Source organism: Armigeres subalbatus, chromosome 1, assembly GCF_024139115.2.
Source record: "Armigeres subalbatus isolate Guangzhou_Male chromosome 1, GZ_Asu_2, whole genome shotgun sequence".
Classification (NCBI taxonomy): Eukaryota; Metazoa; Arthropoda; class Insecta; order Diptera; family Culicidae; genus Armigeres; species Armigeres subalbatus.
Genome location: NC_085139.1, coordinates 225,105,211 through 225,365,704, shown reverse-complemented (window position 1 = coordinate 225,365,704; position 260,494 = coordinate 225,105,211). Strand labels below are relative to the sequence as shown.

General features: G+C 42.0%; 2 protein-coding genes and 1 pseudogene across 3 annotated transcripts; 2 read left to right on the top strand and 1 right to left on the bottom strand.

Annotated features, from left to right (window-relative positions):
* Positions 1 to 17,495: 17,495 nt before the first annotated feature.
* On the top strand, positions 17,496 to 197,911 carry LOC134205831 (uncharacterized). Of its 2 annotated transcripts, none has more exons than XM_062681449.1 (5): positions 17,496 to 18,573; positions 130,607 to 130,702; positions 195,023 to 195,176; positions 195,239 to 195,514; positions 195,576 to 197,911. In XM_062681449.1, the coding sequence occupies exons 2-5, from the start codon at positions 130,628 to 130,630 to the stop codon at positions 196,994 to 196,996; spliced, it is 1,926 nt and encodes a 641-aa protein (XP_062537433.1). In that variant the 5' UTR covers positions 17,496 to 18,573; positions 130,607 to 130,627; the 3' UTR covers positions 196,997 to 197,911. The 2 variants fall into 2 exon arrangements, with proteins under 2 accessions (XP_062537433.1, XP_062537432.1); XM_062681448.1 differs by lacking the exon at positions 17,496 to 18,573 and adding an exon at positions 83,398 to 83,419.
* Positions 96,136 to 119,823, bottom strand: LOC134218682 (uncharacterized). The gene is made up of 4 exons (XM_062697725.1): positions 119,655 to 119,823; positions 119,460 to 119,590; positions 118,716 to 119,374; positions 96,136 to 96,230 (listed from the first exon to the last, which is right to left on the bottom strand). The coding sequence occupies exons 3-4, from the start codon at positions 119,365 to 119,367 to the stop codon at positions 96,136 to 96,138; spliced, it is 747 nt and encodes a 248-aa protein (XP_062553709.1). The 5' UTR covers positions 119,368 to 119,374; positions 119,460 to 119,590; positions 119,655 to 119,823.
* Positions 197,912 to 207,332: 9,421 nt separating the features above from the next.
* LOC134211492 (E3 ubiquitin-protein ligase Nedd-4-like) overlaps positions 207,333 to 260,494 on the top strand; it is a 66,870-nt pseudogene continuing 13,708 nt past the window's right edge.

The window sequence follows — 260,494 nt, the reverse complement described above, 5'->3', positions numbered from 1 at the left end:
TGAATACTGGGCAAACGATGTCACCCAGGCTACTGACAAAGTGCACCAATTTTGATCAGCGTCAGGGATATACGGTGTGGCTCGTGTCGTTTGCATGAGTGGATTGCCTTGGTGATGTCGAACAGTGCGTTTTCCATCCTTTGGAGTCGCTGTTCGTTGCTGTCCGTTGAAGTCTTACTGCATCAGATGCAGCGGAGGGATCGATGACCTGACTAACGGTATCTTGAATGTTGTCGAGATCTTGGCCTTGAACTGCAGACACGACTGGATGAACGAAATCGGAGCAAAAGTCAATGTCATTCGGTTATCAACGGACTGTTATCCGAATCGTGAATGTTGTTCATCGTCGGAGAGGTTCCTGCTCGCACTCGTCATCGCTGGATTGTGGTAGAGGTACTCGGGCGCTCGGACATATCTCCGTTACTTGACATGTTGTTTTGGAACAATTTGATGTCTGGAATAGACACAATTAACGAGCCTCGAACTTTAGTCAAGCATAATGTTTCCTATTACAGGGCGAATGTCTGTTTAAAGGATAATTTCAATGGGTGCAAGGGTTTTTCGTCTAACTAGTACATTTTTTTTTAAAGATGACATAGAGGATATCAAGTGGGCAGTGACATCAAAGAACCTTGCTTGGGTTTTATTACACATTGGAGCAGGTTTTGCGGACATCCGTCACGCCAAAGATTGTGTTACTCAAGATCATTTGAAATTATGCGGACATCCCGTCACGCCTGGGACTTGTCACAAAGACACTTTGTTACGCCGTGGACTTTTATACGGACGCTCAACACTTTGTTGTCGCGGACATCCTCACGCCTGTTTGAATGGACATTTCGTTACACCCAGGACATTTGTGGGCGTACTAAGGACATTTGTTTAAAGATTTCTAACATGCCAGATCAATTGTAAAACCACATGCCTCGCCATACTAAGCGCGAGTTTTGCGGACATCCGTCACGCCAAGACTGATCTTTTGTTTCCCGAGGTTATTTGGTAATGCGGACATCCCGTCGCTAAGGACTGATTTCTTTTAACACTGAGGTTGGTTGATGCGGACATCCCGTCACGCTAAGAACTTTTTGTTTTCATCATCAGATTTGAAAAAAGAAAATGGAGTTCGTTTGTTGGGCTGATTTGCTAGCGTCTGGGTTATTCCTTCTAACTTTGGGAATCAAGTCAATATTTAATTACTCTGGCAGGATCGCCAAAATGTGCACTTCCGCATACGAGAATAACCCAGCGCGGATTTATACTTATTATTTAAAATGGCGACTTACCTGTTGTTATGCTACCGGAAAATGATGCAGCTTGCAGAGCGCTTGCCGAATGTGACTTCGCGCGTAAGCGTGTGATGCTGTGTCGGTCTGTCGCAATCGACGGCGTGCAATACATTCAAAGGTGCGTGACCGTTCAGCACACTGTACACTGTTCAGTGTATGCATTGATTATCATTAACCATGCCGCACAGAACCAAGTAGGAATTACAATATTTCAACAAACTAACTTAACCTAATTTATACTAAGGGTGCAAAGGAGCTAATCGTTGAAATCTAGATGTTAACGATCATTCAGTAATTGCGTTCGATCATTTAATGTTTGTCAATAACACATTCAGAGCTGAATTTTAAATCATGTTTATGGTGGACATCTAGTGCGAAGGTTTTTTACAATTTGTCTAATGTGTTCGTTACTAGATTCAACTAAAAGGAGTTAGAGCGCTAGTCAATGGCAGCAAATGTTGGAATTTTTATCATTTGTCTAAGTTACGAAACTACTATAACTCCGTTACTAGTGGAATTCAAACTACGAACCTAAGACAGAATGTAGAAAACCTTCGCTCATCACCATACAACAATTCAGCTTTTGGAACATTCTAAATCGAACATAATGATCGTTACATAGTTAATAGATTTTCAAGATTGGAGATTTTGTCAAAATTGGAAATTATTTTGTTGGACGTTTATTGCAAAGTCTCAATATTAGAAATTCATGAAGTTCATTGGACTACACCACGGGCAACTTAGAATCATTTCAAAATTTTATCTTTTTGGTGTGCCTTTTTCTCGTATTGCAGCAACTAGTCCATATTGGCACACATACAACATGGCTGGTCTAAAATTTGTTTGTAAATCAAAGTTTGCTTAAGACAATGTTTTGATTTTCTGTTTATAAGTGGTATAGACACTAATATATTTTGTCATTTGGCATTCAGCCTTCAATGTACTTTTGAAAGTTAATTTTGATCTAGCAGAAGTCCTATATTTATTTAACTATATTTATTTAACTATATAATATTTAACTTCGTATTTTCATTTTTGAATCCATTCATAGTGACAATATGTCTAGAAGGTTTCAAAGCAGCTCTCGGCTTATGGGAAATTATAAGCTGAGTTTTGAAGCATTCCGGAAAATTTTCCATTTGGTGGAAAGTGGAGAAAATATCCAAATTTTTGCAATCTATTACAAATGACACGAAGGCTTCGCCCTTTGACTGAGAGCCATCATCATATCATCATCATCATCGTATCATCTGCAACAAAGATTTTCGACACCCTGGTGATAAATCAGGTAAGTCAGAAGTAAAATGTTTACAATATGGGCCCCAGTATGCTGCCTTGGGGACACCAGCCCTTACAAATGTCTATCAATTAAAATTCTGATAATTTACCTGAAGTGAGAATCTGATAAATAATTTGGATCAGTTTAATGATGTACAGAGAATAAAATTCATCAATTTAACAATCAAACCTTCATCAAACACTGTCAAATGCTTTCTCTATATCAAGAAGAGAACTCAGTCGAATATCCTTCAGATTTGTTGAGCCGAATTAAGTTCGTAATTCTTAATAACTGATGAGTGGTTGAATCTGCGAAAACCAAATTGCTTATCAGCAAATATAGAATTGTCATTAATATGAACCATCATTCTATTTAAAATAATCTTTTCAAACAGTTTGCTTATTGAAGAAAGCAAACTGATTCGTGATAATAGAAGCCAGCTGAAAATTGTTCGCTTCAAAATTAGAACAACTTTAGCGTTTTTCCATTTATCTGGAAGTATCCATTGAAATCTTTTTTATTTAAATTCACCAAAAGGATAAAGAGCTCTCAGGAAGTTTTTGATAAGTATGTAGAAAACACCATCATCATCCCGCTTTCATATTTTAAATTTTCTATAATAAATCTCACTTCATCCAAATTAGTTCCCAACGAAGGGTAAACATTATTCTCTTTTGATTGAGAATGTCTTCAAACTCCGTGTAACCTGATCCTCAATTGGGCTGCTGAGACCTGACTAATTTATGGACACTCTCGAAGACTGAGCAAATTTTTGATCTTTCTGCCATTTGTTAATAAAATTTTATTTCCCTCTTTAACAATTGGCTTTTGAGGTTTTTTAAGAAATTTCGTTAATTTCAAAAGGGTTTCGACTGGGATCCAATTCTCAAAGTTGGTATTTCTCAGAATAGCGAAACGCTTTTAATTTCATCCGCCAAATAACTTTCAATGCGGATCGCGAGTTCTGATATTGCCTTTGCCCCACGTTTTCAAGATGGATCGGTAGCTGAAGATCATCGCCAATAATAATGGAGTTGAATTTAATTTCACATTTAGGAATTGCAATGCCTCTGGCTTCGAAAATTAAATTTGTCAAAGATAGAGAGCATTATCAATATCAGAGCTTAAAATATTCATCTTCATGAAGCCTGGTCCATGTACGAAACCATCGCTAATTTCAAAACATAGAATGACATGATCGAACGACTACTCCACGAACTCATTCATTCGACTGTCTGGAATGTGTTTTTGTGCAGAAAAATACATAATTAGCATTGTTTATGTTGATGTTTACCACTGAAAGTCCTCGCATGAAAATCGGATTCAGTCCTGTGTATAAATCACTTTACTTATTTGAAACGTGGTCAGATTTCGATATTTTATCAATTTGTAAAAAGTGCATAAATATTCAATGACTAATATTCAACTGAAATTGACTGTCCAAGGACCTATGAATGTTGAAGTGAACTGACATGAAGAAAAATGGTCTTCTCAAAAATTTCGATTATTTTACTCTGACCAAAAGTGATATTGAATCAATATCACTTTTGGTATCAGAAGAAATCATCATCAAAATTCCTATTGATATACAGTAAATCCCATCAGCCTAGTAATTAGAAATGAGGTTGGATTATAAATGCTTCTTGTAGATTTCAAATGTCACAGGAAGGTGGTCAGATAAAGTCAGCATAGTACCAATTGGCCATACGGTGACGTGAATCCGTTAAACCAAATCAATTGTCAAAGGATTTCAGTGGATGAAAACAAGTTGGGCCATTGGGATATTGAATAGTATAATATCCCAGAAACATCTTCAAATAAAGTTTACCGTGGAATTGCGTTGGAGCATTATTCCATGAACGGATGTTTGTTGAAGTCGCCAATTACGAAGAATTTTGATTTGTTGCGAGTCAGAATTTAAGATCAGCTTTCAACAAATTCTTTGCTGCCCATTGCATTGAAAAGGCAAGTGGACTAGCTATAATTGATCCAAAATTTGTTTCAACAGAAACTCCCAAGGTTTCAAAACTTTGGTTTCGAACGAAGAGAAAATTTATGTTTGACTGTCTTAATGACAATGGCGACCCCACAGGCGCTGTCAAGACGATCATTTCTTTAGATAAAATAATTTGGATCTCTTTTAATGGAGAGTCCTGGTTTTAGGTTTCAGTTATAATGGCAATGTAGTTATGAACTGATAGGAGATTGAATAATTCATCTTCCTTACCCTTCAAAGACGGGCATTCCAATTTAAAATTTTCACACAATTATTTGAATCCATTAAAACGGAGTCCGATAACAATATTTGTGTGTACTTTATACCAACCTGAACAGCTTGGTAGTGGTATTTGCTTTGAACATTGCATCAATCATGTGATGCAATTGTTCAGTAAAAATCAAAATCGGAAGCAACATGCTACCTGAATCGAAACATGACCATTATTTTCCGTTGGGACATGGTATAAACCTCGATTGGAATTTCCCGTCATCAATTTTGCACGGGAGATCAAAACTTTTTGCGTGAAGGGCATTCCCAGAAATTGGATTTATGGACTGGTGAAAATCCAAGAATTGAGAGATTTCAATTTGAATCTCATCCAGTGATTTATCATCACTGGGAGACCTTTCAAGACGACTTTGAACAATCGCTCAGTTTTTCGTCATATGTGAAGAATTTATGGCGCTTCTCAGTTAAATACTGAAGGAGCGTTTGCGATCGTCGAAGGATCCCGGCAAAACGCGGCAGTCTCCTTTCTGGCAATCTGAAATGAAACCTTGATCCCTGAAGGTTACTCAAAATATCATTCCTAAAGCCAGAAAACTCGGCAACAGATACCACAATTGGCGGAATCCTTTGTTTATTCAAGAATCGAATCACCTGGGCTGAACTAGATTCGATTTTCTCAAATTCATCATTAATCAAATCGAACTGATTGCTCAGTTCGATAGGAGAAGAAATAATGTCAAGTTAAGTTAGAAGGAATATCTAAAGTCTCCAGCTTCCTTCTATTTTTCCGCGCTTTGTCAGGATGTCTTGAAACCTTGTTTCTTAGAGGAAGTGGAGAATTCAGGACTCCCCTTCCTCTTGTTTTATTAATGCTCATTGTGAGCGTGGAGACGTGACCTTCTAAGAGATTTTTCCAGAACGGTGTCCCTGCGGATTACCACTTGTCGGAAATTTACTTCCGCAAACGGGTCCAACGTAAAACGAAGGCACAGTCCTTGCAAAGATCGTAACGGGATCGGTGGTACAAATAACGCTAAGAAGCACCGTTAAAATTAAAATAGCTTCAGGAAGTATTAAAACTTCCTTCCGCAAAGAGAAAAAGAACAGCACAGCACAAGCGATGCGGTCTGTGATATAATTTATGTTTGATACGTCTGTCAGGCGCTGTCAAGACGATCATTTCGTAAATAAAATAATTTGGATCTTATTTGATGAAAAGACCAGGTTTTAAATATGTTTCGAGTTATAATGGCAATGTGCACATTATGAACTGATAGGAAGTTTAATAATTCATCTTCCTTGCCCTTTAAAGAGCAGACATTCCAATTTAAAATTTTCAAATAAAATTAGGATTCATTAAAGTCCAATAACAATCTGGGATTCTATTGGAATATTCCGTCATCAATTTTGTGCAGAATGCAAAACTTGTTTTGCGTGAAGAATTCCAGAAATTGGATTTATGATTGCCGCCACAATTGGCACATTTAAATTTTTGAATCTTCTCTCAGGACGGCGTCCTTTTGTGAGAGGTTCATCCAAATCATTTAGCATCCATGTGGCAATGCTTGGTTCATTACCTTTTAACTACGGCACTGAGTGGGTTTAGGAAATTCCCCCAGGCCTGCGGAAATGTTCCGTAACACGAACATGGGACATAATACAGGCCTTTTCAAAACTTTCATATTATTTAGTTCACTTTTTTTGAAGTAGACTAAATAAAATTAGAAATACCCTCTGGAAAGTACCAGAGCGAGATTTCTTTTCATCTTAATTGATTGGTGAAAATCCAAGTAATTGAAAATTTCAATTTTATGTCATCCAGCGATTTATCATCACTGGGGACCTTTCAAGACGACTTTGAACAATCGCTCAGTTTGTCGTCGTATGTGAAGAATTTATGGCGCTTTTCAGTTAGATACTGAAGAAGACGTTTGCGATTGTGAAAGGATCCCGGCAAAACGCGGCAGTCACCTTCCTGGCAATCTGCAATGAAACCGTGATCCCTGAAGGTTACTCAAAATCTCATTTCAAAAGCCAGAAAACTCGACAACAGATACCACAATTGGCGGAATCCTTCATTTTCGCATGAATCGAATCACCTGGGCTGAGGTAGATTCGATTTGCTAATTCATCATGGATCAAATCGAACTGATTGCTCAGTTCGATAGGAAAATATTTCCGATATTAGAGTTAGAAGGAATATCTGAAGTCTCCAGCTTCATTCTATATTTCCGCGCTTTGGCAGGACGGTCTTGAAACCTTGTTTCTTAGAAGAAACGGTCCACAAAACGAAGGCACGGATTCTTGCAAAGCTCGTAACAGGATCAGTGGGTACAAATAGCGCTGAAGCACTGTTGAAATTGAAATAGCCGGTAGTTAAAACTTCCAAAGAGAACAGCACAGCACGGAAGCACGATGCGGTCTGAGCAATGTGTGTTAATGGCCTGCAGTTAATGATAAATGCAATCTCATTGAACGTGACTCTAAGCGTGGAACGTGGCTCTCACGATATGTACCCTGAAGAATTTCATCAAACTTTTCGTTTCTCTAACCATTTCTTCAAGCTTCGTCAAAATGTGGTGACATAGGAGGATTAAAATTCAATCAATTCCTTTAGTCGCCAACCTTTTGTTATTTTCCTAAACTCGTTATTATCACCAATAAAATTTGTACCGTTGTCACTTTATAATTCAGCAACTCTTCCGCGTAAGTGTTGTAATACATTGAACAAAGAAAGAAAGAATCAGTATTTGCGTCGAAGGCTACTTCTAAATGGATAACTCGCGTTACCAAACACGAAAAGGGCTCCCATCGTTTCTCCGTCCTTCATCCTATTGAAATTGTTATCGGACCGAGTGGCTGCAATTACCGCTTCGAATTTCTGATGATGAAAACGTTCATGATATTGTTGTAGAATTAGCTTCGTCACATGATGCATTTGAGGCAAAATATGTCTTTTGCTAGGCAAACAACACTTAACGTTTGCTAGTCTTCCATTTGATCGCATAATACCTTCGTCATCTGAGATCTGGGTTTAAATTCCTGATATGACTATGCTCATCAATTTTCCCAGAAAGCGCTAAGCATAAAATTTCTCTGAGAATACTTCACTTTGATATAGAATTTTGATGTAATTGTTTGATATGAATTGTTTCTGCCCAATCAAAATCACCTTTAGATAAATATAAATCAAAGGGTTATTTTGCCTTATTGTGCGTAACCTGTCGATGAATTTCTTGGCCATACAAACTGACCTTTTAAACGTAACCAGTTTGAACCAATTAATTTGAATGCCTTCAAAATCAAATATTTCTCACTCATTATGAGATTAACATGTCTTAATTCTTCGTTTGTTCTCAATGAACCATTCATTTGGGCCAAGTTTATTCGGGCTGTTTTAGAAAATTGATCCATCTAATCAAATGGATTTCCTTTTAATCACCTTAGTAGCTTCATCTGCGGATTGCTTTTGATATCAATCCACCTCCATTGGTTTAAGGTATTATCATGAATTTTACTAACTCAAAAGCAACGAATTGTCTATAATTCCGTGGATCGATTTAATCCATGATAAGACAGTACTATTATCCGACCAATACACGGTTTCATGTATTTCTAATATAATTTCTTTTGCGATAGTATTAGCCAGACGTGTATCTGATAATGCTGCCTGTAGTTTTATTTCGAATGGTCATCGCCCTCATAGAGCCCATCTTAGCAACAACGACTAGCTTACATCAATATCCTCCTGAAAAGGTCCCAAATATACTGACAGCAAATGCCTTATCTGATGCATCTACAACGTCACCTCTCTTTTGTAACCTCTAAAGCTTTGATGTAACACCTTTGAATCTTAAGTGAATCCAAACCTTTAACTCTAATAGACCATTCAACTAAACGATTCTTAATGTTTGGTACTTCATCATCCCATAGATCTTGCAATTAATTCTACTCTCTATGGTGACATTTGAACTTAAACCAATGTGGCATACATCTCGCAACAATTGACAACAGCTCGTTTCGTCAATGTGTCTGAAGATGTAGGACAATCAACTTTATACACCAATTGATCGTTTTCAGTATTCCACAAATTAAACCTTTTGATATGATGGGTCGCCCATATCCAATAGTACAAAAAAAAAAAGCGTTCATGAATTCCTAGTGATTGTCTAGCTAGCAAATTTACTATCTGATTCGAAGAGGCTGTTGTATGATTAACGGCACATTTGAGGAAGTAGAAGCATAAGTAGAAGGGTATAGAATTGAATATGATTCACTTTTTCCATTTTCAAATTCATTATTTTAAAAATCGTGAAACATTTTATTTTGAGCTTCTTGTGTTTCCTTGTGAATTTTCAAGAATGTATGTAGTCTAGGGACTCGTTCTCTTCAAACATTTTTAGTTTAGAGTAAACCTCTAAACATCGCGGACATTCCAGGTTTCGTTTCGTAGTAAAGATTCTAAACTGACACAAGATTGATGAAACCATAAAAGGCAATAATTGCATTGAATCATTGACTCTCTTTCATCAGGACAGTGCAGAGCTTACAATTTCCCTTCTTATTTTTCTTTATACAATTTGCAACATTTTGCTTTTAACTGAAACAGGATCACTCCAAAACTAACATTATTTTTCTGAAACTATCAGAAGAACTTTTGTCCTAAATCACTAATGATCTAACTTATCACTTATTACTAACCCTTCGATCTAACTTCACTACCACTCGTCTCTAGATGGATTGACTTGGTCGACTGTCCGTCGCGTCCAAGAGCCTTTTTCACTACAGTCACGAATTTCTCCTTTGTAATTCTCGTTTACTTCCGAGAATTGATTGATCCTGCACTTTCACCGTTATCGTTCTTTTACCTTACCGATCACCCGCCGTGTCTTAGGTTCACTATCAAAAGCAAGAACTATAACGGCACCGTGAGGAAAACCAATTATTCTCTCTGGAGCCACCAAATCTTTCTTTAACCAAGAAACCTACTCTTCTCGATGACACCGATTTAGCAAAATCAGTGAGACGGTCTCTGCACAATGAAGAATGAACTCCATCTAACGAAGCTGAGATGTAATAATTTGATTTCCTATTTCTCCTTACAATTATGGATTTTCTTATGTCTAAGTTTTATCTGATCCTAACGTTTTTACCTGACCTGACGCCGATTTCCCACCGCCGTGGTCACGAGTAGTTACCATCTATTTCGTCGTCTCTTGGCTTTGTTTATTTAGTCTTTTTCGGTGACGCACCAAAGCATGTTCGCATTCCGTACATTTTATTATCTTTATGCTAAACGTTATTGCTCAGACATCAATAGAAGGTATTACCTTTCATTCTGCCTTAAATCACAATCTAAGAATTTAGGGATGGCAGTAATTAAGCAGAAATCGTAAATATTTCAATGACAATTATTCCAACTGAATTTTGAATGGCATTCCGCGAAATGATTTTCGGTGAAAGTACACTCCGCGAAAAGTCTTTCGGAGAAAGGTCCATTCCGCGAAATGTCTTTCGGAGAAAAGATCCATTCCGCGAAAGTTTTCGTAGAGTTGATATATTCCGCAAAATGTAGTAGTGAAAAAAAACGCGAAATGCTTTTCGGCGAAATAGTATTCAACCGTCTGAAATGTATTGTAACATTTCGGAGTACCTCAAGGAACCAACGAAAAGGCTAAATGTGTCTTCAGAAACACATCTGCAATAGAAGGCTCAGAGGGGTGACTGTTATATCTTCTTCTTGTTATTGGCATTGCGGATCATCAGGACACTGGGACAGAGCCACCTCACAGCTTAGTGTTCATTGAGCATTTCCACAGTTATTAACTGCAGGTTTCTAAGCCAGATTACCATTTTGCATTCGTATCCTGAGGCTAGCACGATGATCTTCTATGCCCAGGAAGTCGAGACAATTTTCAATCGGGTGCCGGTCTCACCGAATCGAACAACCACCCTCAGCATGGTCTTGCTTTGTAGCCGTGCTTCTTACCGCATGCTGAGGAGGTCCTTACTGTCATATACCGGTTAGAATAAAATTACCTAATATTTTTTAATAGAAACTAACCAAAAGATAAATTTGATTTTACTTTTGTAAACATGATATTACTTAACGTTGAGTTCCGTTATTGCCCTTTTAAGTGGTTTGGCTCTTTGTATGACAACAAAAGAAGAGGAGGGAGGAAGAGTAAAAAAGTACCTACAATTAGTGCTTTTTTCACCATATACAAATCGACTCAGCTCTGAATTGAGTTGATGTATGTTGTAGCATTCGCCTGTGTTATTTGTGCGAGAAAAACTCTTACTTATATAATGCGTATGGTGTGTATGGTGGGTTGACCAGAAATCTGGTCACTTTACAGTAAAAGTGAAATAATAAATAATCTTGACTAATCTAGTGGTAATGAAAGCGTATCAAATCGTCAATGAGTACCTCCAATCAACCTGCAGCTCTGAAACAAATTCCCCAAAATCTTTGTTTTATTTTCAAACATATTTGAAATAGAAATGGTTTGCAATATAGACCTTGTGGCTGTACGGCGCCTGTTGTTTGAGCATATTTTGTAGTTGTGTGATGTATACGAACATACGTGTCCAGCTCACCGTAGTCTGCCGTGTTGTATAATCTTTATACTCCTGGTAAAACTCGTGATTCATGGCACGCCGCCAAATACCGTTCTCCTGTTTACCGCCGAGAAGAACGTCAAGCGAAGATAATATTTAGATTCCGCAGGTTTCGTGGAAGGTCGCGTACACGATGGCTTTTGAGTTGAAGGGACCTAAGGACGCTCAATGTTCGACTGGAAGCGATTGGCTTAGCCATCAAATATCACGTAAGATGTGTATTATGAGTTGGGACTTCTATTTCCGCTTTAGCCTGGAAAGTCTTCGTCAAACGAAACATTCTTCATTGGTCTACGATGTTGCTCTTGTCCGGCAATCGTTGGTTGACGGTGAAATTTCGCATGTTTCATGCGTTTTCTGATTATTGCAGATCTTTGCAGATTTGAGAATACAGATTTTACTCATTTTCTGATATTCCATTTTTTTCTAGATGCTGGGCTGGCCTGAACTACCACCACTACCTGTACCAAATCAACAAATCTAATATTCCCATTCCTCCTTTTGTTTATTCCGGAGATTCGGAGATTTCTGCGTTATCCAAAGGCTGGAAAATCAACTCAACTTTATTTAAAAAGGCTGATCTTTAATGATAAAACACCTGGTTATCTGGTCGGATTTTGTCCTATTATTTTTTTAGTGGCGGAAGTGAAGAGATTTCGACATGAGTTATCCCACTGGCCCATTTAAAATTATAGAAATTATTTAAATCCTCAAAACATTCTAAACTTTATTCTCCAGTTCAGTAATCCTCTAGATTACTTAAATTTTTCCTTTTTCTTCTGAATAGTTCGGTCTTTTACAGATTCTCTAAACATCGTATTAGATTTCCCAAACTTTTGGATTTATCAATATGTGGGATGTTTTCCGGGACACCTGGCAATGCAGGACAGTGGGCTGAATTCGGACTGTTCCGCACATCCGGGACGTCTGGTCACTTTATTTTACTGACTATTTCTCATAAAGAAATATTTGCATAAATTATCTTGATTCTTCAGTTATGAGCATCCAAATTTAAGGTTTACATAACTAATCTGCCGCTACAAATATCTGTCCCATTTGTTTAATTCCCTTCCTGTATGGGACAGTAAAGCTTTTATGGGCAGTGATGATGTTGAATAATTTTCATCACAACAAGCACATCCGGAGAGTCCATGGAAAAGTAAAACAATCTCAAAACATGTTTATAATAGTAATAAATCAGTTACTTATCCCTGAATAGAAAAAAGGTAATTGAATTTTTATAAAGCTGTGATAAATGCAAGCCAAAAGTAAATTACAATGCATTAAAATAGTGCATAAATCAAAACAGAGTCATGTTTTCACGAGGAAACACGACTCCAAATTCAACGAGCACCTCGCGCCGCACCGCAAGTGGACCGGTCAGGCAAAGCCATCCCGCGACCGTTAGGTTTCCCCACTCGCATCAGCAGCAGCACAGCCGATATCTCCGATTGGGGCAGTCTGGATGCGCGTCGGTTATGTGGAACACGTCATCCAACGATGGCTGACTGCTACCGAGATATTATTTTAACGTTTCGGTCGGTGCCCGCAGTAGCGGCAGCCAGCAGAAGCTGCCCGGTTGCTGGCGAGGAAACTTCTATTTCGGTGGCTACGTGGAATACGCCGAACCTGATATCGCCGCTCTGCGCTCGCTGCCAGGGTAACAACATGCGCTGCCTGGCACGAAAAGATCCCGTCCCGATCTTGGAACGGGGAGTGCTCGATGGAATGCTTGGCCTGATCGGTCTTACTGCTGAGGAAGGCCGATCGGGTGTGAGAGAGAGCTAATAAGACAAATATTCTGTGTGTTTTATTGCAGCCGACTTGATCATTGTTTTATGGTCATCGTCATCGTTTGATGGTTTAAAGAGAAGTGAAAATCATCTAAACCTGCGAATGAACCGGCTACATTGTTGGGGCGCAATACAGACAAGAGAGAGAATACAAGAAATGCGATCAAAACTCGTTCGGATCACCATCCCACTGATGATGGTGCAAGAAGGTGGAGAAAGTTACGAGCGAGTCGGTTGGCCGGTCACTAAGCCATTTTATACAAAGCTCAAATGACAGGAGACCAAATACTAATATTTACATTTTACAAGGAACATTTGCGAAAATGAAATGAAATGATGATGATGATGACGAAATGATGATGGTTTACATGCAAATTTACCAAAACAAAGACCGAGCCGTCCACTCAAAATTTCGATCAGCTGTTCGAATCTGTCTCATAAAATGGCTTCTTGTGGCGGTGAGATCGTGAGAGAGCAGAAGAAACTGGATCAAGTGATCTCAAGAATGAGAGAAGAATGGATAAAAAAGAATCAAAAGGAACAACCATTGAGCAATAACGTTGGGTGTGGGATCTTCACAGCATATAGCGAGTCAGCCACTCAATAAAATGATTAATAGTTGTTGGCTTTCTGAGATGAATAATTTAGAAGGGTTGTGTGGAAAATACTATCAGAAGCGCTGTTATGTCATAATTGGTTAGGGTCTGGGGAATTAATGTTCTTATTTGTTTGTATGAACCTAAGTTTAAAAGTTCTGAATGTGAGCCAACAAAAATATAAACCAGCTAAAGCATCGCAAGGATTCCGTGAAATTCTGGCTGATAGTACGAAGAATCCCGAATGGGATTTCGTAGACACCCGACTTAGCGAACCGTAAAATTCTGTTAAGGTTTCAGAAGAATCTCGGATGCAGTTGAAGAGAATATTGACCAAGAATCCAGGGAATACCGACCAGAATGCTGAAGTTCCGTTGCATCGCGAAAGGGATTCTGAAGAATCCCGACTGGGATTCCGAAGAATCCCGACTGGTATTCCGAAGAATCCCGACTGGGATTCCGAAGAATCCCGACTGGGATTCCGAAGAATCCCGACTGGGATTCCGAAGAATCCCGACTGGGATTCCGAAGAATCCCGACTGGGATTCCGAAGAATCCCGACTGGGATTCCGAAGAATCCCGACTGGGATTCCGAAGAATCCCGACTGGGATTCCGAAGAATCCCGACTGGGATTCCGAAGAATCCCGACAGGGATTCCGAAGAATCCCGACTGGGATTCCGAAGAATCCCGACTGGGATTCCGAAGAATCCCGACTGGGATTCCGAAGAATCCCGACTGGGATTCCGAAGAATCCGGACTGGGATTCCGAAGAATCCGGACTGGGATTCCGAAGAATCCGGACTGGGATTCCGAAGAATCCGGACTGGGATTCCGAAGAATGCCGACTGGGATTCCGAAGAATCTCGACTGGGATTCCGAAGAATCCCGACTGGGATTCCGCAGAATTCCGACTGGGATTCCGAAGAATCCCGACTGGGATTCCGAGGAATCCCGACTGGGATTCCGAAGAATCCGGACTGGGATTCCGAAGAATCCGGACTGGGATTCCGAAGAATCCCGACTGGGATTCCGAAGAATCCCGACTGGGATTCCGAAGAATCCCGACTGGGATTCCGAAGAATCCCGACTGGGATTCCGAAGAATCCCGACTGGGATTCGAAGAATCCCGACTGGGATTCCGAAGAATCCCGACTGGGATTCCGAAGAATCCTGACTGGGATTCCGAAGAATCCTGACTGGGATTCCGAAGAATCGACTGGGATTCCGAAGAATCCTGACTCAGATTCCGAAGAATTGACTGGGATTCGAAGAATCCCGACTGGGATTCGAAGAATCCGACTGGGATTCCGAAGAATCCCGACTGGGATTCCGAAGAATCCTGACTGGGATTCGAAGAATCCTGACTGGGATTCGAAGAATCCTGACTGGGATTCCGAAGAATCCCGATCAGATTCCGGAAGAATCCCGACTGGGATTCCGAAGAATCCCGACTGGGATTCCGAAGAATCCTGACTGGGATTCCGAAGAATCCTGACTGGGATTCGAAGAATCCGACTGGGATTCGAAGAATCCTGACTGGGATTCCGAAGAATCCGACTGGGATTCGAAGAGTGCCGACTGGGATTCCGAAGAATCCCGACTGGGATTCCGAAGAATCCCGACTGGGATTCCGAAGAATCCCGACTGGGATTCCGAAGAATCCTGACTGGGATTCGAAGAATCGACTGGGATTCGAAGAATCCCGACTGGGATTCGAAGAATCCTGACTGGGATTCCGAAGAATCCTGACTGATTCCGAAGAATCCCGACTGGGATTCCGAAGAATCCTGACTGGGATTCGAAGAATCCCGACTGGGATTCCGAAGAATCCCGACTGGGATTCGAAGAATCCCGACTGGGATTCCGAAGAATCCTGACTGGGATTCCGAAGAATCCTGACTGGGATTCCGAAGAATCCTGACTGGGATTCCGAAGAATCCGACTGGGATTCGAAGAATCCTGACTGGGATTCCGAAGAATCCTGACTGGGATTCGAAGAATCCCGACTGGGATTCGAAGAATCCTGACTGGGATTCCGAAGAATCCCGACTGGGATTCGAAGAATCCTGACTGGGATTCGAAGAATCCTGACTGGGATTCCGAAGAATCCTGACTGGGATTCCGAAGAATCCGACTGGGATTCCGAAGAATCCTGACTGATTCCGAAGAATCCTGACTGGGATTCCGAAGAATCCGACTGGGATTCTGAAGAATCCCGACTGGGATTCGAAGAATCCCGACTGGGATTCCGAAGAATCCCGACTGGGATTCCGAAGAATCCTGACTGGGATTCCGAAGAATCCTGACTGGGATTCCGAAGAATCCTGACTGGGATTGAAGAATCCCGACTGGGATTCGAAGAATCCTGACTGGGATTCCGAAGAATCCTGACTGGGATTCCGAAGAATCCTGACTGGGATTCCGAAGAATCCTGACTGGGATTCGAAGAATCCCGACTGGGATTCGAAGAATCCTGACTGGGATTCCGAAGAATCCTGACTGGGATTCGAAGAATTGACTGGGATTCGAAGAATCCTGACTGGGATTCCGAAGAATCCCGACTGGGATTCGAAGAATCCCGACTGGGATTCCGAAGAATCCTGACTGGGATTCCGAAGAATCCCGACTGGGATTCGAAGAATCCCGACCTGGATTCCGAAGAATCCCGACCTGGATTCCGAAGAATCCCGACTGGGATTCCGAAGAATCCCGACTGGGATTCCGAAGAATCGACTGGGATTCCGAAGAATCCTGATCAGATTCGAAGAATCCTGACTGGATTCGAAGAATCCCGACTGGGATTCCGAAGAATCCCGACTGGGATTCCGAAGAATCCCGACTGGGATTCCGAAGAATCCCGACTGGGATTCCGAAGAATCCCGACTGGGATTCCGAAGAATCCCGACTGGGATTCCGAAGAATCCCGACTGGGATTCCGAAGAATCCCGACTGGGATTCCGAAGAATCCCGACTGGGATTCCGAAGAATCCCGACTGGGATTCCGAAGAATCCCGACTGGGATTCCGAAGAATCCCGACTGGGATTCCGAAGAATCCCGACTGGGATTCCGAAGAATCCCGACTGGGATTCCGAAGAATCCCGACTGGGATTCCGAAGAATCCCGACTGGGATTTGATTTCGACGATTTTTAGTAAGGATTTTTCAGAATTCCAGCTGCGGGATTGTAGATTATGAATTAGAATTCAGTAATTACTGTTGGATTGTTAAAATCAAAAAATAATCATGAGTGGTGTAGACTCACGAACAACACACCTTATAATAATGGTGTAAATGTCTGCATAATAAACATCATACATATTTAAAAGATTGGCTCACCCTAGAATCCATCCATGATAGAGCATTTCTTTCAAGGTCTTGCCGTTCTCTTTTCTCTCGACAGCCACCCATCGGCAAGCGTAAACTTTCTCGAGCATATGACGATGATTAGGTACCATCGATGATGATCACCACCATCATCACCTTGCTTTTCCATCCGATCTCTTCCAAGGTTCAATTACACTCCGATTTGAGCGACGAGAGAGCGAGAGTCACAATCGGGCGCATCCATCCATGTTTCCAAGTGCAGGTTCAAGGAGAGATGTAACCATTCTTGGAGCGCTTTTGCGGTTGTTGTGCGCATGGGAAAGAAAGTTGGTTTCGTTTCGGGGAGTTGGGAACGCAAGAGCGAGAGATTTCAACGGGACCGCAAGAAACGACCGCGTAGGTCCGTGGCGGACGACTCGACAACGACGGGTGCCGATGGGTCCAGTGCTATCAGCACGGATTATTCCGCAGTAACGTCTTTCCGGAGAAGCACGTGTATGACGTGTAGCGTGTATGAGCACTGCCCACTTGGAGAGGACCGGAGGTGACCGAAAACAAGTGCTCTAATTTGTGCCGCGCGTTCGTGTGCGTGTATCGAAGTGGCCGCTGAGGCGTGTTGCGTCCCCGGCCGGATCAGTTTGTGACTACCAACGGTAGGAGGTTGAAAGTAGCTTTTTTTCGCTAGTTTGGGAGACAGTGGCACAAGTTCAAGTTCATGTCGTAAAACGGTTTCAATTACGGGTTACGTTATGGCAGTGTTCTAGTTCTGGAAACGAGGGGAGTTCACAGAATTGTTGCGAATCAATTGTTGCAGAAAATGATAAACCGTAATCTCACATAGTTTTTTTTTGTTTGATTATATGTAAAACGTGAGTCAAAACCAACTTCGAGAAACGGCTTCAGAGTGAAATAAATGGGGAGAAGGAACACCATCGCAGCAGGGCTCGATCAAAATAAAGGATAATTGGATTTAATAAATCATCGTACAGCGAGTTTCCAGTTTTTTCCCCAAATACCGCAGGAGGAGTGTCTTCAGCGGCGGTAGTTTTATTTTGCTGTTTCAAAGTGGATATTTTGATGTTTTGTTGATTCTGTTGGTTAGCAGATGTTCGCTACACCGCTCCTCGGTTTCCTGCAGCGAGAGTGAATTTTTAGCTGACTCAGACCGGGGGTTCGTCGCTTGATCGTATTCGCCGAAAAGGGTGATCAGGAATTTCTCCAGCTGCAAACTGCATGGTGAAGCAGTTACTGCCTATAACTGATACGCCCAGTGTGGGGAAGTGATAATCGCAAGTGGCAAGTGGAAGGATTTTTTTTGCGAAAGAGAAGAAATTATTGCTCGGTGCAGGTGCTTGACTTGACCAGAAGAAGAAACGACTGATACGAGGATAGTGGTGCGTTGACCTAAAAGGTGGCAAGTGGAATTTCGGATCTTCTTTTTGGAGGTAAGTTTAATTGGAATCGGGAAGGGGTAGCGAATAACATACTATTGATTGTTTCTCGACCGAATAATGGTAATTATTGTTAAAAAAAAATATATGTATGATGTATGATGGACAGCTTTATCTGCTTCAAATATTATAATATATTGTTTTTTTTTTCTAATTCTGAATCTTAAACCTTGACATTAATATCATTCACAATTTGCCAAAACAAGCATCTTAGTGAGAACATATAAAAATATAAGTTTCACAAACCGCAACTTTTAGCCTCATTGTTGAGATGCTTTCAAAATGAAGAAGTTTCTTACAGAAGGTGATATTCGTGCCTGCCGATACAGTCAAATATTTCAATGGTAGAATTTGGCTTGAACGGTCCATCGGAGATGATAAGCATACAATTTATCTGACAAACCTTTATAGCGAGTATGCCTTGGCCCATGCGGGATATTAGGGAAAATGAAAGCATTCAAAGTAAATCTCGCTCAATGGTATTGCTAACGAACGAATTGTCATGAGTTGATTTTTTTTTGCTATCCACAAAGTCGACGGCATAATTGAAGTTGCAATCTTGAAAGATAATTCAAATAAAAGCGACTACTCCTCGATCCACATTGACTGTTTTGTAGTTAAGCACGCGGAGTTTGATCCTTAATTATTGAACTGTGTGAAATAAAACCGTTCTGATCAATTCGGAATTGTCTTGAAAACTTTCACCTCAGGCAATTAGAATGTCATAAAGGAATTAGATTCTGTGGATCATATTCGCCAGTCGACTTAAGCCTCTCCTAAGTTTATGATGCGCATCTACGTAATATCTCATTGGAACGAAGTGCCGTTTAAGGGACACACTGATTGATTAAGCCATTACTTTAAATTGTACAAATTGCAATCAAAGAGTAATGAACGGATTCACTGGTCGACAGTAAATTTGTATTCGCGATGCTCATGTGTTGCATTTGTAGTTCTCGACCTCTGAAATTGACTGGTTACTAGCGTTTGTTGTTTGATTGGGAAAATTCCGAGATTATTTGATCACAAAACAGGAAGGGGATCATCGCTTTAACGGCGTTGAAATCACTTGCATGTTTGCATGATTGCTTGTTCAGATGAGTTAAAATACTAAGTTATTAAGATAATTTAAGTTATTACGATTTCCGGATTTTCCCTTTGAGTAGGGAATTTGAAAAATGTTCAACAGCATTCATACATGGTCAACTTCGCCTGAACCGAAATCAAATCCTGGTATCAAACCAAAATCAGCGCTGGAAAAAGAAAGCTCATGCAAATGATGTGTATGGGAATGCTGAGTTGATTCCAATTGGATACCAGGCGTAGTTGACCTGCTCTATCAAATCCAGAACAATTTGGGGAACCTGGAACATCTGCATCAAATTAATTGCAACTTTACATAATATATAAGGGCTCTAGGGACTTGTATGGACATTAGGCTAGTTCACATTTCAAAAATGTTCGAAAATTCTAACTCCCATATGTCTATTAGCATCATTTTGATAATATAGGAGTCCTGGCAAAATTTCAGGCGATTCGGTGGCCATTTAGGGGTGGCGCGAAGTCAATTTATGTTTATATGGAAATTTGTATGGGAAGAACTTAAAATTTATTCAAATCTCCCTACAACTCTTAAATCGTGATGTATTCAAATAAACATCCCCAACTTCCATTTTTGGAATCTATTTGAGCTCAACCAGTGGGTAATTCATTAATTTTGATTTTTATTTCCACTGCTACGTTGAGGCTAATTACACCATTTTAGCCATTTATCTTATATTCATACTGTCAATAGAACCCTTCAATCCACTCATAACTAATGTATTATCCAGACGTCTCATTTATAAAGATTCCAAAAAGGGAGTTTGGGGATGTTTATTTGAATTCATCACGATTTGACAGTTGTAGGGAGACTTGAATGAATTTTAAGTTTTTCCCATACAAATTTCCATATAAACATAAATTTACTTCGCGCCACCCCTAAATGGCCACCGAATTGCCTGAAATTTTGCCAGGACTCCTATATTATCAAAATGATGCAAATAGACATATGGGAGTTGGAATTTTCGAACATTTTTGAAATTTGAACTGCCCTAATGGACATGCTGGGTTGATTTCGGTTTGAAACCAGGCGTAGTTGACCTGGTAGACCAAATGATCAGAACTCCAGAAAAATTTAGAGAACCTAGAACATCTGCATCAAACTAATTTGAACTTCACTAAAAACGCAAATCAACCCAGCTTGCCTCTGCAAGACCCCAGGCAGAGGCAAGCTGGTTTGATTTCCGCTTTGAAGTTTTTCTAAATGGGTAAATATTACTTATATTGAATTTGGTAAATCAAAATTTTCTACATTTTATATAACAGCATCCGTACTCCAGCTGATCTTGCGAAAAAAGTAGAGTGCCTAGAAACAAATCAAACAAGAAAACCATATGAATCCAGACGAGGTGGATAAGATAACCGTGAAAGAATTGTGATAATCGCTTGGAAGACGCCCGGGAACCTGCCGTTTAAATCATGATTCCAATGATATCGTGATCGCAGTATATTAATGACATGTTAGCCGAGAAAATGTAGGTCCCAATATTTTTTTTTATTTAATACCAAACTAAGGCCAGAGTAGCCAGTACAGTACATAAAAGTCTTCTCCATTCAGCTCGGTCTATGGCTGCACGTCCCCACCCACGCAGTCTGCGGAGGGTCCGCAAATCGTCCTCTACCTGATCGATCCACCTGGCCCGCTGTGCACCTCGCCTTCTTGTTCCCGTCGGATCGTTGTCGAGAACCATTTTCACCGGATTACTGTCCACTGGCTTCCAGTGGAGATATATCAGCTTCCACACTGATATTCTTCCCTCCCCCTTCATACGGGAGCTTGGCAGAAGGAAGGTCGTGTGATATGTGCCATCACAAATATTACCCTCCGCTCGCTTTCAAATCGACTTCTTCATGCCTGTCGTATCCTAACGGAACTATAAATTTTATACTTTCGCTTCTAATTCTATCATAAACATGTACGTCTAAGTTTGGAAGATGATATTAGCATTTCCATATCATTGTAAATCGTTTAACTTCACGTAGAAGTAACACACACAAAATCATTAATTTAAATGAATTTGGGTGATTAATCGGTTTGATGAAATTCATAGTGGAGCTAATCAGAACATCAAATGAAATAGGATACTTAATCGATTTATTAAATGGGTGGGCTGCGTGATCGTTTTAGGATTGTCCATACTTTCATTGATAGATTTCATAGAACTAAACTCATATAAATAATTCATACGGTTCGAAATTCACTTCGAACTTATAAACTACGAATAAATGAAATCTGGATTCGCTTACAGATCCTCTTCGATCGCCGGGGATACACGTTCGGCAAGTTCGCCGGAGTCGCGTTTCGCTTCCTGGCCTTTGCCGGAACCATAGGGAATCCCTTTTAATGGTTCATCATCAGAGCCGCTTCCAGCGTTGACTTCTTCGGTGCCCTCTTCGTGTCGTTCTTCAATTCCAGTTCGTTCTTCGACCGTAGCATCTCTACCACCCGTACCGACTCCCAGCCACACGTTTTGCCTCGGCTGCTTGTAGCACCTTAGCTGACTTCGGTGGGCCATGGTGAGAGCGCTTCCAATTGCTTTCTGGAAAGTGTTAGAATAGAATAGAAAAACGTTTGAGAAACGTTGCCTTAATCCATTTATTCGGTAAATGATGATGAAAATTTCGATACCATACAGTATCTCCTTCTGTCAGTGTGTCTTAACCATCATTCGACTTTTTTGGCATAATAGACACATTTTTGTCACCATTTACATCATTTGGAGTCTGCGTTTTTTACATCATGCCTTATATCACGCGTGCAATCACGCCTCCAAAGCCATAGCCTGAAGCGTCTGTTACTACTACAGTGTCTTTTGATGGATCATAAAATTCTAAAAATTTGGTACAACCAGTGCGTTTTTGCTTTCCTGGAAAGCTTTTTCACAATTACCATCCCAAACAAATTTAGTATTTTTTCCAATAGTTTATACAAATGGAATAACTTGATAGACATATGGGGCACGAAACGATTGTAGTAGTTGATCAAGCCTAAATATGACTATAGCTCAGTCACATTTCAGGAAACCTTTGCTCTTTGTATGGTTGCAATTTTGTCTGGACTAGGTAGTAACCCGTTTTTGCTGAGAATATGGCCCAAATATGGCAATTCTGACACAAAAATTTACATTTTTCAACATTTACTTTAATATTTGAATTTGCGAGTCTTTCTAAAACAAGAATCAATTGCTCGCGACAAACTTCCAAGTTTTCACCTGCTATGAGTACATCATCAAGATAAACATAAACATTTTCAAACCCCATCTAAAATTTGATCCATAACTTGTTGGAAGATCGATGCACTTGAGGAAGCGCCCTAGGGTAAAGGATTATATGTGAACAACCCCTTGATTGTGTTCAACATCATAAATTTCTTGAAACGTTCAGTCAATGCTAGCTGTGTATAAGCTCCCTCCAGGTCTAGCCTATAAAACACTTTGCAGCTTGCCAATTTAGCAAACAAGTCGGCTGCCAAAGGTAAAGGGTAAATATTTGGTATTAAAACTTTATTTGTTGAAACTTTACAATTACAATTAATTACGAGTCTCATTTCATTATTTTTTTCATAACTACAACCACTGATGATGCCCATTTACTGGTCTTCACCGGTGTAATCACATTTTCTTTTTCTAGTTTTGTTAAATAATCCAGGACATCATAGGATCTTTTGAAAATAGGAACATCACTTTTTAATACCGGAGGCGAGCCAGCCTGGGGCTGCAAGTCTCCTTAATAAAGCTAATAATAAAAAAAAAAAAAACTTTTTAATACCAATTCAGCCTCAAAATCTTTAATGGGCGTTGAAATTTTTTCCTTAACACTCCCGCAAACTTGCTTTTGATTTCCCCAATAATACACGCTTTGTTTGCTGAATCTAACCTATATATGATCACTAAGAAAATTGTTTCTCCATTGAGAAAAGAAAACATCAAGCCAATTTCGGTCAAACAAGGGAATAAATTTAAAGTCAGTATTTAAAATTAAAAGATTAAACTTCATTTTTAATTCATTTAGATTCACTGAAGCATTTGTTTCCCCTTTAATTTTTAGTTTTGATCCATTGACAACTGGTAGTTGCTTATCACTCATAGTTAAAGGCTTTTTGAATAACGAAAAATATTGGGATTTTCCCATAACAGTTACACTAAAACCACAACCAGCCTCCATTTGTACCAAACGATCATCAATTGAGACATTTATAAGACATGATTCACTTATTCTATTAAAAGACGCAACATACATACACTGCATATAACCTGAATTCCATTCATCATCATCGCTGTCATCGTCAGTTCCCTGAATCGTCGACATTCTGTCCATTGAGGCGCACAGGTCTTTCTCTACGCTCGTACCCGGTTTCGCAACATCCACGAACTTTACCGCATCCCTCTTCATATTCTTTGATTTTAAACATTTTCGTTTTATGTGTCCTTTGACTCTACAAAAGTGGCATGTCATTTTAGAATAGTCGGTTCTACGTCTGTCGTTGTTTAATATAACTATCTTCTGAGCACGATTGCTGTAATCTTGAGTTCGTCTCGTGTTATTGTATGATTGTGTGTCTCGGTTGTTTTGTCTGTAGGGCTGAGAACCTAATCTTTCTCTAACGGGTATCCGAGCTTGATTCGGTCGCTCCGGTGTTTCCATTTGGCTATCCCTTGCTGTGTTATATACTTGAAGCAACTGATTAATTCTTGACCCCTGAGGAAATGCCGTATTAATTGTCCTCGCATTGTCTTTAGCAATATCCCAGTAGTAATAAACTTGTCCATGGGCTCAAGGGACAAATTTTCTTCATTTAAAAGTTTCTGTTTTAGAGCCTCATCCCTCAGCCCATGCAAAATCCTGTTTTGAATGGCAGTGTCCCGCCAAAACCGCCGAATTTTGCTTGGAGTTTTACCGCCAAGACGAAACTCTCGGCTGACTCATCTGGTTGTTGGACGCGATGACTACACCGGAATCGCTGAACCGAATCAGGTTCAGTTTTATCGAACCTTTGTTTTAACTTATTAACAATTTCAGCGTAACCAACTGTCGCTAATGTTCCTTGCTGAAACATTAGTTTCAGCTGGGAATAGACGTAAGGTCCACACAATTTCATGAAATGCGACTTTTTTGTACTTCTGATAATTGATTTGCCTCAAAATAAAATTGCAGACGGTCAACCCAGTCTGAAAAGGCAGTTTCCTTGCTGTATGGCTCAATACTAGAAGCCATGCCACCTGGGATCTGATTACCAAGCATGTTCAATTCCTTACAAAAGAAATAAAAGGAATAAAATAAATAAAAAATCTTCAATTGAAGGCTCACACTAAAAAAAAGGATCAAAAACGACATACCCGTACAGAAACGATTAGCTCTCACCCAAGGCCTTCGCCTGTGCCGACAATTGTCGCAGTTACGCTATGTGGTTTTACGGATAACGACTTGAAGCCGTATTACTCGAACCACGACCGATATCTCCTGGGTAGCACGACCACTTACTGAGATCTAAAGGATTAGAAGAAAACAATTTTAGAGTTCTGGTCAATCCTGTGATAAAGGAGAACAAATGATATTATTCACTAAGGATTTTTTATCCTTTTGTTTTGCAAACAATGGGCACCATAAAAAAACCCACAAAAACCCATTTCGAGATTAGTTTTACAAGGAATTATTCAAAGAAATCAGTAAAAGAGTGTCCATAAAAATGATTAGCAATTTTCTAAATTATTTCTGGAGGAATTTCCAAGATAAAAACCGAAAAGAATTCCGGGAGGAATTTCAAAACGAGTTTCCGGACGATTTTTCGTATGGGTTCTATTTGAAGGGTATGGGTAGTTTGAAGAATTTTTGCTAAAGGAGTTCTTGAAAGAATAGCCGAAGGATTCCCGAATGGATTTTTCAAAGGAGTTTTTTTTATGTATTCTCGAAGTATTTCAAAAGAATTCTTAAAAGCTAAAAAGAAAAACTCCTCCAGGTGTTTTCTAAAGTTTTCCTCAAGATACTTCTGAAAGAGTTCCTAGAAAATCCCAAGGAATTTCAAAAAAATATCCAAAGCATTTTCCGAAGGTTGTTACAGTAAAGCAGTAATAGAACGCTAGTGGCGCTGTAACTATTGAAATAATTCTGCCAAAATATGCTTCAATAAGCTTAATAGCCTATTCAGATTACGATTAGATTATTTATCGTAATAAATATCGTGTTAAGGCGGAAAAAGAAAATTGAATGTATGGGGATAGCATCACCCAACCAGAGACTGCAACATTTTATTATAATCATGCGTTAATTCCGCATACAGCTTGCCATAATTTGCGACATATGCACTGATTGTATTAATCAACGGCAGACCCTCGTATGAGGCCCTCGGTCACGAGAAAATAAGAACTGTTTATGTGTTGTGTGTATACTCAATAATTTTTTACACTCCCAGCGTGGAGTGAAATGCTGTATAATTCGATAACTTTAGCTATCTAACAAAAAAAATGGACCCTAGACGTGTGTTGAACCTACACCCTCCACGCTTTGCGCTTCTCGACTGACGCGCTAACCATCTGGACTATATACCAGATGAGGGAAGATGCGACCAAAGGCTATCATAATCCACGTTTCATGCTAAGTGGATGTGAGAATCATCATATAATATCAAATAGAAGGGTAACAGGGATAGCAATGGGTGATACAAGTGGAATTGGCACCAAACAAACATGTGTTATTTTCCGTCGTCAAGTTAACTGGTATCAGGAAGATTGTGTTGGTCAAAGTTATATTGCTGTACACGATGCATATACTTGTTCTACTTGATGTGTTGATCGAAACCAAATAAACCAATTTAATGCAATGAGTTGAATTGACAAGTATGACTCCTAGTAGTCCAATTCATATCAATTTTGTTGCAGCAACTTCAATGTGACTGGATTTAGTCACATATGAGTCACTGTGACTGATATGTGATAAGTGTGATACTCGGGACATTCTCTGAACGGTTTGCATGCGAGATTTGATACAAAACGCTCAATACGACGAATGTCATCAATAATTATTTTGGGTGATCAGGTTGTTGTTTATCATGATATTTATGATTATAAATTGCGTTATCTGAATGGCCGTTTGACACTTATAGTACCGGTACCTTGGCTGCTAGGGCCAAGCAAACTAGATAATGGTCACGCGAACAGGTATAAGCACGTTAGGCATATATGATGTTAGCAATCTCATATTTTTTGCATCAACACATTTCCTGAAGGAGTTTTCGAAGTAGTTCTGAAGGATTTCCTGAAGAAATTACCAAACATATTTCCGGAGCATTTCCTTAAGAAGTCTTCTTAAGTTTCTTAAAAAAAATCTGAAATAAAATTTAAAGAGAATTCGAAGTTTCCAAAGAAATTCCTAAAAAAAATTCCAGAGGAATATCTGAAGAAATCAAAAATGCACCCATATAGTATAAAAAAAACCAATCTATGTATGTGGTTGTTCGTTAATCATTTTGAACCACTATCTGAATCCACCTTAAATTTGGTACACATCGTCTCTATCCTCAGGGAAGTTAATAAAGGGGGTGGGAGGTCATTGGTGAAAGTGAGGGATTTTAATAACAGAAAACGAACAATGGGGGAGATGTAACTTTCATCAGCACCAGGACCGATTTCAACCCAAATTTGTGAATATCTGATTCACTATAAGGAAACAATTCTAGGAGAGATTTTGGGAAAGGGGAGGGTCTGGAGGAGGGGTATTGTTCGAAAACGGGTAATTTGAGTAAATTTCAACCCCTGCACTGATTTCAACTAAATTTGATACACATTCTCCACCCTAAAAGAAAAGAGAAAAAAGGGGTGGGCACACAAAAAAGGGAGGGTGCCGAGGAGGTTCTTTATTTTAAATTTCGAGCTTCAGTGGGTCTACTAACCTCCAGTACTCAGTCAACCAGGTCTGTGCACGTATGTCTGCTAGCCTCGATGGAATGTGCATCCTCAAGAGGTCTGGGGTTGTTCCAGAAAAAATCAGAATTAGGCAGCTTCTGTTGGATTACATTATACACATTTTCTGTCTTGCGATATCAGTGGGATGATTGAAAGGGTAAGGTTGTCTCAGAAAGAGCACCAGCAATTGGTTCTTTCAGCTTCATCCCCCTGTATTTTTCCAGTACTTTATGATATCAGCTTTATGTGCACCATTCTGGCCTGCTCGAAATTGCCGGTTGGATCCGCGGTTTTTTTTTCACAATCGGAAAATGAATAACCAATTAGTCAACAGGATAATTGTGTTTTCTTATTGATACTTCATCATTTAATTGAAAGAAGGCTGATTTCATTTGAAAACATTGACTGATTTTGAAGTAAGGTTCAAACCCATAATCGTCTATATATTTCTAAAGAAGGAAAAGATTAACCGATGCCTTATTCTGGGCAAACGTCTATTTTTAAAGAAGAGATCACATTCACCATCCAGGAGGAAACACATTAACCATTGCTTTTAACTGCGAAAACCATGATTTCGATGAAGGGTTGAGTTGATCGATAACTTAACAATACAATAATGGGTTCAGAAGTTAGGGCTGGAGCATACACACAAACATACAAACATTGAGTTTTATATATCTCGGCAACTTATTTGTAACGATGTATGTGATTTTGTAAACAAAGATGCATACGTCGATTTGTCAATATGATGACACCCCACGCAAACCAACACAACGAACATTTAGCCGAAACCTTCCCCTACCTGTATGTGCCGATAGTTTGCGGGAGTGCTATCAGATTGCAGAAATCAACGTTTAAATTTTTGTTTACAAAATCACATACGTCACATACGTTGAATAAGTATCCGAGATATATAGATAGCTAATAGCTATATGTATCCGGCTTTGCTAGGGACTGAAAAGTAAATTATAGAATTAAAATGTCCAATGCTGTAGCACGAAACCCACAGAGGTAGATCTACCGGTCATAGAATTGAACCTTTGTATCAATATATTTTTATATCTTTGTTTGGCCCTTCCACCTTTTCAATAAACATCTTCCAAAAATAGAGAATAAGTGTACCAAATCTGGTTGAAATTTATCCTGGGAGTTACACTGAATTGCTCATTTTTAAAGACAACCCTTCCCCATAACTTCCCTTTTTTCCAAAATGACCTCCCACCTTCTTTGTTATCTTCTCTCCTTAGGATAGAAAATGTGCACCAAATTTGGCTGAAATCGGTCCTGGGAGTTGGGTGTTACACTGAATTGCTCTTTTCTAAGGACAACCCTTCCCCCTTTACCCTCCCTTTTCCCAATGATCATCCCACCCCTTTGTTATTTTCTCCTTAGGATAGAGAATGTGTACCAAATTTGGATGAAAGCGGTCCAGGGGTTCAAAAGAAACACTGAATTGCCTGTTTTCTGAACAATACCTCCCCCAGACCCTCCTTTTTCCCCAAATTACACTTCCATGTGATCGACTTCTCTTAGTGAATATGTGTACAATATTTGGTTGATATGGGTACTGGAAGTTGGGAGTAACACTGAATTGCTCTTTTTATAAAGACAACCCCCCCCCCATACCTCCCTTTTTTACAATGACCGCCCCACCCCTTTGTTATCTTTTTCTTTAGGGTAGAGAATGTGTGTATCAAATTTGGTTGAAATCGGTGCAGGTTCAGAATTTACTCTAAATTACCTGTTTTCTGAACAATACTCCCTCCAGACCCCTCCTTTCCCAAAATCTCTCATATGATTGTTTCCTTATAGTGAATATGTGTACAAAATTTGGTTGAAATCGGTCCTGGGAGATGAAAGTTACACATAATTGTTCGTTTTCTAAACAAAATCCCTCCCCCTTTCCTAAATGACCCTCCCACCCCCTTTGTTAACTTCCCCTGAGGATAGAGAACGTGTGTACCAAATTTGGGTGGATTCGGCCAAGTGGTTCAGAAGTAGTTAGCGAACATACATACATAGATTGGTTTTTATATATATAGATATATTTTCGAGGGATTTTCACAAGACATTTTCGAACAAACATCTAAAGGAGTTTAAGAAACCCAACTTAATTCACCGAGTAGCGATACTGCCTTTCTCGCATTTAGCCAAGACACCAACCTTATATGGAGAATATGGTTCGAAGTACCATTTTCTTTATAACTTTTAAACGCAACGGTCGATCGTTTTGAAATTCAACTAGTGATCATCTAGCCTTTTCCCCCTGTCGAATGAAACTTTTTGCGAGGAAATCGGATTACTATATGAAAAGTTGTCTAATGTTTTTCTTAGCTTTTGGTGTGTGCCCAATACACACACACATACACACACATATACACACATACATGTTACACAGATGTTATCGGGCAGGGGCAGCAGGGACTTTGTCCAAAGGCTTGACGACCCCTCCCCATGGCCACTGCGAGTAAGACCGGGACCATCGTCCCTAACCCCTAATCCCAAGGCGTCCAGCGACGCGTGCCGAGGGGATGCATGGCCAGGGGGTGAATAAATAAACTAGGCCTTTAACGGAGAGTGTAGGGTACTTGGGCACCCTCTACAGTAATTGTCCCTTACCGCGTCATGCTGGGCTCTGGCGTGGTGAACCTTTTTTCCCGAGCAACTCGTGGGACCAAAATGGAAAACCAAGTCAATTCTTCAATTAGTGGTAGTAGTGAAGGCGACAACCCCTTCGCAAGAGGTGGGTTGTTCAGGTCTCCGCCTAGGAGGCCAGAGGCAATAGTCGGCAGCTCAGTGCGCAGCGCCAGCGTGGGTCACTTAACCTTCATCTCGGCTAAACAAATGCCGGTAGAGGTTATTGACGGCCCATGGCTTGTGGAGGCGATGAACCGCAAACGCGATGGGCTTTCGGCCTTCGAGGTGGTGACGGAACAGCTGGACGCCATCATCGACTTTGCGTCATCGAAGCATAATATCAGTAAGGACCTCAAGAGGAGCTTGCAGAAACTTCGAAAGTCGATGCTGGACGCCAAGCTGGTGAGGGCGGTCGGGACGGCCAAGTGTAAACCCGTGAAATCCGTGGAGTCGAGGTCTACCCAGACTGAGGCCCAAGGATTCGCGGACTCGGGCAAGGTCGAACCGACCGAGGGCGTGCCAGCGAAGACGGTGGTGCCAAAATCTACCCAGACTGAGGCTCAAGTATTTGCGGGTACGTCGGGGGTGACTGCTCCAACGGAGCAGACACAAAACGGGGGAGACAGTCTCCAGGGGATGAGCTCCCTGGGGGCCGCTCCAAAAGGCGGAGGGTTACTACCCCGAACAAGGGTAGTGGGGCTGGGAAGCTGAACCCCGGCCAGGTACCTCCAAAACCGGGGGAGGAATGACCTGGAAAGGCCCGTCCACCCAGGAAAGACGGTGGTAAGGGGTTACGCACCAGACCAGGGAAATATAGGGGGATGACGCCTCCTGGAGCCTAGTCAAGAACAAAAGGAAACCGAAGACGTCAAGGGCCGAAAAGAAGGCCCAGGCGAAGAAGGTAGCAAGAAGTCTAGGGTAGGCGCCAATCGCTTCAGGGGTGATGCCCTAGTCATCACGGCGGACGAAGCTAAGTACTTGGACGTCTTGAACCCGGATGGGCGAGATGATACTCGAGCTGAAGCGGGGCGTCTCGCAAAAGGGCGCCGCCTACAAGAAGTTGGCGGAGGAAGTCCTAGGCGAGACGGTCAAGGTGAGGGCACTCAGGACGGAGGTGAATCTAAGGGTTAAAGACCTGGACGAGATCACCGAAGTCGAAGAGCTCGTCACGGCACTGCGGCGACAGTGTGAAGTGAGGACGCCCACCGCAGCCGTTCGGCTACGGAAAGGTCCGGCAGGGACGCATGTAGCATTGGTTCGGCTATCTGCAGCGGACGCCTCCAAGGTAGTCAAGCTAGGGAGCGTCAAGGTGGAATGGTCGGTATGCCCTGTGGGCATATACGAGCAACCCGAAGTTTGCTTCAAGTGCCTGGAACCGGGGCAAAAGCAATGGGACTGCAAAGGCCCTGACAGAAGCAATCTCTGCCGACGCTGCGGATTGGAGGGACATAAGGCACAATGCTGCACGAACCCTCCCAATTGTTTGATTTGTTCCAGAAAAGCTGTGAACAGCAAGCACCCCATGGGGGGTTCGATGTGCCCGGCGTTTAAGCGTGCTGCAAAATCACAGTGGAGGTAACGCAGCTGGCTTGCTCGGCCTCGCCCGAGTGTTTGGTGTGCGCAGGTTTAGAGGAAACGGCGGAACACGTGTTGTTCGTGTGCTCACGTTTTCGCGCAATGCGTGACCACATGCTTGCCACATGTGGTCTGGACACTACTCCGGACAACCTAGTTCGGAGGATGTGTAAAGATGAAGTTGGCTGGAACGCCGTTTTATCGACCCAAATCGTCTCGGAGCTACACAGAAGGTGGCGCGTAGACTCAAGGATGGCTAGTTCAGGCGCAAATAAGAGGTGGTCCAAGGGATCGGAGTCGGCTTCATGGGTCATACCAGTGGTCATGCTCTGTGGTCGAACTCGATCCTTTTATCGAACAAGTGGCCGCGCGAAGAACAACATGGTATCGTCGCTTTCGCGGCGTCGGTCAACCGGGCGGGTTCCGAGCCCGAGGACGGAAAGGGGTCCTCGTCAAGGCTGGGGCAACCGGGCGGGTTCCGAGCCCGAGGACGGAAAGGGGTCCTCGTCAAGGCTGGGGCAGGCGTAGGCACATCGTCGGCAAGTCCCTCTGTGTGCTGGTGAATAGGCCCTTTCGCAGAAAGGTCAATTTGGGGTGCACGCGGCATCATCATTCTTGATACCAGACGTTCAGAGGGAAGCAGGCGCGAAGTCGACCCTTCCCACCTTCCGAGGACATAGGGCGTGGTAAGGCCACCTGGAAAGCCGGCAACGCGCTTGCGTTGTGAACTGGCCCCTCTTTGAAGCATTACTTTCTGGTTGTACCGAAGGGACTATGGGCTTGGCGGCAATGGAAACGGTTTAGCGGGTCGGGGATGTAGTCCTGCCTCCCTCGTTTGCTGTTGGAGGTGATCCCTAACCCTGCACTTCCTGGACAACCCAGGATGTCTGTTGAGCAGATTCACCCTCCATTGCTTAGGAAAATAAAAAAACACAGATGTTATCGATGTACGTTGTTTTGTTGTATGTATATAGTTTATAAGAAGCTTCTATAAAAAGTTCGTTCTCGGAGTGAAATGATAGCCTTTCGGTACAACTTTGTTGTACGAGAAAGGCAAAAAATCGTAAATGAATCGCCAAATGCATCTCTAAAGGAATTTCCGAAACAATTCCTTGAGATGTTTTCTGAAGTTTTAGCAAAGAAATTTTCAAATTAAATCCTGTAGGAAGTTCTGAAGCAATTCTTAAAATCCGAAGGATTTTCCGATGGAATCTAGTGAGAAATTTTCAAAGGAATACCTGGAGGAATTTCCTATGTGATTCATGAAGGAATCTTGATCGAATGGCTGAAGCAATTTCTGGGTGAACTTGCGAAGGAATTTCTTAAGTAATTTACAACATTGTTTTGTGAAGCCACCAAAATATTCTTTAAAATAATATTTTTCACAATATTTACTTTTTGCCTTTCTCGTACAACAAAGTTGTACCAAAAGGCTATCATTTCACTACGAAAACGAACTTTTTATGGAAGTGTCGAAGACCCATAGTGTTATATACCAATCGACTCAGCTCAACGAGCTGAGCAAATTTCTGTCTGTTTGTGTGTATCTACGTGTGTGTGTATGTGTGTGCACAAAAGCTAAGAAAAACCATTGGCGTAACTACAGGGGGGCTAGGGGGGGCTTTAACCCCACCCAGGATTTAACTAGCCCCCCTAGAATTTTTTGCTACTTTGCATAAGTATACTGCATTGAATTTTATATAGTTTTTTCGAACAATTGTTATTATTTTGCAAGAATAATGCTAAACACGCAGAATTTTGCGTTCCTTTGATTCTCAACTCCAGGAAGTTGGAGTAGGAACAATGAATGCATGCTGATTCAACGCTGGTTGAATAAATAATAGTAATAATCTATCAGAACAAACACAACTTCTGAGATTTTGAGAGGAAGAAGAAAATTAAAGTAAAATACTTAATGCCTTATATGGTCTTAATATTCACACAATCTAAATTTCTAAAAAATGTTTGACATTTACAGAGACACAGAATGTTTAGGTTACTGAAAAAAATCTAACAAATCTCAAGTTTTTAATAGACTTTATCAGCAAATGAGCAAGTGAATCCTTTAAGATTTTCAAATTTTTCCAGAGTGTCGTTAGTAATTAGTCTATCATTGGAACACTTTCAGAAATATGATAGCCGAATTCGCGAAGTCGAGGCATATTCTGCTCTTCGCTCATGTGGGAAAACGCATTGTTATCTGTCATAGTTTGAGTGAAACATGGCCGCTCTCCCCTTCTCTCTGTTGCTCTACTGTAAGAACCAATAAAGAAACTGTCATTAGTTGTGTGAAGAATATTGCTTCGAATTCGCAAATACAACCTATTGTATGACTCTATATAACAGAGAACGGCAACATTCTAAGTTATTTCAAAATGAAAAGTAAATAGTTTATCACAACATAGCGAGAACAGCTTCAACGTCTGTTCTCTGTGTCTAACGTTCTGTCTGCAGATTTGTCTAAGAAAGTGTTCTAGGAATTTTGCCAATATTTTCTGAATATTTTTAATTGCTAGTAAACACGCAGGGCTCAATCATCTAACCATTAAATGAGAGAAAACTTATAGTTCTTTCAGGAGGATTTCCAAAACATAACAGATTTTTTTGGTTTGTTATTTTCGAGAATCCTAGATTTTGTATGTCATGAGGACTGACCGTCGATGAACATCATTTGTAATATCCAAGTCGTATAGAGATATGTTGAAAGAGCTGCTTGATAAGTCAACAAAACGAAAATAGTAGCTTTTCTGTTATTTGACTGTAAAATAGAAAAAAAAAAGTTAGCCCCCCCTAGAGTTTTACCTTAGTTACGCCAATGAGAAAAACATTAGACAACTTTTCATATAGTAATCCTCAACCGATTTCCTCACAACAAGTTTTATTCGACAGGGGGCAATGCCTAGTTGATCACTATTGAATTTGATAACGATCGACCATTGCGTTTGAAAGTTACAAAAAAAAATAGTACATCGAAACATATTAGCACCACATAAGGTTGGTGTCTTGGTTAAATGCGAGAAAGGCAGTATCAGTATTCGGTGAATTAAGTTGGGTTTTGAATTGATTATTTTGCTGCTAAAATCTATATATCTGGAAATTAATGTAAAACACTTGGAAAAAACCTGAAAAAATCAGGGAATTTTGTTTTTACAGATGAGTAGACACCCTATTCGTCTGTTTGACGTTTGTAACAAAGTATTATTATTTGACAGGGGTATACATTTTATACATTCATGGTGTGGGTGACACAACAGACTTAACTTTTTTTATAGCCTAGTAGACTTGGGGATGGGAATATCTTCCACTGATTTATTTGACGTTTTTCAATTATTTTGACAAACTTGGCCCAGCCCTGGGGTTGATTGGCAGATTTCTTCCGCTGCATTTGTTTGTTTATAACTTTTCCTCGATTTATTTTCATCGATGAAAATATTTCACCACGGTGCCCAAGACTTGTATATTTATGACAGTGAAAACTGCTTTTCGGAAAGGCTAACAAGACATTCCGAAAGCAAAACTCGACCAACCAGCACCGGTCTCCCCTACGGCGCAAGTATTGTTATGGCAAATCAAAACGCAAGAACCAAAATGCAATTGATTTGTTTTAGAATAAATTTAAAACACTTTAATACATTCCCCAGTGAAGTGGCACAAGAAAATTCTTTGTTTGCACTTTGTGGGTAACTGGGTTATCGAATTTAAAAGCTTTAGAAGTGAACACTTCCGTGAAGTCATTTGAAGGGTTGAACAAAAGTGAAAGTTGCCAACATGATAATATGAGCATCATTCAGAATCAGTGTAAGCAGATCCTCTTTGCGCGACTTTACTATCAGAAACTTTGGAGAGAACTACATTTACGTTACCGCATTTTCCATTGTTTGAAACATTTGATCATTCAAATCATTTCTTTCATTTGATAAACTGAACAAAATCATGAGTTCAACAACTAAAACCGTTTATATTCTGGGTTTCAAATGCCAAATGCCAATGTTTGTGCCAACATTTTCCTATCCGATCAGTAGAAAATAATTTGGCATGATCCCTCGTCGATTGCTACTTGTTGCAGTAAAGGATAAGTATCAGAAAAGTTGGCGAAAATCAAGTATTCAATAGCATAATTGAATTTTAGTTTGATCTTGAGCGGCTTTGTGCATCACACACAAGTGAGTCATAGAAATATTATTGGATGCTTTATTACAGGATAAAAACAGACGATTAACAGGAAAATTTGCGAAACCGGTTCTTGAATCGTTAAACTATGAGATCTTCCAACTGAACATGAGGCAGTTCATGTCATGAATTTCTCTCATTCGTCAACCCAAGCATGACCTCAGAATAAAACTAAACGGTCCGTGCGTGCTGTCGAAGACATTTCCCAAAACGCGAAAGCTATCGTTGCCTTCAATCTGTGTCAGCCAGATCGTCAAAACGTGGAATAATTATCCGGCCGTTACGGTTTCAAACGTACACACCATGCGGGACCGGGCGGGGGAGGTAATCTTGTTGATTACACCTCACTGCCGATCCAGTTCTGCCCCGCTTCCACCCGTACTTGTGAAAAGCTGGAAGCCCACTGCACACTGTCGAACATGCGAATCCATGGAGGGTGTGGGACGAGGAACACACTCCACTTGCTTACTGACACAGATCGAAGCGTCTTGTCTTCGGGTTGGTTTTCGCTGCCGCCGCCGCCGCACTCCACCGCCGTGTACGTGCGGTGCGTGTGAGTTGTACCAACGATGTACTTGATCGTGAACGGTGCTACGCCACACGCAACGCCACCACGCTCGGGAGGAATTTCTCGATCCCCAGGGCAACCTGATCTGCTGCTTCGTATACCGATTGAGCGTACCAAAGCAACTGACTGACTGACTGGCTGGAGGTAGAAAGTTTCTGCCGAGAATCCCGTCCATCCATCGATCGGTTTTTACTGCGCCCGGTTCGGTGGCGGTGGGTTGTGTGACAAGTGGATTTAATTAGCAACGACATCTGACGGTACGGGTTCACCCTCTTGCCATGTCTCTCGGTCTCGGTCAGGCAATCTACGGAATGATGGGAAAAGATTTGTAGGAAGATGCAATTTTCGACAGTTAACCATTCTTAACGATATTAGACCACTGTTAATTGATATAAGATTGCTTGAGCTCACGAATGTACAAAGCTCTCATAAAAACGTGGTTTAACCGAGAATTTCATCAGTGATAGTCAATCATTCGGACTGGATTATCATTGCGTTCATCACCACTGGTGAGTGTCGCACGTTCGTTCGGCGCGTTGCAAAAAGAAAAGTGCGACAAGTATGCGCAACTTTTACGACGACGACAATCACGGCCACTACCGACCCCGAGAAGCAGATACCTATGCCAGAGTTTCTTCTTTAACGGCTTTCACGGATCGACGACGACGACGACGACGATGACGATCGCGCCCGCGTACATAAATCTGTCAAAACAGGTTCCTCTCCACTCGCTCTCCTCGCGAAGCTGCTGGTTTGACCTGATCCCGCGCCGCACACATTCATCTGGGCTTGAACCGGCGACGATGTTGATCGCGTATGGATGGATGCGTTGATGTCGTCGTACGGCCGGCCATCGGATGTTTGCGCAGGGTACGGCTGTGGTGGACATAAACTCGAGTGAGTGATTGGAAAAGCGAATATGTAGGCAGACACACCGAGCCGTTCGTTGCGGCGCGCTGTTGCTGTCGAACGATAATGTGGCAGTGATGACGGAGGCACACCGGACCGAAGCGCAGGGGAGTGGAGATATGGAAGAAATTCCTCGGATTCTTTCGTGAGACTTGTCAGACTTTTATTTTTTGCACGCATTTCACTCGGATCCGATCCTTTGTTTGCTGGCATGGTTGGCTGAAAAAGATAAGACAGATGAATGTTAATCATTGGACATAGTTTGATGTTGGTAGATAACACTTTCCTATAAATTAAATTGTTTTGGGAGAATTAGTCGAGTGACCAAATGGTAGGAGATTAGTCCCATCGAGTTAATTAGAAAACGCACCTCAAAACTATTTCAACAGATTGTGTTATTACGATGCAGTGATCAGATCGCTCAGATCTCGATTATCGGATAAACTCGCAATTGTTTTTGCTAAACACATGTTTTGGCTTGATGCACAGAATTACTCGAGTTTGTCATGCTTTCAATGTTTTTTCTACACAGCAAATAGTTTTGAAAATTCAATGTCGTGTAAAATTGCAGCTGATCGAAATAAACGATTAGCATTCGAGATTCAATTATTTTTTATTGAATTTTAACAGCCAATGCAGTTTAAATTAATTTCGATTTAGAAGAACAGTAGTAATGGTAGTAGTAGTAGTAGTTTATTTGCATGCTCCAAATACGCGCATGACAAAAATCAAAATCACAACATATTATTATCTGTGTAGTGAAATTTTTTTTCGACGTTTCAATACAGACGGTATCTTATCTAACGGAAGCAGGGTAGTTTCCTCGAACGTTTAGGGTCCCAGGTACGATTCTGGCGCGTGCAGTCAGCATTTTCCTGGTTCTCTGTCGAATATTGTTTTCGATGTTTTTTAATGCGACAGGATGATCTACGATGAATTACAACCCCGCAACTTCGACGTCGTGGCGCTGCAGGAGATTTGCTGTAAAGGACAGAAAGTGTGGAAAAGCGGGCATCGAGCGGCTACCTTCTACCAAAGCTGTGACACCATCAACGAGCTAGGAACCGGCTTCATAGTGCTGGGTAAGATGCGCCAACATGTGATTGGGTGGCAGCCAATCAACGCAAGGATGTGCAAACTGAGGATAAAAGGCCGTTTCTTCAACTATAGCGTCATCAACGTGCACTGCCCACACGAAGGGAAACCCGACGACGAGAAAGAAGCGTTCTACGCACAGCTAGAGCAGACATACGATGGATGCCCACTGCGGGACGTCAAAATCGTCATCGGCGACATGAACGCACAGCTAGAAAGGGAGGAAATGTATAGACCGGTCATCGGACCGGATAGTCTGCACATCGTATCGAAAGACAACGGCCAACGATGCATAAACTTCGCAGCCTCCCGCGGAATGGTAGTCCGAAGCACCTTCTTTCCCCGCAAAAATATCCACAAGGCCACATGGAGATCACCTAACCAAGAAACGGAATACCAAATCGATCACGTTCTAATCGACGGCAAATTCTTCTCCGACATCACGAATGTCCGCACTTACCGCAGTGCGAATATTGAATCCGACCACTACCTCGTTGCAGTATGCCTGCGCTCAAAACTCTCGACGGTGTACAACACGCATCGAAGTTGGACGCCGCGGCTTAACATTGGGCGGCTACAAGACGGTATACTAGCAAAAGGATACGCGCATCAGCTGGAAGTGGCACTCCTAACGGAAGAGCAGCTAGGCGATGCGTCTCTTGGAGATGGCTGGGGAGATGTTCGATCCGCCATTGGTAGCACCGCAACCGCTGCACTTGGCACGATGCCCCCGGATCAGAGGAACGACTGGTATGGCGGCTAATGTTAGCAGTTAGTAGAAGAGAAGAATGTAGCATGGGCGAGATTACTGCAACACCGCACGAGGGCGAGCGAGGCACGATATAAACGGGCGCAGAACAGACAAAACTCGATTTTCCGGAGGAAAAACCGCCAGCAGGAAGATCGAGACCGTGAAGAGACGGAGCAACTGTACCGCGCTAATAACACACGAAAGTTCTATGAGAAGTTAAACCGTTCACGTAAGGGCCACGTGCTACAGCCTGATATGTGTAGAGATGTAAACGGGATCCTTCTTACGAACGAGCGTGAGGTGATCCAAAGGTGGCGGCAGCATTACGAAGAACACCTGAATGGCGATGTGGCAAACGAAGATGGCGGTATGGTGATAGACCTGGGAGAACGCGCGCAAGACGTAATTTTACCGGCCCCGGATTTCCAGGAAATCCAAGAAGAAATTGGCCGGCTGAAGAACAACAAAGCCCCTGGGGTTGACCAACTACCAGGAGAGCTATTTAAACACGGTGGTAAGGCACTGGCGGATTGGAAATTGTCTCGTCTTCCCTGGGCATAAAAGTATCATCATGTTAGCCTCACGATATACGAATGCACAAATGGTAACCTGGCATAGAAACCTCGCAGTTAATAACTGTGGAAGAGATCAATGAACACTAAGCTGCGATGCGGCTCTGTCCCAGTGTGGGGGTGTAATGCCAATAAGAAGAAGAAGAAGAAGGTAAGGCACTGGCTAGAGCGCTGCACTGGGTCATTACCAAGATTTGGGAGGAGGAAGTTTTGCCGCAGGAGTGGATGGAAGGTGTCGTGTGTCCCATCTACAAAAAGGGCGATAAGCTAGATTGTAGCAACTACCGCGAAATCACATTGCTGAACGCCGCCTACAAGGTACTCTCCCAAATTTTATGCCGTCGACTAGCACCAACTGCAAGGGAGTTCGTGGGGCAGTACCAGGCGGGATTTATGGGCGAACGCTCCACCACAGACCAGGTGTTCGCCATTCGCCAAGTACTGCAGAAATGCCGCGAATACAACGTGCCCACACATCATCTATTCATCGACTTCAAAGCCGCATATGATACAATCGATCGGGATCAGCTATGGCAGCTAATGCACGAACACGGTTTTCCGGATAAACTGACACGGTTGATCAAAGCGACGATGGATCGGGTGATGTGCGTAGTTCGAGTTACAGGGGCATTCTCTAGTCCCTTCGAAACCCGCAGAGGGTTACGGCAAGGTGATGGTCTTTCGTGTCTGCTATTCAACATCGCTTTGGAAGGGGTAATACGGAGAGCAAGGATTAACATGAGTGGTACAATTTTCAATAAGTTCGTCCAGCTATTTGGCTTCGCCGACGACATAGATATTATGGCACGTAACTTTGAGAAGATAGAGGAAGCCTACATCAGACGGACCCGTGGTTGCGTGGTTGACGACGTGTAGCTAGCCATGGACCGAGTCGGATGGAGAAGACTCTTATATACCGCACAAGCCACTTCGGCCTTAGTCTGAATAAATAAATAATCAGTCCAAGGCTGGCTCGTCTCGTAATGATGGGTTAATAAAAAAATAAATAATAGGAAAAGGGTAAACATTCCCAACAGGGCTTTGGTGAACTCATCTTACCAACTACGATGAATCAATTCCACATGTTAGGGTTTGAATCCGAAGGAGAATAAAAAAAATCTCTTACTTATTAAGTCTGTATACACTCTCGATAGGTTACATACCGTGAGAGAGTTTTCTCGGAAGCTGTTACGATAATGAACTGATTCCAGGGGCTATATTCCATGATAAATTCCATTTAAAAAGCCCCAATTGTGAGGGGCACCGGTTCTGATGATGCATAAAAAAGGAAAAAGTAGAAGGTTGTATCCGAGACACGACCGCCAATTGGACGTAGGATTACGTAAGTGTAGAAGATTTTATTTTGAAACTCTGAATATGTTTCTTGGTGCTTATTTTTTGAAGATGGGGCTGTATATTCAATCTGGGTTGGAATAACCTCGGCATGTCGCATATCCTGGAAATAAATGGGCGAAAACCCGATTGTTACTATAAACTCATTTCGGTTTATAACTATAAGCAGCGTATTAAAGAAACAGAAGATCGGTAAACAACAGCCTTAACAACATCTTCCTCCATGAATATTTGGTGGCCCTGAAAAGGGCCGTTTGTTTATGTTGGCTTGAAGCCTTTTGAAGTGATGTACGCCGTGGTCCCGATGAATGTTAAGGGATGTATCAATCCACTGTTGGGCTGAATCTGTAGAAAACAAAGAAAAGAACAAAACGGAAAGAATGTTTCATATTACATAAATTATGATCTAAATATAAATTTAGTTACCAAATACTCAAGTTTCATTTTCAGGATCAATTATCTATTTTTGCTACGGACTGTCCGGCTGATGTCAATGATTGGTCATTCAGGTTGAAATCGAACGTTTCGGCAGATGAACTAGCGGAACAACGACGATCAGTGACGTTAATTGACTTCACTGGGATGGCATCGGTTCTAGAATAAAATAACATAACTGATGAAGAGAACTATGTTTAATTCTAAATCATTAGTTTTACCTCGGAACACCGCAAGAATCGACAAAATAGGCCGGTGGTAGGAGAAGTACGTGCAGTATCTCCTGCATTTCACACTTACGTTCCGGGTGAACGTTAGATCGAGACATGTGCCACCCAGAGTAGTCGCTATAGTTGGATCCGAAGCACAATCCAGATAGAGAAACTGCTTCATGAACCAGATGAAATCTCTGTTGTTTTCTTTCGTCACATCAATATTAAAGTCTCCCGACACTACCACGGGCATGGAAACATGGGTGTACTTTATGAGGTTGCGCACTAAGAAATATTTCTATTGCTTCAGGGTGGTACCTAGTAAATATACAAAATTTAATGCAACATACTTAAATACAAACACAACTACTATTTGATTATACCTGGTGAAATATATACCGCAAACAGTAACGTGCGGGTTTCCATGATCGAAACCTCTGCAGCACAGCAGTCCCCATATTCGTCTGTTACACCCAATGCTGGGTCATAGCTTTCATTGAGCTTCGTAATGGCGTGAGAAACGGCCATAGTCGACGAACCAGCGCGTTCAAATATTGCCACTCCTCCCTCTCTTGTTCCGTCACGCTTCTCTTGACAAACACAAAGATATCCATTGATGTTTGTGGTTGTGCCGTTGTCAAGCCAAGTTTCGCTCATTGCAAGCAAATCAACGGCGGTAAGCACCCGATCTGTTGCAATGTTCGACGAGTGTGCATTCAAACTTTGTACATTGATGCTCATCAACGTACAAGCCAACCTGTTTGCGGTTATCGCTTCCATGATATCGTCTGTAATGGTGCGCATACGATGGTTACTCAAACGTTCAAGTTCCGTCCGAAGGTCGTTCATTCTAGGGGTCATAGAACCCTTTCCGTGGTGGAACCGGAATAAGTTATGGCATTCGTCAGATACAATCCGTCGATTGATGTAACCCTGGAAAGACCAACGTAAACTAGCTGCTGTTCCTGACCCTTATCGTAATTATATACGACTTCCGAGAATGTGCCTCCCTGGGACTTATGGACTGAGAGGGCACACGCACTTACAACGGGAAACTGAACTCTTTTGCACTTAACACCACCGTTAAGGGTTACGTTCACCGATCGTTTGACGATTGGAGTCCAGCCTGTTTGTAGCACCCCAGGTCTCGAATACACCAGCGGTCTGGCCTTCACTCTCAACATCTTCCCAATGGACTCATTTTCGAATGCCATCCAAAGCCTCGTGATTGCCTGTTGCTGCGAGTTTCCTTCATTGTACTCAACATGCATGAGCTCTCCGATCGCTCCGTTCACGATGCCATCTTCGACATCCACGTTGGTGGTCAGCATATAAGGTGTACCAAGAACAAGACGCAACAGATACGGTAAGCCACCAGTCTCTACTACACTCATCTTATGCACCTTTGTGCGAGCACTGGCCAGCTGGGAATTGTCCTTATAACCAGAGTATAGGTCATCTGCAGTACATTCGACAGCCTCTCGATCCATCAATGCCACAGAGTTATACCGTTCGACATCAGCGTTCCGATGGAATAACCGGATCCCTCGAGGGACATGCTGCCGACACCACTCCTCCGTACGGAACCTGCTTTCAATAAGCTCGATTTCCTCAGACGACATCCGCTCACCGTTGCCAATGGGTAGAAGTCGAGAGATTGCCATAAAACGGCGCCATGCATGGAGTTTATGCTCGGTTTAAACACCGCCCGTGCATTGACCGGTGGCAATTGACGAAGATCGCCGCAAAATACGATCGGCATTCCACCGAACGGATCGTCGTAGTTCCCCGTGATTTCTTGAAGCCGGACATGTACTGTGTTGAGGACATCAGCAGCCAGCATGCTTGTTTCGTCGATAATGATGAGCTTCACGTTGGCGAAGGCGTTCCGGTACAGTTGTAATGCCTCGAAACTCAGCTTTGAGCTTTGCCTACGCGACATGCAAATCCGGAATGCGGAATGCACTGTTGTTCCACCTATTGCGACCGCTGCTTTTCCAGTGGATGCGCATGCTACATAAGCGTTGTGCTGCTTATTATGAGCTTGGCTGTACCGGTTCACTGTCTCCATTAGAATGCGCAAAGTGAACGTTTTGCCACAGCCCGCCGGGCCAGTGAAGAATATTTGCACTGGTTTGCAGTTTTCTTTAGAGGAATGCAAGCTGTGGATTACTTGCACGATCAAATCCCGCTGCTCTGCATTCGTGGCACGCACCATTTCACAATATTCTTGCTTTGACAAGACATTTGATCGCTGTTTGACGACAGCTGCCAAGGGTCCTGTTGGCAAGTTGTGAATATCGTCATCATTCGGCTCCATGACGATCGTGCGGACGAACTCATCGCGCTTCTGGTCGGCAATCACCTGCTGCTCATCGTCTTCGCTGCATATGCGGATGTATTCCTCCACAACCTGATCCAAGTTCATTTCGCAGTCATACTCCTTGTGCTTTGCCAAAATGGCGGCTTCGTTGTCTTCATACAACTTCAGGAACTTGTTCCGATCAAGTACATCGCAGACTTCATTCCTGAACGGTAGGACGAGGAGAACCAACTCACGTTTATAGTCGACCATTTCCGCCATACTGTACGAGCACCTACGCAATACACGTGGAACTAAACGGAGTCTATATGAATGCTTCATGGATCTTTCTTCCGAATAATATGCTGCGAAATCCGCCAAGCAGATATCATCCATTCCTCGGCGCAGTTCATACCGTTGGATGATGTTGGGATATGTAAAGCCATTCGATTGCGACAATGTGGGAATTGATCCGCTGTTCAGGCTTGTTCGACAAGTAGCACACGCCAAAAACCCTTCCACCGTTTCGAAATAATTTGTCGCCAGTAACACGGCAGCATTTGAGTCGGAGATTGGTTTCAAATCATTCCTGAACCAGATTCTAGCACACACATCACAAGCGCAACCGAAATCGTTTTCCACGAAACGTTTCTGGAACTCCCGATCAGCCCGATCGAAATTGGGTTTGTCTTGTGTTAAAAGCGAAGAAATATGTTCGCCATCATCAGCGACAGCAGACACGTTTTCTTCAACGTCACCACGCTCATCATCGACATCTGCTCTTGCGGACTGCATCACAACATTTTCACCGGCGTCGGAATCTTCATGATCAGAGTTTACGACCGTATCAGCACGGATTAAGTTGAATTCTACTCGAAGAAATTGTAACACGGGAAGATTAATCCTTATTGACAGACAGATATACATAATTGACAGATGCATTCGCATTTAAAATTACTGTACCAAGTACAATAAGACATTTAAAAACATAAAAAACATAAAAGATGAAAAATTATTGCCAAGCGTACTATAAACAACAATAGCATAGTAGTATAAAATTCAAGTAGCATGTGTTTAGGATATATTTGTACAAAACACACTATCCAAAAGTTTAAGTAAATCTTAACTTTATGTCATAAAAATCTATTTGTTAAAATTTTGCGATTCGCTGGAATCTAATATGTTATTGTTCCAAATATAAAATTCAAAATTCAATTGAATCAAATAATAAACAAGTAAAAGACACCGATGATTTAATACGACCCAATAATTCATTAAATAAAAATAATATTTGAGAAGCTCCAACTATTTAATTCAAATTCAATCCGAATCATACTCAAATTCAGAACAAAATAATATGTCCGAAAAATATATCGAAATTCAAACTTAAGACAAAATAGAAATTCGGTTCAAATCTTATCCATTAATACATGGATGCATAATTCAAACACAATCGATTTGCAAATTTAATTCAACACCAAATCAAAGGACCAAATCTTACAGATTGTGTGATTTCAACTCTACTGGCAGGCTAATGTATCCTACCAAGTGAATGAATTCGGATATATATTAACAAATTGAATATCTAAGAACTTTTGGGCTTTTGAGATTGGAATTATATTGTTCCATTTATTGTTTAGCAATTTATAAAAACCCAACAAACAATTCAGGCTAAATAAGCTAATAAGTAAACATTTGCAGAATATATTTCAAAGTATTTGAAGAACTTCAGCCGTAAAAAGTACTTACCATGTTGTCAATGCTACATTTATTGAAAATAATGTATAAATTATGTGTAATAACAATGTAATACATTCGACGACAAGCAAAGAGAAATAGAGGTAAAATAGAAAATATTCGTTGACAAATTTCACATTTATAGATAAATCTGCTATATAAAATGATAAAATGCAAAATTTCTATACTGTCATCATAGAATTTGAAGATTAGTTCACATTATTGATATGTATTGACACATTTGCTGCTAATAATAACTTCCTACCTCGAGTTGAGGGCCCTTCGCCAGCGTCCCAACCGGTAGCCGACGACGTACTACCCTTGGCCGCTTTCAACTTGGCCCGATAACTCCGTGCCCGATCAGCGTCCGTCCTTGGAAGCTTTGAGGGTGCGTCCGATTGTTGATCACTTCCACGATTTCTGGAATCGCATTTATACTTCGCTGCCAAGTATTGTGACATCGCACTGTATTCACTAGTATCGAATAAACTTCTTCTAAGCACAACTAATGTTTCTCAGTTCACCGATGTGATACGAGACAATAACTGTATATCGAAAAAAATCTGAAAATTGCATAACGTTAGCCATTGAAAGTGCATTCTGTGCTAGAGAATGCATGCATATTGAATGCCAAGTTGAACCTGGTGAGAAAATATTTATTTCAAGGTGCTGGGATTAGGGATGATATTCGATTGAAAATTTACTCAAATGTTAGCAATTTTTCATATTTATTTAAATGCGGCGTTGTTCTGTTGCTCTCAAGCAATTATGAATTGCACTTTGCAGAAAATTCGTCTCAGCTCAAAATACTCCCATGTAATATGATAGTTCAAGCTCTATCTGGTAAAAAGGCGAATGTCGCAAGAGAAAATTCTCTTCGTCGACTTCCTCTCTTTTAAATAAAAGTGACAAGCAGAGGATTTCTTTGCAGTTTATCACCTCAGAATGCAAGTTCGCATTGTTTTCTATCGTGCTGAGGTGATAAACCACAAAGAAATCCACTGCTTGTCACTTTTATTAAAAAGATGGGAAGTCGGCGAAGAGAATCCTCTCTTGCGACATTCGCCCTTATTCCAGATAGAGCTTGAGTTATTATAAGAACCAATTTGTTTTCCACAATACGCCTATCCAATCACAAGCAGCAACAAAGCTTATGATTTGTACTTTGAAAAACATTTGTCTCGGCTCAATCTTCTCTCGTGTGAAATTATGATTCTGAAAAGAACCCATTTGTTTTCAGTAATGCACCTTCCCAATCACAAGCAGCAACAAAACCGAATCAGAATCTAGAAAAAATTCCATTTCATTGCTACCGACCCCAATGTCAGCCACTCGATAAGTTACCGCTAAAACGCGATATACACCATCATGCGAATCAATTTTCGCAGCATCCCCCTCCGAAGAGCGCTTGCGCTGCTGCCGACGCCAAGCGATTATAATTTGCACTTTGAAGAAGTAAAAGTAGAAGAAGAAGAAGAGTCACTGGTTATGTTCGAAAGCACTGGCATCGAACGAACGAAAGGCGGAGCAAACAAGCCTATACCAAGCGGTTATAATTTGCACTTTGAAGAAGTAAAAGAAGAAGAAGAAGAAGGAGAAGAAGAGGCCCTTGTTATGTACGAATGCATTGGCATCGAACGAAAGAAAGGCGGAGCAAGCAAGCCGATGCCAATGATACGGCTCTCAAAGGGGCGGGGCCTCGAAATCCATGCAAACGTATTCTGACCAGCCGAAGTCTGATTTTCTCGGAAAATCGGCAGGACAATTACATCGCAGCGCCGACCAGAAATCACCGGCGGTGAAAAGGCTGAGAAGAAACATCATCAAGGGCGTCTCGTCGAAGGCGTCGAGTATGTCGAGCTGGCCAAGCCCGCCGTTTCAAAGGGTTCCAAAGTCGTCACCAAGTAAGTCAGCTCCTAATGAATGAACAAGGAAGTAGCTTCACTTTCGAACATAACCAGTGACTCTTCTTCTTCTTCTACTTTTACTTCTTCAAAGAGCAAATTATAATCGCTTGGCGTCGGCAGCAGCGCAAGCGCTCTTCGGAGGGGGATGCTGCGAAAATTGATTCGCATGATGGTGTATATCGCGTTTTAGCGGTAACTTATCGAGTGGCTGACATTGGGGTCGGTAGCAATGAAATGGAATTTTTTCTAGATTCTGATTCGGTTTTGTTGCTGCTTGTGATTGGGAAGGTGCATTACTGAAAACAAATGGGTTCTTTTCAGAATCATAATTTCACACGAGAGAAGATTGAGCCGAGACAAATATTTTCAATGTACAAATCATAAGCTTTGTTGCTGCTTGTGATTGGATAGGCGTATTGTGGAAAACAAATTGGTTCTTATAATAAATCAAGCTCTATCTGGAATAAGGGCGAATGTCGCAAGAGAGGAGACAAGCAGAAGATTTCTTTGTGGTTTATCACCTCAGCATGATAGAAAACAATGCGAACTTGCATTCTGAGGTGCTAAACTGCAAAGAAATCTTCTGCTTGTCACTTTTATTTAAAAGAGGGGAAGTCGACGAAGAGAATTCTCTCTTGCGACATTCGCCTTTTTACCAGATAGAGCTTGAACTATCATATTACATGGGAGTATTTTGAGCTGAGACGAATTTTCTGCAAAGTGCAATTCATAATTGCTTGAGAGCAACAGAACAACGCCGCATTTAAATAAATATGAAAATTGCTAACATTTGAGTAAATTTTCAATCGAATATCATCCCTAATCCCAGCACCTTGAAATAAACATTTTCTCACCAGGTTCAACTTGGCATTCAATATGCATGCATTCTCTAGCACAGACATCACTTTTCAATAGCTAACGTGATGCAATTTTCATATTTTTTTCGATATACAGTTAGTGTCTCGTATCACATCGGTGAAGTGAGAAACATTAGTTGTGCTTAGAAGAAGTTTATTCGATACTAGTGAATACAGTGCGATGTCACAATACTTGGCAGCGAAGTATAAACGCGATTCCAGGAAGCGTGAAAGGGATCAACAATCGGACGCACCCTCAAAGCTTCCAAGGACGGACGCTGATCGGGCACGGAGTTATCGGGCCAAGTTGAAAGCGGCCAAGGGTAGTACGTCGTCGGCTACCGGTTGGGACGCTGGCGAAGGGCCCTCAACTCGAGGTAGGAAGTTATTATTAGCAGCAAATGTGTCAATACATATCAATAATGTGAACTAATCTTCAAATTCTATGATGACAGTATAGAAATTTTGCATTTTATCATTTTATATAGCAGATTTATCTATAAATGTGAAATTTGTCAACGAATATTTTCTATTTTACCTCTATTTCTCTTCGCTTGTCGTCGAATGTATTACATTGTTATTACACATAATTTATACATTATTTTCAATAAATGTAGCATTGACAACATGGTAAGTACTTTTACGGCTGAAGTTCTTCAAATACTTTGAAATATATTCTGCAAATGTTTACTTATTAGCTTATTTAGCCTGAATTGTTTGTTGGGTTTTATAAATTGCTAAACAATAAATGGAACAATATAATTCCAATCTCAAAAGCCCAAAAGTTCTTAGATATTCAATTTGTTAATATATATCCGAATTCATTCACTTGGTAGGATACATTAGCCTGCCAGTAGAGTTGAAATCACACAATCTGTAAGATTTGGTCCTTTGATTTGGTGTTGAATTAAATTTGCAAATCGATTGTGTTTGAATTATGCATCCATGTATTAATGGATAAGATTTGAACCGAATTTCTATTTTGTCTTAAGTTTGAATTTCGATATATTTTTCGGACATATTATTTTGTTCTGAATTTGAGTATGATTCGGATTGAATTTGAATTAAATAGTTGGAGCTTCTCAAATATTATTTTTATTTAATGAATTATTGGGTCGTATTAAATCATCGGTGTCTTTTACTTGTTTATTATTTGATTCAATTGAATTTTGAATTTTATATTTGGAACAATAACATATTAGATTCCAGCGAATCGCAAAATTTTAACAAATAGATTTTTATGACATAAAGTTAAGATTTACTTAAACTTTTGGATAGTGTGTTTTGTACAAATATATCCTAAACACATGCTACTTGAATTTTATACTACTATGCTATTGTTGTTTATAGTACGCTTGGCAATAATTTTTCATCTTTTATGTTTTTTATGTTTTTAAATGTCTTATTGTACTTGGTACAGTAATTTTAAATGCGAATGCATCTGTCAATTATGTATATCTGTCTGTCAATAAGGATTAATCTTCCCGTGTTACAATTTCTTCGAGTAGAATTCAACTTAATCCGTGCTGATACGGTCGTAAACTCTGATCATGAAGATTCCGACGCCGGTGAAAATGTTGTGATGCAGTCCGCAAGAGCAGATGTCGATGATGAGCGTGGTGACGTTGAAGAAAACGTGTCTGCTGTCGCTGATGATGGCGAACATATTTCTTCGCTTTTAACACAAGACAAACCCAATTTCGATCGGGCTGATCGGGAGTTCCAGAAACGTTTCGTGGAAAACGATTTCGGTTGCGCTTGTGATGTGTGTGCTAGAATCTGGTTCAGGAATGATTTGAAACCAATCTCCGACTCAAATGCTGCCGTGTTACTGGCAACAAATTATTTCGAAACGGTGGAAGGGTTTTTGGCGTGTGCTACTTGTCGAACAAGCCTGAACCGCGGATCAATTCCCACATTGTCGCAATCGAATGGCTTTACATATCCCAACATCATCCAACGGTATGAACTGCGCCGAGGAATGGATGATATCTGCTTGGCGGATTTCGCAGCATATTATTCGGAAGAAAGATCCACGAAGCATTCATATAGACTCCGTTTAGTTCCACGTGTATTGCGTTGGTGCTCGTACAGTATGGCGGAAATGGTCGACTATAAACGTGAGTTGGTTCTCCTCGTCCTACCGTTCAGGAATGAAGTCTGCGATGTACTTGATCGGAACAAGTTCCTGAAGTTGTATGAAGACAACGAAGCCGCCATTTTGGCAAAGCACAAGGAGTATGACTGCGAAATGAACTTGGATCAGGTTGTGGAGGAATACATCCGCATATGCAGCGAAGACGATGAGCAGCAGGTGATTGCCGACCAGAAGCGCGATGAGTTCGTCCGCACGATCGTCATGGAGCCGAATGATGACGATATTCACAACTTGCCAACAGGACCCTTTGGCAGCTGTCGTCAAACAGCGATCAAATGTCTTGTCAAAGCAAGAATATTGTGAAATGGTGCGTGCCACGAATGCAGAGCAGCGGGATTTGATCGTGCAAGTAATCCACAGCTTGCATTCCTCTAAAGAAAACTGCAAACCAGTGCAAATATTCTTCACTGGCCCGGCGGGCTGTGGCAAAACGTTCACTTTGCGCATTCTAATGGAGACAGTGAACCGGTACAGCCAAGCTCATAATAAGCAGCACAACGCTTATGTAGCATGCGCATCCACTGGAAAAGCAGCGGTCGCAATAGGTGGAACAACAGTGCATTCCGCATTCCGGATTTGCATGTCGCGTAGGCAAAGCTCAAAGCTGAGTTTCGAGGCATTACAACTGTACCGGAACGCCTTCGCCAACGTGAAGCTCATCATTATCGACGAAACAAGCATGCTGGCTGCTGATGTCCTCAACACAGTACATGTCCGGCTTCAAGAAATCACGGGAACTACGACGATCCGTTCGGTGGAATGCCGATCGTATTTTTGCGGCGATCTTCGTCAATTGCCACCGGTCAATGCACGGGCGGTGTTTAAACCGAGCATAAACTCCATGCATGGCGCCGTTTTATGGCAATCTCTCGACTTCTACCCATTGGCAACGGTGAGCGGATGTCGTCTGAGGAAATCGAGCTTATTGAAAGCAGGTTCCGTACGGAGGAGTGGTGTCGGCAGCATGTCCCTCGAGGGATCCGGTTATTCCATCGGAACGCTGATGTCGAACGGTATAACTCTGTGGCATTGATGGATCGAGAGGCTGTCGAATGTACTGCAGATGACCTATACTCTGGTTATAAGGACAATTCCCAGCTGGCCAGTGCTCGCACAAAGGTGCATAAGATGAGTGTAGTAGAGACTGGTGGCTTACCGTCTGATTTTCTCGGAAAATCGGCAGGACAATTACATCGCAGCGCCGACCAGAAATCACCGGCGGTGAAAAGGCTGAGAAGAAACATCATCAAGGGCGTCTCGTCGAAGGCGTCGAGTATGTCGAGCTGGCCAAGCCCGCCGTTTCAAAGGGTTCCAAAGTCGTCACCAAGTAAGTCAGCTCCTAATGAATGAACAAGGAAGTAGCTTCACTTAAAACGGCCCTTTTCAGGGCCACAGTCTCGCTCAAAGAGGAGAGGAATTTTCGTACCGTGCACGCCGTGCCTAGTAAAATTCAATTTTTCAATAGTTCAGCACTTTGAATGGATTTTTTCGATAGTTGAGCGAAATCTTAAAGAGTTCGTCGATCGATTAACACCAAAATCTTTAAAATCGGTTGGAAGACGGCTGAGTTATTAGCCCATACTTCCTGACCACTTTTCGTGACGTTCTCAAATTTGAAACTGCAGAATGACCCCCCAATGTTCCGGAAAGACGTAATTCTACGTCAAAAAATGATACCCAACATTAAATGAGCGAGAATAAAGCGTTGTATCAAACCCCCTCGGTGGAGGGCGCCTTACCAAATCAGTTTTTCTTCAACTTGTATACAAATGCGATAGAATTGTTTTCATGGCTTGCTATGATTCGAAGAGGATTTTTCCTCTCTTTTATTGTTTTTCGTTTTATTGAGATCGATTTCTGCAAACCCTGCCACATGTTTAAAAGACATTTAGTCGTATGCTGTTTCATCGAATGGACCTTGTGTCGTTTTTGTTTTTGATGTGTAGCTACACCATTTAATGCAGAATTTTTCACAGCAAGAACGAACGTATTTAGTGTATTTGGGTTTGTTTGTTATGGATACCTGATGGATACCATAAAAAGAAAGCAATAACAACGGAAGAAACTTGACAACAAACTACACTACATGGCACACTCTGATTTGTTCTGGTGCTACACTGTCTGGTGATGTAGTGTAGCACGAAAATCAAAAACGAACATTTCTGGTGAAAAAGTGTAGCACCAGTGTAGCTACACCGCAAAAACGAAAACGACTTTAGCTGAATAGACATTGGGTCGAATGTCGTAAATTAAGTTTTCGACTAATCATTAACGAATTATGATTGGAAGGGAATTTTGTTCTGAATTTATTATTGTATGAATACTAAGTGAAAGAATGAATTCCCATGAAAAGAATAAGAAAGTCAATGCTGTACTTTACTTTCGATTAAACGTTAATTCGACCAAATTTTCCTTCGACTAAACGTTCTTTCGACGAATTGTCATTTGACAAAACGAAATGTCAATCAACGAAATTGAATTTCCTCACGTCTACTGAATTCCTCCAATCAGTTCATCCATGTATTTGCAAGCTCACTTTCAACATTCGACTAAATTTCTATTCGACTAAATGTCCTTTCGACTTAATGTCCTTTCGACTAAATGTCATTTCTATTAAATGGTCATTCTACTAAATGTCCATTACACCAAATGCCTCTTCGACCAAATGACGTTCAACTAAACGTCATTCGAGAAAATGTTTGGGACGATCTGTCCCACACTCAGAAATAAATTTATACTTAATAGGTTAAAAGTCATACTAATTGCCTATTCGCCTGGTTGACCCCAAGCTCGTATTTGATTCGACTATACCGGCATAGTATAACTTTTAAAAAATCGAGGATTAGTATAAATGGACTTTATTACTCTTTAGGTTTAATTGTGCCGTCTAAATAATGATCCATATTTTTTAGGTTATGTTACTTTTTTTTCTTTTTGTTTGTAAAATGATTTATGTACAAATCTAAACAAATATATTATTATTTTTATTTATTCTTCGTGATGTAAGCACAACCAATATTTTCTATCATTCATATGGAACACTATCGTAGCGATGAGGAAAACATGCAGCAGTCCATCTTCCGTGGTACGCATTGACCTGCTATCACATCGTCAAGCACTATATGCAAGGTTCTTAATTTCTATTCTTGTATGGACACTAATTCGCTGCTTCTTGCGAGGCTTCTTGATGGAGCAAAGCTTCCCATGGTCAGAATCAGCAGCTTCGTAAACGAAACGGAGGAGTTTGTCAGCATCAGGCTGGAGGGACGAATTTCCGCCACGGTAGAAATTTTCCCATCTTGAGGGGTCGGCGTTTTCGTAAAAAGAAACACTGCAACGTAGACCAGGGTTGACTTCATGGAGACTCTGGCGCTGAGCTAAAAATAATTTTGATTTACCATTAGGCGTCTGTTTTTGTTTATAGACAATAGTTCGATACTTACGTTCATCATGCACCACATTTGTCTTCATCGCGTCCAATTCGTAACGACCACATCCTCGGCATCATCTGACTCCTAACTCCATCTAACTGTTAGTTCACTTCGTTGCCAATCTTTAGTTCGCAAACTGGAAAAGTAGCGGCATGGCATACCCGTTGAACTTACAGTCAACCCCCATCCTAACCGCAGTTATTTGGCAGTTCACCATTGATATAACGTTACCGATTCTGTGATCGCCGTAAAAGCATCGTCGTCCTGCGTCCGCTTGTGACTGCTATCTAGGTTTTTATCGGTGTTACGCCGGAGTTGGACGGACATTTCACAATCTGCATTCCGATTGGTATTTTGCGACGAGTTTGTACTTCCAGCCGTCCTCTTCGATGTCTAAACGGCCGCTACGGCACACGTGGAAGCGGATGAACGATACGATGAAGATGGCTATTTTGTTCCGTGTCAATCGTCGTGGAATTTCCTCCGGAAAGGCGTGCTCGAATGCTTTACCATCTTCCACATACAATTTCCGAATTTCACACGGTGCAGTATGATTTTCTCTTCTGCATGCTATTGAATCAAGAAGAAAAAAAAAACAATTAAAATGAATATATTCACATCTTTTACAATATGCTAAATTTCTCACATTTTTGTCGCTGTTGGTTTCAATGGTTAATGACACGTAATGACACGAAACAAATAAAATTCACTACGCGTGCGAAGATCATAACAATATCCAAAAAAGAATGCGAAGAAACATATATTCTTACATTAATCACACTTAGTTTAAATTAAAATAATATATAGTATATATTTTAAACCAAAGCTTGTATATCTCTCAGAAATGACAAATAAGTTTAACTTCAAACCTTTCTTAGATTACTTTCATTTCTGAGTGCAAAGCCGTCCAAGCTTGCCTCCTGCATAAACCTCTTCTTTGGATCATATTGCATCGCTCATCGAATTAAGTTTTCGGCGTTCGAGGAACCGCACGCGTTTGTAGACTGCTCATAGCAAATAATAAAAATATGTAAGTCTATTGGGTTTTCATCGATCTTTGGAAGTTGACTACCTACCTGACTACTACTGTGCTAGAATTCAAGTTCAATTAGCACTTGTTGTCATTGTTGACATCTTTGTGTGGTTGAAGCCACGCGTGTCCTTGACTTTCTCGAGCCGATGATGGATGATGGGGAAGATACACCATTTGCTGATGCGATTGTGGATACAATTGCGGCATCTCCTGTAAATCCGCTGATGACCCTTTGTGATTTTTTCTAGCTCGAGCTTCTGTAATTCTTCTTGCTCTTCCAACTCCGGCCCTTTCATTTGCTTCTCTTCTTGAATAAGTTTCATCTGCGCTTCCCAAGCCGCCGCTCGTGCTCTCGAGTACAGCAACGAAGGGGGCTTTAGAACTCTTCTTAGAGACCGATCTTCCACCGGAATTGGCGAACCTATAGTCGGCCGTAACTATAACCTGAATTATTTATTTATGCTTTTAGTGCAAGTTGTTGAGCTTAAGTTGATGTGCTTAAGTATGTTTTTAAAACCACTGTAATGAAGTTATAAAAAATATTACCGATTACATTATACTCTAGGACTGTACTCTAGATTGTACTTACTGTAATTGACACACACTAGTTAATGCCCTTTCTTATAGATCGGGCATATGATATCATAAAACTACACCGTAAATAATTTTGAAAATTCAACGATGTGTAAAATTGCAACTGATTCCAACAAACGAATAAACATTCGATATTCAATTGTATTTGATTGAATTTTACAAGCAAGCACAATTTAAATTCTTTTGAAAGTACATTTAAAATCACAACATATTTTTGTCTGTGTAGACCTGTCACCGCTGCTGACGATTTTGGGTCCATTTTGAGTTCCATGAATTCCTTGAATAAATTCTTTCAGATATTGCATAAGGAATGTCTTTGAAATTTCCTTAAGGTAATGTGACCAGCAAGCGTCCTGCGAAACGCGGGACGACTATCTGGATTGCGTCACTGGCTTGAAAGTGGATCCTCCAAAACTGCATTTCGCATAGATTTTATTCCAAAAAATTTGGAAAAATATTTGTAAAGCTGTATGAATTGTAATAAATTTGTAAAACAAAGTTGAAAAATGCAGCGTCTTGGGAAACGCTTAGGGGGAATTTCTTGTTCTAAGTTGCTCGTGCTTGGAGCGCTAGTCGCCAGTCTCCCTGCACGCCGGATGCACTCGCATCTTCCTCGATTGCAAATAGCCAGCGAATGCGCGGTCTACCCCGAAGCTCACGTCCTCTACCAGGTTCTCTGATAAACATGACTTTTGCAGGTTTTAAAAATTAAATTAGTAACTCCATCGGAAACTATTCCGTTGTCTAATTTATTTTCAAATCATTTCCTGGAAGAAAATCCAAAAGAATCTACCAAGGAATCTCGAAGGCTTTTCGAAGAAACTTTTAAAGAAATCCATGGGAAAACATCCGAAGGAATTTAAGGAAAAAAAATCTTCAGGAGTTCTCAAATTACTTTTTGGAGGAGTTTTTGAAGAAATTCCTGGAGGGTTTCGTGCAGCAATTTCCAAATGAATTTTTGAAGGCATTTTTGAAAGAGAGCCTGAATGGACTTTCGAAAATAATTCCCGTTGGAACTGCTAAAAGAGTTTTTGAAGCTATTTCTGAAAGACTTCCCAAAAGAATTCCGGAGGAATCTATAAAAGATGTTTTTTAAGGAATTTTTAAAGGAATTTCCGGACGAATTCTCAAAGGAATTAATGAAGAAATTTCTAATAGAAGAAAATCCTTACAGAGGAAACACCTATGGGTATTTCTTAAGTAATTCCTAGATTTCGCCAGGAATTCCTTCAGATTTAGTAATTGATTCGCAATTTCTTCCAGAAATTTATTTGGAGATTCGTCCAGGAACTCCCTCGGAAACGGCCTCAAGGAGTTCCAAAAAATTCCTTCGGAAACGAATTACGGAAAAGCTTTGAGATTCTTTCGGGTTTTCCTTGGAATTTCCTTCAGGAATTAGTTCGAAATTTCCTCCACGCGTTCCTTCAGAAATTCTTCTAAGAACTCTTTTTGATACTTCTTGCAAAGTTCTAGGTCAAAATTTCCTTAAGAAATCCTGAACAAGTTCCTGAAGGTATATCCGATGAAACTGAATTCTGAAGGATTTTTCAAAGTAACTCCTGAAGGAACCTTCGACAGGCTTGGATTTCTCCGAAAATTCCTTTGGACATTCCGTCAAAACTTCTTAACTTCGGATTACTTCGGGAATTTCTTAGAGCTTTGCCTAGGAATTTCTTCGTAAATTAATTTACGAATTCCTTCGGAAGATTCTTTAAGAAATTCCCTCGGATTTTTTTTTAGAATTTCCTCTATGGGTTTTTTAGCAAGTTCCTTGGCATTTTTCCTGAAATTTCCATAAGACTTCTTTCAAAACTACCTTAAGCAATTTCTAGAGAATTTCTTCAGGTAATCCTTTGAAAATTCCTCCAGTAAATTTACCAGGAAGCTACCCACAGGGGATGTCCAAGATAATTGGTATATGCAAATTTTGGGCATAATTAAATGTGTTGTAACTATGTCAATTGGGGGTCCCGTAGCGTAGTTGGCTACACGTTCGCCTTACAAGCGAATGGTCATGGGTTCAATTCCCAGCCCCTCCACCAAACCCTCGTCAGTTGCCAGATCCGCAGCCCATACAGTGGCGTTTGGGATACGCGCCCTACCGTCACGGCTGCCTGATGACGACTGACAACTTGTTCTTCTCGGAGGCATTCCTCCAACGTTACCCGGATAAATAACAACCGAACAATGCAACGATAATTGAATACACAACATGGACAAACGGACTCATTGGACTCACTATGAGATGGACTGGCAACGACAACAATAATGAGTAATAGAAATCTAAATACAGATCCTGTGTGTATTCTGTACAGTAGAGTATCACAGTAGATCTCAGCACAGCAGCGGTTAAGTAACACAGAGTGTCTAACAAATAAATAAAAGGAATAAACAAAAAAAAAATTGTCAATTATTATCCGATTTTGACAATTCAGGGATACCTGAACTAGAAATTGAATGTTGTTTCACGATATGTCCATGGAACCGACCACTGGTCATTCGACGGTTCGTTTTTCATGGTTTTCTATCAGGAAGCGAGGAGTGAATATTTAATGGATTATTACCGATTCTCATTACTTCTGGAACCTATAAAGTGCTCCAAGGAAATCTGTGGAACGAGACATTTAAGTTCTATTGTCAAAGCATGTCACTGGACGGCTCTTTTTTCGTGGTTTTCTATCAGGAAGTGCAGTATGAATATAAAATGGACCATTGACGACTCCTCTGGCCATTGGAACGCATCGTTCTGTAATTTCGTGAATTCGTGACGCTGGATAGTCACGCCCGAATTTTTTGCGAAATCAAGTTAGTGATCCGACCCGAGCAGAAGAAATTAACTCAATAATACATCATTATGTTATTGATACCATACTCTGTTATGAACTAGCCTTGCATAAGAGGTAAAACACACAAAAAATACCAAGAATTAATATGTACAATACGTTATGCATAACATACTCTGTTATTATAATACCAAACTCATCACAAATCATTATTCGTTTGGTATTGAAATACCTAAGCATGTTATGCCTCAAGTATTCTGCCGGTACTCGCATATCAGTCCCATTCCGAAAATGAAGGCATTAGGAAAACTAAGTTTGTATTTAATCATATAATATGTTTGATTATCGCTTCAAACATCAGTAAAAATCGACGATATCCTTCAGAAACTTTCCTTTACAATAGGGTAAATCACTACTTGGGCCTATGGACCCGGTTCCCGGCTCACTGCACAAAAAACTAATGATTTATACTGTTTGGAAGCCGTAGGTTTATGATTGATAATTTTTAAAAAGTCTCCCATTTATTTTTCACAGTACTCAATATTTTTACTCCTAATTGATCCAATTGTAGAAAATAAAAATGTAGATTTCAATATTTCGTTCTCCGATGCACACCACTGAGCCGGAGTGATTCTTTCCACTTTTACAAAACGGTATCATCATATAAACACCTACCTGAAAATCGTCACAGTTCTCGACACAATCATTGCTTGAAGCTGTTAAACACCACACAATAATTCTAAACTAACGCACTTCAATCCTTCCTATTTGTTTGTTTCACCAGGACTTTTATAAACATATTAGAATACATTTAAAAATGTATCCTCAAACCGAACAAAAATTCACCTCGGCCCAAGAACTTCTAGCCGCACCGTGCTGCCAAAAGGCCAGGATTATGAAAATGATCCTTTATCGTTAATAGGAAAACTGTCTAATACGCTGACGCTATCATGATTTTAAAAGGTGAAATAAACATTGTTTTTAAGTAATTGGAAGAAATTTGGATGAGTTGATATATCTTCTCAACCAAATAAAACTGATTATGAATAATACCATCTGGCATCTTGTTGTCGTGGAACGTGCATATTTTTGTTTACGTCGCATTTTCTATCGTCCCGAGAGAGAATGAGAGTAAAATGTTGAGAGATTGAGTGAAATTTTGCTTAGGCCGGGAACTGGTTTTTTGATATGCCGGAATGGCAATCGCTATGACTGATATGAGTCCTGCACCTCGTTAAATTAAATCAAATAAAAGCTTTTTTGAACCATATTTAGCACGAATAGCTATTTTTAAGCAGAAGTGAACCCCAATACAGTCTAAATATCATAAATATCGATTGAATAATGCAGTCGTACGCATGTTAGGCCGGGAATGGGTAAGAAACCCTATATATTTATCGTCTAAAATTAAAATATCAATAGATAACTTGTTTTTCAATTACCAAAATGAGATAAAACTAAATGGGACTGCTTATTCGGGTCTTCTTCTTCTTATTGGCATTACATCCCCACACTGGGACGGGTACTTTATTTAAATGTACCAAAAGTACTCGCATACTAGCCCTATTATTCGCTTACTTTGATTTTCCTCCATGATGACACATTGTATTTTGAAAGCACAAGGTTGACATTCATTACATATCGTGAAAAATGTCTGCTCTCGATGCAATTAAACTCTACGGTAGTGAACTGAGTAGTGATAGTGATAGTTCGGAAGGTGATTTTTATGGGTTCGATTCAAATAATCAGAACGGAAAGTACCTGGAAGTGTCTCGCACGTGGGCGTTATATCTCGATTCTTCATACACGGAGATAGAATCTTTTAGTCGGATTGATGACTTGAATATGACTGATAACCAGTCGGTGGAGGATGTAAGCAGCAGTGAAACTCTAGATTCCGAAGGAAGCTATTTCGCAGAGCAGCGCAGGAGAAAACGAAAGCGAACAAAGAAAGAACAACGTAGAGCTGTTGTAGCAAAAAAGCGCCGAGTTTCTCATCCACCGAAACTCGCTCTATGCGGTTGCAGAAAAGGTTGCCCGAATAATGTATCGATGGAAGATCGCATCGTTATACATCGAGCTTTCTGGAAGTTAAACATCGCAGGACAAGCAGCGTTTTTTCGCGAGAGAGTAAACCGAGTATCCGTTAGAACCAGAAGCACCCACCGTCATGATATCAAGGGACCTCGTAAGCAACACTCATATCGGTTTTCACTTGAGATGGCTGACAAACGGGTCATGCGAGTTTGTCGAAAGCTTTTTCTTAACACCGTTGGTTACGGAGAAAATTGCGGGTAAGAGATCTCTGGTATTACAAATGTTTACATGAGATCAAATATAGATTCTTTTACAGAAATATGATTTATCGTTGCCTTGTCTCTGATGAGGACAACATTTCAGTCAAACCGAAAACGCGTGGCAAATATAAACGGAGCACTGATCGCAGAAATGCTGTAGAAGCACACATCCTCATGTACAATCCTACAATATCCCACTATCGGCGGGAACATGCACCAAACAGACGTTACTTACAAAAGATATTTTAGTTACTAGATAAAGATTGTCGCTTCGGTTCCCTTTGTTCTGCTGTCCGAAACATGTGTGGTACATACCTGTCAAATCGTATGGATTTTCCTTCTTTGACATTTAGCTCCCCTATCCTCGCCAGCAAAAGATGTTCCGGACAGCGACGACAGCGACAATCTTTATCTAGTAACTAAAATATCTTTTTTACTTACCATCAGATATTACGCAGAGGAAAATGTATGAGCAGTATCAGGAGACGCAGACCGCATCGTGCTTTCGTGCTGTGCGGTTCTTTCTCTCTTTGCGGAAGGAAGTTTTTAATACTACCCGAAGCTATTTTAATTTCAACGGTGCTTCTTAGCGCTATTTGTACCCACTGGTCCCGTTACGATCTTTGCAAGGACCCGTGCCTTCGTTTTACGTTGGACCCGTTTGCGGAAGTAAAATTCCGACAAGCGGTGGTAATCCTGCAGGGACACCGTTCTGGGAAAAAAAAACTCTTAGAAGGTTACGTCTCCACGCTCAGCCATGAGCATTAATAAAAACAAGAGGAAGGGAGTCTCTGAATTCTCCACTTCCTTCAAAGAAACAAGGTTTCAAGACCGTCCTGCCTAAGCGCGGAAAAATACAAGGAAGCTGGAGAATTCAGATATTCCTTCTAACTCTAATATCGGAAATAATTCTTCTCCAATCGAACTGAGCAATCAGTTCGATTTGATTAATGATGAAATTGAGCAAATTGAATATACCTCTAGCCCAGGTGATTCGATTCATGCGAAAAGCAAAGGATTCCGCCAATTGTGGTATCTGTTGTCGAGTTTTCTGGCTTCAGGAATGAGATTTTGAGTAACCTTCAGGGGATCAAGGTTTCGTTTCAGATTGCCAGGACGGTTGACTGTCGCGTTTTGCCGGGATGCTTTGACGATCGCAAATGTCTACTTCAGTATTTAACTGAGAAGCGGCATAAATTCTACACATACGACGACAAAACTGAGCGATTGTTCAAAGTCGACTTGAAGGTCTCTCCAGTGATGATGAATCACTGGAAGAGATTAAAAATGAAATTTCTCAATTACTTGGATTTTCAAGTAATTAAGATGAAAAAGAAATCTCGCTCTGGTACTTCCCAGAGGGGCATTTCTCAAGAATTTTATTTAGTTCATTTTAACAAAAGTGAACTAAATAATATGAAAAGTTTGGAAAAGGCCTGTATTATGTCCCATCTCCGTGTTACATGGGAACATTTCCGCAGGCCTGGGGGAAATTTCCAAAACCCAGTGCCGTAAGTGCCAAAAGTGGGGTCATGGAACCAAACATTGTCACATGGATGCTAAATGCATGATTTGTGGTGGAACCTCTCACGCCAAGGACGCATGTCCTGTGAAAGAAGATTCCAATAAATTTAAATGTGCAAATTGTGGGGGCAATCATAAATCCAATTTCTGGGAATGCCCTTCACGCAAAAAAGTTTTGAATTCCCGTGCAAAATTGATGACGGGAAATTCCAATCGGATCCCAGATTCGACGGGTAGAATTTTTTCAAACGCTCAAATTTCGAAACCAGTTACCGGTCGAGCAATTCATACCCACCACAATTCACAAACAAATTTTGCCGCTCGTCAACGGGTAGCAAGCACTTCAGTAAATTCCAATTTTTCGAATGTACCTACGTATGCAAACATCGCTGCTGGTAGACAAAATTTCTCTTCTCAAAATGAGGTTTATACCCATGTCCCAACGGAAAATAACGGTCATGTTGCCGATTCAGGTAGCATGACTGCTCCCGATTTTGATTTTTTAACTGAACAATTGCATCACATGATTGATGCAATGTTCAAAGCAAATACCATTCCTGAAGCTGTTCAGGTTGGTATAAAGTACACACAAAAAATTGTTATCGGACTCCGTTTTAATGGATCTAAATAATTGTGTGAAAGTTCTAAATTGGAATGCCCGCTCTCTAAAGGGTAAGGAAGATGAATTATTCAACTTCATAACAGTTCATAATGTGCATATTGCCATTATAACAGAAACTTATTTAAAGCCCGGACTCTCCATTAAAAGAGATCCAAATTATTTTATTTACAGAAATGATCGTCTTGACAGCGCCTGTGGTGGGGTCGCCATTGTCATTAATAGACGTATCAAACATAAATTATTTTCTTCGTTTGAAACCAAAGTTTTTAAAACCTTGGGAGTTTCTGTTGAAACAAATTTTGGACAATTTTCCTTCATTGCAGCCTACTTGCCTTTTCAATGCAATGGGCAGCAAAAGAATTTGTTGAAAGCTGATCTTCAAATTCTGACTCGCAACAAATCAAAATTCTTCGTAATTGGTGACTTCAATGCCAAACACCGTTCATGGAATAATGCTCAAAACAATTCCAACGGCAAAATTTTATTTGAAGATTGTTCTGCGGGATATTATACTATTCAATATCCCAATGGCCCAACTTGTTTTTCATCCACTCGAAATCCTTCGACAATTGATTTGGTTTTAACGGATTCAAGTCAGCTGTGTGGCCAATTGGTAACTCATGCTGACCATGGCCATTGGTAACTCATGCTGACATTATCAACCAAGATAATGTTTTTGATCCTTCGTTGGGAACTAATTTGGATGAAGTGAGATCTATTACTAGAAAATTTAAAAATATGAAAGCCCCGGGTGATGATGGTATTTTCTACATACTTATCAAAAAACTTCCTGAGCGTTCTTTATCCTTTTTGGTTAATTTATTTAACAAATGTTTTCAATTGGCATACTTCCCAGATAAATGGAAAAACGCCAAAGTTGTTCCAATTTTGAAGCCGGAAAAAAATCCAGCTGAGGCTTCTAGTTATCGCCCAATCAGTTTGCTTTCTTCAATAAGCAAACTGTTTGAAAAGATTATTTTAAATAGAATGATGGTTCATATTAATGACAATTCTATTTTTGCTGATGAGCAATTTGGTTTTCGCCATGGGCATTCAACCACTCATCAGTTATTAAGAGTTACGAACTTAATTCGGCTCAACAAATCTGAAGGATATTCGACTGGAGTTGCTCTTCTTGATATAGAGAAAGCATTTGACAGTGTTTGGCATGAAGGTTTGATTGTAAAATTGATGAATTTTAATTTTCCTCTGTACATTATTAAACTGATCCAAAATTATTTATCAGATCGCTCACTGCAGGTAAACTATCAGAATTCTAAATCTGATAGATTACCTGTAAGGGCTGGTGCCCCCAAGGCAGCATACTGGGGCCCATTTTGTATAACATTTTTACTTCTGACTTACCTGATTTACCACCAGGGTGTCAAAAATCTTTGTTTGCAGATGACACAGGTCTCTCAGCCAAAGGGCGTAGCCTTCGTGTCATTTGCAGTGGTGGAAATTTGCGAATCTTACCCACAAAACAAGAAGTAGGCAATGCAAAAGACTCGCGAACATTTGTTTTGCCTTTTTCTTGCCTACCTACTACTCGCAGAGAAAACAAAAAAACGAACCCCGAAAAATGTTCGTGAAGCTTCGCGAGTCATTCGGGTTAATTTGCTAAAAGTCATAAAACAGCCTCGGAACTTATTTCTCACTGATGTTCGAGCAAGAACACAATTGTTTATTGTTATTGTGTTTATGTCAAGTCACATCTATCCATTGTATTCGAAGTAATCACAAAAACTCGCGACCGTATTTTTACTCCCGAACAAAATACAGCCCAGCTTTTTGTTTTTGCTCTGCCCGTACTCGCGAACAAAGCAAGCGCTAGAAAAATGCAGGCAGTTGGTTCGCGCGAGTATGGCATTTTTGGTACGCCCAATTACACTCTTTTCTTACTCGTGAAGCGAGTATTTCCACCACTGGTCATTTGTAGTAGATTGCAAAAAAGTTTGGATATTTTCTCCACTTACTTGCAAAAATGGAAAATTTCCCAGAATGCTTCCAAAACTCAGCTTATAATTTTCCCACATAATAAGCCGAGAGCTTCTTATTTGAAACCTTCTAGCAGACATATTGTCACTATGAATGGGGTTCCATTTAATTGGTCTAGCGAAGCTAAATATTTAGGACTTCTGCTAGATCAAAAATTAACTTTTAAAAATCACATTGAAGGCCTTCAAGCCAAATGTAACAAATATATTAAGTGTCTATATTCACTTATAAACAGAAAATCAAAACTTTGTCTTAAAAACAAACTTTCGATTTACAAACAAATTTTTAGACCTGCCATGTTGTATGCTGTGCCAATATGGACTTGTTGCTGCAATACCAGAAAGAAGGCACTTCAGAGGATTCAAAATAAAATTCTGAAAATGATTCTGAAGTTGCCTCCGTGGTATAGTACCAATGAACTTCATAGAATTTCTAATATTGAGACATTGCAACAAATGTCCAACAAAATAATTTCCAATTTTAGACAAAAATCGTTGCAATCTTCTATTGCAACGATTTACTCCTTGTACCCTTAGTATAAAATAGGATAAGATTAGTTTAAGTTGAAAACATTGTAATTCCTACATGGTTCAATTCAACCAGAGGAAAAAAAATCTAACTGCCAGAGGCAATTGAAATGTATTATTAATAACTAAAAATATGACATAGCAAATATGATAGTGTTAAGAAAACACGGAACACCTAGTCTAAGAGATGAATGCATGTATTAGATAATTAGCAAATAAAATTAGTTAAAAAAAAAGTATCAGGAGACGCATCCTGATTTGAAAGTCAGCTATACCTTTTTCTGTTGTAAAAAAGCTCAATATATCTATCGTCAAGCTCGGTCATGAGCAATGCGAAACGTGTGTTGCTGCTGAAGAACATCAAAATTCTATGGGACATGAAGATGAAGAATCTCAGTATGGATGCTCTATTTGTGATAGGTACAATGACCACAAGCGTCTACAAAATGAATCTCGCGAAGAGTATAGGAAAGATGGTGATCTTGCTAAGACAAACGAAATAGTTCTAGCTGTTGATTTACAAAAGGTAAACATTTCTTCCAATTACCTAAAAGCTAGAACAAAAAAACTCTTTCTTCCTTTAGGTGATTCAGCTACCTCGTTTGGATGGTTTCAAGACGATCATGTTTCTGCAACGTCTTCTGGCTTTTAATGAGACTTTTGCGCCAGTTGGGGACTACGCCAAATCCAACTCAGTAATAGCTTGCCTATGGAATGAAGCTGTCGCAGGCAGGTCAGCAAGCGACATTATTAGCTGCTTCCATCGGGTTATCGAACACCTTGGAAACTATCGCAAACTAACGTTCTGGCTAGATAATTGTGCCGCCCAAAATAAAAATTGGGGGCTTTTCCTTCACTTGATATTGTTGGTTAATTCTCCAACAATGCAGGTGAAGGAAATCACCCTCAAATTTTTTGAATCAGGGCACACCTTTATGGCTGCGGATTCATTTCACGCTGCCGTGGAAAAATCCATACGTCAAAAGCCACCAGTTACATTCCCGGAGTTCACTGATGCTGTATTGCGAGCAAAAAAGAATGTTGTTGTGTTGAACATGGAACCTTCTAAATTTATTCAAACTGCCTTCAGCGTTAGCCAGTACACTCTCAATAAGTTACAGAAACGGCCGTACATCGATAAAATTAAAAGAATTGTTGTGGAGAAAGGAAGTTTCGAACTGAAGTACAGTAGCTCTGTACTTTGTGACCAACCAATCCATCGTTGCACATTGTTTTCTAAAAAACAACTCAAGCAAATTACTGCTCCTGGATTCGATTTGGCAAGCACTTTGAAAATACAAGAACACCCTGTTGGATTGGAGATTAATCGCAAAAACACGCTACTAAAAGCTATTTCTCCGCTCATCGGAAAGGATCAAAAGTTATTTTGGCAAAGCTTACCCGTCAACCAAGAGTGTTCTTCTTCTTCTTCTTATTGGCATTACATCCCCACACTGGGACAGAGCCGCCTCGCAGCTTAGTGTTCATTAAGCACTTCCACAGTTATTAGCTGCGAGGTTTCTAAGCCAGGTTACCATTTTTGCATTCGTATATCATGAGGCTAACACAATGATACTTTTATGCCCAGGGAAGTCGAGACAATTTCCAATCCGAAAATTGCCTAGACCGGCACCGGGAATCGAACCCAGCCACCCTCAGCATGGTCTTGCTTTGTAGCCGCGCGTCTTACCGTCTTACCGCACGGCTAAGGAGGGCCCCAAGAGTGTTCTTAATTCTATTGAATTTTAGGTTAGTCTTATATATAAAAATGAAAGGGTCTGTGTTCGTATCCGCATAACTCGAAAACGGCTGGATGGATTTTTTTCATTTCTTCAGCAGAAACATTCGTTATAGTTTCCAACGGGTTTATATGATATTTCCTAATGCGAAAATTACGAGTAAAGTTGAGCAAACCGTGAAAAACTAAAATTGTAATTCCTATGCGAATTTTGCATGGGCAGTTCGGAACGCACATTCTCGCCTACTATGCAGGACAACGTCTGCCGGGTCAACTAGTTTTTGTATATAATGAAATATACGTTATTTAACAATTCTCGGCTTACTGTAATTTATTTTTCAATATTGTACTGCCATGATTACATTTTAATACCAGTGGAAAATCTTAAAATACGGATTTATAGACAATGGGACTGATATGCGAGTACTTTTAATATGGGACACGCACTGTTTGATATTTTTTTTGCACTTCGTCAGAACAAAGTATCAATTTTAACAACTTTTTTCGTAAGTACATGTTAAATATGCACTAATCCTGAGGTTAACACAAAAGTGATAAAAAATGAAATGGGACTGATATGCGAGTACCGGCAGTATTTTGCATATTAATTATTGGTATTATTTATTTTTAGGCAAGGCTAGTTCATACCAATTTCTGTTATCGAGGTCTTCGCTCCTGCTCGAGTCAATGTTCGGGATTCTGATGGACCTTACATCTATCACGTCCGAAAAATGCAGTCCGTTGATCAGTACGTGGTCTATCTGTGTCTAGCGAGTGTCGTCACTCGGGTGTTGTCAGGTGTGTTTGCGGATGTTCTTACGTGCGAAATAGCTAACCTCAATGTGCACAGTCCGAGAGCTCTAGTATTTTGGAAGGTCGACAACGGCGTTGGCCACGTCCTCACGGTCTTCGGGGATGGGAAGGAATTGATGATGCAATCACTCGCCCACTGCAAGCCGAGAACACCTCTGCACTCGCCACGAGTTCCTGCGGAATTTTATTGGAATCTGGGGGTTAGGTTTTATGGCAGAGGTTCGTCTTGGTTAACGGGTTGCCAATGTGATAGTAATGAAAGGGTGGTGTAGTATTTTAATTCGATGCCGAAACGAACTTTTTCGCTTATTTCGAATTCTAACAACTACCTGCTAGAACTTATGAAGTTGTAGATATAGGGGGATAGAAGATAGAAATGGTATGAAAGCCCATTTCCAGTTCTAGCGATTGCTAGAACATGAGAAATATACGAAAAGATACAAAGTAGGAGAATGGAACGGGCTTGGGATTGAACCCACCACCTCCTGCGTATGAGGCAGAAGCGGTAGCCGTTTCCGTTTCCGGGATTGGTAACCCGATCTTCCTCAAAACTTAGTTATTGCCTGACGCAGGTATTTATCTAATTTGATGTGTAGTATCGAAAGCTCTTATCTTCTTCTATATAATAAAAATGAAATGGTCTGTGTTCGTATCCGCCTAACTCGAAAACGGCTGGATGGATTTTATTCATTCCTTACACAGTTACATTCGTTATAGTTTCCGACGGGTTTATATGATATTTCCTCTGTGGAAAATCATTAGTGAAGTTGAAAATCATGAAATACTAAAATGAAGATTTGTATGGAAATTTCGCATAGGCACTTCTCAACGCGCATTTTCGCCTACTATGCAGGACAACGTCTGCCGGGTCGACTAGTTTCTTATAAATTTCAATTCATTAGAGGTTATTAGTTGTAGAGCTAGTCTACGGTGTATGTGTTATTTGGTGAAAGAAAACAGGCGGTTTCGAGGACAGTCTGATTTGTTCACTGTGGATAGGTGAATTAGCGTTGCACCAAATCCGCTACTCATTCATGAGTTATGCCGCAGAACTGTAGAGCGAAAGAGATAGGTAGCACATGAAAGTGCTTATTAATGAGTAAACGAAAATCTCCGTGAATACGCTGTTAAAAACACAAAACAACCGACCGCACACAGGGCTTACTTTGATCTTGCATACATATTACGTCGCTAAAACCGAATGTTTCCAGGATAGAATATTGCCAACATCATATGAAATCTGTATTATACTTCGGGCTTCGCTATCACAATTGTCACAAACGAATCATTTTGTTTGTGATGAAATTCTGACAACGAAAGCTTTACTCTTTGCTAACTTCCAATCAAAATTTCTTGAATTTTTCCCACACAATGACCCATTGATCAATTGGTCTCACTTTTGTTGAGTGTAGTTTCTTTGTAATATGTTTGGATTTGTTTTTTTTCATTCGCATTATGGTATTGTACTGCGGATAAAAAAATGTACTCCCTCTCTTATTTTTAATCGCAACGAAAAAAAAAACGCCAGATAGTCGCCTTAGAAAAACATACCTTTAGAAAAAAGGTGCTTCGAAATTTTTGAAAACTTGAGTGCAACGTGGTTGATTCTGGCGGTAAATGCTTTGATAGCACGTGCTATTTGGCTTGCGGATAAATTTTACACATCTATGAGAGTCTTGGAAAATGATCACGAAAGTTGTCATTCTGTTGCTCAGCAAGATTCAACATCAGTGTTCAACATATGATGTCAACTACTCCGGTGATAACCCAATCTGTTTTTAACCGCTTCGGATACATGCTTTAACACTCATATCCGTGCAAATCTCCATGCATACGACCTCTGCGACTGCCCGGGAAGCTAAACTTTACGTTCGATATACAAAACGGTAAAAATAGCCTTCGTTTCCCCTCTTTAAACCTAATGATGAATCGCTAATATCGAGGTTAATACGTGCCCGGCGCGCGTAGCTTTCAACTAAAGGCCAGTTAGTAGGCAGTTGCGTTTTTTGTTTTCGTATATACGTTCCTGGCCATTTCTTTGGAATCGCCGGCCGAATGGCCGGTGTAGGAAGTATGCTTTGACGTTTAATGCCCCCGTCCGACCGAACAACCATGTTTAATTCATCAGATTTTCACTCCGATTCATGTGCGAACGAACATTATGAGCGCATGGATGGATTCTGCGAGGGAAAAGGCCAGCTTTTCGTTTCTCTCGGAAACCATTCGAGGGCGTGAAGTGGCGATTAAAGTCTTTGGCGGTTGCGGATTGAGGCAATCTTTGGTTTTGTTGAACTTCAGCAGCTGTGCTGAGTGAAATTGAAAGGCTATCTTTGAAAGATGAACTGTTTCCGATATTTTCCAATAGTGATTAGTAATGTTTTAGTGCTGAGAAACGCATGCCTAAACACATGTTAATATATGCCGGTCGTGCAGTCTGCATTAGAAGGAAATGATCTTTATGGATCGTTTTAAGTGTGATGCGGTTGTGTTATCGTGCGTCGTTATGAGTTCGGAAAAAATATGTCAGTTGGGAATAGATGCTAAATCATGTTCGGGTAAAACAATGTTTTGGGTATTTGATAAAACCGCATCCATATCTATATTATAACTAGCTGACCCGGCGAACTTTGTCTCGCCAAAAATTGATCGATTATTTTCTGATACAATTTTATGCGTCCACAATTTATCTAGAAAACAAATCGATTCTTCAGAATGATCTTTCATTTTTGTTTTTACATCTATAGATCATCACATTTTTTAAATTCCATACAAAGTGTACGAAAAATCATTTCATCGAAAAGATTGGGATTTGATTTTCAAAGCATTCCAATTTCATCATAACATTTTTCCTTTTAAAAAGAGAAGAAAACGAATGAAAATTGATAAAAATTGGACTGACTATTCTGGAGCGATGCGCGATCGTGCAAATGCCAACTTTGTTTTATATATAGGGTTACTGCTCCTGGACTTCATCTCATAGCTCCTATATTGGTCTCACGAAAAACAAAGCAATGGAAAGGTATTTGGTTTGTTTATTATTTTTGTGATTTTTTTCAGCAGTGAGCACGCATGTTAGCAAAAAGAAGCGACGAAATTGTTGCCGTCTTTCTTTGTTTCGCGATGAGATGAATATATGTTCAGTGAGATGGAAAATGGAACAGTTCCCCTAGAAGATTTTTTTCGGGATTGAAAGATCATCACCAATCGACATAGATTTTGACGTAAACTACGTCTAAGGGGAAGACTCGGATACAGGGTGACAAATGAAAATTTCCAAATCATGTAAGATTTTGAACGTTAATAGCGCATTCATCTTTCGATGGATTTTTGAGATTTATATATCAATCGACTCGGAAACTCTCCACCAATTTTCCAATTATATTGAAACATTTGATTATCAACGTTAAAGTAGGGTATTGGACCATTTTGGCAGCACCTATTTTTCCCGTTCGCAACGTGAGTCTCATTCGGCCGTCGTTCAGTGTAGTTGATTTTTGGGCTCTTCTTTTTGTGCGGTGCTTCGCACCAGTTTGCCACGAACAGTAGGGCCACAGCAGTGACTGCAGTCGGCGATATACATACAAGCGCATGTTTGTGCAAGGATAGGATGATCGATTGTTAGCAACGGCAATGCAATGTCATAATGCGATAATCGCAATGCAGATGAACAAACATGTTCGATTCAAAGATAACTTAGGAAAATGGTAAGCCATTTTATGATAAACTGCAAATTGTTAATTATATTTTTATTATTAAATATGCGCCAAAATCAAAAGAATTCAATTTTAATTCAGGAAGTTTGAATGCACTTCAGATACTCTGTGGGTACATCATGTACAATCATCATTGTAAACGGCTATAGCTTCGGAACGCATACTTTATTGAAACGGGCTATAGGTTACAATAGAACTATTACTTTCTAGCTCCCGGATCTAAGATTCTTGCAATTATATTAATAATATGGTTGCACGAGTATGTTATCCATAATGCCACTGCCAGATAGTGGGAGTTAGATTGTAATAAAATAGCACAAATACCCTATTCCCGTCCGCAGCGTTTACTACTCTGGCGCATCTCAACCGAATGACTTGGTTGTTGGTACCGTTCTGACTCAAATCCCGAACACTGGCGTTTTAGCGCCCTAAAACTAAAACTGTCATTGGTTTTCCGCACTGAGGATCAAGATAACAAACGAATTCTAACTCCTGTGGAGAAAATTACACGAATAAAGTTAAAATGGGCATTTAAAAGCTAAAGTTCGGAATATGAGTCATGTTCGGAATTTGAGTCAAAACAGTACATGGCTAGTATTTGTTGATTTCTAGTTGGCGCAACCGGGTTTTATCGACTCGCGCTTCTTTGTCGGACTCAACAATACGACTATCCCTTCTCTGCCACTCCTCGTCACTCCAAATAACAGAAGGCGGAGATTCTGCCAAAGGTCCAAGGCTCGTATTCTCCCACCAGTGATGGCTCGATGCTCTGACTACCATTGGACAGAGGCACCTGTTTATCCGTAGCCAGAGCAGAGATTCTTTGCAAGGTCCAGGGCCGATGCGTATTGTCTCGCATCTGTGCTGCTTGGGATAGCATAACCATGTAACGCTATTTATTTCAGAATAGTATTATTTAATAATCATACTCCGCTATTTCCACCTATATATTACTACAAATAAACTAGAATAGTGGTCGAAAATATGGAATGAAACTAAATCCCTACTAATTTTACTCTAAGTCGAATGCAACAGTTGGAATTGCGAAAAGCATTATTACCACATGGGGTTTTAAAGTTAAAATTTTAAGTTATCGTACCGTCGTCGAGGAGACAACGGATCAAATGGGGGTGAGAATGGGCCACTGTTTCAACTACATATAATGCTTTTAAATTAGATTTAAAGTATCTGAGAACAATAAAACTGAATTATAAGTGACCTTTTTGAACGGATTTCTTATCCGACCTCCAGACTGTCGGTGAGGGCTCGGACGTCACCCCTGACTACGGTATCCAACACTTTTTTATATTTTAAGTTATTGTAATTTTGTTTTAAACCAGTGACATAAGTAATCAAATGAATTACCTTAAAATATGACTACATTCTGCAATGCACCAAACTGCTCTACGTAGTTTACGTTGGGCGGTCGTGTCTTGTACATAACCCTTCAGATTTTTTATACACAAAACAATTGAGTTTAAAAAAAAATCGAACAAAACTGATGATCAATCTAATCAAAATCCAATCCAAATGCAATCCAATCCAATCAATATCTAATCCAAATCCAATCCAAATCCAATCCAAATCCAATCCAAATCCAATCCAAATCCAATCCAAATCCAGTCTAAATCCAATCCAATCAAATCCAAATCCAATCCAAATCCAATCCAAATCCAATCCAAATCCAATCCAAACCCAATCCAAATCCAATCCAAACCAATCCAAACCAATCCAAATCCAACCAAATCCAATCCAAACCAATCCAAACCAATCCAAACCAACCAAATCCAATCCAAACCAACCAAACCAATCCAAACCAACCAAACCAATCCAAACCAATCCAAACCAATCCAAACCAACCAAACCAATCCAAACCAATCCAAACCAATCCAAACCAATCCAAACCAACCAAACCAATCCAAACCAATCCAAACCAATCCAAACCAATCCAAACCAATCCAAATCCAATCCCAAACCAATCCAAACCAATCCAAACCAATCCAAACCAATCCAAACCAATCCAAACCAATCCAAACCAATCCAAACCAATCCAAACCAATCCAAACCAATCCAAACCAATCCAAATCCAATCCAAACCAACCAAACCAATCCAAACCAACCAAACCAATCCAACCAATCCAAACCAATCCAAACCAACCCAATCCAATCCAAACCAATCCCAAACCAACCAAACCAACCAAACCAATCCAAACCAATCCAAACCAATCCAAACCAATCCAAACCAATCCAAACCAATCCAAACCAATCCAACCAATCCAAACCAATCCAAACCAATCCAACCAATCCAAACCAATCCAAACCAATCCAACCAACCAATCCAAACCAATCCAAACCAACCAAACCAATCCAAACCAACCAAACCAATCCAAATCCAATCCAAACCAATCCAAACCAATCCAAACCAACCAAACCAATCCAAACCAATCCAAACCAATCCAACCAATCCAAACCAATCCAAACCAATCCAAACCAATCCAAACCAATCCAAACCAATCCAAACCAATCCAAACCAATCCAAACCAATCCAACCAATCCAAACCAATCCAAACCAACCAAACCAATCCAAACCAATCCAAACCAATCCAAACCAACCAAACCAATCCAAACCAATCCAAACCAATCCAAACCAATCCAAACCAATCCAAACCAACCAAACCAATCCAAACCAATCCAAACCAATCCAAACCAATCCAAACCAATCCAAACCAATCCAAACCAATCCAAACCAATCCAAACCAATCCAAACCAACCAAACCAATCCAAACCAATCCAAACCAATCCAAACCAATCCAAACCAACCAAACCAATCCAAACCAACCAAACCAATCCAAACCAATCCAAACCAATCCAAACCAATCCAAACCAATCCAAACCAACCAAACCAATCCAAACCAATCCAAACCAATCCAAACCAATCCAAACCAATCCAAACCAATCCAAACCAATCCAAACCAATCCAAACCAATCCAAACCAATCCAACCAAACCAATCCAAACCAATCCAAATCCAATCCAAACCAATCCAAACCAATCCAAACCAATCCAAACCAACCAAACCAATCCAAACCAATCCAAATCCAACCAAACCAATCCAAACCAATCCCAAACCAATCCAAACCAATCCAAACCAATCCAAACCAATCCAAACCAATCCAAACCAATCCAAACCAATCCAAACCAATCCAAACCAATCCAAACCAATCCCAAACCAATCCAAACCAATCCAAACCAATCCAAACCAATCCAAACCAACCAAACCAATCCAAACCAATCCAAACCAATCCAAACCAAACCAACCAAATCCAATCCAAACCAATCCAAACCAATCCAAACCAATCCAAACCAATCCAAACCAATCCAAACCAATCCAAACCAACCAAACCAATCCAAACCAATCCAAACCAATCCAAACCAATCCAAACCAATCCAAACCAATCCCAAACCAATCCAAACCAATCCAAACCAACCAAACCAACCAAACCAATCCAAATCCAATCCAAACCAATCCAAACCAATCCAACCAATCCAAACCAATCCAAATCCAATCCAAATCCAATCCAAACCAATCCAAACCAATCCAAACCAATCCAAACCAATCCAAACCAATCCAAACCAATCCAAACCAATCCAAACCAACCAAATCCAATCCAAACCAATCCAAACCAATCCAAACCAACCAAACCAATCCAAACCAATCCAAACCAACCAAACCAATCCAAACCAATCCAAACCAATCCAAACCAATCCAAACCAATCCCAAACCAATCCAAACCAACCAAACCAATCCAAACCAATCCAAACCAAACCAACCAAACCAATCCAAACCAATCCAAATCCAATCCAAACCAACCAAACCAATCCAAACCAATCCAAACCAATCCAAACCAATCCAAACCAATCCAAACCAACCAAACCAATCCAAACCAATCCAAACCAATCCAAACCAATCCAAACCAATCCAAACCAATCCCAAACCAATCCAAACCAATCCAAACCAACCCAAACCAATCCAAACCAATCCAAACCAATCCAAACCAATCCAAACCAATCCAAACCAACCAAACCAATCCAAACCAATCCAAACCAATCCAAACCAATCCAAACCAATCCAAACCAATCCAAACCAACCAAACCAATCCAAACCAATCCAAACCAATCCAAACCAATCCAAACCAATCCAAACCAACCAAATCCAATCCAAACCAATCCAAACCAATCCAAACCAATCCAAACCAACCAAACCAACCAAACCAATCCAAACCAATCCAAACCAATCCAAACCAATCCAAACCAATCCAAACCAACCAAACCAATCCAAACCAATCCAAACCAATCCAAACCAATCCAAACCAATCCAAACCAATCCAAACCAATCCAAACCAATCCCAAACCAATCCAAACCAATCCCAAACCAATCCAAACCAATCCAAATCCAATCCCAAACCAATCCAAACCAACCAAACCAATCCAAACCAATCCAAACCAATCCAAACCAATCCAAACCAATCCAACCAATCCAAACCAACCAAACCAATCCAAACCAATCCAAACCAATCCAAACCAATCCAAACCAAACCAACCAAACCAATCCAAACCAATCCAAACCAATCCAAACCAATCCAAACCAACCAAACCAATCCAAACCAACCAAACCAATCCAAACCAATCCAAACCAATCCAAACCAACCAAACCAATCCAAACCAACCAAACCAATCCAAACCAATCCAACCAATCCAAACCAACCAAACCAATCCAAACCAATCCAAACCAATCCAAACCAATCCAAACCAACCAAACCAATCCAAACCAATCCAAACCAACCAAACCAATCCAAACCAACCAAACCAATCCAAACCAATCCCAAACCAATCCAAACCAATCCAAATCCAATCCAAACCAATCCAAACCAATCCAAACCAATCCAAACCAATCCAAACCAACCAAACCAAATCCAAACCAATCCAAACCAATCCAAACCAATCCAAACCAATCCAAACCAATCCAAACCAACCAAACCAATCCAAACCAATCCAAACCAATCCAAACCAACCAAACCAATCCAAACCAATCCAAACCAATCCAAACCAATCCAAACCAACCAAACCAATCCAAACCAATCCAACCAATCCAAACCAACCAAACCAACCAAACCAATCCAAACCAATCCAAACCAATCCAAACCAACCAAACCAATCCAAACCAATCCAAACCAATCCAAACCAACCAAACCAATCCAAACCAATCCAAACCAATCCAAACCAACCAAACCAATCCAAACCAATCCAAACCAACCAAACCAACCAAACCAATCCAAACCAATCCAAACCAATCCAAACCAATCCAAACCAATCCAAACCAATCCAAACCAACCAAACCAACCAAACCAATCCAAACCAATCCAACCAATCCAAACCAACCAAACCAATCCAAACCAAATCCAAACCAATCCAAACCAATCCAAACCAATCCAAACCAATCCAATCCAAACCAACCAACCAAACCAATCCAAATCCAATCCCCAAACCAATCCAAACCAATCCCAAACCAATCCAAACCAATCCAAACCAACCAAACCAATCCAAACCAATCCAAACCAATCCAAACCAATCCAAACCAATCCAAACCAACCAAACCAATCCAAACCAATCCAAACCAATCCAAACCAACCAAACCAATCCAAACCAATCCAAACCAATCCAAACCAATCCAAACCAATCCAAACCAATCCAAACCAATCCAAACCAATCCAAACCAATCCAAACCAATCCAAACCAATCCAAACCAATCCAAACCAACCAAACCAACCAAACCAATCCAAACCAACCAACCACCAACCAATCCAAACCAATCCAAACCAACCAAACCAATCCAAACCAACCAAACCAACCAAACCAATCCAAACCAACCAAACCAATCCAAACCAACCAAACCAATCCAAACCAATCCAAACCAATCCAAACCAATCCAAACCAATCCAAACCAATCCAAACCAATCCAAACCAATCCAAACCAATCCAAACCAATCCAAATCCAATCCAAACCAATCCAAACCAACCAAACCAATCCAAACCAATCCAAACCAATCCAAACCAATCCCAAACCAATCCAAACCAATCCAAACCAATCCAAACCAACCAACCAAACCAATCCAAACCAATCCAAACCAATCCAAACCAACCAAACCAATCCAAACCAACCAAACCAATCCAAACCAATCCAAACCAACCAAACCAATCCAAACCAATCCAAACCAACCAAACCAATCCAAACCAACCAAACCAATCCAAACCAATCCAAACCAACCAAACCAATCCAAACCAATCCAAACCAACCAACCAACCAAACCAACCAAACCAATCCAAACCAACCAATCCAAACCAATCCAAACCAATCCAAACCAATCCAAACCAATCCAAACCAATCCAAACCAACCAAACCAATCCAAACCAATCCAAACCAATCCAAACCAATCCAAACCAATCCAAACCAATCCAAACCAATCCAAACCAATCCAAACCAACCAAACCAATCCAAACCAATCCAACCAACCAAACCAATCCAAACCAATCCAAACCAATCCAAACCAATCCAAACCAATCCAAACCAATCCAAACCAACCAAACCAATCCAAACCAATCCAAACCAACCAAACCAATCCCAAACCAATCCAAACCAATCCAAACCAATCCAAACCAATCCAAACCAATCCAAACCAATCCAAACCAACCAAACCAATCCAAACCAATCCAACCAATCCAAACCAATCCAAATCCAATCCAAACCAACCAAACCAATCCAAACCAATCCAAACCAATCCAAACCAACCAATCCAAACCAATCCAAACCAATCCAAACCAATCCAACCAATCCAAACCAATCCAAACCAATCCAACCAACCAACCAATCCAAACCAATCCAAACCAACCAAACCAATCCAAACCAATCCAAACCAATCCCAAATCCAATCCAAACCAATCCAAACCAATCCAAACCAACCAAACCAATCCAAACCAATCCAAACCAATCCAAACCAACCAAACCAATCCAAACCAATCCAAACCAATCCAAACCAATCCAAACCAATCCAAACCAATCCAAACCAACCAAACCAATCCAAACCAATCCAAACCAATCCAACCAAACCAATCCAAACCAATCCAAACCAATCCAAATCCAATCCAAACCAATCCAAACCAATCCAAACCAATCCAAACCAATCCAAACCAATCCAAACCAATCCAAACCAATCCAAACCAACCAAACCAATCCAAACCAACCAAACCAATCCAAACCAATCCAAACCAATCCAAACCAATCCAAACCAATCCAAACCAATCCAAACCAATCCAAACCAATCCAAACCAACCAAACCAATCCAAACCAATCCAAACCAACCAATCCAATCCAAACCAACCAACCAATCCAACCAATCCAACCAAACCAATCCAAACCAACCAAACCAATCCAAACCAACCAAACCAATCCAAACCAATCCAAACCAATCCAAACCAATCCAAACCAATCCAAACCAATCCCAAACCAATCCAAATCCAATCCAACCAATCCAACCAACCAATCCAAACCAATCCAAACCAATCCAAACCAACCAAACCAATCCAAACCAACCAACCAATCCAAACCAATCCAAACCAATCCAAACCAATCCCAAACCAATCCAAACCAATCCAAACCAATCCAAACCAATCCAAATCCAATCCAAACCAATCCCAAACCAATCCAAACCAATCCAAACCAATCCAAACCAATCCAAACCAATCCAAACCAATCCAAACCAATCCAATCCCAAACCAATCCAAACCAATCCAAACCAACCAACCAATCCAAACCAACCAAACCAATCCAAACCAATCCAAACCAACCAAACCAATCCAAACCAATCCAAACCAATCCAAACCAACCAAACCAATCCAAACCAATCCAAACCAATCCAAACCAATCCAAACCAATCCAAACCAATCCAAACCAACCAAACCAATCCAAACCAATCCAAACCAATCCAAACCAATCCAAACCAACCAAACCAATCCAAACCAATCCAAACCAATCCAACCAATCAATCCAAATCCAATCCAACCAATCCAAACCAATCCAAACCAATCCAAACCAATCCAAACCAATCCAAACCAATCCAAACCAATCCAAACCAATCCAAACCAACCAACCAAACCAATCCAAACCAACCAAACCAATCCAAACCAACCAAACCAATCCAAACCAATCCAAACCAATCCAAACCAATCCAAACCCAACCAAACCAAACCAATCCAAACCAATCCAAACCAATCCAAATCCAATCCAACCAACCAAACCAAACCAAACCCAACCAAACCAATCCAAACCAACCAAACCAATCCAAACCAATCCAAACCAATCCAAACCAATCCAAACCAACCAAACCAATCCAAACCAATCCAAACCAATCCAAACCAATCCAAACCAATCCAATCCAACCAAACCAATCCAAACCAATCCAAACCAATCCAAACCAATCCAAACCAATCCAAACCAATCCAAACCAATCCAAACCAACCAAACCAACCAAACCAATCCAACCAATCCAAACCAACCAAACCAATCCAAACCAATCCAAACCAATCCAAACCAATCCAAATCCAATCCAAACCAATCCAAACCAATCCAAATCCAATCCAAACCAATCCAAACCAATCCAAACCAATCCAAACCAATCCAAATCCAATCCAAATCCAATCCAAACCAATCCAAATCCAACCAAACCAATCCAACCAACCAATCCAATCCAAACCAATCCAATCCAATCCAAATCCAATCCAAATCCAATCCAAATCCAATCCAAATCCAATCCAAATCCAATCCAAATCCAATCCAAATCCAATCCAAATCCAATCCAAATCCAATCCAAATCCAAATCCAATCCAAATCAAATCCAAATACAATCCAAATATAATCCAAATACAATTTCAATTGACGCTTTGATCAGAAGTATTTTGTCCAAAAGAAATTCTTCACTTCGCCTTCAATAATCGCTTCGCTTGCGCTATTTTGATTGACATAATGGACCCACTACTGTGGCATAGCATCACCAAGTTTCCTGCGTTTTCTCTACGGCTCCAGCTTCGAGCTTGCCTGGCAAGTGCCACTCCAGATGGCAACAGGAGATTAATTGCCCTCAGACAAATACGCCCAGCTGGCACTTCCGAGAAACCATGCCGACAGAAACCACAAGAACCGCATTTGCCACTGATTATTCAATTGCGTGTAGGACAGGTCAGCAGCTGCGGCGCCGTCTGTCACCGATTCGAATATTTTTCATATGGTAAGAATTGGATTCCGAGGTTAGGTTTAGCACACAGGTTGCCGTGAGCTGATTTGAGGGAAACATTGACGAAGAATTGTCAAAACGTTCAGGTGAAGTTATGAAAAAATGCTGACATATGAGCCATACTGTGCTTGTTTAACTACAAACAAACTGATCTCGACGCGGAGCTCTGTTAGATTTTACCACCAAGCTTCAGTTTTTGTTTTACCAAGAGTTCAGTTGCAGGCTCTATGATTTCTAATAGTAGATGGCCTTACATCCCGTGATGTGCATTTGCTAACTACTGAAGCATACCGTCGTCAAATTGCTTTGGCACTTTCGATCTCTGGAAACCTAAAAGCACCCAGGCTACCGTTTGGTTGGTCCCTGCACGGTGGCGGTGCACTCATCCGAACAACTTCATTTCTCCCGCGGCACCAATGCGATTGAAAAACTCTACTCCAGTCTGACGGAAAGAGAAAAAGACGTGGGCCGATGACGATAATTACCAACTATCATTACCCGTTGTTTCCACTGTGCCGCCGCCGTCGATCGCGGTGGCGGTCCACGGGCACACGACCGCAGATGACGACACCGACGACGACGTACGGCTTTTAGAGCTAGGTTCCGTTTTCCAGCTTTTCTCGTTTTCTCCACAGCACCTCCGGTTGATTTTCCAATTTGCACCGTAATTTATATTTGCTTTTTCACGGTGCGGTTTTCATACAACCTTGACGCAGTCGCTCGACGCGATCGGTTGGCTCCGTCGTCGTACGCAACGTGGCAGCAACTCCCAGCAGCAACGAGTGACTCAGTCGATGAGCAGGCAGGGATATTATTCAGTTTGATTGATTTGATTTCGAACGCATTTTGCCACTTTCTTCCACTCTGCTGTGCATCGCGTCGCATTCAGAGTTCCCCTGAAGTCAATGATCGGGAAAATTAACTTCGGATAATGAGGCTGTAGCGTGGTGGTGTCTAGCAGGAGCTTATTATATCGTAGACAGACGAACACACTATTGGGGGAGTTTAGAAAAGGGAGATGCAGAGACGCGGCCACGTTACGTGAGTTGGACAAAGTCAAGGGTTCTCAAATAGAGGAAATGACGAATTTTGCAGGGACTACTCATCACCATATATTAACACAAACTTGAAATACTTGTATTAACTCGTCTTATGGCAAGTACTTTTAGCTGTTTTGTAATGGCTGGTTTACAGTTCGAAAAACGTCTTGGGATTGTATTTTTAAAAGAGTGGGATTTATTAAAGGATTTGAGTACGGGAAATTCCCGTCTCTTTAAAAATGCGTGGGGGGGAGGCGAATCCCGTGACACGTTTTGCGAACTGTAAACCAACCTTAACGTTTGTCTTTGCTCTTTGAGTGACTGCCTGAAGGCCTAAAGTGACTGGCTCTATGTACTAACTGGTCAACGGGCACAGTTTTACATGTGAAAAGCTTTATAATTGTATTCACTCGCACCGTCTACCTACAACCAATTGTAGTTGTTGCGGGAAAGGGTCGTTTCGCCGAAACCCATTCGACTGAATGCAACTAGGCCGAACAAACAATTAGGCCGAAACTCATCCGGTCGAAAAAGTCGAAAGTCATTTGGTCGAAAAGGACATTTGGCCGAACATGTCATTTGGCCGAAAAGGTCATTTGAAAGATGAGAAATGAGCAGTGAAAAGTGAGACGTCTCACGTTTCAATACTTATTTCTCATTTCTCACTGTGAAAAGTGAGTAGTGCAGAGGAGCGATTCCAAGCAACAGCATCAAAATTTAAGAAAATTTTTAATTCATGATTTTCTGTTGAGTTTAAACTTTGCTCAGTTTTTCAATTTCATCTAAATCGTCATTTTTCGATATCAAATCTTCATATTGAGTCACGACTAACTTTTCAAAAGGGTGTATGTGAAAATGGTTCAAAAATATTCAAAAAGCTGCACAGCAAAAACGAAATGTTTTATTATTTTAATTTTTTAGTAAATGTACACCGTAAAAAAAATGTTTGGCGTTGAAAACATCATTTTTGTCACAAAAACTTACATATCTCAAAACCCTATATTTTTACGAACGTAATTTAAAATAAATTTTGTGATGGTAAACTGATAAACAAAAAAGTTATGACATTTCAAATATTTCACAACTTTCACATTTAGTAAAATCTTTTTTTTTTGCAGGTAAACTAGACGTCTAAAGCATTGTCATGGTATGTACCTATCTTGTATTTGTTGTTGTTGAAGTTACCCGCTTCCTCCCGATCATAAAGTCTATTCTCTAAAAAAATATTTTTTTTGCAAGTAAACTATAGACGTATACGTGTATATTAGAGTGGCTCAAAAAACACTTTTTCAAATTTTTTGATGGGCCGCCCTCTTATTTCAGCCAAATCGGTCAACGTTTGGGCGATGCTAAACTCGTTGGAAGTTTATATGAAAAAATGTATGCAGAAACATCCTAAAGAAGTGATTTGCGGTTGGACGGCACAATTTACGATCAAGAACCATGATACTCATTCAGACAGAATGTTATGATGAAAACCGCGAGATGATCAGATTTTATTAGGCAAAGATATTAGCATTTTACTGGAGTGCTGTAGGGGTGAATTTTTTTTCTTTTCAAAGGTAAAAGAAACGAAATTTGCTCAAACCCCACTTCAGAGAAATGCTAATAACTTAGCCGGGCAAACTCTAATCTTCTCGAGGGTTTCTGCATAACATTCTGTATTAAATTCATCAAGATCTGAATAAGTATCAATTCACTGTTTTTGGATGTTTCTGCATACATTTTCGCATATAAAATTCCAACGAGTTTGACACCGCCCAAACGTTGAATGATTTTGCTGAAATTTTGTCCAGAGCATCAGGGCATCAAATAGAACCGAATAAGAAGGCGGCCCATCAAAAAATTGATAAAAGTTTTTCCCATACTATTTTGAGCCACCCTAGTGTATTTAAATCTCTTATTTTGCAGCTTTTGTCTTAAAAATTAAATTTTTTATATGTTTCTTATTATCAACAGGTTTTCAATAGTAGTGTTATTAGTTATAAGTTATTCAGAGATTTTTTCCCATGTCACGTACAATAAAAATTATGACACTATCAATACTTTTGATCACAACACTGGATCGCGTCTAAGTTTCTAATAGATGCTATGAATAATTAAATCAAAATATCATGAAAACAACTTGTTTAAATCACGCAAAGCCCTTAACAATAAAATCAGCATCAAACTGTGATTCTGAAAATAATTTACACGGTAAATTTTTTTTCACTAGATGTGAAAATTGTGATATGTTGGAAAAAAACGTTTCCCAAAAAACGTTACGTTGAAATGATAGTTTTTAACACAATTTTGTTTTACGGTCTACATTTTCTTGATAATCACCATTTAGTTGTATAACTTTGCTGAGAAAATCATAACAATCGAACATTCCTGAGGAATTCCTGGAGGAACTTCTGGAGGAATCTTTGGAGGAACTTCTGGAGGAATCCCTGAAGGAACTTCCGGAGAAATTCCTGGAGGAACTTCCAAAAAAATTCCTGAACTTCTGGAGAAATTCCTGGAGGAACTTCCGAAGGAATTCCTGGAGGAACTTCCGGAGGAATTCCTGGAGGAACTTCCGAAGGAATTCCTGGAGGAACTTCCGGAGGAATTCCTGGAGGAACTTCCGGAGGCATTCCTGGAGGAACTTCCGGAGGAATTCCTGGAGGAACTTCCGGAGGAATTCCTGGAGGAACTTCCGGAGGAATTCCTGGAGGAACTTCCGGAGGAATTCCTGGAGGAACTTCCGGAGGAATTCCTGGAGGAACTTCCGGAGGAATTCCTGGAGGAACTTCCGGAGGAATTCCTGGAGGAACCTCCGAGGAATTCCTGGAGGAACTTCCGGAGGAATTCCTGGAGGAACTTCCGGAGGAATTCCTGGAGGAACTTCCGGAGGAATTCCTGGAGGAACTTCCGGAGGAATTCCTGGAGGAACTTCCGGAGGAATTCCTGGAGGAACTTCCAACGGAATTCCTGGAGGAACTTCCGATGGAATTCCTGGAGGAACTTCCGATGGAATTCCTGGAGGAACTTCCGGAGGAATTCCTGGAGGAACTTCCGATGGAATTCCTGGAGGAACTTCCGACGGAATTCCTGGAGGAACTTCCGACGGAATCCCTGGAGGAAGTTCCGACGGAGTTCCTGGAGGAACTTTCAACGGAATTCCTGGAGGAACTTCCGACGGAATTGCTGGAGGAACTTCCGGAGGAATTCCTGGAGGAACTTCCGGAGGAATTCCTGGAGGAACTTCCGGAGGAATTCCTGGAGGAACTTCCGGAGGAATTCCTGGAGGAACTTCCGGAGGAATTCCTGGAGGAACTTCCGGAGGAATTCCTGGAGGAACTTCCGACGGAATTCCCGGAGTAACTTCTTGTGGAACTTCTGGAGGAATTCCTGGAGGAACTTTCGTAGGAATTCCTGGAGGAACTTCCGGAGGAATTCCTGGAGGAACTTCCGGAGGAATTCCTGGAGGAACTTTCGTAGGAATTACTGGAGGAGTTTCCGGAGGAATTCCTGGAGGAATTTCCGGAGGAATTCCTGGAGGAACTTCCGGAGGAATTCCTGGAGGAACTTCCGGAGGAATTCCTGGAGGAACTTCCGGAGGAATTCCTGGAGGAACTTCCGGAGGAATTCCTGGAGGAACTTCCGGAGGAATTTCTGGAGGAACTTCCGGAGGAATTCCTGGAGGAACTTCCGGAGGAATTCCTGGAGGAACTTCCGGAGGAATTCCTGGAGGAACTTCCGGAGGAATTCCTGGAGGAACTTCCGGAGGAATTCCTGGAGGAACTTCCGGATGAATTTCTGGAGGAACTTCGAGAGGAATTCCTGGGGAAACTTCTGGAGGAATTCCTGGAGGAACTTCCGGAGGCATTCCTGGAGGTACTTCCGGAGGAATTTCTGGTGGAACTTCCTGAGGATTTTCTGGAGGAAATTCCGGAGGAATTCCCAGAGGAACATCTGAAGGAATTCTTGGATAAACCTCCGGAAGAATTTCTCGAAGAACTTCCGAAGGAATTCCTGGAGTAACTTTCGGAGGAATTCCCGGAGGTACTTCCGGAGGAATTCCCGGAGGTACTTCCGGAGGAATTCCTGGAGGAGCTTCCGGAGGAACTTCCTGGAAAAACTTCCGGAGGAATTCCTGGAGAAACTTCTGGAGGAATTCCTGGAGGAACTTCCGGAGGCATTCCTGGAGGAACTTCCGGAGGAATTCCTGGAGGAACTTCCGGAGGAATTCCTGGAGGAACTTCCGGAGGAATTCCTGGAGGAACTTCCGGAGGAATTCCTGGAGGAACTTCCGGAGGAATTCCTGGAGGAACTTCCGGAGGAATTCCTGGAGGAACTTCCGGAGGAATTCCTGGAGGAACTTCCGGAGGAACTTCCGGAGGAATTCCTAGAGGAACTTCCGGAGGAATTCCTGGAGGAACTTCCGGAGGAATTCCTGGAGGAACTTCCGGAGGAATTCCTGGAGGAACTTCCGGAGGAATTCCTGGAGGAACTTCCGGAGGAATTCCTGGAGGAACTTCCGGAGGAATTCCTGGAGGAACTTCCGGAGGAATTCCTGGAGGAACTCTCGGAGGAATTCCTGGAGAAACTTCTGAGGAATTCCTGGAGGAACTTCCGGAAGAATTCCTGGAGGAACTTCGGAGGAATTCCTGGAGGAACTTCCGGAGGAATTCCTGGAGGAACTTCCGGAGGAATTCCTGGAGGAACTTCCGGAGGAATTCCTGGAGGAACTTCCGGAGGAATTCCTGGAGGAACTTCCGGAGGAATTCCTGGAGGAACTTCCGGAGGAATTCCTGGAGGAACTTCCAACGGAATTCCTGGAGGAACTTCCAACGGAATTCCTGGAGGAACTTCCAACGGAATTCCTGGAGGAACTTCCAACGGAATTCCTGGAGGAACTTCCAACGGAATTCCTGGAGGAACTTCCAACGGAATTCCTGGAGGAACTTCCGATGGAATTCCTGGAGGAACTTCCGATGGAATTCCTGGAGGAACTTCCGGAGGAATTCCTGGAGGAACTTCCGATGGAATTCCTGGAGGAACTTCCGACGGAATTCCTGGAGGAACTTCCGACGGAATCCCTGGAGGAAGTTCCGACGGAGTTCCTGGAGGAACTTTCAACGGAATTCCTGGAGGAACTTCCGACGGAATTGCTGGAGGAACTTCCGGAGGAATTCCTGGAGGAACTTCCGGAGGAATTCCTGGAGAAACTTCCGGAGGAATTCCTGGAGGAACTTCCGGAGGAATTCCTGGAGGAACTTCCGGAGGAATTCCTGGTGGAACTTCCGGAGGAATTCCTGGAGGAACTTCCGGAGGAATTCCTGGAGGAACTTCCGGAGGAATTCCTGGAGGAACTTCCGGAGGAATTCCTGGAGGAACTTCCGGAGGAATTCCTGGAGGAACGGAATTCCAACGGAATTCCTGGAGGAACTTCCAACGGAATTCCTGGAGGAACTTCCAACGGAATTCCTGGAGGAACTTCCAACGGAATTCCTGGAGGAACTTCCAACGGAATTCCTGGAGGAACTTCCAACGGAATTCCTGGAGGAACTTCCAACGGAATTCCTGGAGGAACTTCCAACGGAATTCCTGGAGGAACTTCCAACGGAATTCCTGGAGGAACTTCCAACGGAATTCCTGGAGGAACTTCCAACGGAATTCCTGGAGGAACTTCCGATGGAATTCCTGGAGGAACTTCCGATGGAATTCCTGGAGGAACTTCCGGAGGAATTCCTGGAGGAACTTCCGATGGAATTCCTGGAGGAACTTCCGACGGAATCCCTGGAGGAAGTTCCGACGGAGTTCCTGGAGAAACTTTCAACGGAATTCCTGGAGGAACTTCCGACGGAATTCCTGGAGGAACTTCCGGAGGAATTCCTGCAGGAACTACCGGAGGAATTCCTGGAGGAACTTCCAGAGAAATTCCTGGAGGATCTTCCGGAGGAATTCTAGAAGGATCTTCCAGAGGAATTCCTGGAGAAACTTCCGAAGGAATTCTGGAGTAACTTCTGGAGGAACTTCTGGAGGAATAGAGAGCACCCGGAGGTATTCTTCCGGAGGAATTCCTGGAGGAACTTCCGGAGGAATTCCTGGAGGAACTTCCGGAGGAATTCCTGGAAGAACTTTCGTAGGAATTACTGGAGGAGTTTCCGGAGGAATTCCTGGAGGAATTTCCGGAGGAATTCCTGGAGGAACTTCCGGAGGAATTCCTGAAGAAACTTTCGGAGGAATTCCTGGAGGAACTTCCGGAGGAATTCCTGGAGGAACCTCCGGAGGAATTCCTGGTGGAACTTCCGGAGGAATTCCTGGAGCAACTTCCGGAGGAATTCCTGGTGGAACTTCCGGAGGAATTCCTGGAGGAACTTCCGGAGGAATTCCTGGAGGAACTTCCGGAGGAATTCCTGGAGGAACTTCCGGAGGAATTCCTGGAGGAACTTCCGGAGGAATTCCTGGAGGAACTTCCGGAGGAATTCCTGGAGGAACTTCCGGAGGAATTCCTGGAGGAACTTCCGGAGGAATTCCTGGAGGAACTTCCGGAGGAATTCCTGGAGGACGTTCCGGCGGCGTTCCGGGAGGGAGTGTAGGTGGCGTTGGTGGCCGTACCACCGGAGGAATTCCTGGAGGAACTTCCGGAGGAATTCCTGGAGGAACTTCCGGAGGAATTCCTGGAGGAAATTCCGGAGGAATTCCTGGAGGAACGTTCGGAGGAATTCCTGGAGGAACTTCCGGAGGAATTCCTGGAGGAACTTCCGGAGGAATTCCTGGAGGAACTTCCGGAGGAATTCCTGGAGGAACTTCCGGAGGAATTCCTGGAGGAACTTCCGGAGGAATTCCTGGAGGAACTTCCGGAGGAATTCCTGGAGGAACTTCCGGAGGAATTCCTGGAGGAACTTCGGAGGAATTCCTGGAGGAACTTCCGGAGGAATTCCTGGAGGAACTTCCGGAGGAATTCCTGGAGGAACTTCCGGAGGAATTCCTGGAGGAACTTCGGAGGAATTCCTGGAGGAACTTCGGAGGAATTCCTGGAGGAACTTCCGGAGGAATTCCTGGAGGAACTTCGGAGGAATTCCTGGAGGAACTTCGGAGGAATTCCTGGAGGAACTTCCGGAGGAATTCCTGGAGGAACTTCGGAGGAATTCCTGGAAGGAACTTCCGGAGGAATTCCTGGAGGAACTTCGGAGGAATTCCTGGAGGAACTTCGGAGGAATTCCTGGAGGAACTTCCGGAGGAATTCCTGGAGGAACTTCGGAGGAATTCCTGGAGGAACTTCCGGAGGAATTCCTGGAGGAACTTCCGGAGGAATTCCTGGAGGAACTTCCGGAGGAATTCCTGGAGGAACTTCCGGAGGAATTCCTGGAGGAACTTCGGAGGAATTCCTGGAGGAACTTCCGGAGGAATTCCTGGAGGAACTTCCGGAGGAATTCCTGGAGGAACTTCGGAGGAATTCCTGGAGGAACTTCCGGAGGAATTCCTGGAGGAACTTCCGGAGGAATTCCTGGAGGAACTTCCGGAGGAATTCCTGGAGGAATTTCCGAAGGAATTCCTGGAGGAACTTCCGGAGGAATTCCTGGAGGAACTTCCGGAGGAATTCCTGGAGGAGCTTCCGGAGGAATTCCGGGAGGAACTTCCGGAGGAATTCATGGAGGAGCTTCCGGAGGAATTCCTGGAGGAACTTTCGGAGGAATTCCTGGAGGAACTTCCGGAGGAATTCCTGGAGGAACTTCTGGAGGAATTCATGGAGGAGCTTCCGGAGGAATTCCTGGAGGAACTTCTGGAGGAATTCCTGGAGGAACTTCCGGAGGAATTCCTGGAGGAACTTCCGGAGGAGTTCCTGGAGGAACTTCCGGAGGAATTCCTGGAGGAACTTCCGGAGGAATTCCTGGAGGAACTTCCGGAGGAATTCGTGGAGGAGCTTCCGAAGGAATTACTGGAAGAACTTCTGAAGGAACTGCTGAAGGAACTTCCGGAAGAATTCCTGGAGGAACTTCCGAAGGAACTCCTCGAGGAACTTCCGAAAGAATTCCTTAAGGAACTTCCTGAGGAATACCCGGAGGAACTTCCGGAGGTATCCCCGAAGGAACTTCCGGAGGAATTCCTGGAGGAACTTCCGGAGGAACGCCTTGATGAACTGTCGGAGGAATTCCTGGAGAAACTTCCGGAGGAAATCCTGGATGAACTTCCGGAGGAATTCCTGGAGGAACTTCCGGAGGAATTCCTGGAGGAGCTTTCGGAGGAATTCCTGGAGGAACTTCCGGAGGAATTCCTGGAGGAACTTTCGGAGGAATTCCTGGAGGAACTTCCGGAGGAATTCCTGGAGGAACTTCCGGAGGAATTCCTGGAGGAACTTCCGGAGGAATTCCTGGAGGAACTTCCGGAGGAATTCCTGGAGGAACTTCCGGAGGAATTCCTGGAGGAACTTCGGAGGAATTCCTGGAGGAACTTCCGGAGGAATTCCTGGAGGAACTTCCGGAGGAATTCCTGGAGGAACTTCCGGAGGAATTCCTGGAGGAACTTCGGAGGAATTCCTGGAGGAACTTCCGGAGGAATTCCTGGAGGAACTTCGGAGGAATTCCTGGAGGAACTTCGGAGGAATTCCTGGAGGAACTTCGGAGGAATTCCTGGAGGAACTTCCGGAGGAATTCCTGGAGGAACTTCGGAGGAATTCCTGGAGGAACTTCGGAGGAATTCCTGGAGGAACTTCCGGAGGAATTCCTGGAGGAACTTCGGAGGAATTCCTGGAGGAACTTCCGGAGGAATTCCTGGAGGAACTTCCGGAGGAATTCCTGGAGGAACTTCCGGAGGAATTCCTGGAGGAACTTCCGGAGGAATTCCTGGAGGAACTTCGGAGGAATTCTTGGAGGAACTTCCGGAGGAATTCCTGGAGGAACTTCGGAGGAATTCCTGGAGGAACTTCGGAGGAATTCCTGGAGGAACTTCCGGAGGAATTCCTGGAGGAACTTCCGGAGGAATTCCTGGAGGACCTTCTAGAGGAATTCATGGAGGAGCTTCCGGAGGAATTCCTGGAGGAACTTCTGGAGGAATTCCTGGAGGAACTTCCGGAGGAATTCCTGGAGGAACTTCAGAAGAAATTCCTGGAGGAACTTCCGAAAGAATTTTTGGAGGAACTTCCGAAGGAATTACTGGAGAAACTTCCGAAGAAATTCGTGGAGGAGCTTCCGAAGGAATTACTGGAAGAACTTCCGAAGGAACTGCTGAAGGAACTTCCGAAAGAATTCCTGGAGGAACTTCCGAAGGAATTCCTGGAGGAACTTCCGAAGGTATTCCTGGAGTAACTTCCGGAGGAATTCCTGGAGGAACTTCCGAAGGAATTCCTGGAGGAACTTCCGAAGGAATTCCTGGAGGAACTTCCGAAGGAAGTCTTGGAGGAACTTCCGAAGGAAATACTGGAGATGCTTCAGAAGGAATGCCTGGAGGAACTTCCGAAGAAATTCATGGAGGAACTTTCGAAGGAATTCATGAAGGACATTCCGAAGAAATTCCTGGAGGAACTTCCGAAGGAATTCCTGGAGGAACTTTCGATGAAATCTCCTTATTGCGTGATTGGTCGGCGCTGCTGCTGTTCTCTCGCCGAATCACTGCATGAGTGATAAATTTCTTCCCCATTGATGCCAATTTCTTTTGTTCTTCGTTTACGGCAAATTCACAAGCAATTGCAAACTGCATAATGATGAGATAATTGACAGTGTCATTATGGCGGGCTGAATTGGGCAATTTTTTCTCTCAGAGAGTGCTACCACGTGCTTTTTTAACGGAAAACCCTTCCCTCAGACGTACAGTGTTAGAAAATGTATACGAAGAGTAAGATAAAGTAAGCAAAGAGTAGCGTAGAATCTTGTTAATGATTTTTTTTTCTGATTTTGAAAAGAGATCGAGGTTCCAGAGCCTGGTAGGCTCTATCCATGACTACATTCCGAGATCAGTGTTTTACTTGAGTACAGTGTTAGAAAATGTAAACAAAGAGTACGATAAAGTAAGCAAAAAGTTGCGTAAAATCATGTTATTTTTTTAAATTTTGATGAGAGATTGATGTTCTAGAGCCTGGTAAGCTCCATCCACGAGTGTATTCCGTGATCAGTGTTTGGCCTGAGTTAGAGAATGTAAAGAAAGAATACGAAAAAGTAAGCAAAGAGTTGCGTAGAATCTTGTTAATGATTCTTTTTCTCTGATTTTGATGAGAAATTGATGTTCTAGAGCCATGACTACATTCCGAGATCAGTGTTTTACTTAAGTACAGTGTTAGAAAATGTAAACAAAGAGTACGAAAAGGAAGCAGAGAGTTGCGTAGATTGTTAATGATTTGGTTGGGGATTCGAATTACGTGTTTGGATGTGGATTTTGTTGAAATTTAAAAATGGCAGATTAGTTTTGGGAAGCATGATGTGAACACTTTCTATGCAGATCGGTTTGAAACCATGTAAAAAAAAAACCATGTGGAATTAGAAAATATTCAAAGGTAAGCAGAAAAAAAACTTGATGAGCAACGTGCATTGAACAGTAGAACGAAATAATAATAAAATTGTAAGAGAGTAGAAGAGGAATAAACTGAATAAGAGGGCATATACATTGGTCATGAGTGCCAAATCTTAGGGTGACAGATGAGTGGAGTTAAGAGCCCCACACATTCCTGTGAAACTGCATTGAACTTGGTATTATCTAAATGGAAAGAAAATAAGGAGCGTAAAGATACTATTCTAGCTGTGTTTTTGGATCTCAAACGCGCTTTTGAGACAATTTCTCGGCCCTTATTGTTGAAAACTGTTGAGCGCTTTGGAATTTCGGGTTCTGCATACAAATGGTTTGAAAGCTATTTGTCTGACAGATCCCAAAGGACTGCTTTCAATGATTATGTGTCGTGTCCCGTGGAGAATGACCTTGGTGTACCACAGGGAAGTGTATTAGGGCCCCTTTTGTTCATTATGTAAATCAATGACATGCGACGGGTCTTACGTTATTGTGATATTAATTTGTTTGCTGATGATACTGTAATATTCATTGCAGCTCAAAACCTGGAGGAAGCGATTGAGCACTTGAATGAAGATTTGCATTCTTTAAGTAGATGGTTGAAGTACAAACAGTTAAAATTGAATATTAGTAAAACAAAGTATATGGTTATTTCGCGAAATCGTTCAATTGATAATGTCTCTGTGAAAATTGATGACGAGACACTTGATCGCGTACGGGAAATTACATATCTTGGCGTGATTATTGATGATAAATTGAAATTTGACCAACATATGTATTGACAATGTCATCAAGAAAATAGCCAAGAAGTATGGAATTCTATGTCGACTGAAAAACGAATTAAATCCAGTTTTCCACGAGCGGTAATGGCCGCCTGCTTGCCTGCGGGTTAGTCTCTGATTTGACGTTTCTGGAGGTCAACTGCACCCAGCGCTCCGAGCATTCAGACCAATGTGGAATATAAGAAGGTGCTGATTAAGTGAATTCAAGCCTTCTTATGTACCACATTGATAAAAATTCTCGAACGGTGGGTGCAGTTGACCTCCAGAAACGTCAAATCAGAGACTAACCCGCAGGCAAGCTGGCGGCCATTACCGCTCGCGGAAAACTGGATACAGCTAGTAAAATACAGTTGTACAAATCAATCATCTCTCCTCACTTGGACTTTTGCCCTTCCATTTTGTTTTTAGCAAATCAAACACAAATATCGAGATTGCAGCGCTTGCAGAATAAGATTATGCGTTTGATTTTGAGATGTAACAGATTCACTTCCTCGACTTTTTTGTTGGATGCATTGCAGTGGCTCTCGGTGAAGCAAAGAATTGTGTATTTAACAATGGTGTTCATTTTTAAAGTAGTAAATGGTTTGCTGCATCGATATTTGTGTGATCGAATTGAAAGAGGAAGTGACATTCATAGATATAACACTAGAAACGCGGAGGATGTAAGAACACCCAACTTTTTGCATGGAGCTTCACAAAATCCTTTGTTTTTTAAAGGTATCAATGATTTCAATTCGATGCCTACACATATCAAACGTGCAACGACATTATCACAATTCGGGAGACTTTGTGTTTCACACGTAAAAGCTGTATTTTAAGCAGCTACTTACAGGGGATGGACAAAATAATTAGGATAGGCAAATTTTGGGTAAAATTAGATTTGTTGCAACTACCTTACTGCCGTTCTACGCATAATTGTCCCATGTTACCTTTGTTGAAAAATTCAAACTCAAGTCAATTTGTCCCACTAATTTCAGAATCGATTGGATCTTAAAATTTAACAAATGTTTTTGGAATGTTATGAGCGTAGGCAACACTTTTCCAGGACATAAAATGAATCACTATTTATTAAAACGGTTTTCAGTCTCTATTATCATCAAACAACAACTTCATTTTTTCAGTGGGACAAATTGACTCGAGTTTGAGATTTTTCACCAAAGGTAACATGGGACAATTATGCGTAGAACAGTAGCTTAGTTATCATCCGATTTTGACAAATCAGGCATGCCTGAACTAGAAAATTAATGCAGTTTGACGGTATGTCCATGAAATTGATTATGGACACCAGATTCCGGAGATATTCCGGTTTTTTCGGAGGTAAATTTAAAACCGTAAATTTGTGGTGGATATTAGGAGAAGTTGTGGTTAAAAATTGAATAATATTAGTAACCACAAATGAAGTAGGGCTCTTGCTGATTGGAACCATATATTGAGATTTGGAATCGGACCAAAATCAAGTGAGATATGGCCATTTCTTTATAATCGGTTCCGATCGATACTTATCAAAGGGGTCCGGCCACAACTTCATTTGAATCTCGCTTTATGATAGATCGTCCACTATGATCTGATCCTGGAGTCGCTGGGATGTCCCCAGGGAACCTGTGAATGGGGACATTTTAGTTTTAGCACCAAAACCAGTCGTTCGACGGTTATTTTTTCATGGTTTTCGATCAGGACGCAAAGTATGAATATAAAATGGTCCATTGACGACTTTGACCGCTTTCAGCACCTACGGATTGGCCCCGGGAAACCTGTGGAAGGGGACATTTTAGTTTTAGCACCAAAACCAGTCATTCGACGGCTCTTTTTTCATAGTTCTCGATCAAGAAGCGAAGTATGAATATAAAATGGTCAATTGAAGGTTCTGACCGCTTCCAGGACCTACGGATTGGCCCCGAGGAACCTGTGGAAGGGGACATTTTAGTTTTACCACTAAAATCAGTCATTCGAAGGCTCGTAACGAATAGAATATGTCAAACGCAACGCAAACGTATGCTATGTGCGGGGCTCTTTAGTAGAATACGCGAAAGGCAAAAACAAAAATCTCCCTCGCAATAAAACAATCGGACAAGTGGGTGGATGGGGACGTAACGTAATTTGTGCCCAACCCGCACATAATCTACCGGTACGTGAATGTGAGCGTGAACGATGTCGAGTGGTGACGAAATTCATTCACCACCGGCGCCGTGCTTAAATTCGCGACTGCGAAGGTAAATGCTTCACGCGCAGTCTGACAGTTCCTTATGGGATTTTACTGTGGAGGAACAAGAAGGGGTGATTGGCGGCCATGTTTAAGCACAGTCTGACAGATAGCAATGAGATTTTGCCATAAGAGTGAGTAGAGGCATTACCTTCGTATTCGCGAATAATAACGCATTTTATGAGACTGATGTAATCAGCTGTTTTTCCCGTGTTCATCTACTTTGACAATTAGTGGGAGGGTGTTGTTTGGTTATTCCACGCTGAAAATTTCAATGGGTCGCATCATTAAAGCTACAATCGATGCAGTTCGGTATGCTTTTTAAAAAAATCCTGAACTACTCCAATTGGAGTTCGCAACTAAACTGATTTATTCAACCTTAATTTACAGTCGAATATCGTTTATCAAAAATGCCTAATCAACCGGACAAAATGTGTCGGTGTGCACCGACACGGTCGCGGCTTGCATCAGGTAGGTGCACCGTGCCTTGGTGGTTCTACGTCTGCGTCCTGGATGATTGTGTATGGCGTGATGAACTTCTATGGGGTTGTCTAATATTGCCGGATTGATGTATAACTTAGATGACTGTCGTTTAAGCATTAAAAGAGTATAAATGACGCATATTATTATTATACAAGTGGTGGAAGAAAATCTCCCGACTATTATCCATTGATGAGCGGTTGTGGTAGTTTGGCGAGAGAACAGCAGCGCCGACCAATCACCCAATGGGAAGATCAAAATAAACAAACTCCTGCTGGTTTTGGAAAATGAAAACATGAGCCGTTTCTAGAAGAACATTAGAAAATATCGTAAGAGGATTTCTGTACAAGGTTTCCACACAAGCTTTGAAAAGGATTTGGGTGATAACAGTGGTGCTGATGTAAATAAGACAAATAACACAAATAAGATCAATAAGACAAAGAAGACAAACAAAGTAAGTTCCTCCAGGTATTCCTCTGGAAGTTTCTCCAAGAATTCCTCCGGGAGTTCCTCCAGGAATTCCTCTGGAAGTTCTTCCAGGAATTCCTCCGGAAGTTCCTCCAGGAACTTCTACGATATTTTTAGAATTCCTGGAAGAACTTCAGAAGAAAATCCTGGGGGAACTTCTGAGGCAATTCCTGAAGGAGCTTCCGTAGCTATTCCTGGAGTAACTTCCGGAGGAATTCCTGGAGGATCTTCCGAAGCAATTCCTTGAGAAACTTTCGAAGCAATTCCTGGAGGAACATCCGAAGCAATTCCTGGAGGAACTTCCGGAGGAACTTCGGGAGGAATTCCTGGAGCAATGTAAGTTCCTCCAGGTATTCCTCTGGAAGTTTCTCCACGAATTCGTCCGGAAGTTTCTCCAGGAATTCCTCCGGAAGTTTCTCCAGGAATTCCTCCGGAAGTTTCTCCAGGAATTCCTCCGGAAGTTCCTCCAGGAATTCCTCCGGAAGTTCCTCCAGGAATTCCTCCGGAAGTTCCTCCAGGAATTCCTCCGGAAGTTCCTCCAGGAATTCCTCCAGAAGTTCCTCCAGGAATTCCTCCGGAAGTTCCTCCGGAAGTTCTTCCAGGAATTCCTCCGGAAGTTCTTCCAGGAATTTCTCCGGAAGTTCCTCCAGGAATTCCTCCGGAAGTTCCTCCAGGAATTCCTCCGGAAGTTCCTCTAGGAATTCCTCCGGAAGTTCCTCTAGGAATTCCTCCGGAAGTTCCTCTAGGAATTCCTCCGGAAGTTCCTCCAGGAATTCCTCCGGAAGTTCCTCCAGGAATTCCTCCGGAAGTTCCTCCAGGAATTCCTCCGGAAGTTCCTCCAGGAATTCCTCCGGAAGTTCCTCCAGGAATTCCTCCGGAAGTTCCTCCAGGAATTCCTCCGGAAGTTCCTCCAGGAATTCCTCCGGAAGTTCCTCCAGGAATTCCTCCGGAAGTTCCTCCAGGAATTCCTCCGGAAGTTCCTCCAGGAATTCCTCCGGAAGTTCCTCCAGGAATTCCTCCGGAAGTTCCTCCAGGAATTCCTCCGGAAGATCCTCCAGGAATTCCTCCGGAAGTTCCTCCAGGAATTCCTCCGGAAGTTCCTCCAGGAATTCCTCCGGAAGTTCCTCCAGGAATTCCTCCGGAAGTTCCTCCAGGAATTCCTCCGAAGTTCCTCCAGGAATTCCTCCGGAAGTTCCTCCAGGAATTCCCCCGAAGTTCCTCCAGGAATTCCTCCGGAAGTTCCTCCAGGAATTCCTCCGAAAATTCCTCCAGGAATTCCCCCGAAAATTCCTCCAGGAATTCCTCCGAAAGTTCCTCCAGGAATTCCTCCGGAAGTTCCTCCAGGAATTCCTCCGGAAATTCCTCCAGGAATTCCTCCGGAAGTTCCTCCAGTAATTCCTCCGGAAGTTCCTCCAGAATTTCTCCGGAAATTCCTCCAGAAGTTCCTCTAGAAGTTCCTCCAGGAGTTCATTCGGAAGTTCCTCCAGGAATTCCTCCGGAAGCTCCTCCAGGAATTCCTCCGGAAGTTCCTCCAGGAATTCCTCCGGAAGTTCCTCCGGAAGTTCCTCCAGGAATTCCTCCGGAAGTTCCTCCAGGAATTCCTCCGGAAGTTCCTCCAGGAATTCCTCCGGAAGTTCCTCCAGGAATTCCTCCGGAAGTTCCTCCAGGAATTCCTCCGGAAGTTCCTCCAGGAATTCCTCCGGAAGTTCCTCCAGGAATTCCTCCGGAAGTTCCTCCAGGAATTCCTCCGGAAGTTCCTCCAGGAATTCCTCCGGAAGTTCCTCCAGGAATTCCTCCGGAAGTTCCTCCAGGAATTCCTCCGGAAGTTCCTCCAGGAATTCCTCCGGAAGTTCCTCCAGGAATTCCTCCGGAAGTTCCTCCAGGAATTCCTCCGAAAATTCCTCCAGGAATTCCGCCGAAAATTCCTCCAGGAATTCCCCCGAAAATTCCTCCAGGAATTCCCCCGGAAGTTCCTCCAGGAATTCCTCCGGAAGTTCCTCCAGGAATTCCTCCGGAAGTTCCTCCAGGAGTTCCTGCGGAAGTTCCTCCAGGAATTCCTCCGGAAGCTCCTCCAGGAATTCCTCCGGAAGCTCCTCCAGGAATTCCTCCGGAAGTTCCTCCAGGAATTCCTCCGGAAGTTCCTCCAGGAATTCCTCCGGAAGTTCCTCCAGGAATTCCTCCGGAAGTTCCTCCAGGAATTCCTCCGGAAGTTCCTCCAGGAATTCCTCCGGAAGTTCCTCCAGGAATTCCTCCGGAAGTTCCTCCAGGAATTCCTCCGGAAGTTCCTCCAGGAATTCCTCCGGAAGTTCCTCCAGGAATTCCTCCGGAAGTTCCTCCAGGAATTCCTCCGGAAGTTCCTCCAGGAATTCCTCCGGAAGTTCCTCCAGGAATTCCTCCGGAAGTTCCTCCAGGAATTCCTCCGGAAGTTCCTCCAGGAATTCCTCCGGAAGTTCCTCCAGGAATTCCTCCGGAAGTTCCTCCAGGAATTCCTCCGGAAGTTCCTCCAGGAATTCCTCCGGAAGTTCCTCCAGGAATTCCTCCGAAAGTTCCTCCAGGAATTCCTCCGGAAGTTCCTCCAGGAATTCCTCCGGAAGTTCCTCCAGGAATTCCTCCGGAAGTTCCTCCAGGAATTCCTCCGGAAGTTCCTCCAGGAATTCCTCCGGAAGTTCCTCCAGGAATTCCTCCGGAAGTTCCTCCAGGAATTCCTCCGGAAGTTCCTCCAGGAATTCCTCCGGAAGTTCCTCCAGGAATTCCTCCGGAAGTTCCTCCAGGAATTCCTCCGGAAGTTCCTCCAGGAATTCCTCCGGAAATTCCTCCAGGAATTCCTCCGGAAGTTCCTCTAGGAATTTCTCCGGAAGTTCCTCTAGGAATTCCTCCGGAAGTTCCTCTAGGAATTCCTCCGGAAGTTCCTCTAGGAATTCCTCCGGAAGTTCCTCTAGGAATTCCTCCGGAAGTTCCTCTAGGAATTCCTCCGGAAGTTCCTGTAGGAATTCCTCCGGAAGTTCCTGTAGGAATTCCTCCGGAAGTTCCTCCAGGAATTCCTCCGGAAGTTCCTCCAGGAATTCCTCCGGAAGTTGATGAGGTGCATTGTGCAGATTTTCCGCGTGCGTGGGTGAGTGAGTAAGTGAGTAATTGATTGAGTAAGTAAGTGATTGAGCAAGTGAGTGAGTGAGTAAATTAGTGAGTGAGCAAGTAAGTAAGTAAGCGAACAAGTGAATGGAAGATTATCGTTCATTAGAGTATGAATAAATGCGATGCGATAAACCAATAAATGATGATATAATCGTGTGAAATAATGAGTGATTGCTAAAGTTAGTGCGTGAGTAAGCGAGTGAGCAAATAAGTGAGTAAGTGAGCGAGTGAGTAAATTAGAGTGTGAGTAAGTGAGTGAATGGTCAAATAATTAAGAATAAGTGAGTGAGCAAATGAATGAGTCAGTAAGTCTTTTTTTTTCTTCCTGAGCAATGGAGGGTTAATCTGCTCAACAGACATCCTGGGTTGTCCAGGAAGTGCGGGGTTAGGGACCACCTCCAACAGCAAACGAGGGAGGCAGGACTACATCCCCGACCCGCTAAGCCGTTTCCATTCCCGCCAAGCCCATAGTCCCTTCGGTACAACCAGAAAGTAATGCTTCAAAGGGGGGCCAGTGCACGACGCACCCTCGAGGTTAGCTGCGTGTCCTTGCAGCATCGAACATCGTGACTCGCTTTTTTTAGAAGAACGCCATGGTATCGTGCCAGCGCATTACCGGCTTTCCAGGTGGCCTTACCACGCCCTATGTCCTCGGAAGGTGGGAAGGGTAGACTTCGTACCTGCTTCCCTCTGCATGACTGGTATCAAGAATGATGATGCCGCGTGCACCCCAAATTGACCTCTCTGCGATAGGGTCTATTCGCCAGCACACAGAGGGACTTGCCGACGCGGTGCCTACGCCTGCCCCAGCCTTGACGAGGACCCTTTTCCGTCCTCGGGCTCGAAACCCGCCCGGTTGACCGACGCCGCGAAAGCTACGATACCATGCTGTACTTCGCGCGGCCACTTGTTCGATAAAAGGATCGAGTTCGATCACAGGGCACCGGTATGACCCATGAAGCCGACTCCGATCCCTTGAACCACCTCTTATTTGCGCCTGAACTAGCCATTCCTCGAGTCCACGCGCCACCTTCTGTGTAGGTCCGAGACGATTTGGCGATAGCCGATAAAACGGCGTTCCAGCCAACTTCATCTTTACACATCCTCCGGACTAGGTTGTCCGGTTTAGTGTCCAGACCACATGTGGCTAGCATGTGGTCACGCATTGTGTGAAAAGACGGGCACACGAACAACACATGTTCCGCCGTTTCCTCTAAACCTGCGCACACCGGACACTCGGGCGAGGCCGACGCAGGAGCGCATCTGCTGCCCAACTGGCACTATTGAAAGCATTCCTCACGTCGAGAGTCACTACTGCACAATAGCGAACTCCTCTCCTCTTACGCTGGATAGCTATCTCTGCGGATTTGGTAACCGACAAGATAGCGTCTACGGTCGACTTCCCATTCGGAAGCCAAACTGGTTACTCGATAGACCATCCGCACCCTCCGTGCGTATCAACAACCTGTTGAGGATAATCTTCTCGAGCACCTTCCCCGCCGTATCAAGCAGGCATATTGGTCTATATGCCGACGGATCCCCCGGTGGTTTTCCCGTCTTTGGCAATAGGACCAAGCTCTGCCTTTTCCATGCTTCAGGGAAGACTCCCTCGTCCAGGCATCTCTGCATGACAGATCTGAACATCTCGGGAGCCTCAGCAATGGCCGCTTACCTACACTAAGGGACTGTGCAATCCCCGCAAGTTCCACCACAGTTACTCTTCCCTCGTCGGCCACCCTGGCCCCTGGCAGCTCCACAAAGGGAGGCCATATATGTGTTTATATGTGAATGTGTGTGTGCGTGCGTGTTTGAATAAATAATTTACAGTTTATCAAAGCCTTACCTCTCCTCAATTATTCTGACGCTGAACATGTTTGAGCAAGCCTCAAGCCTATGTACTTGATCGCAATATTAGCAAGGGTATTGCCCTTCACTCTTTTTTTACTGGGGTCTCAGCAATTTGTTCAACTTTTACCGAGATTCGCACGACCGAGCCCCAGCAAACATGTTTTCTGCTGAGATATCTGTCAAAATTGTTGAACCTTAGCAACCTTGATCAGACCTTGCAGATATGAAGAAATATGATGCGTTTTTGCGGAGGGTACGTTGAAAACAGTTGTTTGGATAGGGTTACTGTACCAGTTTTGGCCATGTTCCTAATTTGGCCAGTTTCTCGCATAACTCTGAAAATAAAATGATTGAATATTGAGTGAAGTTCTTTTGAAAGTTATTTTCGCAGTCTGCCTGTTTCAAATATGACACCTGATGGAGGGATTTTCTCAACATTGATAACATTCAAAGCTTTTTTTTGCGCTTTCATTCATTTTTATTTTCATTATACAAGTATTAAAATAAAAAGTGAATATCAATATATTGGTATGACTAGTAAATGCTTTACTATATTTTATACATTCTACTGAACACTTCATATACTTTTCTATCTGTAAATTCGTAATCGTTATTTTGCGAAACATCCAGGAATAGACAGACTGGTTTCTACGTACACTTAAGCACCTTAGTATATGAAAAAGTCAATAGAAAAAAGGAATCGAATGTGAATAAAACGTTGGTCACTGACACAGGAGCATGAAGGCTTCTAGTTTTGAAGTGTTTCACATTTACTCATTAAAAACTACGAAAAACATGATAATGGATAAAATCTGCTACTCCTGACTCGAAATCCGTCCACCGTGGACGGATTTCGAATCATAGGATCAAAATCCGTACAGCTATTACTTAACTAAATATTTAAATTGAAGCAGTCTACCACTGTAAATAGTTCGATACGCACCTTGAGAAGCGATCCCTTCGATTTGTATTCCGCTTATCTTATCTAATGATTCGCAATTAGCAATTAAAACACAGTTACTTTTGGTGCAATTATGCTCTACCCGAAAACAAAATGGCGGCAAAAACTCCGCGTTTGGTGGGTGGCAATTTGTTTTTGATTTTTGCTGTTTTAATTTCAAAGCCTTCTTTCCATTTCTTTGCCCTAGAAGCTTACTGCCAAGTATCTGAACAGGATAAGATAAATTATTTCTACATTAAATACCTTCAACACCCTTTAATTCATTGATATCTCATGATGTGGACGGATTTCGGTGCTGTACGGATTTCGGTCCCGCACGGTATATGCAGTTTCTCAAACAAATGATTCAATTGCATCATTGAGTTATAAATACAGAAACTTGATAACAAAGAAACGATTACTGGAACAAGATCAAATTTATTACGATTAAGTATCTTAAAGTTCATATAAAGCGTTAGCAATTCTAAAATACTGTTACGAATGCGCCCTTTCGATTCTAAGTTTATGGAATGAAGGGAGGAATGCAAAAATGTCAAAATGACAGTCAGTCAGGATTAAGAAAGAAATAGAGGAAGACGTGAAATCAAGTTTGTCCGGTGATACCGTTTCATTTAATTGTCCGAATATCCGTGAAAACTCTCAACCAATACGCGCGGCGGTTTGTTAGTCCGAATAATTTCCTCGGTTTCGCTTGGTTACGCGGGTGTTTTGTTGGAAATTCGTTACAATACTTTCCGGCATGTGCATCTGTTCGAGAAGGTTTATGCTTAATAAACCTGATTAAATATGATATAGGGCTGCGGAATGTATTCAGGCAGTTGATTTTTCAAACAAATGCCATAGCTTTAACGCTTATTTGTTTGCGATAGAGCCACGGAACAGCAAAAAGAAGACAAACTTCTTTATCCAAAATTTAGAATGGATCTCCTAATCTTAATTTCTTGGCGAAATGCTTCATTTTCACTTCAGCACGCTAGACAAAGCTATTGTCTCTTTTGCACATACAGTGGGTCCACAAAGTATTCGTCTAGCTGCATATTCTTTAGTAAAATGTAAAACTTAGGCGTGATAGAAGTGAGGTCAAAAAACTTTCTTCTAAATTTGGTAGAAAACTTATCAACACATGATTATTATTCAAAAACAAATAGAAATTTCAATTACTTTTTCTGTTATGTAGAGAATATCTAAATATCGTCAATTCCGCTCGCTCAAAAAGTATTCGTCTATTCAGAAACTAATCGAGTGAAACACGAATATAATAGTTTTATTCGCATGTATTGCGAGAAGATTGAAAAATTCGAACCGGGGTCCGACGGTCGACTGTCGGAAAGCTGTTCCGCAAACGTCAAATCACTTGTTGCACGGTAAAAATTTTTGGTTTCTTTCTCCGGTGTGAATGTTGATTATTAAAATCAACGGGAATATGTAACTTTAAACGAGTGTTACATGTCGCTATATTTTTTAAACAATTTTCATGATACTTTGAAGGCATTTTGTCATTATTTATGTGATTTAGAAACATTTTAGATCTCTCGAATATTCTTAATATAAAGAAATATCATCACTTTTTGTACAGTGCATGCCATTTTGAAGTTTCCGACACTCAGTCTGCTTCTTCTTCTTTGCTCCGCAAAATTAGAATTTTTCTCTTTTCTCGCAATAGTTACACTACCACACTTTAGTGATGTCTAGCAACATTTTTGTCAATATTCAATGACAGATCAAATAATGTTTTTGTTTTGTTTGAACTTGGCGCGGAAAATAGAAGCACCATGGGTGGGAAAAGTAAAAAGATGGGTCCAAACGAAAAAAAAACTTATTCTATGCCTGCATAATTAGTGCAAGTTGACTCATGACTTTGCAAGAAATGTGGGTAGACCAAGGGTAGCAAGAATTCAACCATTTAACTGGTAATTGATCGCATCAGCGCCACAAAAATCTATCAAAACAAATAACAGAGTGATCGTCAGCGATGGTTAACTGATAACGATGAGCGATTTATTGTGCGGAAAATAAAAAAAAATCCTTAAAAACAAGTTTACCCATATAGGCAAGTGAGTTGGAAGTGCTCAGATATGAACAAATACGAACAGAAATGCCTATGAAAAGTATGGGTACAATGGGCGAGTATCACGGAAGAAAATTCAAGTGAGCCATAAAATTATCAAAAACAGCTCGATTTCAGCTAAAAGTATCGCTGGAAGAAGGATGACTTTCGGAATCAAGTCATGTTATCTGACGAAAGCAAGTACAGCATATTTGGATCAAATGACCGATGAATGGTATGGCGGAAAATGAATATTGAGATACCGCCGCAGAATCTCTTTTGAGTAGTAAAGCATGGTGGGGGCTCCGTCATGGTCTCTGAGGTGCTTGAGCGCAACCGGTGCGGGAAAATTTCACATTATTGAAGGAATTATGTATCACAAAATGTTCATCCGTATTTTGAATGAAAATTTGAACGCCGGTGCTGAGAAATTGGGCTTACAGGGAACAAACATCTTGCATGGTGATAATTACCTCAAGCACACAGCCCAAAGTACTAAGCTGTAGCTACTCTATAATACCCCAATCAACTCAAAACGCCTCCTCAGATCCCAGATATGAATCCAACTTAACTCCATTGGAAGGTTCTGGACGACAAACTTTTTGTGAAATTCGTGAAAGTCATATTTCCAACAACAACGAATTGAAATTAGTGTTGAAAGAAAAATGGAAGAATATTCCGTCCCCCATTACGGCTAATTTGGTCAGTTCCATGCCACAAGAACTACAGCCCGTCATAGATACACAGGGAATCCAACGAAATATTGAATTCCGTTCTATAACTCCTGTTTTCGTTTTAAAAGCGCGCTAAACCTCACTAGACGAATACTTTTCTTTTTGAGCCCGTATTTAATGAATTGTTATGTTTTGTTACCTTTGTTTTTGTTGTTGTTTTATTTTTCTGTTTGATTTTTAACAATAAAGATGAATTGATTAATCTACTACACAATGTAATCGATAGTTTTATTTTTTTGAGCTTACTAGATTCTATCTTTGACATTTTCTAGAAAACACACAGACGAATACTTTTTGGACTCACTGTACAACCTATTTCCAAAGCAATCTAGAATTTATGTTTACTTGGAAGTCAATTTTAATTTATTTTAGTATGTTTTTTGACGTAGAATTACGTATTTCGGTAATATAGGGGGGTCATTCCAAAATTTCAAATTTGGGACCGTCACGAAAAGAGGTCAGGAAGTAAGAGCCAATAGAGTTTTTTTTAACGGATTCTGGAGATTTTGTTATAAATTGATCAGTTAACACTGCAAGTACCGACCCCTGCAAAAAGCGTGGAACGGCAACTTTGCCCCGACATATCTCAGGTGTTTTCAGTCCAATTGTCATGATTCTTCACAGTTACAATCTGTAGGATTTCGTTAGTGACTAAAGATTGTAAATCCGTACATTGGCCGCTGAGAACCATCCGGAATATTCCGTTTCACGTTTTTTTGCAACAATTACAAGTCGCAATATGTTGCTTGCAAGTCGTTCCGCACTGCTTGTATGAAAGCTGTTCAAATTGAAACCATCAAATATTTTACGCCAAATGGAAATTAACTTTATGTTTCATTAATAGTTAATTTTATCTGTGTTCCTAAAAATTCAGTTTGTGAAAAATGAGCAAGAAAAATAAATAATTTTCTTATACCGAGAAAACGGGATTAGAAATTGGATGATTTGTGCTGTTGATAAGATTATGGTTATTGGGGGAAAGGAAGTTGGTTCGCGGCGCAAGTGCACCAGGCCAGGCTGAAAACTGCAATCTGAACTGGTAAGTAATGACAAGTAATGACGAGATACCGACGATATTATCCTACTTATTATCTGTCCTACTCAAAGAACGAGGGATAATCGATAAACAAAAGCTATAAATTGAAAATCAACATATTGAAAGCCTCTCGCTTTAGTATGAAGCGACGAAATGTGAATGGGAGGCAATAGTTACCATCTATTGAACAGCACACAATCGAGGCATGAATCTCCTTGCCTAACGTCCTGGTTCATCCAGGATATCTTTTTGGAACTCTTTCAGGAATCCTTCCTGGAGTTTCTTCAAACATTATTCTTAGAGTTCCTCCAGAAATTACTTCTGGAGTTCCTCCGGGAATTCCTGCTAGAGTCCTTCCTGAAGATCCTTCAGGAATTTTTCCACGGATTTCTCCAAAGCGTCTTTTCGGAAATTCTTCTTCGCTTTTCTTCGGGAATTTTTCTTGAAGTTCCTCCAGGAACTGTACCTGACGTTTATCCAGGATATCTTTTTGGAATCCTTACGAGAATCCTTCCGAAAATTCTTCTTGGAGTTCTTCTAGAAATTACTCCTAGAGTTACTCAGAGCTTTTTTTCTGAAGTTCTTCCAAATATTTCTCCTTTGATTTTCAGCAGCTTTTTCAGGAATTTCTGAAGTTCTTTTATAGGAATTCTTCTCAAAAAACCTTTTAGGAGTTCCTCCAGCAATTCATCCCGGATTTCATCCAGTAATTCCTCGTGGAGCTCATCATGAAGTTTCTTCAAAAGTTCATCTTTGAGTCTCTCCAGAAACTTATTTTTGAGTTACTCCAGGAATTTTTGGAATAACTTACGCCTGTTGGAATTCAGAAATAATTCCTGTAGGAATTCAGAAAGATTTTTTTTTGAGAATTTAGAATGAATTTTCCTGGGGAAATTCAGAACGAATTCCTGGGGATATTCAGTATGAATTCCTGTGAGAATTCAAAGTGAATTCTCGAGAGAACATAGAATGAATTCCCGGGGAATGAAGAATGAATTCCTGAATATTTCTGAATGAATTCCTGGAGGAATTCAGGGCGAATTCCTGGATGAGAAATTCGTCCTGGAATTCACCCAGGAGTTTTTCCTGAAGTTCCTCTTGGAATTCTTTTAGACGTTTCTGTTAGAATCCTTTCAGAAGGTCCTCCGGGAATACTTAAGGATGTATCGCCGGGAATTCCTGCAGATGTTTCTTCCGGAATTCCTCTAATAATTCCTGGATTTCCTACATAAATTCCTCTTGAAATCCTCCACGAACTAACATATAAGTTCTCTCTGGAATTCCTTCGAAAGTTCCTCCTGAAATTTATCCTCCAGCTGTTCTTTTTCAAATTTCTCTGAGAGTTTCTCCTGGAACTACTCTAGGGATTATTCTTGAATTTTCTCCAAACATTCCTACTAGAATTCTTGAAGAAACTTCTCATGGAAATCCTCCTGGAACTAATTTTGTAATTTCTGCAGTAATTCATATATTTACCTTCAATTCCTTTAGGTATTTATCAACGATGTCCTGCGGTAATTACTTCAGCAATATCTCCCAGGAATTCTACTAGCTTTCAGAAGCATAACTAAGGCAATAAGTCCGTCCAGCTATTTGGCTTCGCCGACGACATAGATATTATGGCACGTAACTTTGAGAAGATGGAGAAAGCCTATATCAGACTGAAGAGGGAAGCTAAGCGGATCGGACTAGTCATCAACACGTCGAAGTACATGATAGGAAGAGGTTCAAGAGAAGACAATGTGAGCCACCCACCGCGAGTTTGCATCGGTGGTGACGAAATCGAGGTGGTAGAAGAATTTGTGTACTTGGGCTCACTGGTGACTGCCGAAAATGACACCAGCAGAGAAATTCGGAGACGCATAGTGGCCGGAAATCGTACGTACTTTGGACTCCGCAAGACGCTCCGATCGAATAGAGTTCGCCGCCGTACCAAACTGACAATCTACAAAACGCTAATTAGACCGGTAGTCCTCTACGGACACGAGACCTGGACGATGCTCGTGGAGGACCAACGCGCACTGGGAATTTTCGAAAGGAAAGTGCTGCGTACCATCTATGGTGGGGTGCAGATGGCGGACGGTACGTGGAGGAGGCGAATGAACCACGAGTTGCATCAGCTATTGGGAGAACCATACATCGTTCACACCGCGAAAATCGGACGACTGCGATGGGCCGGGCACGTAGCCAGAATGTCGGACAATAACCTGGTGAAAATGGTTCTCGACAACGATCCGACGGGCACAAGAAGGCGAGGTACGCAGCGGGCAAGGTGGATCGATCAGGTGGAAGATGACTTGCGGACCCTCCGTAGACTGCGTGGTTTGCGACGTGTAGCCATGGACCGAGCCGAATGGAGAAGACTCTTATATACCGCACAGGCCACTTCGGCCTTAGTCTGAATAAATAAATAATATCAGAAGCATAATTGGAAAATCATCCAGCTTCTTCAATGGGAATCCTTCCAAAAAATCAACTGAAAACTCTTTAGGATCTTCACTGAAAGTCCGTCCTGTCTCAATAGAATAAATTTTCCATAATTTCAAAGGAACACCCCCAGATCATATCGGCCCTTAGAATTTACTCAGAGTTACATGCAGGATGTTGATACAGTAATATCCCGGTGAATTTTGGGGTGATAAAACAGGGTATGTGACAAAATGGGAAAAAAATATCATTTTTTTTAAATTCATTCCACAAATATGAATAATTTTATGCCTTGGAAAGGCCAAATCATGAACGGTACCCGTTATTTCTTGTCGAAATTGCTTACAGAATATTTCCCAGGTACTCAGAAGTCGTTCGTAATAAACTACAGGCGATGAAAGTTATTTCATGAAAATCAATGTTGTTTGTGGTATTATTTACGAAAATAAAAAGAATGACAATTTTTTTTGGGGTGACAAAATCGGGTCGAAAACGTGACAAAATCGGGACGTGATAAAATCGGGTCGAAAACGTGATAAAATCGGGGGTAGATAAAATCGGGGGTAGACAAAATCGGGGAGTGACAAATTTGGGTCAACACTGTATTCCTGAAGGATTTTTTAAAATTATCTTAGGATTTCCTAGAATTGTTGTAAAAGCTTTTTGAATTTGGCCTTTTTTCAAAATTGCCAATGTTTTCAGTTTTTCAGAGAGTTTTGGACCGTTCAAAGAAAAAAACAATGGAAATCCACTGAGTTTTTGGTGGAATTACAACAAGAATCCTTCAAATTTATCCCAGACTGATTATTTATGTGCAAATGCCTGCATAGACATGCAATATTACCACATTACACTTGGCTTCATTCGCATAATGTTACTAAACGTAAGGTTACGATGACATCCTTTACAAAGATTGGTTCCGCTCATAAAATGATACAACAACTATACTGGATTCTGTTTTTACACGATTATAACATTTTCTCAATTTTGCACTCATCCTGAATGAGGGTATGCGATAACACATTTTTTCCTAACGAAACAAAACGAAACGAAATCAAGGTTTATTTGATTCGAAATTTTTCGAAACGAAACGAAATTTCAATTTTTTTTTCGCGGAATTTTGATTAAATTGATTTTACATTATGTACGCAATTCGGATTTCACTTTTTCGAAGTCAAATAACTGTTTTACGACCAATAGAGTTATAATAACAAAAGAGGCAGTCTGTTATAAATCACCGCATTCTCGCCGCATATACCAGTGGCGGTAAGGCAATAACCCAGCATTTATGCCGCTTGCATATCAGAAAGTATCAAAAAATATAGAAATTGTGGGATTTTTCATATACGGATTCAAATTTCGTTTGAAACCTTAGTTCACTTAAGAATAATGTTATTATGCTGAAGCATACTTCATATTGTTTTGTCAGCGTGGTTTTATAGTATTGAGCTAATTCAAAATCAGAAAATTAATGCTTAAATTAATGTTTTATTTAGTGGGATACTCAATTATGTATCCACATCTGCCAGACGCATACACAGATAAAGAATTGATATTTTAAAAGGGCGTAACAGCCAAAACTTATTCCTTCTTATTATTCGTCTACATATATGTAGCATGCATTTGCTCACTAGAAGAATCCGGTGCACCTTTCTAAAATGCACAAAGATATGTACTTCAGATTGAATTTCACAGACCCATAGTCTTATATACAATCAGCTCGACGAACTGAGCTATTGTCTGTGTGTCCTTGGCATATGAGAACAGCTGTTATGGTCAGTATGAGCTAAAAGCAATCATAAGTAAAGAACTTTCAGCAATTTTAATGATCTTTCAAACCGTTCTGGATTTTTTTTTTGCAAATTCCATGCGAAGATCTAAAAATGCCCACAAATCTTCAATGTTCCTTACATATTGTGGAAATAGTCAAAGAAGAGCTTAGCTTGATTAACTGTACACATCGTAATTGCTAATCATGCTTGTCCGAGAAACAGCAAATATGCACAGCTCACCAATTAAATAATATTCTTGGGATACAAAAAAGTTATTCTTATTGTATACTTGCTTCGGAGTTTCCAAATCATGACCAATAACAATGCTGGTCACGTCCTTACAGTCAGCTTAGGATTAGGAGAGGAAAATTAGTTTAACACTCATTTTTATAAAACAGCGGTTCTCAACCTTTTTCTTGAGAGGTACCCTACGAACTTTTGCATTGATTGATTATGATTTTATGATTTTTGATTTTGATGATTTTTTGATTTTTTTTTCTGTCAATGAAAATAATCGTAGCTCTTAAAGTATATCAAAAATGGACCTGAAATCTAACAGAATATATGGCTCTCCATAAACTTTTCTGAAACTTTCATTATTTTTAACTTCTCAATAAAAATTCAGTTCTTACATCAAGGGACTGACTGTAGGAAATGTTTTGACTATTGAAGGTTTCCGAGTATATTGAAAATAGGCTTTCGAGCCTCTTGAAAAGTGGCTACCGAGCATATTGAAAATAGGCTTTCGAGCACATTGAAAATAGGCTTTCGAGCCTCTTGAAAAGTGGCTACCGAGCCTCTTGAATGGAGGCTTCCGAGCCTCTTGAATGGAGGATTCCGAGCCTCTTGAATGGAGGCTTCCGAGCCTCTTGAAAGGAGGCTTCCGAGCCTCTTGAAAGGAGGCTTCCGAGCCTCTTGAAAGGAGGCTTCCGAGCCTCTTGAAAGGAGGCTTCCGAGCCTCTTGAAAGGAGGCTTCTGAGGCCTCTTGAAAGGAGGCCTGAGCCTCTTGAAAGGAGGCTTCCTGAGCTCTTGAAAGGAGGCTTCTGAGCCTCTTGAAAGGAGGCCTGAGCCTCTTGAAAGGAGGCTGAGCCTCTTGAAAGGAGGCTTGAGCCTCTTGAAAGGAGGCTTGAGCCTCTTGAAAGGAGGCTTCTGAGCCTCTTGAAAGGAGGCTTCCAGGCCTCTTGAAAGGAGACTACTGAGCCTCTTGATAGGAGGCTTGAGGAAAGGTGGCTTCCAGGCCTCTTGAAAGAAGGCTTGAGGCCTCTTGAAAGGAGGCCTGAGGCCTCTTGAAGGAGGCTTCCAGGCCTCTTGAAAGGAGGCCTGAGCCTCTTGAAAGAAGGCTTCCAGGCCTCTTGAAAGAAGGCTTCCAGGCCTCTTGAAAGGAGGCTTCCGAGCCTCTTGAAAGGAGGCTTCCAGCCTCTTGAAAGAAGGCCTGAGGCATCTTGAAAGGAGGCTTCCAGGCCTCTTGAAAGAAGGCATCCGAGTCTCTTGAAAGGAGGCTTCTGAGCCTCTTGAAAGGAGGCTTCTGAGCCTCTTGAAAGGAGGCTTCTGAGCCTCTTGAAAGGAGGCTTCCGAGCCTCTTGAAAGGAGGCTTCTGAGCCTCTTGAAAGGAGGCCTGGAGCCTCTTGAAAGGAGGCTTCTGAGCCTCTTGAAAGGAGGCTTCTGAGCCTCTTGAAAGGAGGCTTGAGGCCTCTTGAAAGGAGACTACTGAGGCCTCTTGATAGGAGGCTTCCGAGGAAAGGTGGCTTCCAGGCCTCTTGAAAGGAGGCTTCTGAGGCCTCTTGAAAGGAGGCTGAGGCCTCTTGAAAGGAGGCTTCTGAGCCTCTTGAAAGGAGGCTTCTGAGCCTCTTGAAAGAAGGCTTCCAGGCCTCTTGAAAGAAGGCTTGAGCCTCTTGAAGGAGGCTTCCAGGCCTCTTGAAGGAGGCTTCTGAGCCTCTTGAAAGAAGGCCTCCAGGCATCTTGAAAGGAGGCTCTGGAGCCTCTTGAAAGAAGGCATCCGAGTCTCTTGAAAGGAGGCTTCTGAGCCTCTTGAAAGGAGGCTTCAGGCCTCTTGAAAGGAGGCTTCCAGGCCTCTTGAAGGAGGCTTCTGAGCCTCTTGAAAGGAGGCCTGAGCCTCTTGAAAGGAGGCTTCCAAGCCTCTTGAAAGGAGGCTTCTGAGCCTCTTGAAAGGAGGCTTCCGAGCCTCTTGAAAGGAGGCTTCCGAGCCTCTTGAAAGGAGGCTTCCGAGCCTCTTAAAAGGAGGCTTCCGAGCCTCTTGAAAGGAGGCTTCCGAGCCTCTTGAAAGGAGGCTTACGAGCCTCTTGAAAGGAGGCTTCCGAGCCTCTTGAAAGGGTTCTTCTGAGGCTTTTGAGACTTAGTTCCAAGCATCTTGAAAGAAGAACTCCGACCCTCTTTCAGGGAGGGGTTCGACCCTCTTGAAAGAGGCCTTCTGAGCCTTTTGAAAAGAGCTTTCCGAGCCTTTTAAAACAAAGAGAAAAGAAAAAACCCAGATTAATCCACCTAGCGGTGATGATGCCTTTCTCGTGCATCGTAAAATGTACTGAAAAAATCACATAGGAAAGGTCAAAAAAGCACTTTAGGGGGATAGATCGCATATTTTCTATCATTTTGCATGTTTTTGCATTAATTACTATGCATTTACACCATTCTTGAAAAAATTATTTTTTTCTATTTTGAAATTTTTTTTCCAAGGGGGGACCCTTGGGAAAAAACAATGATTTTTCAAAAATTCCGAAATGCAATGTCCGATCAGGCCAATTTTCAATAGCAAACAATGGGACCGCATTCCCCGTCGAATGCAACTTGTTGCGAGTAAATCGGGTAATGCTAAGTTCCAAAAAGTGTGTCTACAAAATTTGTACACATACACACATACACACACACACACATACATACATACACACAAACAGACATCACCTCAATTCGTCGAGCTGAGTCGATTGGTATATAACACTATGGGTCTCCGAGCCTTCTATCAAAAGTTTGGTTTTGGAGTGAAATTATAGCCTTTACGTATACTTAGTATACGAGAAAGGCAAAAAGAAAGTTTAAAGAAGAAAGCTTAAAAGAAGATTTCCGGGCCTATCCAAAGGAGGCTTCCAACCCTCTTGAGATTAGGCTTCCGAACCTTTTAAAATACGGCTCTCGAGCCAGTTCAAAAATCCCTTCCGGGTCCCTAAAGTCCTAAAGATCCGAGGTTTTTAAAAGAAGCAAAAATAAAAAGAAATTTCTAGAAAAACAGCTTGGCTTCCGGGCCTTTCAGAAGAAAGTTTTTGAACATCTTAAAATGATGTTTCCGGGTCACTTGAAAGGTGGCTTCCGAGCTGCTTGGAAAGAGGCTTCCGAGAAGCGTAGAAGGATGCTTCCAATTCTCTTGGAACGAAGCAACTGAGCTTTTCGGGAAAAAGTCTTCATGTCTTTCAAATAGAGGCTTTCGAATTTGTAGACTCTAGATTTTAGTTAAGAATCATATTCTTAACATATTATTCAACATTCTGTTTTGACTCGGTAGATTGCGTAGCAGATTTTTTTAATTTGTTCATTCGAGGTTTTGCCCTTTTGATCTTTTGTCCCACATCTCTTCATCCATCGTACTGGTTGTGGAGGACAGGATTCAATAGGCTATGATTTACTGATCGCCATGCATAGGATAAGGGAGATATTTTGGACCACCAGTTCGACGGCTCATATTTTGGACCTTCTTCTACTTCTTCTTCTTCTTGGGATTACATCCTCACACTGGGACAGAGCTGCCTCGCAGCTTTGTGTTCATTAAGCATTTTCACAGTTATTAACTGCAAGGTTTCTAAGCCAGGTTACCATTTTTGCATTCGTATATCATGAGGCTAACACGATGATACTTTTGATGCCCAGGGAAGTCGAGACAATTTCCAAACCGAAAATTGCATAGACCGGCACCGGGAACCGAACCCAGCCACCCTCAGCATGGTCTTGCTTTGTAGCCGCGCGTCTTACCGCACGGCTAATGAGGGCCCCTTTTTGTTTTTTGAACCACTGAGTGCAAATTCCTCTTGGTGGTTCAAAAATAAGAGCCCCCGTAAGGGTTGTCCAAAATACATCTTTCACCCAATTATATACAAGACAAAGTTTAGAAATAAAAAAAATACAAAAATTTATCAATAAGTTTGGATTAAAATTGTAATTCATCCGCCATTAAGCATTTCGACCGAGGTCCTGGGCCCGGCGAAAGTACCCCCAGGGGTACATGTACCCCAGGTTGAGAACCGCTGTTATAAAAGACCGAGCAATGCTCTGCATCTCCGTGAGCGCTACGGGAAAGGAATCGTTGGTTAGTAGGGTAATGTGAAGCCCCTAGGTAAGCGACTGAATATTTATTGTAAACAAAGTTATTTTGAAAACAAGAAGACGAAAACTGTGTTTCAAATCAGTCCAACACAATTCAATGTGCTTCGTTTAATAAGCTTTTACAATACGATCGATTCCGCACAAAATAATTCTGTGCTCTTCGATAAAGACATTAGTTTTATCCCTTCGCGTTCTCCCACACTAGCTGGCGTGATCAGCATCTACAAGATCGATTGTACACTGGTTAAACAAATTTCTGCTACGCGAGGTAGATTTTTATCACTTCGCGTTCTCCCGGACTAGCTGCCGTCCCATGACCAGCAGCAACACGATCGATTCCGCATTAATATTGTACAAATAGTAAAAAATATCACAAAATGTAAATTTGAAACTTGGAAGCACTGAAGACGTTTTATAGAATACGTATTTGTTTACTTAAAATGGGGTTATGTAGTAAGCGTTAATAGAAAAATTGTATAACCTAAAGTTTTGAAAACAACTTAACGATTTTGTTCAGCGGCGCAGCCAAACATTTTGATAATATAAAGAATGGTTTAAGTTTAAATTTGTTTCGAAATTCCGCGGATTTCCGTTAAATTTCGTTAGATGCTAGTTTTCGTGTAAAAACAAAATCATGTGTAAGCTATTCATACTTTTCATTTATCCTACTTAACTAGCAGATCGAATCCTGCGTTGCCCGGGATAGACACCTTAGCTTTGTAAATGTCAAATATTGCAGCAACGAATTTATGTAATATCGTCGTGAATTTCTTCACAACTCAACAGCAACAGCACAACTCAAACATTGTTCTGTTCTGCTACATAAAAAAGAATAAGAAGAATAACGTATATCGCGTATATTACGTGGAAATTGTCAATATTCAAACCACCGCTTCTCTTCTTCACGATATTTGCATTGAACATCTAAAATTGTCATACTTTTAGAAACGCGTTGGGTTTTGTTTTGGAAGGATCCTGGATTGAAGTTATCGAATTTATAAAACGTGGAACGGATCTATCCGGCTGGTTCTCAGTGCCCGTTAGTTAGAAATGTAATCTGTCTTCAGCAGCCGATTTTTGACATCCCAAAGATTGTCCTGTGCAAAAATCAAGAGATTTGGTTGAAAAACGGCTGAGATCTAGGTGCCGAAAGTTGCCGTTCCACATTGTTTGCGACCTTGGTACTTTACGTTAAAAATCTTGGCTCGGTACTTCTAGTGTTAACTCTCTAAGATTTCATACAACTATTGTGAACAATTGTTTCAATGTATTTAACTATTGCAAATCCAATTTCGACAGGTAGTGTTCAAATTTTACTTTTACAGTAAATTGCCTAAATTTCGGCTATATCCATTCGCAATGAACAGAACATGCACAAAATAATTGAATTTCGAACTAACTAACTAACGAACGATATTAACGCATTTGCCCAAAAGTACAGGCGGCGCTCCCCAAAGGAAACGACGCATCGCGTTTTTTGCTGCCCGTATACTCGATTCTTATGGGGAGATAACATTGCGGCGTTTCCTAGGGCACGGTTGTTCCTTTCGAATGTGGAACGCCGCGGAGAATCTTGTGCAAATGCGCTTTTGGAAACATTACAACAGCCGCGCGGTCAATTTGCGGTCGTGTCTTCAATAGTACCCTGTCGCTTTCTTGATTTTCCAAACACCGCCGGATCTCTTGACACGGTATTCAATACCCTCGTAAGTAAACCTATTTTTGTTGTTAGTAAATTTGTCTTCATCGACTAAATATTCCACTACTTCAGTGCTGTTCTTTTTAACTGCAGTATACATCGATATCCCGTATATTTTATTCCGCATATTTTGGATACGAAACACTTCAGGAGAAGCGAGTATATGTTTAACAATGTTCACGCAATTAGCTTCGCACGCCCATACAATCAATTCTTTTCCGTAAATTTTCAGTGCATCCGGTAACTCATAAGACACATTGTTAAAATTATGCTCAATGATAGACACAAAATAGAATTTAACATTTGTGTGTTTGTTCACAAAACTATGCGCTTCGCGGTTGTATCTATTTATAAAATACTTGGCGACAAAGTGTTCAGCATATGAGATGTGTATGAAGTCAATTGCGCCAAACGAATAGTTGATAAGAATTGATTTTTCCTTCCCATTTTTTATTCTTTCAATAAACTCCTTGTATTGCGGATTGCTCTTTAGGTCATCATCCTTTTTTAGTCCCAGTTTCAAAAGCGAAAGGTTTTGGTGGTTTTCAACGTAAATATCATACAGAGGCCGCCACCAGTCTTCAATCGGAATTATGTCGGAGTAAACATTAATTTGTCTTTTTTTATCCATTGATAACATGAAAGATGTGCTTATGAAATTTTCATACAGCATGGTAATCGTTAATTGACCTTTCAATGCTAAAACTTGAGTCAGATTTGGCTCTTTTGTTTTCAAATATTCACTCATAACATCTGCATATACCATGGCCAACATACGAATGTTGAGTGGAATGCTAGTTAAAGCAAATCTAGGACTGCCAGCAGCTTTTTTAGGATTTCTATGCCTTGGAATTCCTGGTTTTTCAATAGTATAGTAATAAAATGCTTTTATCCCAGACTCAAACTGTTCCAATAATTTCTCAGAAAGCGGCATAAGTTTTCTTTGATCCTCTTCACTTATTCCATCCTTTGACCAAATCTTTACTAAACAGTCAATTTGGCCATCATGATTCAATGGGGTTAATCCAATTAAATTATTTGTAAATACTTGACACAGCATTTGAATGGTGTCCAGTCTAGAACTAACAATAATGTAAACATTCTTCGATTCCAATAGTTTTTTAAACATGTTTATAACCTTTTGATAAAGTGAACAGTCTAACTCATCAAAGCCATCGAAAAATAAGCTCACCGAACTTCCATCATTAAAAGCTTTTTCGAGTTTCTTCATATGGTACTCAGAAAGTATGCCTTTCAAATCAGCGATAGTTTCCGTTTTGAGGTGTTTAGCCAATTCGCTTAGATAAAATGAGTAAACTAGAAAATCCGAATGGTTCTGAACATAGTGTGCAGTGTGGCGTATGAAATAGGTTTTACCCATACCAGATTCTGCTGCAACAAACAGACAATTTACATTTCCAAACATATTCATTGTTTTAGTTGAAAGTTCGTTCAAAAAGAACTCCTCTGTTACATTCTGTTCACGAAGCTTCATACGATAAGAACAAGGAAAATAGACATACATTTCTCTTCTCACATACGACTGGTAAAATTTGTCAGTGTCGCTCGAAAAATCATTCTCCAATGCTTTGTATACGTTGAATCCCCTTTTCCACGTGAGATAGTGCACTTCCTTTTTCTTAGTCTTATCAGCACACAAGTTACATATTTCCAAGTGCCAATCATCGAACTCTTTTTTTATCTTTATCTCAGGACACTTCATTTCGGTTTCACTCAATCTGCCAAGCTGATCCGGCATTTTCCACTTCTTCATCATCCTTTCGATATCATCGTTGAAAACAACCATCATATCGTTCGGTTGATTGAAACAAAAAGTGAACTTCTCGAAAAACAATCTTATATCTGCTTCGTCTATCAATTTTGGAATCGCTGTTCTTGGATCCCCTTTAAGCAGTTTTCCTATATCATTTTTTTTAAAGCTTGTTACATCCTTCTCTGTTTTTATACTTTTTCCATTCGCCTCAAACTGTTTCTCAATGAATTGTAAAAGAGGTTTATGATCCTCACTTATTGTGTTACAATCCTTGAAGGACAGTAAATTACCTGTTTGCTGTAGAATGATATCTAGAGGAGCCTTAAAGCTTTCGAATACTTTTGGTATTGTGGTGCATGATGGATCGAACAACCCAACGAGCCCGTCAGCAAGGTCCTTCAATTTAGCATTTAGTTCTGAAACAAGTCCTGCCATCTTTTCTTCATTAACTACAAAGCCTAGGTATTTACCACCATATTTGGTGAAATCCATTATGTCACTAACAGAACGTTGTTCGATTTTTACCCAGTTCTCGAGCTCCTTCTCATCAAGTGAACTGTTGGTGAACAGAAAGTACCGATTCTTACCTTCATTGTCTTGAACAGTTTCCAAACAGGACAATATATACTTGCTTAGATCGTAATCCTCCTTGTTCTTTGACTGAAACAATTCTCTAAATGATACAACCTTGCTCGATAGGTGATGCTTGATCTGGAACATCCATGTTTCGTCCGGGTTGAGGCGAATGTAGTTGATGTCGTCGAACTTTCCAGACGATTCTACTTCCAGCCCGATCCGGAATTTCGTGTTTTCGTTTTGAGAGCTTCTTGTAAACAGCACCAAAGCCAAACAATTTTGATACACACCGCCGTGCCGTGCGGGATTTTCGCCACATTTGAACAACATCCTTCCCTCGCTATCGGTGGCAGTTGACGAGTCCATTGTTGAGCTGGATTGTTAATAAATTTTTAAGCAGTGCATTAACAAGCCAGAAATTTAACTGGCTTGGTTTACGCTAAACAGCGGATACTTACATATCCGTGATTGATAAAACGTTGATTTATTTTTAGGTGCTATTTGCTCACTATTGGCATGCGAGCAGATTCAGAAGATAATCTGACACTGCCTATGGAATCGTGCTCGGAATGTAAACGTGTACAAATATCTGCGCGTAGTCATATCATATTTAATCACTCAGACGCATTTTCCAATAATTCAATAATTATTACCTTAAACATATTCTAAAAACAACGCTTCTTATAGCGCACCATCGTCAGTGAGTATAGATGACTCACAGATTTTGATATGTTTTATTCTCAAAGCGCTATCAAAGTAACCTTTCGTTAATGGAACTGCTTTTCCCTTTTATTTTATTTTTAAGAATCGGTTGTTTTTTTTTTAATTTTCATTGGACTTCGAATTTAATTTGATAATTTATCAACGCACTATAAATTAATAACTTGCGCACTGAACTACTCAAGCTGAGCAACTGAGCAGGGTATTGTGTGACGGCTGGTTTCTTAGTGGTCCGATATCGATTAAGAGTCCGATCGCAAATTACGTAACGATTCAAACAGGGCTCCGCTAAAGCCTTGCTGTTATTAGAATAAGCAAAAGGCAAAAACAAAAATCTTCCTCGCAATAAAAAAAATGACATGTGGGTGGATGGGGACGTAACGTAATTTGTGCACGACCCTAATCTACCGGTACATGAATGTGAGCGTGAACGATGTCGAGTGGTGAAGAAATTCATTCATCACCGGCGCCGCACCTACATTATAAAGCATTTAAGAAACATATGGAATCAGCCGTTTTTCCAGTAGATATCAAACGTTTGGAGAATTATTTTGGATCACGTAGCTATATTCTGATGCAACGTCAAAAGCTTCGCTCATTAACACAGCATTTGGAGGAGGCAGATACAACTTACGTTAAGCGTGTAATAACAGCTGCTAAATTATGTGATTTTGATGAAGAACAACTAGCGCAAACCGATTCCCAGTCATACGCTCGAGCCTGCCGGATCGTTTTGCCTGTGATTTTTCCAAATGCTTTTTTCCGCTGTTATACGGTTTTGCACCGGGTTTTTTCACGCGCGTATTCCTCCCGACCGGGAAGTACCGTGTCCTGGCCGAGTCCTCGACACGGCTGTATAGAACCTGCTCCAAATCCAGGACAAGATTTAACATCGTGGTTGGATTTCGACATTAATACAAACCAACTACAACAACCTTTGCTGTTGGCCACGCTTTGCTCGACGGTCCCATTGAGTCAGCAGAGAGCAAAGGCGAACCGCATTGACGCTACAACGGTGAAGCCGAGTAGAAGCCGTACCTACAGTGCAGTTGATAGCCGCCAGAGTGTATGTAATTAAGAGTAGCGACACTGTCAGAATTGGAACAAAATTCTGTCAATTCTGTCATTGCCATACAAAATCGTGTTCCAAACGAGCAGGAGGTCTGTCAAATGCGGCACATGTCGCCACTCTTAATTATATTGTAGATCCAGTTGAAAACCGAACTGAGCTCTCGCGACAATCGCATTTTCTCCCATTTCCGGATGTCGCAACTGCATCGCTAGTAGTGCGCATCTATGCCATAGCCGTGCGCCATCATGTGCACCACTCGCGATGCAGTCGCGACATTCGGAAATGCGAGAAAATGAGATTGTCGCGATAGAGCTCAGTTCGGTTTTCAACTGGATCTACAATATACACTCTGATAGCCGCCTGCCGTAGCAAAGGAATAGGTAAAACGATCACATTTTTTGGTTAACTATTCTGCTGCTGTCTGTCATAGGGGCAATCCGACAATAGTTGTACAGCCACTTTATTTTGTTGTTTTCGCTTCTGCATTATTTCCACTTTTCGTTTGGAAAAAAATCTTCTTTTTTTTCTCGTATTATTATTAGTATTAGAATTTAATATCGTAAATTCAAACTATCAATAAATCTTTTTTTTCGCAATTTTTTTTTATTAATATTTTTTTTCTTGTTATTTTTTTCGACATATTACCTTTTTCGCTGTTACTCTTTTGCTTTTATATCCTTTTTGTTTTTTATTTTTTCTTTTTCGTTATTATTAATTTCATATCATTTTCTTCTTTCTTCTTTCACTGCTTCTTAACTACTTTTCTTCCCTCCGTGAAATATTGTTTTCACCCATAACACGACCGGATGGAAGAAAATGACACAGGCGGGGGAGATACCCAATTTGTGATCTCCGACAATGAGTCCATAGATTCTCCATCCTATGAGAATTTGATCGAACATCTTTTCACATCATCGGAGACCAATCTAAATCAACAAACAGCATCTCCGCTATCCTCAGTGGTGCAGCGAAACGGTATCCAACCTACTATTGTCTCAAAACTCTCAACTGGCACCCCTACAACTGTTTTCCCTGAACTCATGGATACCAGTTCCACTATGACACGAAATGAAAGCACCCCTTCTCTCTCTACTTCTGCTACCCCCCGACTGAAAGCATACCCATGCGGATCGAAAGGTCCCTTTCTGGTTTTCTTCCGGCCCAAAGGCAAACCGCTGAACAAACTGCAAATCGCAAAAGACCTGGCAAAGTCGTTTCGGGGCATAGAAGAGGTGAATGCACCGAGCCGTAATAAGTTGCGGATCACAGTTAGTGATCGGGAACAGGCAAATAAGATTGCTACCTGCAAGCTCTTTTTGAGGGAATACCACGTATTCCGAGTCGAGAAGTCGAAGTTGTAAGAAAGTCCTGTAGCGTCCTTACGCCCGTGGAGCGGACGTCCAAACGTCCCACACTAGCTCACCTTGGGTTTTGCTCTCTCTAGCCGAGAGAATGACCAAGGATTGTCACTGCGCCGGTTCTCACCGCCCCAACCGAGAAAAATGGGACCTTGGAGAGTACTAGGTTCCTGGGGTCGAAACGGGTTGCTTGGAGGTTTTCGTGTGGGTGAGCACGTGTCACCGCCGGCAAAGGGGATTGGCGTTTACCCCGCAAGGAACAGATTGTGGTTTTCGCAGCGCCAACCGAAAGGACGATGGCATAGAGCCGCGGAAGCAAGAGGCCACGGTTTGTGGGCTGGTTCTCCTCCCGTTGGAGTGATCGCACTTGTCGTCGGTTCCCTAGGGCACTCTGTACCGTAGGCACAGGCTGAAAACCACGTGAATGAGCACGGCGTCTTCGCAGCACAAAGCTAACTCGCAATTACCGGGAACACCAACGTTTCTTCGCTGAGGACACTTGCCGTCAGGCTTCTTTTTTGGGTTGCACTAGGAGCCGCGATTCCTGGGGAAACTTTCCTCACTCCTTCTTCAAAAAAACGTCCTTCTTCTTGAACGGTCGAACCCAAAAAGCTCCGTTCTCTTCCGCTTTTTCGATTTCCTGTCCTTCTCCTCTTTTTCCTCGCCCCGGATATCTCTCTGACGTCTCAAGTTCGCCCGCTGGATCAGGGCTGCGGTAGCGTTAGTCGTTTACACTCTGAAGACGGAATACATAGATAGTCGGCAATTTACCTGTGTGTTCCGCCTTTGAGTACTTCATGCATAGTCTCACATCCGGTGATTTTAGTATTAAAAAAAACTAAGACGCGTCAGTGGGCTTATTGTTGGCTTATTCGGTAACAAAGTAACCGGAGTGGTTACCGAGCCGTATCTGTCCTGTGCTGATATCAAGTCTCTTGGCGCTGGTGGGTTCCAGAATAGGGCCGTCCCAGCTGTTCAAGTGATTAATGTAAGACAAATGAACCGCGAGTCATCTGATGGCACTAAAAAAGCTCCAGATTCGTATCGGGTAACCTTCTCCGGATCGGCCTTGCCGGACTATCTCGTGATCGGGAAACTTCGATTACTTGCGCGACTCTATGTACCGAGTGTAATGCACTGCACCAAATGCCAGCAGATTGGACACACCGAAACTTACTGCTGCAACAAACCGCGCTGCAGTAAGTGCGGTGAACAACATCAAGAGGGTCCCTGCAGCACGGAGCAGAAATGTACCTGCTGCGGTGAAGTTCCACATGATCTGTCCACCTGCCCTCGGTTCATAGAGCAGGGAAAACATCAGCTGCGATCCATTCAACAGCGATCACGGCGATCTTATGCAGAAATGCTGAAAAAAATCGCCGCGCCAGCTGTACCATCAACCCAACCTATTGTTAACGACAATCTCTACTCTTCCCTGCCCCTCGATGATCAAGGTTCTGACTCTGGGGACGGTGAGGATTACACTGTGATTGAAATAGGTACAAAGAGGAAGAGAATGAGAACTAAACCTCAAACACATAAAACTACTCTAAAAGTCCCAGTCAATCAACAAGGAGTCCTATCTTCCCCTGGAAAATCAGTAAGTGGTGGAAAACCCCCGAAAATTTCATCATTGGGGTTCAAGTTTGTGGCTGGCGAATTTCTATCACTTCCAGGAACATCTAAAACCCTAGCTGTTCCAGTTTTTCGCCCAGAAAGTTTACAACAGCAAAAAAGTCAGTGGATCGTCAATGGATCGCGTCAGACTCATCAGATTTGCAATGCATACGACCTTACAAAGCACATTGACTGGGGGAAATATGCTGAAGCGATCATCGATGGTGAACAATTAGTCGAGGTACTTCCTCCGTTGGAAGAATACCGATTGATTCATAACAGCGCGCTACATGCGCAGCGTAGACCTAAACCGGGATCGCAAGCGCGTCGACGTCCTCCATCACTTCTCTGGTGGGATGCCGAGTGTACTAGAGTATATCGTGAAAAATCCGACGCGTTCAAGGATTATCGGAAGCGGAGTTCGCGGGATAATTATGATCGGTATATCTCTCTTGAACGAAAATTCAAGAGCCTCGTAAATGCCAAGAAACGAGGGTACGAGAAACGTCGATGACAACTCTCTGGACCGTCGGTAGAAGAATGCGAAACGCGTCGGCGGTTAACGAAGATAGAGAAAGCTCCTCCAGGTGGATAATTGCATTCGCCAAAAAAGGTGTGCCCGGATTCCGTTCCTATACAAGGATTCGTGCGTGACGTTACACGCGGTCGAAGCGAAATGGATAGTCCGTTTTTGATGGTCGAGTTCTCGCTTGCTCTCCTTTCTTGTAACAATTCTGCACCTGGAATGGATGGTATTAAGTTCAACCTGCTTAAAAACCTCCCAGACGTCGCGAAGAGGCGATTGTTGAACTTATACAATCTATTCCTGGAAAGCAACATCGTTCCAGATTAATGGCGACAGGTAAGAGCGATCGCCATAAAGAAACCGGAGAAACCTGTGTCGGATCACAATTCGTACCGGCCAATCGCGATGTTGTCGTGTATACAGAAGCTGTTTGAGAAGATGATTCTTAATCGGCTCGACAAATGGGTTGAATCGAACGGCTTTCTATCAGATACTCAATTTGGATTCCGCAGAGGCAAGGGAACGAACGACTGTCCTATTCTCAAAAAGCGCAAATGGGTTCAGTTTTCTTGGACATTAAGGGGGCTTTTGACTCAGTTTGCGTTGACGTCCTTTCAGACAAACTCCACGAGTGTGGACTTTCACCAATATTGAACAACTATTTGTATAACTTGTTGTCTGAGAAACATATGAGCTTTCTCATGGAAACTCGACAACTTCAAGAATTAGTTACATGGGTCTCACCCAGGGCTTATGCCTAAGCCCCCTTCTTTACAACTTTTAAGTCAGAGATATCGATGGATGTCTCATGGAAAATTGCACGCTTAGACAGCTTGCGGATGACGCTGTAGTCTCCTTTACAGGAACAGCGGCGGACGATCTGCAAGGACCATTGCAAGATACTTTAGACAATTTATCTACTTGGGCTATTCGGCTAGGTATCGAATTCTCTCCGGAGAAAACTGAGCTGATTGTCTTTTCTAGGAAGCATAAGCCGGCAAAATTAGAGCTTCACCTTGAGGGTAAGAAAATCGCTCAAGGCCTTTCACATAAATATTTAGGGTCTGGTTCAACTCGAAAGGCACCTGGGGAAAGCACATTAGACATCTGTATCAGAAATACCAACAACGAATCAACTTCATGCGGACTGTAACCGGAACATGATGGGGAGCCCACCCGGAAGATCTGATAAAGCTTTATCGTACAACGATTCAGTCGGTTATCGAATATGGTAGTTTTTGTTTCCAATCCGTCGCGCAAACGCACCTGTTAAAACTCCAACGTATCCAGTATCGTTGTCTCCGTATCGCGTTGGGTTGTATGAACTCGACTCGAGTCTAGAGGTACTTGCGGGAGTACTTCCTTTATCAGATCGTTTCGTGGAATTGTCGTTCAGGTTCCTCATCCGGTGTAAGGTTTTAAACCCATTGGTTATTGAGAATTTTGAGAAGCTAATCGAACGAAACTTCCAATCAAAATTTATGACAGTGTACTACTACTGAGCCTGGAGATTGGTCCTTCTTTGAATGTTCCCAATCGTGGTTGCTTCCTGGACTTCTCCAGTTCTACTGTAGTTTTTGATCTGACCATGAAACAAGAGATCGATGGAATATCAGATCAACACCGATCGGAGTGCATACCACCAATTTTTGCAAGCAACTACGGTCATGTTAGTTGTGATAAAAGGTTTTTCACCGACGGGTCAAAATCAAATGAATCCACTGGTTTCGGTGTCTTTAACAATCTTCATAGCGCCGCTCATAAATTTCAAAACCCTTGCTCCGTATATATCGCAGAATTAGAGGCTATTCGTTCAATGAGGCCGGTGCAGCACTCACCGTATTTCCTGAGTGAAATACGAACCATATTGAGTGCTCTCTCGAATCGCTTTTACACTATCACCTTAGTATGGGTCCCTTCACATTGCTCGATTCCGGTGGGCGCTATGGAAGGCGATATTTATGAGCGCAAAATCGCCTTCAACGAATTTTTCACAATTGCTCGTCATCACGCTTTGGTCAGTTGGCAACGAGAATGGGATGAAGGAGATTTGGGTAGATGGTTACATTATATTCTTCCACATGTATCGAAAAAACCTTGGTTCAAGGGATTGGCAATTAGTCGAGACTTTATCAAGGTAATGTGTCGCCTAATGTCCAATTACTACTCTTTAAACGCACACTCCTATCGAATAGGGCTCGCCGACAGCAATCGATGCGACTGCGGTGCAGGTTGCCAAGACATCCTAAATACGATGTTGCCAGGTCCGATTTATGTGCATCCCTCCGGGCCAGAGGGAAACCAGAAAAGGAAGACCTCAGAGATGTGTTGGGTAAGCTTGACCTAGAATACATGGTCCTTGTGTATAACTTCTTAAAACGAATCAATGTCTTTGTCTAAACCCCCTGTCTCTTGTAAGGCCATGTTCACCTTGTTCCCACCAGCTTCGCTCAAAAAATCGTGTGTTTGTATCATTACAGTTTATCCCTGTCTACACCTCGTCAATCAGCAATGAACGTGCCACAACATCGCCACCTAGGCCCCATCCCATCCATATTTTTTTTTCTTGTACTCCTTAACCTCGACCAAGCCGCGAGTCTTTTGGCTCCCCAAGACTAATATTATACATTAAGACGACAATCATGATTGTAAAATCAATAAAATAACGGCTCCGTAATGCCTGCTGGCGCTTGAGCCTTGAAATAAAAATAAGTTAAAAAAAAACTAGCGGAAAATGTCGCGTTAACCATTCAATCCCATGCCATTACTTCAAACATCAGGGCTATTAGTAGAAAGGTTTTGAGGAAATCCGTGGCATATTTATTGGATAAAGTAAAAGCCGTTGAGATGGAAAAAGTCAATGAGGAATTATATGTCAAAAACTACCAGAATTTCAAGCAAATCGCTGCTGTTTCTTTTAATCAGAAAGCAAGGGACAGTCATTCTCATACATCAAGGGTTCTGTTTCGCAATCAGGGTTTTCTAAGAGATGTTTCTACTACAGGAAGACATTACAACCGAGCACGAATTGTTTCACGAAACGAAGTAACAAGGAGCTCAACTAATCGAAAAGCATGTTATAGAGAAAATTTGTCGCAATTGCCAGGTCAAAGGGCATATTGAACGTGCCTGTCGATCTGCGAAGACCACTAAACGAAATTTGCCCGAGATGAAAGAAGGTCCTGAGCCAAAAGTTCGAAGGATTGCTGCAGTTTCTCAGCAAAATTTTGACAGTGATGATCAAGAAATGGAAGTAGTAAGTGATTTGATTTTCGATTTTTTTTTTAATCTAAAAAACTTGTTTTTGTTTCTTTTATAAAATAAATATGCGTTCATTATTTGTAGAGATGTATTACCATTATTTTTCGTTGCTTGCAGCAACCAATATGTCATTTGGAAAATGCTGAACTGGGGTCTAGTAATGGAGAGGTGATCGGATTCGTAGCAGGATTGCAAGTTACATTTTTAATCGATTCGGGGGGAGAAGTTAACACGGTAGATCAAGCAACATTCTTGACTTTGAAGAAACATTATTTGAGTTCTATTTATTGTTTGCAAATGAGCTCTGATAAACATCTAAAAGCTTATGCATCAAAGGGAGAAATTCCAGCAATTGCATCATTTGTAGCAGAACTGTCTATATCCGATGAACGACCGCGCATGATGGAAAAATTTTACGCCATTGCAAACGGAAGACCCTTATTAGGAAGAAACACTTCAATTCGTTACAGTGTTCTACAAATTGGCCTAAATGTTCCCATTGTTTCCTCACCAGACATTCAATATCTAAGGATACTTCCAGGAGAAATACGAGCGATAAAATGTTCAGGGGAATTTCCAAAGTTCAATTTACCTTCTGTGCAATTATCGTATGATAAAAACAGGCCTCCATCAAGAAATATATTTACAAACATTCCTTCGGCATTCAAAGAAGAAACAGAAAGGCGACTCAAAGAACTACTTGTCATGAAAATTATTGAATCTGTTGATGAAACGATGGATAAATCTTTTTGTTCTTCGTTACTGGTCGTACTAGAGCTGGGGACATTAAACCAATTACAATAAAACTGGGCATGCGACTGCTCAAACTTCATGAAAACACATCAGAGGCTCAAAAAATGCTATTGAAAATTTAAATTGATCTTTTGTATATATGTGTGTATATAAACGGGCGCGGATTTTCCGGAGGAACAAGCGCCCGCAGGAAGATCGAGGCCGTGAAGAAACGGAGCAACTGTACCGCGCTAATAAAACACGAAAGTTCTATGAGAAGTTGAACCGTTCACGTAAGGGCCACGTGCCACAGCCTGATATGTGTAAGGACATAAACGGGAACCTTTTTACGAACGAGCGTGAGGTGATCTAAAGGTGGCGGCAGCACTACGAAGAACACCTGAATGGCGATGTGGTGACGAACCTGGGAGAACGCGAACAGGACATATGTCTACCGGCACCGTATCTCCAGGAAATCCAGGCTCCGGAAGTTCCTCCAGGAATTCCTCCGGAAGCTCCTCCTGGAATTCTTCCGGAAGTTTCTCCAGGAATTCCTCTGGAAGTTGCTCCAGGAATTCCTCCGGAAGTTCCTCCAGGAATTCCTCCGGAAGTTCCTCCAGGAATTCCTAAGGAAGTTCCTCCAGGAATTCCTCCGGAAGTTCCTCAAGGAATTCCTCCGGAAGTTCCTCCAGGAATTCCTCCGGAAGTTCCTCCAGGAATTCCTCCGGAAGTTCCTCCAGGAATTCCTCCGGAAGTTCCTCCAGGAATTCCACCGGAAGTTCCTCCAGGAATTCATCCGGAAGTTCCTCCAGGAATTCCTCCGGAAAATCCTCCAGGAATTCCTCCGGAAGTTCCTCCAGGAATTCCTCCGGAAGTTCCTCCAGGAATTCCTCGGGAAGTTCCTCCAGGAATTCCTCCGGAAGTTCCTCCAGGAATTCCTCCGGAAGTTCCTCCAGGAATTCCTCCGGAAGTTCCTCCAGGAATTCCTCCGGAAGTTCCTCCAGGAATTCCTCCGGAAGTTCCTCCAGGAATTCCCCCGAAGGTCCCCCAGGAAATCCTCCGGAAGGTCCCCCCAGAATTCCTCCGGAAGTTCCTCCAGGAATTCCTCCGTAATTTCCTCCAGGAATTCCTCCGAAGTTCCTCCAGGAATTCCTCCGGAAGTTCCTCCAGGAATTCCTCCGGAAGTTCCTCCAGGAATTCCTCCGGAAGTTCCTCCAGGAATTCCTCCGGAAGTTCCTCCAGGAATTCCTCCGGAAGTTCCTCCAGGAATTCCTCCGGAAGTTCCTCCAGGAATTCCTCTGGAAGTTCCTCCAGGAATTCCTCTGGAAGTTCCTCCAGGAATTCCTCCGGAAGTTCCTCCGGGAATTCCTCCGGAAGTTCCTCCAGGAATTCCTCCGGAAGTTCCTCCAGAAAGACAAAACGCAGAAAGACAAAACACCGCAGAAAGATAAAACAGTATGAAGAACAAGTGATTAGTGAGGAGCAGGAGAGAATGGAGCAGAATGATATGCAGAGGTTTTATAAGACATTCAATGGCGAAATCAAGTGTTTAATGGAAATGCATAATAAAAGCATAATAAAAAGTATTCTCCTGAAAGTTATGTAATGTTGTTCAAAATAAAACCAAATAAAGTAAGATACTTAGAAAAATATATAAAGCTCTTTTAGTGGAATGTATTCAACCGACTAAGACGAATTAAGTACTCTCCATTTAATTCCACCAGTTAATTTCCGATATCTTTGTAGATACGTATTTCGACCACAACTGTGTGGTCGTCTTCAGTGTCTCGTACTTGACTCGACTTTCGAGTCGATAATAAGTCGAGTCAAGTACGAGACACTGAAGACGACCACACAGTTGTGGTCGAAATACGTATCTGCAAAGATATCGAAAATTAACTGGTGGAATTAAATGGAGAGTACTTAATTCGTCTTAGACGGTTTTAAGATACTTAGTTAAAATAAATTTACCTATTCATCAATAATTCCACTTATAACAACTTATCATAAGTTTCGAGTCTGAAATTCACAAGCCATCTTCTAAAAGGCATAAGTCTGTAATGATACTCAGAAAACATTCGTCCATAAATAGTTGCTTATGAAAACCGGTAGATTTTTTGCTTGAGTGTGGGAGTTGTTACTAAGCACTCGAAAAGCACAATAGGAATTGTATTGTTTTTGACGCGCTCGTGCACGCACACAAGTCAGTAAGCCATCAGCCGAAAGTGCACTTGAAATGTAGAGCCATTCATGGCAAAGAAAGAGGAATCAATTCAATGTTTTGCTCACTATTTTTTTTTTGTTATTTTATAATTTCAGAAACGACGATTGGTTCCCACGATGAGGAGCTTGAGGTGGGCTCCTGGTGAGCTGCGAGATTTTCTTCGGATATCTGTCCTTCTTACAGCATGTTTGGTAAGTCTGAGAAATGGAAAAGCCTTTGTAAGACATTGAGCTACAAGAGTAATGTTGGCATATTACACAAATGAATCGGTAGGCTTACAATAATTAAATAATTAATATTGAGCGTCTTAGAGTAAATTGTTACAAGGTTAAAATACTTCAAACTTCCATTTACTTTCGCTATATTCACTTATGTATCTACAGATACGTATTTCGTTTTCTACTTGAAAACTTCTTCAGTGTTTTGTTATCGAGTCGATAACAAAACACTGAAGAAGTTTTCAAGTAGAAAACGAAATACGTATCTGTAGATACATAAGTGAATACAGCGGAAGTAAATGGATGTTTGAAGTATTTTAACCTTGTTACAATAATTACCAAACATCTGTGGAAAACTGGCAATAGAAACCATGGGATACATCTTGCGTAAAAATATCTCCTCCTTGGTTTTTTGACGACATATTACATATTACGAATACGCCCCACGCTCGCCAAGTCGTTTTGCACCTGGTCTGCCCATCTCGCTCGCTGCGCTCCACGCCGTCTCATATCTACCGGATCGGAAGCGAACACCATCTTTGCAAGGTTGCTGTCCGGCATTCTTGAAACATGTCATGCCAACCGTACCCTTCCGGATTTAGCTACCTTTTGGAAACTGGGTTCGCCGTAGAGTTGGGCGAGCTCATGGTTCATTCTTCTTCTTGCACACCGCCAAAGATGGTCCTAAGCACCCGTCTCTCGAATACTCCGAGTGCTTGCAAGTCCTCCTCGAGCATTGTCCATGTTTCATGTCCGTAGAGGACAACCGGTCTTATAAGCGTCTTGTACATGACACATTTGATGCGGTGGCGAATCTTTTTCGACCGCAGTTTCCACTGGAGCCCGTAGTAGGCCCGACTTCCACAGATGATGCGCCTTCGTATTTCACGACTAACATTGTTATCAGCCATTAGCAAGGATCTGAGGTAGACGAATTCCTCGACCACCTCGAAGGTATCCCCGTCTATCGTAACACTGCTTCCCCCGTCTGTTACACCCGGCTCTCCGCATAACACCTTCTAGCGCAATGTTGAACAACAGGCACGAAAGTCCATCACCTTGTCTTAGTCCCCGGCATGATTCGAACGAACTGGAGTGTTCGCCCGAAATCTTCACACAGTTTTGCACACCATCCACTGTTGCTTTGATCAGTCTGGTAAGCTTCTCAGGGAAGCTGTTCTCGTCCAAAATTTTCCATAGCTCTACGCGGTCTATACTGTCGTATGCCTTGAAATCAACGAACAGATGGTGCGTTGGGACCTGGTATTCACGGCATTTTTTGAAGGATTTGCCGTACAGTATAGATCTGGTACGTTGTCGAGCGGCCGTCAACGAAGCCGGCTTGATAACTTTCCACGAACTCATTCACTAATGGTGACAGACGACGGAAGAAGATCTGGGATATCACTTTGTAGGCGGCATTAAGGATGGTGATCGCTCGAAAGTTCTCACATTCCAGCTTGTCGCCTTTCTTGTAGATGGGGCATATTAATCTCTTCCTTCCACTCCTCCGGTAGCTGTTCAGTTTCCCAGATTCTGACTATCAATTTGTGCAGGCAAGTGGCCAGCTTTTCCGGGCCCATCTTGATGAGCTCAGCTCCGATACCATCCTTACCAGCTGCTTTATTGGCCTTTAGCTGTTGGATTGCATCCTTAACTTCCCTCAAGGTGGGGGCTGGTTGGCTAACTTTCACTGCCTGTACTCTCAGCGCCATTCAAATGTTCCGCGTAGTGCTGCTTCCACCTTTCGATCACCACACGTTCGTCCGTCAAGATGCTCCCATCCTTATCCCGGCACATTTCGGCTCGCGGCACGAAGGGATGCGTTGAGCTTCTGGTAGAACTTGCGTGTTTCTTGAGAATGGCACAGCTGTTCCATTTCCTCGCACTCCGCTTCTTCCAGGCGGCGTTTCTTCTCCTGAAAAATGCGGGTCTGCTGTCTCCGCTTCCGTCAATAATGTTCCACGTTCTGCCGGGTACCTTGGTGCAGCGCGACGGCCCGCGCTGCGTCCTCCTCCACCAGAATCTGTCTGCACTCTTCGTCGAACCAATCGTTCCGTCGACTTCGACCCATATATCCGACGTTGTTCTCCGCTGTGTCGTTAATGGCTGCTTTGACTGTATTCCAGCAGTCCTCAAGAGGGGCTCCATGGAACTCACCCTCTTCCGGTAACGCTGCCTCGAGATGCTGCGCGTATGCAGTGGCGACATCAGGTTGCTTCAGTCGCTCCCGGTCGTACCGCGGCGGTCGTCGGTACCGAATATTGCTGATGACGGATAGTTTTGGGCGCAGTTTCACCATCACCAGATAGTGGTCAGAGTCGATGTTAGCGCCACGATATGTCCTGACGTCGATAATGTCGGAGAAGTGCCGTCCATCAACCAGAACGTGGTCGATTTGTGATTCTGTTTGCAGTGGTGATCTCCAGGTGTACCGATACGGGAGGCTGTGTTGGAAGTAGGTGCTGCGAATGGCCATATTCTTGGAGGCGGCGAAATCAATTAGTCGTAGGCCGTTTTCGTTCGTCAGCCGGTGAGCGCTGAACTTTCCAATAGTCGGTCTAAACTCCTCGTCTTGGCCAACCTGAGCGTTCAAATCTCCTATGATGATTTTGACGTCGTGGCTTGGGAAGCTGTCGTACTCACGTTCCAGCTGCGCGTATAATGCGTCCTTATCATCATCAGTGCTTCCGGAGTGTGGGCTATGGACGTTGATTATGCTGAAGTTGAAGAACCGGCCTTTGATCCTCAACCTGCACATTCTTTCATTGATCGGCCACCATCCGATCACGCGCCTTTGCATATCGCCCATCACTATGAAAGCTGTTCCCAGCTCGTGTGTGTTGCCGCAGCTCTGGTAGATGGTATGATTACCTCTAAACGTTCGCACCATTGATTCCTTCCAACAAACCTCCTGCAGCGCTACGATGCCGAATCCACGGTCCTTGAGCACATCGGCGAGTATGCGTGTGCTCCCGATGAAGCTGAGAGATTTGCAATTCCTCGAACCAAGTTTCCAATCGCTAGCCTCTTTTCGTCGCAGTGGTCTTCGCCGATGGTTCCGGTCCGTACTCTCTTGTTGATTGTTCGCTGCTTATGTTTTTTAAAGGCTGGCTTGCAGGGCCTGACACCAAACCCCCTAAATTTCCGGAGTACCATTCTTTCTTATTCCCGGTAGACCATGGTGCACAGTTTCACTTAGAGTCCCTCGCGGGCACTTGGATCAGCCGCCCCTAATATGGAGAACAGACGCTGTTGTGACCCGATCCTGACATGGAGAACAGACGCTCAGTAAGATTTGCACCTCCGGAGAGGAGCAAACCCCCCCTTCCCTGTCAGCATACGACCATAGCTCCCACCGGGGTTGGTTACCCGATCTTCCCTAGGGTTGCTCGTATCCCGGCCAGCACCACGGGGAGGTAGGGATAGGAGTTTCTGGGTAAGAGGCTAAGGACCGTGAGATGGGGTCTATTTTATTCCTTCAGGTACGCGAAGTACCAATGGTACGCTTTACCCAGCATTTGCCGTGCCGTTCCGTTGCAGAATACTTTCAAGAAATTTGTTTCCAAACAAATTGCTCAGTTCTTCTGGTGAGCTGGCGCTATCGTTTTGTAGAAACATACGGCAGGGAAACCCAGATTCCTTCCGTTTACTGTTAACATATGCTCAGAATCTTTTAGTATTGCGTTCAAGATCTGTTTCCGCAATTAATAAAACTGCCGATTGTAGTTCTTGTAAGTGTTACTAGCTTGACTAAACTCTCGTTAAGTAGAGGGATTCTTGTTGCTTTTATATATTCGAAGCGCTCTAGCTCAACGACGTTTCAGATCGCGTAGGAGCTGGTTAGACCACGGTGGAGTCAATGGTTGTCGTTGGACAGGAACGTACTTTTGGAAATGCTGATTGCGTCTGTCCACAAGGAATTCGACTGCACCATCAACATCAGACAGGGGGAAGGGTAATTTGGCCGAATGCCACTAGGCCGAAAGTTGTTTGGCCGAATATACCATTTGGCCGAACAGACCATTAAGCCAAAAGTCATTTGGCCGAACGGGTCATTTGGCCGAAAGGGTCATTCAGCCGGAAGGGTCATTTGGCCGAATAGTTCAATGGTAATAGTTAAATGGTTTTAAATTTGGAATGAGAAGAGAGACATCTCAATTCTCACTCTTAATTTTTCTCTTATCTTATTTTCGAAATGAGTAGTGAGACTTCTCACTAACCACTCACTCACAGTGAGAAGTGAGAAATGAGGAGTGAGTAGTGAGACGTCTCACTTCTCACTTTTCATTTTTCTTTTCATACTGTAAACAGTGAGAAGCGCGAAGTGAGTAGTGAGACGTCTCGAGAAGAGAAGTGAGACGTCTTGAGAAGAGAGACTTCGCTGTGAAAAGTGAGTAGTGCAAAGTGGGTAGTGAGACGGCTCACTACTCATTTCAAAAATAAGATAAGAGAAAAATTAAGAGTGAGAATTGAGATGTCTCTCTTCTAACTTCTTACAGTGAGAAGGTGTGGGTAGCCTCCGAAAGACGGATGGTTCGCTCACTGTAGAGCCTAGCGATACACTGAGCGAATTGTTAAAGATCCACTTCCCTGATTCAATCCCTGAGTCGAGCATCGGCGACCAAGGCACTGGAATTGCTGTCTCAGATCCACAAGAGATCCAATCATGGGTTTCTGGGTCTAAAAAAGACGCAATAAAGGTTGCAAAGGAAGCTTTCACTCGGGCCAGGGTTGAGAGGGCTGTGAGATCTTTCGAGCCATTTAAGTCTCCTGGCATGGATGGAATATTTCCAGCGTTGATCCAAAAAGAGGAGAAAACACTGGTTCCACCCTTGGTTGAGATTTTTAAGGCGAGTCTGATTTTGGGGCACATACCTAACGATTGGCGTCAAATCCGGGCTGTCTTCATTCCGAAGGCAGGCAAGAGAGATAAAACCAACCCCAAAGCATTCAGGCCGATAAGTTTATCCTCTGTAATGCTCAAAATTATGGAAAAGGTACTATGCGAGTACATAAATCACAAATTTATGAAAGCAATGCCAATTCGCTTATCAAAGTGGAAAATCTACGATCTCGGCACTACATACGGTAGTTCAAAAAATCAAAAAAACACTTAATGCAAAAGAAATTGCTCTTGTAGCATTTCTTGATATTGAGGGCGCATTCGATAACGCTTCTTATTCGTCTATAGGGTCAGCAATGTTGAGGAGAAAATTCGACCCATGCATTGTTACCTGGGTACATGCTATGCTAGCTAATCGGAAAATCTCCTCTGAGCTTAGCGGTTCATACATCACTGTTAAAGCAACAAGGGGGTGTCCGCAAGGCGGAGTGCTTTCTCCTTTGTTGTGGTCACTGGTGGTGGATGAGCTTCTAGACAGCTTAGAGAGAAGAGGCTTCGAAGTGGTTGGATATGCTGATGACGTTGTCATTATTGTACGAGGCAAATTCGAAAGTGTTATCGTGGAAAGAATGCAATCTGCCCTAAATCACACTTTTCCTGGTGTCAAAAGTATCAACTAGGCATAAATCCTACAAAACTTCCATTATCCCTTTCACCAAACGGAGAAAGGTACAACTGAAACCCTTTTCTTGAATCAAACACAATTAGTTTATTCAAGTGAAGTAAAATATCTAGGTGTCATACTCGACGCAAAGCTTAATTGGAACTCTCATCTCCAATCAGTTGTGCAGAAAGGTCTCAATACACTTTGGGTTTGTTCAAAAACCCTTGGTAAAAGAAGGGCCTAAAACCAAGTATGATCATGTGGATATATAAAACCATTGTCCGTCCCAGGACAACTTACGCTTGTCTGGTGGCCTAAAACTAATGAGGCTGCTGCAAGGGCTAAGCTCAACAAAATCCAACGCACCGCTTGCATAGCCATCACTGGTGCAGTTCGTAGTACACCCACTTTGGCCCTAGACGCAATGCTTCACCTGCCCCGGTTAGATCAATTCATAAAGCTGGAAGCGGAAAAAAGTGCTCTAAGGTTAAAGAGAACAAAAACACTGCTGTCGGGAGACCTTACGGGTCACCTCAGCATATTAAATGAATTTGCCATAAATCCCGCAATAGGAATTTGTAGTGACTGGATGGAAACGGTAGTCAATTATGACTTACCTTACGATGTGTTCATTCCTTCCCGCCAGGAGTGGGAAGGAGGTGGACCAACGTTCCAACAGGCTCTATAAATTTCTTCACAGATGGTTCGAAAATGAATAATCTGACAGGATCCGGAATCTATGGCCCTACAACAAAAATTTCTGTCCACTTAGGACAGTGGCCCACAATATTTCAGGCGGAAATATATGCAATATTAGAATGCGTGTTATTATGCCTGAGGAGAAAGTATAGATTTGCAAAAATATGTATTTTCTCTGACAGCCAAGCGGCACTTAAGTCGCTTAATAACTACACTTGTAACTCAAAGCTAGTGTGGGAATGCATTCTGGCTTTGAAAAACTTATCCATACGCAATCGAGTCTACCTATATTGGATCCCAGGACATACGGGTCTAGAGGGAAACGAGATTGCTGATGAGCTAGCCAGGAATGGATCTAATGAAAGGTTCATTGGCCCTGAGCCCTTCTGCGGGATCTCAGACTGCTCTGTAAAATGGAACTGAACAAATATATGGTCAGTCAAATCACATCAAACTGAATGCACTTCCCATACGAGCCAATCCAAAAGGCTCGTAACGATTAACCCCAAGAAAACCCAACAACTATTAGGTCTCAACAAAGGGATCTCAACATCTACACCGGTCTAATAACTGGACACTGCCCCTGCAGATACCATCTACAAAAGATCGGAGCAATCCAAACCTCAAATTGCCGCTTCTGTGACGAGGAGAGAGAAACATCAGAACACATCCTCTGCTATTGCAGTGCACTCACCCAACGTAGGTTCAAAGTTCTCAGCAAGCCCTTTTCTTATCCCCAAGGACGTGGTTGGCTTCATAAAGCTAGTCTCGCCAGAATGGGGGAGTCACATACTGTAACTCAGGATCTCTATTCATCAATAATAGATGGTCTTGAGTTCAGTCGATACCAAGGTGTCTCAGTGACAAACATGTTACTGAGATAACTTGCGTATTTCACAGTAAAAGGGTATATCACAATAGTCCTAAAATCTGGACGCAGTGATCTTCACCCGACAAACGAGGAAAAAAAAACTTCTTACAGTGAGAAGCGAAAAATGAAAAATGAGAAGTAAGACGTCTTTCTTCTCATTCCTAATTTCTACCTTTTTAAATGAACTTTGGACATAATCGGCTAAATAACACTTTTAGCCAAACAACTTTCGGCCTAGTGGCATTCTGCCAATCGGTCCTTCCCCATCTCAAGTAGCACCTTCCGAACAGGTTTGATTGCAGCAACTTAAATGTGACCAAATTCGGTCACATATAAGTTGCGGTAACTAACTTGTGACATGTGTGCCCAATCCCACCGCCATTTTTGTTAATGTTCTAGGTTCGAGTCCCGTTGCGGTCATAAAATTTTAGTAATTGCCGAAAATTTCCGCGCAAAGTGAGTAAGGTGTGAAAGTGGTGAAATGGAAAAAGAACCTCATCAATCAGGCACGATTTTCGCTTAGGATGTTTTTTTACTACTAACTCCGAAAAAAGATTCTCCTTCGACCCGAAAATCGATTGATTTCGCCTCATCTAAACGAAAAGTACGAACACTGATGAATGAGTATTCCACTAGATAAAAAATCTATACATTCAATTTTGAGTTAGCTCAATATCATAAAACCACGCTGATAAGATAATCTGATAAATTTCTTTGAAAGCGGCACACATGCTGGGGTTTTGCTTTATCGCCAATGGTACATACACGGGAACGCAGCGATTTATCACAGATTGCTTCTTCTTTATGAAATTACAAAACAGTTACCGTAATCCGGGGGAACCTTGATCACCGAGTAACATTGATCAGTTTCACCATTTTCAAGAGGTGAATGAAATTTTATTTCTTGTTATCACAATTATATTTATTGTGAGTTAGGTATCTAAATCTTGACTAAATTTGCTGCTGAATGATATAACCTTCGGATGAATTTGCATTTTTTTTTCGCCAAAATTTGAAAAATAAAATAAAATCAACATTAATTTCTGAACTCACAGTTGGTTAATCCATAGTTTTTGTTTCGAAATTTTGATATATATTGTTGAAAAACCAGATAATTCCACTAGCGATGATGATGTCTTTCTCGAATGCACATCGCTTCAGCGCAAGAGATTACAACTATAATTGCCTACCTTAAAGCGTTTGCATACGCTTTCTCTATAGATAAATGATTGATCAAAGTTACGACAAATTGAAAAATCAAGAAAACTCGACAAAAAACATTTTTTAAACGAGTTTAAAATTATCAAATAATCAAGAACAACAGCCTCATACGTTCTACCTGTTACATGTAGTTTTGTACTCGTTTTAAAAATATGACAAAAGCTATGATTTCACTTATGAGGGAAATATTTATAAAACAATGAAAAAAATGATTAATGTTCCCCCGGATCACGGTATTTGTCTTCGAAAAAAATCGGAATTGCGTAAAACTAATTCAATAAAAATTCCGCGAAAAAAAAATTTCGTTCCATTCCGGATCTTGATTTCGATCTTGAGTCTCGAAAGCAAATCTATATTTCGGTTCGTTTTGTTTCGAATCAACATAGATATTTTGGTGTCAGGCCATTTGGCCGAATGCCGTCTGGCCAAATGCCGTTTGGCCGAACGCCATTTGGCCGAATGCCGTTTGGCCGAACAGGTCGTTTGGCCGAATGTCGTTTGGCCGAATGCCGTGTGGCCGAATAGTTGAAAAATTAACCTCAAGAGATGTGAAAAGCGTGAAGAGAAAAGTGAACTGAGAACAGAGACCTTCTTCCTTCTCCTTCCTTCTCCTTCTTTATCCTTCCTTCTCCTTCTTCCTTCTTCCTTCTTCTTCTTCTCCTTCTTCCTTCTTTATTTTTCCTTCTTCCTTCTCCTTCTTCCTTCTTTCTTTTTCTTTCTTCTTTCTCTCTTTTTCCTTCTTCATTCTTCTTTATTATTCCTTCTTCCTTCCCCCATCTCCCTGCTTCCTTCTTCTTTCTTCCTTCTTCCTTCTTCCTTCTTCCTTCTTCCTTCTTCCTTCTTCATTCTTCCTTTTTCCTATTCTTTCTTCCTTCTTCCTTCTTTCTTCATCCTCCTTTCTTCTTCCTTCTTCCTTCTTCCTTCTCCCTTCTTCCTTCTTCCTTTTTCCTTCTTCCTTCTTCCTTCTTCCTTCTTCCTTCTTCCTTCTTCCTTCTTCCTTCTTCCTTCTTCCTACTTCCTTCTTCCTTTTTCCTTCTTCCTTCTTCCTTCTTCCTTCTTTCTTCCTCCTTTTTCCTTCTTCTTTCTTCCTTCTTCCTTCTTCCTTCATCCTTCTTCCTTCTTCCTTCTTCCTTCTTCCTCCTTCCTTCTTCCTTCTTCCTTCTTCTTTCTTCCTTCTTCCTTATTCCTTATTTCCTTATTTCCTCTTTCTTCTTCCTTCTTCCTTCTTCCTTCTTCCTTCTTCCTTATTCCTTCTTCCTTCTGCCTTCTTTCTTCTTCATTGTTTCTTGTTTTTTCTTCTTCCTTGATTCTTTCTTCTTTCTCTTTCCTTCTTCTTTGTTTATTCTTCATTCAGAGAATTTCAACTATTCGGCCAAACGGCATTCGGCCAAATGACCCTAAACCGATATTTTAAATTTCGTTTCGTTTCATGGAACCATGCATCAAATTTCATGCTTTACCCTTTCATGCCCTTTACCTCTAACCCCTGTACGTCCGTGATAAGCGAAATCCGTCAAATCTGTCTGTCATATTGATGTTTGTGGAGAAGTAACGGAAGGAAGTCCAATGGAAAGCTTAAGATGTGTGCCACTTGGCAATCACGTCTAACTCTAACCTAATTCGATGTACTTCACCTTAGCTAAGTGTTCGCATGAGGACAAAAAAACATACAAAGAGATCCATTTTAGTGCGAAATAAAATGAGTAGCATTGCACATGCCTATCCATACTAATCAGGTGAGTCAATCTGTTCCATTTAGCCAGATGCATCGTTCGTACGTGACCACAGTGATAACAGCAGAGTGTTGGCTTGGTGGATATCTGCATAATTTTGGACTATCCGACATCGATCGCATTGAAACGGATTCTCTTCGTAATCAGGTTTGCAGATTGAGCGGCTTAGAAATTCGCATGATTGCTTTGCGTTAATTAGATTACATAGCGGTTTGTGAACCTGGTTTTTATACACAATGGCCTTAAATTGTTTATTGAATTCCAGAATCCTTTTCAAATCTCTAATTTGTGGAATCCTGGGAAAATAATCGTGAAATGATTCAAAAGTTTACTAGATTTTCAAATGATAAAATTCGTTTATTAAGATTGTTTCAAATGGCAACAAATCAAAGGACCAGTTTTCCGATTTCCTAACGTTTATTTATACCGAGTACGACGACGTTTAAAAATTCCTATATAAGAGGATTCAGTGATGTTATGTTAACAATTTTACTTCTTTTATCGTGTTGTGAATATGGTACAATTATAGTCATAATTAAGGATCTTTATAGTAGTATAGAATGGAGTAACTTACGTTTAATGTCCTTTCTATGTTTAACGAGCTGATCGGATAACGGTGGTTGGCGGGAGTTCTTAAAATTTATATTCGATCATTAATAGCTTATCCTGTGTTTGAGTTCAGAGTTCGTTTTATATGCGTTTTGCCCTATTAGATAATTACTGCTCTAGTTTATAATAATTCATAGTTGTCCATTAACTTTTCTCACCTATTTATATTACTTCAATGGTGGTGATAATCTATTTTACTGTATTGACTAACCGTAGAACAACCTTTATATACTGAAGATGACCTGTGATAATAAGCCTCTTCACGCTTTTCCATAATAATATTGCTGTTGAGCTGGTGATCTTCCTCACGGTTTATCGCGGCCTTGTTGAAAGAGTTGTCGTAGCGGGTTGTTAAGTGAAAGTGTCACAAAAGCGGAAGGAGGGATGTGTGTTGGAGCCTTGATTTACATCCTTCTGAAGTGTTGTGAACCGGACAAATTGAAATTACTTCCGCAAGACAAGAAGCAGAATAGGAAATACAAAAATCAAGCTGCGAGCGAGTGTAGATTCCTGTTTTGGGCTTAGGTGTAGAAAAGCTAAGTGAAATATTTATTTGCTTATTTTTGTGTTTAGTATGTTGTATAATGTATAATTCCACTGTGAAAATTCTTTGAGTCGATATTCTATAACTTTACAACGGTTATCAGATCCTGTCATACAAATTCATTAGTGTGAAGTACCACGTTGGAACTTTTATCAACTAGGGTAAAACAACCTATTATGGAGGGCTTAAGCGCCGCATCGAAACAAAATTAATTTCGAAAATTCTTTAAAAATTAACTATTTATCTTTTTTCATATTGCAGTAGTCTAATAGGATGCTGGTTAACTCTAGTTTCGTAAATATTACGTCAATTGTGCTAAACTTATGTTGTTTTGATTTTATCACAATAAAAACAAAATACCGCAATAATACGACGCAGTTGCCTATAGTTGCGGTATTTTATGAAGGTCAGTCCTATTGTTGCGGCATTGCCTGTATTTCTTATGGAGAGCGATGCCACAATAATAGGACATTAGCACTACCGCAATAATAGACTCAAAGGAAGCAATTTTTTAAATGGAAAACGTTGATTTTACATCATTTTGAACGGAATTTTGTTAAACAAAAAGTGTTCTAGTCGTTGATTCGAAGAGTTTTATCGAATCCATAATTGTTTTTGATGTTATTATATTCAGCATGGACTATTTAAACACTACCGCAACATTAGGACATAGCACAACGATAGGACGTTTTACCGTTTTACCATCTAAGCAAAATATACTACACTGTGTTTGTGTACAAATTTTCTTTAATTTTCAGGCAAAATGAATAACATAAAACTCATTAATTATTTTTTATATATTGATTTTTCTCAAAATTTCATCTCTTTTAGGCATCTCTAGTGTGTCTTATATTCTTACTATTTTAACACGGAAGCGATATCCTACTTTTTCCGACATGGAATAAACGAGAAATAGTCGTTTTTTCACAGCTTGTCTGCTATAGTCAATTGAGAACTGCTCCCTTCTTCATCTCATGGTAACGAATTCATCTTATTTAAAAAAAAAAGAATAAAACATCAATTTTGTCGGAATTTTCTGTGCAAGTATGTGTGTGCGTCAAAAGTGTGCATAGTCTAATATTATGAAAGGTGATCAAATATTAAAAAATGAGAAGTTTTTTTGGATCGAAGTGTGTTTAGACCGCAGCATTGCTGGCAGCAAAACAAAATCGCAAAATAAACTCTTTATTATCATTCCATACCAGGCCAGGCACGTCCTTTCTCCATGTTATATATATGCGAATTTTCACAGAAAAAGTTGTTAATAATCCGACTCTGGATGGAGTTGCCTGCCTAAGTTTTGCTGATGGTTTTTTTTCATAGTTAAAAAAGTGAAAATATGTTTCTTGTCCAGTCGTGTTTCTCCAGTAATCGTATCGGCCGATCATCGTAATCTAAAAGTTTTGCTTTGTGCGGAAAGCAACACGATCGGCCGGTCACCGAAATATTGCTTTACTTTGTGAAGGTGAGTAAATTAAAAAAATGAAAGTTTATTTCTTGTCCAGTCGTGTTTCTCCAGTAAGCAGAGCGATCGGCCGGTCATCGATATCCAGTTCTGCTTTGTGCGGAAAGCAAAACAATCGGCCGGTCACCGAAATTTTGTTCTGCATTGTGCGGGTGAGTAAATTGGTCAGAAAGAGAAAATTTAGTTCGCATCCAGTTGTGCAGTGCGGTCGAAAATTGAAATAATTAGCGTTCGCTCGATTTTTTCGTTTTAAATCAAACTACACGCTACACACGGCAGACCGTTTACCAAAACGAACCCTGCTACACTCCCTTCCCATTATATCCAACATCCCAGTGATTTCTCGTGGAAGTGCAGATGACTCGTCGGCTTCCATCAAAGCGAGTATCACGTCAACATTTTCCTACCCATTCCTTAATTGACCTGCATTCGGACACGGCCGGCGCTGGTATTGCTTTATATTGGGTCACCAGTTTTTACACATTGAGGATGATGTTAGTCCCAAATGTCATCTGTTGGTTCTCTGTGTAATTACAGCTGACCTGGCAATAACGGAGTAGCAACCGTGGGCGGTCAATCATGCTCATGCTCATGAAGATGACCTGTGATAATAGCAGCTTAGTAGTACCAATTAATATATGTACTTATAAATAAATTCACGCACTTTGTATCCCTGCTTATTAGTTGTATTCTATAGAATTACTTCTTCACTATTTGTGTCTCGCATCAATGGGCTCATAGCGGACAGTTAATCTGTCAACCTATAGATTTCAGGGCTGGATCCAAAAGATTGGTTGAACAGAGTGCACGCGAAGAGTTTAGTGTGCGTCGCAACTCGCTGGGTTGTGACATTGCCCCCCGGTACACCATTCTTGTGCTAATGGCTTACCATCCTTAGCAGCATAGTCTAATACCGCAATCTTAGTCGCCGGCCTCTCCAGAAGTCCACTCGCTGTTTGGACGGTTACCCGACGTACCTGTCCGTCCTTGCCGTGGATCGTTTCTACCACACGTCCTCGTGGCCAGCAGTTTCTTGGGAAGTTATCGTCAACAATCAATACCAGATCCCTTTCTCGGGTTGGATTCACTGGTTGAAGCCATTTCGTTCATCGGGTTAAGGTAGGCAAGTACTCAGCTACCCTTTTTTTCCAGAAGCTGTCGGCGTACAACTGTGCCATTTTCCACGATCTTTTCAACACCTTTGGTCTGTCGTCAAAGGCAATCGGCAGAACCCAACAAATAATGGTTTGGTGCTAGAGGGGGGTCGTCGGTGTCGTTATCGAGCGGTATGTCTCAATCTCCATCAGCATGGTTCGTAGAATTTCATCAGATGGCAAGCGGGAAGTCATTCAAGGTCTTCTTGACGGATTGAATTAAGCGCTCCCAGCAACCGCCAAAGTGTGGTACGGCCCCAATCCCCCATTGAATGTCCACTTGGTGTTGGGACTTTCGAACTCTACCATGAGCTTCTCTTCCTTGACGTGTTTCAAGGTTTCGCGTAATTCTCGAGATACCCCAATGAAGTTCGTTCCTCGGTCGCTTAAAATCTCAAGCGGCGCGCCCCTTCAGGCAATGAAGTTTCGCAACGCGAGGATGCACGAATCTGTAGTCAGTGAGTGAGCGATTTCGATGTGTACACCTCTGGTTGTCATGCAGGTTAGCAGGACACCCCACCTTTTCTCAATCCGTCAGCCTACAAGTACCGACATTGGCCCGAAATAGTCGACTCCTGTATAGGAGAATGGGCGTTGAAATGCCGGCAGTCGGCAAGGCGGAAGATTTCCCATTTCTGGAGGTTGCGGGCATGCTGGTCTGATTTTGCAACTCTGACAGTTTCTGCGAACACGATTAAACTCTGTACGGAGACGCGGAATGTTGTACTTCAGCTGAATTTGATTCAGCGCTGTTTGGTGATTCTGATGACGATATGTTTCATGATAGCTAGCGATTATCAGGTTTGTCACGTAGTTCTGCCTCGGGAGCAGGATTTGTAACCTTGCAAGTTCCAAAGCAGTAGAGGAAAATGTTATCGCGATTTTCACTATTTGGATAGTATATGGAACGGTGGTACGGTTTTAGAACCCTATTACGCGGACATGTGCTACCAACGAATGGGTATGACAAACTCCCCAACAGATGGCGCTTGTTGGTAGCTGGGTGACAGCATATAGAACGGAAGTCGGGAAATGACACAAAGAATGTCGAGAATGAGGAGAAAAAGACCTGGATGACTGTATGGATGGAGACATGGGTTTCGGAGTGGAGATTGCTTTCGGGGGAGTTGAATGTGAAGCCTCGTGGCGAACAGTCTTTTCTTTTCGTGGAAGGAGAACAAAATTAAAGCGAGTTTCGAAACGTGCGAACAATAGTGCGTGAGTCATCAAGGACGGTTCGGTCCAAGTTTCGAGAACCGGCCAATCGAGTGACAGCAATAGATTTCGGCTTCCATTTATCATCCTGACACGCCGACTGTGTAACCGCTTTTCTGGTCCATTCCGTCAGCTGCCTGCCAGCGAGGTCATCGACCGTTTTACCGCCGGCCCAGCTATCCTCGCCTTTACGGTTGCCGTTGACTCTGACCGTCGCCCCGCAAATCTGTTGGTCCAGCTATCGCCGCCGTCGGAAATCCTGCCCAGTGCTCATAAAACCTGCTGCCCCAGTTACCGTCGCCGCTCCATTCGCCGGTTAAGTTATCGCCGCCATCGTGAATAATCCTGACCATCGCTAAGCAAGACTACCGCCCCAGTTACCGTCGCCATCAGCATTCCTGCCCCACTGCCTGTCAACCTATTACCGCCATCGCGATTGTCGCTGATCCAGTGCGTCGCCCAGTCAGCCTGCTATCCTATAGTTGCTGCCGCCATCGCGATTCTCGCCGTGATATCAGCCGTCCAAGGCCTGCCACTGCCGCCCTCAATAGCGTGTCATCTCCAACCTGTCAAGCTACGTTATTGGACCCCTCCCCCTTCATCAAAGGCTAGCGTTTCCATGAGAAACACCACCACCCGGTCCATCAATTAGGCCGAATTACTTGCCGGTCCAGTCAGGGACTACCCTATGGCTCCAGCCACGGCCTTGCCGTGTAGCATACGAGTGAGTAATATAAGTTCCAAAAACTAACCCACAATTCCGTTGCTAACCAGATCCGAACGCCTCCCCGCTTCCTCAAAACGACCATGGGACTCGAGGACCAAAAGGAGGCCTTTCGCGCCCACCCCGTTGGCTGCCGTAGGTTAGATCAGTGGCCTGGGGTTTTAATCGGATTCCCCTTCTGGGTTCCGGACAGGAATCCTCGAGGGCTAAAAGAGCCGTACCAGTAGAGTATAACAGATTGGAGTCTTTGTTGCTTCGTCTACCCATTCACAAGCATTGATTCGCCCACGCATTCTCAGAACGCCATGCTTATCAATAGTTTGACTCAGTTTGTACAATGGACTTGATCTCGGAAGACTGCATTTCCACGTATGTGACTCTGTATTGTTGTTGCGGATTATTTGTATTTCATCTGGATACGCTTTCTGCTGAACCAATCGGTAAATGAGGCTTTCAGCTGTTTTCAACTCCTCCTGCGATAGAGTACCCAGCCTTACTGGTATCTTTCTTGTGCGTTTGCTGAGGTTAGCAACGAACCGATGAACATATGCAACCGATCTTAGCATTCGTTTCCATCTAGAGAAGCGTTCAAAGTTTACCAGTGGAGCGGCGATTGCGTGATGAAGAACGCTGGGTCGAATCTCTTCTTTGGTCATGCCTTGGTCTCCTCCGTCTCCGGGCCATTTCTTCTCCGATTCCCACAGAAAATCAAGCGCAGCTTGGTTGGAAGTTTGGCAACCTTTGCCACTTTGTGCCCTCGTCTGCTACATTTTGATTTGTTGGCAGCCATCTCCACTCGCCCATTTGTGTTGTGTCAAGTAGTTCACTAATCCTGAATGCCACGAATTGACTGTATCGCCGATGGTCCGATCGAAGCCAGCAGACCACATCACGGGAGTCCGTCCAAAAGACGCGTCGTTTAACTTTCATACGGTGTGACTTGACGATGTATTCCGCGAGACGAGCACCAATCACGGCTGCTTGAAGTTCGAGGCGAGTTATGGAAAGGGACTTCAACGGAGCCACGTGCATTCAATTTTTTCTCCTTCTTCAAATCTGAAGTATGCTACAGCAGCTGTCCCGTTCTCACTAGCATCACAGAAAATATGCAGCTCTATGTTGTTTGTCACATTGGCGGACGTTTCAATTCGGTAGCAACGAGGAATCCTAATTTGATGGACGCTCGGCAGTACTTCAACCCATGTCATCCACCTTTCAGCTAACTTTCCATTGATTTCGTCATCCCAACCACATTCGGAGCGCCATATTTCTTGCAACAGGATCTTCAGGTAAATTAGATAATTGGCAATGAGTCCCATTGGATCGTATATTGCCATCAAAGTCCTAAGTACTTCTCGCTTTGTAGGAGTTCTGTCGCCAGAAAGTATCTCCTTATCGTGCTTGGGTGACAACTTAAACGTGAACATGTCATTTGTAGTATTCCACCACATTCCAAGTACCTTTTCCGTAGGCATTTCCGTCCCAAAACCCATGTTTATTTCCTTGGTGCTGCTCTCATGTAGATTTGCGACGACGTTGCTGGAGTTCGACAGCTAATTTCGAATCTCGAATCCTCCCTGGGCATGGATGGTTCGTACATCTCTGGCTAGTTTCACCGCTTCTTCCTCAGTCTCAACATTTGCCAGCATGTCGTCGACATAATGCTCGTATTTGATAGATTCCACCGCTCTCGGATACTGAATCTCGAATCTATCAGCGTTCAAATTTTTCACGTAGTGCATGCCGCGCCAAAGGTCATAACTGTAACCCCGTACTGGTTCGGCTCTCCCAACACACTCTCACTGTTCCATAAAATCATCTGGCTCCGCTGGTCTTGCTTTCTCATTCGTACTTGGAAGAACATTTCTCTTATGTCTCCCACCACGGCGATGCGGAGCTCACGGAATTTGTAGAGAACGGCCAGCAGCGATACCAATTGGTCAGGTCCTGTCAAGAGGAATGAATTCAACGAGACTCCGTTAACTTTCGCCGCCGCATCAAAGACTATCCGCAGCTTACCGGGTTTGTTCGGATTCGTGACTGGGAAGATTGGTAAATACCAGTCTTTAGGATGCTTCTCCGTCTTCTCCATCGCTGAAACCCTTCGAATGTATCCTTTTCCCTCGTACTCGGACATCTTCGCATGCATGACTGCAGCAAGATCAGGTTCTCGCTCCATTCGCCTTTGTAGGCAGGCAAAACGCTTAAGAGCCATACTCCTGTTGTCGGGCAGTTGGACTTGATCAAAACGCCATAATAGCCCAGTCTCAAATCGGTTTCCAATTAAATGAGTTTCGGATGACAGGATCTTCATCGCCCGCTCCTCATCCTTCGATGATAGTGCTCTGGACGAACTGTAGATTCCCAAAGATTCGATAGAGAAATATTCCTTAAGGGCTTCGTTCAGATCCTTCCCTCCTTCCTTTACGCACGAGCAGATATGGAAGCTATGGTGGCTGCTATGGCTGAAGTTGATCGTACCAGATTCCATCGCACAGGGACCGTAAACCATCCATCCAAGACGTGTCTTTGATACCACTGGCTCATTCTCGCCTCCTTCTATGCTTCTCAAAGCATGGCCAAGACGACAATTGTCCATGCCGATAAGGATTCGCGGAGATACATTGTCGTACGATTCAAGTGGCAATCCATCAAGAAAACTGTATTTGGTTGTCAACCTTGGTACTGACACTGACTGCTTCGGAAGAGAAAGGTCTCGTACAGTGTGGACCTCGGGGAGCTCGAATACTTCACTGGTTTCAATTGTGCCAGAAATCTTGATAGCCAGCACGACCGATTCGTGTTCCTCTCGCTGAAGGTCACCGGTCCAGTCTAGGCATAAAGGATAAGGCTTACCATTGAGTCCTAGTTCTATCAACAAACTGCGTTCCATTAAGGTTGCTGACGATCCATCGTCGAGGAAAGCATAGGTGGCTACTTGTTTACCCTTACCGTAGATTGTCACTGGTCACGGCATACAAAAAAACAAGGCAGGCTCATCACGTATATAAACATTCAGTTTGAATGTAAACATGTGACGTCACTGCTATCTTCGCACAAGCTGGACCGAGACGATGCTCTATAGTTGCAGCATGCTTACTTTTGTACTCCAACATGTGGCGATAAAACATGCGTCACATTCTAAGTGTCATTTTTCTAACGAGCCTACCTTGTTTTCTGTATACCGTGGTCACTGGTATACATCGAAATAAAATTTTCCTGGACGTTCCAGTATGCGTGTTACAGCTTTGGGATGTTGACCTCTCGATCAGCGGCCTCGCTGTTTCCATTATGACAGGCTTGCTGTACCGCTTGTCGTTATGTAACAAAATGTTGTGCATGAACGTGCAGTTATTTTTTCCGCACGGTGTTTTGATCTGACAGCCACCGAAGTGTTTTCGCAAACACTTTCTGCACAATTTATGCTCTTTAACAAACCGTAACCCAACGTCTATGTCGAGAAATCTCGGGCACTTCTCTGGACCACTGCATTCGTTTCGGCACACAAGACAACGCTTCGTAGTGTCGACCGGGCGTTCATATGAAGGAACTTCGACGGTAGATATGCTTTCTGAGTGTACGTTTAAGTAGAGGTTCTCTTTCTGGGTACGCCTCTCTGACTTCGGAACACCAATAGTAGGAATGGTGACGATACTCGCAGCTTCAACCAACTTTCCCAACCAATCTCCGAATTCCGTTAACGTTACTCTGTTCAGCCCCTGCCGATGGTATGCCCAATTTTGTCTGATAGCCGTGTTAGCATATATTAGTGACAGCCCCCTGGTATGATGAAGTAACTGTGTTATGAATGTACTTATTAATGTATGCGTGTAGAATAATATCATTTGACTGACGATGTATAATTGTTAATGTATAGTTTTTGTAAATAGCCCGTTGTATAGAAAGTTAATAGATGTCGAAAAACGAATTCCGCATTTAAGTATTTTTCTTCGTATCACGCGAATTTCGGAACAGGTCTGTCCGGGCGGAGTGTGAAACTGGTCCGCTGCGCTATCGTTTCCAACAAGCCGGTGGCAGCTCTTGAAGAAGAGCCACGCTGCACATGTACTCATCGAGGCCTGAAGCAACAATAGTAGAACAGACGTTTTGAACTGCTACTCCGAAATCGATAAGCGTATGCAAATTATCCGCCTTCGGTGATGGCTTTCACGAATTTTGTTTACTAGCGAATGAATGATGATTTCTGGTCTACCAAAGAGAATTTTTAGCGTCGCCAATACTCCTGGCAAATTTGAAGGCAATAGCAGTCGACAACGCTTCCAATGCCTTTCCCTTTAGGCTTCGTTGAAGTCGCAACATGTTTTCTTCATCGCTGTACCCGCAAATCCTGGTCGAGTGCTCATAGCTGGCTATGAATAATGGCCAGAAAATGTTGAAAGCTCTTTGTTGACCGCATGCGGATATCTGGCTTTGGGTAAGCAAAGGAACACCGAAGGCATTGCTTAAATCCGGCTGGAACACTGTTGCTTGTGGATTGAGTCTGGCGGTGGCATTTGTGCCGACTGCTGAATATCGCTGAAGAAGCCGTTTTCGTTTCTCTAAGTGTTTCCTCTCTAATGCATGTTTTTCATCCATCAGCTGCAACTCCTGTGCTAGTGCATCATCGCCCTGGGTCACGTCATGGGTACGAATATGCGGAAATGGATTACCGGTCGAACTAGTTGTTGGCACCGACTCAAAAGTCAACTGCAACGGATGGTTGTAATCCGTTGATCTCTGAGATCCTTCAGACGCAGTACGACCAGCAACTAAATGCAGCAGAGCAACGCTTAGTGCACCTTGAAAGGCAATACCAGATCTCAAGTTCATCGAAGGATCAGCCCGCGCAGACTTTACTTAGTGGCGGATCGACGACGAGTTCCACCGATCAAAGTTTACGAATGATTGTCGGTAACGCATTACCCGGGAACTCTGATAGAAATCGACTGCTGGATGTGGCTAGTGGTGGAGCGGCGTCGGTTAGGATTGCGAACCATCCGTTGCAGTTGACTCGATCGAGATCTTGATTTCTAATGTTCTGTACGAATACAAGCAGTGTCTTAGAAATCATTAGGGCCACGGGGTTTCCACTTAGCCCTACAATCAAAGGCTTAGAACTGCCAGTCACAAGATGGCGAGTTTAATTCTAGATCCGGTCTAATATACCTTCTATATGTTGTAGAGCTATTGAAACAACTGAAAAAAGGGCCACACCGCACCCTGTAATATCGTAGACTGCCTTAACAAAACATGATTACAGTAAATAATGTAAATTTCAATTCATGTTCAAAAGTTGTTTTGTATTAAATTTCAAAATTCATATTTTTCCACAACAAACCTAATATAAAAGATGGTTATGGCGATAAATGCCTTTCTTAATATTTCTGTTACTTGTTACATAGAAAATTTCAAAATATATTCCAAAACATTGAATGGGAATTTTAAATCTTTTGATACAGTGAAGCATACAACCCAAATAAAATGCTGCCGAAAACTGCTACCAAATCCTAAATAATGAATTCTTCAGCACTACACATTGTCATCCCCATTCATTGCATTACAACGCAACGGAATGGGGCACGATCAACCGCGGAAGATCCCGCGGCAGCAGCACCTGTCCCCGGTGCAGTGCGTTTCGTTCCGCAGTAAATTCATTTGCAAACACGTCTGGTAAAACATGATCCCGTTGAGCGATAGTGGCAGCAAATATTGCCGTGTTGATACACGCGATGCGAGCGATGGAGATTTATGTCGTTGAGGGGGCCCGACCTCTCTCGAAACGGCGGCGGAGGAACACGTGATTCCCATGCGCAGAGAAGTGCGCGCGCGCGCTTCAAACGGTATGGAAATCGAGTCTCACAGCTCTCGAGCGACGTGCTGATGTGGTACAACAACTGTAAACAATAGTAATAGACTGGGGAAAACGATAAATGGCGAGTTTAAGATTTTTCCTTTGATAATGAAGAGCAACATTACGAGCAGTGTTGGGAATGTTTACCGCCTTTTATCAATTAGGATGTGGGGAACTCTTCACGAATGTGAAAACAGTTTGCTTTGAAAGTATTGCGTTGATACATCTACGTTTAGAAGAATGGTGGAGACTTTTAATCGTGTAATGCATGGCAAAGGCTGGTCTTCGCAGACTGTCCCCAAACCCATTCAGAAAAATCACGATCATCTACTGTTCTACATATGTAATCGGGACGAAACTCCGAGATTTATTTATCATTTAATAGGTTGCTACACAAACTCATGTTGAAACCATTAACGTGAAGTCTTTCGATTTAATTCAAGTACCTACACTTGGGTGTTTAAAACGGAGAAAAAACTTTATTGGATCAGGTTGATGGAATGTAACTAAAACTGCATATGATCGTGATAAGCTATGGTTAATAAAACTAGCAAGCCATGATTTCGATTAACGACAAAACTTGGACATTCTTCAATAAAGCTTTGAAACGAGAACACGTCTTTCATCGGTCTAACGCAAACCACTAAATGATCGATAACATCCTTATCTCTGATTATATCCATGAAATTCCCCGAAGGTTAATTTGGTGAGTGTATTCCAATATATCACTTTAAAATTTCATTATTATTGCATATGAAAAAATTATATATTTTTATATAAAAAATACCATCAGGACACCCGATTGAAAGGGCCTCCCTCGGATTTTCCTACAAAAAAAAAATAATCGTGATTTTTTTATAAAAGAAGAATATCTTTTCTTAAAGAAGAAGAATATAAATAAATTTCGCGGAAATTCCTGGATATTTTTTTCGGAGAATTCTTGGAGGGCCTCGTGGAAAAAAGTTAGGAGTAATTCAAGGGTGAATTATTTAGGATGTTTTAGGCGATTTCTTAATCTTTATCGAGAACCATTTTCACTGGATTACCGTCCGACATTCTGGCTACGTGACCGGCCCACCGCAGGCTTCCGATTTTCGCGGTGTGAACGATGGATGGTTCTCCCAACAGCTGATGCAACTCGTGGTTCATTCGCCTCCTCCACGTACCGTCCATAGATGGCACGCAGCACTTTCCTTTTGAAAACTCCCAGTGCGCGTTGGTCCTCCACGAGCATCGTCCAGGTCTCGTGTCCGTAGAGAACTACCGGTCTAATAAGCGTTTTGTAGATAGTCAGTTTGGTACGGCTGCGAACTCTATTCGATCGGTGCGTCTTGCGGAGTCCAAAGTACGTACGATTTCCAGCCACTATGCGCCTCCGAATTTCTCTGCTGGTATCGTTATCGGCGGTCACCAGTGAGCCCAAGTACACGAATTCTTCAACCACCTCGATTTCGTCACCACCGATGGAAACTCGTGGTGGGTGGCTTACATTGACCTCTCTTGAGCCTCTTCTTTTCATGTACTTCGTCTTCGACGTGTTGATGACTAGTCCAATCCGTTTAGCTTCGCTTTTCAGTCTGATGTAGGCTTCCTCCATCCTCTCAAAGTTACGGCGAAACCAAATAACTAGACGAACTTCGTGAAAATCGTACCACTCGTGTCAATCCCTGCCCTTCGTATTACTCCCTCCAAAGCGATGTTGAATAGCAGACACGAAAGACCATCACCTTGCCGTGACCCTCTACGCGTTTCGAAGGGACTCGAGAATGCCCCTGAAACTCGAACTACGCACATCACCCGATCCATCGTCGCCTTGATCAACCGTATCAGTTTATCCGGAAATCCGTTTTCGTGCATTAGCTGCCATAGCTGGTCCCGATCGATTGTATCATATGCGGCTTTGAAGTCGATAAATAGATGATGTGTGAGCACGTTGTATTCGCGGCATTTCTGCAATATCTGACTTATGGCGAACAGAGGTCTGTGGTAGAGCGTTCAACCATAAATCCCGCCTGGTACTGCCCCACGAACTCTTTTGCAATTGGTGGCGGCGGCGTTCAGCAATGTGATTGCGGGGTAGTAGGACATACGACACCTTCCATCCACTCCTGCGGCAGAACCTCGTCCTCCCAAACCTTGGTAACCACCCAGTGCAGCGCTTTAGCCAGTGCCTTACCACCGTAATTAAACAGCTCTCCTGATAGTTGGTCAACTCCAGGGGCTTTGTTGTTTGCAGCCGGCCGATCTCCTTCTGGATTTCCTGGAGATGTCCTGCGCGCGTACTCCTAGGTTCATTACCATACCGCCAGCGTTGTCTGCCATATCGCCACTCAGGTGCTCTTCGTAGTGCCGCCGCCACCTTTGGATCACCTCACGCTAGTTTGTAAAAAGATTCCCGTTTATGTCCTTACACATATCAGGCTGTGGCACGTGGCCCTTACGTGAACGGTTCAACTTCTCATAGAACTTTCGTGTGTTATTAGCGCGGTACAGTTGCTCCGTCTCTTCACGGTCTCGATCTTCCTGCTGACGCTTTTTCCTCCGGAAAATCGAGTTTTGTCTGTTCCGCGCCTGTTTATATCGTGCCTCGTTTGCCCTCGTGCGGTGTTGAAGCAATCTCGCCCATGCTGCATTCTTCTCTTCTACTAACTGCTCACATTCGCCGTCATACCAGTCGTTTCTCTAATCCGGGGGCACCGTGCCAAGTGCAGCGGTTGCGGTGCTACCAATGGCGGATCGAATATCTCTCCAGCCATCTTCAAGAGACGCTGCGCCTAGCTGCTCTTCCGTTGGGAGTGTCACTTCCAGCTGCTGCGCGTATTCTTGGGCTAGTCTACCGTCTTGTAGCCGCGGCGTCCGACTTCGACGCGTGTTGTACACCGTCGAGAGTTTTGAGCGCAGGCATACTGCAACGAGGTAGTGGTCGGATTCAATATTCGCACTGCGATAAGTACGGACGTTCGTGATGTCGGAGAAGAATTTACCGTCGATTAGAACGTGGTCGATTTGGTTTTCCGTTTCTTTGTTAGGTGGTCTCCATGTGGCCTTGTGGATATTTTTGCGGGGAAAAAAGGTGCTTCGGACTACCATTCCGCGGGAGGCTGCGAAGTTTATGCATCGTTGGCCGTTGTCATTCGATACGGTGTGCAGACTATCCGGTCCGATGACTGGTCTATACATTTCCTCCCTTCCTACCTGTGTGTTCATGTCGCCGATGACGATTTTGACGTCCCGCAGTGGGCATCCATCGTATGTCTGCTCCAGCTGTGCGTAGAACGCTTCTTTCTCGTCGTCGGGTCTCCCTTCGTGTGGGCAGTGCACGTTGATGATGCTATAGTTGAAGAAACGGCCCTTAATCCTCAGCTTGCACATCCTTGCGTTGATTGGCTGCCACCCAATCACACGTTGGCGCATCTTACCCAGCACTATGAAGCCGGTTCCCAGCTCGTTGGTGGTGCCACAGCTTTGGTAGAAGGTAGCCGCTCGATGCCCGCTTTTCCACACTTTCTGTCCTGTCCAGCAAATCTCCTGTAGCGCCACGACGTCGAAGTTGCGGGGATGTAATTCATCGTAGATCATCCTGTTGCAACCTGCGAAACCTAGCGACTTGCAGTTCCATGTTCCAAGCTTCCAATCGTGATCCTGTATTCGTCGCCTAGGTCGTTGCCGATTATATCGAGTCGTATTATCTTCTATGTCGTTCGTAATAGTTGTTTTTAAAGGCGGCTTATTGGGCCTGCGCAAACCTCCTGTCTAGTCGGAGGGCCATCGTGTCAGGGCTGTTTAGCGTCCCACCTAACACCAGGACTTGGGCTTGTGCGCTTTGAGCGGCACACGCTTGCTTTGGTGGAGCCTACTTGCGAATACATGCAACTTTTTATAGAGGTTTAACAGGGCCCACTGTCAAACCCCACCACACCCTAGGCAGGCGCCACAGCTTGCAGATGGCCTGGGAAGTGATCGTCAAGCCCTTGGACATAGTCCCAGCTGCCCCTACATAAAGTTATAGGTTCTTTTAAATTTACACGTGCTGTAATTTAATTGTTTATATTTTTATGAAAAAAATAAAAAAATGCTTGAATGTAGAAAATGAATGTAGACAGTTTTTAGCGTTTGAATGTAGAAAATTGTAGCGTTTCAGCATACTGCTATTCGTCTCGAACGCGATAAAGCGAAATCCCGTAAATGTAGACAAACAGTTAGTCATCTAAGAGGGGCTCCCATGTCATTTCGCGGACGAATCATCAATTTCTATTTTGTAGTCGGGATAATTTTTCATTCTAAAGCGTGATTTATTCGTTTGATTGTGAGGAATTGTGCCAATGATGAAAACTTATTGTGAACGGTTATTTGTCTTTGGAGCGGTTCTGGTAGTTGCACGTACGTGATTTAGAGTCTTGCGGCGTCGATACGCTCACGCTAAGTACGACGATCCTGAGACAACCAGTCACTTCCCTCCCCGATTTCGGGAAACATTGACCCTATCCTCTGGATAGTCTCAGGCCGGGCAAACCTTAAACTGGTGGGTGGTCTCCTTCACGGAGCTCCGTGGAGTGGCGCTTAAGCCACCCATTTAACCGGGGAACGTGACGGGTTGGCGGGATATAACTGGCGCCCAACAAAACAAGGTTTTTTTCTCTTTTGGTGTAACTGTGTATTGTATCATTAACTTTTTGAATTTTCTCTACTTCTCTTTGGTTGAAACATTGGTCTAAAGGAACAAGACAAGTTTAATTTTCATTGCTTCTTGGAATTTTCTCAGTCATTGTATATATTATTACGTTGTACTATTTGTTATGGTTTTTTGTCTGTTTCAACAGACATATTTATTGATATTTACATTATACATAGTTAAATCCTAAATACAATTGTTTGTATATGTATATATGTACTTAATTTATTCTACACTATAATTAAATTGCTTCATTCTATTATTTATTGTTAAATGTTATTTATTATTTGTTGAGCTTCAAAAAAAGGTAAGCTTTTCTGGAAAATTTCAAATTCCAAGTACTGTGTGGAGAAGTTTGTTGATTTGTCCTCTGTGGTTGGAAATAAATAACAATTTTCACCAATATGAATCGATCTTTGCCAAGGGCAGAAGATTTGAACCAGGAAGAGATTGCCTACGAGTTGTCGATCCGTAATCAACCGGAGGAAGTTTTTAAACTCGATGTACTTGGGAAACAAAGACATTTGAGAACATTGTTAAAAGCTGACCTGAGAGAAGGGAAGAATTACAGATCAAATCTAAAAATAGAAGATGAAGCCGGACATATTCATGCGAGAATAGATAATTTAGAGAATGCTTTGTCCAAAAAGGTGGAGGCAAAATATGAGTTGAGAGTAATCCATTATTTTTATAGGGTAAAAAGAAGTATTGCGGAGACGGAAAAGGAGGGAAAAAATACGCAGGGAACTTAGCCTTAAAATTGAGAAAATAATGCAGTACTATCAGTTTGGTCCGTCATTGTCTCCTTTTAGGGATCAAATCAACCATATAATTCAAGGTGCCGAGGGAGGAACAGAGGAACTGGTCGATCATAGTCTATCGAAGAGCAAAGCCGTGTCCGAAGGTTTCGGTAAGATAGCTCGAAATATCGAGTGGAACTTTCCGATTTTACCAGATGCTTCTAATGTAAATCCTAAAGCAAACCTGGAAGGGAGCAACCCTAAAGCTGTTGAGGGGGGGTCTAAGGTAGAGGAAACCGTGGTGATACCACGCTCGGAATGGGAAGACATGAAGCGAATGCTGGCAGAATTAACGAGAAACAGAAACGATGGTACAGACGAGGAGGTAAAGGTCATACAAGTCATTCTTGGCAGGCCAGGCATTCAAACAATGGAAGCTTTCGACCAAGTTGGGTAGAACATCGGCCAACGCATTATGCGGATGAATTAACGAACTCTGATTCAGAAGAAGAGTATTCGCTACGCGGTAGAATTCAGATGGGAGTCTCCAACAACCGGTGCGAACGCGACAGTCATGAGGAATCCGTGTACAGTTACAATAGTAGGAGTAATCGACCGACGGAGTACCGGCGAGGACTGAGAGAACAACGTCGTGAACGAGAAAGAGGCAGAGATAGAGGACACGGTCGAGTGGAGAAATGGAAGCTCCGGTTCTCGGGAGAGTCGCGAGGGACATCAGTGGAAGACTTTATTTATAAGGCCACCAAACTTGCGGAACGTGAAGGGATAGTGGAAGATGTGCTACTTCGGGACATCCATATGTTACTGGAAGGGTCTGCCTCTGACTGGTTCTTCACTTACATTGATGAACTAAATACATTGGAGGACTTCAGGAACGGCATTACCTATCGGTTTGGTAACCCCAACAAGGACCAGGGTATACGATCAATCAGGAGCGGAAGCAGCAACGAGGGGAGTCGTTTATAGTCTTTGTTTCCGAGATTGAGAAGCTCGACCGTATGTTTCCCTAACCATTGTCTCGAAGACGGAAGTTCGAGGTCATATGGGACAACATGAGGCAGGACTATCGATCAAAAATATCAATCGTACGCGTAAACGATATATAACACCTCATAGATTTGAACTACCGCATCGACGCTGCCGATCACCAGATACATCAGGCGACAACAGAACCTTACGTTCGGAAACCGATTAACCATGTGGAAGTAGCACGAGAGGCGCGGAACAGACAAAACTCGATTTTCCGGAGGAAAAAGCGTCAGCAGGAAGATCGAGACCGTGAAGAAACGGAGCAACTGTACCGCGCTAATAACACACGAAAGTTCTATGAGAAGTTAAACCGTTCACGTAAGGGCCACGTGCCACAGCCTGATATGTGTAAGGACATAAACGGGAATCTTCTTACGAACGAGCGTGAGGTGATCCAAAGGTGGCGGCAGCACTACGAAGAACACCTGAATGGCGATGTGGCAGACTAAGATGGCGGTATGGTGATGGACCTGGGAGAACGCGCGCAGGACATAATCTTCCCGGCTCCGGATCTCCAGGAAATCCAGGAGGAGATTGGCCGGTTGAAGAACAACAAAGCCCCTGGGGTTGACCAACTACCAGGAGAGCTATTTAAACACGGTGGTGAGGCACTGGCTAGAGCGCTGCACTGGGTCATTACCAAGATTTGGGAGGAGGAAGTTTTGCCGCAGGAGTGGATGGAAGGTGTCGTGTGTCCCATCTACAAAAAGGGCGATAAGCTGGATTGTAGCAACTACCGCGCAATCACATTGCTGAACGCCGCCTACAAGGTACTCTCCCAAATTTTATGCCGTCGACTAGCACCAACTGCAAGGGAGTTCGTGGGGCAGTACCAGGCGGGTTTTATGGGCGAACGCTCCACCACGGACCAGGTGTTCGCCATTCGCCAAGTACTGCAGAAATGCCGCGAATACAACGTGCCCACATATCATCTATTCATCGACTTCAAAGCCGCATATGATACAATCGATCGGGACCAGCTATGGCAGCTAATGCACGAACACGGTTTTCCGGATAAACTGATACGGTTGATCAAGGCGACGATGGATCGGGTGATGTGCGTAGTTCGAGTTTCAGGGGCATTCTCGAGTCCCTTCGAAACCCGCAGAGGGTTACGGCAAGGTGATGGTCTTTCGTATTTGCTATTCAACATCGCTTTGGAAGGGGTAATACGAAGAGCAGGGATTAACACGAGTGGTACAATTTTCAATAAATCCGTCCAGCTATTTGGTTTCGCCGACGACATAGATATTATGGCACGTAACTTTGAGAAGATGGAGGAAGCCTACATCAGACTGAAGAGGGAAGCTAAGCGGATCGGACTAGTCATCAACACGTCGAAGACGAAGTACATGATAGGAAGAGGTTCAAGAGAAGACAATGTGAGCCACCCACCGCGAGTTTGCATCGGTGGTGACGAAATCGAGGTGGTAGAAGAATTTGTGTACTTGGGCTCACTGGTGACTGCCGAAAATGACACCAGCAGAGAAATTCGGAGACGCATAGTGGCTGGAAATCGTACGTACTTTGGACTCCGCAAGACGCTCCGATCGAATAGAGTTCGCCGCCGTACCAAACTGACAATCTACAAAACGCTCATTAGACCGGTAGTCCTCTACGGACACGAGACCTGGACGATGCTCGTGGAGGACCAACGCGCACTTGAGTTTTCGAAAGGAAAGTGCTGCGTACCATCTATGGTGGGGTGCAGATGGCGGACGGTACGTGGAGGAGGCGAATGAACCACGAATTGCATCAGCTGCTGGGAGAACCATCCATCGTTCACACCGCGAAAATCGGACGACTGCGATGGGCCGGGCACGTAGCCAGAATGTCGGACAGTAACCCGGTGAAAATGGTTCTCGACAACGATCCGACGGGCACAAGAAGGCGAGGTGCGCAGCGGGCAAGGTGGATCGATCAGGTGGAAGCTGACTTGCGGACCCTCCGTAAACTGCGTGGTTGGCGACGTGTAGCCATGGACCGAGCCGAATGGAGGAGACTCTTATATACCGCACAGGCCACTTCGGCCTTAGTCTGAATAAATAATAATAATAAGTAGCACGAGAAGACAGCGAGGATGAAGAACTCCAAGAAACAATGGTGAACCACATCAGAGGGCGGCAACAGAACATCGTACGATCGGGTCATTCAAACAACGGGATTATACCACATGACCAAAGAAACGTCGAAACAGGTTCAGCAAGAATAAGTTGCTGGAACTGTCAGGAAGTAGGACACGGCTGGAGGCAATGTCCAAGACCACGAAACATCCTCTGCTATGGATGTGGAAATATGGGAAGAACGATTAGATCCTGTGAGCGGTGCGCAAGACCGATAGTGCCACAAGAGAGTGGGGCTCAGGGAAACTTGGGAAGGGGAATTAAGCATCCCTAAATCGACAACCATTCCCAAACAAACGTTTGATCCTCTTCGTCAAATCTACAATATAAAAATTAAAATAGGTAGATGTCCACACATTAAAGTTAATATTTTCGACCATGAGGCAGAGGGATTGCTAGACTCAGGGGCCGGCATAAGTACATTAAATTCAATGGAGTTGATCGAGAAATTCGGGTTGAAGCTACAACCTGCGGCCATACGGGTGGCCACGGCAGACGGCTCAAACTATGCTTGTCGTGGATTGGTTACCATGCCGTTCACGTACAAGGGGGTAACGAAGGTAATACTTACAATTGTAGTACCGGAAATCTCACGGGACATTATTTTAGGAGCAGATCTCTGGGACGCATTTGGGATCAAGCCGATGATCGATATGGGGAAAGGACCAGAATATCTGGAAAGCGTACCGAACCGGAAAAACGAAAGTATGTGCTTTACGATCGAGCCGACCGACCAGGTACCGGAAACGCAGGAAGAAGACGATACTCTAGATATTCCGGTTTTCGAGGGAGCAACTGAGGCGGCTCCAGATCCAGAATCGGTTGAAATGGAACACGAATTGAGTGCAGACGAAAGGGAGCAGTTGCTGAGGGTGATCAAAGGATTCGAATTGACATCCACCGGAAAATTAGGTAGAACACATTTAATTGAGCATGAAATTGTTTTGAAAGAAGGAGCAACACCGCGTAATCCGGCTATGTACAAATGCTCACCGTACATGCAGGAAGCGATAAGAAAGGAAAGTGGAGAGATTTAAGTCGCTAGACGCTATCGAGGAATGCTATAGCGAATGGACCAATCCACTAGTACCTGTTCCTAAGAAAAATGGGAAGGTCCGAGTATGCCTAGATTCCAGGAAGATAAACAAATTGACGGTCAAAGATTCTTACCCTATGAGAAACATACAGGACATTTTTCGTCGCCTGTGTAAGGCCAAGTACTTCTCCGTCATCGACATGAAAGATGCGTACTTTCAAATTCCGTTAAACAAAAAAAGTCGCAACTTCACAGCTTTTAGAACATCGGAGGGAGTATATCGCTTTAAGGTTCTACCATTTGGAGTGTTCAATGCGCCATATACGATGTCGCGATTGATGAACAAGGCTCTCGGCTTTGACTTAGAACCGAGAGTGTTCGTATATCTCGACGACATAGTCATAACCACTGAAACGCTGGAAGAGCACTTGCGTCTTATGAGAATTGTAGGGGAAAGACTTCGACAAGCTGGTTTGACGATTTCCTTGGAAAATTGACATCGGCACCAATATTGGGCAACTCAGACTTCAGCAAAATATTCACGATACAATTGGATGGAACTACGAGGGTGATTAGTTACTATAGTAAAAAACTCAACCGTACTCAGAGACGTTACTCAGCAGTCGAGAAGGAGTGTCTCGGCGTCCTGTCAGCGATTCAACATTTCAGACACTTTATTGAAGGTACCAAGTTCCGTGTTGTCACCGACGCAAGAAGCTTGTTGTGGCTGTTCAACATCGGGACAGAATCAGGCAACGCAAAACTTATGCGGTGGGCATTAAGGATTCAGGCCTATGACTTCAACCTTGAGTATCGGAAAGGTAAAAGTAACATTACAGCAGATTGCCTGTCTAGGTCTATCGAGATAGATGTTCTGCAAGTTACGCAAACCGATCCGGATTATGACGATATGCTAGATGACATAAGACTGAACCCAGCGAAATACCAGGACTACCGAGTGATTGACGGAATAATCTTTCGGTATGTTAAAACATCGAACCGAATGAGCGATCCTCGATTTGCGTGGAAACAGCTTCCACCCGCCTGGGACAGAGAGCTCATCGTTAAGCGAATTCACGATAAAGCACATTTTGGGTATGATAAAACACTGGGGGCCATTAAACAACGTTTCTATTGGCCAAAAATGAACACTGAAATCAGGCGGATCTGTAAAGAATGTCTAATTTGTTAGACCAGTAAAGCGAGCAACACGAATACCACACCGCCGATGGGAGCGCAAAAACCGGTGGAGTACCGAGGCAGTTCGTGACATTAGATTATGTGGGTCCTTTACCGCCATCAGGGAAGAACAGGCACACGTGCCTACTCGTAGCCACGGATGTATTCAGCAAATTTGTACTGGTACAGACATTTCGCGAGGCTAAGGCTAGTTCTTTAGCAGATCCCGAGGTAGGGTCCCCGAGGTAGTGCTAACGGATAACGGATCTCAATTCGTATCAAAGCAATTTAAAAAGTTTTTGGAATCGTACCATGTTTCGCATTGGCTCACACCAGCGTACCACCCCCAGGTGAACAACACCTAGCGGGTGAACCGCGTCATTACTACGACCATCAGAGAAACGCTCAAGAAAGAGCATAAACAAGAGCAAGAGCAGCAAACGTCATTCGCAACGCGGTTCACGAATCCACAAAGTATAGTCCATACTTCATTGTGTTCGGCAGAAACATGGTGTCGGACGGTCGGGAACACTGCCGGATAAGAGATAGCTATGATTCGATAGACGTCACGACGTTACGAAATCCGATCGACGAGAAAAACTGTTCCAACACCCAACCAGCGGATTGCAGATTTTAATACAGTTCTGCATAAGAACCTTGCAGAAACTGTATAATAATTGGGCATTTACAAAATCTGTATTATTTCAATACAATTATTGTATTGAAATAATACAGATTTGTATTATTTTAATACAATATTTGTATAAAAAGCTTACAGAATTGTATATGCCCAGATCTTATACAATAATTGTCAGATTTGTTTTTTGGGTGAAGACAATAAATCAAACCTGGCATCAGCATACCAACGCCATGCAAAAACGTATAATCTACGATCTAATTCAAATTGTGCAACATATGTAGAAGGTGAGAAGGTACTGAAAAGGACCTTTGATTTGTCTGACAGAGGAAAAGGATTCTGCAAGAAACTTGCACCTCAATACGAGCAGGCTGTAGTACGAAAAAAGCTGGGGACTAGCACTTATGAATTGGAAGACTTGCAGGGGAAGCGACTTGGGGTTTACTTTGCTTCGAGTTTGAAGAAGATGCATCCTCGTCTGATGCAATCTTAGGATTACACGGTTTTTCGAGCTATGAACCTCCTAGTGAGAGACCACAGATTACGATGATAAAAAACACCTACGGGGTAATTACATCTTCTATGGCAATTTTCGACGAACTCCTGGGAGGAAAGTTTTCGAATGGACCAAACACTGAGGGTACCGAGATTGTTCCTTAACCGATCGGAAGAGACTACAAAACAACGCGAATAATCAAAGGAGGAGGAGTAGATGACGATGAGCTGTGGTTTCTTCTGTGTTCAAAATTCAAGTGTCGTTTTATTTCGGTCTAAATTCGTCTTTACCTGGCAGCTTAAAACTAATACTACTTCAATATTTTTAGATATAATAGTTCATATATAATTTCACTAAACTATTTGCAATTCTACCGGAAACGTTTTGACGCAGTCTTGGTTGTTTGTAGTCAAGAGTGGTGGCAATGCGTATTAATGCGAAAACATGCAAAATGATAGAAATCATGCGATCCATTCCTATAAACTGCTTTTTTGAACTTTTTTCAATACATTCGCCGATGGATTATTCTGGGTTTTTGCTCCGACATTTCTATTAGTCGGATGTAGGAGCGAAAAACGCGTTTAAGACTGCTATCGCTAAATGAATTCAATCGTTTCTGGAGAAGTTCCCGTGAGAATTATCGGGAATATTTCATTGAATAATCAAATTTTCCAGTGGGTCTTCATTCGTCAGGGCTCCTCAGAGGAATTGTTTTTAGAGACCTTTTCGAAAGAAATTATGTAACAATTGATTTTTTTTTAGGAATTTTCAGTAGAAATCCTGAACAAACTTCTAAAGAATTTCTAAACGATTTGAAACGAATTTCAAATTTAAAAAAACCTAAACTAAACGAGGAATTTCCGGTAGAGTTCTCGGCAGCTGTATGGGATATTAGTATAGCGGATTTCCATGTGAGTTTCGAAAGGAATCTAAAGGGAATTTCAGGAGAGTTCTCGAAGTAATTTAATAAAAGTTCTTTTATCTGTGAAATAATCTAATTAGATTAGATATTAGAAGTGCCAAAAACTGTCGGCAGCGGCGTATATTTTGCCTTATCAAAATGTTAGTTGTTCTGTCAAAATATGGAAAATTCCGAATTTTCCTATTTTCCCATCTATTATTTTGTTATATTTTTGCATACATAATTCTAGTCTATTATTGTTACAGCCATCTCAAACTCCTTCCTTCTACCTACAGACTACAGAATGGAAAAAGTTTGAAGTTGACATAAAGGTAACCTAGAGAACATTTTTTTTTTCAATTCTGATAGTAGGTAACTGTAATTGTAAACGCTATCATGTTGAATCAAAAGATGCAGGTACCTACCTACACACACATCCAGTTTTTCTCTATCGAGCTCTGCGAAATCGAGCACCGCTCATTTTGGCAATAAAAATAGTCGTTTGCTGGCTGAAAATTGGCAATCGCATATTTTTCGTACTTTAAGAACCGAAACGTCATTTTTACTGAGATCTTGACAAAAACCATGTAGCTGCTACTTGGACACATCGGGATAATATACAAAAAGTTTTGAGTTCGCGGCAAAAAAATGGAGTTGATATTGAGATGTCGAGAAACCTGTACATTTATTGCATGGCTATTGGACAGGATTTCGTCACAAAAGCATTTCGTGGATTATCAACCACTTCTTTAATTACATAGAGAAATTCGTTTAATTGCTGGCTATACAATAGAGGCGTAGATCTGTCGCCGAAAGCATTGATTACAATCGGTATATGTGACTTTTAGTATTCTCATTCCCGACCAATTTGAATGTCACTTAGCCGAGAAAAACTTGCAATAAATCTCAATAAAAACAGTCATCGCATGGATAAAAGGCACAATTCCCATTCAACACACCATCAACCGCAGTAAAAAGCCAATTCGAAAGTGTAACAAACCGTAAAGTGATTACCGGCGCCACCCAAGTGACTACTTTTTTGTTGTTGTCCCGCTCACCACCCGCACTCGGCTACCGTTCACGGCGCGTCACCCGTCGTCTGAGTCTGCCGATGGCAATTATAGGAATGAAATATATGAGAAAGAGCCCAACTCATGAGGGAACAATCGCTCATTAGCTCCGCATCGTCTTCCGCTCCGGCACGGGGAGATACCGAAGACGCCCAAACTGCTCCCCTTCCACGAGAAGGCAATCATTTATTATTTTCGCTTCAGATTTTCTATTGCTATGCGGCGTACAATTGTTCACCTATGGTGTGATCCCTCGTAGCTTATGTATGGTTAAGGTTAAGAAGATGTCCATGGCTCGATTTACTGCATCCTTTTGCTTCCTTGATCTACACTCAGCATAGTAGTTTCCAAGATAAAGAAGCAATAAACAGAGTTGATGAACACAAATCAAGCGGGAAGAGAACCAATCGGCTCCAGATGTAGCCCATAAAGGCCCCCTAAGGGCTCAAACGGAACGCTGGCTAGAACGGAGGAGGTGGCAAAGTTATCTACTTAGGAAGGATGCTGTTCACATATTAAAAATGTTCCAAAATCATACTACCATATGTCTATAAGTTCTTTTTGATGATTTAGCAGTCCTGGCAAAATTTCAAGAAATTTGGAGATGATCTAGGGGTGGCGCAGAGGCAATTTATGTTTATTTGAATTTTTTGTGGAAAAAATTTGTTTAAAGCATCCTATAAATGTCACATCGTTATGATTTCAAATATACAACCCGAACCTACACTATTGGAGTCTATATGAACGAAACCTGCAGATAATTCATTCGTTTTGAGTTAATTTGCCACTGCCGTTAGCAGAGCCGGATCTAACCGGAAGTGGGCCCCGGGGCCGACATTTTGTGGGGCCCCCAAAATGTACAAAAAAAGGTTGGTTTTGATACATAGAATTTGTGCGGGCTTTAAATCATCTCAAAACTTAGTTAACCACAGGTTTCACAAATTGGCAAATTGATATTAAATTTGCGAAAACCTCCACCGCGGCACTATGGGGCGGCTCCATACAAGTAGGTGGCCGAAAATATTTTCATTTCATTTCTGCAATATTTCACACTTATATCGTAGATTATTGTCTAAAAGATGTGAAATACTTGTTTTGCAGGTCGTTTTTAATTCTAAGGTCTCCAAACTCCCTGGAATACAGACCTTTGTTCTCTATGGAATATATCCCTTTTATCTACGAATGTCTCATGTACACAGCAGTCTATAGATGTGTATTTTATTGCAGCGCAGACCTGTAGAGTTCAAACTAGAAAATTGTATACTGTTTTTATGTGAATTGAGTTGTACAGATGTTCTAAGTTGCACAAGGACTCCGTCAAATACAGGCCATTGCATCTACATATGTAACAGGTTGTCTTTGTAGGATTTTTCAAATTGGTTCAGGCTCTTAACCCGTAAAACAAGTAAAGGGAATACAATATAAAGCTCGATTAAAGCTAAACGAACTCCATGCAATAAAAGCTTCAAGATATATAAGTATACTTCAACAACATTTATTTATTCATTATGTACATGAACATCCTCAACAAAATCATCATTTATTTCTTCAAGATCGATTAAAATATCTGCTATGGTATATTTTTCTGTCCTCGAATCTGTTGTATTGTTGTATCTGTTGTATTGATTGATTTCGTGTTTCAATGATTTCACTATTCGTTCTACAGTATGTTGCATTAGCGATTGTATTCTAACCTAAAAGAAAAATATGAATACATATATTATTCCATTTCAAGGGAGATGATCTATCTTTCATTACCTGTATTTTTGTTGCCGTTTTTCGATGGAATCCAGCGGAGGAGAACATATCGCTTTCATTTTTTGTATCACTTTGTAAGTAGGAAATCTTGCAGGATTTTTTTTATGTGTTTGTTCGTACACATATTTACTCATATCACAATCGAGAAAATATTCAAAAGTTTCTTCATCGGACATCATTCCATGAGAATCACTTAGAGTAGTGTACATTCTGGAAGCGTGATCTCGTTTTTTTTTTAAATATGGCCTATCACTTTCACCATACTCGTATCACTTCTGTTGTAGGCAGTTCTTCTTGCTCCCAGTAGCGCTTTTTCTATGGTATCCTCTCTTGGATCCATTAGCTCGTCATTAGTTCTTCTGCGCTTCTAGGGTGGTCGGTATTGGCCATTTTTGTCAAATACCGGTTTTCGGTATTTGATGGAGTCAATACCGGTAATACCGGTAGAATACCGGTTTTTGTGAAAATTTCAGGTAGTGAAAGAAAAACTTTTGATTTGGACTTCTGGATGAAAAACAATATTTGTTGATAAACTTCAAATGTTAAAATCATTGCTTGTTGAACTGGGCAAAGCAAAACTTAAGTAGATATTACATACTGCGCGACTTATCTCCCAATCCGCACTGAATTTTGTTAGCAATGTTACCAACTACTGAGAATGCCCTCTCTGGTTCAACCGAAGTAGGACGAATGGCTCCAAGACCGTCGAAAATCAGTGTCAAATTCTTGCCCTTCCGATTCATAGTAGAAGAATTCCTTACGGATTGTATGCAAGGATCCTGGCGTCAACGTACTTGCCACCAGCAACGTGTGGCGTGTTTTGCATTGCTACAGTTTCTTCCCAAGATGTTCTTTAACCGATAAACCAGAAAAAATATTCAAAGAGGCATCTTCTTCGTACCGATCGTCAGGTATGGTCGTTGTCTCAGTTTCAACGATCGCATCAGGAATGATTAGACGCTTCAAGATCCCATACGCTTGCTTAATCAAAGTAGCTCTGGATGCCTTGAAGAAAATGCCAAAATCGTTTCTGATTAATTGCTTCACGGCAGAATTATTCAAGAAAGCAAAAAGATCGGCGTATTTGGATCGTCTCTCTTGGATTCATTCCTTAAAAGCATCGAAATAGTGGCGGAAATTTCTGTGGCTTGATTTGATAATAGTTCCAACGTAAAGTGAGACGCTACGTCGGCTTCATATGGAGTGCAGAACTCACATATCAGTAGTTCCACAACAACTTGAAAGGTTCGAGGGCTTGAATTATTTCAGCGTGCCTTGGCATCAGGCACTAATTCAAATTCTTTTCCTAATTCAGAACGGACATATGTTTGCAGAAAATCGTTTCTCACAGGTGATCTACGGAAAAGAACTACTACGGCTCGTACCATTTTCACAATTTCATACATTGCGGGAAAATTCGGGACGATGTTAACAATGTTCGTTGAAGAAAAAGTCACATTTTTTAAACTCACAGCAAAATTTTAAATACCGAAAATACCGGTATTTTCCGTCTCTAATACCGGTATTTTCGGTACCCAAAATTGGCCGGTAATATCGGTATTACCGGTTTCGGTACTACCGGTTAGACCACCCTATGCGCTTCGTACGCTCACTTAAATCCTCAAAAAATTTTGATGGCCTTGAAGCCACTGGCTCTGGCTCAGCATGATAAAATTCTTCTAATTCAAATTCTGTGTCAAGCCATTCCTCATTATATGAGTCATAGGAAGTTTTGGACCGGGATGCGGCCTGCCATTTTTTTTCAAATTTCAAATGCAGATTTTTCAATTTTGTATGGAGTTGACTCTTTTTTTGTTTATCCACAGCGAAGCTTTGGCAGATATATTCCAAAGCTTTTTCATCGCGATCTACCTGACGTCCCTCGTGAGCTCTAAATACTTCAATGAGTTGCCTATAATTCATGATTCACCAAATAATAAGTACAAACACTTCACACGATTTACCTTCGCAATCACAGCTCACTATGCACTCAGATAGACATTCATAAATGTTCTGTTTATTTATTTCACCTAGGTACATACCAATAATTATCGAAAGATGTCCTTGGGTACAGACATTTTTGCTTCTTGTATTCACATATTAGATTTTAATTAATATCAAAATTTTACTTTTTATGAAATAATTTCAAATGAAGCCTAGAGTATTTTCGTAACCCTCAAGAGTATATTGTTTTTTTCATGGTTATTTGCTTGATACTTGATAGATAATGAGTTGCCTCCTCTTGGTGAGCCTACGCCAAATGGAGTATCATATAGCTGCATAAGCTATCGTGTACACGGCCTACCACGAAGCCTACGACACTTTTCGTGTTATCTACTATCTCTATTTTAACTGTTCTTGATGCTCTTTTGTCATACGCATGGGATTTGTATCCAGCCCATCACAGTCTGCCGTGTATTATGAGAATAATTACATTTAATGTTTCAAAATTAATGACTTTTTTCGAAAAAGTGATCGGAATCGCAGATTTGCAGCCATAAGCAGCTGGAATTTGTTTTAATGCCTTCTGGGAGGTCCAAAGAAAGTCGTAGTGGTAGTCGCTAAGCGAAACTTTGAGAAATTTTTTTTGTATGGAACTTTTTGTATGAAAAAATATTTTTTTCTTCGGGTCATTTTCGGGTGTTTCACTGCCTATTTTCCCATAACTAACCCGTTCTTCGCAAGTCCATGAAACAAGCTTTCAGAAACTTTTTAAAGAGTTGGAAAAGAGCTACTGTAGCCGAAGATATTGACAGTTGAATAATGCATTGATTTTTCAAGAACTAAAAAGTGTCTGGCTCTAATGCCTATATCTTGATAACCACATGGCTTAGAGTACTGATATGCTGGGGTTTAATGCTTCAAAGCATTAGCATTTAGTAGGTCAACTTGAATTACGAATCAGAGAAAGTCGATTTTTTTATTTTCGGCCACCTGATTCCCCATAGTGCGCGGTTAGCTCTTTTTTGTTTTCGCTCCCTTTCTCTCTTAGGCCCGATGCCCACGTAGCGTCTTTTCAACGCTGCGTGCACACGGCGTTAAAAGGACGCATGTGTGCATCGGAAAAAAGCGGTAACGCAGCGTCGCCGCACCGATACACACACCTGCGATTTTTCAACGCCACGTGCACGCAGCGTTGAAAAAACGCTACGTGGGCATCGAGCCTTAAGCTCTTTCTCAAAACCAATCACACTCTGCTGTACCAAAGACTTGCTTGGCTAAAGCATTAAATTAAACTTTGATGAGTGTGAGTGTGTTCTACGCATGCGGTCAAGTGTGCTCAAACGACTAATGACGATTGACGACCGACACTTGATCACAATTAATTGCATATTATTCAGAAACTCGGCCGTACGAAAATCATTTTTATTTTTGTTAAATATCTTGCCTATGCATATGCACAGCGCATGTCCCCGCCAGGGATTCACACAAAATTTCTTCAATAAATCACCCTGGAATAGTGTAATAAAATCTTTCAGGAACTCCTTTAGATTTTTTTCTACAAAAAAATCATCGTGAATTCTTCTAAAAGAAGAATACAATGGAATTTGGAAAAAGTATCTGAAATTTTTTTGGGGACTTTCAGCAGTAATTTACGGAGAAATTATATGGGGGTTGACGACTGAAGTTGTACTTTTGAGATTGAAGTTTTTCGGCTCTAGCAGTTTTAATAAGTAGCGTATACGTTTTCTGCTTCGACATTTCGGGTAATAGTCGGATGTAGGAGCAAAAAAAAAGCGCATTTGCTACCTATTAGGTCTGCTATCGCCGTGAGCGTATTTCCTAAATAATTTCTAGAGAAATTGCCGCGAGGATTCTAAGAGGATATTCCGGAGAGGTTTTTGGAGAAATTTCGAAAGACTTTTTGTAGAAATTTCTGTAGCAATAACAGGAAGAATTTCCGAAAGAACTTTTTTTAAGTTAAGAAGAAACCTGGAAAAAAACGAGTTAATTTCTGAACTAATTTCTGGAGGAATTCCAGAAGGAGATTTCTGTAGATTTCCTGGGAGCTGGATGGGAGGTGATTTAAGAGGAATTCCATGTGAATTTAGAAAGGAACTTAAAGAATTTAGAGAGAGTTCTCGAAGTAATTTATGAAAAGTTCTTGTGGCTGTGTAAAACTCGAAAGGAATTCTCATTTGAATTTCTTGAGTAAATAGCTCATAGTTGTTAGAGATTCTTTTTGCTGGGGACTTTTGTCTTGCCCTTGTCGTGACCTCAGGGTCATTTTCCTAAAGCACTTGGGAGAAATTGGGGGGGGGACTTATGGGCGGGTTGAAATACTTCCCTTAAACAAAACGGTCAAGGTGGACTAATCCAATTGAAAAAATAAAAATGTTGGGAATAAGCTCTAATAAATATTACAGTGTTCAATTGAAGTTTACGATTTCATTTTAATGCTTTCGACTCAATACTCATTATAACATGAATTACTGGATTGAATGGAATGAGGAGAATAGGATTATTACACACCTTTGATCATTTCCGTCGGTTTGGACGGAATTTTTTTTTCTCCTGGGGATTGGCATCATGCGACCAGGATCCGAACGGAGGATAAGCGTTGCCCATGCGATGTGTCGGGAGCCACTGGGAGGGAACCAGGAGAAGCAGCAGTTCGATGATCCGCCACGTTGTTGGCGTCGAAATGGCCGCCCGCTTATTGTTCTTGTTAACGGTCGAACAGAACACGTTTTTCGGCAGCGGAGGCTTGAATATCGGAACCGCTTCGGCGAAAAACCCGACGCTTTACAACGGCAATACGAATACGTCTCAGGCTGATGACATAGTAACGTGGCGCGTGATGCGATGCGCAACGCCTATGTTGGTCGAATTTATACAAGCGTCAAGCAATGCGATATATGGCATAGTGACGCGCGTGGTGACGCGCTTTTGAAGCGCCTTAGGTATGCAAAAAATCCTGCTTCGAGGGACAAACGTATTCATTGAATGCCTTTTTCTTGATCTTCGTTTCTTTTCTTCGTCATCTGTTGGAAAATGCTTAATAATTAAAATAAATTATTTATTATAAATCGGGATGAAAATTACTTGATTGTGAATTATTACTATTAGATTATAAGTATGGAATCTGTAGCTAAAATTTTCTTGCCATTCTTGATATTATTGAACATGGCGCATATACGGAGTTTGTTCAGGAACGAATTTGGTACTGATTTTTATGGCCGTAAACTGGTATGAAGCCACCCATAGTTCAGTGCAACAACTCATGCAATGCAACTGTCAAAATAATCAAACTCTAGTGTTGTGTCGAAGGTTGTGTCTTCAGTTTACGGTCCGTTATCAAACATGGATTCTTCCGACGAGGAATTTCTAGCCTCTCCCAGTACAGTTGATTTCATCATGAATCCCCCAAGAGATTTTTCGGTTCATCCACTAAACACCAATAGACGGAGTGATGGTGAGTTTTACAGACTCTATCAAGGCCTTCGTAAATATCCGGACAAGTTTCGTTCATACACACGAATGAATATTACTACTTTCGACTACATACTGGATATGATCAGAACTAAGCTGATGAAGGACTGGACAAATTTTAACAAGGAGCCAATTTTACCATGCGAACGATTAATTGTAACCTTGAGGTAACCCATACGTGAACCAATTTATGAGCTATGTTTTCTAATTATTCAATACCTTTCATACAGACATCTGGCTACCGGGTCTTCGTTTACGACGCTTGGATTTTCATTCCGAATGGGTCGGTCTACAGTTTCTGCCATCGTGCGTGAAACATGCCAAGTGCTTTGGGAAGTTCTGCAACCAATCTATATGCCACAACCCACCGAACAAATGTTCCGGACGGTGGCTGAGGAGTTCTGGACAAAATTCAATTTTCCGAATTGCGTTGGGGCAATAGATGGCAAACATGTTCGGATCATATGCCCGGCAGCATCTGGATCGATGTTTTATAATTTCAAAGGATTTCATTCCGTTGTGCTGCAAGCCGTTGCTGACGCAAATAGTAGGTTTCTTATGATAGAAACTGGAGGATACGGTAAGCAGAGTGACGGAGGAACATTCAACGGCTCCGACATGTTCAAACTGATGAACGAAGGGAAACTAAATGTTCCTCCAGATACCTGTTTACCGGACCCCGAACGTTCTACACCTATGCCGCACGTGTTTATCGGGGATGAAGCGTATCATTTATTAAGGAACCTGCTACGGCCCTTCCCTAGATCGAACCTGTCTCCTGAGAGCGAATATTTCAATTTTTGGAAGTCCAGAGCAAGGAACTGCGATGAATGCGCTTTCGGTATTATGACCACCAAATGGAGAATCCGGATGAAATCTATTGAAGCAACGCCAGAATTCGCCAATGCAATAGTGAAAGCAGTCTGTATCCTACATAATATTATTATTGACCATGAAGGATTGGATCTACATATAGAGGAAGCTGTTGAGCTGAACCAGGTCAATTGGAGAACTACAAATGAGATCAATAGAATTTCAACGAAAACTGGAACATTTGTGAGAAATTATTTCATGAATTTTTTCATCGCAAATAAGCTGTAAGCTGGTTTATATGCTAATCCATTTTATTAAAATTCAACTTAAAACTAATGTCGTAAGCAAATAATTTTTTCAAAAACAAAACAACACGTTCGACGTTCGATTTAATTTTGAGTTCCAGCGCTGGAAATTGGTGAAGTAATCACTGTATAGTTTTTTCTTGTGGACGAAATAATTGTAGAGCGTTGCAGTGGTTGCCCTTCCAATTGAATAGCCACCACTTCAGCTTGACTATGTTCAGGCGGCAACTCATAAATTCGGGTGTCGGGAGGAGTTCGAAGTCCTGTGTCAAAGAATGCAGTTGAATTTCGCACCGGCGTAGAATGCTGGTACGCAACCGCATCAGCTGAACTTGAAGCTGTAAACAAATCTACCGTCCGGTTCGGGTTATTGAGCAATTCGTTTTTTGTATACACATATTTGTGCACCGCTTTCTGAACGTGCATGCGAAATAGCAACTTTTGCTCAGGTGGCAGCTTTCGCACATGCGGCAGAAGGCTCTTGAAGAACGCTTCATCTTCGTCATCACCACCGACTGCCTTCTGGACCTTTTGCTCCAATAATTTCAGCTTTTTTGCTTCGATAGCCAGTAGTTGCTGTTGTGCTCTTCCTCTCTTTCCATATTTATGTGGGGGCGGCGGGAGAGTCTCGTCGGTGCCTTCGATGTCGTGTGTTTCAGGAGTATCGATCACGTCATTCTGATAACTCCTATTCATCCCCGGCTCGCCTTCGTGCAGATCCCACTCGCAAGTTTCCTCCGGATTTTCGGGGTCTCATTTGATCTTTCAGAAAAAGCATCGAATCGAAATACGGCCAGGTGGTGTAAGTCTCGTAATTTAACGGTGCTTCATCTCCAGATCGCTTTTCAGGAACTTTTTTTAGCTCCTTGCCAAATGCATCCCGCAGCGATTTCCACTTTTTTTTTGTTTCTTCCGCTAGAAAAAAAAATAAAAAAAATATCAAATGGAAAGTTTTCATTTTGTTTTGAACTTACTTGTAGCGTTTCCTAATTCCGTCGAAACCTGTCTCCAGAGCTTGTCCACGATGGTTCTGTTCCGGTACAGCTTCATTGTTTGGTCCCACAGCGGCTTTTTCGCAAAAACCCGTGAAATCAATGTTTCCGCGTCAATCGCCATTTTATCAAAACACACACCAGAAACTCTTGCCTGCATGCACGCGCGTGAAAGCACTTGACGGAATGGTTTGACGCTGCTGTCGGCGTCACGCATCGCGTTCACTCTGGCAGGTACACGCGTGTCATCATGCGTTTTTCATTAACGCTTGAACAAACAGTTTGAACGCAGACGCGTTGCATTCCGCACCGCAATCGCATTGCATTACGCGCCGCGTGACTATGTCATCGGCCTCACTTCACTACGCTGATGGCCGTGTTTTCCGTGGCTCGATTCTTACAGGAATCCAATGCCTAGGCTGTATCAGCTTACCACACTCAGCAGAGAACAATGGACGCCAGATTGGCTGCACTGGGGAATTGGTATTGTCCCTGGTTAGAGAGAAAACGGACGATGTGAAAAACGCGCACAAATCTTCTTTGGTGGTTCACCTGGTAGAGAGCGATCTGGGCGATCGTCTGTTGTTTTTTATGCCTCTTCTTTCGATGTGTAGGTTGGCGATCGAAGAGGTGGTAATGTCTAAAGACACTATAAACAAAGACGGGAAATGTTCCAATTGGAATTCCAAATTTACTGTCAGTGCTATTCCAATCGAGCAGAAGACCTGTCATTCCAAAAAATCACGCAGAACATTTGGTAAGGGCTAATTTAACTTCCGCAAATAAACATGTTTAAATTATTGTTGTAATATTTTTAGATCAATGTAGCCTAATAAACCCCTACAAATGGTAGAAAATGACTCTCAATTTGTTTATATTGTATTTGCTATCTGATTTGCGTGGGTATAAGCGTTAATAATCATTTTTTTGAAATTAGGAAAATCACTTACACCAATTTGAAAACTTTATGCAATATGAGCAGTGTTGCGCATTCAGGGTTGCCTGTAGAATTATTTACTCAGGGATCAGATTTCGCATCTTTGTATATAGTGTCTTTAGTAATGTCGTGGTAATGCACTGTCTCTTTGACAGCCGATATCATTGGTGCGTTACGGGTGTGATGTTGGTACGATAAAGGGATGTGCAAGAAGGTTGTTTTTTTCCTTTCGATATTTTAGTGTTAAAATAAAACTTATTAGGTATATATAAAAATATAAATAATAGGAGGAATTTCTGGAGGAACTTCCGGAGGAATTCCTGGAGGAACTTCCCGAGGAATTCCTCCTACTTCCGGAGGAGTTCCTGGAGGAACTTCCGGAGGAATTCCTGGAGTAGTATCGAAAGGTGGTTCCGGGAGGACCTTTTTTCCTGGGTATTTTCAGGTAAGAATTTTCGTTTAGGGCGTGTCCCACACTCCAATACAAATACTCAAACATTGGCTCAAACAAAGGGATCTACCTTCCCTTGTGTAAAATAATCGTCCAGCAAAGAACCAATGTATTTCCAATAATGCGACTTTTCAATCCTTAACAGCAACAAAACATAATCGGAAACTTGTGGAGTAATTTTATTTTACTGCTACTGATGCCATCCATTCGAATAAACTTATTGCATCATCTCCCTCTAATGCGCGCTTGAGATTTTGTTGCCGAATGCAACTTTTAGTCATTGCCAAATGATTGAGTTTTGCACTTTGAAGAAAATTCTGGTTCAATTCTGAAGAAAATCTTGGTTCACACTCCTTTGCATAAAATGGTGGCTCGGAAAAATCGATTTTATTTTCAATCTTCAACAGAAATAACATCAAAGAATCTTGCCAGAAACAGCCAAATCGATCTCCACCTTTGTGGAAAATTTCGTTCCACTGCTGTTACTGTTCGAAAAGGTGCATTATTGAAAATTAGGAATCGGCACTGTCGTTTAAACGGAGAAAATTCGAAAACTTAAGCCGAATAGTCAGTTTGACTGGGTAAAGATTTGTTCCTAAACGGCCATTACCTCTTTCTGGATAAATAGCTTTAGTCCTGAAAAGGACTGTTTGCAATAAATTTTTGAACTTCCTCCCACTTTTCCAATGGCGCCATAGAGAACGATACACGTATGACTCCACCCCGGGTGGAAACCGAACGCTGCAAATAAATACAATTTGCGTTTGGTTCCACGTCGCTTCCAATTTGGCTTATTTTTTCCATTTTGTTTGGACAGTTTTGATGACGGTGACTTCGATGTCCTCCACTGAAAGGCAGACCCTTTTCCATGGTTGGAGACTCGAAAACCATCCAACTGGAAACTGCTATTCGGCTTTTTGATTCCATCGACGACTGATCGATCAAAAAATAAAATTTGATTTTTATACTTAAATTCTTTAATTTGTGATGTTTGTTTGTTACATCATTTTTTAACATTTCAAGTGGTTAGCCACTCGGTCTTTCATCTTTGATTTTGTTTCCTAGCAATAGTTGGAATTCAAAAGAAATTTAAATTATCTAATGTATCAGAATAACCTTATGGAGGAATTGAATATTTACAATAATAATTTGATAACCTAGATTGGAACTAGCGCCCTAATTGGAGCCTGATCCGAATGCATGCAACGGACCCTAAACTTTTCTTTACATTCAACAAAGCGCTCATTTAAGGTTTTTATCCCGGCCAGACGGTGGACCTCGGATGTTCTTGTCCTGGGAGGGATATTGAGGATCATCCTCAGGAATTTGTTTTGAACCCGTTGAAGTTTGAGGTGGTGGGTTTTGGCGCAGCTCTCCCAGACCGGCATCCAGTATTCGATCACAGGGATGATGATTTGCTTGTAGAAAGCAAGCTTATTTTTCAGGGACAATGACGTCCGACGGTGGATCAAAGGGTACAGTAGTTTCAATAAAACGTTACACTTCGTCACCGTCTTGTCAACCTGTTGGCAGAAAATAAGCTTACTGTCGAGGGTCAAGCCAAGGTAGTCGGCCTTATTGGCCCATTCCACAGTCGTACCATTGAGGATGATTTTACAGTCCCCAGGCGGAACATGTTTAGGGGATTTAGAGTGGGGGAAAATAATGACCTGGCTCTTCGCCGCGTTGATACATATCATCCAGCGGGTGAGGTACTCTGTCAGGGCATCCAGGCCTCGTTGTAGTTTTGCCAGTAGCGCTCTGATCACTCTACCGTTGTAGACGATGGAGGTGTCATCTGCGAACAGAGACAGAATGCCGCCTTCTGGAGGTTATTTCATGTCGGAGGTGAACATATTGAAAAGCAGGGACCCGCGGATACTGCCCTGGGGAACGCCTGCGACGATGTTGTGCGCATTGGATCTCGCTCCACTGATTGAGATCTGGAATGCAATTGCCGACAGGTAATTGTTGTTGATTTTCACCAGGTAGCTAGGAAGATTGTAGCGTTGTAGTTTGTACACCAGGCCATCATGCCATACATTGTCAAATGCCTTCTCGACATCGAGTAAGGGCATGGCGGATGTTTTTGAGACAAACGTGTTCCGTCTGACGACGTTGGTAACTCGAGTCAGTTGGTGTACAGTTGATCGACAGCGCCGGAATCCAAACTGTTCCTCGAGCAAGATGTTGAGATTTTCGGCGGACTCAAGTAACCGGTGATGAATAGCTTTTTCGAATAGCTTAGATAATCCTGAGAGAAGGCTGATGGGACGATAACTTTTGGGAGAGGAAGAATCCTTGCCAGGCTTCCGGATGGGGATGACTTTCACTGACTTCCAGGACGATGGGAAGTAGCTGAGCCGGAGACACTGATTAAAGATCAGCGAGAGGAGCTCAAAGAACGGAGTACTCATGTGTTGTAGCTCGAGATTCAGGATGCTGTCGAACCCTGGGGCCTTCATGATCTTCGACGATTTGATATAGGCCGTCAATTCGCCAGCTGAGATCTCCAACTCCTCCGAGAAGTCGGTGGGAATTAAATGGATGTTGTTAGCATGCTCGTTAATTGCTGCTTCGTGTGGACTGACGATGTTCTGCCCAAGATTGTGTGAGCTGACAAAGTGACGACCTATTTCAGCGACCTTCTCTGCAGGAGTTATCAAGCGATCCTTAGAGCCATTATTGTCTAGTGGGATCAAAGGTGGAATGGGCCGAGGCTTGGATTTTAGTATTTTGGTCATTTTTCATTACGGCTTACCATAATCTGGGAGAGTGCGGATCTTATTCGAGAAGTCATTATTTTTGAGGTCCACCATTCTGACCTTGATAATTTTTGTGATTCGATTGCAGCGTGCCTTAAGCTAAGCAGTCCAGTACGCTGAAACTGTCTGCAAGTGACATTCCGCAATCGAATCAAATCGTGTATCGATGTTTAAGGAGTTGCTTACCTGCCGAGCCGTCGGGACATGCTGCTCTCTGGCCACCGAGATTGCCTCTTCGATGGCGCACAGCTGGCGGTCGATACTTTCCGGCGTCTCCGGACGCACCTCGTAATTGATGGTGTTGTCGACGCACTGCTGGAACCGCTGCCAGTTCACTCGATGGTAGTTTCGCCGTAACTGCTGGTGCCGATTGACCGAGGAGCCCACTTCCGCCACCACCGGATAGTGATCCGAACTGAGCTCCTGGTAGACGACCGGCTGTGAGACGTAGTCGTTCATGTTTGTTATGTAGAGGTCAAGGGTTGCGTGGACACCGGACCGACGCAGCCGAGTGTGGGAATCCGGGCTCAGCATCATGTAGTGGCCTTCCTCCATGTTGTTGCTCTAGATGGTGCCGTTTCGATTGCCGCGATCGTTGCGCCAGGCTTGATGCTTGGCATTTAGGTCGCCGGCAATGATATACTGACCGATGATCCATCGCCGGCTTTGGCTTGCGTTGGACAGTACGCCGCGATGAACGCGATTTTGCCGACAGAAGTGGTGATTTCGACACCGATGGCCTCGATGACACTGAGCTGGAAGATTGGGATCAGACGACAGTTAATGTTGTAGCGAAGATCGATGGTCACACCGCCTCCCCTGGTCGGCTGGTCGAGTCGCACGATGCGAAAGTCCGGGATGTTGACGTTCACCTCCGGTTTAAGGTGCGTTTCGGTGATGAACGCCACGTCTATTTCCTTCTCCTCAAGGAAATCCTTCAGCTCAATTGTTTTGCTCTTTAGCGAGCAAGCGTTCCAGTTGACTAGGCCCACCCTAGCAGCCATTTTCAATGATGAACATGCCAAGAGTGCAGACCTGGTCGAAACGGGTTTTGCAGCCGCGCAGCCGACTGACGAGCTGAGCGAAGATCGGCATCAGTTGTTCCGGAGCAGATGCTTCCGATGGGACGGCTTCGTTCTCCCACTGTCGACGTAACCCAGGAGGAGGGAGCGGGGGCCATTTGCTGGTGGAAGGTGCCGACGGTGCTGGAGCTTAAACCGACGCAGCTGCCGCTGCCAGTCGCTTGTGCGGCTGTGACGGTGGGAGTATTGGAATCACACGACGGGGAGCCTACCGGTTCTAAGCTTCGATGCAGAGTACACGAGCTTTGTTCGCCAGTGACAGGCGAACGTATCCCTTGCAAAAAGCACGTCCGTAAGGATGGCTGGAAAGTTCACCTCGTTTATTACAGGAACACGGTTCTTCTTTGAAAGGGTCCTGGTGGAAGCCTTCTTCCGGATTTTCAGAAACTCGGCTCGCTTTGGGCAGCCCTTTGTGGTGGCCCGATGTTTGTCGCCACAGTTGGCGCACTTGGGATCGGTCACCACCATTTTGTCACACTCGTCAGTCGGATAGGGTTCACCACACTTATTGCAACGCGGCTTCATGCGGTAGTTTCTGGTGCCGTGCCCGAAATTGAAGCAGTTGGTGCATTGCGTGATGTCACGGTGCACTGCCCGATATCGCTCCCGACGACGACGGTGTAATTCATAACGCCAACCAGTTTCATGTCCTTCCAGGCAGTGGAGCCATGCTCCAGATGGATCAGGTAAAGCTGGTCGCGATATCTTCTCGCCTTGTCGTGACGAGCGATCTTGTGCACGGCTATTGGCTTCAGTCCGCAACTTTCAAGCTCTGCTTGGAGCTCTTCCTCCTTCATGTCGTGGAGTCCTCGCAGCAACGCCTAGAGCGGCTTCGTGCCGGGGTGGTCATGAGTGTAGTACTCATACTTGTGGACCTTGAGGAACTCCACGACGAATTTATGGTAGTCCTTGTTGACCGGCATCACTTTCACGCCCTCGCTTCAGAGCCAAAATGTACATTTAAGCCCTTTATCGATTAACTTGTGAATTTTCGTGCGCAAATCTGGCGGATCGTCATTCACAAACATAGGCGGGCACTTATCCTTCCGCTCAGGTTGGCAGCTGCGATTGCTGCTTCTTCTTTTTTTCGGCGGATTGCCGGCGTCATCAAGCGGCAACGGCAAGATCACGTTGCTCTGCAAAAGCTACTTGGAGGGGTTACCCACGCCTCCAAGAGTAGTGCGCTTATGCACTTTTCCCGCGAGCGACTCGGCCACTGAGTGCGCTTGACGGGTCCGGAAGAAAATAACGCCAACGCGACGAAAACGTAAATAAATAACGAACGAGAAAAAAAAACACTTCAAAAATGCGCGAGTAAAAGCCAGGGGGAGAAGGCGGGGCACTGAAGCCCTACCCCGACATGTGCGACATCTGGATTTGGTTCTAAAATGTAAACAACAGTGTTAATTCTCTACCACCTTTTTAGTATGACGAGGCAATTTTTATGCACACTTTTGTTTTCGATATTTTATCAAAATCAAACACTCAATCATGCAACAATTAAACGATGTGGTATGCTTGAGATACCTGCTTGATTATAGGGCCTCAAAAAACAATTTATTTGCAGTTACTAACCGAACATAAATTTGTTCGCATTAACGATCGCGCCCTAATACCGGTTCTAAGCTTCGATGCAGAGTGCACGAGCTTTGTTCGCCAGTGACAGGCGAACGTATCCCTTGCAAAAAGCACGTCCGTAAGCGCTGCTGTCACGAGCTGGAACTGATATAAAATTTGCATCTGATAGCTAGTATTTTGCCCTCCTCAGCCGTGCGGTAAGATTAGGGTTCCTATGCTGAGACCATGCTGAGAGGGTCCCAGTGGGAGATGTAATGCCAATGATGATGAAGAAGAAGAAGCTAGTATTTTGCGCATTTGTTAACCCAGACAGCCCCGCCCATTACGTGCTGAGTACGCAAGTCCTACGTCACCGTTGCGTACAACCCGATTGGGCTGCACCTTTGAGTTTTAGTTTCTATTAAGGATAACAAATTTTATACATATATTTTTTTTCTTATTAATACCTCAAGAAAGTTCTTAAGAAAAGTAATTTTTTTTTTTATATTTCGTTTATTTGGAAGGCTCATTTGCCGTGAAGCGTTACGGAGCCGAAATCAAGTTTAACAATACATTTCTTGATTCTTATACATAGTGTTAGTTTTGGGGAACCGAAAGACTCGCGGTTTAGTCGAGGTTAGGGAATACAATAATACAGTAGGAAAGGAAAGGATTTTAGAGTGCTTAAGTAATTACGATGCTGATGTTCACAAAGTTGACATTCCTCGCATTTTTACATCTGTAACGGGACAAACAAACTTTTTTTGGGAGACAACGACGAGAGGAAGACATACGGAAGGGATTAACGACAGACATGGAAATGTACAACAAGAGGAAGACATTCGATATGGGGTACGACAGACAAGGGAATGGGCAGGCAATGATTACAGTTTTACACCAGCAACTTTCAAAAATTGGTGGACCAGGGACATGTACTCGAGATCAAGGCCCGACAACACTTCCCTAATAGGCTTCGGTTGTTTTCCTCGGACCCGGAGATGTTCAGTTAGCGCAGATCTGGGGCCACGATGCTCCTCGCACGCCCACACGACATGATCGATGTCCTGATAATCCTCGCCGCAAACACAGAGATTTCCTTCCGAGAGCCCCACTCTGAAAAGATGTGCATTTAGAGTGTAGTGATTGGACATTAGACGACACATGGTTCGAATGAAGTCTCGTCCCATATTAAATTTTTTGAACCATGGACGCTTCGACACCTGCGGGCGAATTGAATACAGCCATCTACCCAACTCCCCATTTGTCCATTTCTGTTGCCAGCTGTTCAAGGTTTCCTGACGAACTAATGTGAAAAATTCATCGAAGGTGATTTTCCGATCGTAAATATCACCTTCCATAGCGCCCACCTTAGCCAAAGAGTCCGCTTTCTCATTTCCCGGGATCGAGCAATGAGAAGGGACCCAAGCCATGGTGATTGTGAATGACCGTTTCGATAGAGCACTCAAAGCTTTCCTTATCCCCTTCAGGAGATACGCTGAGTGCTTCACCGGTTTCATTGACCGAACAGCCTCCAATGAACTTAGACTGTCGGTGAAGATGAAAAAGTGGTCAGGAGGTAGGGATGCGATTTGTTCGAGTGAATAGTGTATAGCTGCTAGCTCAGCAGTATACACGGAACAAGGCTCTTTGAGCTTAAAGTAGGCACTATGAAAAACGTTGAAAACACCGAAACCAGTGGAGTCATCAATTTTTGACCCGTCTGTAAAAAAGCTTCTCTCCTCACTGGCGTGCCCGTATTTGCTTGCAAATAATGGAGGTATGACCTCCGCACACAGAAAGTCTGGTATTCCATGAACCTCCTGCTTCATGGACAGATCAAAAGTAACAGAGGAACTGTAAGAGTCTAAGAAGTTAGCACAATTGGTATCTACCGAAGAAGGGCTTACCTCCAGCGTTATGTACCAGTGGTAAATACTCATGAATCGAGATTGAGGGTTTTGTTCGAGCAGCTTCTCGAAGTTATCAATGACCAATGGATTGAGAACCTCACAGTGGATGAGGAACCGGAGCGATAATTCCGCGAAACGATCTGTTAGTGGCAGTACTCCCGCAAGTACTTCCAAGCTCATTGTATGTGTCGAATTCATACATCCTAACGCGATACGGAGACAGCGGTACTGAATCCTTTGAAGCTTCAGCATGTGTGTTTTAGCCGCGGACTGGAAGCAGAAACTACCGTATTCGAGGACCGACAAAATGGTTGTTCTATACAACGTCATAAGATCTTCGGGATGCGCTCCCCACCATGTTCCGGTTATTGATCGCATGAAGTTGATCCGTTTCTGGCATTTTTTGTCAGATACACATTGTGCTTCCCGAAGGTGCATTTCGAGTCGAACCATACCCAGAGGTATTAAGATGACATGCTATGAGTGATTGTCTTTCCCATTAGTTGGAGCGGGAACTTTGCCGGCTTATGTTCTTTTGAAAAGACAACCATCTCAGTTTTCTCCGGAGAGAATTAGATACCCAGCTTCGTAGCCTAAGTGGACAAATTGTCCAAAATATCTTACAATGGTCCTTGCAGATCAATTGCGGTTGGCCTCGGAACGGATGCAACGCAGTCATCCGCAAGCTGTCTTAACGAGCAATTTGGCATGAGATATTCATCGATGTCTATGACGTAAAAATTGTAAAGTAGGGGTCTCAAACATGAGCCCTGGGTGAGACCCATGTAGCTAATTCGTGAAGTTGCCGAGTCACCATGAGAAAAACTCATACGCTTCTCTGACAACAAATTGTACAAATAGTTGTTCAAAATTGGTGAAAGTCCACACTCGTGGAGTTTGTCAGATAAGACATCGACGCAAACTGAATCAAAAGCCCCCTTAATGTCCAAAAACACTGAGCCCATTTGCTCTTTTTAGCGAAAGTAAGCTGAATTTCTGAAGAAAGCAACGCAAGACAGTCGTTCGTTCCCTTGCCCCTGCGGAAACCAAACTGTGTATCTGACAACAAACTATTCGATTCAACCCATTTGTCTAGCCGGAAGAGAATCATCTTCTCCAACAGCTTCCGAAGACATGACAGCATCGCGATGGGGCGATACGAGTTACAATCCGACGCGGGTTTTCCGGGCTTCTGGATGGCTATCACCCTCACTTCCTCCAATCATCCGGAACAATGTTGCACTCCAGTAACTGATTGAACAAGTTCAATAAGCGCCTCTTCGCGACGTCTGGGAGGTTTTTGAGCAAATTGAACCTGATTCTATCCATCCCTGGAGCGGAATTGTTACATGAAAGGAGAGCAAGTGAGAATTCAATCATCGAAAAGGGACGATCCATATCATCCCTGTCTGCAAAAGCATCACGTAGCTCTTGCCTCACCGGTACCGAATCCGGACAAACTTTCTTTGCGAAGTCAAGTATCCACCGCGACGAGCTTTCACGATCTTCGTTTACGGACGACGCGTTGCGCATTCTTCTCCCGACGGTCCACAGAGTTTTCATTGAAGTCTCGCGCGATAAACCTTCAACAAAAGTGCGCCAATATCCGCGCTTCTTCACTTTGACCAGTTTCTTGAACTGGATTTCGAGCGCGGTGTATCGTTTGTGAAGAACGATCGCCCCGTGTTTCCGAAATTCTTTGAACGCGGCGGATTTCTCGCGATAAAGTTGCGTACACTCGATGTCCCACCACGGACTGTAGGGTTTCCTACGAACCGAAGCTCCTGGCACCGGCCGACGTTGTGCCTGAAGAGCGCTTTCAAGAATCAACTGCGATAGAAACTTGTACTCTTCCCGCGGGGGAAGTGCTTCTATCGACTGTATGCCATGGCTGATGGCGTCCGCATATTTGCCCCAATCGATGTGCTTCGTGAGGTCATATGAAAGATCGATGGAAGCAGATTGCTTATGTCCATTGGAAATCGAAACTTCGATCGGCAAATGATCACTACCATGGGGATCTTGGACCACCTTCCAAGTACAGTCCAACGATAATGAGCTCGAACAAATGGAAAGATCTAGACGGCTATCTCTTGCTGGAGGAGTCACTCGTGGAACTTCTCCTGTATTCAAAATTGACATATTGAAGTCGTCGCAGAGGTCGTATATCATTGATGAACGGTTGTCGTCGTACAGTTCCCCCCAGCCTGTTCCGTGGGAGTTAAAATCTCCCAGGAGCAACCGTGGCTCGGGCATAACCGAGCAGATGTGCGAGAGATCTCTTCGAGATATCGCGGTGTTTGGAGGAAGATATATCGAGGCGATACTGAGGTCTTTTCCTCGAATAGTCACCTGACATGCGACAGCTTCGGTGCCAGACATCGGCGCAAGATCGACTCTATAGAAGGAGTGCTGTTTTTGATCCTAAAGCACCCTCCATATCGATTTGCCCGATCGCGGCGGATTATGTTGAAATCAGGAAAATGAAGGTTCACATCTGGTGTTAGCCATGTTTCACATAAAGCAAAAGCATCGCATTGTAATTTGTTAGCTAAAACTTAAAAATATCTAATTTTGGAAGAATACTTCGACAGTTCCACTGTAGAATCGAAATCATGTTACCCTCATTGACTAAGTTAGCCATCGAAGGATACAAATGACTCGAGGAGGGGCATTTTTGAAGCCAGCTGCTTCAGCAGAGAAGTCAGAATAGGAAGAACAGTTTTGACCATGTTCTTCACGGGGTCGGAAGCATCGAAGAAGTTAAGGATGAGCTCCACGATGCCAAAAAGTGTGAACATTGGACCGCTCGGGTGTTCTTCTTCTCGCTCTGTATGCTCTCTTTCTGGCTTAGAAATCGCACAAAATGGGGCATCTGGGATTTTAGATGTTCCCGGAAGCGGTGGAAACTCTCGATCATCCCGATGTGAAACCACAAAAGTTGAACGTTTTTGAGTATTTCCACCCGCTTTGAATTTGACCATGTTGGATTGGGGCTCACTTTGAGGCTGTTTTCTAGGCTTTTTTGAGGGTCGCTGGCTCTGTTTTATTCTCTTCCTCGTTGAGCCATTGAAAACAAAGGGAACCCCATTTCCAACCTCGGAGTCAGAGCTACCTTGATCGTCCAAAGGAAGAGACGAGTAGATGGTGTCAGAAAAGAGTGGAGGAGTGGCCTTCCTCAACATTTCGGCGTAACTTCGCCGAGAACGTTGCTGAAGAGACCGCTTCTGGTGGATTCGCTGCTGTATGTACATTGGGCAAGCTTCAAGAGCATGTGGAGGGCTTTCGTTACAATAGACACATTTCGGTGCCGTCTTGCACGCGCCCTCCACGTGCTTCTCTCCGCATGATGCACAGCGAGGTTTATTGCAACAGTACTGAGCGGTGTGGCCCAGCTGCTTGCAATTAACACAATTCATCACCTTCGGTACATACAGCTTCTCTCCCTCCTGCGACACCGAATACATTTGATTGCAATCCAGTATCGCAACAGGAGGCAAAGAAACGTTCTTGAAACGACCGAAACCTTGTTTCAAATCGTCGCATGTCATACTTCCCTCCGTCACCACCCCCGCGATCTCACACACTGCTGACGGTAAATACACCCTATATTCGAGAGTGAAAAGCTCACAGGTGACAATCTCGTTGGCCTGTTTGCGATCACTGACCGTGACACGGAGTTTACTGGACCCAACCATGTCAATGGTCGTGACAGACGAAAATCGCTTTTCCAGATCTTTGCTAATCTGGCTGATATTCAAACGTTTGCCTTTGGGTCGAAAGAAAACAACATACGGCCCACTAGAGTCGTGAGGGTAGACCTTGGGACGGGGGCTCGTAGAGGAAATTTTAGCGTTGCTGGTGTCCATTTCGTTTTGGTTTGGAACACCCGAATGCAACGAAACATCTGACATGGAATACGAAGTACCCCCGCCAACTTCGCCTTCGCGCATTGCGGACACGAAATGCGCCGCTGCAGCGAGGCACAATCTCTTTTAAAACTAAACAATTATCACAAGGGCTGAAAAAAAAACACACACACAAACAAAATAATGATTTGGGACAGAGGGGAAGACGAGTAACAAAGAAAGAAAAAAACTATTCCAATAAGATGGAGAAGAGAGGGGAACAATGAGAGGGAGCTCAATTAAATACTTGCGTTCGCACTGCTGTGTTGCCGGCTAACAGTTCTGGCAGCACACACTAGCTGGTGGTGCGGTCGAAGCGATGTTCTCGCCGCACCCAACACTGTAACTGGGTGGATGGATGGTGGTAGGACGGCAGCGTCTGTGTTGGTGGAGACGCACGATGGATGATGACTGTCGGCGTGGGACGATGATGCCTGCGCCTGCGATGAACGCCGAATAAACTGCAAAGTTTTGCGTAGTTGCAAAACCAACGAAATGGCTACTTAACTGCTACAGCTAAGCACCACTTCCACTCAAGCACTATGCTTCAAAACACTTTCGGAAAAAAACCACTACCTGTACTTCAGGAAAAAAAACCGAATGAGAAGCAGACCGTACGCGGACTTACAACCGTCTCGCACGGATGCTCGACGTGGAATGAAGAAAAGTAATTCCACAGACAAACAGACGTAACAGCTTGAACATTTTTCTGAAAAATTGATCGCCCAACTTCTGTACCACAGAGAACAGACATGGATGCTCGAACAAAATTTCGTTAAAAACGTGTGTAAAGATTTAAATCGCACCTCAGCACCGCCAACGCAGGCTGCCCGACATAAAAACTCAATTTCACTAAGTGATGGCGTTGGCATACACTACATAAACAATGTAGTGCTGCCACCTAGGAGCGAGCCTAGGATCAATTCGGAATAAACACTAGCGCTAAAAAAGTAAAACACGGCAAATTTTAACCATATTTATCAGCACACTAGCACCGCGCAACGGGGGCATAACGACATACTTTAAAATGACCAGTACAAACTTTTACACAAGCACGCGAATGAAGATGAACGTCTGTTCTCTGTGTCTGTACCACCATCTTGCGAGCATGTTATACGAAACAACGTTTCGTATGACATTGTCACCAGAAGGCGCTGGAGTGAAATGTCAAACTCGAAGAATTACGACGCTAGCGCCTCTAGTTGTGAAACGCACAATCAATCAAATTCGAATTGATCGTTAAAGTCATGGTCGAAGGTAATTTCTCTAGTGTTACGTCTGTTTGTCTGTGGTAATACAAAACTTAAGAAGACAAAATCTTGCACGAAAACGGATTCTAGTAAGTCGCCACCGCGGAACCTGCAGCCAGTCATTTGAGCATAATAACACCAACACGATAAATAAAGCGCCGATCCATGGAAAATTATGTTGTCTAGCCAAGCCACAGTCGGGACAGGTCAAGGCAAATTCGCTTGCGGCGGGGTAGCTTTGTCGCACTACAAACCGCCTACCTGCCGCTTCCTGTCAGTCATTGCACATTTCTTATTGTTCCTGTGCTCCTCTATTGTATCGCTCATCGCTTACAAGATATGAATATTTCTTGTGTCTAAATGCATTAATCATCGCCGCTCCTCTTGTGCAGGTGAGTTCTTTATTGTGGGACTTTCACACTCAAGGGAACGAACGGTGGCGAATTGGCATGCAAAATAGTTATGAGACTTCGAGGGGTAATTTGAATTTACTGAAGCAGTTGTGTACAAACGCTGACATAATTGGAAGTAAATTTGCTGTCTGGGACGAGGCTCTTCGTAGTTTATTCTTTTTGCAGCATGTTACCCAAATTACTGTTTATTGTAACGAATACATTCTGCCCCGATTCGCACAAGAGTCCCATGTCGATTTTTATAAAGCATTATAAAAATGTACGAATTGTTAATTGGTAGGAGATGCTCAACTCTCTGTGTATTACTATAGCTAATGATTTGCGGTTATGTTTACTGCATGCTTGCTGAAATGGGATCAATAGATGTGCGGTTAACGAATGATCAAAACGTGTCACTTTATTCACTTGAACAGAATCCGGGAACCCCAAACACCACTCTTCACTTTGAACTCTGGACAATTCCATTCTTAGATTTTTATTCATCAAGTCTCCACAAACACCGTCCCGATAATTACAGTCAGTTCGTCGGTACGGAATGATGTTCAAATATTTTGAAATCGGCAAGCGATTTGCCGATTGGATGACCAGCCGTCGCGACACGTAGCCGAGAAATTTACGGCAACGCAATTCGCCAAAAATCAAAGAAAGAACCAGCAGAACAGGTAGGGAGATTAAGAAGATCAAACTCGCAGTTCAACTTTCGCTGAATGTGCCGGGCGCGGTGTGATGTCTTTCACTTGCTCTCTGCCACGCACTTATTCGGTCGCTGTGAGAACCAGCGCGCGCGCGAATATTCTCAGGCCATATCGACACACCGGCATCAACGGGGCAGCATCAGCAGCCGGGAAGTGTCAATAAAGAGGGCAAAGCTGATTTTAATGGATTTTTTTCTTCGTTTGACTGTCAGCATTGGCGTAAATCAGAGGGGGTGAAGGTCCGAACTCTTTGGCATGGATTAAACGGGGAACATTTGAATGGGTGTAGTTTTGCTCTTCGCTAGATAACTACGCAGTCGCAACTTCTATTACAATTAATAACACATAAAAATATTGGGACTTTTTACTTCCAAAAGACTTCAGCGTTCTAGACGTCTTGGATGAAAATCTTACCAATGAATCGTACACGAGCTTCTGAGTCCCCTGGATGATGATTTCCGACTTTTTTTCCTGAACATTCTCTCGAAACTCGAAACTTTCTTCCGAAACACTTCTTGAAATTTATTCGAAAAATCCAATCCAATGAGTTCGTCTGCTTTGAAGTCTTCCTTGCAATGCTAACCTGGAGTCCTTCTTGTTTCAAAATGAATAAAAAAAGGCTCAGAGTTTTTTTTGCCACTTCGAAAGCTTCAAACAAAATAAGAAGGGATCCTTGCAGTTCGACTCGTTCTAAAATTAATAAAATTACAAGGAATTTGACAATACAAAGAATTGTTTGGACTGCTTACTCCCAAGGCTTCAAATAAATTAGGAATTACTACCCCGGAATTCTTCTCGCTCCAGAACAAACAAAAATGCCTTGAAGTCCTCTCCACTGTGTTAATAATTACAGAGCGTTGGAGTCCTTCCCATTCTGAAAAATTGAAATACTAAACACATGCCACAAAATATCGCTCCGATATCGTGAAACAAAATAAATTATATATTTATTTATTCAGACTAAGGCCGAAGTGGCCTGTGCGGTATATAAGAGTCTTCTCCATTCGGCTCGGTCCATGGCTACACGTCGCCAACCACGCAGTCTACGGGGGGTCTGCAAGTCATTTTCCACATCATTTTCCAGCTCATCAAACAAACGAAATAAAATAAGTAATTTTTTCGAAATCTTTTCGCTCCGGTCCAAACAAAATGCATCAGACATTCCTGAAACTGAAAAAGCTACCAGCTCGACCCAAAATCGACTAAATGCATCGCAAATAAACGGAAACACTTTCGAGTCCTTAGCTCCGGAAATAAAACGCACTTCGGGGTCTGGATCATTTTTCTGGGTCATTGAATCGCGGAAGGTTTCCCTTCGGAATCCCGGATGGATTCCCTTCGGAATCCCGAAAGGATTCCCTTCGGAATCCCGGAAGGATTCCCTTCGGAATCCCGGAAGGATTCCCTTCGGAATCCCGGAAGGATTCCCTTCGGAATCCCGGAAGGATTCCCTTCGGAATCCCGGAAGGATTCCCTTCGGAATCCCGGAACGGAAGGATTCCCTTCGGAATCCCGGAAGAACTCCCTTCGGAATCTCAGAAGGATTTCCTTCGCAATCCCAGAAGGATTCCCTTTGGAATCCCGGAAGGATTCCCTTTGGAATCCCGGAAGGATTCCCTTCGGAATCCCGGAAGGATTCCCTTCGGAATCCCGGAAGGATTCCTCGAATCGGAAGGATTCCTCGGAATTTCTCGGAATCCCGGAAGGATTCCTTTCGAATCCTGAAGGATTCCCTTTCGGAATCGGAAGGATTCCTTTCGAATCGGAAGGATTCCCTTTCGGAATCCCGGAGGATTCCTTTCGGAATCGGAAGATTCCTTCGAATCCCGGAAGGATCCTTTCGAATCCCGGAAGGATTCCTTTCGAATCCCGGAAGGATTCCTTTCGAATCCCGGAAGGATTCCTGAATCGAATCCTGAAGGATTCCTGAATCCCGGAAGGATTCCTTTCGGAATCCCGGAAGGATTCCTTTCGGAATCGGAAGGATTCCTTTCGAATCCGGAAGGATTCCCTTTCGAATCCCGGAAGGATTCCCTTTCGGAATCGGAAGGATTCCTGGAATCGGAAGGATTCCCTTTCGGAATCCCGAAAGGATTCCCTTTCGGAATCCCGGAAGGATTTCCTTTCGGAATCCCGGGAAGATTCTCTTCCGGAATCCCAGGGATTCTGAATAGGAATCCTTCCGGGATTCCGAAAGAGAATCCTTCCATGATTCTGAAAGAGAATCCTTCCATGATTCCGAAAGGGAATCCTTCCGGGATTCCGAAAGGGAATCCTTCCGGGATTCCGAAAGGGAATCCTTCCGGGATTCCGAAAGCGAATCCTTCCGGGATTCCGAAAGGGAATCCTTCCGGGATTCCGAAAGGAATCCTTCCGATTCCGAAAGGGAATCCTTCCGATTCCGGAAAGGGAATCCTTCCGATTCCGAAAGGGAATCCTTCCCGGATTCCGAAAGGGAATCCTTCCCGGATTCCGAAAGGGAATCCTTCCGGGATTCCGAAAGGGAATCCTTCTGGGATTCCGAAAGGGAATCCTTCCGGGATTCCGAAAGGGAATCCTTCCGGGATTCCGAAAGGGAAACCTTCCGGGATTCCGAAAGGGAATCCTTTCGGGATTCCGAAAGGGAATCCTTCCGGGATTCCGAATAAGAATCCTTCCGGGATTCCGAAAGGGAATCCTTCCGGGATTCCGAAAGGGAATCCTTCCGCGATTCCGATAGGGAATCCTTCCGGGATTCCGATAGGTAATCCTTCCGGGATTCCGATAGGGAATCCTTCGGGATTCCGAAAGGGAATTCTTCCGGGATTCCGAAAGGGAATCCTTCCGGGATTCCGAAAGGGAATCCTTCCGGGATTCCGAAAGGGAATCCTTCCGGGATTCCGAAAGGGAATCCTTCCGGGATTCCGAAAGGGAATCCTTCCGGGATTCCGAAAGGGAATCCTTCCGGGATTCCGAAAGGGAATCCTTCCGGGATTCCGAAAGGGAATCCTTCCGGGATTCCGAAAGGGAATCCTTCCGGGATTCCGAAAGGGAATCCTTCCGGGATTCCGAAAGGGAATCCTTCCGGGATTCCGAAAGGGAATCCTTCCGGGATTCCGAAAGGGAATCCTTCCGGGATTCCGAAAGGGAATCCTTCCGGGATTCCGAAAGGGAATCCTTCCGGGATTCCGAAAGGGAATCCTTCCGGGATTCCGAAAGGGAATCCTTCCGATTCGAAGGAACCTTCCGGGATTCGAAGGAATCCTTCCGGGGAATCCTTCCTTCCGGATTCGAAGGGAATCCTTCCGGGATTCCGAAGGGATCCTTCCGGGATTTCCGAAGGAATCTTCCGATTCGAAGGAATCCTTCCGGATTCGAAGGAATCCTTCCGATTCCGGGAATCCTTCCGGGATTCTGAATCCTTCCGAATCCTTCCGATTCGAAGGAATCCTTCCGGGATTCGAAGGAATCCTTCCGGATTCGAAGGGAATCCTTCCGGGATTCCGAAGGGAATCCTTCCGGGATTCCGAAGGGAATCCTTCCGGGATTCCGAAGGGAATCCTTCCGGGATTCCGAAGGGAAGGGAATCCCTTTCGGAATCCCGGAAGGATTCCCTTTCGGAATCATGGAAGGATTCTCTTTCAGAATCATGGAAGGATTCTCTTTCGGAATCCCGGAAGGATTCCTATTCAGAATCCTGGAAGTCCTCCCATTCAAAATCCCGGAAGGCCTCCCTTTCGAAATCTCGGAAGGATTCTCTTTAGGAATCCCGAAAGGATTCCCTTTCGAAAACCCGGAAGGATTCCATTTCGGAATCCCGGAAGGATTCCCTTTCGGAATCCCGGAAGGATTCCCTTTCGGAATCCCGGAAGGATTTCCTTTCGGAATCCCGGAAGGATTCCCTTTCGGAATCCCGGAAGGATTCCCTTTCGGAATCATGGAAGGATTCCCTTTCAGAATCATGGAAGGATTCCCTTTCAGAATCATGGAAGGATTCCCTTTCGGAATCCCGGAAGGATTCCCTTTCGGAATCCCGGAAGGATTCCCTTTCGGAATCCCGGAAGGATTCCCTTTCGAAATCCCGGAAGGATTTCCTTTCGGAATCCCGGAAGGATTCCCTTTCGGAATCCCGGAAGGATTCCCTTTAAGAATCCCGGAAGGATTCCCTTTCGGAATCTCGGAAGGACTCCCTTTCGGGATCCCGGAAGGATTCCCTTTCGGAATCCCGAAAGGATTCCCTTTGGAATCCCGGAAGGATTCCCTTCGGAAGGATCCCAGAGGCGGGATTAATAACAAAGAGATGCAGTGTCAAATGTCAAATATTGCATTTGCTGTAAAATTGGTTGTTCCAATCGAGTTCAAGGTTTTTGAATGGAGCGAATTGCGCCACTTATGTATGCAGGCTCTTTAGGAAAAACTAAAAAAGTCGCTTCGGAAATTCCAAACACAATAAAAAAAATGAAGAAAATTCTTTCTGCGACCATGGTGGTCGTCTCACTAATTTCACAAAGATTAATTAGTTCTTTTTCTACATTCTAATTGCAGTTCCCTCTGGTATCCCCTGCAAACGAAATATGGCCGGTAGAACGGCCAGATGGTATGCCACAGATAACCGCCTTGGAAGTCATGTGCGGAAAGGATCACATGGACGTACATCTGTCCTTCTCGGCACCATTTGAGGGCATCGTCAGCTCTAAGGGTAAGATATTTGTCAGTATTTGATGCGACCACATGTTAACTAAGCAACTAAAACCGATTCAGGTCAGCACAGCGACCCACGCTGCATCTACGTTCCACCGTCGACCGGTAAGACGTTCTTCACGTTCCGGATTTCGTACTCACGGTGCGGTACCAAGCCCGACCTAAATGGACAGTTCTACGAAAATACCGTGGTCGTGCAGTACGACAAGGATCTACTGGAAGTGTGGGACGAAGCCAAACGGCTCCGGTGCGAGTGGTTCAACGATTACGAAAAAACCGCCTCCAAACCTCCGATGGTAATTGCCGACCTTGATGTGATACAGCTTGATTTCCGAGGTTTGTTCGATGAACTGCAAATGCATTATCTGTAAATCATAATCGTCTTGTTTGCTTTCAGGTGACAATGTTGATTGTTGGATGGAAATTCAGCAGGGCAAGGGTCCATGGGCTCCAGCCGTTAGCGGAATCGTTCCACTGGGATCCACGATGACGTTGGTCGTGGCGATCAACGACTTCCGTGGGGAGTTCGATATGAGAGTCAAGTCGTGTGTGGCATCTGATGGAGCCGGTCATGTAATCAAACTCAGTGATGAGTATGGCTGCGTTCTTCGACCGAAAATGATCTCACGATTCTTAAAGGCGCGTGCTCCTGACGACAAAGCCTCGGTCATCACTTACGCTTTCTTCCATGCCTTCAAGTTCCCTGATGCGTTGAGTGTTCATATCAAATGCAAGGTCGAGATTTGTCGGCACGGATGTTTGGATCACTGTCAACATAGCGGAACCAACGGTGGGCCCGGAAAGTTGCACAGTTTACTTGAGCGGAAGGACACTTTAGACAGCCATCAGAACAGCAACGACATTTTGCAGGAGTCGGATGAGGAGGAAGCTGCTTCAAGTAATCAAGATGTTTTCTACGATGACATTATTCACACGGACAAGAATGCCAATCATCCACCGCCACCACCACCTCTAGTGCCTAAGAAACCAATCCTACAACCGATTCAGAAGAAAAAGGACAGCGGTTATCTGCAGTATCACCATCACAACCGAGACCCACTCGATGAACTGGAACAACTCTTCCTCAACGATCACTCGATGATGCCGGCTGAGATGCTCAAGAAACAGCCACCACCACCACCATCCCCTCAAATGCAGCATCAGCCACAGCCGCAGTCTCTCCAACAGAAGCAACTACACAAGTCGACCCCGGAAGATGAGAAGTTCCCTCACGGTCCCCGACAGATGGATGCTGAAAAGCGAATGGGTCTCCCAGCCGTTGCGGGACCTCGCGCTCTAAACCTAGACGCTGAAGATGTGCGAAATCCATTGTATGTCAACGAGGTGCCCAAGAAACGTGTCCGCCGGTCAATCAAAATAACCGATCGGAAGATTCGTTCAACGGACGTAGGCGTCAGCGGTATTTACGACGTCATTTCCGAAGCCGATTTGGCATTCAATCCGGATGGTAAACAGGAAGCTGTCACCGTCTTCCAGGGCAAAATTACCGAAGAGGTCGTCTACGGAATCTGCATGCCAGTGCCAGGCTTCAGCATCTTGTTCATCCTGGTCATTTCGGCCACGATTATCTCAGCATTGATCGCGGGGTCGCTCCTATACCGGTATCAACTCCAAAAGGAGATCATGGCTCAACAGGCCAGCGGAGTCACTCCCAATCACCTTCCACCGAACAATTTTGCCACCTGGATGACGCTGAGACTTTTCCGAACTCGACAGCAGCACGCGGCGGCTGCTGCTGCCTCGATGGCAGCCGGCGGAGTTCATGGTTCCATGGACATAAACACAACGGCTCAGTGAGTCGATACTTACGTACTCCGTAGAATCTGTGACGGCAGAATACGTCGAATCTATGACAGAACCCATCTCTATTTATCAAATCGAAAACGAATTCATATTTCCCATTTAATGACACATTCTTTTTCGGGTTTATTGCAATATTTATTTTACTTATTAAATACAATAATCGACGAGAAGGAACGAACTCACGCACATAATCTACACAATCCACTCACACAATTCTAGTTCGTAAGCTAGGACTATGACAAAGGAACAACAAAAATAGGACAAGTATTGACAAGTTTTTCTCTTATTTGTTTACGTTAAATGCTAGGAAAACATTGCTCAAAACGTCAGACCCCTTAGTGTATGCAATCGGCAAACTTGTATAAGCTTGACGCAACAAACCACAAGGTGAATACTGTTAGAAACGATGCCCTCAATGTATCGTTATTTGAATGCGGTTTAGTTTGTTCCAGCAGGCAAAAACAAAGATTACTCTAAATGGAATGCATGAAAAGTATAGCAAAACATTATGATAGGTTCTAATTTATTGAAAAAATATAGGTTAGGTCAAACATGAACATGTTGACGGCATGCCAGCAGAAAAACAATGCTCAATTGATAATTTTAATGGTGAAAATTAGTTTTGCAGTCGGAAAGAAATTAACGAAGAAGCAAAAGTATAAGATATTTAATATATTTAATGTGTTTTGTTTGTTCCACTAGTTGATCGATCTATACGTGGCACGAACTCTGGAAACGGCCTCGAAAAAGTAATCAACCACTGGAACAATCCCTTTATGGTATGATGTTAAGAACTGCGCTTTGTGTAGGTGAAGATTTATTCAGACGAAAGCAGCGCCTAGTTAAATATAGCATAGCGAGGAAACTCTGTTATCAATAGTTGAAAGAAATCACAGTATTGTATAAAAATAGTCGTGCATTGCGACGGTGTACTGTACTAATCCGAACAATCCTTTTTCGTTACCGTGTCATGTGTCATGGCGAAAACGCACTTTTTATAGTAGATTAATTCTTATTACATCATCAAACATGAGTTCTTCATACATCATCACTTCGCATTTTGGCTCATCTCAAGGTGTGCTTTCTTCGGCATATTCTGCTAAAAACCCAAGTGATGATATTAAACTAATTTAGAAGTCACAATACAAGGGGGACCCAGTTACAATGAGTGAAGGTAAAAATAATTCTTTTGAAGGTGCATTAGGCATGGAGGTGGTAAACCCCTTTTCCAAGGGGGGTTTTGTTGAGGTCTCCCATGGATGCGGACTAGCAGCACCAGACCAATGAAGAAAAGACTGCGCCTAAATCAAAGCGGCTCAGGCAGCAATCAGGCGATGGTGCTCAGAGCAAAGCCAAGGGTGCAGATCAGGGTGCAGAGGAACCCGAAGGGCGTCGACCCGAGAAGGTGACTTTTCGGCCCAAAAAGGCGAAAGGCACCAACCAGGAGCAAGTCACCGGGCCGCAAGAGGGTACCAGCCGGCCTGTGCCATCGGCACAAGGGACCGAAAATCCCTGGCAGCAGGTTAGTAGGGGAAGGCGGAAGTCGAACGCATCTCGACCCGATAGCCAATATCAATGGTGTGTTTTATTGTAGTTGCTATGCCCCACGAAGGTGGCCATTAGAACAGTTCAACCAGATGATCCATAGGCTATCGTCTGACCTAGTGGGTCATAAGCCGGTCGTCATAGCAGGAGATTTTAACGCTTGGACACTGGAGTGGGGCAGCCGCTGCACCAATCGAAGGGGTTAAGCGTTACTAGTTATTATTATTACTATGGTTACTATCCGGTACTATGGTTCCGCTAGCACGTTCAGAAGGAACGGGGTCAATTCATGGATTGACGCAAAGTTTGGCAGTCCTGGTCAGGTACCAGACTTGAACTGGAGGGTGGGCGAGGGTTACACCCATAGTGATCATCTGGCAATTCGTTTTAAAATCAACTATGGCGTGCAACATCTGGGTTTCGTGGATCCCTGTCAGGTCTGTGAGTGGAGAACCAATCACTTCGACAGCGAAGTTTTCACCGCAGCCCTGCCAAGGAAGGCCTTGTCCGGTATAGTGGTGCAGTCCCGAAACTGCGGCCCTTCGATCGACCTGTCTCAAGGCTAGATGAAGCATGCAACGTGCCCGCACCGAAGATGAAAGAATGGATCACCGTGAAGTGTCTTGAGGTGCGAAATTTGCCTTTAATTTGCCAAGAGCAGTAAAAGAGCGTGTTTCGACAGCCTATGCGAAGGAGCCAACGGGAATCCTGTAGGCGTGATGGCCAAGACCGCTCGAAGATCGAAGTACTCTTTCCCTCTCGAGCCACAAGTCACTGCCCGACCAGTTGGTCATAAGACACATTCCAGCGTAACGCGACACCATGAGGAGCCGACTTTCAGCGAGAAATTAGGTCTGCATTCGAAAATTAGCCTCGGGGACATATGATTAAACAGGTGTAAAATTATCCTCACCTTTCTGATAGAACATTCATTTTGAGATTTCTCGCTTTGAATATGATAAATACAGCGCGCTGCATTTCGTAACGCGACACCATCGCTGAATTGCACTTTTTCGCATTTTGAAATGCAATTGCGTTTTTCAGCTCTGGTATACGGTTTGGAGTCTCGATTTATTCTAAGCATTTCTCGTATACATCAACATAAATGAGACTGAGAATTAAAATCGCAGGAAAAAACGGAAATTATAATGAAAATAACTGAATTGATATGAACACCGCCGCGTTACGCTGATCGACAAAGAGTCTCCTGCAAATGGTGTCGCGTTACGCAAACGTGTTTATCGTTGATAGAATACGTAATTTCAGCCGATTTCGATGCGACATGTTATATTCGACACAGAATATTATCATATTATCTATCATTGAATGTAGTTCGAGTTGGTGGTTACGATCTGGAGTTTCAGTTATTAAAGTTTGAGAGACTAACCGGCACAAATATAGAACTGAACCAATTCCATTCGTATCACATATTCAGTTTTAGAAACAAATCAAATGGTAATGGGTTTTCCTATTTTTATATTAGTCACATCCAAGTATGACCCGGATCGGTTTTTAAGTACGTGGTCAGACGATCGATCTCCCTAGAAGTGAGTTTTTTTTTACACTGAAAAGTTCTATATTGCCTTTTTTCTACGTTAACCATTTTGAAAGGTGATGATGGCTCAAGAAGCTCAGCAATGTTGAAGAGGAATATTTCTGTCGTTTTTTATTCTACGTTTCTGCAACAACTTATAAAACGTTTGGCATTTCGGTGAGGAGTCATATTAAAACGTAGTGAACAGTTTGCTGTCTTAAACACTTCTGATCATCAGAACGTTTATTATTCTTTTATCAACATGTACAAGCTATCGACATCACATACTGATGTGAGAGTATGTCACTCACTAATATCTAGTTACAACAACTCCTCTTCCCTTAAGTGAGATCATATTATTCAGAAAGGTTCATTTTTAAACCCATGAGTATGAACCTATTATGGATTTTAAAGCTCATCATAAATATTCGATTCGTTTATTTTTCATTCAACCCGTTTTTATCTTATCTTTACATTTTTTTTAATGTAATAAAGTAAGCGATTTACATTTGTTCTTATAACCACCAATGAAGGCAAATAAATAAAATAAAAAGCATACAATCTTTAAAAAATAATTGGCAATAAAATATATAAAGTATGTTTAGAGGCAAATGATAGACACAACAACCCTCTGTGTAAAAGACAATACATATCCAACACGACACAAAACTTTGCAAAACAAAAACAATAATAAACTTTGACGACATCTCACTATAATGCTGTCCAATGAGCAGCTCGAAGTAGCTCGAAGTTGTTCCCGTCCCGCTCGTTCTTTTTTGTTAACAAATGGGCATGAGCAGGACAGGGAGAAACTTCGAGCTACTTCAAGCTCTCATTGGACAGCACTTATGACGCTTTCAATCGGCTATCCACACGGTGTATGCACGCCTGCCGCTTCCAAAACAAAGGTCACTCTTGTAGACGCTGTGTAAACCATCCATTGCCGCGATCCTGATGTCATAGAGATCACTCATTCTCTTACGATATATGGTTGTATATAACTGTCCAGTTGAGGAGAAATTGGGCTCAAAAGATCCGCCGACGGAGGAAAAACAAGTCAAAGATCACAAATTAAAAAAAACTGTAGAACACACAAAATCCGTGCAAGCATAAAATGGCTCCTCCTGCTGTGCTTCACTAAACAAAGTTCTACAAAAATATGGATACTTGGAAAAAACATGGAACAAAAATCTGTGGCAGGTACAAAAAAGTTGCTGCTAGAAATAGCTAACATAAACACTTCACCAGCAGATAACACGTTCCAATCAAACAAAAAATCCAAGCTATCACAAAAACTTCTCAGCTTCATGTATGCCAATGTGCAGGTCGCAAACAAAACTCCATGATGAATGACACAAATTAAAACATAAATTCTGTCGGATACGATCGTTACTTGGTCAAACAATCCAAAAAAACACTGCACATATATATCCACTAAACACAAATCACCCACGTTTCTTTTCCCGTTTTATCCTCGTCGCCACTGTAACAACTTATAAAACGTTTGGCATTTCGGTGAGGAGTCATATTAAAACGTAGTGAACAGTTTGCTGTCTTAAACACTTCTGATCATCAGAACGTTTATTATTCTTTTATCAACATGTACAAGCTATCGACATCACATACTGATGTGAGAGTATGTCACTCACTAATATCTAGTTACAACAGTTTCTACTGGAACGTTGTCTGTTTTCAACTTTTTATTTATTTCCGAAAAGATTGGAATACGTCTCATGTCTCAACCAATGTTTATCACAAGAAAGTATGCGTCGTGCCCTGAGTACACTACTTTTAACTACATTTTCAATCTTTACGCTATCATCAACACTACTCAGAAAATAAATACTCAATTTTGAAAATAGTGTTTATATCCTGGTGTGAAATAATTGTCTTATTATTGTATATTCATTCAGGTCAAAGCGAAGTTCATTAGAATGCCTGATATAATATGTCTTTATTAACGAACCAGCCCAATGCTGGTTCATCTCGATTAACATAAAATGGAACTTCTTTTTCAATTTATCACTCAGCAACTCTCTGTTAACCTTTTTCGATAGGCCCTTATTCTTGCATTGATTTGGTGAAGTTTTTTTGCCTGACGCTATTCATTATATTTTCGATTACCGGTGACCAACACTCTTAAATTATTTCACCAATATTGACTGTAAAAATCTCTGTTAAAGTTCTTAAGATGAAATGAGCATGAGCATGAGCATGAGCATTATGACCGCACAATTCGTAGTTGCTACTCCGTGATTGACTGAACTTGCGAAATTGTACAGAGAACACAATGAATGGGGCTTGGGATTAGCTACCCATTCTCAATGTACACGTTTCGGGAGCTCAAATATTTAAAGTCAATAACGGCGCCGGCCACGTCCTTACGGTCATATAGGAATGGAAGGATTGTTAGTCCGACTCTCGTTGCTACTAGAGACCGAGTATACCTCTGCATCTCCACGATTGGGATAGGATATCATCTTAGTTACAAAGGATAATTTATCTGGATTCACTTTGGTAAGCGATGCGATCTATGGGATGGGAAATGACACTAATACGAGTTAAAAGTCAAAAAACATGCACACCCGGTGGCATATGAAAGCTAAGGAGATTCGCGTTTTGGACGACCGCACGGAAGCGCAGCACTCTGTTCGATGGCTACAGCAAACTATTGAAGAACTCGCTTTTTTCGACCGCGTGCGACATGCGCATAAGCCACCGAACACAAGATAGATACTTTATTTCTTTCCCGACGACTAAAACACGCACTGCACTTACTTGTTCGATAGCTACTCTTATTACCGGCGGCGCAATGCAGAACAAATATTTCGGCCGATCGCGTCATCGTTTTGCAGTCCGAGACAAGAGAAATCACGCACTGAACTGATTTTTATTACCGGTCGCGCACTGCAGAACAAATATTTCGGCCGATCGCGTCATCGTTCTGCAGTCCGAAACAAGAGAAATCTCGCACTGAACTCTGTTAAAGTTCTTAAGATGAAATATCGATTAAATTGACGTATGTTCACGGCATCTTCTTTGAGCGCTGACGTACTCGGCTGTGACGATCTTGGGCAAAGAATAAAAAATGCCGAGCTAGTGAGAGCGAACGAAAGGAAAATCAACTAAAATATTAAAAATCATCAAATTAAATGGAGAAAAGAAAACACGAGTCTTTCGGTTCCTCAAAGCTAAAAATATGTTTAAAAATCAAGATAAAACATGTATTAAAAACATAACTGCGGCTCCGTAATGGAACGTACACCTAACGAATGTTTCTGCTGAAGAAATGAAAAAAATCCATCCAGCCGTTTTCGAGTTATGCGGATACGAACACAGACCATTTCATTTTTATATATAAGAAGATTACAGAAGCACATTCAATTCGCGTAACGCGACACCATATTTTTGTACCTAGTGTAACTTCATGGAAAATGGTCCGATTTTGGATCTTAATACACGAAAAGAAAGCTCTTGACGAGTACTAAGAGAATCCGAAATATTACATTTCTAATGTGTGTACCTTTTGTCTAGTATCAATTATACGACTATTTTCGTAACGCGACACCATTTCAATGTCACTGTTTTTAAAGTACAAATGTTTTATGTAAACTAAAATTTTCGAAGCAATATAATGTGCACACAAAAAGATCATTAAAAACTGTATTTAATTACGTATTCATCAATACATTTTCACCCAAATAGGCACGATAGAGCACATTTGTAAAAAAAATGATTAGGAAGTCTTGTTTTTATACTAAAAGTCTGCTACTTTGATTGGCTATTAAACAATGTTCCGAAAACATTTTTCAGCGGAAGAAATGTTTTTCTTGTAATTCAATATGTATGTTTTCCTGTCCTACAGATATTGGATCCTAATTTCTAGTTTGAAATTTTGGTCCCTTGGTGTAGAAGTGCGTGGATTGTGTCTTTTGCTGGCGAAAATAGGGGATCTAAATGTCAATAAATGAAAAATACATACGATTTGACAGTTAGGTACCACACATGTTTCGGACAGCAGAACAAAGGGCACCGAAGCGACAATCTTTATCTGGTAACTAAAATATCTTTTGTATATAACACTATGGGTTTTCGGGCTTTCTATAAAAAGTTTGTTTATATATTTGTTTATAGCTTAGTGTACGGGAAAGGAAAAAAGGTTCAGATAGCTAGAATAATAAATCCTCTATGGAACCCACGTAGATATAGCAATTAATACTCACCGATTCCATGAAAAAATAACAGAATCAATAAAAAAAATTTCCGAATTTGCTCAAAATATGTATGAATTATCTCTATCGAAAATAATTAGACCCGTATTTATTTGTTTCGGTCTTAGGGTGGTCATTTTCAGAATAGGGTGGTCCAAAAAAACGACGTTTCCCAAAAACATATTTTTTTAAACCTTCATAACTTTTGAACCAATGGACCGATTTGCAATCTTTTGGCATGAATGAAAAGATTTTCAGTTATAGATTTAAAAATATATTCTTCAAAGAAAATAGTAAACTTTAAAAATGTTTAAATAATCAAAATATCTTATTTTTTCAATTTTCAACCTTGTGGACCACAACGTCTGTCTATTTTATTTTTTAAATGAAAATTCAAACGTTTTTACACATCAGTCAAAAAATTGGAAAGGTTCACCCAGCCGTTTTTAAGCTAACTTTTTTTTGAAAATTTCAGTTTTTTGTTTATATATGCATGGAACGGTCATGCGTCTCCATCACTTCAAAATGGCAGTTCCAATCAGTCAGTTGAAGTTGCCGACCTTTCACGCGTGCTGCTAGGGTTGTAAGCTACAACTTGTAACTGACCAATAATAAAGTGTTCATTGTTGATTTTATGATAAAATGTCCGTCGAAAATACGTTGAGGAGGTGGATGTTTAATTTCTAAGCTACGCTTTTACAGGTCCAGATTTTCTCAGTTTTTCATGAAATAAAATCCAATATTTGTTTTTGCAATAAAATGATAATTTTTCAATGCGATTATAGATGTGCAAAATGTATCTGCAGTACAAATAGCACGTGCTTTCAAAGCATTCGTGGCCAGAATTAACCAAGTGGCGTCCAAATTTTCAGAAAATATAGTTTCTACCAAGATGAATACCAAGATGAATACACCACTAGGTGTTGCAATCTGCCAAATTCACGATTCAGCCATCTTGGATTTTAGTATGGGAGAGCCAGCCGGTTTGTTTATGTTTTGCACCGAAAATGAATTTTTCACCCCCGCCTTCTTCTCGTCCATAAATTGAGCAGATTGAAACACCTAGCTGTGTATTCATCTTGATGAATACAGTAGTAGGAGCTCCAATCTGCCAAGTTTGTGGAAGAGAAGAAGGCGGGAATGTGCTAAACGAAAACAAACCGGTTGGCTCTTCCATACTAAAATCCAAGATGGCTGAATCGTGAATTTGGCAGATTGGAACACCTAGTGGTGTATTTATCTTGGTTTCCCCTATGTGGCTTGGACAACGAGTCTCAAGGGCTATTACAAATTCTAGCTAGGTACTTTGGTCGTTCCTTAGATGGACTAATGACAAAAATATCTGTATAGGGCACTGCACGGACTACTTTGTCTCTTTCTCGCTGCAAAGAAATTAGAAAACAACAAGGCAAGTAAACGTCAAAATTTTGAAGAACAAAAGAGAAAGAGATCTTTCTGTGCAGTGCCCTATTACTATAATTTCAGTAATTTGAACAATTGAATAATTATTGAACACAATATTTTGGCGCCCAAGCACACATACGCGTATCTCATTGCTCAATTGTGTCGACAATTGTTATGCAATACTTTTACTGCTGCTAATTTGTTACAGCACAATCTCTCTAATGCTATATTCATTTAATGCATCAACATGCAATTAATCAAATTTAAATTGATCAGTGAAATGATGGTCCATGGTAATTTCTTTAGTATCACGTCTGTGTGTATTTGACCTTCCGAGCATTCAATTAAAAGGGCTGTTTAAGTGCTTTATTTGGCACACATAACTCTTACTACACAAAAAGAACTAAAAATGGATTAACTAGCTTTTTGCCTTTCTCGTATACTAAGTATACGTAAAGGCTATATGTTCACTCCAAAAACAAACTTTTTATAGAAGGCTCGGAGACCCATAGTGTTATATACCAATCGACTCAGCTCGACGAATTGAGGTGATGTCTGTGTGTGTGTGCGTGTGTGTGTGTGTGTGTATGTGCGCACCAAAAGAGCAAAAAGTTTAGCTCACTTTTTTTGCACTTACCCTCAACCAATTTACCCGCAACAGGTTGCATTAGACGCAGTATACTGCCCCATTGTTTCCTATCGAAAATTGGCCGATTCGGACTATGGGCTTAGAAGTTATGGCCAAAGTACTTTTCCTCATAAAAAAGCGCGTAAAAAAGTCTAGCTCACTTTTAATGCACTTACCCTAAACGGATTCCCTCACAGCAGGCTGCGTTCGACGCAGTATCCTGCTCCATTGTTTTCTATTGAAAATTGGACGGATCGGACAATGGGCTTGGTAGTTATGGCCAAAATACTTTTTCTCATAAAAAAGCGCGTGAAAAAGTCTAGCTCATTTTTAATGCACTTACCCTAAACGGATTCCCTCACAACAGGCTGCATTCGACGCAGTATACTGCCCCATTGTTTCCTATTGAAAATTGGACGGATCGGACAATGGGCTTGGTAGTTATGGCCAAAATACTTTTTCTCAGAAAAAAGCGCGTAAAAAAATCTAGCTCACTTTTAATGCACTTACTCTGAACCGATTTCCTCGCAACAGGTTGCATTAGACGCAGAATCTTGTCTCATTATTTCCTATTGAAAATTGGCCCAAACGGACGATGGGCTTAGAAGTAATGCCCAAAATACTATTTTTTTTACCGCACGAGAAAGGCATCATCACCGCTAGGTGGATAAATCTGGGTTTTTCACATATTTTCGGCACGTTTTATCGTAAATCTATGCATCGCTTGGATGATAATCTGTAAGTGACCACCGACATTCTCTAGTCGTTATAAGCATGTGAAAACAGGCGTTTGGCGTGCTTCAACCCAACGTTCATTTCAAATGTAGCGTAGCCCAACAAAATTTTCTATTCGATCGATATAGCAACACGAAGAACGTGCGGTGCACGTGATGGCGAAACACAATCTATGCGTACCCTGTACAAGCAACTGTGCAGATGCGCTGCTGCGTAATTGAATAAAACTTGTGCACTTTTGAGTAGAATTCAATACGTAAACCTCATATTCCTTCAGTACAGACAGATCATTCCGAGAAACAATCTTCCTAAACTGAAAATTAATTATATATAAAGCTATTCTATGATGGTCTCATTCGTTCGTACGTTCGTACCATCATACTAATAGGAACAGTGAATGCAAAGTTTACTGTGCGTGAACGAAAAGCATGTGAGAAGAAATTGAAATGACAGTCAGAGTACTGTCAAGATCAATGTCAGAAGGTGTTTGCGTGTGTGTGTGACTATGTATGTCAAGTGATACCGATTAAACGCGGAGTGCTAATTTCTTTATTTTGAGCTGTTTGACTACTAAAATAATCGCAATCTGATATGTAGTCGTTCGGTCCTTCGAGTGTGCGTGAAAGTCAGTAGATAACTCTCGTCAGGTCGTCAGTCGGATAGCGATTACTGTCAATCAGTCAGTAGAGCAGGGGTATCATTTGCACACTGTTGTAGTGGATACTGCTGCGCCTACTTCGGTCGGTGATGCGGTGTTATTATTAAATTAGAGGAAAAATTCAGTTTTTGTAATTCGGTGGATTGCAGGGCGAAAATCTTACTTTCGGTTACGGCGTTCGGTGGGTGGTGTTTTAGAGAAGCTCGATAGGGGACAGCAGTGCGTGAAACAGTGCACGGTCCTAGGCCCTGGATGCAATTACGCGACAGGGCGACACCACAGAGGATGACCTGCTGGGGAATTTTCTTCTGCTTGGCTCGTTGCGACGGAAAAATAATCGGATGGGAAATTAAAACGGAAGGTGCTAAATTTCGCGTGTTATTTGCCCTCGGTTGGCTGAATGCTGGAAGATTTCTGTCTGGGTTTCTGGGATATCACAGTGTGGCAAGAGAGGCGTAGTGTATACGTGACAGTGGGGAAGGCGAAAGGGTTGGTATCTAAGCTGAAGTTGTGAAGGAAGATTAGTTGAAGATTTGCCAGGAAGGGCAGTCAGCAGAGGCAGGGGATTGTGCCAAGGCAGTAAGGCAAACCAGAAGGGAGTTGTTTTTGTTATTATTGTATCGTTGTTATTGATTGGATAGTGTCGTTGCTTGCACTGCATACGGACGAGGAGTTGCGACCGAAGATCAGTTTGGATAATTGCGAATATCTGTTGCACAGACACACGACTAGAATACCGCTATGGCGAGTCACGCAGAATATGGATACCTGTCTGGAGCCGATGAACTGAACGTAAGTGTGAGGGAATTTTGTGGTTTTAACTTGTATTTACTAATTAGAAAAACCAATCGCTGTGAGCACATCGCCACGCCTCTGGGATCATCCTACCTCGAACCGATTGATAAAGTTGCGCCTAAACGCTAAAATCGAGCTATCGTAATGGTATCAGCGATGATAAGAAAATACTATCGGGGAGCCGACGTTCGAACACTATCATCTACATATAAAATATTTCTGTCAAGCTCACTTTATCATTTTTCCTGTTCCTTATTCCGGACTAGAATCAGATAAACGGAGCTATCCCGATTCAAGCAACATAATAAGGGATAGAAATAGCATTGGGAAATATTTTGGAACAGAAATCACGCTTCTTCTATTATGAGACAAACAAAAATAAGTCTGCAGAATATTAAAAATTCATAACGTTAATATAGAGCCAATTCAAATATTAATAACGATTGAAGTTTACATTAACAAATTAGTATCGACAACATTCGATATTACTTGCTTTGAAATTTTGAAATTCGGACACGGTATAGGGGATGATTCAAACTCAAACTTTATTCGAAATCCATAGATTTCGAGTTTGACCTCAATGATTTATAAATCAGTTATTTACTTCGGTATTAGACCTGTGTGCCGATTGAAAATTTACCGGCGGCAGCGTGATAGATCATTTTCAGTCAGGGTTGGTTCGCTCTGAGGAGTATTCAAGAGAAGGTGTAAAAACTTCTCTTTTCTCGATCTGTTATCCGAGTGTATTGTGCAGAAATACACTTTATCTTTGTATGAAGGAGCGTGCGTAGTATCCACTCTTCGTCGCACAAGCCCACAAGTGTAAAGAGTACAGGAAAATGGTAATTTGCTGTTCACCAAAATGCATACATTTAGGCTATATTCTAAATCTTCCATGTAAATACGTTGTTGTGAGCGCCTAAACATAGACCATTTTGTACACAATATCAAAACACACGCGACCGAAAATATTCTCACTCTTTATCGATCATGTTTCTCTTGGCTTCAATCACACTTACGTGTGAACGCTCTCGAGTGTGAATCAATACACTTCTCTTTATTTGTAAAATCTCTACACATTTCAAGACGAAGTGTGAGAAATGACCAACCCTGTTTTCAGTCAGCGACGGCGGCGTGGCGGCATCACGCCGTTGGTGATCGGCGGCAGAAGCACGGTGGCTTCGATCGGCGTGAACTGATTTCAAACGTCAAAAATTCTCCAGAGTTTTTTCGAATCTTCCTCAAAAAGTTCGTTGGAAAGTTCATCAAAAATTCCTCTGGACATTCCTTTTAGAATTCCTCCGGGAGTCCCGCCAGGAATTCCCCCAGAAGTTCGTCCAAAAATTCATCCGAAAGTTCCTCCACGAATTCATCCAGAAGTTCCTCCGGAAGTTCCTTCAGGAGTTCCTCTGGAAGTTCCTTCAGAAGTACCTTTTGAATTTGATCCAGGAGTTCCTACTCCAGAAATTCTTCGAGAAGCTCCTCCAGGAATTCCTCCGGAAGTTCCTCCAGGAATTCCTCCGGAAGTTCCTCCAGGAATTCCTCCGGAAGTTCCTCCAGGAATTCCTCCGGAAGTTCCTCCAGGAATTCCTCCTAAAGCTCCTCCAGGAATTCCTCCGGAAGTTCCTCCAGGAATTCTTCCGGAAGTTCCTCCAGGAATTCCTCCGGAAGTTTCTCCAGGAATTCCTCCGGAAGTTCCTCCAGGAATTCCTTCGGAAGTTTCTCCAGGAATTCCTCCGGAAGTTCCTCCAGGAATTCCTCCGGAAGTTCCTCCAAGAACTCCTCCGGAAGTTCCTCCAGGAACTCCTCCGGAAGTTCCTCCAAGAATTCCTCCGGCAGTTCCTCCAGGAATTCCTCCGGAAGTTCCTCCAGGAATTCCTCCGGAAGTTTCTCCAGGAATTCCTCCGGAAGTTTCTCCAGGAATTCCTCCGGAAGTTCCTCCGGAAGTTCCTCCAGGAATTCCTCCGGAAGTTCCTCCAGGAATTCCTTCGGAAGTTCCTCCGGAAGTTCATCCAGGAATTCCTCCGGAAGTTCCTCCAGGAAGTTCCTCCAGGAATTCCTCCGGAAGTTCCTCCGGAAGTTCCTCCAGGAATTCCTCCGGAAGTTCCTCCAGGAATTCCTCCGGAAGTTCCTCCAGGAATTCCTCCGGAAGTTCCTCCAGGAATTCTTCCGGAAGTTCCTCCAGGAATTCCTCCGGAAGTTCCTCCAGGAATTCCTCCGGAAGTTCCTCCAGGAATTCCTCCGGAAGTTCCTCCAGGAATTCCTCCGGAAGTTCCTCCAGCAATTCCTCCGGAAGTTCCTCCAGGAATTCCTCCGGAAGTTCCTCCGGAAGTTCCTCCAGGAATTCCTCCGGAAGTTCCTCCAGGAATTCCTCCGGAAGCTCCTCCAGGAATTCCTCCGGAAGTTCCTCCAGGAATTCCTCCGAAGTTCCTCCAGGAATTCCTCCGGAAGTTCCTCCAGGAATTCCTCCGGAAGTTCCTCCAGGAATTCCTCCGGAAGTTCCTCCAGGAATTCCTCCGGAAGTTCCTCCAGGAATTCCTCCGAAGTTCCTCCAGGAATTCCTCCGGAAGTTCCTCCAGGAATTCCTCCGAAGTTCCTCCAGGAATTCCTCCGGAAGTTCCTCCAGGAATTCCTCCGGAAGTTCCTCCAGGAATTCCTCCGGAAGTTCCTCCAGGAATTCCTCCGAAGTTCCTCCAGGAATTCCTCCGGAAGTTCCTCCAGGAATTCCTCCGGAAGTTCCTCCAGGAATTCCTCCGAAGTTCCTCCAGGAATTCCTCCGGAAGTTCCTCCAGGAATTCCTCCGGAAGTTCCTCCAGGAATTCCTCCGGAAGTTCCTCCAGGAATTCCTCCGGAAGTTCCTCCAGGAATTCCTCCGGAAGTTCCTCCAGGAATTCCTCCGGAAGTTCCTCCAGGAATTCCTCTGGAAGTTCCTCCAGGAATTCCTCCGGAAGTTCCTCCAGGAATTCCACCAGAGGTTCCTCCAGGAATTCCATCGGAAGGTTCTCCAGGAATTCTCCTCCTTCTCCTTGAGAAGTTCCTCCAGGAATTCCTCCGGAAGTTCCTCCAGGAATTCCTCCGGAAGTTCCTCCAGGAATTCCTCCGGAAGTTCCTCCAAGAATTCCTCCGAAAATTCCTCCGGAAGTTCCTCCAGGAATTCCTCTGGATATTCCTCCAGGAATTCCTCCGGATATTCCTCAAGGAATTCCCCCGAAAGTTCCTCCAGGAATTCCGCTGGAAGTTCCTCCAGGAATTCCTCCGGAAGTTCCTCTAGGAATTCCTCCGAAGTTCCTCTAGGAATTCCTCCGGAAGTTCCTCCAGGAATTCCTCCGGAAGTTCCTCCAGGAATTCCTCCGGAAGTTCCTCCAGGAATTCCTCCGGAAGTTCCTCCAGGAATTCCTCCGGAAGTTCCTCCAGGAATTCCTCCGGAAGTTCCTCCAGGAATTCCTCCGGAAGTTCCTCCAGTAATTCCTCCGGAAGTTCCTCCAGGAATTCCTCCGGAAGTTCCTCCAGGAATTCCTCCGGAAGTTCCTCCAGGAATTCCTCCGGAAGTTCCTCCAGGAATTCCTCCGGAAGTTCCTCCAGGAATTCCTCCAGAAGTTCCTCCAGGAATTCCTCCGGAAGTTCCTCCAGGAATTCCTTCGGAAGTTCCTCCAGGAATTCCTCCGGAAGTTCCTCCAGGAATTCCTCCGGAAGTTCCTCCAGGAATTCCTCCGGAAGTTCCTCCAGGAATTCCTCCGGAAGTTCCTCCAGGAATTCCTCCGGAAGTTCCTCCAGGAATTCCTCCGGAAGTTCCTCCAGGAATTCCTCCGGAAGTTCCTCCAGGAATTTCTCCGGAAGTTCCTCCAGGAATTCCTCCGGAGGTTCCTCCAGGTATTCCTCCGGAAGTTCCTCCAGGAATTCCTCCGGAAGTTCCTCCAGGAATTCCTCCGGAAGTTCCTCCAGGAATTCCTCCGGAAGTTCCTCCAGGAATTCCTCCGGAAGTTCCTCCAGGAATTCCTCCGGAAGTTCCTCCAGGAATTCCTCCGGAAGTTCCTCCGGAAGTTCCTCCAGGAATTCCTCCGGAAGTTCCTCCAGGAATTCCTCCGGAAGTTCCTCCAGGAATTCCTCCGGAAGTTCCTCCAGGAATTCCTCCGGAAGTTCCTCCAGGAATTCCTTCGGAAGTTCCTCCAGGAATTCCTCCGGAAGTTCCTCCAGGAATTCCTCCGGAAGTTCCTCCAGGTATTCCTCCGGAAGTTCCTCCAGGTATTCCTCCGGAAGTTCCTCCAGGAATTCCTCCGGAAGTTCCTCCAGGAATTCCTCCGAAAGTTCCTCCAGGGATTCCTCCGGAAGTTCCTCCAGGAATTCCTCCGGAAGTTCCTCCAGGAATTCCTCCGGAAGTTCCTCCAGGAATTCCTCCGGAAGTTCCTCCAGGAATTCCTCCGGAAGTTCCTCCAGGAATTCCTCCGGAAGTTCCTCCAGGAATTCCTCCGGAAGTTCCTCCAGGAATTCCTCCGGAAGTTCCTCCAGGAATTCCTCCGGAAGTTCCTCCAGGAATTCCTCCGGAAGTTCCTCCAGGAATTCCTCCGGAAGTTCCTCCAGAAATTCCTCCGGAAATTCCTCCAGGAATTCCTCCGGAAGTTCCTCCAGGAATTCCTTCGCAAGTTCCTCCGGAGCTCCTCCTGTAATTCCTTTGGAAGTTCCTCCAGGAATTCCTCCGGAAGTTCCTCCAGGAATTCCTCCGGAAGTTCCTCCAGGAATTCCTCCGGAAGTTCCTCCAGGAATTCCTCCGGAAGTTCCTCCAGGAATTCCTTCGGAAGTTCCTCCAGGAATTCCTCCGGAAGTTCCTCCAGGAATTCCTCCGGAAGTTCCTCCAGGAATTCCTCCGGAAGTTCCTCCAGGTATTCCTCCGGAAGTTCCTCCAGGTATTCCTCCGGAAGTTCCTCCAGGAATTCCTCCGGAAGTTCCTCCAGGAATTCCTCCGAAAGTTCCTCCAGGATTCCTCCGGAAGTTCCTCCAGGAATTCCTCTGGAAGTTCCTCCAGGAATTCCTCCAATAATTTCTCCAAGAATTCCTCCGAAGTTCCTCCAGGAATTCCTCCGGAAGTTCCTCCAGGAATTCCTCCGAAGTTCCTCCAGGAATTCCTCCGGAAGTTCCTCCAGGAATTCCTCCGGAAGTTCCTCCAGGAATTCCTCCGGAAGTTCCTCCAGGAATTCCTCCGGAAGTTCCTCCAGGAATTCCTCCGGAAGTTCCTCCAGAAATTCCTCCGGAAATTCCTCCAGGAATTCCTCCGGAAGTTCCTCCAGGAATTCCTTCGCAAGTTCCTCCGGAGCTCCTCCTGTAATTCCTTTGGAAGTTCCTCCGGGTCCCTTTAAAAAATTCTGTGGAGTCCAGAAATTCCAAAAGAGCTGTTACGAAATTTCTCCGTGACTTTCTTCAGAAACGTACCTGGGGATTATTTAGATTTTATTACAAAGTAGTCTCGTGGAAGTTTTTTCCCTAGGAATTTCTTTTGAAATTCGCTTTGGAGTTACTCCAGAAATTCCTTCAAAAACTCTTCATAAATTACTTTGAGAACTCCCCAATAATTCCATTGAGCTCCTTTCGAATTTCACATAGAATCTCTAAACCAAATCCACCTATTTCTTCCCTGGTACTTCCACCCAAGTTTCGTTCCTGGAAATTCTCCCACTAGTTCTCCTACCTAATCTTTTTTGGGTTCTCCAGAAGTTTCCGCAGCAATTGCTTCAAGGCACCTTCTATAACTTCCTAAATAGATTTTCCAAGACATTTATCGGAAATTTAATTTGAAATTCTCACAGCAATTTCTTAAAGTATACTGCAAAAAAGTCTTCCGGGAACTGCTCTGGTATATTCCTCCAGACGGAATTCGAAGGAGTAAAAGGTACAATGAAACTAGTCTTGATGGGTTTCTTGAAGAAGTTTCAGAAGAATTTCTTCAAACCCTTATAGAAATTGTAGGATCAATTCATGTGAGATTTTCCAATGAATTTTCTGGAGGCATTCCCAAAAAAAATACCTAGAGAGTTGTTGAAAAAATTCCTGGTGAAATTCGTAAATTAGTTCCTTGTTTGAATCACTGTAGAAGTTTTTGAATGAATTCTTGAAATAGTTCCGGGTGAATCTCCCGACGATATAAGACTCTAAATTTATGGCCACGGAACCAGAGGGGAACTGGCCTAAACCCTTAGCTGCTGGTCTAGCCACGGCAGCTGTCTAGGGCGGGCGCAGAAGGGCTCTTTTGTTCCGAGTTTAATGCCAAAAATGAACACTTACAGGCGGTTGGTAAAGATGCGGTGGTCGGGTGGTCAAGCGAGGAAGCTGCCGACACAAAGGTCGGCGGTTACGCCGCCGGTGGGCTGCCGATCGAAAGTTCAGCCGGAGGGAATTCGGGCAATGATGCGGCCGATGGTATGTCGGACGACGATTCGGCTAGCGAGCTGCCAGCAGGAATGGCTTTCGGTGTCGAAAAACGGGTGGTTGTAGAACGACCTCGTGGTTAGGCGGATAGGAAACAGTGCGGGATGGTGGTACAGCGAACGTGCTACGATGCGATAATCCGGAGGCTGGACGATTACACGGCTACGGATAGCAGAACGAAGGGGCGGCCGGGCGATAATACTGCCGGCGGGCTGCGATGCGTTGGTACTTGGTAGTGTGGCTGACGAACGGCCGGACGGAGAATTGGCCGACAGGTGGCCGGGCGATAATAGAGCCAACAGCGGCTTGGAGGAAGAGGTGGTCGGTGGGCTGTTAAGCCGGTAGCAAACGACCACTCGTTGAAACGTACGGCGGGAATCCGAATATGTGCTGGACAATAATGCGGATGCGGCTCACGATTCTAGCCAGGCGACGAAGTGCCCAACCAATAATTCGGAGTACCATCTCGGGAAAATGCCACGAATAACTACTTTTAATTGCACGACTTTTCAATAAAACACACCTCTCTTCCATCAGAGCCAGAAACCACACTCCGGTCAGTTGCTTTCGTCTTTTCTGTAGCCTTTGGCTTTGTACTCATTTGCCCACAGAAAGCATGCGTTCTATATTTCCGCCTTTAAATTTTGTTTCGCACTGGACAAGATGCTCTTTTTCTGGCTTGCGTTTCGACCACCCAACGCAAGATTTAAAATCTTCCGTTTGAAAAAAAAAACAAATCTGACAAAATCTTCATCATAAAAATTGACCCTTAAAACGTTACTCGGTAAATTCGTTTACCAGTTCCAATCGGTTCAAATGCGGTCCAGGAAATACAAAACTATCATAGAATGGCATAACTCTTGGAATCATGTAGTTCGATGTGCCGCATGATGGGTTTGACTTATTTTCCAAAATTGAATCATGAACCGGTACTTGATAAATCTGTCTACCAATTGGTTCCAATCGTTTCAAATATGGTCCAAGAAGTACACAACTATGTGCCATAGCATTTGAAATCATGAAGTTTGATATTACGTATGATGGTATTTGCCTATTTCCGTGAAGTGACCCCGTAACAGGTTCCGGTGGAACCACCGGAATCCGGAACACAGGCCATATTTAGGACCGAACAAATTCCTGATCGTATTTGGTATAGTTTATGCGTCGTTCCCAATCAAAATATCTAAAACAATCATTTCCAAAGTATGCGTTCTGAGCAGTGGCGCCGGGAGTGGGTGGGACAAATAGGACATGTCCTACGCATGAAAATACCTGGGTAGGACAGTCGAAGCATTGTCCTACCCATGATTATGGTAAGAAAATACCATATGGATGACTAAAAGATCTTATACTATCTATACTGTTTCAATTTCTAGATCTAAAAATATCATTGAACGTTTCACAGTTAATCAGTGGTAAAACTGACAGTCGTGGAAGTTTCCGGGATTGTAAAGGAGAAATCTATTCCGAAAAACATCTTAAAGTCTATGAAGAATTCTTTCCATTTTAAAAAGTTGGTGTATTGAGATTTTCCAAGAGTCTTCAAGTTTCTAATAGTTTCTGCTATAAGTAACTATTTGTTGAACGTTTTCTGGAAGTACGCAATTATTTTTGCTAGTTCAGGGAGACTCAGAGAATTTCTGAAATTTTATAAGAATTGACAGTCTGACAGGTGAAGTGATCAAAAGATGAATATCTAAATAATAATATAGCTTAGGTAGTGCGGTAAGACGCGCGGCTACAAAGCAAGACCATGCTGAGGGTGGCTGGGTTCGATTCCCGGTGCAGGTCTAGGCAATTTTCGGATTGGAAATTGTCTCGACTTCCTTGATATACGAATGCAAAAATGGTAACCTCTGGGGTGGCATTGTGCATCTCGATTCGAACGTAATTCTATCGAGTCGAACATGTTTGGCATTACGGGTTTCGATTCGATCTCGAAAACGACTTATCGTTCGAGTATGCACGAGGAGGTACAAGAATAACGAGATGTTTTGGCATTATGGAAACTCGATAGCACACTGAAAAACGACTCAAGTCGAATGAAAAACACTCGTCACCTTTATAGCTTTCGAATATTGTTCGAGAGTTATTTCTTGCTGAAAGTTTTTAAATATATTTGTTATTATTTCTCTATGGGAAGAGAATAAATGTTTTATTATTGTCTCTTCACCCAAAAAACAAGTCTGACAATTATTGTATAAAATCTGGGCATATACAATTCTGTAAGCTTTTTATACAAATATTGTATTAAAATAATACAAATCTGTATTCTTTTAATACAATATTTGTATAAAAAGCTTACAGAATTGTATATGCCCAATTATTATACAGTTTCTGTAAGGTTCTTATGCAGAACTGTATTAAAATCTGCCATCCTCTGGTTGGGTGTGAGGAAAAGAATGTCATTAGCATACCTACTTTTATAGTTTCCAGACAATATGCAATCTCTAATTATCCCGAAATCCGCGTAAAAACGACTTCAACTAAAATCGGTTTTCACGTATTTTTGACGATTCCGATAAATCGCGTGAAAAATCTATGAGAAAAATCTGCGTAAAAACGTGTACCGTGACCTGCCCTGATTCCGCGCATCGCCTAATACCGTGGTTTTCATCAAAAATCAGAACCTGGCAGTCATGGACATCGCATTATTTGTTAAATTGTTCAAACATATTATGTTTGAACATTTCACAAAATAATGTGATGTCCATGATAGCCAGGTTCTGATTTTTGATGAAAACCACGCTATTAGGCGATGCGCGGAATTAGGGCAGGTCACGGTATATGAAAAAATCTAAGTGAAAATAGATGAGGTAAGGTACACCGGGGCAAGTTGAAATGCGGGGTAAGTTGAAACAGAAGCTGTAATTTAGATCTGAAATGACCGAATGTCCTGTTTATTTTTTTCAACAAACTACTCCCCTAAGTCAACTTCTGACTGCCATTCCGGGAAGATTGCAGCTACTAGAAGCAATTCCTGCCATTGTTTATTTTCCACCCTTTACAAAATCTAAACCAACTATTTGACGTGCCAATGAAACAGGTCTCAAAATGAGGTTTGGAATAGTTTTTTCATCAAATTTGAATGGTAGGCAATCATACAATGTTGAATAAGCATAATGATTATGAAAAATCGATGGAAAACCCATTTTATTTTTTGAAATATGGTCGTTTGAAACTGATCCGCATTTTTAACCTATCGGGGCAAATAGAAATGCGTGGTGTGGGGCAAGTTGAAACAACGATTCAAAACGTCACCCTCACAATTTAAAGTAATATTTTTTTTCAAAATTCAACATGGTCCGTAAATACATCCGGAGAACATAAATTTATGAAAAGGTCCAAACTTCTGATAATAAATTTAATAAATTTCCGCCCATCCCGTCATGAATGCCCTCCTACAATGTTTACTAAAAAATAGGATGAAAACGGTCATGGTTAAACTGCATGGTCTAGTTTTGAGATTCGTAATCAATTTCTCCTCGTAGTGAGCACTGGCACTCAAAAATATGAAACATTGAGCATGTAAACATTTCAGTAACTCCACCATTCACTTCCCAGTCCCCTCTTTCTCTAATCGAGGAGTTTATGAGAGATACGCTGGTTAATTAATGTGAATTTATGGAGAAGACACAACCGAATTAATTAGGCACACAATTCAAGTGAGCCAACTAATGAACCATCCTGAAAAGTAATCCGAGTGGTCACCAGTAGGACGTAATCAATCTCTGCACGCAAAAAAAAAAGTTCATGAATTCGTGAACTAACAAGTTTACGGTGTATTTTTTCGTGAACAACAACCACGGATTCGGGAACACAGTCACGGGTTTTGGAACGTTCTGGAAAACGTGACTGGTGTTTCCGAATCCATGAATTAAATCACGGTGTATTTTTGCTGGTTCACGAATTCGGGAACGCTTTTTTTGCGTGTGATAAATTTTCAGCTAAGTGCGATCTCTAGAATTTGGTCCCTGAAAATTACGTTTGTGACATTGTTGTATACTGCCCTTTTTTCGCATAAGAGTCCCATATTTTAGTTTATTTTTGTGCAAAGGAGTATCAAAATCTGGAATGTGCCTATTATGAGAGTAAATATCAAGATGAGACAGCATAAATGGGATTTGATTTTCAAATTTCTAGAACAAATCCTTCTATTTTATCAATTTTTCTTAAACAGGAGACAATTTTGAGCTAATTTCTGAAATAAAATAGAAACCGTCAAAAATGTACATGGGACCCTTTTGCGAATCCTGGCGGTACAGTCACCTAAACATCCTCGTGGTTCTTGAGTCCCACTGAGTACATATATTTTGTTTTTAATACGGCAAAATTAAGTTATGTCTGTATATAGCGCAGTGTTTCAACTTGCCCCGATATGTGGGGCAAGTTGAAACAATGCACATAAAAAAATATTTTCAGTATACAAAATATTTATAAAAAAGTATGGTAAGGTTGCTTATTTTTTATGCATAATCTTTGGTCCGAACTATCAAACACAGCAAACAGATTAAAAATATATCAAAGGATGATTTTTTTATAGCACTTCAAAGTTCAACTTTGAAAAAAACCGTTTCAACTTGCCCCGGTGTACCTTAATTAAAAAAAACGCACATGAGATGACCTAAGTGAATTTAATTAAAACACATGGAAACATCAAAGTAATTTATTATCGAATCCTTCTTTAGCTTCAACTTATTTAGCTTAAAATTGGATCTGTGGCATACACTCGAATAAACATAATAAACATAATAAACATAAAACTTATAATTTGTGTCGTAACAATATATCAATTCACAAAACATGTCATATCGGCATAATGTTTTAATCGGTTGCAACTGCTCAATAAATAATATTGCTTTTTAAAGTCATTGAGCACAATTTGCTTGTTTATGAATTAACTGCCAATTCATGCCCTAAAGGATGCCTTTCCAACAGGCAACATGCTACACGCAGGTGAAATTACTCTTATTCTCTCTGTTTACTCACATTCGCCATGCGCTGAAGGTTGTCTCTCCAGCGGGCGGCATACCAAACACGGAGACAGCTATCTCTTATTCTCTCTGTTTACATTTCGTTTGACAGAACATACTCGATTGAACTAGTACAGCACCATTCGAAATCTTGTACTGCGACTGAATCAAGTCGAACGAAACACATAATGCCGCATTTTTTTCGAAACGAATCCAAAAACTTACGAATCGAGTGATTCGATTCGAGATGCGCAATGTCACCCCTGGCTTAGAAACCTCGACAAGTCGAGTCAAGTACGACACACTGAAACAGCCTTACTGTTGAGGTCGAAATACGTATCTGTCAAGATACAATTAAGTGGTGGAATTCAATGGGATTGTATAAACTCGTCTTATGACAAGTGAAGACATTCCACTAAAAAGCTCGAAATAATTTTCTTATCTCTAGAAATGTTTCCTGGGGATATCCGGAAAGTCTCTAAAAGTATTCAATAGATATGATAATCCAGTTTGTCCTACCCACGTCTCAGAACGTGATGGCGCTTCTGGTTCTGAGAAATGGCCAAAAGCTGACACCCATTTTAAATCCGGAATAACTCCGGAACCGAGTGGCCAAAATCCATGAAACTCCTAAAACTTCAATAAATTTCGCTTCTTTTGGTGCAAGTTGAGATAAAAAATGTTATAGGACAAAAAAGTTACAATCAAAAAGATTTTTATTTTCGTTTTCAAAAGGGGGTTGGTAACGGAAGGGTTAATGAAGATACAAAAAAAAATTTACGGGATTAAAATTTCAAATTTAAAATCATTCCAGGATTCTTTACGAAGTCTTTACGAAGTATTGTTTTTAATTGATTATCGGCCTTCGTTAGTATACGAAGGCCATTCGGTGCTGTTTATTTGGACTTAAAAAAATCGCGATTTCACTTGTAGCGAAGATTTTATTTTTAATTTCATGCACAACGTTATATCCCAATTAGACTCAAATTCTGAACATGACTCATATTTCGAACACTCGCTTTTATTTATTTATTTATTTATTTATTTATTTCGTCAACCGACGTAGACTAGTACATATACAATATACATGTTTTTCTTTATTTTCTTAATGCTATAAATACGGTATTATAGTGTATAAAAATAAAAATAGTTTGGTTAAGTAGTGTTTAATTTTGCGATTTAATGTAAATTTAGATGTGTAGGTTTCGAATTGTGACAAAATATTTTTTTAGGTTCTGCCGAGACATTGTAAAGTCAATAGTTTCGCAGTGTTGATTATAGATAGCCATCATCTGATTGAGAGGTCCGAATTTTGCATAATTTGTACGGCAGTGATTAATTAAAAATGTATGTCGATGACGCAGTTGTCGAGATGGTATGTAGAAATTTAATTTCGATAAAATACTTGTTGAATCAATAAGCTGCGAAACTATATCGTTAATAAATGAAACCATTGCAGTTTCACGACGCTCTTTCAAAGATTGAATGTTTATAAGCTTGCAGCGTGCCTCATATGATGGAAGTGGGAATGTTGTCCAACCTAATTTACGAAGAGCAAATAATAGGAATTGTTTTTGTACTGATTCTAATCTTTCTTCGTGTGCTATTGAAAATGGAGACCATACAATGCTGCAATATTCCAGTATCGACCTTACATAAGCAATATACAATGTTTTAATTGTGTATAGGTCATGAAAGTTATAGCAGAAACGTTTTATAAAACCCATCATATTATTTGCTTTATGAATAATGGTGTTGTAATGGTCGATGAATGTTAGTTTGGAGTCTAAGATAATTCCTAAATCCCTAACTCTATCGCATTTCTCTACAACCTGGTTTCCTAATGTAATTGAGAGATTTGATGCTGTTCTTTTTCTGCTGAATGATATAAGGTTACATTTTTTACATTCAGTTGCAATAGGCTTTTATTGCACCATTCGTAGAATGTGCATATTTCGTTCTGGAATATGTTGAGGTCATTTTATTCCCTATCTCCAAAAAGAGCTTCATGTCATCTGCATAGATTAACACTTTAAGTTTGTCAAGAATGAAGGAAATGTCGTTTACATATATTATGAATAATAGAGGCCCCAAATGAGAGCCCTGGGGGACACCGGAAGTGGCTTGAATGGGTTTTGATCTATTGTTGTTAAATTTTATAATCAATTGGCGATCAGTTAAGTAGGATTCAAGCCACTTGAGTAGTCCCGGCTCAATTCCAGTTTTTTTCAATTTGAATAGAAGCATGGGTATATCTATGCGATCAAATGCTTTACTGAAGTCAGTATAAAGAGTAGGGTGGCTCAAAAAACACTTTTTCAAATTTTTTGATGGGCCGTCCTCTTATTCCATTCTATTTGGTGCCCTGATGCTCTGGACAAAATTTCAGCCAAATCGGTTAACGTTTGGGCAGTGCTAAACTCGTTGGAAGTTTATATGGAAAAATGTATGCAGAAACATCCCAAAACAGTGATTTGCAGTTGGACGGCACAATTTACGATCAAGAACCATGATACTCATTCAGTTCTTGTAAAATAAAATACAGAATGTTATGCTGAAAACCGCGAGAAGATTAGAGTTTATTACGTAAAGATATCAGCATTTTACTGGAGTGTTGTAGGGGTGAATTTATTTCTTTTCAAAGGTAAAAGAAACGAAATTTGCTCAAACCCCACTTCAAAGAAATGCTAATAACTTAGCCGGGCAAGCTCGAATCTTCTCGCGGTTTTCTGCATAACATTCTGTATTAAATTCTCCAAGATCTGAATGAGTATCATAGTTCTTCATCGTAAGTTGTGTAGTCCAGCTGCAATTTACTGTTTTTGAATGTTTCTGGATACATTTTTCCATATAAACTTCCAACGAGTTTAGCACCGCCCAAACGTTGACCGATTTGGCTGAAATTTTGTCCAGAGCATCAGGGCATCAAATAGAACCGAATAAGAGGACGGCCCATCAAAAAAAATTATCAAAGTTTTTCCCATACTAATTTGAGCCACCCTAATAAAGAGCTTCTACATGGTTTCCTTTATCCATTGCATTCAGGGTATAGTCAACAAATTCAAGAAGATTAGTTGAACTTGAACGCCCTTTACAGAAACCATGCTGTGCGTCTGTTATTCGGTTTTTTACTTGTTTGAATAATTTTTCGTTTACTATGGCCTCAAAAAGTTTTGGAATGCAAGAGATAATGGCTATTCCACGATAATTACGTATGTCTGATTTTTTTCCAGATTTGAAAATGGGTATCAAAAATGAGTTTTTCCATATATTTGGGAATTTTCCTGATTCTAGTGACATATTAAATAGCCAAAATAATGGAGTGGTTAGTTCCACTGCTAGGGTTTTCATAAATATAGGAGGGATTCCATCAGGACCAGGACCTTTCGAAGCATCTAAATTACGTAGGGCCTGCAAAATGTCATGGACATGAAGTTGATTCACTCCAATATCATTTGAAAACTCTGGAAAAAATGCAAAATAGTCGCGGTCACGATCATTTTCAGAAAATGTAGAATAGGTTTCCTGGAAAAAATCTGCAAAAAGATTACAGTTCTTTTCCGAGCTATCCCCCGCGTTTTCGTCTAGATGCATAATTGATGGAAAGTTATTAGATTTCAGTTTTGTTTTTACATTTTTAAATGGCTATTTGGCTTCATTCGATGTAATTCTCTCCATAGGATCTTGAATTCATTTGTAATCTTGATCATCAAAAAACCGATGGAATTTTTAGTTTTAGGGTGCCAAAACGCCAGTGTTCGGAATATGAGTCATGTTCAGAATTTAAGCCAAAAGGGTCCACACAAATTTTTCATCAGAATGTCCGAATGGCCGGCCCTTTTATAAATCATATGGATACGTCCATAGTCGTCCATTCACTGTAAGACAACGAGAACCGAAACGCGGAAGGTATAGCGATGAATCATCGCATTATTCAGAGAAAGCTTTGCATGGAATTTGATATCGCTTGAAATGGTAAAAAGTGCGCCACAATCAGCACTTCTGAAACTGTTATACGATTTTGATGATCCTAATGATAATGCGCCGTTCGTGGGGTGATTCGGACCCGTGTTGCATTTTTATCATTCGCAAACCGGTTATTCACCGATAATAGTATTGTTGTTGACTGAACGGTGAACACACATTCTGCCTGGGAAATAGTGATACGCAAATGAATCCAAAAAAACGATAGGCTTTGGACAACATCTGGTCGAATACGCTCATTAAATGCTGTAGCTATCGTGTTCAAATATGGGATATCCGGAAAACATGAGAATTATTTTCAATATACGAATACGATTAACTGATTAACTTACTTAACTACTAATCAATTTTTGGTCGAAGATTTACTGTTGCTCTGAGTATAGGCTCGATGTAGGGTAACGGTACCAATAGTGGAGGTATTAGTAGATCAAGAAAACATATTTTTTTTTAATTTGTAACTATGGGAAATTTAAAGCTCTAATATCTTAGCCAATCAAGGAATGTAATTGTCGCTGAAAAATGCGAAAAACAAGCGACAAAAGAGAATAGCGATAACTCTTTGTCCTCATCTGCAGAGGATAAAGACATTGTTGCGTTCCATTTTATTTGCAACAAACATGGAGAGGTAATTGTTGAGAACTTTTCGAACTGCGATAACTTGTATATTTCAGAAGTAAAACACAAATCATGTGTACAGATGGTTAAGTTTATGTCTAAGCTACGATAACTGATACTGATTTAACCAAAAACATCATCGGAAACCGACTATTTCTCAAAATGAGCGGCAGGCGATCATTGTCCTATTCTGTTGCAGTTTGGGACATACGCTTATTGCGAGTTGAGTTTGTCCCAACATTTACAAGAGAGGACAATGTTGTTGTCATTGGCAATGTTGTTATTTTACATTCCTTGTAGCCAATAGATAAACTAGGAAATTTGCTAACAAAAATGAGATTATTGATTTCTTATGAGACTCGTCACTATTGATAGGGGAAGGTGGGTAGACTTGATCCCCGGGGAGACTTGATCACCCCCTGTTTTATCGAGGACTAAAGTAGTTTTGTTCTATCGTATTTTTTAGTATAGATCCTGTGGTGACTGCTATCTTATTTAATATATGCGCCATATCATATCTACGTTATACCAATGTAACATATCTCTGTGCCCCCACTGTACAGATACTAGTGCAACAGCGGTTGCATGCTGTGCAGCACAGTTAAACAGAACTCAGTCTTATATACACCTTCGTGCTTAACATACGCGGATACCACAAGTGGCGACGAGGAGAAAAAATCAAGCTTTGTAAAAAAAAAAAGATTAATTTTGGGTTATTGTATGTTTTAAATGCATAATTGTTTGACTATTTTGAAGCACAACTTATAGATACTTTGCTTATTGTTGGTTAAATAGTTTATCAAGCTGAAAATGTGGTTCAATATACGCGGTGCACGTTTTGGCCTTGATCATGTCTGTGCACGAAAGAAGATGAAAAAATGTAAAGTTGAAAAGAAAGCCTTCGCCGCGCGCCGATGTGCCGCAACAGGTGGAAGGGAAGTGTGGAAGAGTGCATTAATTTGTGTTATAGTAGTGATACCTATATCGTGTGATTGACAGTGATATTTGAAAGAACAACGATTTGATGAAGTGTTCAGTGTCGAATGCAGAAAGACTTGAATGTGCATTATTGGGTTACTGTATTGCCATTGCTTGTGTTAGCGTTTAGGAAAATGTTGCAAGCAGCTTCTGTCGTAAGTGGTCTCATTCGTTCTGGAATCAAGTAAGTTACGAATTGAGAATTATGTAACTGAACAATAGCAATTGAACTGCACAGCAATATGCGCATATGGGTATAGACACTTCTAAAGTTCAGCAAATGTTTTATAATTTAACGTGTGAAATATCGTGAGGTTTGGGTCTCTTAATTTTGATCTTGAGTGAAAAAGCGTAATCTGCTATTAAAAAACATCTTTTACCAACGAGAGTCGATTGTTCTCACTCACATCAGCTCTCACATTAGCTTGGAAATAATATTAACTACGCATGATGGGAAATGAAAGATTTCGTTTGAGGTGATATTCAACAAATAATGATATGTAAAAATGGTGACAGAAAACATGTTCTCGTTAAGATTCTATAAGTAAATAATTGTTTGGTAAATATTTGTTTGGACAGGTAGCAAAGCATCTAAGCCTCTATTTCTGGTTGTGTCGACTTTTGCCGACAATTAAATTAATTCATTAGGATATACAATGCATGTGAGACAATCGCCCTAATAATTATTTAGCGTCTGGGCCAGAAAGAATTATATCACTGAACGCTGTACTAAAAATATAATCTTCTTATGTCGAAAAGTTTTATTGAAGTACAAGTGAATTGAGTAAATAAATGCTTTAAATAATTTCAAAATTATATTCAGGATAAACTTGCCATATTCGTCCAAATAGAATAGGTGTTCTTAATATATATTTGAAATGATTTAGTCGATTCCATAACATACACGGTAAAGCTTATCAAGATTTATGTATTGATTGAACAAATAAAAAACTAATATTGAAAGAGACTGGAACCATTACTATATTATAGTCACTAATCATCCCTCAAATTCAGCTGTTTCCTTAATTAAAGGTTTAAGTAACGACATTGTCAATAATCGGATGAATACAACAGTTTCATGAATAATGTTTTTTTATCTCAAGGAACTGTGGAATGAACGTGAGCTTCGCGGCCGTGCGGTTAGCGACGTCATTCGTCTGGAGACGCATGAGCTATGGAGTGTGCGTTCAATTCCATCCCTGGTAAGAAGAAAACTTAAAAAGCGTGAAAATCTACAGTCTCTCTCAGTCTGTCCGACCTCTGGCCAAAGAAGGTGATCCTATCTTCACTCTATATTAAAGAAAATCATATTGTTGTGCTAATTTATTTATCATGTTGGATTGATAAATGTGGTTCGGTTATAAAGTGAGTTAAATACATAATAATTGTGAAAAGAAATCAAAAAGTAGTGATTGTGATTTCTAAGGAAGACGTCTCTGGATTGTACTCATAAGAAAGTGTTGTGGTAATATTGATTTCTTGTGTTGTGATTAAATTCACTAAGAGCGCAGGACGCGCTGTGATTAAATTCACTGAGAACGCAAGGGCGTTGTGATTAAATTCACTGAGAGCGCAGGACGCGCTGTGATTAAATTCACTGAGAACGCGAAAGCGTTGTGATTAAATTCACTGAGAGCGCAAGACGCGCTGTGATTAAATTCACTGAGAGCGCAGGACGCGCTGTGATTAAATTCACTGAGAACGCAAAAGCGTTGTGATTAAATTCACTGAGAGCGCAGGACGCACTGTGATTAAATTCACTGAGAACGCAAAAGCATTGTGATTAAATTCACTGAGAGCGCAAGACGCGCTGTGATTAAATTCACTGAGAGCGCAGGACGCGCTGTGATTAAATTCACTGAGAACGCAAAAGCGTTGTGATTAAATTCACTGAGAGCGCAGGACGCGCTGTGATTAAATTCACTGAGAACGCAAAAGAGTTGTGATTAAATTCACTGAGAACGCTAGAGCGTTGTGATTAAATTCACTAAGAGCGCAGGACGCACTGTGATAAGTTCACTTAGAACGCAGAAGCATCGTGATTAAATTCACTGAGAATGCAGGACGTGCTGTGATTGAATTCAGGGAGAGCACGATTAAATGCACCAATAAATTACATAGTGCTAATAAATCCACTGAGAATACGAAGATCTCATTATTGATTGAGAAACACGGAGAAAATAATGACAGAAGACTAGATTCATTATAGAAAATGTATGTGATGTAGTTGATTTCATGAAAAAGTGTATTATAATACAGTAATGTTGAAACCGAAAAAAATTCTGCGTAGTAGAGGCTTTGTAGTGTAAATAGGTAACGACATGCGGCAATAAAGAAAATCACAAATGAGTATTAGTTGAGTTCAACAATAGTGAGATGGCACTTTTTTTTATATGGTGGGTTTTAAGGCAATCCTTGCAAAGGGCAATAGTCATTGGTAAAAGCTTCAAGAATGTTACAATTACATGAAGCATACTGCCCACAATCCCATATGAATAGTAAATTCAGCAAAGATGGGACTGATATGCGATCATAGGTAGCATTACACACTAGTAGCGTTACACACTATGTCGTTACCTATATCAAGTCATGGAATCTTTAGTTACAATCTTCCTAAAATATATAACGTAATTCTGTTGTATTTAAATAAGTGGCATACGCATCATTGCGGAAGCGTGGAGATGTTGGATATGTCCCATTATTTTAATAGGTCTCGAAAATCAAGTCAAGTTTATCCGGCTCTAAAATCAAGAAGTGCATCCCAGTAGGAACCTGGTTGACCTTCGTGGACGGTAAACCTGTCTTGAGCAGTACTAGGATCGGTTTAGATACGCAGTATTAGGATTAGGAGCTATAGGATTTGAATAGGGTCATCAGCACATAAATGCAACTAGAAGTGAACCTCACTGCTTACAAGTATAATGCATAGATCATTTGCGATCGCGAATGACGGGAGAAGATATACCAGAACACCGCACTGCAGCTGTTGTGGCAAACCAATAATATAAACGATAAGTGACGTCGGAAGTAATAAATGTTTGGGAAGAAATAAAAGTATAGCTTAGTACATGCTGCAGGTGAACCAAAAACTACTGGCTTGAAAGAATGACAAATAGGACCATGGAGTCTCGGAAGGTTGAGCTGATGGTGCGTAGTGCATAGCCATATTGAACTGGTGATACAGCAAAAAAAAAATTAATTACCGTCGAGGACTCATACATTATTCTGTTTATAATATATCATCCTATAAGTACTAAAATATTCGGTTACCTATTTCTCTGTTTAAGAAACTCTGATAAGTATTCACAACACTTCAGCAGTGTGAATAACATTATTATTACGTACTAGACGCAGACGTTGTCCTGAATACTATGCGAGGGTGCGTGTTGTGAGCTGCTCATGCCTTATTTCCGTACGAAACTCAATTTTGGTTATTTACGATTTACTCAAATGAGGAAATATTCAATAAACCCATCGGGAACTATAACGAACGAACATGTCTGCTGAAGGAGTGGAGAGGACCCATCCAGCCGTTTTTGTGTTATCCGGATACGAACATAGGCCATTCAAGGTTTATGTATACAGATTAAATGTAGAATATCCTGGGCTTCTTCACACCCAAGAGGTTGGTTCATTATGGCGTATTCGACAATGTATATTCTATAATATTTATTTAAATGTATTGTTATTTGTATAAACTGTATCCATTACACATAAATTTAAGTTTCAAATGTTACAGCTCATACATATAAAAGTTGAACCACGTTTATCAGAACAAAGCATTTTGCATTCGTGTTCGTTGCTACGTCCAACATTCTATTATACTGTAAAAAAATCGAATTAGGGAAAGGTCTAGATATTTTGGGCATCTGGTGTGTGCGCTTGGAGAAGTTCACATTGTAAATACATTATTATGTAATGGAATATACATATTTAGTATGGGCTTCTGTTCATCTTAAGGGAAGGAAAGGCGGTAATCTAGTTAATTCTACGTGAGTGGTATGGAATCAAGTATAATTTCATTCGTTTGGATGACTCAATACAATGAAACAACTCTACATCATTGGGCGCGACTGAACACAATACAAATATTGAATGGAACTGAATCTACAAAACAAACCGCAGGATTATTGAGATTGATCATCGAATCCCCTGACTTATTTATATGTTCAATTATTAAAGTTGCTCTATTACGTATTTCTGGTGACACCAAACTATTTGGAAATAGTGAAGGTTATCGCCTTATTGAATTTAATTAAATTGGAATTTACCTACTGTTAATCACAAGGCTTGCAGATTCGCTGATAATGTTATATCACAACTCTTGGTTGTAGTCGCCTTCATTACAGGACTTGGTTAAGCGCTGATTGTGCTCCTGAAATAAACGACGTTCACATGACTTAAAGTTTAATATGTATGCTCTTGAAGCTTTATAATCTTTGAGAGTTATTTGTAAATAAATATATATTTTATAGAAAGGGGGATGTGGTGACTGCTATCTTATTTAATATATGCGCCATATCATATCTACGTTATACCAATGTAACATATCTCTGTGCCCCCACTGTACAGATACTAGTGCAACAGCGGTTGCATGCTGTGCAGCACAGTTAAACAGAACTCAGTCTTATATACACCTTCGTGCTTAACATACGCGGATACCACAGATCCTCTAGACAAATGACCTTCATGTGGTGAGTTATTTTTTGGATTGACAACCTTATTTATTCTGCAGGGCGGTTTGCATGTTTTGACCTTCCCAAAGATTTTTTTATTGGCTACGCGAAATTTGAACAACTTTCCATAATAATGACCAAATGCTTTCGTTTTTTCACAGCACAAAGCCATAAATACGCTTAATGATCTGTACTGATGAAAATGTGAACATTCCATCAAAGTTTTAGGATATTTCGATTTGAAGTTATTGCCTCAATATGGGGACACTTGATCCCTCATTAGTCACCCATACAAAAATTTGGCGAAATTATTCAAAAAAATTTAAATCTATTCTCAGGCTTCTAATTTTTTGTAGATTTGACAGATTTGATGAAGGGTTGTCAGGAAAAATTATTCATTGCGTAGATATCATAAAAAGGGGATCAAGTCTCCCCAAATTTTAAAATTACATGTTCTGTCGAATTCAATAACAAAAATCGTTCACGTATACGCAGAGCAATTCGAAAATTCCGCGTATTTTGATGGAAAAATATTTAAAAAATCTGAGGGCACATTTCGTCGATTTTTGACAGTCGAGTCGATTTTTGACAGCACTCCAAAAAATCGATTGTGTATCAATAACAACAATAATTTAAGGACTGCCATACATCAGTAAACTTAAATACTATATTTCTTAGAGAGTCTGTGTGGAAATCGCGTATGTTTATTTATTTTTGGCTGTGCTACATCGGAAATCAGAAAAGGGTATCAAGTCTACCCAGTCTCCCCTACAGTTGCACCACTATAGGCACCCCCCTGGCGTCCTATACTACCACAAGGGGTTTGACAATAGCCACCATGTCCACGGACGGTAGCTCATTACCGTCCGTTGTTATTGTACGAAAATAAACATTATGTGTTTTGTTTACTATTTGTTTTGGTTAAATCTGAAAATTGTTTTCGAAATAATTTGCAAGATTTCCATCTTTGACCATGGGAATTATGTTATTTGATGATAAAATATAATAAACTAACGAATTGGAGTGAATCGATAGGTGAAATCAAACGCTACACGAAATCATATTTCGTAACTTGTTCTCCCGCTCCGAATCAAACAAAAGATATTATTATTGTTTATACTGTGATGAGCATCACAGTTGAAATGGTCCGGGGATGCAATTCGAACAACATTCAATAGTGAAATTGAAATGAAATAAATGGTGTGCAGAAAGATGTTTTAGGATTATATTTACATGCCCATAATAGCTGGTATTATTTTTGAATAATTTGAAAATATGTAGCCAACAATAGTTTGAATAAAATGTAGTTGCTTGTAAACGCACGATTCGGGAGAAGTACTTTTCAAAATGTATGCTGGACATATTCATGAAGATGTTCGCTACGCTGAAAAGCATGTCTTGCCACGGGGTTTGACTATAGGGCACTGCACGGACTGCCTTGTCTCTTTCTCGCTGCAAAGATTTTAGAAAACAACAAGGCCAGTAAACGTCAAAATGTATGAGGAACGAAAGAGAAAGAGATGTTTCCGTGCAGTGCCCTATAGGTGCAAGGAAGTCAATTTTATCAAGAAAAATCAGTATTCGATTCTGGAAGTAGCTTCCGAGAAGCTTGTACAGGTACTCGGGAATTCCAAGACGCAGGAGCGCATCTGCACTAGCTGCCCAACTGGAACTATTGAATGCATTCCTCACGTCGAGAGTCACTACTGCACAATTGCGATCTCCCCTCCTCTTACGCTGGATAGCTATCTCCGCGGATTTGGTAACCGGCAAGATAGCGTCTACGGTCGACTTACCCTTTCGGAAGCCAAACTGGTTACTCGATAGACCATCCGCACCCTCCGTGCGTATCAACAACCTGTTGAGGATGATCTTCCCGAGCACCTTCCCCGCCGTATCAAGCAGGCATATTGGTCTATATGCCGGCGGAACCCCCGGTGGTTTTCCCGCCTTTGGCAATAGGACCAAGCTCTGCCTTCTCCATGCTTCAGGAAAGACTCCCTCGTTCAGGCATCTCTGCATGACAGATCTGGACATCTCGGGAGCCTCAGCAATGGCCGCTTTGATGGCCAGGTTCGGAATACCACCTGGTCCTGGCGCCTTATCTACACTAAGGGACTGGCCTTGCAGCACACATGTCCCACATATGCTACTGCAACTCATATGTGACCAGATTTAGTCACAACCAAGTTTCTGCAACCATTTTTGTCAGACTTGTGTTGCTCGGGTGTGCAATCCCCGCAAGTTCCGCCACAGTTACTCTTCCCTCGTCGGCCACCCTGGCCCCTGGCAGCTCCACACAGTGAGGCCAGGGACTTGGGTCGTGACGTGAAAAGAGCCCCGCTATGATCCTCTCCAGCATCTCTTGAGACCGCTCTGCAGGGGCCATCCCCCACGTGTCTTGGCCATTACGACCTTATGGGCGTCACCCAATGGATTCGCGTTGGCACTCGAAGCAGGCTTTTTTGCTTGATCTAATCTTAGTCTTCAGAGCGGCTCTAGCAGCCACGAACGCCACCCGTCGTTCAACACGCTCCTCTTCTGTGCATGCTCGCTGCCTTTGCCTCCCTGCCCGTAGGCAGACACGGCGCAGGTTCACAATTGCTTGAGTCTTGAGTTGCATCGCATGCACGCGAGAGAACTGTTACCAGCTGCTCGCCGCTCAGACCGAGAGTATTGTGCTCGCGGCGGAGCGCTTCCTTAAACACCTCGTCGTCGAAGTACGATGTCTTCCACATACGAGGGCTAGGCCTCGCCTCTTCTTCCGTCCGCTGAATGCTGGTCGTGTAGTCGATACTGTAGCGAATCGCCCCAGGTGGTCGCTGTGAGTGTAGCCATCATCTACCCTCCAGTTCGAACTACTCGTTTGGCCAGGGCTCCAGAACGTAACGTCGATAATCGACTTGGCCTCCTTCCAGCTGTAGGTACTTTTGGTACCGACATTGACCAAGTCCACATCTAACATGGCCACAGTGATTCCAACAGGTTCTGCCCCCGTTGATTCGTGGGAAGGCTTCCCCATTCCATGGCCCAAGCGTTGAAGTCCCCCGCTATCACCACCGGCCTACGCCCCATCAAGTTTGCCGTCAAACAATCCAGCATTCGACCGAACTGCTCGATCGACCATCGAGGAGGCGCATAGCAGCTGCAGAAGAAGACCCCGTTGACTTTGGTAGTGGCGAAGACCTCGTGGGTCGAAGACACCAACTCTTGGACTGGGTATTTCCCCGTTGTCCATATCGCTGCAATTTTAGACCCATCGGTGACCCAATTACATCGGACTATGGGATCGAAAGTTATGGTCAAAATACTTTTTTTACGGAATAATCGCGTAAAAAAGTGTCACTCATTTTTCGGGCACTTATCCTTAACCGATTTGTTCGCAATAAGTTGCATTCGACGCAAAATACTCTTCCATTGTTTCCTATTGAAAATTGGCCAGATCGGACCATGGGCTCAAGAGTAATGGCCTAAATTCTATTATTATTATGCACGAGAAAGCCACCATCACCGCTAGGTAGATTAATTAGGGTTTTTATAAAAGGAAAACGAAAATCATTTCATTACTATTGAAAATAACATTTTTTGAAGGATATCTTAAGTTAACGGGATGCGAGACATCCGATACGATTTGTGATCAATAAAATCTGCTAAACGAAAACTTGAACAGAAAAACGGGGAATTTTTAGCTTGCGTTTGGTGCGGTTTGGCTGAAACCCGGTCATTGGGCTGAATAGAACATTTGGCTGAGTAGGAGCTTTGGCCGAATAGGACCTTTAACCTGTTCTGCCGGATGACCCGTTCGGCAAAATGACTTTCGGGAATCTATACCATTTCGTCGAATGACATTTAGTCGAATGATATTGGTCAAAAGGACATTACGTCGAATGAACATTAAGTCGAATGGACATTTGGTCGAAGGGATATTTAGTCGAAAATGAATTTTCAATCCACTAGAAACGTAGGACATTTGGTCGAATGACGTTTAGTCGAAAGGACACTACGTCGAATGGACATTTAGTTAAAATCAGAATTTAGAATGAAAAAACTTCGTACATTTGATCGAATGACGTTTGGTCGAAAAGACATTACGTCGAAAGCGGATAATCTTGGTACATTTGGTCGGGGTTCAGCCAAATCACACCAAGCGCCAACGAAAAATTATCCATATTCTGCCCAAACTTTCGTTCAGCAGATTTAATTGATCGCATATCGCATCGGATATCCCTCAACGCCATTACTGAGGATATCACACTGCAAATGCACGCTTGAATTGATATGAAACGATTTCCGTTGTTTTTGTACGAACAAAATATCACAAGTCAGTCTAAAAGCCACTTGGTGCGGTTTGGCTGAACCCCGACCATTTAGTCTAATGACGTTTCGTCGAATGGATATTTGAAAAAAAGAAACTTTATTCAATAACAATAAAAAATACCTAACGTAACGTATCAAACAAGTAGAATTAAGCACTGTTTAGTAGAATAAGTTAATGTACCTAGATTGTACCTACACCTAGTATAAATAGTATAAGCTGCGATCATATTCTTCAAGTCGAGTCAAGTACGAGGCACTGAGGACGGCCTTACTGTTGAGGTCGAAATACGTAGGTGTCAGAGGTACAATCAACTGGTGGAAATAAATGGAATTGTACGAACTTGTCTTATGACAAATAAATTAAAAAAATATTTATTGCGGTGTTTTTAAAAGTCACATAATTATTTATTTATTTAGGGGCGATTCATATATCACGTGGACAATTTTGGGAGGAAGAGGGGGTATGGCCACCCAAGTAACATTTTAAGTTTTATTCCGCTCTAAGAATGGTTTTCAAGATCAATTTATAAGATCTAACAATAAAACCGAGTAATACACGGCAACCTTCTGATGACCACTATAAGAGTAAGATATTGCCAAGTGGCCCTCTCCAGATAACCACTATAAACCTATTATAAGAGCATTTATAAACCCTTTTTAAACCACCCGCAAAAAAGGGAATTTGGCTGCGGCAGCTGTCAAAATGTTGCATTAAAAAAGAGAAACAAATCTTTGCAGGAAAATAATAACAAATTGGATTGTTGGTGAAAATTATGATGATGACAACAAAATAATATTTTATTTCAGGTTGTTTTTTCTATTCTGTACCATTGAAAAGAAGTGCGCTTCCGATTTTATGGTCAAATGTTGTAAAAAAAAAATAAGGTTGAACACCACGCGCCGGCCATATAACGTAGTTCAGAGAAATATATCGAAAATATTGATTACCACAACATCTAGGATGTCCACTAAATCGATTAGTATTTTTGCCCAAACTATTAATTAATAAAATTATTTATCGGAAAATGTATGATAAGCGGTGAGAATTTCGTTAAATCATGCATTGCAGTGATATATTTCACTGACTGTGAAATGCTTTTCCGTTTTCAATATGGCCATCATGGAATTTGATGAGAAAAATTTTGCTTTTATAAAACACCGTCATAAACTCGCAATACAAACATTCTTATGCGGGTAATTTATTTGACCACATTATGACCAAAAATTGTAGCTTTATTCGAGCGTTGAAAATTGGATTTATTACGCTTTTCATCACTACCATAGATCTGTTCATATGGTCAATAGGCATTTGACGTTTGAAGCATTTTTCAGCAGGTTTATGGGAGGTTTATTGATAGCAATAAGAGCGCCAATAAAATTGAGCAGTCAGCTTCGTAATTGCTGTCATAAGTCCGCAATAAGAATTAGATAAATCCAAGAAGCATGGAAATTGTTACTTGGGCAATGTCCATGGTTCATACAAATTTTTGAAAATTTATATGAGCAATTGTACATGCGGGGGGAGGGGGGTATCCAAAACCAACCAAAACCTGTCCACGTGGTATTGGTATATGGACGTGGTGTTGGTATATGGACGTTTCGTATTCGCCATAGTTGAGCGGCATAGCAAAAAAATACGAATCGGAGCTCGTAGATGAAAACAAGTTATGGTTTCAGCATTTGTATTTGCGTGCGTCAAAACGGGAAAACAATCAAAACGTTCGCAAAAGTACCCATTCTGCGTGGCCCTTTAGTATGTGAAAAGCAAGCGTGTTATGTTTTATAGTTGAAAATAATCCAAAACGCGAAGCAAACTAACTTTAAAATAAAAATTTTGTTTGAAAGCAAAGATTATACATAACATTATTGTTTCTATCCAGCTTCATTGAAAGAATGAAACTCAATTGGGGAAACAAATGAAATATAAAATCTTCCTTAAAACAAAGACATAAAAAGTGTACAATAAAAGGATTAGTTAATTGATTGCCAGTATATTCATTGTGTTTGCTACATCTTCTTCTTCTTCTTATTGGCATTACATCCCCACACTGGGACAGAGCCGCCTCGCAGCTTGGTGTTCATTAAGTACTTCCACAGTTATTAACTGCGAGGTTTCTAAGCCAAGTTACCATTTATGCATCCGTTTATCATGAGGCTAGCACGATGATACTTTTATGCCCAGGTAAGTCGAGACAATTTCCAATCCGAAAATTGCCTAGACCGGCACCGGGAATCGAACCCAGCCACCCTCAGCATGGTCTTGCTTTGTAGCCGTGCGTCTTACCGCACGGCTAAGGAGGGCCCCATTTGCTACATAAGATACACAAAACACATGTATACAATGGCAGGCATAGAAAAGCCTCAATTATAACGGTTACTTTAAATGCTAATAGGGAACCCTTAGTTGAAAACAGGTTAAGTTGCAGTTGAAATGTAGACCAATTGAAGAAAAAAAAAAATGTGTCAACTTACTTTGTTTTCCACAAACCCTCAACAAAATGTGTTGAACATATAGAATTGTTTTTTTGTCTTTGTTAGGTAGATACAAAGTAAAGCACGTGAGTTAAAATTTATGCATTAGTTGTTCAATAATTCCGATTTACTCCTGATTGTTGATTATTGCATTGTCAAATTGCCAAAATATGTACACACATTTCCATCTCAAGTAGAGAGAAATCCCTCAGTGCCGGACAACTTAGTCACATTACGTAAAATTCTATAAAATTCGGGTACCCTGCATACACAAAATAAACTATCCATATTTGATTATTTGAACATGTTTTCCGATGATGTACCTTGATAATGACTGAAGGTAAGAAAAATCACGGATTACAAAACCGTCCTCCAATATCGTAAACTTTAGCGGCATTTTAAAATATAACCGCGTTTCTACTCGCTTGAATCTAATACAATGAGGTCGGTCTTTGCGAGGGGAATACGTTCCACGTACATCCACGTAGAACAACTTTGTGAAAACAATCAAGTAGAAAAACGGCGTAAATGTAGAAATTAGCTTAAAAAATCGCGTGATTTATGAAATCCGCTTGAAAAGCAACCCAAGTATACACATTCATAACACAATTTTTCACTTGTGTAAAGATAAGTCAGTGCAAAGTAGAGCGACTTTTAAAGGAAATTACATAAAACTTAAAGTTCCCACCTTTTTTAAAGTCGAAGAAGAAACGTAAAGACAATATTAAAAAAAATTGCACAGGAAAGCAACCGAAAGAATTTTTGAAACTCTTCTTAACAAGTCTAAAGGCTATTCAATTACAAATGGTTAGAAGTACGGGGTTGGACTTTTCTTATGCTTATGTTTTTCGTAGAATGTCCTTATACTCTGTCATTGAGGATATTTCAAATATCTACGCGCATAATAAGTTCCTTTTTAACTTTACGAACAAAGTATCATCGAACGATTGAAATTCAATTATATTAAAACTAGAGTTTCAACACCAAAATGCTAAGCCAAGCCAACCAAGCAATGTCTGTTGATTGTAACCGATGTTTTGTACCGTACTCAAAGCGGCGCTCACAGCCGCGCTGAAAACATCAATGTTCGAGCGCCGCTGTGAGCGCGGTACAAAACATGAGCATCCAGCCTACGCTCGGGTTCATGCTCATTTTTACGAGTGCACGTTCGAGCCCGAAGCGAATGTTCATTCGAGTGCGGCAGCACGGATAAACATTTGCGCGGGGCTGCACCTTGAAGACTGCTTCTAACTGACTGCGATTAATCAATACCACCTGGTCAAAAGAAATTTAGTCAAATTACGTTTTATCATTAGACATGGCGTCGAAAAGACGTTAGGTCATATGGCTATTTGGTTGAAATTTGGAAGCCAATTTTATACTGAACTAATTACACTGGATTCTGTTTTTACACAATTAACATTTTCTCAATTTTGCACTCTTCCCAAATTTTTAACGTATATTAATTATCATGTGATTTTTATTTGATTTATTAAGGATTTTTTGAAACATATTGTTGCAAAGATTTTGGTACACGGTTAGAAAAAAGTACCTAATTTTAGGTTTTTTTCTCTTGCATCTCCCTCCCTCTTCCTTTTGTTGTCATAAAATGAAGAGCAAAACCACTCAACAAGGGCATTAAAGTGTGGGAACCCAACGTTGAGTAATCTCATGTTTACAAAAGTTGAGTAAAATTTACCTAACTTTTGGTTAGTTTCTATTTAAAAGTAAGTATATTTTACTTAATATTAAGTGAATTTTACTTAATCTCAAGAAAAAATTACTTAATTTTGGGTTCCCACACTGAACCCCCGATTTGAGTGAAAAATACCTAATATTAGGTACTTTTTTCTAACCGTGTAGTAAATGGAAGTCAGATGATTAAAAACACGAGGAAAAAAACAGAATCCTGTGTATTGTATAAATATTGAGTGAAAGAAACAGTATCAATGGAAAGAATAAGTCATGTATCTTGTGGATTATTTATTCAAACTCAACCAAAAATTTATTGACGAATTATCCACGAAATACCGACTAAACACTTTCGACATGCGACTAAACTTCCATTCTACTAAATGTCGTTTCGACTTAATTTCCTTTCGACTAAATATCCTTTCGTCTTAATATCTATTCGACTAAATATTCATTTGACTAAATTTCTATACGATTAAATGTCCATTCGACTAAATTTCCCTTCGACCAAATACCCTTTCGACTAAATTTCATTCGACGAACTGTCCCAAAGCCGACTTTCAGCCAGATGGTTTTTGGCCAAACGGGAAATTTTTGGTTTGCGCTTGGTGCAATTTGGATGAACCCTGGCCATTTGGCATAATAGAACGTTTTGCCGAATAGGACATTCCGCCGAATAGTACATTTGGCCGAATAGGACATTTGACTGAATAGGACATTTGGCCGAATAGGACATTTGACAGAAAAGGACATTGGGCTGAATAGGACATTTAGCCTAGAACAGCGGTTCTCAACCTTTTTCTTGGGAGGTACTCCTTTCGAACTTTAGAATTGATTGAGGTATCCCATATGTTTTTCTTTCTGTTTATTTCGGCTTTTGCGCCATTTAAGCTTCTGAGTGTATTGGAAAAACGCTTCTGATCCTCTTAAACGGACGAACCTCTTGGAAGAAGAATTTCGGGTCTTTTAACGGGAGGCATCCAAGCATCTAAACGGAGGCTTCCGAGCTTCTTGAAAGGTGGTTTACAAACCACTTGAAATGAGGCCTCCGAGCCTTTTAAAGGGGCCTTCCGACCCTTTTGAAAAGAGCCATCCAAGCCTTTTAAAAGAAGAAATAAAAAGGAAGAAAATTTGAAGAATAAAACCTCAAAAGAAGGCTTGCAGATCTTTTATTTGAAGGAGTCCAAGCTTCTTAAAAGGAGGCTTCCGAGTCTCATGAAAAGATGCTTCCGAGTCTCATGAAAAGAGGCTTTCGAGCCTTTTAAAAGAAGGAGAAGAAAAAAAGTAAGAAAATTTAATGAAAAAAGCTTAAAAGCCGGACCTATTGAAAGCTTCCAAACCTCTTAAAATAAGTCTTCCGAGCCTTTTGAAAGTATATTTCCGGGTCTTTTGAAAGCCCGAGCCTCTTGAAACGAGGATTCTGGGCATCCTGAAAGGAGGCTTCCGAACCTCTTGAAAAGAGTCCTCCGAGCTGCTTAAAAGGCTTCAGAGAAACGTAGAAGGAAGCTTCCAATCCTCTTTAACGAGCCAACTGAGTTTTAAAAAAAATAAAAAGCGCTCATGTATCTCAAATGGAGGCTACCAAATCTGTAGACTGTAGATCTGTAGACAAATCAGAAGAATATTCGTAACATCTTACTTACAATTTTGTTTCGATCAGGAAGAATTTTTAAATTTGTTCATTCGAAGTTTTGTCCTTTTGATCGTTTGTCCCACAGCCCTTCATCCACTGTGCTCGCTGTGGAAGGCAGCTTGATTTACTGATTGCCATGCATATTATGTACAAAATGAAGTTTTGAATTAAGAAAAAATACACAATTATCGAAACTTTGATTACAATTGTCCGCCATTACGTATTTTTGTCCTAGGTACCCCCTGAGCCCAGCGAAGGTACCCCCAGGGGTGCATGTACCCCAGGTTGAGATCCGCTTGCCTAGAAGGACATTTGACCGAATGGGACATTTGGCCAAATAGGACATTTAGCCGAATAGGACATTTGGCCGAAAAGGACATTGGGCCGAATAGGACATTAGGCCGAGTAGGACATTTGGCTGAATAGTACACTTGACCGAATAAAATATTTGGCCGAATAGGATATTTATCCGAAAATGGCATTTGGATGAATATTTCATTAGACCGAACATATCATTCGGAAGGACAGGTCATTCGAAAAGTGAGAAATGAGGTGTGAAAAGTGAGAAGTCCCAATTCTCACTACTTGTTTCCTACTTCTTACTGTGAAAAGTGAGTGGTACGAAGTGAGAAGTGAGACGTCTCACTACTCTCTTCTCACTTCTCACACCTCATTTTTCACTTTTCAAATTTATTTATTTATTTATTTATTTATTTCGTCAAACATAATGTAGACTACATTAAAAAACTTATAACTATGTTCTATTGTAACTAATGTTCCTAAAATATTTTCTTAGGCTCATACGAGGCATGGCTAAATCAATTGCTTCACAATACTGATTGTAAACAGACATCATTTGATTCATTGGACTAAATTTTGCATAATTTGTTCGATGATGACAGGTGGCAAACAAGTTTCGATTTCTCAATTGCCGAGTAGGAGTGTAAAAATTTAAACAAGACAATAGTTTGGTGGAATCAATGCGGTGCGAAACAATATCATTCACAAATGAGATCATGGCAAATTCACGACGCTTTTTAATGATTGGATATCTATAAGCATACATCGCGCCTCGTACGACGGAAGTGGGAATGTTGTCCACCCTAATTTGCGTAAGGCATATAAAAGGAATTGCTTTTGAATTGATTCTATTCGATCATCATGTGATTTCATATACGGAGACCATACAATGCTACAATATTCTATAATTGATCTGACATACGCAACGTACAAAGTTTTAATTGTATAAGGATCTTGAAAGTTATAACTAAATCTTTTAATAAAACTGAGCATATTTGTTGCTCTATGGATAATAGTGTTGTAGTGGTCAGTAAAGGTTAGCTTAGCATCTAAGATTACACCCAAATCTCTAACCCTTTCACATTTTTGTACTGGTTGATTTCCTAGAGTTACAGTTATCGATGGTGTGCTCCGTTTTCTACTGAAAGTGATCAAATTACATTTCTTGACATTAAGTTGTAGTAAGCTTTTGTTACACCAGTTATCAAATATGCGTATTTCGTTCAAGTAGATGTCATTGTCAACAGTATTTTTGATTTCCATAAATAGTTTCATATCGTCCGCATAAATAAGGATTTTAAGATGCTTAAGAATGAGTGATATATCGTTTACAAACAATATGAATAGAAGAGGTCCTATATGCGAGCCTTGGGGAACTCCAGATGTTACATTGACTGGAAGCGACTGTTTCCCTTCAAATCGTACTATTTGTTGGCGGTCAGTTAAATACGATTTAATCCATTTAAGGAGTCTCATCTCAATTCCCAATTTCTCAAGCTTGAAAATCATCATAGGAATATCGAGTCTATCAAATGCTTTGCTAAAGTCTGTGTAAAGCGCCTCAACATGACTACCTTTGTCCATAGCATTCAATGAGTAATTTACAAATTCTAAAAGATTGGTTGTAGTCGAACGTCCTTTAAAGAACCCGTGTTGTGCATCTGTTATTATATGTTTTATTTGGTTGAACATCCTTCTATTGATGATTGATTCAAAAAGTTTAGGAATACATGAAATAATGGCCACTCCACGATAATTTCTAATATCAGATTTTTCCCTGATTTAAAAATTGGTATTAGAAAAGACTTCTTCCATTCTTTTGGAAAGCTACTGGTTTCTAAAGATAACTTGAATAACCAAAATAAAGGTGTCGTAAATTCGCTTGCCAACTTTTTCAAAAACATAGGTGGAATTCCATCTGGTCCGGATCCTTTTGAGACATCTAAATTCTGTAGAGCTGCCAAAATCTCCGTTGCATTAATTTGGTTTACACCAACACTGCTTAAATAGTCAGGAAAATGTGAAAAATATTCATGATATGTTCGGTCAAATGTCTTTTATGGCCAAATGTCCTATTCGGCCAAATGTCCTATTCGCCCAAATGTCCTATTCAGCGAAATGTCCTATTCGGCCAAATTTCGACCAGATGGTTTTCGGCCAAATGACCCTTCCCCACCCTGGGCGTAGTGTATCGATTGTACTTGCTACACAAGATAAATACTTTCAAAATATAACTGAGGAAATGCTAATAGAATACTAAGTTGAAAGGCAGGCCAGTTTCAATGTAGAATCATTGAAAAAGAAGAATACCTTAAAAATGGGCTGGATTTTTATGTGTGTTGGCTCTTCAAGTTTCTACCTAAACAATAAAGTATTTTACTGTATAGGTAAATAAAGTAGGCAAATAAGATTAGATTAGGTACCTAGCGTAGTATAAATAGTGTAAGTTGCGATTGTTTTCTTCAAGTCGAGTCAAGTACAAGACACTGAAGACGACCACACAGTTGTGGTCGAAATACGTATCTGCAAAGATAACGAAAATTAACTGGTGGAATTAAATGGACAGTACTTAATTCGTCTTAGACGGTTTAATACATTCCACTAAACGAGCTTAATATATTTTTCTGTGAAAATTTGCTAATTTCTTATAGTTATGTTTTCAATATTCAAGTGAAATTGAGTCAAGTATCATACATTTTATTTCAAAATTGATAGTCTAGTACGTAACACGCCTCTGTAACGCATGCAAAGTGACATTTAGGAACTCTTCCGAAGGAAGGGTAAACAATATTGTAAAGTCCCAACGGTCCCAACAGATGTTTCGTTCGTAGTAATTATAGCTTCGAATGTATGGCTTTTGGTCAGAGCCATGGCATAGTCTCCCTTACTTATTTCACATTTAGAGAACAATTTGGATCTCACAAGTGTGATTGAAAGATTTCGTTGTTCAAAGATATGAAAAGCAAAACGGTCAATAAATATTCAGCTGTGTAGATTCCTTTCCCTGGAAGTCTATGTGGATTGAAGAAAACCCTTTTTAATGTTTTTTGAAATTTGGTGATAATTCTTAGCTATTTGCGAAATACGTCGTAGTTTGGTCGGTCGTTTTAATGTAAGTATTAGAAACAAGTGGCATTTCTCTTAAGTAGGGTGATTTTAACCTGAATCGCAACAAGTATCTATTTGTATTATTGGTTGAAACCTTTCAAACTTTTAATATTCTGTTGGTTTCATATTCAATTATGAATTTCATCATCCCATTGCAATAGCAACCTAATACCGCTTCATTAAAAAAAAACTTCGCCTAATCGTCCTATTATATAGATATCCGAATCGCCCTACACATAATACGGAAATAAACCGGTGTGTCCGCCTTTGTTGCTCACATGGACTCGTCCGACATTCACTCTATGATTCATATTAGACGTTGAGTGCTAATTGAGATGTCACTACGATGCATATTTTTCCTCCATACCGAGTCAACAACACAACACCCAGCTGGGAATAATACGTACCACATGTGCTTCGGTCTTTAGATCCACCAGCAACCAGTGGCACCAATATAGGTATTTGCCTAATTCTGACGTGATGTGGCGCACAGTGACCGTCGGCTGTACGAAAATTCAGTCCAATTGCGTCAACATAAGAAGTCTCTGATACTTATGCATTCGACAGCCTTACTGTTTTATGTTGTAGCATTATTGAACAGATTTAATACCAGCTGTAAACTTTATTAAATCAAGTTTTTTCTAGTTTATTGCTAGTTAGATTTATTTAGCACGAATTTTCTTAACAAGTTTAATTTTTGAAATTCCGTGAGTGAATGTACAAGGACACAATTAATTAATGGAAATTCCTGTACAAGGACTGAACATTGACCATTAATATCCAGGGACTATTTGAATTTCAATAAACTGAATAATTCAACTTCTCAAAATAAAAGCTACTACTAAAATGTAAAAACAAAAAACTGCTTACTAATCAATAAATCTCTGTCCTTAGATTCTGGTTTGCGAAATTACCATCAGGACTTTACAACTATTCTTAAATCGATCTTAAATTATGGTTGAAAGTGGCAATTCGATAGTAAAGGTAAACCATTTCAGTAGCCATATTTTTATGTTGGAGCTTTCGCTCGGAACCCCGTCACTAGGCGGCAACTGAACTGCGATGAAGCACGCACCGTATGTAACATGAGTCCAAACAAGAAGATATTCTCAGCTGAATACCCATTCTGATGACACCGCCTGTTCTGCTTCTGACGCGTGCGACGATGACGTCGTCACTGCTCCTCTCGTTGAGTGTGTTGCTCCCCTGCTTCACGTGTTCGCACGGACAGAGGAGTGGGCCGCCAATTAAGGACATACCTTTGACATTTTGATTACCATTCGGTGCGACGACATCGGGCAGACCAAGAGCCGGAGTGTCTGTTTGCTCTCAGCGATGGGACTGAATAATGGGGAGTAGCTTGGTAGTAGATTGAATATTGGTTTCAATCCGCTATCAAGGGGCGTTGTCAATTTCCGTCACTATTCGTACAGATCAATTATCTTCCGAAAAAACATATTTAACCATTTGAATCCGTTCCTTGCATTGAAAAGGTTTGTTTGGTGTGGGGTGATAGTAACTAATCTTGAAAATGAAAATCGTTACTGTAACATAATTTGTTTGAAATAAACATTTTAAGAATAGGCCCTATTGCTCATACAGTGATCAAAGTGATGATAAATAAATCACAGGGTTTCTATCCCCCAAAATTAGTTTAAATCTCGCTTGATTTTTGAAACGTTGAATGTCCAAAAACAAGGCTCCCTTTGATTACATTCTTTTCAATTATTACAAAGCCATATTCACACTTATATCGTTTTTTGTAGAGATCTGAAGATAAGCTTTCTCGCTTGCTGCAAACATTACAATGAATACAAATCTGATGACGAAACACTATGTTGCTGTATACCCTTCTCAAAGCTCTATACAATGTTATCCTAGCCCGGATTCAGGAGAAGATCACCACTCTCCGGCAACAGGCCGGATTCCATACCGGGAGATCCTGTGTGGACCATATTGTCACGCTCCATATCATTCTGGAGCTGATCAATGCATTCAAGAGATCCTTTATTTGGTTTCATTGACTAGAAAACCGTCTCAATCACGAGAATGGGACGCTCTGAGACAAAGAGTTCCTGAGGAAATCAGCGTTTCATCGAGGCACATACGGAGTCTTATTGTGTCATGCTACACAGACGGCTTCTGTTACCTCTGGGTCGTAGCTGTTGTGAGGCAGGATGTATTTTATTTCGCTTGTTCCTCATCGTGACCGACAGAGTTCTAGTACAGTTCTAGTTCTAGCGGTTCTCAACCTGGTACATATGCCCTGATTTGCCCTCTAGGGGTACCTCGGTAATTACGTAATGGCGGACGTATTATAATTCCAATCAAAACTCATTGATAAAGTTTGATAATTATGTACTTTTATTTCAAAAATTATATTGTACATAATATACAATGCGATCAATAAACCAAAGCCAATTGAATCCTGCCTTCCACAACCAGCACAATGTATGAAGGAATGCGGAACATAAGATCAAACGAACAAAACGTCAGATGAACAAATTTAAAATAATCTACATATAATCGGCTCTCGGAAGCCTCCTTTCAAGAGGCTCGGAAGCCTCCTTTCAAGAGCTCGGAGATTCGACACATGGCCATTCCGGCACCTACTTCCAATACAGCCTCCCGTATCGGTACACCTGAATCACCACTGCAGAAAGAATCACAAATCGACTACGTTCGTTGGTGGACGGTACTTCTCTGATATTATCGACGTCAGGACATATCGTGGCGCTAACATCGACTCGACCACTATCTGGTGATGGTGAAAACCCAAAACTATTCGTCATCAACAATGTTTGGTGCCGACGACCGCCGCGGTACGACTAGATCGACTGAAGCAACCTGATTTCGCCACTGCATACGCGCAGCATCTCGAAGCAGCGTTGCCGGTAGAAGGTGAGCTCGATGGGGCCCTCTTGAGGACTGCTGGAATACAGTCAAAGCAGCCATTAACGACGCAGCGGAAAACAGATCAGGTATATGGGACGAAGTCGACGGTGATGTTCACGAAGAGTGCAGACAGATTCTGAAGGAGAAGGACGCAGCGCGTCGGTCGCTGCATCAAGGTACCGGCAGAACGTGGAACGTTATGAACGGAAACGGAGACAGCAGACCTGCCTTTTCAGGGAAGAAACGCCGCCTGGAAGAAACGGAGTGCGAGGAGATGGATCAGCTGTGCCGTTCTCAATTAACACGCAAGTTCTCAAAGCTCAACGCATCCGCAAAGGCTTCGTGCCGCGAGCCGAAATGTGCAGGGATAAGGATGACATTTTGACGGACGAACGTGTGGGGATCGAAAGGGCAGCACTACGAGGAGCATTTGAATGGCGCTCAGGTACAGGCAGTGAAAGTCAAGGCAGCGAGGAGATGACTACTTCGGTTCAGCGGACGGTGAAAAAACCAGCCTACACCTTCAGGGAAGTTAAGGATGCCATCCAACAGCTAAAGACCAATAAAGCGCTGGTAAGGATGGTATCGGAGCTGAGTCATCAAGATGGGAGGAAAAGCTAGCCACTTGCCTGCACAAACTGATCGTCAGAATCTGGAAACTGATCAGCTACCGGAGGTATGGCGTAGCGGTATTCCGAATTATGTTTAATGTTTTGCGTTTATATATTCTTATAATAAAATAAATATTAAATTCATTAAAAGTAGGTAACGTACAGATATAATCTCACAAGCTCGCATGCAATAAATAGACCAAGTCACTTCCTGCAAGAAAGTTCACCGCCAGAATTTATCGTTCACTCACTTGGTGCGCTGAGTTATGATCTCGTGAAACATGCGTTTGGAACCGTTGGGATTGAGTAAGATCTCCCATCAGGACCACTTGTGTTAGATTATTAATAAAAGAAATCGGAGTAGAATTGAACTGAGTTAGCTAGATGCCAAATGGTGAGAGGAAAGGACACCACTGATCAACTCAAGGGTATAGGAAACGATTACTGAAAAGATCGTCTCTCGATTTCCGGTACGAATGCCTAATCTAAGATTGCGACCTATCTGAGGAATCTCAAGGAATCTCTCGGCCTCGTCCACTTTGATCTGACCCGTGGAAGAGGCAGGAGTGTGAAGTTTTTTATTAGTGATAAATGTGAGATGTGTCTATCATCAGTGTATTAATTATAAAATTTTCCTCCCGAAAGGCAGTGCAAAAGCTAGGAACTAAAGAAGTCATCTGTGCGGTTTTGTGCGTGATGAAATAGCAAAAAGGTAGGAGATTCCTTTATCGCTTTCTCCTACATCAAGCTCACCAAGTGTGTAGCCGATCGTCGGTTTTTTATTCGACAGTTTTGTTGCTTACCATGACTCCCGCTCGCCACGTGCCCAGCTTCGAAGGACCCCTAACTGGCCGGAGTTAGAAGGGAGTTGCGCCGTTTCATCGCACTCCGGAAGAGCATTTCCCGCCCAAAGGAAAATTCATCTGTACCAGACGGTACCTTTTTGATTTGAGACCATTCATTCGGTGCGCCTTTGTTCTGGGTGAACAGGCGTCGCAGACGCCTGGCAAGAAGGGTAAAACCGATCAAGTAGAAGTCGGTAGTAAGGCACAACAACTGCAAGTAAGCGCTACATTGGTATCAGGTTAGTGAGAGCTTTTAGGAAAGTGTTTTTGAAAAGACAGTTGGTAGCTAGAAAAATCCACACAGTTAGGAAATAGTAAAGGAAGGAAGAAATGGAAATTATGTAGAGAGAAGTGGGTCGAATAGAAATAGTTTGTGAATAGATGTTATAAATAAATAAATAGACAAAACCGTCTTCGACCAGAGGTCACAGACTGAACCTTAACATCTAGCATGAGACAAGGGACAGGACATTTACACAACCAGTGGACCAGTGAAGGAGCTTTTCTTGAGAAGTTTTCTTTACCAGGCCGGGAATCGAACCCACTCCACAGCACATGCGACAAGAGTTCATGAATACATTTGGCTTCTGCTAAGTTCGCGGTAATTTGATAAACAGACTCGCCCTGAGGTTTGAGTTTGCCGGGCACGAAAACGACAAGTGGTCCTCTCGGAGGTGGCACATAAGCCATTTGTTCTTAAAATCTTTAATCGCCCTTAGTTAGGTAGCCTTGCCGGGCCAGGCTACAAGTGGAGGAAGGGGTTTGCCCCATCTCAAGAAATGCGATAAGCTGGAGTGTGAGAACTTTGAGCGATCACCATCCTTAATGCCGCCTACAATGATATCCCAGATCATCTTCCGTCTGTCACATTGTGAATGAGTTCGGAAGTTATCAAGCCGGCTTCGTTGACGGCCACTCGCAACGAACCAGTCTTTACTGTATGCAAATCATAAAATGCTGTGAATACCGGTCCAAACGCACCATTGTTCTTGATTTCAGGCGGCATACGACGTATACCGCGTAGAGCTATGAAAATGGACGAAACAGTTCCTGGGAAGCTTACAAGACTGATCAAAGCAACGGTGGATGGTATGCAAAACTGTGAAAAATTTCAGCGAACACTCCAGTGGACTTTCGTGCCTGTTGTTCAACATTGCGCTAGAAGGTGTCATGCGGAGAGCCGGTGTAACACCGGGTACGATTTTCAACAGACCAGTCATTATTTGTTTCGCGGATGATGGACATTGTCGGCCGGACATTTGCAAATTGGCGAACAGCACCCGCCTGAAACGTGAAGCAACAAAATTGGAATGATGGTGAAACCAGTATGCTTGTGGGCGGAACCAAGCGCACAGGGCCCGCCTGGGAAGCAGTGTTACGATAGACGGGGATACCTTCGAGGTGGTCGAGGAATTCGTCTCCGATCTTTGCTAACGACAGTAACAATGTTAGTCGTGAAATAGAAACGCATCATCTGTGAAGTCGGGCCTACTACGGGCTCCAGAAGAAATTGCGTCAAAAAGATTCGCTACCGCACCAAATGTGTCATGTACAAGACGTTGAAAGTCCGGTGTCCTCTACAGACATGAAACATGACAATGCTCGAGGAGGACTTGCAAGCACTCGGGTATTCGAGAGACGGGTGCTTAGGACCATCTTTGACGGGTGCAAAAGACGGTGTGCGGCGGGAAGAATGAACCACGAGCTCGTTCAGCTCTACGCGAACCCAGTATCAGAAGGTAGCTAAAGCCGGAGGGTACGATGGGTGGGCATGTTGCAAGAATGCTGGACAGCAACCCTGCAAGATAGTGTTCGCTTCCGATCCAGGTAGAGACGGCGTGGGCGAGCGAACAGGGGAACCAGGTGCAAAACGACTTGGCGAGCATGGGCGCATTCGAGGATGGAGAGATGCGGCCTCGAACCGTGTATTGTGGCATCGAATTGTTGATTCAGTGTTATCGGTTTAGATGTAAACTAAATAAATGAATGAAAGGCGCCAACACTGGGATGAGAACGTTCACAGGCCTTACGTGTTGGTGTGCTCGAAGTTGGCTTTCATCCATGGCATAACGTGGTCGTTCAAAATGTATCAACAATCCAGTTTGATAAATACTGAGATTTCAAGCCATTGGACAACTGCCCGGAAAACCATGACTTCGGCAGGATGTTTGGTTATACTTGAATTTCACGTTCTCAGACTCTTCAATCTTCTTCGGCGAAATAAACCTGTTTGTACGTGTTTGGATACAAGATCGATGGTGAACATTTTCTCATTGGAGAATACGATGACGGTATGCTTCTTTTTAATGCTGACACCAAACGTTTCGAGCGCTCCAGCCGTAGTTGTTTGATTCGATCCGTTATGATGGTACTTTACTCTTTCCCTGGACGACATTTTAAGTCATCTTGGAAACCGTTGCATGGTAGTTTTTGAAATATGCTTGCTTAGCCAATTTCCGGATCGAGGATTTCGCCTCACTTTGTCTCTCACTGATCTGATGACCTTCGGTGTGCGAGCAGCAAGTGGATGGCCACTTTCTGGCCATCAAGAGTGAACGTTGATGAGTAATCGGTAGTCGTGGCATTTCACAATCTTACAATTTGTTTTAGGGCTTTTGGGCAAGCAGCAAACTAAAGTTGGTCACTAAATAGCGGGAATGAAAAGAATGGCAGGAAGAAAACTACAAAAGTACAGTTCAATCTGACATAAGTTATATAAAGAGTTGGCCTTGGTCTTTAAACTTAAATTAATGAATAATGGCATATGGAACGTAGTCCGTCGTGTGGAATAGTTTAATCTTCAAGTATCATGACCGTTGGACGGCGGCCATTTCCGGATGCTACTTCTGATCCTTCTGAGGTTGCTTTGTGTCTTTGGCCTCCCAATCATCTTTGAATACCATAGCTCGTTTTCTGAAAATGCAGCAACAGTTTTCGAGACATTTTCAGGTTCAAAATTTCCATCGTGTACTTTCGATCTTTGTTCGCCTGAAAAAATGTATTATACGGCGCGCATCCTTCCTGTTTTGACGGCATGTTTAGACAACTGAACATGTTGGAGTAAAATGTATAAGCGACAGTTTTCTTAATATTCTTGGGATTCATTTACATGAGGAAATATTTCTCTGAAAGCACTTAATGCACTCATAGAAAAGTATTGAAGTATTGATATTCCGTTTTTCAGTGACCACCGTTATCACAACCTCCTTTACGTACATTTTTCTCTTTATTACTTGCGAACCACTGTTACTGTTACAATCATTTCTACTAAGTTACTGCAACTAGCGCTATAACCTCGTTACAAACGCCATTCAAACAACGAACTTTAAGGCAAGTTGGCCAAAATCTCCACGACAGTTCACCTTAATACGCAATTTAGAATTAAACTTAAGGCTCAAGACTCCATCACAATGTTTGAGAATTCAAGACAAATTTCAAACGACTTATCTGCTTTGTAAACAAGATTCAGACGACGATTTGACGAATCTGATGCTCGCCCACGCAAACCAACACCATGACAGGTAGCAGAATCCTTCACCTCCTATTGATGGTATTGGTTTGCGTGGAAAATCTAAACAGGTCTTTCTAATCTTCTCGCTTGTTTGTAATAGTGAGGCAATTGGTACGGAAAAATGCAGCAACAATAGATAATTTCGTTTACAATGGTGGGTGGAAATGTTGTTAATAATATGCCAGCTGATGCATAATGTTGCCAGACTTGACAAATTTATTCATATCATAACACATATTCGAGGATGTTAACGATCATTCAGTATTTGCGTTCGATCATTTAGTAGTTTCAATAACAATTCAGAGCTGAATTTCAAAATATTTGTATGGTGGACTTTATAGGCGAAGGTTTTCTACAACTCTTAATGGTTCATTTTTGAATTCCACTAGTAACGGAGTTATAGCTATAGTTTCAGTGACTTAGACTAAATGATAACAAAATTCCAATCATTTAGTTTAAGCTACTGCAACTAGCGCTCTAACTCTGTTATTAGTTGAATTCTAATAACGACACCATTAGAAAGCAAAGTTATGAAAATACACTGAATAAATTCAAACTTACGATCATTATCAAATATATGGGTATTTATCGGTTTAAATTATGTTATTCACCACTTGGAATTTAACAGAAGCTTACATAACATGTTTAAATATTTATTTCTAGTATATTTGTTCAATCCGACAAACAGCAATGATTTTTCCAATAAACAAATCTGGCAACGGTGAAGAGATGATTATTTTCTTGTGTATGCACACCTTTGTTTGCGTGTTGGCTGCCGTATACGATGTATTGTTCGGATTGAATGAAGTTGCATCGCGTGATTTTGTACTCACCATTTCACTTATTGCGCTAGTGAATTTGAGTCTTCCGCATTTTACTCAATACGGTCGTCAAATTTGTCTCTCTTCGATTTTTGGAAAGCGTTTTTGACGGTTTTTGGGCGTGAAGTGAATTAATCGGTAGTCAAGATTGAATAAAAGGTGAAACTCAGTTAGTGAATATGTTTAGGAGTAGTTAAATCAAGGAAACAGTGGGAAAAGATCAAGTGAAAATCAAGTGCATGTGTATGTGTTTGCTCGAACGTTCGGAGTTAGTATGCGTTCGATAAAAATAAGAATGCCGGCCCGGAAAAAGGCAGGTTTTCAGCGTTTTCCTGCAATTCCTCGAGTAATTGTTGATTTGGATAAGGAAAAATGTATATGAAAATTAATGAATATGCAATGATGGAGTAAGTCGGCAAATACCCCCAAATATTGAATTTAGTTCGAAACTTTATTAGTATTGCGGATTCGAATAAAATCATCGTCATTATCGATTGATTACGGTTTATAGAGCCTTAAGGAATGGAGTCGACAAACTGCTAAATGATCAAACTTTACAAATGATCGAAAATATTCTTTGTCTAAATGTTTTCCAGGGTAGAAGTTGAAATCTGCAAATGTGATTGATTGAAGTTATGATAAATGAAGGACGTTTAGAAGCCCACGGAAAAAGCTTTATACAAATCTCAAGAGATCAAAGATTAACGTAAAATCCTAGCAGTTGGCAATAAATCATTGAAATAATGGATGATTTATACAAATTTCTGTGATCCCTACTTCTGCTGAAAGCTTGTGAAGATATTCGATAATCGTGAGAATTCCTGTATGCTTTTTGGAAGGCCTTAATAATCTTGGAAAAGCAATGTTTGTTCTTCAAATTTGAATAAAAAATCTCAAATTATATGAGTATTATCCGTAAGAACTTTTCATGTCCTGATTAAACATTTTAGAATTGTTTATATTGCCACCACCAATCATAACTGTTACCGTATTGAAATGGATTTTATGTCAACATGAGACGGTTATGCCTGCAGCAGCAAGAATGATAGAATGTTCATCGATTTCTCAACACCAGAATGGTTGCCCAAATCGGAGACAAGCTCGGTGTCTAGTGTCTGTCTACAAGCAGGAAATCGTGGGCTCAATAGCAGATTCGTCCTTTCCTATTCTGTAATATCTTTTTTTTGTTTTTCGTACTCTACCAAAACGATTCCTATTGTTATGCCTTCCTCACTAACAGTTGCAAAACCTATTGTAACACCTATGAGCCGTCGTACAGTTCTCGCACCTTTCTTAATAGGTGTCCATCCTTTCCCCATAAACATTCGCAAACACGTGCTCAGGGCAGATCTTCGATTGTTGGAGAGTGCCTCTGTACGAAGGTCACGACAGAAAGGAACAGCTTCTAAATTCAATCCAGGTTTATTTCCTAATTTCCAGGTATTGACCATCTGGATGGAAATAAATTAATTACTATGTTTGAAAACTAGATTTATGCATATGCATAAAATGTCAAATTTAGTTCGAGAAAGTTAGTTCGAAAATTGATTTGCAATCGGTCAACGTTTGGTCTGCTAAACTTATTGGAAGTTTATATGAAAAAAAGTATGGGGAAATATCGGAAAACGTAATTTGGAGCTAGATAGCACCACAGATAACAGATATTTAGCTAGAACAAATTTTATTGAAAATCCTGTGTAAACTTTTGAATTGATATACGTTGACCCACTACTGCCATCTACTCAACTGATTGCGGCAGTACATACGGACGCAGCTGATTTACAACTGTCGAACGCAGCCAATGCTTTGATAGCCGCATTGGGCTGCGTTCCAATAACTAATGATCCTTGCGCCATCTCCAATCGATTGCCAAACGCGGTCCCAATTTAAATACATTTGAATTATCGGTTGCGGATGTTTACACGTATCAGATGCCAGTCTCAATATATATTTCTGTGATAGCACCATTTACGACGAAGAACTATAATACTCATTCAGTCCATGCAGAATTAAATACGATTGTTATGCAGAAACTGCGGAAGATTTAAGCCCTGGCCGAACAGAATATTTTTCGGTCGAACAACCTATTCGTAAAATTACCTATTCGGCTAGATAACCCGTTTAGCCAAATGATTTTCGCCGGATGGTTTCGGCCTAATGTCCTATTCGGCCATACCACATTCCTCAATAATCGCTAGCATACAGCACTAGACCGACAATAAAAACTTGTTGCAAATTGTGAGCATAAAACTCTTCTGATCCGGAACATGACGCATGAGATCCCATTGTTATCAAACAGGTGTGTAGAATGTTCAGTTGTGCAGAAAAGAATCGCACCGGTTTATGCATTTCTTAAATGCTTGAACTTCCTTCTGCTGGAATATGTTCCTAATTGAATGACTACATTGGGATGTGGAAATTCAGTTTGTTCAGGACTTTGAGGTAGTTGATTCCGTTGATTAAAAATATCACACCAGGCACTGCCTGAGTGATACTTCGTCGATCTTCGAGGTCTCTGACCAAACAGATGTAGAATATTCCATAGGAAGCATGTTTTAGATCGTTCCAGAAGAGATAACATAAGGCGTACTAGATGAACCTCTTTTGACCGGCCTGTAAAGATGAAGCTTATAAATAAGTCAAGCACTGCATTCTATACATTCTTAAGCTGAAAACGTGGAGATACAAAGATCAAACATCCTCGAACACACGCGTTAACTCGTTACTGAATAAATAAACTCGCCTCGTTGCTCACACCCTTTGTAAAAATGCCAATTATTTAAATACAAACTTTTCTCCTATTTCAGAATGAGGAAGGTACCTGCTGCCGTTTGCGAATAAAGGTAATCGCTGGACATCAACTGGCCAAAAAGACATATTCGGTGCTAGGTTCGTATGCTTTTTAACCCAATCGCAGACTTCGTTTCTCACGCCCATTCCCCGTCCAACCCAAAACGACAGTGACCCGTACGTACGGATCGACCTCAACACCATCTCCGGCGGCAAAACATCGACTCGGTGCCGAAAACCAAGAAGAAACCCTCAACCCGTATGGAACGAAGAGTTCATCTTCCGGGTGAAGCCTAGCGAGCACAAGCTGGTGTTTCAGGTGTTCGACGAGAACCGGCTCACGGACGACTTCCTGGAGATATGGTGGAGCTGCCGCTCGCTTACCGAAGGAGCCACCGACGACGGTGTTCAGGTGCCAACAAAAGCTATCCGCTGCGGCCCTGAAGGTCAGTAGGGTATTTTGAGTTAGTTAGTGTTATTTTTTATTTCGTTGCTACCATCTTTTCTGCTAGTTTGGTTTTTAATTTTAGTATTGAACAGTTTGGTTTGACCACACCACAGTTTCGATTGGCAGTTAAGGGCGTTGAGTCGTATGCCTTATGTTTAGGAATTTAAGTGAGCTAATAGCGAGCAGTTTTCTACAGCACCATTTGTTATAAGAATGAAGTCTAATGTTTGGAAGGATTTACTCCCATATGAGCGAATTTGCGATACAAGACCACCTAAGACTATTTTCCATTTTATTTTCAGTGCTCGATCAAAGTGCGAGGACAGCTGGATCTATATCGCTATATCCAAGATCAGAACGCATCCAGTGAAATAGTTGAAATCATCAAGACAAACAATTCGATCTCCAGTGTACGTGTTTGCAAGCATTTGGTCGTTGAAATTTCACTTATTTGAAACTGTTTGCAATTTCCGTAGAACTCCAACATCGCCAGCAGTGCAGCAGACACGCTTCCATCCGGTTGGGAAGAACGGCAGGATGCCAACGGGCGTACGTACTACGTGAACCATTTAGGCGGACGACGCAATGGGAGCGACCAACTGCCACGTGAGTACCCAAAATCAATCCGGTGAAGAGTTGTGCCTGACATTCGCTACTTTCACGCAACCCGAATTTCCAGAACAATTCTCAGAATTTCGATGGAAGTTCTGATCGGCTTGTCGATCATCTACCTGACCATCGCCCATTCAAACAAACCTAACGACGCTTCTTTTCCTTCCAGTTTAACTCAATCATCCCAGGACAACGACATGGCTGCAGCCTTCCAAGACGTATTCATATCAGCTATTGAGGGCTATCTGATTCTCCTCTTTTAGTTCATCAAAACCAAAACTATGACACGTAACAACAATGCATCAGGACCTTGTTAAGCATGCCGCCTGTTAACTATTCGATTTTATTTCCCTAATTTCTTTAACGCTGCATGCAAACCGTTATGTTCCGTTGTTTGTCGTGTTGGATATCTTTATGGCTATTGTATTTGATCTTTCGGTGAATCCACCCGTCCAACGAAGGATAACGAAAGTGCGAGTACCGACAACGATTCGGTGTGTTTGACGAACGATGAAGGCGACGGCGATGAGGAGTTGATTTGGCCGGGTCACGATCAGCATCACTCAGACCTTCTCGCGTCGTGAAACCGTCGATTCGCAATCCTCGCCCGTCATTGACGAGGAACACGAACAACTGCGGGAAGAAGTTGAACCGGAAGCGCTAGGGGATGACGTGGATTTGATGCACTAAGCATCGATATTGAGGACGAACTGGATCAAGAGGTGGTTGAGGTGTGCTTGTTTGAATGTGTGCGTGTGTTTTGAGACCGATTTTAGACTTTGTAGATGTAGTGGCACGAAATCTTCTTTGATTTATTTATTTTATTTTTACGATTTAATTTGTGCTTTGTACCTCAGGCAAGCAATGCAAGCCTGGCCTCAACTCTTCGGTCTACCACCTCGTTGAACAATTCAAAGCTCTCTCGGTGTTGTGTCAGGCGGGACGTCCGATGTCGTCAAATGGCAACAGGAAGACGAGAACGGCGTAGTGCTTCGGTCGGATTCGCTCGATCGCTGCCGACGATCCGGGTCAGTTCACCACCGCACCTGCCGCCGCACTGATAGAAGCGCATCGAGGTGGCTTCGGTGGCGAATCCACACTGGCTGGAGTTAACCGTAGGTTGGTGGTAAACTGCTCCGGTGAGCGGAGAAATAGCTAATCAACACATTTGTAATTTTGAAGAAAAAGACTTCCACCAACGGTTCCTTTTATTCTGCCACGACAACCTTCCCTGAATGAGCAGCGTCTTGACGAGGATGAGAAGAAGCTCCTCCCTCACCGCAAGAAGTTCTCCAGTTCGGTGAACGAGGATGAGGTAATCTACGTTGTTGCTTTTGTCGCCGCTGTACTGCTTCTCTTTACTAGTGTTCGTGTGACTATTGCTATACCGTCTGAGCTGTTAGAATTTGTTGCAGGCTATAGAAGTAAGCGCTGCAATTGTAGATGCAGGTATTATTGCTATGGGTATCGTTGTTGGTGATGGGACATTGATTAACGCCAATTGGAGTAATCCGTTCGTTGGCGTTTCGTTCTAGGACTTGGATCATGCGGTGCAGATCGTGTACCTCGCACCTCAACGAAGTTAGCCGCCGCTCGTCGAGTCGCTCATCGATCGGAAGCGTTGGCAGTGCCGGTCCTCCGGAAGCTGGAGATGCTGACGAAGAGACGAGTGGAGTGGACGGCGATCATCTACCAACAACAACAACGCACAGGCGATGACCGTTCTTCGCAGTCGTCCACATCCAATAAGGAACGATTCGTCCAGTAGTAGTCCGGCTGGAGCGGATGTGGTACTTCCTGCAGGTTGGTCCATGCAGCTGGCGCCGAACGGAAGGTATTCTTCATCGATCACAACGAGAAGAAAACCTCGTGGGTAGATCCAAGGACCGGACGAGCCAGTCCAATGCCAAATGCGTCCAGCAGTACAGCTGTGAGCGATCGAGACGCCCGGAGGATGGACTGGCGCCCTGCCGGAAGGATGGGAAGAGCGGTGCACTCGGATGGAAGAACTTTCTTCATCGATCACAGTGAGGTTTTCAAACGATTGTATTGTGGTATTCTTCCAGATTAGTGTTTCGACTTTTTCACAGATACCCGAACCACTCAATGGGAAGATCCACGCTTTCGATGCCAAACATTGCCGGCCAAGCAGTACCTTACTCAAGAGATTACAAACGGAAATACGAGTATTTGAAGGACAGTTACGGAAACCGGTAAGTCCTTAAGAAATGGTGTGAGCAAATTTATAAACTTCTCAACGGAGAACTGCCGTGCAGTGTGCTTCATGACATTGATTAATGGTGTTCAGGATTTCCAGTTCTTGTCAGAATCTGTTCAGGATTCTGTCGGAATCTTGTTCAGATTCTGTCAGATCTTGTTGGGATGCAGTCGATCATGTCCAGGAATCTCGGAATCCTGTTCAAGAATCTGTCGGAACCCTGTATAGGATTCTGTTGGATTCCTGATCAGCATTCTGCCGGAATCCTGTTCAGAATTATGACAAAATTTCAGCATTTTGTTGGAATCCTGTTCGGATTTTTTTCGGAATACTATTCAGGCCTATGTCAAAATCTTGATTAGTATTCTGTTGGAAAAATTGTGCCAGACTCTGCTGTGCCGGAATCCTGTTAAGGATTGTGTCAGAATCCAATTCAGGATTGTGTTTGAACACTGTTTAGGATACCGACAGAATGCTGATCAAGATTCTGTCAGAATACTGTTCAGGATCCTGTCGGAATCCTGTTCAGGATTCTGTCGGAATCATGTTCAAGATTATGTACAAATCCTGTTCAGGATTCTGTCGGAATCCTTTTCAGGATTATGTCGAAACCCTGTTCAGGATTCTGTCGGTGTCCTGTTCAGGATTCTGTCGAAATGCTGTTTAAGATTCCGGAAGATTACTATGTCTGAAACTTGATTATGCATATGTACAGTGTGATGATTTGTTCGGGTATTGGATCGTTGTGGTTTATCCGACCCCAGTCGACCGGGTCGTGGATCAAACGAAGCGATTACCCGACAAATCTATCACATGTTGATACCATATGCATAATCAAGTTTAGTATAATAATTCACTCCGGTGGCTTAATCGGCATATAAGCAATTAACTTTGAATGTGATTCCGGAGATGTTAGATGTCGAATTCTGTTGAGAGTTCGTGAATCCTGTTCAAGTCCTGTCATTCTGTCAGAGTTCTGTCGGGGTCCTGTTCAGAAGGATTCTGCTGTAATCCTGTTCAGGATTCTGTAGGCATCCTGATTAGGATTCCATTGAAATTCTGTTCAAGATTCTGTCGGGTTCCTGTTCAGGATTGTGTCTGAATCCTGTTCTAGATTCTGTCGGATTCCTGTTCAGGAGTCTGTTGGAATCCTGATCAAGATTCTGTCGGGTCCCGTTCAGGATTCTGTCAGGATCATGTTCAGGATTCTGTCGGAATCCTGTTCAGGCTTCTGTCGAATTCCTGTTCAGTATTCTGCAGGGGTCTTTTTCAGGAGGATTCTGTCGGTATCCTGTTCAGGGTTCTCTCTGCATCCTGTTCAGGTTTCTGTCGGAATCCTGTTTAGGTTTCTGTCGGATTCCTGTTCAGGATTCTGTCAGGGTCCTGTTCAGGAGAATTCTGTCGGAATCCTTCAGGAATTCTGTCGCAATGCTGTTCAGATTCCGAGAGACGTTAGATGTCGACATCCTGTTCAGGATTCTTTCGAAATCCTGTTCAGAATTCTGTCGGAATCCTGATCAAGATCCTGTCGGAGTCCCGTCCAGGATTCTGTTCAGGATTCTGTTTAAATCTTGTTCAGGGTTCTGTCGGAGTCCTGTTCAGGCTTCGTCGATTCCTGTTCAGATTCTGCAGGGGTCCTGTTCAGGAGGATTCTGTCAGTATCTTGTTCAGGGTTCTGTCAGATCCTTTTCAGGATTCTGTAGGCATCCTGATTAGGATTCTGTTGGATTCCTGTTCAGGATTCTGTCAGGATCCTGTTCAGGATTCTGCTCGGATTCTATTCAAGTTCTGTCGGTTCATGTTCAGGATTCTGTCCGGGTTCTTGTTCAGGTTCTCAGATCCTGTTCTGGATTCGTCGGAATCCTGTTCAGGGTTCTGTCGAATTCCTGTTCAGGATTCTGTCGAGTTCCTGTTCAGGATTCTGTTGGGGTCCTGTTCAGGAGGATTCTGCCGGAATCCTGTTCAGAATTCTGTCTGAATCCTGTTCTGGATTCTGTCGGAATCCTACCCAAGGTTGTGTCGGAATCCTGTTCAGGATTCTGTAGGCATCCTGTTCAGAATTCTGT

What these genes read in the sequence shown, in the direction of transcription:
- LOC134205831 (XM_062681448.1), top strand. An exon ending in GGGCATCGTCAGCTCTAAGG is followed by an intron (nt 195,177 to 195,238) that starts GTAAGATATTTG and finishes AAACCGATTCAG; the next exon opens with GTCAGCACAGCGACCCACGC. An exon ending in GATACAGCTTGATTTCCGAG is followed by an intron (nt 195,515 to 195,575) that starts GTTTGTTCGATG and finishes GTTTGCTTTCAG; the next exon opens with GTGACAATGTTGATTGTTGG.
- LOC134218682 (XM_062697725.1), bottom strand. Translation starts at nt 119,367, where the DNA reads ATGGACTCGTCAACTGCCACCGATAGCGAGGGAAGGATGTTGTTCAAA. An exon ending in TATCATTCTACAGCAAACAG is followed by an intron (nt 96,231 to 118,715) that starts GTAATTTACTGT and finishes ACAATCATCCAG; the next exon opens with GACGCAGACGTAGAACCACC.